Source organism: Mustelus asterias, chromosome 9, assembly GCF_964213995.1.
Source record: "Mustelus asterias chromosome 9, sMusAst1.hap1.1, whole genome shotgun sequence".
NCBI classification, from domain to species: domain Eukaryota; kingdom Metazoa; phylum Chordata; class Chondrichthyes; order Carcharhiniformes; family Triakidae; genus Mustelus; species Mustelus asterias.
The window spans coordinates 15,174,984-15,463,341 of NC_135809.1; the positions used below are offsets into that span (position 1 = coordinate 15,174,984).

Consider the following 288,358-nt stretch of genomic DNA (forward strand, 5'->3'; position numbering starts at 1 on the left):
TTCTTATTTAACAAATAGTTTTTATTTTTTTCGATTCGTTGCCGGCAGAGATTCCCATTTTGAAGGACGCGGATTCCGCCTCGACAGAAGGTTGTTTTCTGTTTTGCTGTTTGGAGGGAGGAGAGAAAAAAAAAGGAAGGCGGTGGCCCTCGTCTGATGAAAATGTTGTATGTGTGAGAGAGAAAATAGACGCTTTCCCCCCCTCCTTCAGTGGTTGGGTTTTAGAGATTATTTTTTGTTTAATGTTGTTGTGAGAGAGAAAGAGAAAAGGTGGCATTTCCCGCCTCCTTTAGTCGTTGGGTTTTAGAAATTATTTTTTGTTTAACGTTGTTTTGAGAAAAAGAGGTGGTATTCCCCTCCTTCAGTCGTTGGGTTTTAGAGATTTTTTTTGTTTAAGGTTGTGTGTGTTTGTGAGAGATGGTTTTTCTCCTTCAGTCGTTGGGTTTTAGAGAGTTTTTTTTTACCGTGAGCAAATTTGTTGTGAAGCAGTACTGGATACTTTCTGATAAGTTTAGTCACCTGCCTTTGCGTCGAGTTTCTTTTTTACCCAAAAGTTGAAAGGGAAATCCCAGGCGGTTGTCACCCCCAGTGGACGTTGCTGACTCACAGAGGGATATCCCCGGACCAGTGGAGTTTGTGAATGGACTAATGGTTGAATACTTGGTTGCATAATTAAGGCACAATAATCTAAAGTAGTCAGGACCTCCATCGTTGCTTTCAAGAATTAAGCGATACACCTATTTCTATTTGTTTATTGATTGAAGTTCGTAAATGTTGTGGGATATATTGAGTTTAATTTCTGAGCGGGTTGAATCTTCATTCAATAATATTGACGCGGCGCAAGTTTTGCTAATAACGACTATTTGTATAGCGCCTTTAATATGTTGAAAGGTCTTAAATATTTAAGTAAAATTTAGTACAAGACCACAAGCAGTTATCAGGACAAATGTCTAAACATTTGGGCAAGGCCTAATAAAGCAGTTTCGACACTTTTTTATAGATCATTTGTGCTTTTATAGTTTTAGATATGACGTGGAGTTGCCGACGTTGGACTGGGGTAGGCACAGTAAGTAGTCTCAAAACACCTGATAGTCCAACAAGTTTAGGTGCATATTTAGGATGAAGAATTAACGTTTTTAAAATGTCTTGTCGAAAAATAATATAGCTTTAGTTTTTGCTTTGCTAGCACGAATTGACACATTTCGATGAAATGTAATGAGTCATAGGGTCAAGTTAAAAATATTTAAAATGTACTGGTGTTTACATTTACTGAATCCAAATTAAGCATGTGGTGTAGGGAATAACATAGCTAACCAATCTTTTCTCCATGCTAACAGGAAGCGGAGAGTATGGATAAATCTTTTTCAAATTGCCAAGCTGTAACTAGTGGAGTGCCAAAGGATCATAGAATCATGTAATGCCTACAAACTATATCAATGACTTGGATGAAGGGACCAAATGTATGGTAGCTAGCCAAGATAGGTAGGAAACCAAATTGTCGCGAGGAAGTGGAGATTCTTTCAAGGGATATAGACAGGTTGAGTGAATAGGCAAAAAAGGCAGGTGGAGTATAATGCAAGTAATGTGAAATTGTGTGTTTTGACAGGAAGAATAGAAATGTAATATAGTATTTAAATGGAGAGAGATTGCACAGAAGGATCTACATCAATCACGTAAAGTTAGTATGGAGGTACAACAAGTGATTAGGGAGGCAAATTAAATGTTTGTATTTATTACAAGAATTCGGGGTGGCACAGTGGTTAGCACTGCTGCCTCAGTGTCAGAGACCTGGGTTCGGTTCCTGGCTTGGGTCGCTGTGTGGAGTTTACACATTCTCCCTGTGTCTGCGTGGGTTTCCTCCAGGTGCTCCGGTTTCCTTCCACAGTCTGAAAGACGTGCTGGTTAGGTGCATTGGCCGTGTTAAATTCTCTCTCGGTGTACCCAAACAGGCGCCGGAGTGTGGTGACTAGGGGATTCAGTACCGTTCAGGATCTTCCAAGTCATCCCTCACTGTTTTTAAACTCCAGTGGAAACAAGCGCAGCTTTTCCAACCTATCTTCATAAGACACTCTTCTCATACCAGGTATCAATCTAGCAAACCTCTCAACTGCTCCAATGCATTTACATCCTTCCTTAGAGACCAAAGCTGCACACTGTATTTGAGATGCAGCCACACCAATGTCCTGTATAATTGAAGCAGAACATCCTTGCATTTATGTTCAATTTCTCTTGTGATGATGGAAAGCGTTCCATTCGCCTTTTTGATTTCATGCTGCACCTGTATAATATGTTTTTGTGATGCATGCCCAAGGACACTTGAATCTCTCTGCATCTCGGTATTCTGCTGTCATTCTCCTGCCTTTTTATTTTTTCTGCCAAAATGAACAAATTCACACTTTCCCACGCTATGTTCCATCTGCTGGGTTTTTGCCCACTCACTCAACCTATCTATATCCATCTGCAAATTCCATTTGTCTTCACAACATACTTTCCTACCTATCTTCGTGTTGTCTGCAAATTTAGTTACCATGCCGTAGCTCCTCTCATCTAATTGATGTATATTGTAAAAGATTGAGGCTCCAGCACAGACCTCTATGGGATTCCTCGTCACATCCTGCCAATCAAAGACCAGCTAGGCAATCTTCAATACAGGACAATATGTTAGCCCCTACACGAGCTTTTATTTAATGCAGTGTGTGGTGTGGCACCTTATCAAATGCTTTCTGGAAATCCAAATACAGTACGCCTACGGGTGCTCCCCTATCCACATTACATGGTACTGCCTCAAAAGAACTCTAGTAAATTGCTTAAACATGATTACCCTTTCATAAAACCATGCTAACCTTTCCCAATTATCTTGAGCTTGGCTTACATGCCCAGCTACAACTCGCTACCTGAAAAGGAGTTGGAAGCAAATTCAGAGGGAATTGGACATGTAGATATTAAGGGTTACCAAAAACTTGGGCAGTGAGGTAGCCTTTAAGACAGGGGATGTCGTAAAGTTTTACAGCACAAAAAGAGGCCCTTTGGCCCATCATGTCAGTGCCAGCCTTCAAGCACCTATCTATTCTAAGTCAGGTTTTAAGAAGAGGGAAAGGGTTTAGGAAGCATTATACAATCAATATAGGGCTGATGCGCAGCCGCAAAAGAGGGAGTGAACAAAAAGTCAAAAGACTAGAGATTTTAAGAAGATATGGGGCTCAAATAGCTTGTAGTGATGGGCAGAACCATGAAAGAATTTAAGCACAATTTTAAATTGAAGATATTTGGGGACAGGAAACCTGTCTAGGTTCATAAGGTCAATAAGGACTTGTTGCAAACTAAGATATGGGAAGCAGAATTTTAGATGAGCTGGGGATTTTGGCGAGCAAAAGATTATGTAAGGCATTGTTAATCCATTGATCACAGGATGTGCGCTGAGACTAGGACAAAAGTGGGATCTTAGTGATGGAAGTAGGTAGTTATGAGTATGAAGCTCATCTCAGGATTGTATTTAAGATGCTGCAGCTGTGAATGGAATTGTTCTACCTGCCATGTTGGTTGAGAAGGGAGATGGAACAAATAACAGACTATGGAGTTTGTGGCAGGAGCTGAAACCAGTGCCTTGGGTCTTCCCAATGTTTAACTGGACGAAATTGCATTGCATTCAACACTAGATGTTAGACAAGCAGTCTAACCACATGGGCAGTGTTTGGGAGTGGAGAAGTGGCAGACTGTCAAGAAGGGTCATAGATGGTGCTGGATGTTTTAGTGTATGTGTGGAAGCTGACTGCGTAAGTTTTTGGGTTTTGTTGTCAAGCAGCAGTATGTAAATAAGGAAAGGGCTAAGGATTAACCATTCAGGGACTCCAGAGATTGTGTTGGGGTGAAAAGAAATGTCATTTTTGGATATGCTGTGGCTATAATTGGAGTGAAACCAAGCAAAAGCAGTTCCACTGAGCTGGATAATGAAGGATAGATGTTGAAAAAGAATAGTCTTCTCATCATTGTCAAAGTCCGTAGGGAGGACAATGAAGGAAATGCATTAATGCAAAAGGTCACTATCCAGGCGCATTATTTTAGACTTTGATCAAGATTATTATATGACTGGGTAGAAACCAGATAATTGTACAAAAAATGGGAATGTATTTAGTAGGAAGTGATTTGTGGATCTCGGAGAGAAAAAGAAGATTCATGATGCAGCAATCCTTTTTAAGGATGTTGGATTTGGGGATTTTATTAAGATAATGGTGCTTTAAATACAAATTTTAGATGCGTCGTAAGTCACCTATATTAATCTACCAAAAGTGATTAAATTAGTTTGCTTTTGAAACTTACGAACAGTGAATGATATACTTTGAAACCATGTATTTAAGGATGTATTTGTATTGAGTATAGTGTCAGTATAATGTGGTTTTCACACTTGCAAAGTATTCTTTCAGCTGAGTAGTTCAGAATAATTGCCGAGAATTGCAGTCAACATATCCATAGCTAAGCCATTAAGGCTGAAGGCCAGGTCCAATCTTCAACCAGTTTTGAGGTAGCTGGTATTGGACACAGTGATGATGGGTGACATTACAATCGGTTTAGCACCCTTTTTCAGCTGGAAAGAATCAGCTGGTGTTCCTACTCTTGAGTGCAATCCAGTGATCTCTGATTGATAGAAGTGTGCATTTGTAGAAGTTGGATAAGAATTTGATTTGGCTGTGATTTCCCCTTCCACACACCAACCAGCACCTTGTTTACCAACATTTCCTGTCAGCACAGATGCATGAGCCTGCTTGGGTCGGATTATGAATGGATATTGGTGCCTATGAATCTGTACTGCAGCGAGGAGTCAGTGTCTTCAGGACTTATTGGGAGAAAAATTGTGAAATGGAAACTCGTTCTTTTACATTTAGAATTTTGATTTACACTTTAATTATAATCCATGAAAAGGCATTGAGTATTCATTTGAATTCATTTACAAAGTTACCACTTTAAGATATACTGTTGGGAGCAAGCGGAACAGCTTTCTCATGAGAGAGAGAAAAAACTAGCAGATAAGTCACACAGGAGACTAATGTCATTTCCAGCACTGACTTTAAAGTAACGTTGACTGATGTTTGCCTGTCCAACTGGGGATTGTTGCCCAGAACACTAATTTTTTTTAAAGCATTTCTCGTTTTTAAAAGAAATACATTCTCATGCATTTATCATGACCTAGCTTATGTAGGTGGTGTCACAAAACACAAATAGAAGCAGGAGTGGGCCACCAGGCTCTTCAAGCCTACCCTGCCATTCAGTATGATCATGGCTGATCTATGCTGGTCTCCTTTTCTGTGCCATTTCACCATATCCCTCTATTCCTCGATGTAGCAAACATTCATCCACCTCCACTTTTAAAAACTTCTAATGATCCAGCCTCCACGACTCTCTGCGAGAAGAAATTTCTACACATCAGTTTTAAATGACTAGCCCTTTATCTTGTAGCTAGCTCGCCTCATTTTGAGACCCTCCCACTAGTGAAAACATCTCGCCATTTACTGTCAAACCCCCTCAGGATCTGTGTGTTTGAATAAGGTCACCCCTTGCTCTTCTAAACTCCAAGGAATACAGATCAGATAATTTAGTCTCGCTTGATAGGACAACCTCTCATCCCAGGAATTAGGCTGGTGAATCTTCTTTGGACTGCCTCCAATGTTACTGTATCCTTTTTTATATAAGAGGACCAAAGCTGTACGGCGGAATTCTAGGTGAGGCCTCACCAACACCATGTACAATTGCAACTAAACCTCACTATTTTTCGACTCCAATCCCTTGCAGTAAAGGCCTAAATGTCAGCAGACAACTCCATGGTGGGGATGTCAGTGTTGAGTCTTGTCCTTTATCATCTCATGTATTCATTCAGATACTTGTAGGGGTTACTGTATAGCAATGCAACATAAATTCAATGCAGATTTCCTCTCCCACACAGGGTTGCTGAATCGTACTGACCTCACTCAACAGTTTCTAGAGATCAGATCTCAATGGTCTGTGAGCTAATGGCTCAGCCACTCACCTTTAACTAGCGGAGCCAGCAGAGTAGCATTTCAAAGTAATTTACTCATGGTGTTATCTTCTGGGGTTTTTTTTAATTACTTGTGACTGATGGCCAAAAAGATAAAGTATGCATGTTATCGACCACTTGTACAGCACATTTGTCGAATTCAACTTAAATTATTTGATTTAATCTATTGTCACATGTATTAGTATACAGTGAAAACTATTTTTTTTGGGCACTATACAGACAAAGCATACCGTACATAGGGAAGGAGAGAGTGCAGAATGAACTGTTACAGTCATAGCTAGGGTGTAGAGAAAGATCAACTTATATTCAACATAAAAATCTACCTCTAATCAGCTGTGTGCATGGCAAGATACAAGCTCTTCCATTATTTTCAGAGCAACTTTTTAATTAGGTGACTAGCTGATACTTTGTTAACTGGGCATCTTGCTTAGTAATTTAAAGAAAATCTGAGTTACCTTGGTTTTTATGACATTATCTTATTGTAGTGGCACAGTGGTTAGCACTACTGCTTCACAGCTCCAGGGAACTGGGTTCAATTCCGACCATGGATCACTGTGTGGAGTTTGCATGTTGTCTCTGTGTCTGCATGGGTTTCCTCCAGGTGCTCTGGTTTCCTCCCACAGTTCAGAGGTGTGCAGGTTAGGTGGATTGATCATGCTAAATTGCCTCTTAGTGTTCCAAGATGTGTAGATTAGATGAATTAGCCATGGTACATTTGTGGGGATGTAGGGATAGGATTGGGCAGAAGGCCTGGGTAAGATGCTCTTTCAGATGCAGACTCAATAGGCTAAATGGCCTCCTCTGCACTGTAGGGATTCTGTACTTTGATATGAATATATTCTGCACAAGCATTAATTCACATTTTGATTGCGTTCCCACACATTTGAGCCTTGATGTGTATTTATTTTAAAGTTTACTTTATAACACCTAATAATTGTGCCTCATATATATCCAAGTCCAAATAATTTCTATATTGAAAACTGTGATCCCACTAATACCGATTGCTGGAGAATGTCACCATTTACATTCTTCCAATACAAAAGACATTAAATAAATCATTCATTAGTTTTTGTTCTTTAACCACAGTCTCTGGTGTGGTTTCCATATTCAAAGATCTTTGAAAGATTGTGACAAGAACATCTGCTATTTTACCCCCCTCGCTTCACTGGGTATCCGTAAATGCTTGCTACCTCTGAGTTCCACCAACTTTCCAGTACTACTACCTTATCTGTTGTTAGCTTAATTGCTCTTTTGCTTCTATCTTTTCATGTCTACTATATCATTCTTCCATGCAAACTGAGGCAAAGCACACATTTAATATCTACATGATTCCTTCATTCTCCATAAGACTTGTCCTTTCTTTGAATTTCAGTTCAGCCCACACTCGGATTAAGCAGCATTGATAGACATTATGGTGTGTTAAGGTAAAGCAGCATTGTCTTTCACTTGCAACAGTTCCAACAATTTAATTTAATGTTCTTGTGAATACAATTAAAATAAACCCTCTTTTGTTATACATTGTTTAAATTCACTATCAGCTGGATGTAGAATCATGAAAATATAAACCTTGAATCTAGCATGTGATTGTCATGTCATTCTTCAAAATATCAGTTATACATGCATCTTTGTTGATTTCTTCTGACCTGGAGGTATAAATTTACAAACAATCTGATCTGCAAAACTCTTAAATCAGCGGCAGTTAACTTCAGGATCTATCCACTTCTGTTCTTAAAATTAAATTAATACAGGTTCACCTGAGCAGCAAAATAGTATATTGTGTGTCAGATGTTGTCATAAAGCTTTGTATACCTGATTAAAATGTTGTTAGTGTATCTTCACACCCATACTGTTTTTACCTTCTGGGTAACAGTGGTGGAAGGATTTCTGAGTTGAACGCGCCGCCGTTGGCCAACAAGTTTTGGCATTGGACTCTAATCTGGTGCTTCTGGTCCAGGGGTCAGGCCGTTACCACATGCCACAAGGTCTCCTTTTACTAAGAAAAATGATGCAGGGTATCCAGCAGTAAAATACTTTTGCAAATGCTTAAACTAAAAATAATCCTTAAAATATTCACTGTTTTTGGGAAGGTTTGAAAATAAGAGACTTGCACTTTGTTGGATCATCCGGGCTGGTCTGTGTCATTCTTTGGGTCCCTATGCATTTTCAATTCTCCAGTCACTGTCATCAAGCAGAAAAAACAATTGTACTGGACCATTCTTCACCTTTTACTGTGAGAAGAATTGTTGAAGCAATTCCTCGATTGATCACATGGACAACCATCAAACTGACCATTAACTGATTCTGGCATCAGTGCTCCGATTGAAGAAATAATTTGCTCAACCTTTCTAGAATAAATAGTAAATATACAAAACTAAACTATGGCTGTGTGACAAAGCTGTCCAACATAGACAATCATAGATTAGTTGCAGAGGAAACAGCCAAAAAACAGCAGATTGTGTAATTTTTACTGTTACAGTTAAGTTTGTTCGTAAATATCTTTGTACAATTCTGTTTTTCCAAGTCTTGTCTTCTACAGGGGCTACCTTCAATTAAAGTTGTTTATTACAATTAAAACACAAGGTTTGTATTTAGTACTGCTTTAGAAATGGTTTATGATCAAATCTGAACTGCAGAAATTGAGAGTTAATAGTCAAACTTGTCTTTTGTCCTAAATTATTTATTGTATTCATACATGTCCGTTTGTCTTTTTAACTGCATCCAACACATGCTCATATGTTGAGATACACAAAACTAAGCTCTGTATGGTTGAGGCATTTTGTTATATTCATATTTCAAAATGTTGTACTGCTCAAAGTGGAAGATGGCAATGTTGGAGTTTAAGCATCTTCTGTCTTTTTGCACTTGGTGCCGATCCAACTCTCAGGTTAGGTGCAATATGAATTAACAGTGCAAGTCCTTTTATTTTACACAAAAATAAACCACCCCTTCTGTACCATCTTCCACAGTAGACATGTTTTTGAGTGAATTGCCAAATTAATATTTTATTTGTACTGAGTATTCCAGAACTTAGCTGATTTTGGATGAATTCAACTAGCTGAGAGGATTTATATCACCAAGTATATACTGAACAACATTGGTTACAAGCGGTGGACAAAAATTTGAATCTACATGCTCTGTTCCACATTCTTTGAAGTTCACCATACTGTTTTTCACAGTATACCATTTCACTTCCATGCAAATTGTCAAGAATATTTAAGTCATAATTTCTGTTTCAGGAATATAACTTTTAGGTTGAAGTTAAATGGTTATAGAACCATAGACAATTACAGCTCAGAAATAGGCCTTTGGCCCTTCTTGTCTGTGCCGAACCATTTTTTGCCTAGTCCCACTGACCTGCACTTGGACCATATCCCTCCACACCCCTCTCATCCATGAACCCGTCCAAGTTTTTCTTAAATGTTAAAAGCATTTACCACTTTATCCGGCAGCTCATTCCACACTCCCACCACTCTCTGCATGAAGAAGCCCCCCCCCCCCCCCCCCCCCACCCCCCACCCCTAATATTCCCTCTAAACTTTTCTCCTTTCACCCTTAACCCATGCCCTCTGGGTTTTTTTTCTCCCCTAGCCTCAGTGGAAAAAGCCTGCTTCCCCAAGTCCAGATCTATCCTTATCTATGATCAGGTTGAAACTAATGGCATTATGATCACTGGATTCCAAGTGTTCCCTCGCACTCACATCCATCACCTGCCCTAACTCATTTCCCAATAGGAGATCCAATATCGCATCCTCTCTAGTTGGCACCTCTATATACTGATGTAGAAAATTCTCCTGAACACATTTTACAAACTCTACCTCGTCTAAACCTTTAACAGTATGCGAGTCCCAATCTACATGTGGAAAATTAAAATCCTCTACTATCACAACTTTGTGTTTCTTGCAGTTGTCAGCTATCTCCCTGCTGATTTGCTCCTCCAATTCTCGCTGACTATTGGGTGGTCTATAATTCAACCCCATTAATGTGGTCATACCTTTCCTGTTTCTCGGCTCCACCCATAGGGCCTCTGTAGACAAGCTCCCTAATCTATCCTGCCTGAGTACCGCTGTAACATTTTCCCTGACCAGCAATGCCACCCCCTCCCCACCCACCTTTTATCCCTCTGCCTCTATCCCGCCTGAAATATTGGAACCCCGGAACATTGAGCTGCCAGTCCTGCCCCTCCTGTAGCCAAGTTTCACTAATGGCTATAATGTCATATTTCCATGTGTCTATCCACACCTTCAGCTCATCTGCCTTCCCCACAATACTCCTGGCATTGAAATAGACACACCTCAAAAGGTTATTTCCACCACACTCAACCCTTCCATTTGTGATTTTACTTGAACTAACCTGTCTTTTTACCCCTGCTCCACTATCTGCTCTGGCACTCTGGTTCCCATCCCCCTGCAAATCTAGTTTAAACGCTCCCCAATAACACTAGCAAACCTCCCTGCAAGTATATTGGTCCCCTTGTAGTTTAAGTGTAACTCTTGTACAGGTCCCACCTGCCCCAGAAGAGGGCCCAATGATCCAAGAATCGGAAACCCTACACCAGTTCCTCAGCCACGTGTTCATCCGCCCAAACATCCTACTCCTACCTTCACTGGCACGTGGTACAGGTAGCAATCCTGAGATTACTACCCTCGAGGTCCTGCTTTTTAACTTCCTTCCAAGCTCTTTGTACTCCTTTATATATAGATAAATGGGCACATCTGACAAACTGAAGAGCAACTTGAAGTAGATGCAATTCATATAAGCTTGCAGTTAATTAAATAGTTAAAAAGCTTACCTGTATTGTGCAAGGACAGAGGGGGGGGTAAACAATGGACGATCCATTCTTGAGCCTTGGTGAAGGGTCTCCACTTTAATAAATGACTTTCATCTGAAAGTTCTGTACATTAAAGACAACTGAAAAAAGCTTTACAAACATGAAGATTGCTTTGTGCCAGAGTGTGGAGAAAGGATAAGCCCATTCCATTAGCAGTATAAATTATTTATAATTGCAATGTCCATTATTTGTAAGGATCTTAAAATCAACGGTGAGCTTACAAGCAAGTTATAACTAGGACTGGTTGTAAAATTAATTTACTACAGAAAAACATTTGAGGAATAATTCACTTGAGTCTGTTTTGAAGACATCCAAAAACATTGCAACATCATCTTGGAAATGAAGGAGATGGTTTGTTCCTTTGGCAGTTTAGTTGCAGTTTGAGCTCCGGCAGTCTGCAACTCAAAGAATATAGCCAAAGTTGATGGGTATTAGTCAGGCTGACAGTTGATCCATGAAAATGCTAACTTTGTTCAGTGTAGAATGTGGGTAGGGTCTTGATCTCAATTTCCATTTTATAATGGAAAAGCAGCTGGAAGGTGTACTCTAGCTTGCCGGTCGTGGAAGAAATCTACAGTGGTCCTCAGAGCCTTGTGGCAGAAAAAGCAATCAGCAAAATTGGCTGGGAAGCGTTCAGAAGGTAACAGATTGAGGCATCCCAGTCAAGATGTATTAAACTGTACCACAGAGAATAGCTGAAACTGTGGAGAAAGAAAGAAAAATGCAGAAGACTTGCATACTTTTGGGTGGTCCCAAATAAGTAACTCAGTTATCAAAGTATAAAGACAATTCTTGGTTGGTTGGGGGGGGGGTAAAAAAATTAAAACTGCATAACTTATGTAGAAATCATACTGTTAATAGTGCATATTTTGTTCAAGTCTTTTGTATTTGTTTAAAAATGTGAAGTTTTGTGGCATTGCTTTATTGGTTAAAATGAGGTGTTAAAATTCTCTTTTAAATGTTAATGGTCCCTAACAGGATTATAATGAAGTAAATGCTTTGATACAGAGCATGGTTCTGTGTACAAAAGCAAAGTACCACAGATGCTTGAAATATTATTAAATAAAAATATTGGAAGCACTGACATACCACTTCTGACAAAAGGTTATCAACCTGACACATTAACTCTGTTTCTCTTTACACAGGTGCTGTCAGACTTGAATGGTTCTAGCTCCGAGAAACCTACCTGAAGTTGAAATGGGGAAAATAAATGTACCATTAGAATTTGCAAACATTACAATAATGTTAACAAATGAAAATCAGTTTAGATTTAAAATTTAATAAATTTAGATTGAGAAATCTGCAGTGACAATTCAAATTGGCAGGTGACAACATTGCATTTTTTTGTCTATTTTTCTTTTATCTGGCATCATGATACGAGGTTTAAAATTAGTTATTAATTGCAAATTTTCAAATTGCAGAATATATATGTTACTTGCTATGCTTGTTCCTGTGAAATAAAGTATGGTTGAATATGCTAATGTCTGTGGATGGAATGAACGAATGAAGTGCAAAGTTATAACTGTCATTCTTTCCATCAGTGCTGTTAATTTCCAGCAATCATAGGTTTATCTAAGGAATTGTAACAGATCAATTGATTAGCCAAAAAATGGTGGTAATCTGTGCAAATATTCATCATGATTGCATCCTAGGCATCTTTTAAAGTAATAGGTCTGTGATATATTGTTGGAAAATTCCAGCCAGGATTATGGGAAAGGCAAAGCCACAATTCTTTACCATTTGACTGACAGTCCTGTAGTCAGGAGCTACAAGTTGCAGGTTTGTCTGGTCGCGTGTGCTCAGTTCACTAGTCAGTTTGAATCCAGCTGAGATACAGAGCTGGTCAGAAGACTGCAGGAACAATCACAAGGTGCATGCTGAATCTAAATGCAGGAGAAACATCTTGTTCTGACATTTTGGAGAAGAATGAAGGAATGTAATTATTTCAGATATACTGCTTGTATTGAGTGCTGCTCTATTAAATGTTTTATATTTTTGATGTTTGTGTCTCTTAGCCCGAGTCACGATTTCTCAATTTTATGCTTCCACCTACAGAAATTGATGAAACCATGTGGCAGAATGTAATATATCCAGTAAGCTGGAGCACATTGATAAGCTTTTCTGTTTGACCCCTGGGATTTGCTAGGTTTTCTTAGAAATTATTCAGATAAAGGCATACTGATTCATAGAAAAAGGTTTAGTGTGCTTTACAGAGTGGTTTGTAATGCTGTACCCAAGAAGAATTTAAACCATTATAAACTTCAGAAAGGTTGCTGGGAGTAATAATTTTATTTGTTTCCTTTTTTGTCATTGGTATCTTCTTTTGAGCTAAGTATAACTCCACCCAGTGGAGAGTTTTTCCTCTGATCCCCATTGACTTCCAATTTCAATGTGCCAACTATTTCACCTATTGGCTTAGATCCAATTCGGAAAGGTCATCATGGACTTCAACTTGTTTGTGTTTGAAGAGTGCCTATTTTAAAATCTAGCTTCCTTTTCTTCCTCCCTCTGTCATAACTCCACACCTACACTAAATATAAAATAAATTTACTTGAGTTGAAAACATTTAAATTTTACTCTTCTCAATTTTCAAGTTTCTTTCTAGTGACTGCTTATTATTCTTAACCTTGTTTTAGATGATTTCAATATCAAATGTTTTTATGATCACAAATCAAATGTGACAATTCAACAAGAAGAAATGCATTACTTCATTTCCTGAGAATACTTTACTGGTTTCCACCAGCTAAAAATTGATCACCACATCCTGGCTGCAGTAGACAGATTTTTCAGATGAATTGTTCTGGAACTATAACCTGCCTTTGCAGCTAGCACAATGTTTTACACTTTAACAAACAGACCCTATATCACTGGACATTCAGTATTACAATTGATTATACCTGTGAGCAGTCTGTGTCCTGGTTAAACTATGGCTGGATGGGATGGCAAACTTTCAGACTGACACAGACTGTATTGTCATTCATTACACAGTTCCTTCATCATAAAGCTATTTTCTTTAATACTTTGAAGTTTTATTTGCATTACACATTTACTTAAGCACAGACACAACAAGTAGGATTAGTTTAATGTTTTATGATTGGTTACAATCCCCATAAGTGACCAATGTTTAAAAAGGAATCACCACAAAGACAAAGAAAACCAATGGACAAGATTTTACTTTTTAAAACGTTTACTGTTATAAATCAACATACTGTAATTCACCTGGCTACGGATGTTACAAACAAAATGGCAAATTTCACTTTTTAAAGAGTCAATACAACAAATATATGCTTCACATGGTTACTTGCATTATTTCCTGCGCAGCTGTGGGAAATCTGTATTTTTAACTCTGCATCAGCTCTGCAGGATCCCTCACTTCCGACTCAATCGTTTTGGCCCTCGAGTCTCATCAACAGCTACTCATCAACAAGGCACACCTCGACCAACCTCCCCACTCCTCGTTCCCCCACTCAGTTCATGACTGTCTTGATGGCCCAGGGATCTCATCTTCGAAACCTTTTTAAGTGGTTTGGTGGGCTCTGGCAACACAAACTGGCTATTTATTCCTGTTCCTTTCCAACTGTTAACGCACACTAGCAGTCTCTCGTTCTATTCTCAAGACACCTACTTCAACACCAGGATCTGTTCAAAAACGGCCCCAAAAAAACCTAATTCGTCAAGAATCTCCCTTTTTGACAAAAATCTGTGCTATGAACTGTAGCCACAAACACTAGCTTTCCCAACCCCACTGAAATAGGCTATTCACCCATTGCTTTTTGGCTGTTCATCCCCATGGTACATACATGGGCATTCCTTGGAACCTAATGACATAATCAGGAAAGCAGTTAACCTTTCAGAATACTTCCAGTCCACTTTGGAATTAAAGGGACATTGCAAAAAAGAAAATGAAGCTAACATGTGGGTCATCAAACTTCAACAGAAACTCTCAGAATTGTTGAGAGTTCCAAATGGTCTTGTTCATTGAAGAACTTAAACCGCAATATTGTCCTTCAGTTGAACCCACCATTTCAATTCATCATTAATTTAGTGGTCAGTGTGTAGCTTTTGCAATCAATCAAAAGTTTTAAATATTTTTCAGTTTATTAATGCTCAAATTCTCTCCACCAAGATGGCCTATTTCCGCCTCCATAATATCCCCTGTCTTTGCCCCTGCTTCATTTGCTGCTGAGACTGTCATCCATGATTTTGTTATTTCCAGGATTGACCAGGTTGGCTCCAATCTTTCACACTCTATAAACTCATTCTACTATCCATGTCCTAACTCACACCTATACTGGCTCCTGAATCTCCAACACCTTGAATATAAATTTTCACACTGTTCCATGCATTCAAATCATCCAAAACAAAACCTCAAATTTTGTCCTCTCGTGCAGTTGGAGGATATTGCTTATGAGGTCATGGTTAGGAAATAAGTGGGAGGGAAAGTAGGTTCAAACAAGATAGATTTGCAGATCAAGTAAAAACCACATTGTTTAATTCACTCATGGGAACTTTGATTAAAATAGTATTTTCATGTCCACAGTGATATTTCATCATTATGGCCATTAATATGACTTAAGTCTTGAATTTTACAGTTCCAGAATGCTGTAAAATTATGGGCTTACGTTTTGTTCCTTGTGCATTGAAAATTTCAACTTAATCCACTCTTTCCACTTGCCTCCTCTATTTGCTGAGTATAGGGAAGTAACATTGGATTTATCTAGTCCTGTTGTTACTCTACAACAGATATGGCTGAGACAATTTGGATTGCTCATTTACAAAGTCTTGATTTCAAGTGGCAATATGAAATGTAGCAAAATATGAACAAATTCATGGTGTAATACTTAGTTGTGTAAAAATACTCCTATATAGTACACCAGCACCCCATGGCACTCTAATAGACAGTAACCTTTATTAAAAGCTTTATTTTTGTTTAAAGTCCCTATAAAATCCTGATTCGAACATAGTGTGATTCCTAGAGACTTGGATTGAGTTTTGTGTCTGACATTTGAGTTATGATTCAGCTGAAAGCTACAGATGATGTAATGTTCTCAAGTTACATTGGCAATATCAAAATACAGTACTGAGGATACTTGGGATATTCCTGTAGGTGGATTTTGTTCCATAATTCTGGATATCTTAAAGATCACTGAGCAATCTAGCCGGCATGTGGAGAAGCCAGAAAAAAAACGTGCTCACTGAATTTGAGCCAGAATTGACAATCTTCTATTCTTGGATTATTTCTCAACAACTGGCCAAAACTAAAAACACGTGCACGTGACCCATGCCACATTTGAAAAAGTACATATTAACTTCATGGCAAAAATCAACCAATAAGATCCAATGTATACCCACATAATCCAAAATGCGCGCACACTCTCTCTCCACATGTAGTCAGTTGTCTGAAAGTTGCCAATCATAGCTGTATTCATCTCTATCTCGAACAGTCATTCCATGTTGCTATGATATCACGATAGGACAAGTAGAAGCAGCAGGTCTCAAGAATTACCTCTGCTGGTACAAGAATAACCATTGAAGCTAACTGGCACTACTGACGCACCGTAATACCACTCATCAGAACTGGTCTACAGGGATGTCTAAAAGATACATCACCTAGCACTTAAAGTTTATATACAGTGTGCTACCACATGCCATGCAACAATGTAATGTAAAACCATGTATTGAAACTGAAAACCATTTGCGTTAAGATTATTTTCTCCTTCACAATGTATTTTTAGTAATAACTTCTAAAAGCAATGAACATGTATTAAAATCATAATAAATAGGAGCAGGCCATTTGGCCCATCCACCATTTGATAGAAATATGGCCTTAACTCCCCTTTCCTGCCTATCACCCATAATCTTGACTCCCTTCTCGATGAAAAATCAGCCTTGAATATATTCAATGACCCAACTTGCACTGTTCATTGTGGAAGAGAATTCCAAAGATTGGTGGCTTTATGAGAGAATAACTTCCTCCTTATTTCCATCTTAAAGGATGACCCCTTATTTTTAAACTGTACAGCCTAGTTCTAGATTTCCCCACAAGGGAAATCCTCTCAGGAGCTAGCCTGTCAAGCCCACTAACAGGAAAAGTTAGAATAAATGGGTCATTTTCAGGTTGACAAACTAACAAGTTTGCAGAAATCAGTCTTAACCATTTGCCATCTATATTAATGATTTGGCTGAAGGGACTGGGTGTATTGGAGTCAAATTTTCATTTGATATAATGCTAGAAAACAAGTTGAGGAGGATACAAAAAGTGCAAATGGATATGGATAGGTTATGTAAGATGAGTATATTATGGGGAAAATGTGAGATTTATTTTTCTGGGGCAAAAATCGTTAGCACTGCTGCCTCACAGCGCCAGTGGACCCGGGTTCAATTCCGGCCTCGGGTGACTGTGTGGAATTTGCACATTCTCCCTGTGTGTGTGGGTTTCCTTCGGGTGCTCCAGTTTCTTCCCACACTCCAAGGATGTGCAGATTAGGTTGATTTGTCACGCTAAATTGCCCTTTAGAGTCAGGAGGACCAATGAGGGTAAATAGGTGGGGTTATGGGGATAGGGCGTAGGTGGAATTGTGGTCAGTGCAAATTTGATGGGCTGAATGGCCTCCTTCTGCACTGTAGAAATTCTATTATTTAAAAGCAGAATATTATTTAAATGGAAAGAGACTGCAGAATGTTGCGGTACAAAGGGAGCTTGGTGTCCTTGTACATGAATCACAAGAAACTAGCATGGAGGTACAGCAACTAATTTGGAAGCTGGGATGAAATATAAAAGTAGGAAATTCTCATGACAACAATAATATCACACATTGAATATTATGTAGCATTTTAATCTTATGGGAGGATATACTTGCCAGCAGTTCAGAGAAGGCTCACTAGGCTGATTCCTGGAGTGAAGGGATTGTCTTAGGAGGAAAGATTGGGCCTATACTCATTATAATCAAGAAGAATAGTGATCTTATTACATCATTTTAGCCATTCCTTTAGCCATACTAATATCACCCTCAACACCATGACCTACGGTGTAACATAAAAGTAACCTTATGTGACACCGCATCAAATGCCTTTTGAGAATCCAAATGTACGACACCTACTGGTTCCCTTTTATCCACCCTATTACATCCTCAAAGGACTCTACACAATTTTGTTTTTGCAAAGCCATATTGACTCTGCCTTGATCGTATTGTAATTTTCTAACTGACAAGATAATGAACGGCTTAGATAGGATGGACGTAGGGAAGTTGTTTCCATTAACAGGGGAGACTAGGACGCGGGGGCACAGCCTTAGAATAAAAGGGAGTCACTTTAGAACAGAGATGAGGAGAAATTTCTTCAGCCAGAGAGTGGTGGGTCTGTGGAATTCATTGCCACAGAGGGCTGTGGAGGCCGAGACGTTGAGCGTCTTCAAGACAGAAATTGATAAATTCTTGATTTCTCGAGGAATTAAGGGCTATGGGGAGAGAGCGGGTAAATGGAGTTGAAATCAACCATGATTGAATGGTGGAGTGGACTCGATGGGCCGAATGGCCTTACTTCCGCTCCTATGTCTTATGGTCTTATGGACATGCTACTTACTACCTCCTTAATAGTGCCTAACATTTTCTCAATGACAGATGTTAGGCTAACTGGCCTATAATTTCTTGCTTTGTCTCTCCTTCCTTGAATAGTGGTGTTGCATTTGAGGTTTTCCAATCTGCTAGGTAATTTCCAAAATCTAGAAAATTTTGGATGATTACAATGCATCCTTCTCAGAGCCATTTCCTTTAAGATCCTAGAATGCAGGCCATCCAGTCCAGGGGTTCTGTCAGCCTTCAGTCCCATCATTTCTCTTGGTACTTCTTCAGTAGTGATTATGATAGTTTTGAGCCCCTCCCTCCCTTTCACCCATGTCTATTATTGGGAATCTTTTTATATCTTCTACTGCGAACAGGTATAAATACTTGTTTAAAAGTCTCTTACGTTGCTTCCCGTTATTAATTCCGCAGTCTCGCCACCTAAGGAACCAATGCCCAATTTAGCTATTCTTTTTCCTTTTTGTATTCTTGTAGAAGTTTTTACTGCCTATTTAAAAAAAGTTGTGTTAGTTTTCTTTCATACTATTGCTCCCTCTTTTTTTTAGTCATCCTTTGCTGGTTCCTAAAATTTTCCCAATCATCTGGCTTACCCCTAATCTTTGCAGCATGAACAAAGAACAAAGAAAATTACAGCACAGGAACAGGCCTTTCGGCCCTCCAAGCCTGCACCGACCATGCTGCCCAACTTAACTAAAATCCCCTACCCTTCTGGGGACCACACCCCTCTATTCCCATCCTATTCATGTACTTGTCAAGACGTCCCTTAAAAGTCACTACCATATCCGCTTCCACTACCTCCCCCGGCAACGGGTTCCAGGCACCCACCACTCTGTGTAAAAAATCTGCCTCATACATCCCCTTTAAACCTTTCCCCTCACACCTTAAACCTATGCCCCCTAGTAATTGACTCTTCCAGCCTGGGAAAAAGCTTCTGACTATCCACTCTGTCCATGCCTCTCATAATATTGTAGACTTCTATCAGGTCTCCCCTCAACCTCCATCGCTCCAGTGAGAACAAACCAAGTTTCTCCAACCTCTCCTCATAGCTAATGCCCTCCATACCAGGCAACATCCTGGTAAAGCTTTTCTGTACCCTCTCCAAAGCCTCCACACCCTTCTGGTAGTGTGGCGACCAGAATTGAACACTATATTCCAAGTGCGGCCTAACTAAGATTCTACGAAGCTGCAACATGACTTGGTATATCTTGTCTTACAGTTTGATCCTATCCATAACACAAGTAGGAGCAGAAGTAGACCATATGACCCATCAAGCTTGCTCCACCATTCAATAAGATCATGGCTGATCTTGGACTTCCAATTCCATTTTCTTGCCTGTTCCCCATGTGCCTTTATTCTCCGAGAACAAAAATCAGTCTATCCCAGCCTTAAATGTATTCAACGATGGAGCAACCACAAAGTGAATGCCAAAGATTCACAACCCTTTCAGCAAAGTAATTTCTTCTCATCTGAGTCCTAAATGATTGGTCTCTTATCCTGAGACTGTGCCCCCATGTTTTAGACTTCCCAACTGGCAGAAGCAATCACTCAGCATCTACCCCATCAAGTCCCTTCAGAATTGTGTAGGTTTCAATGAGGTCATCTCCCATCCTTCTTAACTCCAGAGAATATAAGCCCAATTTACTTGGCCTCTATCATAGGACAAGGACAACCCCCCCCCCCCCCCCCTCCCCCATCTGAGGGACCAGTTGAATGAACTTTCGCTGTAATACCGCCAATGCAAGTATATCTTCTGGCGTGGAGACCAGAACTGCATACGATATTCCAGTTGTGGTTTCACCAAAATCCCTGTACAACTATAGCAAGGTTTCTTTATTCTATTATTCCAATCCCCTTGCAATAAAAGCCAACATACCATTTAGCTTCCTAATTGTTTGCTGCACCTGCATATAAACTTTCTATGGATCTTCTCTTTGAGCATTAGCTCAAAGTTTCAGAACTTTTTTAAAAATCTGCTTTTCCATTGAAGGGATGATTGATCGTGGATCACATGACCCTCCTGGGCTTGAAAGAAAGGTGTGCGTGAACCTGAGTTTATTGGGTGTTAGGATGCGGGTCCTGGCAGGTGGAAACCTGCAGTGAGATAGACGTATATCTGTTCTGAGCTTGTTGTATATAGTTTTAACTATCGCTTAATAAAATCAGCATTGTGATTTAAAGCTTCCTTGTCATATTACTTCATGCTACAACATTGACGATGAGAATATATAAGCCTATAATCGCTAAGACCTCAACATCTGAAGGGAGAGGAAAAGTCCTTGAAAAACCTACAAAGGTAAAAAGTCGTGCCAACTCCAATCGAGTATCTATGCCACAGATCGGGAAAATCAATCCATTTGACGCGGAGGTTGAAAATTGGGACCAGTACGTTGAAGGATTTTGATACTTTTTCGCAGCCAACAAAATGCAGAAAGTTATTTTTCTCAGTCCACAAGCATATAACCTCATAAGAAGCCTTACATCTCCAGAGGCACCTGATACAAAATCCTTTGACCAGCTAGTCGCACTAGTAGGGGCCACTACAATCTACAACCCTCCATTAATATGCGGCGATATAAATTCAGTTCAGTTGTTAGGGACCTAAGGGAAACCATCCCCAAGACACATGCAGATGTAAAGAGTTCATTTGCTTTGGGTATAATTGGAAGGGCCACATACAAGCTAGATGCAGAGTCAAACAGACAGTGCCTGGTTCCCAGAAAAAACAGGGACTCCAATAAACAAGATTGAGGAAGATTCAGAAGAGAAGTCCAAAGTTTGTAAGCTCAATTTTGTGACATTAAACAAAACACCCCCTATTGAAATCGCTCTGATGGTTAACGGTGCTCCATTAACTATGGGGGTCAACACAGGTGCTTTGGCCATGAAAATAGGTGAGCAAACCTACAAGTGTTTACTGGGAGATTTGCAACTCATGAGGCTTAGCAGTATAATGGCCAAGTTAGTAATGTATATGGGGAGGCACTGAAGATAATGGGTACAACCAAGTTTTTGATCCTGGTGGAAACCCACTCGAAGTGGGTACAGAGGGCCCCATACCACTCCAATAGTTTGGCAGAAAGAAACTTTTAAGGCATTGATGTGGAAACACAATCCAGCAGACCACTGCCACTCTGGTTAGAAAATTTTCTGTGACCCGTCCTGCTCCTACAGGGGTTACACCGGCCGAAATGTTGATGGATCAATGTCTTAGAACCCTGCCTTGACCTTGTTTTCCCAAATTTGGCGGGAAGGGTGGAGACTAAGGAAGCCTCACAGAAGGAATACCATGATTCAGCTAGGGGAGGCAGGTCCTTTGACGTGAATGGCTTGGTTTTTATACGGAACTTTGGGGGAGATGAGCAGCTTGGTTATCCGGGAAAATAATTTAAAGGACTGGTCCAGTACCTTATATCATCGACCTGAAGGGCCATGAAGTGTAGAAGCACATCAGGCAAGAAGCTGCAGCCCCCACCGCCAGTCATCAGGACCTAGTACTCGAGTCCAATTTGCCAGAAACTGAGCCGCTGCTAGAACCTCGTGTTCCCCAAGAAGAAGCTCGACTGTCAGCAGAAGCAGAGGAAGAGGGTGCCGGCCCTAGTTAATAGCGGAATCTGTCAATCCACCTGCTCTGTCGTAGACTCTGATACCCCCAGCTTGGAGAACCCAATTGCAAAGTTGCAACACTCCGCCAAAGTCCCCAGACCAAGTCACTTTATGAACTTTCCTGAATGGCCTCCCTTTTTGAAGATATTTTTTAAACTGTATACAGTTGTATATACATTAATTATAAAAATGTGGTACTGTGGCCCCTTTAGGAGATGGTTGTTCATGGGTCACATGACCCTCCTGTGGCCTGTCAGAATGATGCACGCAAAGGTCAGCCTATCGGGTATTAGGGCATGGGTCCTGGGAGGTGGAAACCTGCAGTGTATGACCAGACGTCAGTGGGACTAAACCTGTATCTGTTCTGAACTTGTTTGTATATGGTTTTAACTATTGTTCAATAAATCATCACTGTGACTTAAAGCTTCCTTGTCATGTTACCTTGCCTACAATACCATTCCTATGACCGAAGTGAATAACTTTACACTTCCCTACATTATTATACTCCATTTGCCATCTTGTTGCTCACTCACATATCCTTTCTGTACCTCTTTGCAGCCTCTGTGTCCTTCCCACAGCTTATTTTTTCACCTAGTTTTTTTTGTTTATTCATTGTGGGACATGGGCATCGCTGGCTGGCCAGCATTTATTGCCCATCCCGAGTTGCCCTTGGATGGCAGTTGAAAGTCAACCACACTGCTGTGGCTCTGGAGTCACATGTAGGCCAGACCAGGTCAGGACAGTGGATTTCCTTCCCTAAAGAATATTAGTGAACCAGATAAGTCTTTCCGACAATCGACAATGGTTTCATAGTCATCAGTAGATTCTTAATTCCAGATATTTTGTATTGAATTCAAATTCCACCATCTGCCGTGGTGGGATTTGAATCCGGGTCTCCAGAAAATAAGATGAGTTTCTGGATTAATATTCTAGCGATAATACCACTAGGCCATCACTTCCCCTGTCAGCAAACGTTGATACATTACTCTGTTTCTTCATCTATGTAATCAATATAGATTATAAATAGCTGAGGCCCAGAACTGATCCTTGTGCCACTCCACTATTAACTGTGTGCCAACTTGAAAATGTCTGTCTTTTAACCTTTTGTGTGGCACCTTGTCAAGTGCCTTTTGAAAATCTTGATGCGCTACATCTACTGGTTCCCCTATTGTAATAGTTACATCCTTAAAAAAACTCATAAATTTGACAAACAGGATTTCCCCTTCGTAAAACCATGTTTACTTGATCTAATCATACTATGATTTCTAAATGCATTGTTAAGACATCCTTAACAATAGATTCTAGCATTTTCCCAACAACGGACGTTAGGCTAACTGGCCTGTAGTTCAGTGGTTCCCAACTTGTGGTCCACGAGGGTACTGCAGGTGGCCCGTTTTTGGGGGGGGGGGGGTGCAATTACGTGTACTTCAAATAGAATCCCTACTGTGCAGAAAGAGGCCATTCGGCCCATCAAGTTTGCACCAAGGCAATCCCACCCAGGCCCTTTCCCCGCTTAGTTACCATGTTAATCCCTCCAACCTATCACATCCCAGGACACTAAGAGTTAATTTAGCATGGCCAATCAACCTGACCCGCACATCTTTGGATGAACACATTTTTGAAGGGATAAAGTTATTTGAATATGAGGTGAAAAAACAAAGTTGCAGAGGTATTCAGCATATTTGGTGCTGTGAGAGTCGTTGAAGAAGTTAAGCAGGACCAATAGAAAGTCCTACTGCAGACTTAAGAAAAAGATAAATGTTATGAAAGATACCAGAATGAGATCGATCTCGACAATTGCTGCAGGACCTTCATGCCCAGATCTCATGATGTTGCTTATCCATACACTTCACCTGATTCTGCAAGAGGAGCCACAAATCCCTGCTCACACATGGAGGTAGTTCCTCTGACTGCAGCACTGAGCTGGCCTTTGGTGCCACTGCTGGATGTCTCTTAGAGATTAAGAGACACGAGCAAACTGAAATCACACTATCTGATTCCAAAGGGATGAATGATAAATGTGGTCAAAAGCTGTGCAAAGCTTTGTTGCAGCACCAGACAATGTTGCCGGTGGGGTCTTGCACACCACAGAGGACATAACTTCAAAGAGATTTGACCTGACTGAAGCAATTGTTCCTAAATTGGCAATACGGTTGGAGAATAGAAGGAAGAGCTGCAAAGCTCTCTTGCTGATAAAGAAACAAGCATGGTTGAAGATGCATGAGTAGCTACTAAGTCCCAGAGGCAGATAGACTTCCCATCTATCACCTGCACAAGCACATACAGGTAAGCAATGAGTCAACACAGTTCCATTTCCTCAGCACCGTCGATCACTCCTCTGATCAAAATGTGGGGATTGCATATGGGCATGAGGTATCTACAGCCTGCACCGATAACAATCCCACCCAGGCCCTATCCCTGTAACCCCAAGGGGAACAGAAATGTTGGGTTAAATAGCATCGTTTTCCAACTTTCAGTTAGAGGAAGTCTCCTCAAGTAAATACACAGATGAAACTCATGATGAACCACCCAACGTGGACTCTTTGCTCCATTTATTAGCTGCACAGATTAAATGGGAATCTCTGAAAGGTCAAAAGAGAATGAGCTGAAAGCAGATAAAGCACTGACAGCCACAATTCCCAAGAGCTTTGGTCAACAAATTCCACCTCCAACAGAAACTGAATCTGGCCATTTCCTTGTCATTGTTCAGAGTTTGCAGATGGTGATGAAAGGACCCAACAGAGTTGAGCATCAATCCGTGCAGACTTATCAACCCTGGACAGTCAAACAGTGATTCCTAATCTGCAGATAACCTTAAACAAGGATTTTATTGCAGAATCAGTGACAGTTTTTCATGTTCAGGACAAAATAGAAGCAAAGAAAATGGAGATGGGGACCAAACAACTTGATAAGTCAAATTATGGCTCATTTGCAAATCATAGAATCCCTACAGTGCAGAAGGAGGCCATTTGGCCCATCAAGCCCGCACCAACAACAATCCCACCCAGGCCTTATCCCCGTAACCCCATATACTTACCCTGCTAATCCTCCTAACACTAAGGGTCAATTTAGCATGGCCAATCAACCTAACCTGCACATCTTTGGAGTACGAGAGGAAAGCGAAGCACCTGGAGGAAAGCCACATTGACGTGGGGAGAAAGTGCAAACTCCACAGTTACCGGAGGCTGGAATTGAACCTGGGTCTCTGGCGCTGTGAGGCAGTCGTGCTAACCACTGTACCGCCCTCAATTTGTCAGATTTTTGGCCATGATAGAAATGCAGCTTCCAAACAGTGTGAAACATGATATCAGAGAGCACCTGCAAAGTTTGAAATTACAGCTATGCGAGTCCATCCCTGTTCCCGACACAAAGTTCAACGGGATACAAAATCCCTTTGCGGTCCTTGATGATGACATCCTCGCAAGCCTGACTTCAAGAAAGCAAAGACAGCCTTGTGGAACTGTCCTGTGACAGTGCTTTAAAGCTGGATTTTTCCCAGAACTGCCTGACTGACTTTTGGCTCAAAGTTGCTTCGGAAACTGCCTAACAAGACAGTAACATTTCTGATGCCTTTTCCTACAACCTACCTTTGCGAAACTAGATTTCCAGGGCTTGTCACATTGAAGACCAAATATCAGAATAAACTTAATATTGAATTAGATCTCCGATTGAGACCGTCATTCCTCAACCTTCCCTGGTTTGCCCCGTTTAGGTTTCCTAGTTGGTGCCCACCTTCGGTATTGACTCCTGGGACATCCTTAGCATGTGGCTGAGCAATATTTTAGTTTTGTTATAAAATGTAAATGAAATCAAAGGAAATTGTAGGAACAACTGCCCACATTCAGGAAAGTATAATGTGAAGATACTAATGTAGGAGAGGTAGCGAAGAAAGATAAAGCTCTTTGAAACATAAAGCCTCCTTCCTGTAAAACCAGTATTGAAGATAGTGGAGAGAAATCTCACAGATCCATAGAACATAAATACACACAAGAAAACCTTATAGTAGAATTAGAATTGATAAAGTAAGCATTTACACTTAAAGTTGGGCATAATACTTGGGGAATAAATGTAATCTTGTAGAACCTTTGGGGATGTACCATGCCAAATAACTGAACCAATTTTCCCTTTTTTCCAAACAATCACAGAAAAACTGCAGGGCACGATTTTTGCATGGCAACCAATGGATGGCACTGGCCCTTGCACTTGCTGAAAAGTGTGATCTGAACTTGCATCTTCACCAGAACCTACATGTGACATTGGAATGCACTCATACAAGGAGGGATGTACACTGGTCACAAGCTGCCTTAAGATTTGCCAAATTTCTGGTATTTCCATAGCTTCTCTATGCTTCCAAGAGAAAGCAGGTCACACTCACCACTTCTGAAGCAACAAACCAACCGAAGGAAAATTTCCTCAGGCATATTTGGTTCCAGATCTACGGACAAGAGGCGGCTGAATTTGGGGGATGCATTACTCAGAGATTATGGTTTTCTTCCTCCTTATTACCCTTGCTCCTTCACTTTCTCATTCAGTTGTGGTGTTATAATGGACAACACCAGTTTAAGTTTCTCTCTGTTGCAAAGAATTCCATCCTAAAATTGCCTTCATTTTCTCCTTGGGAAGAAACTGTGGGACAGTTTCTTCCCAAGATGAGGCAGAATCGGTTTATGGTAGCCAGCAAAAGCACTCGCGACATCACACACTCAACCAGCAATAGGGCTGTCAAGAAAGGAGGAACAGCAAATAACTACACAGGCCTCCATGCTTGAGTTTGCACAACATATGGTAGAATTAAATTGATGAACAAAAGGCTTTTCCAACAACTGAGAACGTTGAAAAATGAACAATACCATTGAGAAACTGGCTATTTTACAGGCATACTCAAGGGATATAAAAAGGACAGAGTTATGAATAGATATACTCACAAAGACTGACTGGAACCGTGGAGGCATGGGACTCAAGGAAGTCAGTCACTGCCAGACTTAACAATCTTGGATCTGCTCTAGGATCATATAGCGCAGAAAAGGCCCTTCGGCCCATCGAGTCTGCACTGACAATATCTATCACTAAAGGCATGCTAATCCCATTTTCCTGCAGGAAGTAATGATGGTGGATTTCACATTGCTCGCTGTAGATTGTCAAAATATCTGGCATCATGCTTAGCAAATGTCCATGTTAAAAGAAGGAACAGATAAGGCAACTAAGTTCCCAATAGAATAATCAGTTTTGGACGCCAATCACTCCAGAAGTTTAATCTCCCATCTTTGCTCCCTCAAGTCAGATTAATGGAAATTCAAGAGTGCTCAACTGGTCGAGTAATCAATCGTCAAATCTATTTTAACCACACGAGCATTAGCATGCTGTATTTCCCACAACTCGGAGGAAAAGAACAATCCTTCCTCCATGACCAATGCTTCCTTAATTTTTTTTTAGATTCATGTCACAAGTAGGCTTACATTAACACTACAATGAAGTTACTGTGAAAATCCCATAGTCGCCACACACTGGCGCCTGTTCAGGTACACTGAGGGAGAATTTAGCATGGCCAATGCACCTAACCAGCATGTCTTTAGGACTGTGGGAGGAAACCGGAGCACCCAGAGGAAACTCATGCAGACACGGGGAGAATGTGCAGACTCCGCACAGACGGTGGCCCAAGCCGGGAGTCGAACCCGGGTCCCTGGCGCTGTGAGGCAGCAGTGCTAACCACTGTGCCACCAAATTCCTCGCTCCATCCCCAACCCCTCCATCTTCAATTCAAGATCAAATGTCAAATGCTCATCGGTTACTCTGCCTTCGAGATCAATCTAGACCACCACTGAATTAAATAAATTATTTACAAAGCAATCCAACACCATTTCAAAGTTGTTCTGAGATGTCAAAATACACTTCGGAAATGCAGAACATTGCCCAAAGAAAGCCTATGAACTCCGACTAGGAGGGCAGAGTAGATGAGCTCTTTAAATAACATTCCTGCAATGTCCTTGCTGATTGTTAGCACCGTGATTTACTGGGTGAGCCACTGGTTGGGCACACTATTTTCACAAAAGATTTTTCTTTGTCAGTCTCTGACATTTAAAAAAAAAAGTATTGAATCTTAACTTAAGTTTGAGAGTATTGGAATATATTGGAAATGAATTACATTGTTGCCGACAAAGCCTTGAACCCTGTTAACATTTAGCAAAAAAATTCAAATTGTTACACAATAGGAAAGGAGGAGCTCTCATGTTCCCGTGAAAACACATGAACAGACGTATGCGTAAAATGTAATTCCATAACGAAAAAGTTGTCTGGGTTTAGGCACTGGTTGTGGCTACTCAGTTTAACACTAGGAACCAAGTGCATTGTGAACGAATTGATGCCGAACACTTATAGCATTCACCATCCGGGATTTTGAGCAAAACCTGTTAATATCCAAATCTGCTGCTGCATTTGCATTGTCTATAGCATAGCATAAACTGTTTATTCTTTAATTATCATAAAGTTAATTTTGAACAAAAATCTGCCCATTTTAATCCAAAATAATCGCATTTCAAAACTTCCTCCTATATTCCGTACAAATCAGAGTATAATATGATTCGCTCAACAGTGTGAATCTCCTATCAATGTCTGTGGGGGAAGTCGGATGAAGGGTTACTTATGTTTCAACAGGCAGCTCCCACTATTTCACAGTAATAAGATTATCACCGCTGTGTATTGAAGGGAGATAGTGTTAGGGACCAGATCAAAAACTCCAAGATATATTATGGAGTTAGTCTAAACCCCAATTTCTTTTTTGATTTTTGACATGAGGATGAGCAGAAGGTATTTCACTCAAGGCATGATACAATTGACCCACTAGAAATCTAGTGGGTCAATTTATCAAAACAAACTTTATTTAAGAACACAGATTGTAACAAAAAAATTAGCTTAACTTTTATCAAATAAGATACTTGAACATGACAAAGTATAATTCTTAACAGCTATTCGTCTCTATTGTTCCAATTTAAGCAATATCCCCATAGACATAAATCCTACTTCAGAATCAATTAGCACCCCTGTGGATGCTAAACTTCCAGCTTTTTAACTCTTCTGAACAGATACAGGAAGACACCTGCTTCTGACTTCCATAAGTGGTTTCCAGAGAAAGAGACCTATTTTCTGCAGGTCCCAGTCTCCATTCTCCAGAGAGACACAGAGCTATTATTGCTCTTCGCAGCTCCCAAAACAGCAACTGAGCTTGATTTTTCTGTGTAAGCCGAGCTTCACCCAGTCACCTGACCTTCCTTATCAATCAACCTAATCAAGCCCCACTCTGAAAACCCCGGGAAAACACTAAAATAACAGCTGCCTAGATTGAAACAAACATAGTGATGAAGATCAATTATGTTGCTGCAGTAACAACAGGGACTGCCGTGTACAGACAAAACAGCATCAGTACTTAGAATTGCCTGCTAAAAAAAATCCTGCACAAGATACATGACATAAGTACGTTTCTTATTGTCACAATTGTAGCCATATTAATGATTATGCTCGATTGGAAGGGTTAAAGAATTTGGTTTAGCTGAATATCATACAAGCTGCAGTCTGTGATCAGGGACCCAATGACATAAACTGTAAGCTGTTATTGAAGTCTCAGCAATTGCAAAAACAATGTGGGATTGCTCTACCATTTGTTCTGACAACCAAATGGTTGAAAGATAACATTGGAAAACAAACTCTTACATTCAGACTTTGATAGTATTGCCCATCAAACCTCCCAAGCTTGAGAGAATTCATTAACCATCTTGGACAGGGAGGATAATTGATATCCACAAGCCAGACAGAAGTCATTATGTTAAGAACAAATTGTAGCCGGTGATAAATCAGTTAGATAGCATGTACAAGCCTTTACAGTGATTGAATTTTATAATCAAGCAGGTTGAGCACAGTTTGTAATTGATGAGTTGTATTTGTACCTCATGCATGATGTAAACCTAATCATAGTTGTGAGTGGATATAGGTAACTTCTATGCAAACGTACATCTCTGGCATATGCTACTTACTTGTAATTGAATCTAGAAATATATTTGCCTGTGTGATGCTGTATTTGGTGCTCTTGGCTGCGCCACTAGCTGGCGTACTGGAACCCTAGATATAGCATGTAATAAAAGCCAACTTTAAAACTCTGACATTCTTTGTCTGGTCGCTTGAAGGGAACTGAGTCTGCAAGCAGCTGAACAGCTAATTTTGCCCCCAACATGTATGAACTGAGCATTCAAGCAAACACCATATTTACTTGTTAATAATAACAGATAAAAGAAGAAAGAAAAATATCACCTCAGTTCCGGTTTCATGGGGACTAGAGTGCGTTAATGGAAATTGCTTCCCTTCGCTATGCTTTAATTTTAAAATAATGAATGCAATTTATTGGAGCCAGCACGGTAGCACAGTGGTTAGCACTGCTGCCTCTCAGCGCTGGGGACCCGGGTTCGATTCCCAGCTTGGGTCACTGTCTGTGTGGAGTTTGCACATTCACCCCATGTCTGCGTGGGTTTCCTCCAGGTGCTCCGGTTTCTTCCCACAGTCCAAAGATGTGTGGGTTAGGTGGATTGGCCATGCTAAATTGCTCCTTAGTGTCAGGGAGACTAACCTGGGTAAATGCATGGGGTGAAGTGGGATTGTGGTCGGTGCAGACTTGATGGGCCAAATGGCCTCCTTCTGCACTATAGGCCTCTATGTTTCAATCACAACAAGGTAATAATTGCATTAACAAAAGGAGTAGTAGTCACTGCACTATTTCTGTGTCCATGATAATTTTATATTACAAAGCAGACATGGACCTGGAAGCAAAGGGGGGGGGGGGTCGGTGGAGGGCGGCGGGTGTGCTGATAATGCAAAATAAACTTCAAGTGATAAGATGAGTATAAAAATGTCTTTTTACATTATATCTCAAGTAAAAATCCATTATTCAATAATTAACTGGAATTTTCTTGCTCATTGGGCGATAAGCCTTTACGGCTAGGATCCTGGAATGAAGCATGTTTTCACATTTAGCATCTAATGCCAGAAACATGTAGTTTCTTGCCTGGAGAAGCATTGACAAAATGTAGAACGAAGGATGTCCTTATTTTCAGTTGTTAATGATTACTTTGTTTTGAGTCTTCTTTGTTAATTTGTAATGTTATTCTCTGGACTTCTGACCCTATCACTATTGCACGAACCCTGCCCAGCTTCATTTCTTAGGCTGTGGTTCCAATTTCTGTGGAAATGGCCAAGCAAAGGGCATTTGGTGAAGAACAGCCGAGCTGGCTAGACAGTGCACCAGGTTTCGCCGTCCGCCCGTACCGACCAGAGGATTATCGGGATGCCAGAAGAATCGTTGCCAGCGGGACAATGGAGTTGGTGATGGTGGCCTTCCAACGGGCTATGCTCTCACCATCCAATCTGTGTCTGCTTCTGGCCAGCACCGGCACCGTTTATGCCGCCACTGCGTCGTTGGCATGTACTATTTTGACCGGCCTAGCCTTCCTGACCCTGGTCTACTTGGCCTGCAGGCAGGTCTATGCCGGCTACCTGAGGGAGAGGATGAAAAGCGACATGGCAGATATCGAAGGACACTACCTGAGAGCGCCCGGGGCCGGTTTCTGGGTGGTGGAGGAGGTGGCCGGGCGAGTGGTAGCCACAGTGGGAGTCAAGCCCGACGCACCATCATCCTGCCAGCTCTTGCGACTTTTTGTCCATCAGTGTTCCCGCCGCCACGGACTGGGGAGGAGGCTGACGCAGGAGGTTCTGGATTTCGCCAAGGGCCATGGTTACCGGCTCTGCCTGCTTGAGACCACCAACGCCCACGAGCCAGCCATTCGGCTGTACCAGAACATGGGCTTCCAGCTTCAGAGTTCCTATCGCCCTCGCTCAGCGCCTGCGGCTCTGAACTTCTTATCCAAAATCTTGATGTGTAAGTTGGAGAAGAATCTGTGATTGGCAGCCTCGAACCCTGACAGCAGTCGAACTGACATCTGCACCCCTCCCCACCCACACACCCCAACATAATAGATTAGTGTTTCCCCTGCAAGCAATCCTCTCCCAATGGCTCATGTGTCTTTTTTTAGAAACTCTTGTGGAACAGGGAGACCTGGAAAAGGAATGGATAGGTAGAGCACGGGTAGGGGAGGGATCAGGATAGATAGGACGGGTCCATAGGGAAAGGATGAGTGGGCAGAGTGGTCTTGAGGATACCATCAGTGGGAGGGGGGAGTCTGTAAGGATAGCAAGAACTGGGGAGGGTTCTGTCTATAGGCAAGCCAAGTGGGGAAGGGCCTATAAACTGATTAGGTGAGAAAGGGGCGTGTAGGGAAAGCATGAGTGGCAATGTGGCTGCAGGGAGGCAGATTGGAGGGTGAGTAAACAGGTGGGGGAGAATTATGGATTGGAAAGATGGGTTTGGACTCTTCATGCCATTGAGTCAATAAGGAGGCCAACTGGCCTATCCAGTCTTTGCCTGTTTTCTGTATAATCCAATCAGTCTGATTCCTCCACATTATCTTTGGAATCCTGCAGGTTTATTTCCTGGAAGTGCCTATCCAGTTTCCTTTAGAAATCTTCCATTATCTTCAGCATTCTCCAAAGCAGCAAGTTCCAGGTCATTACAGCTTGCTGTATAACAAATTCTTCCTGAAATCCCAGCTGAATCTCCAGGCCTTATACATGTGTCCTCTAATCCTTGCACCATCCATCATTGGGAACAACTTCTCTTTGACTACCTTATCATATTCTTGTAAATCTTATCAAATTTCCCCGTGATCTCATTTGCTCCACAGAGGCCAACCACAGTTTCTCCAAGATAACCTTGTAGCCAAAATTCTTCATTCCCGGAACCATTCTGGTAAATCTTCTCTTTCAAGCACCCAAACATCTTTTTTAATATATGGTGACCAGAACCTGGACTCAGTACTCCTTTATGGCCTAACCACAGCATCATAAAGGTTCGATGTGACTTCCTTTTGTACTCAACGCCTCTATTTATGAAGCCATATGTGCAATATGCTTTGCTAACTACTCTCTCAGCATGTTCTGCCACCTTCCAGTGTCTATCAGGACCATACTGTGCTGTGGGACTCATGCAACCACTGCAACAAAAGTCTGAAGTTCACCTGGGGGTGGAGGAGTGCAGGGTAAGAACGAAGACAAGCAGCAAGTAGAACAAGGACTGTGGGGAGGGTGGGTGGTGACGGCTCACTATGGTAGGCAGAGGGACAAGAGGGTGGATGAAGGAGGTGACTAATGGAATGCAGATGGAAGAGCAAGGGGAGGGAAGCTTGGCCCAGACAAGGGAGCATGAAAAGCTTACAAATACCACGTAATTTAGTGAAAGAGGATGCACTAAGACTCCAGCTGTGGTTGACAGTGTGGCACAGTGGTTAGCACTGCTGCCTCACAGCGCCAGGGATCCAGGTTCAATTCCCAGCTTGGGTCACTGTCTATGTGGAGTTTGCACGTTCTCCGTGTCTGCGTGGGTTTCCTCCGGGTGCTCGGTTTCCTCCCACAGTCCAAAGATGTGCAGTTTAGGTGAATTGGCTATGCTAAATTCTCCCTCAGTGTACCCGAACAGGCGCCGGAGTGTGGCAACTCGGAGATTTTCACAGTAACTTCATTGCAGTGTTCCTGTAAGCCTACTTGTGACTAATAAATAAACTTTACAGTTACATATTAAGTGTAAATTTATTCTTTAACTATAGCCCAGGCTCCTGGTCAAGCAATAATCTTGATTTTAAAATTCTCATCCTTGTTTTCAAATCCGTCGATGGCCTGGTCCCTCCCTGCTCCTGCCATCTCCTGAAAGCCTACAAACACAGATGTCAGTGCTCTGCAGTTTGTGTTTTGCGCGTGGCTGATTTTAATTTCCACTCTAATTTCATTCTGGAATTTCCATCCTCATTTCCTTCTCTTCTACACTTTCCTCTTTTAAAGCACTCATTATGTTAAAGGCACTATATAAATACAAGTTGTTGTTGATTCTGAGTAAGCATGATACACTCCCACTTCCTACTAGTAGGGTTACTCGATGTACAATATCGCTTGTTGCATGTTTCACCATCACATGATGTTAATCATGTATCAGACTTGAATGAATAAAATCATAAAACAATGCTTCTTCCTGCCTGACTTCATCATTAATGACCTCAGAAAGAAGAGATTAACAAGTTCACTCTCTTAATTAACCGCAGCTGAAAGACATAGAAATGTCATTGTGTACTTCAGGTGAATTAGCCCCACATTGTGATCCCACAGAGCCCCAGCAGATATGATCAACATTATGATGGCAGTTTCTGGGAGCTGTGACCAACACTGAGATCCTACAGTACCTGCAGTCGTGGTCCATGACCTAATGGTCAAGGCAAAATAGCTGACTGTAATATGAAATGGAAATATGGAAGATGAACTTAAAAACTGATGCCACTTTCCTATCCAAGAACGTGACTGCCACGTTCACAGTGTCAATTCTGATTTGCAGTAACTCTGTGTGCCAGATAATTTTCAGTTTGAGGTATTCTCTTTTCTTTTTCCCACTGATCCCATCCAACCTGCTACATGCCTGACAATTTGAGCAAAAATTTAGCGTCATTCAATCTCGTTTCTGAAAGAATTAATAAAGAACCTGAACGGGAGATAAATCATTTTAAACAGTGATCTATAGAGTAAAGGAGGAATATGTTCACTAAGAATAAGAACAAAGTTCTTTGCTCTTACAACCAGTAAGACATACGAACAGCCAGCACAGACATACGAACATACAAATTAGGAGCAGGTGCTGAGCCTGATCCACCGCTCAACAAGATCATGGTTGAACTGTTTGGAATTTCAGCCCAACATTCTTGCCTACCCCCAATAACCTTTCACCCACTTGTTAATCAAGAATCTAACTCTGCCTTAAACATATTCAAAGACTCTGTTTCTACTGCCCGTTTGAAGAAGAGTTCAGAGACTCACAACCCTCCGAGAAAATAAATCTCCTCATCTGTCTTAAATGAGCAACCCCTTACTTTTTAAAACAGTGACCCCTAGTTCTGGATTCTCCATCATCATCCTGTCAATACCCCCAAGGATCTTAAAAGTTTTGATCAAGTCACCTCTTATTCTTCTGAAATCTAGTGGATACAAACCTAACCTCTCCAACCTTTCCTCATAAGGTTGCCGTGGGCAGGTTGGCTGATTATAGAATGCCCTTGTCTGTCCGGAGTGAGTCTGGCACGACAAAGGCAGCAGTAGAATGAGTCAGTCGAGAGGCACAAGTTCCAACGTTCCAGCTGTTGGCCAGTTTGATGTTCACTTTGGAAATTAACCAGGAACACACTAAAGCTGGAATATTGAGGTTTAATGGGAGTCAGGATTTGATGTATTGTCACTTGTATTAGTATAGTTAAAAGTATTGTTTCTTGTGCACCATCAAGACAAAATATACCATGCATACAGAAGGAAAGGAGTGTATGCAGAATGTAGTGTTACAGTCATAGTTAGGGTGTAGAGAAAGATCACTTTAATGTGAGATAGGGCCACAGTAGCTAACACTGCTGCTTCACAGCGCCAGGGACCCGGGTTCAATTCCTGGCTTGGGTCACTGTGTGGAATTTGCATGTTCTCCCTGTGTCTGCATGTGTTTCCTCCTATAGTCCAAAAAATGTGCACTGGCTATGCTAAATTCTCCCTCAGTGTACCTGAACAGATGCCCGAGTGTGGTGACTCGGGGATTTGCACAATAACTTTATTGCAGTGTTGATCTAAACCTACTTGTGACAATAATAAATAAACATGAAAAATTAAAAACTTCAAAAAGTCTGATGGCAGCAGGGAAAAAGTTGTTCTCAAGTCGGTTGATACATGTCCTCAGACTTTTGTATCTTTTCCCCCCCAACAGAAGGTGGAAGAGAGTATGTCCGGGGTGTGTGGAGTCCTTAGTTATGCTGGCTGCTTTTCTGAGGCACTGGGAAGTGTAAACAGTGTCAATGAGTGGGAGGCTGGTTTGAGTGATAGACTGGGCTTTGTTCACGACCCTTTGTAGTTTCTTGCTGTCTTGGACAGAGCAGGAGCCATTCCAAACTGTGATACAACCAGAAAGAATGCTTTCTATGGTGCATCTGTAAAAGGTGGAGAGAGTCGTAGCTGACATGCCAAATTCCCTTAGTCTTCTGAGAAAGTAGAAGCATTGGTGGGCTTTCTTAACTATAGCATCAGCATGGATGTACCAGGACAGGTTGTTGGTGAGCTGGACACCTAAAAACTTGTAGCTCTCGACCATTTCAACTTCATCCCCATTGATGTCGACAGGGGCATGGTCCTTCACTATGCTTCCTGAAGTCAGTGACTATCTCTTTCAGCTTGTTGACATTGAGGGAGGGATTGTCATCGACTTGATAGAATCTCTCTTTCCTGTACTCTGTCTCATCAAATTTCTTTAGTTTTATTTATTTCTTCATGGGATGTGGGCATTGCTGGCTGGTTCAGCATTTATTGTCCATCCCTGAGGGCAATTACAGGTCAACCACATTGCTGTGGGTCTGGAGTCACATGTAAGCCAAACCAGGTCAGGACAGCAGATTTCCTTCCCTAAACCAGATGGGTTTTTACAGCATTCGACAATTGTTGCATGATCATTAAACTCTTCATTCCAGATTTTCCAGCGCATCATCCTGGGTCTCTGGATTACTAGTCCAGTGACAATGCCACTATGCCACCACCTCCCCTTTTTGGAGATATTGGTGTTGGGTTAACTAATTGCTGCTTTCTATGTTGAAACAGTTGTCTTAGGACAGCTAATGCTTTGGCCGTTAGCACCATTATGGAAGATTACAACTTGCAAAGGTTTTTCTTTGTTCAGAGTTAGCTGGACTAGACTGCTGGGGCCAGATTCACCAGTCTCCCTGGTTCAATTCCCGGCTTGGGTCACTGTGTGCGGAGTTTGCACATTCTCCCCCTGTCTGGATGGATTTCCTCCAGGTGCTCCGGTTTCCTCCCACAGTCCAAAGATGTGCAGGTTAGGTGGATTGGCCATGGTAAATTCCCCATTGGGGGGGGACTAGCTAGGGTAAATGAATGGGGTTATGGGGAAAGGGCCTGGGTGGGATTGAGGTCGGTGCAGAGTCAATGGGCCAAATGGCCTCCTTCTGCACTGTAGGATTCTATGTTGGAATTTATATTAGAGAAGGCAACGGCAAACCACTGCAATACTTTGCCAAGCACCATCATGGACCAATCCAACGGACTGGAAATCCATGGTGGCCAATGCCCTGATAGGCTGTGGTACATGAAGCAGGAGGAGTTCCCTTACTGTTTTGAAAACTTTGATCAAATCACCCCACAACCATCTAAATTCTAGGGAGTAGTTGGTGCAAAGCACTAGCAGGGGAACTATGGGGTTGGACGTCGGTATTTTCAGTTATTAATAATTAATGCATTCTCAAAAGGTATTTGTTAATTTGTGACATTGTTGCCGTGACTTCCGAATCCGAACATTGTCCCTCTCTCCCTCTTAGTTCTCAGGCTGCTGGCTCCAAGGTTCCCCCATTTCAGCGCGAATGGCCGCATCCGCACGTACCGGGCGGGGGATGGCCGGGACGCAGGAGGACCTTTGCTGGCAGGGCATCAGAGTTGGTGCCGCTGCCCGTTGCTGCCCGCCAGCGCCGGGCTCTGCATCGTTCGCGGCTCGCTCGCCGGGCGGGGGGCCTGACCCCTCCTCAGCCTTGCTCTGCTTGGCCAGCCGCCACTGAGGGGGGAGGAAGCGCACCGACATGGCGGATATCCAGGGACATTACCTGAGAGCGACCGGGGCTGGCCTGGGTGGCGGAGGAGGCGGTGACCCTCATGCTGGAGCCCGGCGCGCTGTCCGCCTGCCGCGGGCTGGGGAGGCGGTTGGCGCAGAAGGTTCTGGATTCCGCCCAGGCTCGCGGTTACCGGCTCTGCCTGCTCGAGCGCAGCCGCGCCCAGGAGCTCGCCATTCGCCCCCAGGGGAGCATCGACTTCCAGCTGCGGAGCTCCCGCCGCTTTCAACTTGTTATCCCAACGCCTGGTCTGGAAAAACTGGAGAAGAATCTTACTTTTCTTTCGCTTCCAAATCAAGTTTTTCTATTTCTCTTTGAAAAGTTCTCTTTTTCCTCTCTTCCCCTTTCTAATTGCTTCATCTGTAATTGATTTTTTACCAATTCAATTGCCTCACCTTTTGAAGAAATTGATCTCTCTGGCATTCCTTGTCGTTTTAAACGCTTAGCTGTACATTCAATCATATCAGCTTCCTTTGCACGTGCAGGCAATCCTATCTGGCAATTAAGTTAACTGACTATTGGCTAATTTCTGTAAAGCAGCCAGAGTTAAATCTTACATCTTTAGAAAAGTCCTAGCAATTTCCAATGCCATTTTGGACAATATACCTCACAGTAACTCCAATTCTTATGTCCAGTACTTCAGGACCTCCATGTATTCTTTAAGGATTCACAGGTCCCGCCTTTTAACAATAAATCCTGTTACTATTCAGCATCCAGTAACTTGCTTTCCACATTTGAAAATATTCCAATGAATTATTACTACTCAGCATCCAATAACACTTTCTCCACGTTTTGAATCCCACATAAGCCCCCATATTTGTTACAATCCCAGTTGATGTTACTACTGGACAGGTCCCAGAACGGAATCCTGGCTCAAAAGACCATATTTGATTTTAGAAAATGTGGATGAACAGTCATAGGGCTGCCAATTAGCATTTAACAGAAAACATATTTATTAAGAATGAAAAGTTTGACAATATGATATTCCTTCACCTCCCCCCCACCACCCAGGTTACAAAATATATCACATGTTGTAATGTTCACAGTAAATACACGGTCCTTGTAAATGAATATGTTAACTGTGGTCAAACACATCCCACTCTGAAACCAAGTGGCAGATGCCGCCCTGAATCTTGTTTGAGTTCTCCTCAAATCTCCCCAGATGATCAACGGTGATGAAGTGGAATTGGTAGAGAGCTTGGAGTTTCTAGGAGTTCAGATTACCAACAATCTGGTCTGGTCTCTCCACGCCAACACCACAGATAAGAAAGCCCACCAATGCCTCTATTTTCTCAGGAGGCTAAGGAAATTTGACATATCCGCTATTACTCTCACCAATTTTTACAGATGCACCATAGAAAGCATCCTTTCCGGGTGTATCACAGCTTAATATGGCTTCTGCTCTGACCAAGACCACAAGAAACTACAAAGGGTTATGAACATAGTCCAGTCCATCACACAAACCAGCCTCCCATTCATTGACTCCATCTACACTTCCTGCTGCCTGGGAAAAGCAGCCAGTGTAATCAAGGTTCTCACATCCCGGACATGCTCTCTTCTTCCTTCCGTTGGGAAAAAGATACAAAAGTCTGAGATCACACCGACTCAAGAACAGCTACTTCCCTGCAGCTATCAGACTTTTGAACAGACCCACCATATATTAAGCTGATCTTCCTCTTCACCCTATCTATAACTGCAACATTATATACTGTACCCTCTCCTTTCCTTTTCCCCTATGTACTCTATGAACAGTATGTTTTGTCTGTATAGCACACAAATAATACTTTTCACTGTATCCCAAAACGTGTGACAATATTAAATCAAATCATTATTACACTGTGAGCCAACTGGTCTCACTGGGCTCTGGCTTCCAAGTGAGTGTTTCCCAAACTCCAGTCTTAAGATACATCTCAGAATCTTCTTCCAAACAATGCATCCTTAAGCTGTTTTCAGCAAGGATCTACTTCCAGGATTTCCAACTCTCCTTTCAGTATTCCTCTGTCTTGAATTGCCACATGCAATCAAACTTCCACACAATTTCCCAAGTACCAGGCCATGCGAATATACTATTGCTTCACAAAATGTATTCAGATGTCACCAAACTTTTGATTTACCTCATGTCTGGTTCCTCACTTTAAATCTGGTTCTTGCAGCTGTCTCTTTAACTCAGGGCATTTTCTCTGCCTTTTACTTGAATTTGAATGAACAGTACCTTGTTTGAATTCCAGTTTATTTTGTCTCTCTGACTTCAGTCTTCATTCCCTGATTTCTAGAACTGCTGTTCTTTAGTTTCTGGGACTTGTTTTCTTCCCATTACTTCATTGCCCTGCTTTGAGCAAATTGTGAGAGCTGATTCCTCTCTAACTCAAAGCTCTTACTGCCTTGGGTCCAATTAAAGCTAAACTGAAAAGGTCTTTCTAAATTTAAGGTGGCCCCTGGTTGCTGTGCAACAGATGTGTAACCCCCACAACTTGCCTGGGCTTGCAAAATCTCACTAACTGTCCTGGCTGGAGACAATACACATCTCTTTAACCTGTGCTTAACCCTCCCTCCACTCACATTGTCTGTACCTTTAAGACTTGATTACCTGTAAAGACTCGCATTCCACCCATTATCTTGCAAATTGAGTTTGTGTCTTTATATGCCCTGTTTGTGAACACAACTCCCACTCACCTGATGAAGGAGCAGTGCTCCGAAAGCTTGTGACTTGTGCTACCAAATAAACCTGTTGGACTTTAACCTGGTGTTGTGAGACTTCTTACTGTGCTGTGCAACAGCCCAGTCCCTCTCTAAGCTGTTTGCTTTTCATGTCGTAAACTCTCAAATCACAATGCAGACACAGTTTGAAATAAAACCAAAACCCCCATATATGCAAACACCTTTCTTTGACAGGAATCTTTGACATTACTCCTTGCTTACACAGAAACACTAAAAAAACCCTCACAAATATATACTTTAGTTCTAATATCCAACAATACAAACATAGATCACTTAAAACTGCCTCTGTTTCCTGGCACCCTACAAATTTTATATTGCAGTTAGATCACTTCTCATTTCCTAAAATGCACAGAATATATGCTACTGTTTATGAAATATTTTATACAAACACTTCAATCAGTTTATCACTCAAAACATGTTTACCCATGTTTACTTTATGAGACGGACAAAGGACTGTGATAGCTTTATTAAAAACACTGGTGAAAGAAACCATTCTTACACAAATTAAGTTATCTTTTCCCCAGGCTAGACTAATTGCCTGAGAAATAGATATTACCCGGTCTGGTGAAATCGATTGGGATGTTGGATTCAATTCACTGAGCTCACATCAACAGATGAACTCAAGGTCCTCTTGACATGAGGGTGGATCCCGCACACCCTCCTATATCATCCCAGGCCACAGTAGGTTGTTGAATCTTTGCTGGACTTTGTCTTGAAAATGACTGTTTATATTTCTCCCCCCCCACCCCTTTCAGGAATATTCTCTGGCTTTCACCAATGGTAGCAGGTTAGGCCAGGTCATCCTAGTTGCGCATACCTCCTTTCAGGATATGGTTAATAGCAGGGAGTCTAGCTGAAACTAGGGAATACACAATCATAATTCCTTTTTCTATTTTTCTGGCTGAGTACCTCCTGATGGATTTCAGGTCAGAAGAACTCTTCTGTTGTTAGCTTTGAGGCTCTCTATTCAATATGTAATATCGTTTTTTAGCACAGCGGGCTGGGAGACTCAAGCAGCGGCCAGTTCGCATGATTCGCACTGGGTGTCCCGGGCCTCCGCGCTTCTCCCAGCCTAGGTTTTTTGGCGCTGACAGATCTATGCTGAAAATCAGCATAACGGACATTAGCATATGTTTACATACCTCATCATCTAATTAGTGGGTGCGTGACTAGAATTTCCGCCCCCTGTCCCCCCCCCCCCCCCCCCAAGCATAACGTCACCCAGCGGGGATTACAACTGCTGTATAAAAGTCAGGACCTGGCATGGCAGCGTTGAATAGGAGGTAAGTTTTATGGAGCTGCAGTTCCCAGAGTGCAGGGGAGGTAGGAGGCAGGAGGCAGGGCCTGGAAAATTTCTACTTGCTGTGAGAAGGTTCCTGGTGAGCTGCAAGTGCTGTCCCCAGGCCCAGGGATGTTCCATGTGGTCTCTGTGGGGTGGGGTGGGGTGGGGTCATTTACTGAGTGCTGGTCAGGCTGCTGTCTGCAGCCATTGGGCTGTTCCATTGTTCTGGCTGTGGGGCGTGGTGAAGGACTGGACTGAGTGCTGGGGTTTTAGGGAGGAGGGGGAAGTGCACCACGTGCTGCTTGAGGGCTCATCGGTTCATGTAGCTGGTGCTCCAAGCAGGGGTGTTCTGGTGAACATAGACACTCATTCTGCATGTACTCTGCAGCGAATGGGAACCCACCTTGTGATAAAAAGGAGTCTGCTCCGTGTGTGTGACCTGCAGTACAGGCCTGGAAGGGAATGCTGTAGTTGCAGTGATGTTAATGGCTCAAGGGAGCACAATGGCCCTGCCCGCACACCAACTCCTGCCTGCAGTGTTCACGATGCCAATGGCAGGCAACCTAATCGGGTGATGCATGGCACCACAGATTGTGATGTGTTGCCAGCATCCACAAGTGGTGGTACTGGTCCCAGTGAGGGATTGGCAGGGGAGGGGGAGGGGGGGGGCGGGGTTTGCTGGGGTAATTGCAAGCAATAACATGTATCTACCATTCTCTCTCTCTCTCTAACCCCCTCTGTGCAGAATGGATCTTGCTCTCATTGATTTAGTGCTGGCCATCATGGTGGCGGCTTAGGAGGGGGAGGAGGTGGCTTAGGAGGTGGAGGATGTAGGTAGGCCACTCCAGGAGCAGCCAGTGGCCAGCCCTCAGGAAGGAGGGCAGGGGGCAGCCACTGATGGCCATGAGGTGGGAGAGCAGTCTCCCGTAAGGGTGGCCAGGAGAAGGAGGATGCGGAGGCCTAGGCGGCACTGGACCAGAACATCATTCGAGGGGCTGTCGGAGGTTATGTGCCATCGCCGACTCTGCCTATCTAAGGACACGGTCCTGCACTGTGCTCGCACACCCAGCACCTGAGGGGAGAGGCAGCCACCTGCTGTCAGTAGAAGTTAAGGTGACGGTGGCACTTAATTTCTACACAACAGGGTCATTTCAGGACCCAGTGGCAACCTTTGTGGAATCTCTCAGGCCTCAGTCCACTGATGCGTTGTTCAGGTGACAGATGTCTTGTACGCCTGGGCAGGCCAATACATCCATTTTGATGTTGGACAGGGTCAGCGGGAGGCCTGGGCTACAGGCTTCGCCGCCATGTCCAGGGGGTAATGGATGGGATGCACATCGTCCTGCAGTCCCCGCGAGGTGTGGGGCAACCATTTATGAACAGAAAAGGGTTCCACTCCCTCAATGTTCAGATCGTATGTGACCATTGGATGAACATCATGCAGGTCTGTGCAAGCCACCCAGGGAGTGTCCTTGACAGCTATGTGCTGAGGCGGTCGGACATCCCTAGGTTTTTTGAAGACTAGCCCAGGCCGCCGGCGTGGCTCGTGGAGGACAAGGGCTGCTGAGGTCATGGCTGATGATGTCAGCGCAGAGACCCGAGATCAAGGCGGAGGCCCGTTACAATGAGGCCACGCTGCCACCTGGTCCGTAGAAGAGCGTTGCAAAGGCCTGTTACAGATGCGATTCCACTGCCTGGCCCGCTCTGGGGGTGCCCTCCAGTATGGCCCTGTGCAGGCCTCACACAATATAATTGTGTACTGCATCCTGCACAACATAGCGCAGCAGCAGGGAGACCAGCTGAAGGAGGGGGAGGAAGAGGAGGAGGAAGATCGGCACCAGGCAGACGTGGATGACTTGCCATATGAGGAGCTGGAGGATGGAGGGCAGGTGGTGATGGCAGGGGCCCTGCAGGGCAGGGCAGCAAGGGAGGCCCTGATTGCAGCCCGCTTCACCTCGCTGGTGACATGTGGGGACTGCTCCCAACACTCTTCCGCCACATCCCAGGAACCACTGCAGTCGCCACCCACCCTCACAACCCAAAGCTTGCCATTCAACTCACATGACCCTTCCCCTTCACCAACCACTCTCAGCCCACCCCCTACCCTGCCCTATCCTCTCTCAGCCCACCTCCTTCCTTCCCCGCCCTCTCTCTGCCCACCTTCTCTCAGCCCACCCCCCACTCTTCCTCACCCTCTCTCAGCCCAATCCCTTGGGAATACAAGCGTGTGGGCAATGGGTCGGGGGGGGGGGGACTCATGTGGAGGTGGGGGAAGTGATGCCAGGGGGTGGTGTTTAACTAAGGGTCCAGTGGATGGTGGGGAAAGTAGTGCAGGCAGTCTATACCCTTTGGCCGAGGGGCTGGTATCACGCAGCACAGCAGTCTGCACCTCGATGTGTGGGATTGGGGTACACTCAGCTCTGTTGGGGTAGAATCAGAGACAGATTAGTCATAGCTGTGAGGTGCAAATAACTTTTAATTGTGCTCTTAACATTGACCAAAACTTAACCCTGACTTCCGGTGACCCCACCCAGTGCGGAGAGGGGCAGGGAAGGCGGAGGACCTCCGCGAGAACCAGCTCCTGAGCCCAGCCAAACAAGCTATTAACAGGTCCAGGCAGCGAGCGACTGAGGGGGTCGTCCGACCTGACTGTCTTCCCCTCTACCAGGGCTACATTCGTGGCTGGGTGTCCCTAGAGGGGGAGCATGCGGTGTCTGAGGGTACCGTTGAGGCCTTTCGTGCTTGTTGGGCACCGCAGGGACTGGGGTGTATTATTGACCCCTTTTACCACATTTTGGTTTGATGTTTTAACTTTCCTTTCTGTTTTGTCTTTTGTTTCATGCGGTTACCTTCTTTTTGGAGGCTGCCCCTTTTTATTTGTCCTTCAGTTTATTTGATTTAGTTTATTTGGTTCGTCAAAAAGATTGACTACTGGTGACCTTCACCCATGCCCTCTTAATGAACCTACAACTTTCTAATCTTGTGCGGCCTACTGCTTCGTCGAGGTGCTCTCCCAGGATGCAGATCGGAGGTGGAAGCGCCCAGCTGTGATTCGTGCCCCATTGCCTGTGATGCCCTTGGTGGCCATTCCCTGGGTGGCTGAGACCTGGAGGGCCCCGGCGCTGATGTTTCGGTGCCACCCTGTTCAGCCAGCTGGCCCTAAGATGCCCCGGTGGAAGGAAGGGAGGAATTGTAAGTTCTTGGGACGTCTGGAGTTTCCTTGGTGGAATGCCCTGGCATGGCCTCCTCCCTCGGGGTGCCCATCGGCCCTGGAGACACTTCATGGGACGCCAGGGTAGCCGGACTGAGTTCCAGAAGCTCCGGCGTCACCTGGCTCTGGAGGCCCAGATGCTTCTGCCCCATGGTCTGCGATCCCTCAGCCCTGGCCCTCTGAGACTGGGCCAAGCTCTGGAGCCCCTCTGCTGCAGCATTCTGAGAGCAAGCTATGCTCTGGAGCGCCTCAGCATTAGCCCTCTGAGACTGGGCTAACTCGTCAAGGCCCACAGAATCCCAGTGAGAGCCCCAGCCTTGGACAGCAGTGTCTCCAACATGCCCCCGACACCCGTGGCCATGGACCGATGTGCCTTCAGCATGCCAGTGATACGCTTAGTGTTGCCTGCTGTGCCTCTGTCATAGCCCACTGTGTCTCCAGGATGGCCTGGACCCTGTCACCAATGAGGCCAGATTCCTGTGCCAGAATTTCCACTGCGGACGCCACCCTTGCAGTGTTAGCTTGTGCTGGCACCATCTCCTGTTTGACTCTTCAAAACAGCCTTGCAGTCGCAGCATGGTTGATGACAGCCTATCCACAACTCCCCGAGTTTGCTGATGCACCTCCACCAGCTTCGGGATGAAGGCCCAGCATCTGGCTTACGACCAGCTGCATCCTCATCTCGGGCAGACTTCCGTGTACTCGAGCCCTTGGATGTGCCCGCCTCCACCCGATGTGCATCAGCGGCTGTGATGTGTTCACCAGTATATGACTCAGAAGCCTCAACACTAACATAACCCTTCCGTGCTGATAGTCTCTGTGTTGGTGGGTTGTGCTGTTGATACCTGTGTTGATACCTGTGCTGTCTTCGGAGGATTCTTCAGGGCCTCCCTCCGAGGTGTTAATGGGAGTTGGTTCCCGACCAGCGGTGAGGGGGGTGGGAGGGCACACCAGAAGGGCCTGGTTCATCAGGATCCAGTGCTGTCAGAAAGAACACACATTAGGAGAAGAGAGGGAAAACAGCATGTCACTTCATTCAAAGATGATTTAGGAATAGGACTCAGCTGATGCTCACTTGCACGCCGGACGCCGACCTGGCTGTTGGTGACCATTCTAGATGCTTCCCCCCCTTCCAGCTCCAGGGCACGCTGCTCACAGCCCGTCAACAGCTGCAGCTCAGGAACATCCCCACCAGTTTTCTCCCTTTTTGGTTGTGTGCGGTTTTCTCCGGTGGAGACATAAGGGGGTTTGAAAGCATGATGTATGGAAGGGCATGGGGTGCAATGTGTGTCAGGTTTGGGGAGCTTGTGTTGACCATTTCGGGGAAATGAACCTGGACACAATTTAACATGATGTGGAGATGCTGGCGTTGGACTGGGGTAAACACAGTAAGGAGTCTAACAACACCAGGTTAAAGTCCAACAGGTTTATTTGGTAGCAAACGCCACTAGCTTTCGGAGCGCTGCTCCTTCATCAGGTGAGTGGGAGATCTGCTCATAAACAGCAAACAGGGCATATAAAGACACAAACTCAATTTACCGAATAATGATTGGAATGCGAGTCTTTACAGCTAATCAAGTCTTAAAGGTACAGACAATGTGAGTGGAGAGAGCATTAAGCACAGGTTAAAGAGATGTGTATTGCCTCCAGACAGGACAGCCAGTGAGACTTTGCAAGTCCAGGCAAGTTGTGGGGGTTACAGATAGTGTGACATGAACCCAAGATCCCGGTTGAGGCCGTCCTCATGTGTGCAGAACCTGGCTATCAGTTTCTGCTCAGCGACTCTGCGCTGTCGTGTGTCGTGAAGGCCGCCTTGGAGAACGCTTACCCGAATATCAGAGGCGAATGCCCGTGACCGCTGAAGTGCTCCCCAACAGGAAGAGAACAGTCTTGCCTGGTGATTGTCGAGCGGTTAGCTCGACTTGATTAGCTGTAAAGACTCGCATTCCAATCATTATTCATTATTCTGTAAATTGAGTTTGTGTCTTTATATGCCCTGTTTGCTGTTTATGAGCAGATCTCCCACTCACCTAACGAAGGAGCAGCGCTCCGAAAGCTAGTGGCGTTTGCTACCAAATAAACCTGTTGGACTTTAACCTGGTGTTGTGAGACTCCTTACACAATTTAACACACAGCACATGAGGCCTCAGGCCTGTCCTCAAGCAAATTGAGGCCTTGGTTGGCCAGTTAATGGCTACAATTTTTCAGCCAGTGATGTGTTGGGAGTCTGACCTTGGCCTCCTTCATGGACCACCTTTTTCAATTGGAGTGCCCTGCCCAAACAAAGGTCTCCACTGCTTAGGTGGCCTTTGACTCCTCTGGCCTTCTGGTCCCACAGAAATACTGTTAACAAATGACCATCCACTTGGAGAAGCAGGAGGGTTCATCTTCCTTAATGGCCATTTTCCAGTGTCTTTCTGATTTGACACCATTGTGAAACCACAACATCAAGGTTGCCTGGGCCTCTTCTACTGATAGCCAGCAGGCAACGCAATTGCACCGCTCAGTGCCTGCCCGAGATGGTTAAACATTGAAAATCACATCCAATGTAAAGGAAGACCTTGTATTTATGTAATGTATCTCACAACATCATGATGTCCAGTAAGAAGTCTCACAATACCAGGTTAAAGTCCAACAGGTTATTTGGTAGCATGAGCTTTCGGAGCGCTACTCCTTCATCAGGTGAGTGAGCTACTTACCATAGAACCATAGAACATTACAGCACAGAAACAGGCCTTTTGGCCCTTCTTGCCTGTGCCGAACCATTTTTGTGCCTAGTTCCACTGACCTGCACCTGGACCATATCCCTACACACCCCTCTCATCCATGTACCTGTCCAGGTTTTTCTTAAATGTTTAAAGTGAGCCTGCATTCACCACCTCATCTGGCAGCTCATTCCAAACTCCCACCACTCTGTGTGTGAAGAAGCCCCCCTTAATATTCCCTTTAAACTTTTCCCCCCTCACCCTTAACCCATGTCCTCTAGTTATTTTCTCCCCTTGCCTCAGTGGAAAAAGCCTGCTTGCATTCACTCTCTCTATACCCATCATAATTTTATACACCTCTATCAAATCTCCGCTCATTCTTCTACGCTCCAGGGAATAAAGTCCTAACCTATTCAATCTTTCTCTGTAACTCAGTTTCTCAAGCCCCAGCAACATCCTTGTAAACCTTCTTTGCACTCTTCCAACCTTATTAATATCCTTCCTGTAATTAGGTGACCAAAACTGCACACAAAACTCTAAATTCGGCCTCACCAATGTCTTATACAACCTCACCATAACATTCCAACTCCTATGCTCAATACTTTGATTTATAAAGGCCAATGTACCAAAAGCACTCTTTACGACCCTATCTACCTGTGACGCCACTTTTAGGGAATTATGTATCTGTATTCCCAGATCCCTCTGTTCTACTGCACTCTTCAGTGTCCAACCATTTACCTTGTATGTTCTACCTTGGTTTGTCCTTCCAAAGTGCAATACCTCACACTTGTCTGCATTAAACTCCATCTGCCATTTTTCAGCCCATTTTTCTAGCTGGTCCAAATCCCTCTGCAAGTTTTGAAAACCTTCCTCACTGTCCACTACACCTCCAATTTTGTATCATCAGCAAACTTGCTGATCCAATTTACCACATTATCATCCAGATCATTGATATAGATGACAAACAATAATGGACCCAGCACTGATCCCTGTGGCACACCACTAGTCACAGGCCTCCACTCAGAGAAGCAATCCTCCACTACCACTCTCTGGCTTCTTCCATTGAAAGCTTTGAAAACCTCCTTCGTTTCTTCCATTGAGCCAATGTCTAATCCAATTTATTACCTCTCCATGTATACCTGATGAAGGAGCAGCACTCCGAAAGCTCGTGCTACCAAATAACCTGTTGGACTTTAACTTGGCGTTGTGAGTCTTTTTACTGTCCCCACCCCAGTCCAATGCCGGCAAGTCCACATCATTACTTTACAGACAATTACTGTGGCTGTGTAATGATTGTTGTAATGGAGAACAATGTGACAGCTGAACAGAAATGAAATGTTGGTCAGATGGTCTGTTTTACCTTGGTGATATTGATATAAGCCAAGGCATGAGGGGAACTGCCCTTACTTCAACTAATGCCATGGGATCTTTTACATCCACCTGAGGGGGCATTTAGGGCCTCATCTCATGGCGGATCATTTCCATTTTCCACATCATCTATGCTTGTCGATTTTTGGGCAAGGTTTAACTTGCACTGAATTAGAGCCTCTTTCGCAGCCTTGCAAAAACAAAACTAGATTAAATAATTTCACTTCTGAATCTCAACCAGCAACGAGAGGAGCTGATTGCTACATTTTACATTGTGGAAGTGAAAGATCAGCTTGCCCAAACACACCAAAACTAATGTCTAAAAATCCATCCATCTATATATTGGTGTTGAGATCATCCACTACATTTAAACCATCTCCCTCCAAAGTGTCTGAAGTATAAAAATAAGATTCTCTTCTGACTGGAACTCTAAGTTGTCAAGTGTCATTAACTTTCCTTTACATAGCATTTCTTCCTTTACATGGAAGTTAAATGTATAATTGAGCACATGATACAGAATGTGTTACAATAATTCACTTGTGTAGATATACAATTCAGTGGAGTACTATGGCTGCACTGTGTTAAACATACAATCGTGTCATGTACACAGTGCTACAGAATCTCATTAACCTCCTACGCATGGTAAATAGATTGAATTGCAATCCATGCAAAGCATCTAAAAAAATCAACCAAAGTTAAACAAACATCAGGTAACTAAGATTTTATAAAACTTTTCCCAAAAGTTTTAAAGTCATCGGTGCTGTATTAAATGGTAAGTGGGGAGTGAATATTATCTAATATTTGGTTTTGTATTAATTTAGAAAATACTTAGCTCTAATCTCTCAGATCACAGACTTGATATAAAAGGAAAACCACCTCCAGTAAATACAATGCACTGTGTCTGACTCTTAATCACTTCTGATAACATTATTTCCTGACATTGTCCAAATATATTTGGATTGAATTATCATTTGATAATATTGAGATGGTCTAATCACGTTTGCCAATGTGCATTGAGTGTCTAATTCGGTCTCTTTAAGCTACACACTATTCTGACTTCGAACTATAACGTTGTTCCCGCACCATGGCTGGGTCAAAATCCTGGAACTCCCTCCCTAACAGCACTGTGGCTGCACCTACACCAGATGGACTTTTGCAACAGTTCAAGAAGGTGGCGCACTATTAGCTTTTTAAGGGCAATTTGGATTAGGCAATAAATGCTGCATGGTCTTGCCCACATCGTGGGAACAGATAGAAAAAAAATGGATTTATTGCGTTGGTATTGTATATTGTACCCGTAACTGCTACTACCCAGTTATCCACAGGAGTTTGTCACAGTAAATGTGCAACATGGAGCATCCCAGCTGTGGCAAATGACAGTTGAACAGAATATGAAAACTCCCGCTAACTTCACAGTATGTAGATTGAGAATCTTGCATCGCATCCTTCACATTTTACAATTAGGTCAAGTACGTATCTCCCTACTTGATTCATGCCACGGCATAGAGGAGTAGGCAAAAGAAGGCAATCATATCACTAAAACATTGGCTGGAATTTTACCGCCCCACCCGCCATGGGAATTGGAGCTGGCGAGGGGCAGACCATGGAAAAGTCTGTTGACCTCGGGTGGGATTTTTCGGTTTTGGGACGAGTGAGGCCGTAAAATCCTACACATGATCGGTGAGGGGGAATGCTAGCAATGATTGTGCGGGGGTTTGGAGGGGGGAGAGAGTGGGGGTGGTGGAGCGATGCCGGGGATGATTCAAGGGTTGGGGGGGTGGGGGGCAGATTCCACAGATGCCTCCGTGGTGGAGAGTGAGATTCATTTTTGTTTCAGTGATCGGGGCAGCCTTTAAATATAGCGCCACGATCTCAGTGGAGCTGGTTCCTGGCTCTCAGAGTCCCTGCCCTGCCAAAGTGATGGCGCAAACCACGCCCACTCTTTATTTTGAGAGTTAAAAGGACAAGGTCTGGAGAGAAAACTGGCCAGAGGATCTGGAGAGATCCACACCAGTTCTCTCACCAGAACTGATACTCTGCCAAATTCTCATAAAATTTCACCCATTATCTCAGACAGGGTTCAAATAGCTTAATATAAACACTGCAGATAATAATGTAATTTGAATTCCACGACAAAATTATTTGGAAAATGGATGGGCTGAATGGATGACAGCTATTGTGGTCATCTACGCAATTGTCTGATCCTATTTCATTTCATAGAATCCCTACAGTGCAGAAAGAGACCATTCAGCCCATCGAGACCACACCGTCAACAATCAGATCGGGTCCTAGCCCCATAACCCCACGTATTTACCTAATTCCCCTGACACTAATGGGCAATTTATTATGGCCAATCAACCTAACCCACACATCTTTGGACTGTGGGCGGAATCCGGACCACCCAGAGAAAACCCACGCAGACACGGGGAGAACATGCAAACTTCATACAATCAGTCACCCAAGACCCAAATTGAACCCGGGTCCCTGGCACTGTGAGGCAGCAATGCTAACCACTGCTCCACCCGATTTGACAGTTCGATGGGCTAAATGCAAGTTCCAACATTTCATAATCCATTCTTTGCAGTACATTCTAGTAACAAATGCAATTGAGTTTACCACCTATTTTTTCATTTGTTCGTGAGATATGAGTGTCATTGGCTGGCCAGCATTTATTGCCCATCCCTGGTTGCCCTTGGAGGGCAGTTGAGAGCCAACCACATTGCTATGGCTCTAGAGTCACATGTAGGCCAGACCAGGTAAGGACAACTTCCTTCCCTAAAGTGAACCAGATGGATTTTTCTGACAATTGACAATGGTTTTATGATTATTAGTAGATTCTTAATCCCAGATATTTCTTATTGAATTCAAATTCCACAGTCTGCCATGGCAAGTTGAACCCGGGTCTCCAGAATGTTAACTGAGTTTCTGGATTAATGGTCTAGCAATAATACCAATAGGCCATCGCCTTCCCTTCTGTGGCAGTTGATCTAGAGAGAGGCACAAATGACAAGGTTTATAGTGCAACAGACTTACAATGACAATGGCAACTCAAAAACATATTTGAAAAGATGAAAAACCGTTTTACTTTGAGTATAAAAATAAGGCCCACCCACCTACCAGACACGGGTTTTAAATGAATGTATCGAGCATTTGCAGCCTGAATGTCACTTTGATGGTCATACAACGGACAAATTGGCTTATCCCCAAAGTTCTTGTTTATTTTGTTACTTGCTGACGTTCTTTTACAGCAATCCTGTTTCCTTAAGTGAAATTATCTTCGACATTTGTTGGAGGCTAAAGCACTGCAATACCTCTTATAACCAGAGGGTGGAAGTAATGATCTGAGGACAACAGAAAATGTGGACGAGCTGCCACTTTAAATGGGATTCCCAAGCAGGAAAACTATAATACATCGATAAGATTGTATTTGAGATAACTGTTTTTCACATTTAACAAATAAATTATTGAAAATCTCTCCAGTTTTTCAGACATTTATTAGTTTAAGAGACAATAATACACAAGAATTTCAATATAATTAGTGCTGAGATCATGCAAATTTAAAATCTTTAAAAAATTAGTGAAATGATCTTGACAACCTTTAAATCTAACTTGTTCACTAGGACTGTTACTCATTTTAAATAGCTATGTACTTGTTCTCCTCCACACAATACTGTTAGGGACCAGGTCAGAAACTTCAAAGGATATTATGAAGTTAGCCTAGACCATAACTTTTACATTTGATTTTGGCATTAGGGTGAACATAAGGTGTTTCGCACTAAGTATGAGTCCAGTGACCCACTGGGAAGATTTTATTAAAACAAACTTTATTTAAGAACACAGTTAGAATATAACAAAAAAAGCATAATTTTTACCAATTAAAATACTTAAACATGATAAAGTATAATTCTTAACAGCTATCCATCTCTATTGTTCCAATTTAAGCAATATCCCCATAGAGGGAAACCCTATTTCAGAACCAATTAGCACCAAAAAAAGGATTTGCTCCCGTGGATGTTAGATTTCCAGTTTTTTTAACCCCTCTGGACAGAAACAGAGAGACACATGTCTCTGACTCCCATACAGAAATTTCCAGCGACGGATATATCGTTAAACAGCAGAACCTCAGAGAAATAAACCTAGTCTCTGACAGGTCCCAGTCTCCAGACTTCAGAGAGAGAAAGGGCTCTTCTCCCTGCAGCTTGATTTTTCTGTGTATTTGATTCGATTTATTATTGTCACATTAGTGAGTACAGTGAAAAGTATTGTTTCTTGCGCACTATACAGACAAAGCGTGCCGTACATAGAGAAGGATAGGAGTGCAAATTGTAGTGTTACAGTCATAGCTAGGGTGTAGGGAAAGCTCAACTTAATGCGAGTTGAACCATTCAAAAGTCTGATGGCAGCAGGGAAGTAGCTGTTCTTTAGTTGGTTGGTACATGTCCTTAGACTTCTGTATCTTTTTCCCGACAGAAGAAGATGGAAGAGAGCATGTCCAGGGTGCATGGAGTCCTTGATTATGCTGGCTGCTTTTCCGAGGCAGCAGGAAGTGTAGACAGTGTCAGTGGATGGGAGGCTGGTTTGCGTGATGGATTGGGCTACAATCACGACCCTTTGTAGTTTCTTGCAGTCTTGGGCAGAGCAGGAGCCATACCAAGCTGTGATACAACCAGAAAGAATTGCTTTCTATGGTGCATCTGTAAAGGTTGGTGAGAGTCGCAGTGGACATGCCAAATTTCCTTAGTCTTCTGAGAAAGTAGAGGCGTTGGTTGGACCAGGTGATGTGGACACCTAAAAACTTGTAGCTCTCGACCATTTCTATTTCGTCCCCATTGATGTAGACAGGGGCATGTCGTCCACTATGCTTCCTGAAGTCAATGACTATCTCCTTCATTTTGTTGATAACGAGGGAGAGATTGTCATCGCACCAGTTCACCAGATTCTCTATCTCTTTCCTGTACTCCGTCTCTTCATTGTTTGAGATCCGACTCACTATGGTGGTGTCATCAGCAAACTTGAAAATTGAGTTGGAAGGGAATTTGGCCACACAGTCACAGGTGTATAAGTAAGTGGCTGAGGACACAGCCTTGTGGGACACTGGTTTTGAGGATGATTGTGGAGGAGGTCAGGTTGCATATCCTAACTGAGTACTTGGAAGTGCATGATAAAAGAGGACTGAGTCAGCATGGCTTCGTCAAGGGGAGGTCATGTCTGACAAATCTGTTAGAGTTCTTTGAGGAGGCAACAAGGAAGTTAGATAAAGGAGAACTACGGACATGATTTATTTAGATTTCCAGAACTCATTTGACAAGGTATCGCATAGGAGACTGTTAAATAAGTTAAGTGCCCATGTTGTTAAGGGAAAGATCCTGGCATGGATAGAGGATTGGCTGACTAGCAGAAGGCAGGGAGTGGGGATAAAGTTTTTTTTTCCAAGATGGGAGCTGGTGACTAGTGTTGTGCCTCAGGGGTCAGTGCTGGGACCACAACTTTTCACAATATACATTAACGATTGGAGGAAGGAACTGAAGGCACTGTTGCTAAATTTGCAGATGATACAAAGATATTTAGAGGGACAGGTAGTATTGAGGAAGTAAGGGGGCTGCAGAAGGACTTGGACAGGTTGGGAGAGTGGGCAAAGAAGTGACAGATGGAATACAATGTGGATAAGTGAGAGATTATGCACTTTGAAAGGAGGAATGGAGGCATAGATTATTTTCTAAATGGGAAAATGCTTAGGAAATCAGAAGCACAAAGGGACTTGGGAGTCATTGTTCAAGATTCTCTTAAGGTTCACGTGCATGTTCAGTTGGCAGTTCGGAAGGCAAATGCAATGTTAGCATTCATGTTGAGAGGGCTAGGATACAAGAGCAGGGATGTACTTCTGAGGCTGTATTAGGCTCTGGTCAGACCCCATTTGGAGTATGGTGAGCAGTTTTGGGCCCCGTATCTAAGGAAGGATGTGCTGGCCTTCGAAAGGGTCCAGAGGAGGTTCACAAGAATGATCCCTGGAATGAAGATCTTGTCATATGAGGGACGGTTGAGGACTCTGGGTCTGTACTCGTTGGAGTTTGGAAGGATGAGGGGTGACCTTATTGAAACTTCCAGGATATTGCGAGATCTGGATGGAGTGGACGTGGAGATGATGTTTCCACCAGTAGGAAAAACTAGAACCAGAGGGTACAACCTCAGGCTAAAGGGATGATCCTTTAAAACAGATATGAGGAGGAATTTCTTCAGCCAGAGTGGAGAACCTGTGGAACTCTTTGCCATGGAAGGCTGTGGAGGCCAAGTCATTGAGTGTCTTCAAGACAGAGATAGATAGGTTCTTGATTAATAAGGGGATCAAGGGTTATGGGGAAAAGGCAGGAGAATGAAGATGAGAAATATATCAGCCATGATTGAATGGCGGAGCAGACTCGATGGGCTGAGTGACCTAATTCTGCTCCTATGTCTTATGGTCTTATGATTGTGGTCTGTGGGTTCATTAGTTCAGGATGCAGTCGCAGAGGGAGGAGCCGAGCCCCAGGCCACAGAGTTTGGAGATGAGTTTCGTAGGAATGGTGTTGAAGGCTGAGCTGTAGTCAATAAATAGGATTCTGACATAGGTGTCTTTGTTATCTAGGTGTTCCAGGGTTGAGTGCAGGGCCAGGGAGATGGTGTTTGCTGTGCACCTGTGCGGTGATAGGTGAACTGTAGTGGATCCAGGCAGTCCGGGAGAATGGAATTGATTTGTGCCATGACTAACCTTTCAAAGCACTTCATAACGATGGATGTCAGAGCCACCAGATGATAGTCTCTAAGGCACGCTGCCTGGCTTTTCTTTGGTACCAGGATGATGCTTGTCTTCTTGAAGCAGATAGAGACCTCAGATTGTTGTAAAGAGAGGTTGAAGATGTCTGCGAATACCTCCGCCAGCTGTTCCGTGCAGGATCTGAGTGCACGTCCAGGTACACCATCTGGGCCAGTCACTTTCTGTGGGTTGACCTTCGAGAAGACTGCTCTGACGTCTGCCATGGTGACCTCGGATACAGGTTTACTAAAGGCTCCCAGGGTGGAGGGCGTGCTCTCTCTGACCTCTTGCTCAAAACCGGCATCGAATGCATTGAGCTCATCAGGGAGGGGTGCGTTGGTGCCAGCAATTTTACATGCCTTCATCTTGTAGCCTGTTACATCTTGCAGACCTTGTTATAGGCAGCTGGGGTCTGTGTGACTAGCCTGGGACTCTGGTCCGGTAATGTCTTTTGACATCTTTCATGGATCTCCTGAAATCATATGTGGCTTTCTTGTAGAGAGCAAGGAGTCTCACAACACCAGGTTAAAGTCCAACAGGTTTATTTGGTAGCAAATACCATAAGCTTTCGGAGCACTGCTCCTTCATCAGATGGAGTGGAAATGTGCTTTCAAACAGTGCAAACAGACAAAATCAAGTTGCAGAATACGGATTAGAATGCGAATCCTACAGCCAGCCAGGTCTTAAAGGTACAGACAATGTGGGTGGAGGGAACATTAAACACAGGTTAAAGAAATGTGTATTGTCTCCAGACAGAGCAGCTAGTGAGATTCTGCAAGCCCAGGAGACAAGCTGTGGGGGTTACTGATAATGTGACATAAATCCAACATCTCGGTTTAGGCCGTCCTTATGTGTGCGGAACTTGTCTATCAGTTTCTGCTCAGCGACTCTGCGCTGTCGTGTGTCGTGAAGGCCGCCTTGGAGAACACTTACCTGAAGATCCAAGGCTGAATGCCCGTGACTGCTGAAGTGCTCCCCCACAGGAAGAGAACAGTCTTGCCTGGTGATTGTCGAGCGGTGCTCATTCATCCGTTGTCGTAGCGTCTGCATGGTTTCCCCAATGTACCATGCCTCGGGACATCCTTTCCTGCAGCGTATCAGGTAGACAATGTTGGCCGAGTTGCAAGAGTAGGTACCGTGTACCTGGTAGATGGTGTTCTCACGTGAGACGATGGCATCCGTGTCAATGATCCGGCATGTCTTGCAGAGGTTGCTGTGGCAGGGTTGTGTGGTGTTGTGGTCACTGTTCTCCTGAAGGCTGGGTAGTTTGCTGCAGGCAATGGTTGAGGTTGCGTGGTTGTTTGAAGGCAAGAAGTGGGGGTGTGGGGATGGCCTTGGCGAGATGTTCGTCTTCATCAATGACGTGGTTGAAGGCTCCGGAGGAGATGCCGTAGCTTCTCCGCTCCGGGGAAGTACTGGACGACGAAGGGTACTCTGTCCACCGTGTCCCGTGTTTGTCTTCTGAGGAGGTCGGTGCGGTTTTTCGCTGTGGCGCATCGGAACTGTTGATCGATGAGTCGAGCGCCATATCCTGTTCTTATGAGGGCATCTTTCAGCGTCTGGAGGTGTCTGTTGCGATCCTCCTCATCCGAGCAGATCCTGTGTATTCGGAGGGCTTGTCCATAGGGGATGGCTTCTTTAACGTGTTTAGTGTGGAAGCATCTCCACATCATGACTTTTTTGTATAGGTCAGGGTTGCCTGACTTGAAGCCTCAGGCCTGCACTTCAGCAAGCAGTGGATATCCCTGTTTATCCATGGTTTCCGTTTGGGAAACACATGGATTTGCTTCTACACACTTACTAATGAAGTCTGTTACTGTAGTGGCATACTTGTTCAGGCTGGTTGCAGAGTTTTTAAATACTGACCAGTCTACTGACTCTTAGGACTTGCGTAGGAGATTCATCCAATTCCTCAGACCAACAATGCACAACTTTCTTTGACGGATTCTTCCGTTTCAGCTTTTGCTTGCAAGCCAGGAGCAGGGGCACAGCCTTGTGGTCTGATTTGCCAAAGTGTGGGTGGGCGATAGAGCGGTAGGCACGTTTGATATTTGTGTAGCGTCTTCCCAACAAAATAAACCTTGATGATCACAATTAGCCGATTAACACAGTTACAATACAAGTTAGATAAAATCACTTTTTAAAATAGAGTGCTTGCAAGAAAAAGACAAAATTAAAAACAAATATATTTTATTCCAAATTATTGGTGCTCTTTGGTAAGGACTGAAGTGTGTTCAATAAGTACACAGGGAATAGAAAAGAAATAATGTATCTATACTGTAGCTTCATTACAGGTTTTCAAAGAAATAAGTACTTATTAAAACATTTTGTATGCTCACAAGATAAAATACCATGCATCAGCCATATATATGTTCACCACATATTGAACTCCAGTCTTTACAGCTTAACACTTTGGGTTAAACAAACTACATTCATCTGACAAAGTTGTAGGTATGAAATCTAATATTTTGCTTAACAATAAATGGGACCTTTGAGAGTAAAATGAAGACAATTAAAATTTTGGTAAAAATAGAGATCTTTAAATGTTAACTTCATTCTAAGAAGTTTAACAACACCAGGTTAAAGTCCAACAGGTTTATTTGGTAGCAAAAGCCACACAAGCTTTCGGAGCTCTAAGCCCCTTCTTCAGGTGAGTGGGAATTCTGTTCACAAACAGAGCTTATAAAGACACAGACTCAATTTACATGAATAATGGTTGGAATGCGAATACTTACAACTAATCAAGTCTTTAAGAAACAAAACAATGTGAGTGGAGAGAGCATCAAGACAGGCTAAAAAGATGTGTATTGTCTCCAGACAAGACAGCCAGTGAAACTCTGCAGGTCCACGCAACTGTGGGAGTTACAAATAGTGTGACATGAACCCAATATCCCGGTTGAGGCCGTCCTCGTGTGTGCGGAACTTGGCTATCAGTTTCTGCTCAGCGACTCTGCGCTGTCGTGTGTCGCGAAGGCCGCCTTGGAGAACGCTTACCTGAATATCAGAGGCCGAATGCCCGTGACCGCTGAAGTGCTCCCCAACAGGAAGAGAACAGTCTTGCCTGGCAGGCAAGGGCATTCGGCCTCTGATATTCAGGTAAGCGTTCTCCAAGGCGGCCTTCGCGACACACGACAGCGCAGAGTCGCTGAGCAGAAACTGATAGCCAAGTTCCGCACACACGAGGACGGCCTCAACCGGGATATTGGGTTCATGTCACACTATTTGTAACTCCCACAGTTGCGTGGACCTGCAGAGTTTCACTGGCTGTCTTGTCTGGAGACAATACACATCTTTTTAGCCTGTCTTGATGCTCTCTCCACTCACATTGTTTTGTTTCTTAAAGACTTGATTAGTTGTAAGTATTCGCATTCTAACCATTATTCATGTAAATTGAGTCTGTGTCTTTATAAGCTCTGTTTGTGAACAGAATTCCCACTCACCTGAAGAAGGGGCTTAGAGCTCCGAAAGTTTGTGTGACATTTGCTACCAAATAAACCTGTTGGACTTTAACCTGGTGTTGTTAAACTTCTTACTGTGTTTACCCCAGTCCAACGCCGGCATCTCCACATCAGAACTTCATTCGGGTCACTGTCTGTGTGGAGTTTGCACATTCTCCTCGTGTCTGCGTGGGTTTCCTCCGGGTGCTCCGGTTTCCTCCCACAGTCCAAAGATGTGCGGGATAGGTTGATTGGCCAGGTTAAAAATTGCCCCTTAGAGTCCTGGGATGTGTTGGTTAGAGGGATTAGCGAGTAAAATATGTGGGGGTAGGGCCTGGGTGGGATTGTGGTCGGTGCAGACTCGATGGGCCGAATGGCCTCCTTCTGCACTGTAGGGTTTCTATGTTTCTAATCAGAGCTTAGAGCAAAGTAATATATTGTGGTAGAATTGTTCACCAATTAAAATGTATTCCCTTCCTAATTACCTTCTAAACATGTCAAGATTCTTTTCCATTAATTGCTTTGTCCAGTGAGAAATGTTTGGTTGTGCGTAATATGATTGTGAACTTCAAGAAAACAAATTATTTCTTCCAATCTCGCGATTTACAAAATTAGTTTAACTTTTTTTTTTGCCAACTGATTTTGCCAAGGTGACAATTTGTTCCTCTTCTTTTCTGATATTCCAGATTTAAAGACATTCAATCTCTCAGATTTTAAAAAAATGGATTTATGTTAAAAATATTACAAATTTCAGTGAGAACATAAAATAAAGTTATTAGTCACATTGGGCTGGATCTCTCTCTCTTTATTCATTTAAATGGATCCAAGTCCAAATGGCGAATGTGCACAGTTATGCTAAAGTTGCCTTTATGTAGATTAATCTATTACAGGAATGAAAGAAAAATGTCCATTGAAAGACATGTTGGATCAAATTTTGTGGATAAACGGCATCAACCATTTGTTACACTTGAACTTTCCCACAGTCTTTTTAATTGGCTTTTGTGCTGTCAGCCAACCATCACAAGAGTGCTGCACCCTTAGTGGAGCATCTGGAACTTGTGCATAGGCCAATAAACTGTGCATCTCCTTAACTGGACTAAGGAATCGTTAATGAACAGTGCAGAGTCTGAACACTGAATTCAGTCTGAATACTGAATTCAATGTCAAATCAAGCACAGAAAGTGAAAGAGTCACCATCTCATTAAATGGTGGAGCAGACTCGATGGGCTGAATGGCCTACTTCTGCTCCTATGTCTTATGGAGGGAAAGAACTAACAAATTAAGCAAAACAAGAGACAGAAAGGCAAATTAAGATGGAAAATTTAAACGATAATTCAAATCTGAAGATACATAAGTTACATATAGAGAAGTAAAATGTCATTGGCAGAGAGCTTGTCTGACAGTAATCAAGACTTATCACACCTTTAAAACGTTAGTGGTACTGAAAGTGATAAACATCGGCATTCTAGTGTGTATATATCAGCTAAGATATGGAGATGCTGGCATTGGACTGGGGTGGCACAGTAAGAAGTCTCAAAACATCAGGTTAAAGTCCAACAGGTGTATTTGGAATCATGAGCTTTCGGAGCACTGCTCCTTCATCAGGCGAGTGATCACAAACATGGCATATATAGACAAAGACTCAATTGCAAGATACAAGATTGAAAGTTACATATGTAACTTCTGTTTCTTCAGATTTGAATTATCTTGCAATTGAGTCTTTGTCTATAAATTACATGTTTATGAAACCTACCTCTCCACTCACCTGATGAAAGGGCAGTGCTCGGAAAGCTCGTGATTCCAAATAAACCTGTTGGACTTTACCCTAGCGTTGTGAGACTTCTTACTATATCAGCTAAATACAGCAAAATAATTGTTGTTTCATGCATTTTATGGGGAGTCTATTGGCGAGATGCCAGTATCTGGAGAAGCAAGGCATCTTGGTTCGAACCTTCTTGTTTGACATAAATATCTATGAATGTGCATTTGCTGGAAGGTGCTCCCCAATTCACAAGCCATTTTAGCCTCACCATTATTTTTAATTGCAAAACTTGGCCCAATCATCAAACCTTCTTACATAGCTAAATTGTCACCTGGAGGACAATTGACAACAAAATTCTCCAATCCAGCTGTGAAGTATGCAATAATGGCCCTTAATGCATCCACAAAAATGCAGAAAATGCTGAATTAAATTGCAATGCTTGGAAGCCCCACATCTAAGAGACCCTTTTTTTTATTCATTCGTGGGACATGGGCGTCGCTAGCTGGCCAGCGTTCATTGTCCATCGCTAGTTGCCCGAGGGCAGTTGAGAGTCAACCGCATCAGTAAAATTATTGACAATGGGGGATATCCTAAAATGATACAAAAATGGGTCATTTCAGAATGAGATAACAGTAAGATTATAATTTACATGATAATCAGATAATTTTTCAAAATAAATTGGATTGAACCAACAAACTGATAATTAATCAAAAGTAAAAATCAAAAATTGTACTTTTAGTTAATTACCAAAAGCTTATCCTTTGGTCCACAATTATAATGAAAACACATCTGACAAACCAATGGTTGACAACATTTTTCCCATCATTCTAAAACTGCTTAACTAGCATTTTGCAAAATATTGATCCCTCAGTATTGAAGATTCATTCCAATGGGAAGAAAATACTTTAAATTTTAAAATAGCGTGCAGAATTGAAGCATGAAAATATATATCAGAATGCTGTTGCTGTTTAACAGGAAATCCCAATTAGCCAGTAATATATTTATGCTACTATATTTGAATGATACATGCTTTGCGTCTATACCAATTTGTCTTAATTAACTGTATTAGTTACTTAATGGTCCAGGCATATAATGTTATGATCAAAAAGGAAATGGGCTATTACCAGTTCTATGGAAAATACTTATAATTGAGAATAATTATGACAAAGATTATTGCATTGAAAAATATAAAGTTATAAAGGCACAAATACTATGCATATTAATTAGTACAGCCTTTGACATTCAGGAAAGATATGTACTGAAATATTATTTAACTGTCTGATAAATGTTTCAGATCAAATAATTTCTTGATTTTTTTTAAGTGCAAAGTAGTGACTGCACCTTATTACACATTCTATTAATCAGGGGTGTCAAGAGATGGATGGAACTGTCTGAGCCCTTTACTGAAGGACGATTAGCAATACAATAGACTTTTTGTAGAGTTATTACTAAGAATCTGCCATTACCTTGAATAGCATTCAACCCTATGAAAGGAGGAGCAGATACTCCACTGGAATTACCTTTCATCGTTTTGGATGGAATCCCCCATCATATTCTGACGGATATTGATAGCATGACATGAATGACTGACAGTTGCTATTTTGTGCCCAATCACAGCTACAGGTCAAAAGGCAGTTGCTGTGTTCTTTACGTTGAATTTAAGGTATTTATTGATCATCTATATCATTGTTTGATTTACACCACAGTTATTCATTTTCCATTGAAAGGCTTGGATTTAGAGTTGCACCATAGTATTGGCGGTATAGTATTGCAAAGCTAGTTAAATTCTTTTCTGAGGGTAGAAAGTACTGGAGGTGAATTTCCATGGAGATTCCCAGGATGAATCAGGGGATTTTCAGCAGATGAACTGTGCAAAATCCTGAAAAAGCTGCATAGCCTATCCACAGCTTTTTTGGTCAAAGTTGCGACAAAGAAACTAGAGATCCTCTCAGAAATCCATCTCCACTCTATTCTTGATTTATTGTTTGAAAAGTCGTTTAATCTAAAATGTGGTCTTGTCCAGTAATTAAATATTCTTGTACATCAGGGCAACACGGTGGCACATTGGTTAGAACTGATGCCACACAGCACCAGGGACCCAAGTTCAATTTCGGCCTTGGGTGACTGTGTGGAGTTTGTACGTTTTCCCCATGTCTTCGTGGGTTTCCTCTGGGTGCTCCGGTTTCCTCCCACAATCCAAACATGTGCGGGTTAGGTTGATCGGCCATGCTAAATTGACCTTTAGTATCGGGGGACTAGCAGGCTAAATACATGGGGTTACGGGGATAGGGCCCGGGTGTGATTGCTGTCGGAGCAAGCTAGATTGGCTGAATAGCCTCCTTCTGCACTGTAGGGGTTCTATAACTGTGACTGAGAGAGGATACTAACTAATTTATCATTTGTATCCCCTCTGCCCAATTTTAATAGTTTCTTAAAATTGTCCATAAAGGCCAATCACAACAGCTATTAATAGGTGATTATGACTCTGCTTTTCATAAACAATTTTACATGGAGCATAGCTTGGAGTAGCAGTTAAAAAACAAAACTGTTATTATTTTCATGCAGTTTTGCTTTTCCTTAAGCTTCACCCATAAGGAGCAATCTAACTTTTAATTCAGTTCCACGTGTTATTAAGTCAGCTGCAAACTAATGAGATAGCAGGCCGGAACTGAACACTTTTGCTGCATATGGGCCTCTAGATGGACACAGACAGAACCGGTGAGATTGATCGTTGCTGAACCAACTGAACATGAATTGACACAAAGATCACATGCATGGGAGCTGCTTTCCACTTTGAAAAGTTGGTGGGACAAATTACATGTATACATTTCTAAATAGTGTTTAGGATGAAAATAATTCATTATAATAGTATTTTCCTCCGGAGTATTAGAATAGAATAGAATCCCTACAGTGCACAAAGAGGCCATTCGGCCCATCGAGTCTGCACCAATAACAATCCCACTCAGGCCCCATCCCCCTAATCCCATGTATTTACCCCACTAATCCCTCTAACCTACGCATCCTGGAACACTAAGGCAATTTAGCATGGCCAATGCATCTAACCCGTACACCTTTGGATTGTTCCACTTTAATATGATTTGAAAAACACTAGCATGATAAGTAGTGGTCAGTGATTGGTTTAACCCTCAAATGTGAGAGGGGTGTGAGAATGTGTGAGAAATGTGTGAGAAATGCACACTCAAATAGATCAGAAACACTAACATACTAAAGAGTCCAGAACTAGGAGTCAGGGTAATGGGTTAGCATTGTTAGGATCACTCAGAGGATGAAAAGCTTTGGAATTATCTACCCCAACAAGGCTGTGGATCCTCAGTCCTCGAGTATATTCAAGACGAAGACTGATAGATTCTTGGATACTAAGGGAATCAAGGAATATAAGGGTAGGGTAGGAAAGTGGAATTGAGGTAGAAGATTAGCCACGATCATATTATGTCAGGGAATAAACCTGAGGGTTGGTTTGACCCACTCTTGTTCCCATTTATGAGTGTGCATGAACAGAACTGGAAGTTGCAGGCGAAACACTCACCTGATCTTTGGTGCAGTGACCCCACTTGCAATTCCAGTGGCCACCTTGTTACCATATTGAGCTCTCAGTGTCAACTGGGAGTTTGCCCACTGCATGGCAGGAAGTCAGATGTTGCTACAGGAATTAAAGGGGGCGATCGTTCTGGTATCTGGCATTTCCTACATTACAACAGTGACAACATTTCAGAAAGTATTCCTTTTGCTTCAAAGTGCTTTGGGACATCCTGACTTCATGAAGAGCACCACCTGATCTCTGTCTTTTCAAGGTCTGGAAGTCAATTGCAGGCGAGGCATGGGTGAAGGATTTCCTCCAGCTGAATTTGTGCGAGAACCCGTGGCAAACTGTAAGCTAGAGGGGCAGGAGGGAGCTATGAGTAGAAGTGGCACGAGCATCACCTTGTGACCAGGATTCAATGCCAGAAGATTAAAGACAAGTTTGGTTAAGGCTGGAGAACATATTCTGTTCATTCAATATATTAAAGCCTACAGTTATCCTTCACCCCTTACCCTAAAAACTTCCTCTGCCGCTATCATGCAGGGTACTTTTAGAAATCCTAGTATGCTCCTGGGCAACTGTATTTAGTTACAAAATCAGCACAAAGAAATCCTCATGCAAAATAGCTGAAAGATATCCTCATACCAGCTGTGGACTACATGTTGATCCAGTAGCAGCAATGCTCAGTTGCTACAGTTTTGTTCATAAACCACTTGGTAATACAATTTTTTTTATTCTAAAATAATCCAGTTTCATATTTTATGATATTTGAAGTGCTAGATCTGTAGATATAAGAGCAAATGACCACTTGTGTGGATTACTGAAACCTCTTAAGCCATCAGTGTTACAAAATCCATAGGTCAAACATCTAACTATCAGACAGTCCAGTTGCAGGTTTATGTACAATGTAACTAAAAATATTTGTCTTGGAAAGGAAATAATTAAAGCAATCTCCCAATCCTTTTTAAAAAAAAACGTAAAATTAAAAAATTACAAAGTTTTTTATACATCCATGTCTGTCACTTTCAGGCTCTCTGGATTTTTCATTAGGCTTTTAGTGGTAGCAGCCATTTTGTTGTGCCACGCTGTAAGATGGGATTCATGCAGAAGCTTCTGTGTCAGGTACGTCTCCCGCTTAATCTGCTCTTTAATGTGTTTTGGCACGTCAGGAATCCAGTAAGACAGGAGGAAACTCACTGTAAATACAATGTGCTGAAAAACAGTAAAACAAATCTGCTGTTAAAAGCTCTGTCCATTTCTCCAATAATACAACTGAAAATTACTTACCATATTAGTTTAGTTTATTTATTAGTGTCACAAGTAGGCTTACATTAACACTGCAATGAAGTTACTGTGAAAATCCCCTAGTTGCCACACTCTGGCGCCTGTTCGGGTACACGGAGGGAGAATTTAGCATGGCCAATGCACCTAACCAGCACATCTTTCAGAATGTGGGAGGAAACCAGAGCACCCAGAGGAAACCCACGCAGACACAGGGAAAACGTGCAAACTCCGCACAGACAGTGGACCAAGCCGGGAATCAAACCCAGGTCCCTGGCGTTGTGAGGCAGCAGTGCTAACCCGTGCTGATTGGTACATAATAAATCCTGCAATCATATCGCCAAAGGCGCACATAAAATAACATCATAATTAAGGCAGTTAAGGCTGGTAGATTGAACCAGGGCAGGACTTTCTCAGTTAATGGTAGGGCGTTGGGGAGAGTTACAGAATAAAGAGATCTAGGGGTACAGGTTCATAGCTCCTTGAAAGTGGAGTCACCGGTGGATAGGGTGGTGAAGAAGGCATTCAGCATGCTTGGTTTCATTGGTCAGAACATTGAATACAAGAGTTGGGACGTCTTGTTGAAGTTGTACAAGACATTGGTAAGGCCACACTTGGAATACTGTGTACACTTCTGGTCACCCTATTATAGATAGGATATTATTAAACTAGAAAGAGTGCAAAAAAGATTTACTAGGATGCTACCGGGACTTGGAGGCTTGAGTTATAAGGAGAGGCTGGATAGACTGGGAGATTTTTCTCTGGAGCGTAGGAGGCTGAGGGGTGATCTTATAGAGGTCTATAAAATAATGAGGGGCATAGATAGTCAAGATCTTTTCCCAAAGGTAGGGGAGTCTAAAACTAGAGGGCATAGGTTTAAGGTGAGAGAGGAGAGATACAAAAGGGTCCAGAGGGGCAATTTTTTCACGGAGAATGGTGAGTGTCTGGAACAAGTGCCAGAGGTAGTAGTAGAGGCGGGTACAATTTTGTCTTTTAAAAAGCATTTAGACAGTTACATGGGTAAGATGGGTATAGAGGGATATGGGCCAAATGCGGGCAATTGGGACTAGCTTAAGGGTTTAAAAAAAAAGGCGGCATGGACAAGTTGGGCTGAAGGGTCTGTTTCCATGCTGTAAACCTCTGACTCTATGACTTAGTTGTTTTAAAATTTAATTGTTTTCAACTTATACTTGTCCATTTTTTAATTTGCTCTATTTTTCTTGTTTTTCAATTACTTACTCTATCTTTTTGATTTCTACTTTTTAATTTTTTTCAAAAATGATTTTACTTCTGACATTTTTCCTTCCAAGCAGGTGGTTCCTGACCCAATCAGGCTCGACCTTCACCCACCCAAAAATGTTCCCTCCACTTTGATCGTGGTCATGAGGTCTTAGCCCACTTTGCCTCGCTGCTCTCCCTGGCAAACTGCTTCCCTTTCTCTGACCAACAGTAGGAAAGAAGAGGAATGCAGGTGGATTAATTCAGTGGGGTACATACAAATAGAATGCAACAAAACAGGTAAGAGAACAGAGAGAGGGAAGAAAAATGTCACAGAGTGTCAGAAAGACTCATATATTCTGGGATGGTAAGAGAAAATGGAGTCCATTTTTCAATTAGGCCAGTTTCCATTAGTTGGAGGGTGCGTACAATGAGAGACAGGTTCAATTATGTCCTTAGATAAAGGCAAAATATTGCGGATGCTGGAATCTGAAACAAGATCAGAAAGTGCTGGAAAATCTCAGCAGGTCTGACAGCATCTGTGGGGAGAGAACAGAGCCAATGTGTCGAGTCAGGATGACCCTTTGTCAGAGCTCTGACAAAGGGTCATCCAGACTCGAAACGTTGGCTCGATTCTCTCTCACAATGCTGTCAGATCTGCTAAGACTTTCCAGCATTTTCTGTTTTTGTTCCATTATGTCCTTTTTCTTTTCTGCCTCTGTCATTTTTCATTTCTCTACATCTCTTCTGCTTTTTTTTTGTTGCTCGTTTCCTTCTGCCCTTCTCACATCCTTGCGCTTCCCTTTCTTTCCCCTTTATAGTTTATTTTAATGCTTTGTTCCTTGCCTGTCCATTTCGAGCTTTCGCATTCCTTTATTCTGGTCTAGTTTTTTGCCTCTTGTTGCTCTCTCTCCAGTTTCAATACCATGTTTCCCTCTCCTGTTTATTTCTTGAAAATCTGCCTTGCCCCGATTAGCTTTTTTGGGGAAGAATGTTGCACTGGAGTAATCGAGGAACTGATGATCCCATGTGCAGAATTTCAAAGCAAGGAGGCATGTTTTAGAAGTAAGGCCATTCCTGAGCCACATAGCCCAATGGTTCTTAATATGAACAAATTAAGAGCATGAGAAGGCCATTTGGCCCCTTGAGCCTGCTCTGCCTATCAATCAGATCACAGCTGATCTGACTGTGGCCTCAACTCATTATTCCTGCCCATCACCGATAAACTTTGATTCCTTAGCTAGTCAAGAACCTACCTACTTCTACCTTAAAAATAAAAATGACCCTGCCTCCACCACTCTCTGGGGAAGAGTGTTCCGAAGATTCACGACCCTCTTGAGAGAAAACAAAATTCTTCTCATCTCCGTCACGGGGCGGCACAGTGGTTAGCACTGCTGCCTAACAGCGCTAGGGACCCGGGTTCGATTCCCAGCTTGGGTCGCTGTCTGTGTGGAGTTTCTATTTTCTCCTCATGGCTGCGTGGGTTTCCTCCGGGTGCTCCGGTTTCCTCCCATAGCGCAAAGATGTGCGGGTTAGGTTGACTGGCCATGCTAAATTACCTCTTAGTGTCAGGGGGACTAGCAGGGTAAATACAGGGTAGGGGCTGGGTGGGATTGTGGTCAGTGCAACTCGATGGGCTGAAGGGCCTCCTTTTCTGCACTGTAGGGATTCTCATAGAAATCTCTCATAGAAACCCTACAGTACAGAAAGAGGCCATTCGGCCCATCGAGCCTGCACCGACCACAATCCCACCCAGGCCCTACCCCCATATATTTACCCACTAATCCCTCTAACCTATGCATCCCAGGACACTAAGGGCAATTTTTTTTTAGCATGGCCAATCAACCTAACCCGCACATCTTTGGACTGTGGGAGGAAACCGGAGCACCCGGAGGAAACCCATGCAGACACGAGGAGAATGTGCAAACTCCACACAGACAGTGACCCAAGCCGAATCTATGATAAATGGGAGAAGATTATCGTCACCATTGCCATTCTCCCTCCCAATGATTAAAATTACAAATTACTTATCTCTTTAACGTTAAAATAATTGGATTTCATGTTCCCAAATGTGTACATGAAATTGGCAAACTTGCAAAATATTACTCCGCTTACATTGTAATTGTCATTTTTATCGGAAAGCTAATTATTTAAACTTATCAAATGTATTCAAACAAAGAGCACACACATTTTGTTCACACAAAATTCAAACTATACATTAAATTGGCAACTTTTAAAGATGTGAAACAGCACAGTTGGAGTGATCGCTGCATTTAATTGACTGTGATCTTGACTGGTATATTGAGAAAGACTAACTGTTCCCATTCACGCACCTTTCCCACGCTGTCTGCTTTCACCTCTGCGCTAACAGAAGCTTATGCTTCATGCTGCTATATTCAAATTACAATTAACGGTATATCAAATGATATTTCATTTTCAAAGCATATTTGATCAATGCTACAATAACATGCTTCACTACTCATTTTGAGATAACAGCTAACAGCACACTGATGCCAAAAAATATTTCATACATTAAGATCAAAAATTATAATTCAAATGTGAAATGATATTTATTGGTCAACAAAGAAATTGGACTCTCCCAAACAAATTGTAAGTGTCGAATTCGCATAAAAACTGGAAAAGAATCCTGCCAGTTTTTTCAGCGGGATTTTCAAAATCGATCTCCCCCAAACCGTACAATGCAGAGTGCACTAGCCCTGCAAAGGCCAGCAGCACAGCGCTGAACGGGGCCACTGCGCATGCGCCTATCTGTCATAGTGGAGATCAGCGCATGCACAGTAGACCCACACTGCCAGCATCCTGACCGCTGGCCAGCACAGCAAAACCCCATCCCTGGCCGTGTGACCCCCCACCCCACCACCCAATTGCTGGCCTCCCGGACGTGTCCGGGCCAGCCTCAATGACCCCCCCCCCCCCCCCTCCCCACTCACTATCCCCGCAGTCCAGACCTCCCCACTGCAGGCTGCCCCCCGCCCTCCACTATCCCCGCAGTCCAGACCTCCCCACTGCAGGCTGCCCCCCGCCCTCCACTATCCCCGCAGTCCAGACCTCCCCACTGCAGGCTGACCCCACCAGCGCAATGTCCAGCCCCAATCACTGGCCTCCCTCCCTCCATCACCAAGCCCGATTGCAGAGTGGCAGCGGGACCCCCCCACTCCCACTGATCCCACCACAAAGCTCCTCCCCTATAGGCCCTGCCCCCAACTACTCTGCCCCCTCGGCACTGCCCAAAGCCCAGTGGGCAGTGCCAGGGGGCCAGGTTGGCACTGCCAAGCTGGCAATGCCCAGGGACCACCCCCCCTTACTCACGACCCTCTGGAGGGCCTCCGTGGCCCCCCTTCGCTCCAGATGGGTTGGGTTGCCAGCTTCCTGCTAGTGGGGAACTGTTGTAAACCCCGTTGGAGTGAAACATTCCTGGCTGGGGGTTGGGGGCTTGTGGACTGCAAACTTCTGTCCCGGGACCATTAATCATATTCAAATCCTCGTTGTAATGATTTATTCAGCTCCACGACAGCAGCTGGAGACACGAGGAGGCCGTGGCGCCCAGCGGGAAGCCCGCTGCACGGCCTCTGCTTGAGTTTCCCGGCCAAAGCAGCGTAGTGGGCTGGCAGAAACACACCCATAATGTTTTCAAGAACTCATTCAAAGACTTGTACACGATGCTACCAAGAGGTCTTTGCCCTTAGAGAGTACAAAGATTTTCTCTATATGATGGGCAAATCTAAGTATTTTAAAAGTTTATTTATTAGTTACAAGTAGGCTTACATTAACACTGCAATGAAGTTACTGTGAAAATCCCCCATTCCGACGCCTGCTCGGGTACACTGAGGGAGAATTTAGCACGGCCAATCCACCTAACCAGCACGTCTTTCAGAATGTGGGAGGAAACTGGAGCACCCGGAGGAAACCCATGTAGATACAGGGAGAACGTGCAAACTCCACACAGACAGCGACTCAAACCGGGAATTGAACCCAGGTCCCTGGCGCTGTGAGGCAGCAGTGCTAACCACTGTGCCCCATTTCTGCCTGTATGTGAATAGCTCTTCTTATTTTTGACACAGGTTATTCCACTTACTGACACAGAAGCAACATCAACCATCAAGCCACAGGCATCACACTTGCAAAAAGAACCAAAATATACGCCTCACCTCCATGATAATAATAAAGGCCAGCTTGGCAGCCATGACGTGCCAGAAGTAAAGGCTATGTTCATACTGCAGGGGATGGCCAGGAGGATACCGGAGGTCTCGGTACCTAACACAAAATGAAAACCACAGCATCACTCTAAGAGCACGTCATCAGAAAAAAATATAGATAATAGCTTTACGTGAAAGACACAAACTATCAGGAGATAAAATGGTGTTGAGAACAGCTTAAATAAACACCCCAATCCAATGGTATTGGCAAACAAAATTAAATCCAATTTTTTATTTTGTTTAGGTTTGCTGAACCTTACATTATAAGTTTATTCTTTGCCAAGATAGATGCTAAAGACTATGAATATAGTTGGTAACAGTAGGGCCTATTGTAAAGCAGCTTTGAATAGGTGGTCATCAGACATTTTGTTACCGTACTTACTTCATGTTAACAGTGATATGAGACTGTGTTAATTGAATAGGGAAATTTTTATAACTTAGCACTCCACTTTGTAAAACAGGAATGTATATTGTGAACCACATCTTGGAGGTCAGCACAATCTTCATGAACATTCACCCATAATGGATGTTAAATGGTAAAAGCAAAATGCTGCGGATGCTGGAATCTGAACCAAAAACAGAAAAATGCTGGAAAATCTCAGCAGGTCTGACAGCATCTGTGGGGAAAGAGTAGAGCCAACGTTTCGAGTCTGGATGACCCTTCGTCAGAGCTCAACTGGTGTTGGTCAAACTGATTGCAATGTGCATCCTGTTGCACGTCCCCATTCTCCTGTTAATTTGTAAAATTTACCCCTGTATCCTCAGAATACCCCTGGGGAAGCAGCTGGGCAGTCTAGGGTCCCAGCACAGTAGGCATCACAGTAAAATCATCATAACTGGAGAACTCCTGCCCACAGTATGACATAGAGTGCCACATGAGTCCAGAAGGAGTTTATTTATTATTGTCACAAGTAGGCTTACATTAATACTAATGAAGTTACTGTGAAAATCCCCTAGTCACCACACTCCGGCACCTGTTCCAGTACACTGAGGGAGAATTAAACAGGGCCAATACATCTAACCAGCACGTCTTTCGGACTGAGGAGGGAAACCGGAGCATGCGGAGGAAACCCATGCAGACACAGGAAGAATGTGCAGACTCCGCACAGACAGTGACCCAAGCCGGAATTGAACGTGGGTCCCTGGCGCTGTGAGGCAGCAGTGCTAACCACTGTGCCACCCATGCATAGCAGTACCAGAGAGATGTATACAGACATATATATATACATATTCTTTGGACGTAAAAGCTTTTACATAAGAACATAAGAAATAGGAGCAGGAGTAGGCCATCTAGCCCCTCGAGCCTGCCCCGCCATTCAATAAGAACATGGCTGATCTGAAGTGGATCAGTTCCACTTACCCGCCTGATCCCTATAACCCCCAATTCCCTTACCGATCAGGAATCCATCTATCCGTGATTTAAACATATTCAACGAGGTAGCCTCCACCACTTCAGAGGGCAGAGAATTCCAGAGATTCACCACCCTCTGAGAGAAGTTCCTCCTCAACTCTGTCCTAAACTGACCCCCCTTTATTTTGAGGCTGTGCCCTCTAGTTCTAGTTTCCTTTCTAAGTGGAAAGAGCCCATCACACTACAATTTTATTAGGGATCAGAAAGCACATTCATTTTTATTAGATATTGTGTGTTGGTTAAATATTTACTTGACTGAGTAAGCTACTGACATTCACTATTCAAGTTCAAACATGAAAAATGACTGCTTCATTATGGCACTTGTCTTGGTGTGAGTTGCAATCATTGGGTGTGGAGAAGCTAGTAGAAAAAATTGTAAGCAACAATTAAAAACTGCACCATTCACGGTGGTGGTACTTTACTACAAAAACAGTGATTGTCCACATTAGTCAATTGCATCGTCTTTAAAATAATTATTAAAATAGATTAATTTTGAACTTTTTTTTAAGGCGGTCAGTTGGGGGTCTGATTCCTGTGGAAATCTATTACATGAACCATAAAATCCCTGCAGTGCAGAATGAAGCCATCTGCACCCACTCTCCAAAAGAGCATCTTACCAAGGCCCACCCTCCTGCTCCACCTCGTAACCCCGCAAATTTACCATGGTTAATCCACCTAACCTGCACATCCCTGGACACCAAGGGGCAATCTAGCATGGCCAATCCACCTAACCCACATATCTTTGGACTGTGGGAGGAAACCGGAGCACCCAGAGGAAACCCACGCAGACACGGGGAGAACATGCAAACTCCACACAGACAGTGACCCGAGGCCGGAATTGAACCCGGGTGCCTGGCGCTGTGAGGCAGCAGCGCTAACCACTGGCGCTGTGAGGCAGCAGCGCTAACCACTGGCGCAGTGAGGCAGCAGCGCTAACCACTGGCGCTGTGAGGCAGCAGCGCTAACCACTGTGCCTCCCAATACCGTGATCAGTATATACACTGGAGCTGCTCCAACTGAAAATTCATGCAGCGGAAAGTCCGTTTGCTCGTGAAAGCAAAGACAGTGGACTTTGTCAGATGGATCTTGTGAAAGGGCAACAAAGGTATGGAAGAAAAATGTACCCTCCTTATAATAAGTAGTTGGATTGTTGTAACCCTTCTGACTCAAGTCCCACATTAAGATGGCTGGCACTTGATTGCCCTCTGAAGTGGCTTATGGAGCCTTCAAGAGAGTGTTTCACCGCTACCTCCACAGCAACTAGCGATGGGCAATAAATAGTTTATCACAATACCAATTTCCTGAGAGTATTTTCTTTTTTTAAAAAGAGCACAACAGCTTCATTCACATGTCCTTTTATTATGACTTTGGTGAATGACATTTTGGTGGTCATGGCAGGGGTAATAAAAAGTTTGGAGAGATACAATTACTCTGTATTATCCAGCACTCTTGTCAGCCAGAATTCCCTAGTAACTGGGATTTCTGGCAGTTTGTTTTGCTTTTATACAGCCGGTCGCTCAGTGTTCAGATAATGCATTCTTTTAGAAAAATAACAATAAAAATAGCTGGTAAATCTGCAGAAATTGTTCTTCAGCTTTACATTGTAATTATTAAATGATTGGCTCAGTTTTGGTTATTGCACCTGACCACTCGGAGCAATCGTCAGTGAAACTGACAACTTGATTATTTTTTTAAAAGCCGGTCTGAAGGTGATGGAGTCAGTTGTGTTGTCAGCTTTGTTGTAATGTTGCCTGGTATCTCACTCAGTGATCTGGAGGCTTGAATGGTTGAACATTAATTGGTAACCCATAACTGTATACATCTCTAAGGTACTGCTATGCATGGGTGCCGTCTCGATCCTCGTGTCACACTGGCTGCGAGAGTTCTCCAGTCCCACATTAACTCTTCCTCTGCCGAACACCCTTATGCACGAGTTTGGTCTTCAGTTGTGGTGATTTTACTGTGATCCCTGCTGTGCTGGGGCCCTAAACTGCCCAGCTGCTTCCCTTCAAAGAAAGTGCAGCACACTGCCTAGTGTCCAGAGAAATGTTAATCCCCGTAAATTGACTAACTTGGATTTTACTGTAGACTAAGATTTTACTGTAGAATCTATAGAATCCCTACAGAGCAGGAGGCCGCCATTTGGCCCATTGAGGGTGCACTGACCACAATCCCACCCAGGCCCCATTCCCGTAACCCCACATATTTACCCTGCTAATCCCCTGACACTAGGGTCAATTTAGCATGGCCAATCAACCTAGCCCGCACATCTTTGGCGTGTGGAAGGAAATTGGAGCACCCGGAGGAAACCCACGCAGACACGGGAAGAATGTGCAAACAGCACCTCCACACAGACAGTGACCAGAGGCCGGAGTTGAACCCGGTCCCTGACACTGTGAGGCAGCAGTGCTAACCACTGTACCGCCCTTCATCTCCCTGCATTCTGTCCAGCTAAGACTTCCTCATCTGTGAGGGCTTTGGCCTTTCAGGCTATCGACATTTCAGAGGGCCAGAATTCCAGCAGCAGTGATAGGGTCATGTTCCGGTTTCCATTACTGAGTTATGTTGATCGATTGATTATTAATTGGCTTGGACTGGTACAGTTAAAAATTTAAAACAGGAACACAGCCCGACCGTTCCCATGAATGAGGGGCAATTCACATTTCCAGCCATTTGCAGTGCAAGAATAACACGATCAGAAGGTGGAGGAAAATTCTCTACTTTCTTGTGCTCACTCCGAGGTGCCGCGCTCAAGCCGTTTCTGGGCCAATATTGTTATTTATAGCAACACAGCCACTAACCTGCAGGTGGTATCAGTTGCAGGGTCAAACCAGGAAGGGAAATAAATGGGCTTGCTGAGATTACTGAAGTCACTGACTTTGAAAACAGAGAGAGTGGTATTGATGTAACCTTGCATGGTTGGGCTGCTATGTTCCCCAAAGGGCTGCACTGACAGTGCCCAGTAGTAAACAAGCCTGGGAATCATGTCAGATGTAAATGCAATGATCAATGCCTATAGACAAAAAGGAAAATGGTAAGTGTCATTATAGACAATCATCTAGGAAATGAAACAGTCCAGAGAACATAAATGGCTTGTCTATCTTTCTCCTCCTATAAAATTTTAATTTACTCACATCAAATATATAATTCTAGATACTTCAGAGTGAGTCGCAAATCTGAAACCTTATCTTCAGTTTTATTACTTAAGTATACAAGATACAAACTCAAACAGCCCATTTGGCCCACCATGTTGGCGTTACTCTATTCGAGTATCCTCCAACTTTTCTCATCTAAATCTATCATAATTACCATTTATTCCCTTCTCCCACATACACTTGTCTGGTTTCCCCTTAAATACATCAGTACTATTTGTTTCAATTACTCCCTGTGATAGCAAGTTCCACATGTCAAATGTATATGGAAAACAAAACTGAAATGAATCATCAGATTTTTATTTTAAAATTCACTCCTAGAATGTGAGTGGCATTGGCAAAGCCAGCATTTGTTGCACATTCCCAGTTGTTCTGGAGAGGATGGTGGAGTCAGCCACCTTCTTGAACCACTGCTGTCCATCTGGTGCAGGTACACCCAGAGTGTTGTTTGGAAGGATGTTCCAGGTTTTTGACCCAGCGACTGTGAAGGAACAGCAACATAGTTCTAAGTTGGGGTGGTATGTGGCTTGGAGGGGTAACTAGCAGGTGGTAGTGTTCCAATGCACCTGCAGCCCTTTTTATTCTAGGTGGTAGAGGTTGCGGGTTGAGGAACGTAGTGCCAAAGGAGACTTCTCAAGTTGCTGCAGTGCATTTTGTAAAACGATATACATTGCTGCTACTGTGCGATGGTAGAGAGTGTGAATGTTTAAGGTGGTGGGTGGAGTGTCATTCAAATAGATTGCTTTGTCCTGAAGTATGCTTAAGTAGTTTACCGAACACTAGATGACTTTAGCCACAATTCTCTTCCCTTTTCTAATGAAAGTGATGTCATGTGTATTGTGCAGAGAGAGATGATGATGAATAAAGTAAACAAACTTGGGGAAAGAATGAGATGATGCTTGGCATCCAGGGCCATTTTTAGGGAGAAGATCTTTTGAGTTTATTATTACTGGAAGCCAGGTTAGAAGGAGCTTCGCAGGGAGAGAGGGAACATCTCTTACAGATTTGCTAGAAGGAAAGCCATACAATGGAATAAGAAGCAAGGAAGCAAGAGTCAGAGATCGAAAGAACAGCTTAAGGAAACTAGAGAAATGAAGAGAAGTTTCCAGGAACTATGAAGTTAAAGCAGAGGAAACTGGAACTAGAACACGGTACCATTCATTAAAGCCACAGATCGAGCTTAGGAGTTGTCCAGTGAGAAACCAGTAAGGTATCTTAAGTGGTTCTAAGGGGTTTGTGATATCTTACCACAGATTGTGAAGAGATAGGTGAAATAAATGCAGGGTAATCAGTAGCTGGATCTCAGAGTTTGTGTAAATGCATTCAAGACAAATGAATCCTTGAAAGGCGAGTTGAAAAACCTGGAGGTGGATCCTTGCTAAAACAGTGGAGAGGAAGCCTTGTTTGAAAGGATAGTTGGATTCTTGATAAAACCAGCTGGTGGAAAGCATTGGTTGAAAGAAGATTTTAAAGCATGTGTTTTTGAGAATACAATTTGGAGACACTTGTGTGGCAATCATCTGGGAAGAATTTGAGCAGAAATCCACAGGAAATCGTCTACCACTTGGTTTCAGATTGGGGTGTTGTCTGACCACAGTCAGCCTGTTGGTTTACAGGGACTGTGGGTGGGTTTTTCCAGCCGCGCTTGCCTCAAAGCCAAAAAATCCCACCCGAGGTTAACAGACATTAACAGCATGAAGGAAATCGTACCCCACCCGCTACGATTCCCGTGGTGGATGGGATGGGAAAATTCCGCCCTGTGTCTTTATTGAGAACATTATAGCATAAGGTAACCTGTAACCTGTGTTATCCTTGAAATCAGTGTGCATTTGTGAAAATAAGTAGGAGTGAAGGAGTATTGCATTATAGTTAAATGTTTTCATGTTTAATACAAGTTTTTTCTTGTCACTAAAAATCAATTGGCAATCGTGTGACTCTTGTTCCTCCACGTTTTCTAAAACAAAAGTGAAACGCTGAGCCAGGATTCCATTCTGGGACTTTCTCGTCCAGTAGTAACACCAACAGATCGTAAAACTGTACCAGATTTGACATTAAATTTCTTATTCAAATTTGTACTTCCTTATTTGGACTGTCCACTCATTCACAATTCTTCAGTCTGATTAATTATTCCAGAGGCCCATACTATTGATTTGGAGAGTTCAACTCCCACCAAGGAAGCTGGGGAATTTAAATTCAGATCATCGCATAAGTATGGAATTAAAAACTAGCACCATTAAATTATTTTAAACTAGTTTTGATGCTACTGGATTGCTGTAAAAACCCAACTGCTGCAATAATGTCCTTTAGGACATTACTGGTGTGTAAATTCTAACTTATTGAACTTTTAATCCTGTCACAACATAAATGTTTTCTTCTCTGCAGGCATGCTATTCTTCCTGTTATTTTAAGTGAAAGATGTAAATTAAGGATGCTTAAGGTGTCCTTTTATTTGCAGGTAGCCACATCTTCAAATGGACTTCGTATACCGAAAGCTGTATTGTAATTTAAGTCTGCAAGATGCAACTTGTATCTGTTACTGTGCAAGTTATTTGGGACTGCCAATAAGTGTCTGTTTGCATTGTTAATGCTGTGGAACATGTATAAACGTTGTTAAGGCAGTATTCTGAATAACACAAATTCTACATTCCTTCACTTTACTAATTACTTTATACTTGTACAGACAATGGGGTAAGGTAGAGTTTCCGCTTGGTTTTGTTGACTTTTTCAGCGCACTTCACCCAAAATTGGTGTAACCCATGCAAATGATCATGGAATTGTAAGCAAAACATGGTGGCACACAGTGGTTAGCACTGCTGTCTCACAGTGCCCGGGATCTGGGTTCGACTCCAGCCTCGGGCGACTGTCTGTGTGGAGTTTGCATGTTCTCCCCGTGTCTGCGTGGGTTTCCTCCCAAACTCCAAAGATGTGCAGGTTTGGTTGATTGGTCTTGCTGAATTGCCCCCAGGGGGGATTAGTAGGGTAAATTTGTGAGGTTACAGGGATAGGATCTGGGTGGGATTGTTGTTTGTGCAGGCTCAATGGGCCGAATAACCTCTTTATGCACTGTAGGGATTCTATGAAAACTATGATCAAACTAAACTGAATTTGCACACGATTGGCGCTAGTTTAAAATACACTGTGCTAGAATGCAATTCTACCCAGAAAACTGGCCATGCCCCAAGAAGAATGAATTAGTATTGGGAGTAGGTTGCATGGTTTAGGACTCAGCCCAAACAAATGAAGGAAAATAGAACAAAAATAATTCCCATAAGAATAAAGTTTAAAGCATGCCAACTGCTCTTCCTGTGGTTTTATATCCCTCCTATTGTACTTTATATCTAGCAAACTGACGAAACAAAATAGACAAACTAGACACTCCAACAAAGAGCCCCCTAGCACACCACTTGATGCAATCTACTTTGCTGTTTTAAAAAAAAATCTATTTCAAGTTCTTCATGCAACATAGAATCCCTACAGTACAGAAAGGAGGCCACTCAGCCCATCGAGTCTTCACCGACCACAATCCCACTCGAGCCCTATTCTCGTAACCCCACATATTTATCCTGCTAATCCCCTGACACTAGGGTCAATTTAGCATGGCCAATCAACCTGCCTGCACATCTTTGGACTGTGGGAGGAAACCAGAGCACTCGGAGGAAATCCACGCAGACACGGGGAGAACGTGCAAACTCCACATAGACAGTGACCTGAGGCCGGAATTGAACTCAGGTCCCTGGTGCTGTGAGGCAGCAGTGCTAACCACTGTGCCACCGTGCCGCCCCAATAATTCTGCAGATCCCCATTGGGAATTGAACCCCGGTCTCCTGCGTGACAGGTGGGATACTAACCACTATACTAATGAGGAAGTGCATAGTTTATACTTTGGGTATGGTAAAACCATTAGGCAGGACTAGACCAGGTAACCAACCGTAATGCATTTTCAGCTGTTGTTAATGTCTTACAAGATTCAAAGACTCCACTCACATTTGTCACAGCAGCAAATACAGCCACTCCATGTAAGATCGGCAGCCAGGCTCCAATATCTTGTGCCTTGGCTGCCAGAATCCGTCGAAACTGAGTGGTAATTTTCCAGCCATCTACTCGTATTTCAATGATGTTATTAATCAGTGCCAACAGAGGTGCCAGAGGAAACGATGCCACAAAGATGGTGGCAAAACCAAACTGTATAACTGTAAAATGAACAAAAGGCAAAATCAATTCTTCTACTAGCATGAATCATAAGGAATTAAACATAAAACTATGGGATGTGGGCATCGCTGGCTGGGCCAGCTTTTATTGCCCTTGAGGGAGTGTTTAAGAGTCAACTACATTGCTGTGGATCTGGAGTCACATGTAGACCAGACCAGGTAAGAATGGCAGATGCATTAGTGAACCAGATGGGTTTTTATGACAATTGACAGTTCATGATCATTAGACTTATTAATTCCAGATATATTTATTGAATTCAAATTTCACCATCTACCAAGGTGGGATTCGAACCCGGGTCCCCAGAGCATTACCCTGGATCTCTAGATTACTAGTCCAGTGACAGTACCACAACACCACCACTTCCCCAGCTGGTCTAGATTTCAGCTGACAAGTTCATGGCATGGCATGTCATGTCACTTACTCTTGTTAAACCTGGAAAAATCGAGGGTGAAACATTTGAAGAGAAGTTAAAACTATTTCAGAGAAATAGTAAAGCTGTTATGAACAGTCCATGGTGGAAAATCTGTTCTTTTCTATTCACTAAAATGAATGGATGAAACATCATTGACTTAAGGCACACAGTTTGCCAATATGCACTTTTGCTCTGCATCAGCAGTGCTGAAGCAGAAAATCTTCTCACATCATTGGGGCCAATGGAACAGACTGCATAGATGCTGAATAAATAATCTGGGCATTTGAATCACTGAATGAAACACACAAAGACACTCATTCTTCTAAATGATAGCCAATACATAATGAAGCAAAAGCCCAAACTTTCCCAGTGCTTTTGAATAGCTATGATAGGACAGCAAAGGAACAATAGATATTTGTTAACCAAACTGCTTTCCATTAGATAGAATTTAACGAATACAGCAAAGGAACAGACCCTTCAGCCCACAAAGCCTGTGCTGATTCCTAATCCTCATTTAGATCCACTAACTTATTGCCCATACACTGTTTTTATCCCTCTGTTCGCCTCCCATTCATCTATCAAGATATGCCTTGAATGTTGCTAATGTGCCTGCTTCTACCACCTCCGCTGGCAGTGTGTTCCAGGCATCCAGCACCCTCTCTGTGAAAAACTTTCTCTGCCTGTCTCCCCTAAACCTGGCGCACAGTGGTACAATGGTAAACACAGCTGCCTCTCAGCACCAGAACCTGGGTTTGATTCCCAGCTTGGGTCACTGTCTGTGCGGAGTCTGTATGTTCTTCCTGTGTCTGCATGGGTTTCCTCCAAATGCTCCGGTTTCCTCCCACAGTCCGAAAGATGTGCTGGTTAGGTTCATTGGACCATGCTATATTCTCCCTCAGTGTACCCGAACAGGCAATTAGGGGATTTTCACAGTAACTTCATTACAGTGTTAATGTAAGGCTACTTGTGACACTAATAAATAAAAACTTAACTTAAACTAAACTTCCTCTACTCACCTTGAATCTGTGCCCTCTTGTAGTTGATCTTTCCACTCTGGGAAAAAGCCTCTGACTATCCACCCTATCTCTGCCTCTCATAATTTTGTAGATCTCCATCAGGTCTCCCCTCAGCCTCCGTCTTCCCAGTGAAAACAATCCAAGTTTATCCAACCTCTCCTCATACCCAAAACCATCCAGACCAGGCAACATCCTGGTAAACCTTCTTTGCACCCTCTCCAAAGCATCCACGTCCTTCTGGTAATGTGACAACCAGAACGGCACACAATATTCCAAATGTGGCTTAACTAAAGCTGTAAAATAACTTGCCAACTTTTTATAAAAGTTAAAGTTTATTGATTAGTCACAAGAAAGGCTTACGTTAACACTGCAATGAAGTTACTGTGAAATTCCCCTAGTTGCCACAGTCCGGCACCTGTTAGGATCAATGCACCTGACCAGTACGTCTTTCAGAATGTGGGAGGAAACCGGAGCGCCTGGAGGAAACCCACGCAGACACAGGGAGAACATGCAAGAACACAGACAGTGACCCAAGCCAGGAATCGAACCCGGGTCCCTGGCATTGCGAAGCAGCAGTGCTAACCATTGTGCTACCGTACCGCCCTGATACTCGATGCTCCAACCGATGAAGGCAAGATGTTGTATGCCTTCGTGACTACCTTATCCACCTGTGTTGCTACTGTCAGGGATTTGTGGACCTGTACGCCCAGGTCCCTCTGTATGTTATCGATAGAGATTTTGAAATGGTAAAGTGTTTATTAAATCTAGCTTTCTACTCACCCTCGCATGGTATCTGATCTCAGGTAAATGGTTGCAGTCCCTATCTAAAGTGCTCAAGGTAAGTGAAGCAGCTCTACAGCATTACTAAATAGTTTTAATTATTCCAACGAGCATTACATGGGAAAATTCAAAAGCTAGTTGTTGTTGATCATACTCCCCTCCAGAGGTGAAGCCAGTTTTATAGTTAAAAGGCAAATATAATAGAAGAGACATTTCATTTGATGTTGAGTAAAAGAAGAAGCTTTCCAGTATGTAACAGACACATAATAACGTACCCATTTCCAGGTATTCGTAAAACAGGCCCAACTTTGACATGGATTGTAGCTGATAATCTTGCTCCCATCGGGGCAATTTCTCTTCTGACTTTTTTCTACAGCGAGCAATAATATTCTTTAACCACCTGTTAGCAAACAGAGAACAGGTGGTAGGTATATCATGACAAGGTTTTATATCCAGGTGAATGAAAATCTAGAGCTACTGAATTTGTGCAGGCAGCCAAACAATCAGCATCGATGGCCAGCCCATGTCCAAATAATCTACTGGAATTCTTCGAAGAGTAGCTAAGTTGATCGCTGAACATCATTTTGTGGCTATCACCTACTTATATTTTCAGAAAGCTATTGCTAAAGCTTTATCATTGCAGACACAACTTTTGGATGAGATGTTGAATCATTATGTTATCTTCCTATTCAGAGGGATGTATAAGATATCATGGCATTATTCAAAGAAAAGCCCTGGCCAACACTCAGCTCAAAGCTGACATGGGCAGCACGGTGGCACAGTGGTTAGCACTGCTGCCTTACAGCGCCAGGGACCCAGGTTCGATTCCCGGCTTGGATCACTGCCTGTGTGGAGCTTGCACATTCTCCCGTGTCTGCGTGGGTTTCCTCCGGGTGCTCCGGTTTTCTCCCACAGTCCAAAGATGTGCGGGTTAGGTTGATTGGCCATACTAAATTGCCCCTTAGTGTCAGGGGGACTCACTAGGGTAAATGTATGGGGTTATGGGGATAGGGCCTGGGTGGGATTGTGGTCGGTGCAGACTCGTTGGGCTGAATGGCCTCCTTCTGTATTGTTGGGATTCTATGACCCAAACAGATTATCTAGTCATTTATCTCATTGCTATTTTGAGACCTTGATTTGTGCAAATATCTGTGTGTAACTGAAGACAAAATAGTGGTTGCAGTTCAAAACATAACGTACTATTTGTGAATTGCTGAAGATACAAAAGATTATATATAAAAAGGTATTTTTTCAATAATAAAGTTCATACAAGTAATAGCAAATTTGATCATTAAATTGCAGTCTTCAAACTTGGATAATAGGATGCAAGACTGACGGATCTGCAGATCTCTGTTCCATGTCCTTTACTATTTGCACTATATGGAGGTATTTGTAAGTTTATTATCTGGCTAGGTAGTGGCCTAAAATTTTTTAAAAATAAAATGGGACAAATTAATCAGACAAGTCTGGAGTGGCGCAGTGGCATAGCACTGTTGCCTCACAGCTCCAGGGACCCGGGTTCAATTCCTGCCTCGGGTCACTATCTGTGTGGAGTTTGCACATTCTCCCCATGTCTGCGAGGGTTTCCTCCGGGTGCTCCGGTTTCCTCCCACAGTCCAAAGATGTGCAGGTTAGATTGACTGGCCATGCTAAATTGCTCCTAGTGTTAGGGGGATTAGCAGAGTAAATATGTGGGGTTATGGGAATAGGACCTGGATGGGATTGTGGTCGGTACAGACTCGATGGGCCTAATGTAAAGTAGGGATTCTATCAAGTCAAGAAATGGCTGATTAACCTAACTGCAGAATTGATGCTCATTTGAGGTCATGTGCATTTACATCACTTTCCACTCTACATAAACTCAAACTCATCCAAAACAACAGCCTCTTCAGAACATTCTCTTCTCCAGAATGTCAGGCTGCTTTGTTACCCCATTGCTCTCTGCCAATGCGAAGTGAGCAGCAAAAATGAATTTGAGACAAAGAGTCATGCCCGGTTCCTTGTTTTCTTAGGCTTTAGTGTTTTAAATTAGTGAACAGGAAAGTACAGGTACATGAATATTCCTCATATGGTATTTGCATGTCCACACTAAACAAACCCACCTTCTCCTTCATGCATAAGTTGATTTGACTAAGTGCTAATTTTAGCTTTTGACCTGGGGACTGGGTGGCACATGCTGGCAACACATATTTTAATTTACAGAATACAGGTCTGATTGCATTCCAATCAAAATATTCTCACACAGCCCATGATCACAAATAAGATCACTGTTACTCCCAAAGATGGGGAAGTTCAATTTTATGTTCCACGTAGTACTGTGAGAGCACAGGGATTGGAGACCAGGAACCTGAGAGCAGGGAGAATTGGTGGAGAATCCAAAATGGATACTAGTACTGGGTCTGCAGCAGGTGAATCCACTACCAACAGTAAGGTGCAGGCATCATGCAATCCATGCATACAATCATTCATACATACCTTCGATGCAGAAACAGTGATCAAAACTTCCAAACTTATACATAACTCTAGACAGTAAAAACTTTTAAAAACTGAGTAATGAGAGTTAAAACAGATTTTATTTCCTTCAGTGCTGACGAACATTTACTCCTGGTAAAATGGGGGTGAAAAATTCTAAGTGCCGAATTCACGTAAAAACTGGAGTAACTCCCGCTGGTTATTTTAGCTGGATTTTCAAAATGAATCTCTCTCACTCTGAGCACTGTAGAGAGCCCTGGCGTGATTCATGGTGAAAATCTGTGGGCGGGGCCAATCCCACTGGAGAGGATGGCAGCACAGTGCTGAGTGGGCCACTGCGCCTGTGCCGATCTGTCAGAGTGGAGATCGGTGCATGTGCGGTAGCACCGCACTGTCAGCCTCCCGAAAGCTGGCCAGCCCTGCGATCCTCCCCATCGCTGGCCTGCCGACCTCCCGATTGCTGGCCTCCCGGACCTCTCTGGGCCAGCATCGATGTACCCCTCTCACCCTGCCTATCTCCCCGGCCACCCCTCCCTCCCCTGCCCAAGCAGTCCCGACCTCCCTCCCTCCCCCACCCGGATGGCCAGCCCTGATCACCCTCTTCCCACCGAACCCTATACAGAGTGGCAGCGGGCACCCCCCATCCCACCGATCGGCCCCCCAACAGGCCCTGCCCCCAATAGGCCCTGCCCCCCTCAGCACTGCCTGATGGGTAGTGCCAAAGTGCCCCTTGGGCATTGCCTGTTTGACCTTTCGGCAGTGCGAGAGCCAGGCTGACACTGCCAGGATGGCATTGCCAAGGGGTCACCCCCTTTACCCCTGAACTCCTGGGGGGTTTCCATGGCCTCTATTCACTCCAGTGGGATCAGGCCGCCAGTTCCCCGTTAGTGGGGAGCTGTTGTAAACCCTGCTGGAGTGAACCACTCCTGACGGAGGGAGACACACACTAGCAAGCCCGGAGACTTCAGTCCCAGGCCTGCTAATGATATTCAAATGATAATTTAAATATTGAAATCAGCTCAATTTCAGGCGCGGAGCTGATGACATTAAAAAATCTGTGTCTGGGAGATGCGCGGAGGCTGTGGCACCCAGCGGGGAGCTCGCTAAAAGGCCTCCGTTGATGTCTCCCAGCCCGTTGCACTGCTGGAGCGGCGCAGCGAGCTGGGAGAATCGCAGCGAGCTGGGAGAATCGCAGCGAGCTGGGAGAATCGCAGCGAGCTGGGAGAATCGCAGCGAGCTGGGAGAATCGCAGCGAGCTGGGAGAATCGCAGCGAGCTGGGAGAATCGCAGCGAGCTGGGAGAATCGCAGCGAGCTGGGAGAATCGCAGCGAGCTGGGAGAATCGCCACTCCCCCAATCTTTATTTTAACATTCTCATCATTGTTTTCAAATCCCTCTACGGATTTTCCCCTTTAGAACTTTGTGATCTCCTTCAGACCCACAAATCTCTGAAATATCTGCACTCCTCTAACTCGGTCCACTTGAACATCTCCAAATTTAATCACTTGATCATAGGTGTTTGCGCCTTCAGCAGTCTAGGCTCTAAACTCTAAAACATCCTTCCCTCTCCTTTCCTCCTTTAGAAACACCTTAAAACGAATCTCTTTGACCAAACTTTGGGTAATCTGATGCAAGATCTCTTTATGTAGTTCAGTGTCATATTTTGTTTGATAACGCCCCTATGAAGTGCCTTGAGAACACAAAAGCAGGGATGTATTGCTGAGGCTTTATAAGGCTCTGATCAGACCACATTTGGAATCTTGTAAGCAATTTTGGGCCCCGTATCTAAAGAAGAATGTGCTGGCCTTGGAGAGGGTCCAAAGGAGATTCACGAGAATGATCCCGGGAATGAGGGGCTTGACGAATGAGGAGCGTTTGAGGCCTCTGGGTCTGTACTCGATGGAGTTTAGAAGGATGAAGGGGATCTCACTGAAACTTACAAAATACTGAAAGGCCTGGATAGAGTGGACGAGGATGAGATGTTTCCTTAATCGGAGAGACTAGGATCCGAGGGCACAGCCTCAGAGTAAAGGAATGATCCTTTAGAACCGAGATGAGGAGGAATTTTTTAAGCCAGAGAGTGGTGAATCTATGGAATTCATTGCCACAGAAGGATGTAGAGGCCAGGTCATTGAGTGCATTTAAGACAGAGATAGATAGGTTCTTGATTGGTAAGGGGATCAAAGGTTACGGGGAAAAGGCGGGAGAATGGGGTTGAGAAACATCAGCCATGATCAAATGGCGGAGCAAACTTGATGGGCCAAATTACCTAATTCTGCTCCTATATGTTATGGTCTAATGGATGCTTTATTATGTCAAAGGTGCTGTAGAAATGTAAGATGCTGTTGTTGTGAAAATATTTTGTCACCATGTAAATTTTTATAATCATTTGCACTGAAGACAGCATTAACTTACGGAATGAGAACTTCTTGAATGTTGTTCCATATTGCTTTTCCTCCCATTATAATCAGCAGTTGGGTTGATAGTTCTACAAGACAGCCTCCTGGGTCACACTGCAAATTTCACAACACAAAGGTTACTCCTTCCCTTGCTGAGCAGTTTACAGGAATAGCTTTAAAAATAAATATTTAATGAAAGTATCCGAGAAAATACATCCTAGAGTCTTTGCAGCTGACAAAAAGAGCTACCTCATTTTCTTTATGTTTATATGGCATTTTAAAATTGATCTTGAAAGATATATACAAACAGTCACTTGGTAGCACAGAACTTCAATATTGCTGAAAAGAGACATGTTGCAGAAACTTTTCGTCCTGCACTCATCAGGACAAAAGAAAGAATGCCAAATTTCAAATGATTACTACTATTTATGCTACGTGCCGACTGGTTGCCAAGGCAACTCTCATCAGCTGAGTAATTACCACAGAGAAAACAACAGGGGAACTGTAACCTCCCTCAGCTCCCGGGTAATTTTAAAAAAAGCAAGGTTTGAACACTGTGGCTCAGAAGACTGTCTAGAGAAGTAGTGGGTGGGGGTGGCGAGGGTGAAAAGTAAAATAGAAATGTGGTCATAATAAAGGACTCTAAAATATAGATCTACCGGCTGCCGCCAAGAACAAGAATCCCAAAGGGTACATTACCTACCCTGTGCCAGGATAAGGGATATTTCATGGCAGCTCGAAGGAACTTGGAAAGGAATGGGGTAAACATATTGTTATGGTCTGTGTTGTAAAAAACTATATCGGTGGGGAAAGAGAACCTGCTAAAAGAAAATTCAGATTCGAAGTCAGGTAAAAAGCAGGACCTCATGGGTAACAATTTCTGGGTTCTTGCCCGTGATAAATGCAAACTGGCACAGCAGCAGACAGATCAGGGATAGAGGGCTGGTACTGGAGTGAGGGATTCCTTTTCAAAGGACACTGGCAACAGTTCTGGGACAGCAAGGAACTATATTGATGGGACGGGCTCCACCTGAAGCAGCTTGGGCCCATGTCCTAGCAAAATGGGTAAACGGAGTGAGGACAAGAGCTTTAAACTAATACAATGGGGGGGGGGGGGGGGCGGAGAGCCATAAAAAATACGAGCAGCCGAAATGTGAACAAAACAGGGAATGAGAGCATAGAAAAGACTACAAAAAGAAAATTGAAGATAAACAAATAAACAGAGTTACAGGAGTCTAAAAAGATGGTTAAACATAAATTAAGGGATGAGCCTATTTAACAGGAGATACAATGGACGGGATTTAATGGGCCTGTTCACCGCGGGTGAAAATTCTGTTATGACTAAATCTCATGATAGGGCCAAAATTGGGCGACACGGTAGCACAGTGGTTAGCACTGCTGCTTCACAGCGCCAGGGACCTGGGTTCGATTCCCGGCTTAGGTCAGTGTGTGTGTGGAGTCTGCACGTTCTCCCTGTGTCTGCGTGGGTTTCCTCTGGGTGCTCCGGTTTCCTCCCACTGTCTGAAAGACGTGCTGGTTAGGGGCATTGACCCGAATAGGCGCCGGATTGTGGCGATTAGGGGAATTTCACAGTAACTTCATTGCAATGTTAATGTAAGTCTTACTTGTGACTAATAAACTAACTTTAAATGGTTTTGCACCAGCGAGATCTCAGCTTGAGATCCTCCCCCATCCCCAAAGACAAGAAATTTAATAAATTTAAATCTAATTTAAACGGCTTTACATCATAGCGCCCACCCATGATGATCCTCTCCTCCTTCCCCCTCCGTGGTGTGACATTACACCAGCACCAATCATTATTGGTTTTCAAAGCAACAACCAGTCGTGATGACCATGTCTGTGTGTTGCAGAGGGTTTGGAGGCCCCAGGGGATTAGCAGGGTAAATATGTGGGGTTACGGGAATAGGGCCCAGGGTGGAATTGTCGTCGGTGCAGACTCGATTGGCTGAATGGCCTCCTTCTGCACTGTAGGGATTTTATGATTCAAAGAAAATAAAGACCTTGGTCTGGATGGATTGCAACCACATATTTTAAAGAAATCTGGGGGAGAGCAGAGAGAAATTTAATAATGTTAAAAAAACATATTGTGCCAGAGGAATGGCAAATAGCTCACATGATTCCTATGTTTAAGAAGGGGAACAGGATGAGCAAGGGAATTATAGACTAGTCATCTTAACACTAATGGTAGGAACATTAATGGACAAAAATGAGAGCTTCTAGAAATGGAAGGTAAAATAATGAATAGTTGGCATAGACTTCAAACAGTTCCAGTGGGATGAGGGGCCTATATCATAACCTTCTTATACAGTGGGATTTGAACTCATTTTCTCCTCATTATTACCCGTGGATTGCTAGTTCAGCAACAGAAACATTACCATAACCTAAATGCTAAAATACCAGTGGCAAATATATGATTTAAAATGCTGGACAAATGTTTTGTGGCGTGATAATTCTTGTTACCTCCTCATTTCTGAATCGTCCCAACCAGTAAACTGGCTTTCCAGGATAACCTACAATCTTGCCTTTAAAGAAAGCAATGTAGAAGCAGGAGGAATAATAGTTGACGAATTGGAAGAGAAACATCTTCACGGTCAAACTGTTTTCATAGTCCGTCTGCGTTCTGGGAAGCTCTGAGTGAAAAAAAGAGGGAATCAATCAGAAATACATAACATTTTTAAAAAATGTATATTTTTGTACGAGACGGGTTTGGAAGATCAGTGGAGCTGATTGTCACCTTCCAGGAGAGCAACCCTCCAATTGCAACCTTCAATCCTCTTATTGCACCCTGAACATGCATCTGAATGGGTAGCCAGGATTGAGTGCCTGACTACATTCTGCACTAAAGTTTTGATGAGGGGCCCTATGTCATAACCTTCCAATACAGAGGCAAAGTGCAACTAACAAAGACAAGCAGACACTCGACAGGACACTGATATCTTCAGCATTGCAGGTACACACTTTCATATTAAACATCATGAAAAGCAACATGTCAAGCAAATGAAGTCCAGTAGCATTGTGTTTTGATTGGCGCACTGCATACTTTTTCCTGATGGAAGAGAAGTAGATAGAACATAGAACATAGAAAGTCACAGCACAAACAGGCCCTTCGGCCCACAAGTTGCGCCGATCACATCCCCACCTCTAGGCCTATCTATAGCCCTCAATCCCATTAAATCCCATGTACTCATCCAGAAGTCTCTTAAAAGACCCCAACGAGTTTGCCTCCACCACCACCGACGTCAGCCGATTCCACTCACCCACCACCCTCTGAGTGAAAAACTTACCCCTGACATCCCCCCTGTACCTACCCCCCAGCACCTTAAACCTGTGTCCTCTCGTAGCAACCATTTCAGCCCTTGGAAATAGCCTCTGAGAGTCCACCCTATCCAGACCCCTCAACATCTTGTAAACCTCTATCAGGTCACCTCTCATCCTTCGTCTCTCCAGGGAGAAGAGACCAAGCTCCCTCAACCTATCCTCATAAGGCATGCCCCCCAATCCAGGCAACATCCTTGTAAATCTCCTCTGCACCCTTTCAATGGCTTCAACATCTTTCCTGTAATGAGGTGACCAGAACTGCGCGCAGTACTCCAAGTGGGGTCTAACCAGGGTCCTATAAAGCTGCAGCATTATCTCCCGACTCCTAAACTCAATCCCTCGATTAATGAAGGCTAGTACGCCATACGCCTTCTTGACCGCATCCTCCACCTGCGAGGCCGATTTAAGAGTCCTATGGACCCGGACCCCAAGGTCCTTCTGATCCTCTACACTGCTAAGAATGGTACCCTTCATTTTATACTGCTGCTCCATCCCATTGGATCTGCCAAAATGGATCACCACACACTTATCCGGGTTGAAGTCCATCTGCCACTTCTCCGCCCAGTCTTGCATTCTATCTATGTCTCGCTGCAACTTCTGACATCCCTCCAAACTATCCACAACACCACCTACCTTGGTGTCGTCAGCAAACTTACCAACCCATCCCTCCACTTCCTCATCCAGGTCATTTATGAAAATGACAAACAGCAAGGGTCCCAGAACAGATCCCTGGGGCACTCCACTGGTCACTGACCTCCATGCAGAGAAAGACCCCTCCACAGCCACTCTCTGCCTTCTGCAGGCAAGCCAGTTCTGGATCCACAAGGCAACAGCCCCTTGGATCCCATGCCCTCTCACTTTCTCAAGAAGTCTTGCATGGGGGACCTTATCGAACGCTTTGCTGAAGTCCATATAGACCACATCCACCGCTCTTCCTTCGTCAATGTGCTTGGTCACATTTTCAAAGAACTCAACCAGGCTCGTAAGGCACGACCTGCCCCTGACAAAGCCGTGCTGACTACTTTTGATCATACTAAACTTCTCTAGATGATCATAAATCCTGTCTCTCAGGATCCTCTCCATCAACTTACCAACCACTGAGGTTAGACTCACCGGTCGGTAATTTCCCGGGCTGTCCCTGTTCCCTTTCTTGAATATAGGGACCACATCCGCAATCCTCCAATCCTCCGGAACCTCTCCCGTCTCCATCGACGATGCAAAGATCATCGCCAAAGGCTCCGCAATCTCCTCCCTCGCCTCCCACAGTAACCTGGGGTACATCCCATCCGGTCCCGGCGACTTACCAACCTTGATGCCATTCAATAGTTCCAACACATCCTCTTTCTTTATGTCCACATGCTCGATCCTTTCTGTCCTCCGCAATCCAGCAGTACAACCACCCAGATCCCTTTCCACCGTGAATACCGAGGTAAAGTATTCATTAAGCACCTCCGCCATTTCTAACGGTTCCGCACAAACTTTTCCCCCTTCACCTTTTAAGGGTCCTATGCCTTCACATCTCATCCTTTTACTCTTGACATATTTGTAGAAAGCCTTGGGATTCTCCTTAATCTTACCCGCCAAGGTCTTCTCATGACCCCTTCTCGCTCTCCTAATTTCCTTCTTAAGCTCCTTCCTACATCGCGTATACTCCTCTAAATCCTTAACACCTCCTAGCTCTCTGAACCTTCTGTACGCCTCTCTTTTCTTATTTACCAGGTTCATCACAACCTTCGTGCACCACGGTTCCCGTACCCTACCAACACCCCCCTGTCTCATCGGAACGTTGTCATGCAGAGCTCCAGACAAACATTCCTTGAAAATCCTCCACTTTCCTTCGGTACTTTTCCCCAAGAATGCCTCCTTCCAATTTACCCGTCTAATTTCCTCCCTGATGACACTGTATTTCCCTTTACTCCAGAGAAACACTTTCCTAGCCTGCCTGACCCTATCTCTTTCCAATGCTATCGTGAAGGAGATAGAATTATGATCGCTATCCCCAAGATGTTCACCCACCGAGAGATCCTCCACCTGTCCAGGTTCATTAGCCAGCACCAGATCAAGAACAGCCTCTCCTCTAGTAGGCTTATCCACATACTGTGTCAGGAAACTCTCCTGGACACACCTAACAAACTCCTCTCCATCCAAACCCCTAGCCCTAGGGATATTCCAATCTATGTTTGGGAAATTAAAATCTCCCATCACGACAACTCTGTTATTCCTACATCTCTCCAGGATCTGTTTCCCCATCTGCTCCTCAACATCTCTGTTACTATTGGGCGGCCTATAGAAAACACCCAGCAAAGTTACCGACCCCTTCCTATTCCTAACCTCCACCCACAGAGATTCCGTAGTCAGTCCCTCCACGGCGTCCACCTTCTCTACAGCCGTGACACTATCCCTGATCAACAGTGCCACTCCCCCCCCTCTCTTGCCTCCCTCCCTGTCCTTCCTGAAACATCTAAAACCTGGCACCTGAAGCACCCAGTCCTGTCCCTGAGACATCCAAGTCTCCGTAATGGCCACCACATCACAATTCGAAGCAGCAATCCACGCTCCAAGCTCATCCACTTTATTCACTACACTCCTGGCATTAAAATAGACACATCTCAGACCTTCAGCCTGAGCACTTCCCTTCTCCCTCACTCGTCTAACCTCCCTCTTACCCTGTCTACATTCCTTATCTATTTGCGAGCTAACCTCCTCGCTCTCAGTCCCCTCATTTCGATTCCCTCCCCCCAACCTTTCTAGTTTAAAGTCTCACCAGTAGCCTTAGCCAACCTTCCCGCCAGGATATTGGTCCCCCTGGGATTCAAGTGCCACCCGTCTTTTTTAAACAGGTCACACCTGCCCCTAAAGAGGTCCCAATGATCCAAGTACCCAAATCCTTGTCCCTTGCTCCAGTCCCTCAGCCACGCATTAATTCTCCACCGATTCCTGTTCTCACTCTCCCGCGGCACAGGCAGCAATCCCGAGATTACTACCTTTGCATTCCTCTTTCTCAGCTGTCTACCCAACTCCCTATATTCTCTTTTCATGACCCCTTCCCTCTTCCTACCGATGTCAGCAGTACCTATATGCATCACGACCTTGGGCTCCTCTCCCTCCCCCTTCAGGATTTCTGGGACTCGACCAGAGACATCCCGGACCCCTGCACCAGGGAGGCAAACCACCATCCGAGAGTCCCGTCTGTGTCCGCAAAAACGCCTATCTGACCCTCTCACCGTAGAGTCCCCAATTAGCACTACCCTCCTTTCCTTACCCCTTTGCACTACTGGGCCAGGCTCAGCTCCAGAGACACTGCCACCGCTGCTTCCCCCAGGTGGGCTGTCCACCCCAGTAGTACTCAGACAGGAGTACTTATTATTAAGGGGCACATCCACCGGGGTGCTCACCATCACCCGAGCTTTCTCCTTCCTCACTGTTACCCAGTTACCCTCCTCCCGTGGTCCCGGTGTGACCACCTGCCGATAGCTCCTGTCAATGACCTCCTCACTATCCCTAACCCGGCGAAGGTCCTCGAGCTGCAATTCCAGTTCCCTAACATGGTCCCTTAGGAACCGCAGCTCAACACACCCAGCACAGATATGGTCGTCCGGGAGGCTAGGAGCCTCCAGGACCTCCCACATCCTACATTGGGAACAACATACTGGCCTGACAGTCATAATTGCCCTTTTAAACACAGGGAAAAAAGTGAATGAAGATTATTCCTCTCTGTTCCAAATTATTTCTACCAAGGTACCCGGAGAAAAGTAACTTATAAATAAAATTTTTTAAAAATAAGAAACTCACCCCTGCGCGCCCTTTCTGCCTAAGCCCGATGAGCCAAAGCCCCTCAGTTCTCACTCAGCTCCGTCTCACTCCGCTGCCCGCTCCCAACGCTGCCCGCTAGATAGTGGGACCTGCCTTTTAAACCTCCTGTGCACTAAAAAAAAAACTCAAGAGACCCTTCCCAGTAAACCCCGCGGCCACTGCCGGTTGCGCGCCAAAATTTAAAACTAACTTAAATAAATAAATAACACCCGCGGAAAAGTACTTAAAACTAATTCTTACCCCAAAAATCCTGTCACCAGTCACAGCTCTGCCTTTCTCCACAGCAACAAGAGGACTAACCTCCCAACTAACTGACTTATATAGAACTTTTGACCCTTCCCAGTAAACCCCGCGGCCACGCGCCAAAATTTAAAACTAAATTAAATAAATAAATAACACCCGCGGAAAAGTACTTAAAACTAATTCTTACCCCAAAAATCCTGTCACCAGTCACAGCTCTGCCTTTCTCCACAGCAACAAGAGGACTAACCTCCCAACTAACTGACTTATATAGAACTTTTGACCCTTCCCAGTAAACCCCGCGGCCACTGCCGGTTGCGCGCCAAAATTTAAAACTAAATTAAATAAATAAATAACACCCGCGGAAAAGTACTTAAAACTAATTCTTACCCCAAAAATCCTGTCACCAGTCACAGCTCTGCCTTTCTCCACAGCAACAAGAGGACTAACCTCCCAACTAACTGACTTATATAGAACTTTTGACCCTTCCCAGTAAACCCGGCGGCCACTGCCGGTTGCGCGCCAAAATTTAAAACTAAATTAAATAAATAAATAACACCCGCGGAAAAGTACTTAAAACTAATTCTTACCCCAAAAATCCTGTCACCAGTCACAGCTCTGCCTTTCTCCACAGCAACAAGATGAGAGAATGTTTCTACTTTCTCAGTAGGCTGAGGAAATTTGGCACATCCGCTAAGACTCTCACTAACTTTTACAGGTGCACCATAGAAAGCATTCTTTCTGGATGTACCACAGCTTGGTATAGTTTCTGCTCTGTCTAAAACTGCAAGAAACTACAAAGGTTGTGAACGAAGCCCAGCTCATTATGCAAACCAGCCTCCCATCCACTGATTCTGTCTACACTTCCCGCTGCCTCAGAAAAGCATAATCAAGGACCCCACATATCCCAGACATACTCTCTTCCACCTTCTTCCGTTGGGAAGATACAACAGTCTGAGGACACGTACCAACTGACTCAATGCTGCCATCAGAATTTTGAATGGATCTACCTTGCATTAAGTTGATCTTTCTCTACATCCTGTAACAGTACATTCAGCACTCTCTTTTCCTTCTCTCTGTATGGTATACTTTGCACAGCGCACAAGAAACAATACTTTTCACTGTATACTAATACACGTGACAATAATAAATCAAATCAAATTTCCAGGGTGTGTGGGGTCCTTGCTTATGCTGGCTGCTTTTCCGAGGCAGCGGGAAGTGTAGACTGAGTCAGTGGATGGGATTGGATGTGGCTCCTCAAGGGGTATGGAGAGAAAGCGGGAGTGAGATACTGAAAGTGCATGATCAGCCATGATCATATTGAATGGTGGTGCAGGCTCAAAGGGCCGAATGGCCTACTCCTGCACCAATTTTGTATGTTTCTATGCATCTGTAAACGTTGGTGAGTGTCGAAGTGGACGTATCAAATTTCCTTCGCCTCCTGAGAAAGGAGAGGCGTTGGTGGGATTTCTTAACTATAGTGTCGGCGTGGAGGGACCAGGAGAGGTTCTCGTCCTCCAGGATGCTCTGTCCTCGCTCACAGGGGCGGCGGGATGTGAATGGCCAGAAACATCCCGCCTTGGCCTTGCTAACCGCAATAAAGATTTGTCCTGCAGATGAAAATGTTTTGATTCACTCTTACTGACATTGAAAAAAAACCTGAAACTTACCAAAGTCGGTGATCCATATTGCTACTCTTTCATAAAGTATATTCAAAAGCATAATGAACAAAAAGTTAATGATGGAAGCTGTGACGGAAGTGGCCATCTGTGGAGTCACATAATCTCGGATCGGTTCCAGGTCGCTTATCTTGTCACGCAGTTTGACAGAGAACTCAAAGAAGACAGCCAGCCGATAGACTATGATGGCAACCACCGAGGCAATGATCAACGAGATCTGGAAGAATATTAGTTTTTTAAAAAAGCTTCTAAGTATAATGAAATCTAAAGGAGGTTAATTCTAAAATCACTCATAATTCTTAGGTATTCTGACTTTTAAACTATGGGCTGCATTATTCCAAGGGGGACGGAACATGAGCAGTCCATCACCCACCGCCCCTTCCCCCCGGAAGGAAAATCGGCCAGAACTAACATGCGCCGAGGAAGCCTGCAGCCTCATGATGCCAGCTTGCCTTGCAGCCATAATATGCTGCGGCTGGGCTAAGTTGGTTAACTGTGGAACTCGAACCCTCAGTGGGAGCGGCAGGCTCTCATTCAACAGCCAAGGGAGGGTTCAGAGAGTCCAGGCAGGAGGAAGAGAGGAACTGGGGGGGGAGAACCATAGAACCCTACAGTGCAGAAAGAGGCCATTCGGCCCATCAAGTCTGCACTGACCACAATCCCACCCAGGCCCTATCCCCATATCCTTACATATTTTACCCGCTAATCCCTCTAACCTACGCATCTCAGGACACTAAGGGGCAATTTTAGCATGGCCAATCAACCTAACCCACACATATTTGGACTGTGGGAGGAAACCAGAGCGCCCAGAGGAAACCCACGCAGACACGAGGAGAATGTGCAAACTCCACACAGGCAGTGACCCGAGCCGGGAATCGAACCAAGGTCCCTGGAGCTGTGAAGCAGCAGTGCTAACCACTGTGCTACCGTGCCGCCCGAGGCGGTGGGACTTTGTAAGGCAGATGGCATGGAATCAAAGGGGTGGTGACACTCTGGGAACATGTCCCTGATAATCACGTAGACATTTAAAAAAATGGCCTGCACACTCTCACCTGACTGTATTATAACAACTGTATTATGGCGTGAGCAGCATGTTATTCAGATCTTTGGCTCGCTAACCAGACTTAATGACCTTTAATATGCTGATTTTGGCACCCGCTCACCTACAGTATGATGGGGACCTTTGTCAGGGGTGGTTGTGAAGTGGCGGTCTCCCACGGCATACACCAGGCGGACAGACCGCCCCCCCCCCCCCCTCCCCCAGAGGAGCTCAAGTGAGTGTAACACTCAGGCGGGGGGTGGGGGGGGGGGGGGGGGGGGGCTGAGGGGGGGATGGGGTGGGGGGTGGGTCATGCCTGGGCAGTAACATGGGGCAGGGAGGTGGGGAAACCCACACAGACGTGTGCAAACTACACACGGCCTTTAAAAGGGGTGCCCCAATCTTCGAAAAACTAAGTTGCTGCTGGGATGGGTTTGCCAGCGTGACGTTGTGGAACCCGACCCTTCATACATTTACCACCCACTGCCACACTCTGCATTAAAAAAAGGTAGAATTCCACCCTCTGTTTTTGAACTTAACTAAGGGCAATTATGAGGGCACGAAAGCAGAGCTGGTGAAAGTGAACTGGCAAATTAGGTTAAGGGATGGGTCAATGGAGATGAAGTGGCAAACATTTAAAGGGATATTTCAGATTGCACAGAATAAATACATTCTAGGGAGTAGGAAAAAATCCAAGGGTCAGACCCACCATCCGTGGTTAACAGGAAATATTAAAGGTGGTATTGAACTTAAAGAAAAAAAACATATAATTCTGCAAAGGTAGGGTGGCAGGCCAAAAGATTGGACACAAGGGACAGCAAACAATGACTAAAAGGTTAACAAGAAAGGGAAAATAGAGTACGAGGACAAGCTAGCCAGAAATATAAAAACAGATAGTAGGAACTTTATAAATATTTTTTAAAAAGAGTTAACAAAGTGAGCATTGGTCCGATAGTAAGTGGGTCTGGAGAAATGAGAATAAAAAATAAGGAGATAGCAGATGAATCGATCAGATATTTTGCTCGAGTCTTCACAACAGAGGTTACAACTAACATCCCAAAAGCAGTGACGAACCAGAACATGGAAGGGAGGGAAGAACCTAGAAAAATTACAGCCACCAGCGAAGCGATACTGAGTAACTGGTTGGAGCTACGGGCTGATAAAAGCTTGGGTTCTAATGGACTTCATTCTAGGGTCTTAAAAGAGTCTACTGAGATAGTTGATGCATTGGTTTAATTCTCCAAAACTCCCAGAGTTGGGGAAGATCACATTAGATTGGAAGATAGCAAATTATTCAAGAAGAGACAGAAAGTGGGAAACTACAGGCCAATTAGCTCAACATCTGTCATAGCAATAAGTTAGAAGCTATTATTAAAGAAGTTATAACAGTTCAAGATAATCAGAGTCAACATGGTTTTGCGAAAGCGAAATAGTATTTAACCAACTTTTTGGAGTTCTTTGAGAAAGTGGATAAAGGATGAATTTATAGTACTTAGATTTCAAGAAGGCATTTATGAAGTGCCATATGAAAAGTTACTGTGGAAAATAAAAGTTCATAGTATGGGGGTAACATATTAGCCTGGGCAGAAGATTCACTAGCCAAGAGGAAGCAGAGAGTAGGCTTAAATAGGTCTTTTTCAGGTTGGCAAGATGGAACAAGTGGTGTTCCACAGGGATCAATGCTGCAACCTCGACTTACAATTTGTATTAATGACCTGATGAAGGGATTGAAGGGATGGTTGCCAAATTTGTAAATGACACAAAGATCGGTAGGAAATTTAATTGTGAAGAGGGCATAAGTACGAGTCAGAGAAAAGCACTGTGAAAAGAAACACAACAGACACAGCACAAACTGGGAATGGATAATCTACCGTTAGAAGATGAAAGAAGAGGACATTTCCATTCAAGTGTTTATCTTGTTCTCTTGCTCTCTCTGTATGGGGCATCCTCATTGTCTGATGGGTTGCCAACCATGACCTGCGCCACAATATCACTCTGCAGAAAGATGAAGAGGCTGGCCCAAAGAACAAACTTAGCTGGCATGGGGAATGAGCTTGCACTGTTGGCGTTACTCTGCCCCGTCTAGTCAACCAAACTGACAACAAAACGTCTCTCAGAAATTGGAAATCTTTACCGCAGGTAGCTAATGAGGAAGAGACCACAATATCATTGAGAATTTGGAAAGTGTTTAAAAAGGATTTTTAAGATATATGACTAAGTGGTAGTGAAGAGCTCCTGTTGAAGAACTAATGTCACCACAGACACAACCTTGACGCATCATATTCTCTCTGCCATACCCCCTATGGTTTTTTGGTTCATTAACTTTGTTTTTGCCCATTCTTGATTTGTACAAGTGTAGCAAACATGCTTGCCCCTTTCCTATTTTCGCTTGTTGAAAAATTCTGAACTTTGTGACGATTATTTCAACATGAGCATTTTCCTTTTAAAATAATCAGAAACCACACTATATCCCTACCTCCTTGCAATGAATACACATAGAAATATTGTTAAAAATATTAACAGCATCCACAGCGATCTTACCCAGAAAAGAACTGTGCTCCCACCACAAACTAGTCTCATACATTTTCCAAAGGCTGAGTAAGGAACCAATTCTTCTTCCTGTAAATAAAGTCATAACTATTATCCAGTACTTTTGTTAATTTTCGTAAATTTAAGAATGTACAATTTTCCTATTACGTTTTTTTTTAATTCTTAAATTTAGAAGCATGTAATTTGCCACAGAATCCCCAGTACAGAGAGGAGCCACTCTGCCCATCGAGTCTGCACCGACTCTCTGAAAGACCGTCCCACCCTGGTCCCTTCTCTCTACCATATCCATGTAACTGCTTGCAATTACTATGGCTAATCCACCTAATCTACACATCTTTGGACTATGGAAGGAACCCCAAGCAGACACAGGCAGAACGTGTAAACTCCACACAGACAGTCACCAAAGTCCGGAATCGAACTCACGTCCCTGGCGCTGTGAGGCAGTAGTGCCAATCACTGTGCCGCCTTGCCAGTCTGTCATTCAGATGATAAGCCTTGATTCAAAATCTCCGGGCTATATAATGGAAATGAATGAACAGTAAAGATCCAGGTCTCTGTTTGGATGTATCTCACAGAGCTTGATCTAAAGCCATTAAAATGTCTCTTCTCTGCTCATTTACAACTCAAAAACTTTGCTCAGTGCAACGCAAGCAACCACAAGCAAAAACAAAATAAACATTTAAATCCTTCTTTTTGACTTCATTGCATTGCCAAGTTTGGAGGGAGAGAGCATTGCATAGATTGGATTTTTCTTCATTCTACAATAGATTGCTTAGCCTTTTCTGGTCTTGGATAGGCCACACAATGGAGAATTTCATTTTTGTGTGACAGTGAGTATATACTTGCACATCTGATATAAACTCAAATGCAAGGTGAAAGCAAAATCATCTTAACAAGTTATCTTGCATGCAGTTTGACTGTCTTGACAGCCAATCTCCTTTCACTCATTTACCTGTGTAATTGGATTTCTTTTTGGAATTGTGCATTTTGCTTCATATTCGGGCCGGCGTGGCTCTTCCTGCTCCAATTCCACCGTGTCCCACTCGTACTCCAATTCTGCCTGCTTGCGTTTCCAGAACTCCAAAAACAAAGTCACTGCCAAGCATTATGTAGGGTTATAATAGCTACCAAACATCAGTGAATGTGCATCAGCACACGACTTAATGACTAACAATCAGTAGGTTCGAAATCCAGCAACAAACTAAGTGCACGGAGGGTTTTATATGGTAAGATCTTAAAAAAATGAAAGCGAATATCATCACTGTATCAGAGCATGTGCAAGAACCAGCTGTTATGCTGCATTTTAATCTTATAGTGTTACACTGCTGTAAGGTAACAGCTATTTTTCATGAAGATCTTTCCCTTTTGTTTAATTTCATTATAATCATAGAATCCCTACTGTACAGAAGGAGGCCAATCTTTAAAGTTTAAAGTAAAGTTTATTTATTAGTCACAAGCAAGGCTTACATTAACACTGCAATGAAGTTACTATGAAATTCCCCTAGGCCCATTCAGCCCATCGAGTCTGCACTGACAACAGTCCCAACCAGGCCCTATTCCCGTAACTGCACGTATTTAATCCCCCTAACACTAAGGGGCATTTTACCATGGCCAATCAACCTAATCTGTCCATCTGCAGAGCAACTGGAGGAAACCCATGCAGACACCAGAAGAATGTGCAAACTCCACACAGTGACCCAAGGCTGGAATTGAACCCGGGTCCCTGGCGCTGTGAGGCAGCAGTGCTAACCACTGTGCCATCTTGCTGCCCTCCACTTCAGTTTGGTCGGATTAATTATTTGAGGGGGAAAAGAACCTTTTGCAGAGCTCAGATATGACGGAATAGTCAGTCCTACAAAGTCTTCTAGAACAGATAACCAAATCATATAATGAAAAAGTGTACAACAAATCCATTTAGGGAAACTTATAGAAGCACAGATACATGTCTCTTATCCACAATTCTCCACTTGCTTCCAGAAGATTCTCTGTCATCCAGCCAACTGTGCAACCAGAAACTGATCGCATGGCTCGAACATCTAGTGAAATTACTTTTGAATGATGCCATGATGCTTAGTTCATTTTACATGTCCCATACATAGCAGTCATAAAAATTGGAGTCACGCTGTCACAGTTAATGTAAACAACTTCGCTGATCTGACCAACACAGGAAGCTTTAGATCACGGCTCCCAGACCAGAGTCTCTTTATGACCCGCATCTGGTTTTAATCTATAAATTGACCAAAATTCCCAGCATGCTTAGCTCTCGCCAGAATAGCCATTTTAAAGCCCCTATTGCCATTATTGTTGTTAAATTATTGTTGTAGCCGTTCTTTCTCTGTTCACAGTGTGATTGCCTTGGGTGGTACAAAACGATTTTCCAGTGTTTTTCTTTTACAAGCCATAGTTTCCCCTTTTCCAGCTGATTGTTGAGCTCAAAGGTTAGCCAATGGGTCTATTTAAAGTTTTGCTTGTGCAGAGAGCAATGATCAGAAACAATGTAAATACAATAACTCTTCCAAAAAAACAGCTGTTAGTAACTTACCCCAAATTCCCATGAACACTGCATACACGAGAGTTCCGTAGTTGTCAAATACAGATAATTTCTGTGGAATATATATGAAAATGTAATAAACCCGAGCACATTAGAATGCCGAATATAAACAGGACTTGAAATGTCTCGTGGCATTCTTATACGGGATTCAGTTATTGCAAGTGAAACTATATCTTTATAAAATTATAGGCAATTTTAAAGGTGGTTGTCATGGGTTTTGACATAAACTGCAACATTTGAAACAAATTATGAAATTGCATTTCTGAAAAGAAGATAATGGAGGGGCATGTCTGAGAAACGGAGGAAAATTAAATTACATTGTATTCAATTTCTCACCACCAGGTTTGAAATTGAAATTAAGGTGCAGTAAATGTATTTACTTTTGCATTTCCTGCAAAATATAAAGCTTAAAGAGGTGGCTCAATCTATAAAATAACTTCTTATTGCTTTAAAGGATAGCTGCACTCGATGGAGATACCGGAAATGTCACGTACGTGCACGCAAATCTAATTTTTAAACACACTATCCCTTTTTGTTCCTGGATTTGTCCAGGAGACCTCACTTTTCTGAAGTATTTACTGGAATAGTTGATCTCATAGAAGGATGAAAGGCAACCTTATTAAAACATCTAGGATTCTGAGAGGGGCTTACCAGGATAAATGTATTTTCCGGCTTCAACACTGCTTTTCCCACCCGACATCAGCCTATAATCAGAGAAAAAAATCCCAGCCGAGGGGTTCCCCATTTAAGATGGAGATGAGGAGGAATTTCTTCTCACAGAATCATCAATTAGTCTTTGGAATTCTCTACCACAGATAGTAGTGGAGGCTGAGTTACTAAATGTACTCAAGGCCGAATCAGATTGGTTTTTCATCTACAAGAAATATAAGGGACAGACAGCAAAGTGGAGTTAAGGACACAATCGGATCAGCTGTGATGGGTCAAATGCTCCTGCTCTTATTTCTTATGATATTATGATTCATATAGATTCTAGTATTGCATTTTTGTGCTTTAATTTAGGTGCCATTTGAACCAAATTGGTCTGAAATAATAACAACTTACATGTACTTTATAGGTTTGATCTGTGACGATACTGTGCCTTTAAGAAATGTATTTTGTGTCACGTTTCTTGTGCAGGTTTTTTTGTGGAAGTCAGCTCAATTTACCCGGTGCCGCTTTGTCTATAACTGGCAGCCTACATGTTGATATCGCAGAAGCATAATTGATCCTAATTGCTCGAGTGTTTGTTTTAATCGGGGTTCATGCAGTTTGGTTATTTTAGTGTTTTCCCCGGGGGGTTTTCAGACTGGGGTCTGATTAGGTTGATTGACAGGAACATTCATGTGACTGGGTGGGACTAGACTCACAAAGAGAAACAAACACAGTTGCTGCTTGGAATCTTTATAGAGAGAAGTAGTTCTCTGTCTCTCTCTTTGGAGAATGGAGTCTGGGACCTGCCAGATAGATCTTTGATAGATAGATCTTTCTCTGGAGGCTGCTGTCTGGGTGTCAGAAGACAGGTGTCTTTCTATGTCTTTGTCCAGAGATGTTAAAAGGCTGGAAGCTAGTACCCATGCAAGCCTATATGTTTTGCACTAACTGATTCTGAAGAGGGATTTTTGTCTGTCGGGGTATTGCTTATAGAGATAGCTAGCAGTTAACTAACTATAGAGATAGCTAGCAGTTAAGAATTATACCTTGTCATGTTTAAGTCTTTCAATTGGCAAAAGTTGTGTTAATTCTTTGTGTTATATTTTAACTGTGTTGTTAAATAAAGTTTGTTTTAATAAAAGCTTCCTTGTGGGTCAATCGAATCATACCTGGAGCAAAACACCAATTGCTTGCACTAATGCCAAAATCAAAAAAAAGTTGGGGTCCAGGCTAACTTCATAATACATCTTGTAGTTTCCGATCTGGTTACTAACAGATTGGTATTAAGCAATTTGAAAGGTCTTTTTCTTAAATTGTCCCTCATTACCATAAACGTTTTAATTGGTATAATTGTTAATAGACCAAGGAAAATAATTATCCTGCTGTCAGGACTGAATTACAAGTTGTGAGTATATATTATGAATATATAGATCTCTTGTTGATTTCACATAACCGTCTAGGAGTAAGAATCACACTGCAATAAAATTCTGATCATTGGTTATTTTCAGAAGTGTTGCACTTAAAGAACATATGCACATGGTAGAAGGTGTTTTGAATGAACTCACCCTTGATGACTGGCATGTAATATTGAGTCTCCAATATGTACAATCTCGATCACATTGGGGACACATGATCATATGGCCTCCAATCTCAGGATCACAAACTTCCTTACTGTAAAATAGGAAAAATAAGCCAAAAATCTAATTGCTGTAATATGGCACAGCAGTTTATACATTATGTAGTTCTTTGCAATATGAAACCTTGTATTCTGTTTGACAACAAATTATGATAACGGAATGGGTAAAGTGGTGAAGTAACCAAATCCACATTACTGCAAGTGATTTCCAGCCCAGTTGTGGCGGGACCCGCAGCGGGGGATGCAGCAGTTGAGGTCAGGGCCAGAAAACCCTGACCACTGTGACTCCAATCAACATAAGATAACTGTCAGTAGCCAATGCACGCACAGTGGTCTGCACACATGGAAAAAACCAATGACATCACTCCGCTATGCCCAGCCTGCTAAAGAAATCGCATTTTGCATGAAAATGCAAATATTTGGGTAACGTGAATTAAACAATGTAAATTGGCATCAACTTCTTGAATTGCTTTTGGTCGAATTAAAGTGACAGTGAGTTAGGCGGCAGCAGCAATGGATGTTTCCCTGTAAATGATTGTTTATAATCCACATTCCATATCCAGCAGTGACTTTCCCTCGTGGCTTTTAGCCAGAGTGGTTAGCCTTAGGCTTTTTCTTTTGAAGGCTGCACAATAATGCATGTCATGAAACAGAGAATGGATTTGGGGGCGAGCTCGAACTGCCCCAAGTCTCATTCTTGTACCAATATCATCATTGAGGTGATATTATTAATAATATAACAGTGTACTTTTTCTCCCCGTCCGAACTGTGCATGGACGTATCCTTTTAAAAACATGAATTACTGTCAATTTTGTAAAATTCTAAGACATCAACAAATAATGCAAATAACTTTGAAAAAGTAATGTGCTTGACCTATTGCTGAATTAGCGTACATGGGAGAGAATCATAGCCTGTGCCCAAAACAGTTGTGAAGCTGAGATTGCGGCACCTGGACCAAAGCCATGGTCAGCAGGCCTGGACTATTTCCAGTGTGATGATACTGTGCCTTTAAGATATGTATTTTACTCATGTTTCTCTGCAGGATGATTCAAGCAGTCCCTGGCATTTTGTCAGAGCCGTTTTGTCTGCAGCTGGTGCCCTCCATTGTTCCTGAAGCAGCATGACTGACATCATGTTTGTTTTAATCTGAACTAATGCAGGGTTCTGTCATTTTAATGTTCCCCTGGGATTGCAGAGTAGAGCTTGATTGGGAAAATTGACAGGTCAGGTCATATGACTGGGGACAGCTATGTTTTCACAGAGAATTCCAGCTTGGTTTTTCAGATGCTGTTTTGGAAGCTGCAGAGAGACTTGTCCTTTCCTATCTCTGAAGTCTGAAGACTGGAAGCTGCGAGAGACTAGGCTTACTTCTCTGTTTTGCTTTCTTGAGGATATGTCCTTCTCTAAAAACTGCTGTGTGAATTTCTGTCTGTAGATGTTAAAAGCTGGAAATCTAGTATCACGTGAGCATTCTTGTTTTAATGCTAACTAATTCTGGAGATGGATGTATGTCTATGGGGTATTGCTTTTAAATTGGAACAACAGAGATAGCTAGTTGTTAGGAATTATACTATGTTTAAGTCTTGTAATTGGTTAAAAAAAATTCTAATTCTTTTTGTTATATTCTAACTGTGTTCTTAAATAGACTTTGTTTGATAAAAGCTTCCTAGTGGGTCATCTGAATCATACCTGGAGTAAACCACCTTATGCTCACCAATGCCAAAATCAAAGGTAAAACTTAGGGTCTAAGCTAACTTCACAAAGCACCTTGGAGTTTCTGGTCTGGGCCTTAACAAGAAATAAAAACGGGAAGTGTTGGAAAAGCTCAGAAGGTCTGGCAGCATGTGCAGAGAGGAAAAGAGTTAACGTTTAAAATCAAATATGACTCTTCTTCGGAATGGGGAAGAAAAATTTCAAAGAACAATCATATTTATCTGGAAACATTGAGTCTTTCTCTCCATACAGAGCATGCTGCCAGATCTCTGAGTTTTTCTAGCACTATGTTTTTTTTATTTTAGATTTTCAGCATCCACAGTATTTTGCTTTTATTTCTCTAACACTTATGCAGAAGATAAAGGCGTCAAAGTAGAAGGTCAACTGGTAAAAGTAGTGAGATTTACAGATAGCCAGGACCTAGTCACCAGCACAGCAGAAGATCTATAGATAGAATAAATGAAGTGATGAGAGCTTATGGAATTCAAATTAATGCAAAAAGTGAACGTTATGCAGGTTGGAAGAAATGATGATGGGAAAGCAGTGCTCAAGATAATGGTCACCTGCTGGAAAGGTGTAGCTGAGAAACAGCTCATCAGAAGGTGGTCACTGTCATAAAGAAATCAGAGCTAGAATAACCATGCCAAATAATGCATTCTTCAAACATAAAGAATTGCTCATCAGACAAGATTCTTAAGAAAAGAGACTGTGGGATGTTTTGATATACAGGGCTGAAATTTAGACCTCGAGATATGCTGACGTCCAAAGTTTACAAAGTTGTGAAATGTGGTTTTGGAGAAAATGGAGTACGTCACTTGGAAGGATCACAATGTGGAAACTTTTCTTCAGCGGTAAGTGAATCCTAAAGTAAAACTCTAATTTTAACAGCATCGAATAGAATGGCTTTTAACATGAAATTCTGAATCTGTTAACATGTTAATATTTGGAGTGAAAAAAAAAAACAGCAAGCCAACAGCACTGCAAAAGAACATGGAATTGTACAATATGGGCAGCACGGTGGCTAGTACTGGTTAGCACTGCTGCCTCACAGCGCCAGGGACCCAGATTCAATTCTGGCCTCGGGTAACTGTGCATGTTCTCTGCACGTTCTCCCCATGGGTTTCCTCCGGGTGCTTCAGTTTCCTCCCACAGTCTGAAAGACGTGCTGGTTAGGTGCATTGGCCATACTAAATTCTCCCTCAGTGTACCCGAACAGATGCTGGGGTGTGGCGACCAGAGGATTTTCACAGTAACTTCATTGCAGTGTTAATGTAAGCCTACTTGTGACACGAATAAGTAAACTTAAAAAAAAACAATATTTGTAAGCCACACACTCAGCAAACACTGCTAACTTATCTGAATAGAATGCGTCTATAACAGCAAAGGAACATGCAGAATACCAGTCTGGTTGGTTCAGTTTGTGTGCCAGCAATTTATTGTATCCCAGTGGTCTGTTAAGTATTGTTGAAAATGCTTTTGCAAAATAAAATAATTTTGAAAAGTAAAATCTTTCACTGATTTTCATCATGCAGCAGTTTCCCAAGAATATTTTCCTGTCCCAGTGAGGCATTCATTGGGATAAAAGAATATTAAAATCCATTAGTTTCCAGGAATATTCTGTACTTTTCCAAAAAGATTCTGCAATGTCCTAGTAAACTTAACAAACAGTGCAGCTGCCTGTAAGTAAGGAGCAATCCTCTCCAAACAACATGTGGATTTATTTATTTATTTATTAGTGTCACAACTAGGCTTACCAGGGGACGTTCGCAGTAACTTCATTATAGTGTTGATGTAAGCCTACCTGTGACACTAATAAATAAACTTTTAAAAACATTAACACTGCAAAGAAGTTACTGTGAAAATCCCCTACTAGCCACAGTCCAGCGCCTGTTCGGGTACACTGAGGGAGAATTTAGCATGGCCAATGCACCTAACCAGCGCGCCTTTCGGTCTGTGGGAGGAAACCCACGCAGACACAGGGGGAACGTGCAGACTCCGCACAGACAGTGACCCAAGCCAGGAATTGAGCCCAGGTCCCTGGCACTGTGAGGCAGCAGTGCTAACCACTGTGCCATCACGCCGCCCCTTTGAATGGTTCAGCATGTTTAAGTTACACGGTTAACAGGCAAGCAATTTTTAAAACATTCATTCATGGGATGTGGAAGTCACTGACTAGGCCATCCCCAACACATGGACCGCTTCAGTATCTGAATAGTTGCAAATGCTGCTGAACATTGTTCCGTCATAAGTGAATATCCCCATTTCTGACCTTATGATAGAAGGAAGGTCATTGCTGAAGCAGCTGAAGATGATTGGGCCTAGGACACTACCCTGAGGAACTCTGGGTAATTCATGAAATTAAATCTTTTTTGGGGATTAAAGTGCACACTGCAGACACAATTTGTAATAACAATATGGGTGTATCAGCAAAAAGCTCTGCAACATTACCCAGCAGCGATCAACGCAACTGCCACTACACACTTCAGGAATTTTAAAATATTAATTCATGGGATATGGGTGTCGCTGGCTGGCCAGCATTTATTGCCCATCCCTTGTTGCCCTTGAGAAGGTGGTGGTGAGCTGCCTTCTTGAAACGCTGCAGTTCACATGCTGTGGGTTGACCCACAATGCCATTAGGGAGGGAATTCCAGGATTTTGACCCAGGAACAGAGATATATTTCCATGTCAGGATGGTTTGGAGGGGAACTTGGGGGTGGTGATATTTCCAGGTATCTGCTGCCCTTGTCCTTCTTGATGGAAGTGTTTGTGGGGTTGGAAGGTGCTGTCTAAGGATCTTCGGTAAATTTCTGCAATGCATCTTGTAGATATTACACATTGCTGCTACTGAGCGTTGGTAGTGGATGTTTGTGGTGTGGTGCTAATCAAACGGGCTGCTTTGTCCTGGATAGGGTCAAGCTTCTTGAGTATTGTTGGAGCTGCACCCACCCAGGCAAGTGGGGAGTATTCCATCACACTCCTGACTTGTGCCTTGTAGATGGTGGTCAGACCTTGGGAGTCAAGAGGTGAGTTACTCTCCGCAGTACTCCTAACCTCTGATCTGTTCCTGTAGCCACTGTGATTGTGTTTAAAGTTTATTTCAGTAGGGTCACAAGTAGGCTTACATTAACACTGCAGTGAACGGCACGGTAGCACAGTGGTTAGCACTGCTGCTTCACAGCTTCAGGGTCCTGGGTTCGATTCCTGGCTCGGGTCACTGTCTGTGTGGAGTTTGCACATTCTCCTCGTGTCTGCGTGGGTTTCCTCTGGGTGCTCCGGTTTCCTCCCACAGTCCAAAGATGTGCGGGTTAGGTTGATTGGCCAGGTAAAATTGCCCCTTAGAGTCCTGAGATGTGTAGGTTAAGAGGGATTAGCAGGTAAATATGTGGGGGTAGGGCCTGGGTGGGATTGTGGTCGGTGCGGACTCGATGGGCCGAATGGCCTCCTTCTGCACTGTAGGGTTTCTATGTTCTATGAAGTTACTGTGAAAATCCCTTAGTCGCCACATTCCGGCGCCTGTTCGGGTACACTGAGGGGAGAATTTAGCATGACCAATGCACCTAACCAGCACGTCTTTTGGACTGTGGGAGGAAGCCAGAGCACCCAGAGGAAACCTGGGGAGAATGTACAAACTCCGCACAGACAGTGACCCAAGCCGGGAATTGAACCCAGGTCTCTGGCGCTGAGGCAGCAGTGCTAACAACTGTACCACTGTGCCGCCCATAGTGGTGAGTCCAGTTGAGGAATGCGCTATGACTCAATATAAAGAGCTATTTGGATGTCACCAATATGTTTCCACGTACCTCCAAGTATTGTGATCCAGAGTCAGGATTCCAAAAATAAAGCAGATGAGTCCTACAAATCCTGCAATGGCCAGCATTCCTGTATAGAAACCAAGCCAAGCAAAGTAGATTCCAATTTTCTCTCCAAAATACCTCCTGCAATGTGGAATTAAGAGAAAAGACAATTCAGGCAAAAATAGCAATCTTCCAAAATACAAAAGCAAGTTCAAGTGTGTGACAAATAGCAGAACTGGAATGAGGAATGACAGAGTTTTGTAAGTTGCTGTCCTCAGTGTGAAGACTCACTGAGAGAGAATTGGGCCAGAATATGAGATTGCAGGCTGCAGTTTACAGGTCACTATGTCTGTCCCTTCAACTGGTCTCCTGTCAAGCGACTTTAGCAACAGAGTCTTAAAATACTCACTATCGTTGAAGCAGTTTGCAAAGGTTGGTGTGACGGCCACTGCAGAGTGGGGCAGCTGAACATGCGAGATCCTGCGCTGTTCAGCAAATGAATTTTGGAGGTTGGAGAAACTTGGTTTTTTCTCACTGGAACAACGGAAGTTGAGGGACGATCTGATAGAAGTCTACAAGATTATGAGGGGCATGGACAGAGTGGATAGTCAGAAGGTTCTTCCCAGGGTGGAAGAGTCAATTACTAGGGGGCATAGGTTTAAGATGCGAGGGGCAAGGTTTAAAGGAGATGTACGAGGCAAGTGTTTTTACACAGAGGGTGGTGGGTGCCTGGGGGAGGTACTGGAAGCAGATACGATAGTGACTTTTAAGGGGCGTCTGGACAAATACATGAATAGGATGGGAATGGAGGGATATGGTCCCCGGAAGGGTAGGGGGTTTTAGTTCAGTCGGGCAGCATGGTCGGTGCAGGCTTGGAGGGCCGAAGGGCCTGTTCCTGTGCTGTAATTTTCTTTGTTCTTCATTTGCGAGGAGCACATTGAATCCTGTGGCAGGGCAAGAAGTGGCCCATTACCTCACAGGATTAAATATCTGGGCGCCATGTTTAAATAGCTCCCAGACAACCATTCACTTTTCCACTCTGCTCTTTGACTCCTCACCCTGCCCCGCCCCCCCGCTCTCCCCTCTCCTCCCACCACCACCACCACCACCAGTACTGCCGGTTTCACCTCTAAGCCATGTCCAGCATTGGCACAGTTTGCAAATTCCCCTCAATTATCTTGTCAATAAGCTCAACTGAAGTGCATTCATACATTAGCAGTGGCACGGTGGCACAGTGGTTAGCACTGCTGCCTCACAGTGCCAGGGACCCGGGTTCGATTCCCGGCTTGGGCCCCTGTCTGTGCGGGGTCTGCACGGTCTCCCCGTGTCTGCTTGGGTTTCCTCTGATGCTCCGGTTTGCTCCCACAGCCCAAAAGACATGCTGGTTAGGTGCATTGGCCATGCTAAATTCTCCTGAACAGGTGCCAGAGTGTGACGACTGGAGGATTTTCACAGTAACTTCACTGCAGTGTTAGTGTAAGCCTAAGTGTGACTAATAAATCAACAAACTTATACATTGCCCTGTATCTTTCATGGCGCTCGTAAAATGCAAGATAGCACAACATAGGGGCAGCACGATGGCGCAGTGGTTAGCACTGCTGCCTCACAGAGCCAGGGACCAATTCTGGCATCGGGTCACTGTCTGTGTGGAGTTTGCACGTTCTCCCCGTGTCTGTGTGGGTTTCCTCCCACAGGCCAAAGATGTGCAGATTAGGTTGATTAGCCATGCAAAATTGCCCCTTCGTGTCAGGGGGACTGCCAGGATAAATACATGAGGTTACGGCGATAGGACCTGGGTAGAATTGTTGTCAGTGGAGGTTTAATGGACGGAATGGCTTCCTTCTGTACCGTAGGGATTCTATGATTCTATAGAGGTTCCAGGCAAATGTGCCCCCTCTGGATTTTTCAGCATCCCTGCCTCCTACCTCATTCCAGCACACCCCATTAAATTCAGCCCTGGGTTTCACGAGTCCTGGGAAACTAGGCCAACCAGCATTGAATTTAAATTAAGCTCCTAAATACACTGGTTTTAAACGTCCAATCTTTCGAACGTGGGTACACAACCTGAAGCTGTATAAAACTGCTGGAACGCACACAGGAGGTTGGAACTGGTTTGTGTATTTTTATAGTTTTGACCCTCTCTCGCCCATTGTGGGCTGATTAAAACTCTCCACACTGAAACAGGACAAACAGGTTATTTGTTCCACCAAGGTGGGCAGTGTTGTCTTTTGGAGTTCCACTCTGCTTAGTTCCTGATCTGAGTCATGCAACAGGAAGGCATTGAGCAGGTGCTGTCACATCTATGAGGTAAAGAGGAGGGAAATGAAAATGAAGAAACGTAGAGAGGGTCCCCAGTGGCTTCAAGATGCTTTGGTAGGAAACTGGCAAAGCCATTTAGCTGAAAGGTGCTAAAGAAAATAGATAAAACCAACTATCAATCTCGATCATACTCAACAAGTTTTCCACATTTTTAAATACTGCGTTAAAGTTTGGTGGAACTTAGTATGTGAAACGTGATCATATTTTAATCTCCATAAAATCTTTACAGATTTACATGGTTAATTTGTATGCAACATTCTTACATTTATTTATTATCTGATGATATTATCCAGTTAATGAACTCAACAGTCCAACAAATTCCCAACTCAACGCATTTCATAGAATCCCTACAGTGCAGAAGGCAGCCATTCGGCCCATCGAGTCTGCACCGACTCTCCAACAGAGCATCTTACCTAGGCTCTTTCCCACTAATTCCCCCTAACCTACACATCTTGGGACACTAAGGGACAATATACCATGGCCAATCCATGTAACCTGCACATCTTTGGACTGTGGGAGGAAACTGGAGCACCCGGGAGAAACCCACGCAGACACGGGGAGAACATGCAGACTTCAAACAGACAGTCACTCAAGGCCGGAATTGAACTCGGGTCCCTGGCGCTGAGAGGCAGCAGTGCTAACCACGGTGCTCTCATGCCACCCTAAGTACCTCACATTATGTGCTTGCAGTTCCGGTCCCAAAATATTTTATTAAGAATGAACTCATAGAATCGTAGAATCCTACAGTGCAGAAGGCTACTCGGCCCATCGAGTCTGCACCAACCACAATCCCACCCAGGCCCTATCCCCATAACTCCATGCATTTACCCCAGCTAGTTCCCTTGACACTAGGGGACAACTTAGCATGGCCAATCCATCTAACCTGCACATTTTTGGATTGTGGCGAAAATCACAGACTGAGTTTTTCTGTATCTTTTTCTCAGCTATATTAGATATCAAATGGTTTTCCCTAGCATTTTACTTCTCTCTGCCAATCTTCAAACACTGCCATCAAATCAATGGATGTTAATGCATTGATGGATGATGAATCCAATTCTGGACACATGTACACAAGAGCACGTATTTCATCGCTAACCATGCGGTGAGTGGATGAGATGCCGAGAGCTTCAGGTGCGCTCTTCAGCAATATTTTGCACTAAATAATTATTTGTGTAACAGATGAAAAAAGGGAGTACCTGATAAGATCCAGAGGTTGCAGTTTGTAAAAGTTCTTGGGGTGACCCCACTCCTCATAAAGAAGGTATCTCTCATTGTGGCATGTCTGGTCTGATGATTTCTGGTTGAATTTACACTGGAAGAGAGAAGCAAGCATTACAATGTATTGGCCACTGTTGGGTTTCCCCAGGATTGAGGACCGTGGGGTGGAAACTCTACCCACGGAGAGCTGGCTAATCGGAGGCTGGAGACTCCTCGTTACTGTCCGTGCCACTCGGAAGGGGTGCTGGAAATGCACTCACCTATGCCCAAGGATTGCTGAGGGACCCCAGGTCAAGGGTGAATGAGGGCAGGATGGGGGTTGTGGGGATGGCATTGCAGCAAGGGGTGTCGAGGCAGGCACTGAATGCAAGGGCAAAGGACTGGCTTTCAGTGGTCATTCTGTGCTTGAAGCCAGGTCCTTCGATTGGCCACTGTGCCTTTCAAAGAGACACCTTTGATGTCAGTGGTCTCAACAGTGAGTCTAATTGACACAAGTTTCCCCCAATGGTCCGCGTTCCCACCTCCAACTTAAGCACAGGAGGTATTCCTGTCACCGAGTGACTGATGTGTGGCCTCTCCCGTGATTGTTTCCCAGCATATCAGGATGCATTAAACCCTGCCCCATAACCGACGTCAACAGAATCAATCCTGTCTGTGCGGCACGGTGGCACAGTGGTTAGCACTGCTGCCTCACAGCGCCAGGGATCCGGGTTCGATTCCTGGCTTGGGTCACTGTCTGTGTGGGGTTTGCACGTTCTCACCGGGTCTGCGTGGGTTCTTTCCGGATGCTCCGGTTTGCTCCCACAGTCTGAAAGACTTGCTGGTTAGGTGCATTGACCCGAACAGGAGCCGGAGTGTGGTGATTAGGGGAATTTCACAGTAATTTCATTGCAGTGTTAATGTAAGCCTTACTTGTGACTAATAAATAAACATTAACTACTTGTCTAATTATCCAATGCTGCTTATCATAATATTCTGTCTTCTGTCTGTAATGAGTTTGCACGCACCTCATCCAGGAATAACTGGCTGACAGATTTTAACGAACAATCTAAAATGACTTACATCATGGAGGGGATAGGCTGCGCTGTATGTCTTTGAGTCCAAAAGCTTGGTGATACCAAACTTGCTCGAGCATCCTCTTTTGTATTCACAACGATTCAGAATGTACTTGACCTGCAGAATTAGATTGAAAGAGCGATTTCACAGTGATCAATTTTAGAATGTAAAGAATTGCTAAAAATTGTTCGTTGCAAACCAAAATAAGATCAATGATAATAAGGGAGAACTGTCAAGCCCCTTCGAAGGACGTCTCTGTCCCCAGTTCAACCAAATGTCCACCAGCAGGAAGGATTGCTTAGCTGTTGGCTGTATTTGATCACGTATGTGAGAAGTTATGAACGTTCTGTACTCAACTTCAGTGGCATGGTGGCACAGTGGTTAGCATTGCTGCCTCACAGCGCCAGGGACCCGGGTTCGATTCCCAGTTTGGGTCATTGCGCAGAGTCTGCACATTCTCCCCATGTCTGCGTGGGTTTCCTGCGGGTGCTCCGGTTTCCTCCCACAGTCTGAAAGACGTGCTGGTTAGGTGCATCGGCCATGCTAAATTGTCCCTCAGTTTACCCGAACAGGCGCCGCAGTGTGGCGACTGGGGGACCTTCACAGTAACTTCATTAATGTACACTAAGAAGTCTTACAACACCAGGTTAAAGTCCAACAGGTTTACTTGATATCACAGGCTTCTGAAGCGCAGCTCCTTCATCAGGTGAGTCACTCACCTGAAGGAGCAGCACTCCGAAAGCTTGTGATACCAAATAAACATGTTGGACTTGAACCTGGTGTTGTGAGACTTCTTATTGTGCCCATCTCAGTCCAACGCCGGCACCTCCACATCATTGTGAGCCTACTCGCGACACTAATAAATAAACATCAACTTATTTTTTTAATGCAATAACAGTCTAGGTGGCAACATAGTTGGTCACTAACTTACTATTCTGCTTCGAGTAGCTGGCGGGAAGAAGGAATCGTGGTCAACAGTTTGGAAACTGTTAATGTGCTCCATCTCAAACGGTGCAGTGAAATATTCAGGCTCCGGTGGAATTTTGTCTTCATCCACTGAGAAAATCTTTGTGATGCAGTTGAACGAGGAGGTTTTCGGCTTCATGTCGTTGGAATGTAGAGGTAGTTTGATATGAAGGATTTCAGCGTAACGACAGAGAAGGTCCCATGGGGCGTGAAGTTTCAGAAAAATACAGTTGGGGTCTAAAACCTGTGAATACAATTTAATAACGTGAAACACTGCGTGCACACACAGTGAGACTAAAGCAAGATATGCGGATGCTGGAAATCAGAAATAAAAACAGAAACAATTCGCATATCAAGCAGCATCTGTCCGGAGATGACCTGAAAAGTTAACCCTCGTTTCTCTCTCTCTCACACAGATGTTGCCAGATTCATCGAGTACATCCAGGAATCTCTTGTCTGTTTTTCATTTACATTATTTAGACTGTTTCGCCGACCATTCCCCACGTGAAAAATGGACAAAAGTACAAGACGGCAGATATCAACCCATCATGGATATACACACTTGTTTGAGATTATTTAGAAATGATCACAGGCCAGATATGATAACTGAGTATTTCATATTGGTAGCAATGTACAAAGAGCTAGCATAAATAACTATTGCCATGTCCTAATAATTAATGTTAGAGGTGTGAGTTTTGGCACAAAAAGGAAAGATGTGGTTTGCACGCGTAGATTCAAGCTAACATGGCAGATTTTATTGAAAGGGAGGTGGAGAAAATGTTTCCTCGTGTGGGAGAAACTAGAACCATTGTTTTAAAATAAGGTGTCGCCTATTTGAAATGGAGAGGAGGCAAAATTTATTCACTCGCAATGTTGTCTTCGGAACTCTCTTCCTGAAAAGCTGGTGGAAGCAGAATCCTGGACATTTTTAAGGCAGAGGTAGATAGATTTTTGGTAAATGGGGATGATTTGTTATTGGGGGTAAGCAAGATGCAGGTTTGAGGTTACTGTCAGATCTTGTTAAATGGCAGAGCAGGCTCGAGAGATCACTATCTTTTTGGTGGCAGCTTTCTTTGACATCAGCAGCAAGTTATGTTGCTCATCACTGACCACAAGATTCACAAGAACTTTTGCCCACTATAATAATTACAATAGAGCACTGCACCAATCCATGGGATAGATATCCAGAAATCAATCCACTGACTTCCATAGAGGTAAATATAAATGTAAACAAAAATGTCAGGTTTCTATATAAAAGTAGATCTCCTTTGGTTATTACTCACAGCAAGTCAAAGAATATGCATTTCACACAGGGGTTGTCAACATTGTGTGATAAGGAAACTATACGAGTGTGCACACGTGTGAAAATAGAATTCATTGCCACAGAAGGCTGTGGAGGTCAGGCCATTGAGTGCATTTAAGAGAGAGATAGATATGTTCTCGATTGGTAAAGGGATCGAGAGTTGCGGGGGAAAGGTTGGAGAATGGGGTTGGGAAACTTATCAGCCATGATTGAATGGTGGAACAGACTCGATGGGCTGAATGCCCTAATTCTGCTCCTATATGGGATGACATGGTGGCACAGTGGTTACCACTGCTGCCTCTCAGAGCCAGGGATCCGGGTTCGATTCCCGGCCTGGATCACCGCCTGTGTGGAGTTTGCGCGTTCTCCCCATGTCTGCGTGGGTTTCCTTCGGGTGCTCCGATTTCCTCTCACAGTCCGAAAGACGTGCTGGTTAGGTGAATTGGCCATGTTAAATTCTCCCTCTGTGTACCCGAACAGGTGCCGGAGGGTGGCGACTCGGGGATTTTCACAGTAACTTCATTACAGTGTTAACGTAAGCCTACTTGTGATTAATAAATAAATAAACTTTGTGGTCTAAGATATTTAGTATCTAATTTTAGCGTTATTTCTAGTGCTATCACAGATATATTGCCTGTCCTACATGTATTGCAGGTCATAACAGCCCCTTTGCCATTTTTTGTTGCACCCTTGTTGTCCATTGCTCCTTCTCCTTTTGTTTTAGTCCTCCCTGACAGTTTTCCTGGCATTTGATGCTAGTCTTTTCCATTCGCCGACTCCCAAGATTGCTCCACAATGGTGCTCCTTTCCTCTTGGCAGATTCACTGAGAAGGATTTTGCAATCAGCAGTGAAGCAATCATGTTCCCCGCCGGCCGCGAGGAAAGCCGCCCACAATAATTTTTAACATTCCCTGCGGCACTCCTTGTTTCTTTCCCAACGGCAGCTTAAATCTGCTGCCAAGTCAAGGGAATGTCCAGTTGTCCAGCAAGCAAGGTAAGCAGCCAATCACCACTGAATAGGCTCAGACAGCAAACCAGGAAGGTTAATGCACACAACCCCTTCACTTTTAATTCATATTCTCAGACCGTGAAATAAATGACTATCATGGATTAAGATAGGAGCTAAAACATTATCATAGAATCCCCACAGTGCAGAAGGAGGCCATTCAGCCCATTGAGTCTGCACCGTCTCTCCAACAGAGCATCCCACCCAGGCCCCAGCCGTGTAAACCCATGTATTTGACCCACTAATCCTCCTAATCTATACATCTTTGGACACTAAGGGACAATTTAGCTTGGCCAATTAACCTAACCTGCACATCTTTGGACTGTGGGAGGAAACCGGAGCACCTGTAGGAAACCCACAAAGACACAGGTAGAATGTGCAAACTCCACAAAGACAATCACCTGAGGCTGGAATCGAGCGCGGGTCCCTGGCACTGTGAGGTAGCAGTGCTAACCACTGTGCCACCATGCCGTCCCATTATAAACCATCTTTAAAACTTTTACTTCAAAAATGTGCATTTTTATCAGAACGGACAGGAGGGATGAATTTCTTCACAGAGGGTGGTGAATTTTTGGAATTCTCTACACCATAGGGCTGTGGAAGCTCAATGACTAGGTATGTTCAGGACAGAAATCCTTGGATTTGTCCATACTAATATCAAGGGAAATGGGAACAGTGCAGGAAGCAGCATTGAGGTAGAAGGACAGCCATGATCTGTTTAAACGATGCAGCAGGTTTGATGGCCTACTCGTAGATAACAAAGACACCTATGTCAGACTCCTATTTATTGACTACAGCTCAGCTTTCAGCACCACTATTCCTACGAAACTCATCTCCAAACTCTGTGGCCTGGGCCTCGGCTCCTCCCTCTGCGACTGGATCCTGAACTTCTAACTCGCAGACCACAATCAGTAAGGATAGGCAACAACACCTCCTCCACGATCATCCTCAACACCGATGCCCCACATGGCTGTGTTCTCAGCCCTCTACTATATTCCTTGTACACCTGTGACTGTGTGGCCAAGTTCCCCTCCAATTCGACTTTCAAGTTTGCTAACGACACCCCCATAGTGAGTTGGATCTCAAACAATGAGGAGACAGAGTACAGGAATGAGATAGAGAATCTGGTGAACTGGTGCGGCAACAATAATCTCTCCCTCAATGTCAACAAAACGAAGGAGATTGTCATCGACTTCAGGAAGCATAGAGGAGAACATGCGCCTGTCTACATCAATGGGGGTCAAAATAGAAAGGGTCAAGAGTTTCAAGTTTTTAGGTATCCAGATCACCAACAACCTGTCCTGATCCCCCCATGCCAAGAAAGCCCACCAACGCCTCTATTTTCTCAGAAGACTAAGGAAATTTGGCATGTCAGCTGTGACTTTCACCAACTTTTACAGGCGCACTATAGAAAGCATTCTTTCTGGTTGTATCACAGCTTGGTATGGCTCCTGCTCTGCCCAAGACAGCAAGAAATTACAAAAGGTCATGAATGTAGCCCAATCCATCACGCAAACCAGCCTCCCATCCACTGACTCTGTCTACACTTCCCACTGCCTCGGCAAAGTAACCAGCATAATTAAGGACCCCACGCACCCTGGACATTCTCTCTTCCACCTTCTTCCGTCGGGGAAAAGATACGAAAGTCTGAGGTCAGGTACCAACTGACTCAAGAACAGCTTCTTCCCTGCTGCCATCAGATTTTTTGAATGGACCTACCTCGCATTAAGATAATCTTTCTCTACACCCCAGCTATGACTGTAACACTACATTCTGCACTCTCACCTTTCCTTCTCTATTTCAGCGCATTTGCTGAAATAACTTCTCAGAGGCCGGTGTCCCTTCACCAGATTCCCCTTATTTACAAACTCTATTCCAGTGCTAGAGTACTTCAGGTACCCAGTCAGAATCCAGGGTGTTAGTGGATCTTACACTCCCAGTTTTATATACAGGTGAGACTCCCTGATTGGGCTGGCAATCATTACCTCAATCAGGAAGCTCATACTCCAAGAGGCCGACTCACAGGCCCCATTGAAGTCATTACATTTGTCAATTAGCTTTCAAGTGTAAAATGTCTGTTTTCCTGGCTTATGGAACACCAGTGGGAATTTTGTGCCAGGATCTTTCAATGCTGGTAATGCTACAAGGAATTAAAATGGAAAAAGGCTCAAGATGTGTGAGCGTGAGGAGAGGGTGTGGCATCAGGTAAAGGGGCAGCGAGTAAGAGAGCCTTGAGGCAGAACTAATGAGAATGGAAGATTTGGGGGGTAGCGGTGATGGTGGTGAAACAAAAAACATCAAGTGATAATTGCAGATGGAAGCTTAATAAGGAGGAAGGTAGCAATGCAATGACGGGGTGGGGAGAAGATTAGTGAAACAAAAACAAGGATGCCTAATTACAGGGATATGCAGGAGTTTCAAGTGGAATAAATGGCCCAGATTTTGTAGTGGTAATAACATCAGAACTGTCAGAATTCACCGTCATCACGCCAGCGAAATGAACAGCAACTTTGGGAGCCCGTGCAAATACAGAATATACAAATCCAGATGTTGCTGTCATTGATTTTGCACTCCTCCAGAGGAGGCGCTGTTGCAGATCCCGCTCTCTCCATAAGCAATCAGTGAATAGACAAGAACTTCCACTCTTACACATTCGGCCTTCCTGTAAATCAGTTGAAAAAGTCGCACCTTGTTGAACGAGGTGTAATTATGGAGTTCATAATTACTTTTAAACAGCCATATTGGCCCTGGAAAGCTAATTCTATTCATGTGGAATGTCAGATAGGAACATAGGGGCAGGATTTGATTTGATTTGATTATTGTCACATATATTAGCATACAGTGAGAAGTATGGTTTCTTGCGTGCTATACAGACAAAGGAATTGAGCCCTGGAAAGCCACGCAGGGTGGCAGCATTCCCTCAGGCCACATTTCTACTGGATCGTTTGAACAGTGGAAAGTATAAAAATCAAAAGTGCACTCACCGATCTTGTTGCTTCAATCTCTAATCCACTGGTCCTCAAGTTTTGTTGAAAGACTGCTCTTTTTCTCTGTGTACCAAATATAGAAAAGAAACTGCTTTAAAAAAAATATCACGTGGAGTGAATCAAATTGGTTGAAGATTGACAGCTGTGATGCTGGTGACATTGGGGAGCACATCTGGCTGAAGATGATTGCAAATGCTCATCTTTTGCACTGATGTGCTGGGTTCTCCCATCATTGGGAATGGGGCTATTTGTGGAGCCTCCTCTTCCAGTGAGTTATTCAATTGTGCACTGCCACTCAGGATTGGATGTGGCAGGACTGCACAGCTTAGATCTGATCCATTGGTTGTGAGATCACTTAGCACTGTCTTTAGCATGCTGCATGCAAGCAGTCCTAAGCTGTAGCTTCACCAGGTTGATACCTTGCTTTTAGGTATGCAAGGTGCAGCTGCTGACATGCCTTCCTGTACTCCTCATTGAGTCAGGGTTGATTCCCTGGCTTGGCAGTAAAGATAAGAGCGAGGAATATGCCAGGCCATGGGGTTACAGATTCTGGCTGCATACAATTCTTCTGCTGATGGCCCACAGCACCTCCAGTTTTGAGTTGTTAGAAATATTTGAAATCAATCCTTTTAGCCCAGTGTTTGAGTCACACAACATGATGAAGGGTATCCTTAACGTGAAGATGAGATTTCAGCTCCAGAAAGACTTTGCAGTTGATTATTCCATTACTATTGCTTTTCTTACTTCATGGTCCCTCCATATAGCTGCATTTATAGGGCTGTGGACACTGAACACAGGTTAGAGAGCAAGATGCACCCAGGGCACTTCTACACTACCTGTCTAGCTCTATGTCTGTTTGGAAGTAACCCAACCCCTCTCTGCCTGCATACTCTTAAGCTGTGGACTGACCAGAACACAAGACTCCTCCAGATGATGACACTTCTTGCAAGTGTTTATCCAGGTAGAAGAAGCATTTTGAAGATGTTGCATGGCACAGTTGTACATTTGACTAGACTAAGGTGCCCCGCCATACCTCTACTTTTTGCACCACTAACTCAATTTAACAGGCGATTGGAATGTTGGATATTGAATTTTCTGTGCTTGCTGCATCCCTTGCACTGGCTGTTAGGCCTGAACGTTAAAGGAATTCCGCAATGTCTGGAAATGGTAATATATCAAAAAAATTTAATTGACTACAGCAGGCATTGAAATCAATGCTGGGGCAATTGAAAGATATGTGGGTGGTCTCTGATAAATATGCAAAAATCTGCCATAGTGCTATTCTAATTATTTATTTATTGTCACAAGTAGGTTTACATTAACACTGCAATGAAGTTACTGTGGAAATCCCCCAGTTGCCACACTCCAGCGCCTGTTCGGGTACACGGAGGGGGAATTTAGCATGGCCAATGCACTTAATCCGGGTGACTGCTTTGCTCTTCAATGTGGTACAATGACCCAAATCTTGCAACGTAAGCATCCCAAGCAGTAAGCTCTGAGGCACAGGGGAAATAGAGATGGCAGCTTACCAAAAATGTGATAACAGCCTGTCCCTTAAAAATTCAACATCAGTGCTGATTAACTGTGGTTGGGAGAAAGCCCACACTGTCACCAGCCCCATTCAGCAGGAGAAATCCTGGCTGTTACGGCTCAAGAATTAAAGGAACCAGTTTCTCAGCTTACATATTCCAGCATCTTATACTTTCCAACTTAATGGGATCATCAAACCAAGAATTGTCTAATTAAGATGTTTGCAAGTCAGAGCCACCGCATTTGTCAATGAAGTCTGTACTTAGTGATCTGAGCTCAATAGCTTTCACAGAAAATTTACGCCACTTGTCTGCAAATCTGACTATTGAGTCTGTTTTATAACAGCATTTAATATTAATTTGAGATGCCCAGGAGATCATAAATGGAGTGTGAGGGCGTGGGCGAGGGGGAGGGAGTGTGTGTGTGTGTGTGTGTGTGAGTGAGAGAGTCTTTATATTGCTTTCCTCTGCAGTAAGACTGGAAGCCAAGCACTTTGGAGTGACACCAAAGTCGCACTCACTTCTCACATTATACTGTGTGTAAAGACGATGACCAGTTTAGTAGTGCTTCTCATTTGCCAAGGATCAATAGAAGCAATGCAATTGAAGTTTGTCACTTAAACAAAACTCAAGTTTCTTCACATGAATGCATTTCACATCACACTGTTGAGTTGGCCTCTACCCAACACCAGATCATCCTCCTATAGGGTATACTGTTGAGTCTTAACCTTCTGCTCCCATTGAATGCAGTTAAACCTCATCATTTTGAAGTTGAAGACCCTTATCTATCAGCAGCCTGTGTAACCTGCTGTGTATGGCAGAAATTACACTGTCTGGTATAAAACATCAATGGATTCATCTAAATACCTCCATCTCCAAGCAATTCCCTTCCTAGGTAATGCTGTGATTGCCTGATGTGCCCAGGAATAATGTACATCTGTTTTATTTTGTGGATTTTGTACAAGTGTCACAAACCAGATTCCCAAGCTATCCTGGGTCACCACGTCATTTCTTTGCAGTCATGTTTAAACAATGTGGAGAGTTCTGGCAGTGTTCAGTACAAACTATTTTCATCTTGTCACAGCCTATCTGGATGTTGAAAGAGTGAAATCCTAATAGCTGCTAACCAAGGGAAGGTATTTACCCCTCAAATGTGTGCAGAGGCCTGTCATACATCTGCTCCTTTCAGGAAAAAATAAATGAAGCATGAAATGATCTCACTTTGTGAACGTTATTATTGATGATACTTGGAATAATGTAGCATTTCTATCCATCAGAGGCCTAGATGGATTCTGCAGCACGAAAAAAGGTAAAACCACAGGTACAACGGTAAAATTCATTGAAGCTGCATTCAGATGTGAAGAAACTGTCATAAATCACAGAAAAGAAATTGTGAGAAGAATGTTGTGTGTTTATTCAAGAATAATTTCCCACCCCCACATCCTCATTCCATGATGGGTAAAGAAGAATCAGCTTTCATCCGAATTGTGAAGGAAAATGTTCTAATGTATCAACAGGCATAAGAGAAGGTGATGACCTAGTGATATTATCGCTAGACTATTGATCCAGAAACTCAGCTTATGTTCTGGGGATCTGGTTTCGAATCCCACCATGGCAGATGGTGGAATTTGAATTCAATAAAAAATATCTGGAATTAGGAATCTACTGATGACCATGAAACCATTGTCAATTGTTGGAAAAACCCATTTGGTTCACTGTCTACACTTCGCGCTGCCTCAGAAAAGCAGCCAGCATAATTAAGGACCCCATGCACCCCGGACATAATGGCTGGTATTTTACGCTCAGGCAAGGCTTGTAAAATCTCACCCGAGGCCATTGGAGAATTCCATTCTGCGAGCCGCACCCGCCCCGGCGGTAAAGTTCTGGCCACACACTTCCATCGGGAAAAAGATACTTAAGTCTGAGGACACTATCGACTCACGAACAGCTTCTTCCCTGAGGACATCAGACTTTTGCATCAAATTGATCTTTCTCTACATCCTAGCTATGACTGTAACACTACGCTCTGCACTCTTTTTCTTCTCTATGAACGGTACACTTTGTCTGTATAGCGTGCAAGAAACATTACTTTTCACTGTATACCAATACATGTGACAATAAATAAATAATGTCCTTTAGGGCAGGAAATCTGCCATCCTTACCTGGTCTAGCCTACATGTGACCCCAGAGCCACAGCAATGTGGTTGACTCTCAACTGTTCTCCAAGGGCAACTAGGGATGGGCAATAAATGCTGGCCAGCCAGTGACGCCCATGTCCCACGAATGAGTAAAACAAAAGCAACAGATCATACCTTTCTGCTTAGAATTGATCTCATCTTCTTTTTATCTCCTGGTTTCTTGTGTTCCTCTTGGTAAACCAATACAAAGTCAATACGACGCTGGCCATCAGCAAAATAAATGGAGTCTTCATCCCCATCGAACTCAACCTATGTTCAAGAAACCAATGCATAATTTATTCAAAGCATTTCATGGTTGTTTTTTGCTTTGCTGTGACAGCGGTGCATGTGGAGGACAGAGAGGCATCACAATCCCAAAATCACACCAATCATCAAGGACCTTCGCACATGCGTGATTTTGGAGGAATCAATGCACAAAACACAGGTAACGAAGAGCTAAGCAAGAGAAATGGAAATCATCTCATGGTCACGACATATCTTTGCTTATCATAGAAACCCTACAGTGCAGAAGGAGGCCATTCGGCCCATCGAGTCTGCACCGACCACAATCCCACCCAGGTCCTACCCCCACATATTTTACCCATTAATCCCTCTAACCTACGCATCCCAGGACTCTAAGGGGCAATTTTTTTAACCTGGCCAATTAACCTAACCTGCACATCTTTGGACTGTGGGAGGAAACCGGAGCACCCGGAGGAAACCCACGCAGACACGAGGAGAATGTGCAAACTCCACACAGACAGTGACCCGAGCCGGGAATCGATCCCGGGACCCTGGAGCTGTGAAGCAGCAGTGCTAACCACTGTGCTACCGTGCCGTACCGTGCCGATTGTGTTATGATTATACACAAACCAGGGAAATTAATAACATGAAATAAAAGGCCTGCTGTAGCACAAGGTGAACACCCAAGATGTCTGACCGGTAATTAGAACATTATCTAGTAAAATAATATAGAAAAGTCTACAGCACGAACAGTTCAAAAGACCTACTGTGTTATCCAAATATTTCTTCATATTAACATAGGATCGTAAAATCCCAACAGTGCAGAAGGAAGCCATTCGGCCCATCGAGTCTGCACCAATCACAATCCTACCCAGGCCCGATCCTCATGACCCCACTTAATTACCCTGCTAGTCCCCGTGTCACTCAGGTCAATTTATCATGGCCAATTCACCGAACCCACACATCTTTTGACTGTGGGAGGAAACCGGAGCACCCGGAGGAAACCCACGCAGACACGAGGAGAACGTGCAAACTCCACACAGACAGTGACCCAAGGCCGGAATGTCAGGATACTCAACATTATCAAAGGCCCTTTGTCAATTTCAGGGTCAATCTTCAGGGAAATAGCAGACAGTGGTAAAACACAAAGCAGGGAATTTTCCCACCCCGCCCGCCACTGGAATTGTAGCAGGCAGGGGGCGGATCATGCAAAGGTCCATTGACCTCGGGTGGGATTTTCGAGTTCTGGGGTGAGTGTGGCCGGAAATCCCATCCAAAACGTTCACAGTTGTTTATGATATGTTGTTTCCTGTTTATAATTTTAGTAACTACTTTTTGAAAGAACGCACCTTCCTGTTTCAATGTTTTTCTCATTTACCAACCCCTGTTTAAGGCATTCCACTTTCTGACACTGGAAGCCGCAGGGGCAAGCCTGTGAGAATCTACAAACATGTACATAACTGATTTATGTGCCGGTCATGAAGTCCGTTTCCTCTGATTACATTGCTGTGTGACAGTTGTAAAGTGAAGTCTGGGCTTTTAACTCATAGCTTACTTTTAATATTTGTGCATAATATTATAATATTCGGGGTGGCACGTTGGCACAGTGGTTAGCACTTCTGCCTTACAGCGCCAGGGACCCGGGTTCAATTCTGGCCTCAGATCACTGTCTGTGTGGAGTTTGCACGTTCTCCCTGTGTCTGCGTGGGTTTCCTTCAGGTGCTCCGGTTTCCTTCCACAGTCCAAAGATGTGCGGGTTCTGTGGATTGGCTATGCTAAATTGACCCGAGTGTCAGGGTGACTAGCAGGGTAAATATGTGGGGTTACGGGAATAGGGCCTGGGTGGGATTGTGGTCAGACTCGATGGGTTGAATGGCCTCCTTCTGCACTGTAGGGATTCCACGATTCTATGAAAAGAATGGATCGCAAGCGTCCTCCAGCACTGAAAAAAATATTTAAAATAATATATTAAAAATTACAAACTAACATAGAACATAGAAAGCCACAGCACAAACAGGCCCTTCGGCCCACAAGTTGCGCTGATCATATCCCTACCTCTAGGCCTATCTATAGCCCTCAATCCCATTAAATCCCATGTACTCATCCAGAAGTCTCTTAAAAGACCCCAACGAGTTTGCCTCCACCACCACCGACGTCAGCCGATTCCACTCACCCACCACCCTCCGAGTGAAAAACTTACCCCTGACATCTCCTCTGTACCTACCCCCCCAGCACCTTAAACCTGTGTCCTCTCGTAGCAACCATTTCAGCCCTTGGAAATAGCCTCTGAGAGTCTACCCTATCCAGACCTCTCAACATCTTGTAAACCTCTATCAGGTCACCTCTCATCCTTCGTCTCTCCAGGGAGAAGAGACCAAGCTCCCTCAACCTATCCTCATAAGGCATGCCCCCCAATCCAGGCAACATCCTTGTAAATCTCCTCTGCACCCTTTCAATGGCTTCAACATCTTTCCTGTAATGAGGTGACCAGAACTGCGCGCAGTACTCCAAGTGGGGTCTAACCAGGGTCCTATAAACATGCCAGCACCTGACAACTTGAACACTAAGCTATAGCACAATATAGGTCTGGATGAAAAAAGCTCTTTTTACCATTTGATCTCACCCTTCCAGAACACAAAACCCATCATCTTTCCTCAACTCAAAAGAGAACCTTGGCTTATAAATAAACACAAAATACTGCGGGTGCTGGAATCTGAAACAAAAACAGAAAAATGCTGGAGAAACACAGCAGGTCTGACAGCATCTATGGAGAGAGAAAAGAGCTAATGCTTCGATTCTAGATGACCCTGCATCAGAGGCTTATAAGTGTTCATTTGAAGGAAGCAAGATTTTTTATTTAAGCTTCTTACTGATAGTCATTGCCAGAACAATAAATTGTTGAACGACCAGAATATCTCTTTGCAGAGAAAGACTGAAGTGTTATGATATTTGATATATAATTTCAGGTAGATAGAAATGTTCTTTTTACATTTGAGTGGACACATTTATTTTTAAAGGGTTGTCGCTGGCATTATTAGCAGCTGCCAGGAAGTACTAGTTCCAAAGCTCACCCGCTTTGCATCCATTTTACTATGTTGCTGATCTGGTTGTCTGTCTGTAGGAAGCTCCCACACCCAGAATGACAGGAGCTTCACTACACAGAAGATTCTACAACAGTTCGAAACATTGAGCTAGCCTGTGAAATTTCAGTTTCTCCAACTGGTCCACTACATTTCAAATCAGCATTAAAAATCAATGCAGTGATTATGGCATGAATCTTTTGCTTGTCGGGCGGGCATGCACACTCAGCGGGCCTATAATCGGATTGGTTTCCGGCCTTAGTCTGTGAACTTACCCTTGGAGGGTAAGTTCACGCCCGCTGGCCAACAGCCATGCACTCTGTGAAAGGCTGAAGCTGCCAGAGAAGGCAGGAAGATGGCGAACACCAAGAAAAGGTCTGGCTTTTCTAATGTGGAATAATTGAGGGCAATGCCAGCCAATTTTCCTTTATGCCCAAATGAGTTACACTAGCTCACTGACGTCATATTTTACGTTGCAACACATTTCACGTCATAACATGTCTTGTATCGCATCATGTTTTATGTCATGGCACATTTTCTGTCTGATGGTTTTAGTTTTTTTTAAATTTATTGTTCCTTGGGGTGTGGGTGCTGCTGACAAGGCCAGCACTTGTTACCCACCCCTAATTGCCCTTGGACTCAAGTGGCTTGCTTGGACATTTCAGAGGTCAACCACGTTGCTGAGAGTCTGCAATCGTATATAGATCAGACCAGATAAGGGGGGAGATTTTGTTCCCTACAGGGCATTAATGAACCAGATTTCTTCCCTTATGTTTTTCAGATATGCTTTACGGCATTATGTGCGGCGTCGTGGCAGTGCTTAGCACTGCTGCCTCACAGCGCAAGGGACCTGGGTTCAATTCCCGGCTTGGGTTACCGTGTGGAGTTTGCACATTCTCCCCATGTCTGCATGGGTTTCCTCCCACAGTCCAAAAGACGTGCTGGTTAGGTGCATTGGCTATGCTAAATTCTCCCTCAGTGTATCTGAACAGGCGCCAGAGTGTGGCGACTAGAGGATTTTCACAATAACTTCTTTGCAATGTTAATGTAAGCCTACTTGTGACACTAATAAACTTTAAATGTAAACATATTTCTTGTCAGCTTGGCTCCAAAAATCGACTGTTTTCAGTCTTGAAAATGTCAATTGCTCCAGTACATACAACCTTTTGAGGATAAGGGGTAAACCGTTTAGAACTGAGGCGAGGAGTGGTGAATGTATGGAATTCGCCACCACAGAAAGTAGTTGAGGACAAAATGTTGTCTGATTTCAAGAAGAAGTTAGATATAGATCAAGGGATGAAAGGTTATGGGGATGAAGGAGGGAATCAGGATTTTGAATTCGATGATCAGCCATGATCAAAATGAATGGTGGAGCAGGCTTGAAAGGCCTACTCCTGCTTTCCTATGTTGTGTGCAAACCAGCTTCTGTGCTATCCTACATTACAACAATGACAACACTTCAAAAGCTTTTGAGTGATTGTGAAGTGCCGAAAGAGGCTATATAAATGTACATTATTTCTTTAGTACAAGAAGCTGATCAGATAGATGGCATTGGGGGTTACATGCCAGCTGTAGGCTCCGGTTTGGATGCTATAATTCAGGTCTTGCACAGATTGCTTCAGTATCAGAAAAGGTACGAATGGAGCTCATCCCTGGATTCAATGGACTGTCCCACTCTTTCCCTCATGAAAAGGGGAGCTCATTGCTCAAGCAGTTGAAGATATTTGGGTCATAGGTGTTTCCTTGAGAAATGCCCGATTAAGGCGGTCAGGTTCTTTAAGAATGTCATAAAGTTTCCTGTACATGCTTGATATGTAGCTTCCCTGTTGTATGACTGAAGGAACAAGTGACTGTCACTGATAGCTGCAGCCATGGCAACAAAAGTAACTAATTTAAAATCAGGAAATTGGCAGCTGGATATATAATAAAACAGGAAACAGCCTCTGAATTCTGCCAGAGTTTGTTCCAACTCCTAATTTTCAAGTTGGTGCCAGTGAGAGGGTTTAAAATAGGACACAAAGTAATTTATGTACAAGTTATAATTTCTCTTAGACATGTTCCAAAGCACCTGAAGACATGACTAGTTGCTTGGTTGCCTGGAATTTGAATATTGCTGAAAAGACATGTTGCTCGAAGCTTTTTGTCTTGCACTCATCAGGACAAATGCAAGAATGCCAAATTTCAAACAAGCACAAAATTTATAGCACAGGAGAAAGGGTGCAGACTGGTTGGTAAGTCAAATCTGGTTGGCTCAGGGGTTGCCACGCAAAAAGCAATGGGTATCCATAGGCTCCCCAAGCTTCTGGGTAGTTCAAAAAAGGTCCAAGGCTTGAACATATTCTTTTTATTTGCAGACAACAGGTCCCTATGTATGAGTGTACACTGCTTCTCCATAATGAGCTCGAATGGTCATCTTAAACTGGTTGTTAGTGTCGCTATTAACACGCTTCAGATTGTTCAGCAAGTTCTGCCCAATCGCCTGATCACATCTAACAGGAGACATTCTGTTTTGGGTTTTGCCAATGCATCTGGTGACACGAGTGGTATTTTCCACTAATAGTCAGTCCAAAAAGACATTCTGTCTAGCACACACAATTCAGCAATGTTGTGTATGAATTTCAGTGCATGTGTGATGCCAGGTACATAGGTCGTACATCCTAAATATTGGCTGAATTTCAAACAATAGGCTTCACTAGCTGTTTGTATTATTCATCACACAAGACGTGGCCATTTGGATCATTGAATCACTTAGTGTCAACTGAAAAAGAGCTATCCAGCCTAATCCCAGTTCTTGCTTTGCAGCCCTTGTTAACTAGGTATGTCCAAGTTTTTTTTAATGCAATAAGGGTTTCTGTCTCTACCACCATTTCAGAGCAGTGAACTCCAAACCCCCAATCTCTCCCTGGATGAAAGCATTTCTCCTCAACTCCTATTTCATCCTCCGACAACTCACTTTAAATTCATGTCCTCTAGTTACTGACCTCTCCGCCAAGGAAAATAATTACTTCCTATCCACTCTGAATAGGTCTCAATATTTTATAGATCTCAATTAAATCTCCCCTCAGCCTCCTCTTCTCTTAAGGAAAACAACTCCAGCCTAATCAATCTTTCCCCATTCTTGGTAATATCCTTGTATATATCCTCTGTACCTTCTCTTTAATCTGTTGCTATAAACTGGCTGCTGCAAAAGTTCATAAGATATAGCAGCAGAATTAGGCCATTCGGCCCATTGAGTCCGCTCTGCCATTCAATCATGGCTGATATGCTCCTCATTGCCATTTTCCTGCCTTCTCCCCATAACCCTTCAACCCATTACCAATTAAAAATCTGTCTAACTCCTCCTTAAATTTACTCACTGTCCCAGCATCCACCGCACTTTGGGGTAGCGAATTCCAAAGATTCACAATCCTTTGGGAGAAGTAATTTCTCCTCAACTCTGTTTTATATTTGCTACCCCTTGTCCTAAGACTATGACCTCTTGTCCTAGAATGCCTTACAAGAGGAAGCATCCGTTCCACGTCTACTTTATCCATACCTTTTATCATCTTGTATACTTCAATTTGATCTCCCCTCATTCTTCTAAATTCCAGAGAGCATAGGCCTAAACTGTTCAATCTCTCTTCATACGACAAACCCCTCATCTCTGGAATCAATCTAGTGAACCTCCTCTGAACTGCCTCCAATACCACTACATCTTTCCTCAAATAAGGGGACCAAAACTGTGCACAATACTCCAGGTGCGGCCTCACCAATGCCTTGTTGCAACAATACTTCCTTCCTGCTGCAGCTACCTACATAACAAGTGACTACACTTATTAAGTAGTTTGTGGGCAGCGAAGCATTTTGAGATGTTTATTAGAGTATAGATGCTAGCTCTTTCAAACTCTCTGCTCCTATTGAATTACTTTGCTGAATGACTCAGGAATCTCGGAGAGAACAATTGTCATCATGGATATATTAACATAGGAACGGAGTAGGCTATTTAGCCTGTCGAGCCTGCTCTGCCTCTCAATACAATCATGCTATTAAGACGTTTCCATGCATTTTACACACACCATCCTCATAACCATTTACGTCAATGTGAATCAGAAATCTATCAATCTCTACCTTAAACATACTCAATGGGCGGAATTTCCCCTCCTGCTGCCACGGGGATCGTAGCAGGCGGGACAGGACCAGACCATGCAAAGATCCGTTGAGCTCAGGTGGGATTTTCCAGTCTTGAGGCAAGCACGGGTGAAAATCCCACCCTTTGGCTGAGCTTCCACAGCCCTCTGGGGTAGAGAATTCCAAAGATTCAAAGAAATTTGTCCTCATCTCAATCCTAAGTGGCATTCCCCTTACTTTGAAATTGTGCCGTCTGGTTCTATACTCCCCGACCAAGGGAAACATCTTACCTGCATCTAACCTGCCTATTCCTTTAAGTATTTTGTAGGTTTCAATGAGATCACCTCTAATTCTTCAAAACTCTGGAAAATACAGGCCCCGTTTGCCCAATCTCTCTTCATAAGACAGTCCCACCATCCCTGGAACAAGTCTGATGAACCTTGGTTGCACTCCCTCTATAGCAATAATATCCTTTCTGAGGTAAAGGGACCAAAACTGCAGGCAGCACTCCAGATGCAGTCTGAGCAAAGCTTTGAATTAAGACTCACAATTGCTTGAATTCTGGTCCTTCAAAGCCAAATATGAAATCAAGGGAAAATTAATGGTCGGCTTAAAGAAAAATTAATGGTCAGCCTAGTAAGCAGGTGGACCAGTTGGAGGAAGTCAACTTTCATCTGCTTATTTTGTAACTCTTCCTTACCAGCTGATTAGTCACGATACCCCATCTATTAGGATCAGTTTAAAGAACAGAGCAAAATATCACAGGAAGACAATCCTGCTCAGGAAGCACCAGTACAGATATTCTCAATCTTTATGGGAAAAATAGTGAGGCAGTTGGATTTGCATGTGATGATACATTTCAGCATGAATGAGTAGCAGTTCTGATGGCACAGCCCAGCCTGAGGCTACCCAGGCTACAGCTTAGAGGATCAGGTCCTCTCTCAGTTCTGGGGCATAGAGGTTAGGATTTTGCTTTCCCAAGGTTAATAGAATCACAGAATCCCTACAGTGCAGAAGGTGGTCATTTGGCCCATAAGGTCTGCACCGCCAACAATCCCACATAGTACCTATCCCCGTAACCCCATGTATTTACTCTGCTAGTCCCCCTGACAACGAGGGGCAATTTAGCATGATCAATCTACCTAACCCGCACATCTTTGGAGTGTGGGAGGAAACTAGAGCACCTGGAAGAAACCCACACAGACACAGGGAGAACGTGAGGACTCCGCACAGACAGTGACACAAACCGGAATTGAACCTGGGTAGCTGGCGCTTTGAGGTGTCGATAACTTTTTAAAGCTTTGCGGTAGCAGTGCTAACCACTGTGCCTCTGTGAAGTACCTTGTACATTTGATATAACTAGGGATGCAAAAGGAACAAGATCCTTTGTATGAAATGTACAGGCAGCAAGGAACACATCAGATGCTCGAGGAGTATAAAAAGTGCAAGAAGCTACTTAAGAGGGAAATCAGGAGGGCTAAAAGAAGACATGAGGTTGCTTTGGCAGACAGAGTGAAGGAAAATCCAAAGAGCTTCTATAGGTATGTTAGGAGCAAAAGGATAGTGAGGGATAAAATTGGTCCTCTTGAAGACCAGAGTGGTAGACTGTGTATGGAACCAAAAGAGATGGGGGAGATACTAAATGGTTTTTTTGCATCCGTATTTACTGAGGAAACGGGCATGGAGTCTACGGAAATAGGGCAAACTGGTAGGGAGGCCATGGAAGCTTTACAGATTAAAGGGGAGGAGATGCTCGCTGTCTTGAGGCAAATCAGAGTGGATAAATCCCCAGGACCGGACAGGGTATTCCCACGGACCTTGAGGGAAGCTAGTGTTGAACTTGCAGGGGCCCTGGCAGACATATTTAAAATGTCAGTATTCACGGGGGAGGTGCCAGATGATTGGAGGGTGGCTCATGTTGTTCCGTTGTTTAAAAAAGGTTCCAAAAGAAATCCGGGAAATTATCGGCCAGTAAGTTTGACGTCGGTGGTGGGCAAGTTATTGGAAGGTGTGATAAGGGATAGGATCTACAAATATTTGGATAGACAGGGACTTATTAGGGAGAGTCAACATGGCTTTGTGCGTGGTAGGTCATGTTTGACCAATCTATTAGAGTTTTTCGAGGAGGTTACCAGGAAAGTGGATGATGGGAAGGCGGTGGATGTTGTCTACCTGGATTTCAGCAAGGCCTTTGACAAGGTCCCTCATGGGAGGTTAGTTAGGAAGGTTCAGTCGCTAGGTATACATGGGGAGGTAGTAAATTGGATAAGACACTGGCTCAATGGAAGAAGCCAGAGAGTGGTTGTGGAGGATTGCTTCTCTGAGTGGAGGCCTGTGACTAGTGGTGTGCCGCAGGGATCGGTGTTGGGTCCATTGTTGTTTGTCATCTATATCAATGATCTGGATGATAATGTGGTAAATTGGATCAGCAAGTTTGCTGATGATACAAAGATTGGAGGTGTAGTGGACAGTGAGGAAGGTTTTCAAAGCTTGCAGAGTGATTTGGACCAACTAGAAAAATGGGCTGAAAAATGGCAAATGGAGTTTAACGCGGACAAGTGTGAGATATTGCACTTTGGAGGGACAAACCAAAGAAGAACGTACAGGGTAAATGGTAGGACTCTGAACAGTGCAGTTGAACAGAGGGATCTGGGAATACAGGTACAGAATTCCCTAAAAGTGACGTCACAGGTGGATAGGGTCATAAAGAGTGCCTTTGGTACATTGGCCTTTATAAATCGGAGTATCGAGTATAAAAGTTGGAGTGTTATGGTAAGGTTATATAAGGCATTGGTGAGGCCGAATTTGGAGTATTGTGTACAGTTTTGGTCACCTAGTTACAGGAAGGATGTAAATAAGATTGAAAGAGTGCAGAGAAGGTTCACAAGGATGTTGCCGGGACTTGAGAAGCTGAGTTACAGAGAGAGATTGAATAGGTTGGGACTTTATTCCCTGGAGCTTAGAAGATTGAGGGGAGATTTGATAGAGGTGTATAAGATTTTGATGGGTATAGATAGAGTGAATGCAAGCAGGCTTTTTCCGCTGAGGCTAGGGGAGAAAAAAACCAGAGGGCATGGGTTAAGAGTGAAAGGAGAAAAGTTTAAAGGGAATATTAGGGGGGGCTTCTTCACGCAGAGAGTGGTGGGAGTGTGGAATGAGCTGCCGGATAAAGTGGTAAATGCGGGGTCACTTTTAACATTTAAGAAAAACTTGGACGGGTTCATGGATGAGAGGGGTGTGGAGGGATATGGTCCAAGTGCAGGTCAGTGGGACTAGGCATAAAATGGTTCGGCACAGACAAGAAGGGCCAAAAGGCCTGTTTCTGAGCTGTAATTTTCTATGGTTCTATCAGCCTTATCGCTTTTGATACTTTGACAAGAAGTTGTATAGGAAAGAAAAAGGTCAAAATGGGATCATGTCAATTTAACAATTGATCCAGACTTCAGCATCAAGCTGCCTATATTAATAAGAGCATTGAAAACAGGAGGGCACCACATAGTATAAATTCTGAAAGCAATTCCTAGGGCACAACTAGGGTTGGCATCTTCGCTTATCTGTCACTGTATGGTAGTGTAGTTTGACATTGGTTGACTGATGGTGATAGAGGCAGTACGGTGGCACAGTGGTTAGCACTGCTGCTTCACAGCGCCAGGGACCCGGGTTCGATTCCCGGCTTGGGTCACTGTCTGTGTGGAGTTTGCACATTCTCCCCGTGTCTGCGTGGGTTTCCTCCGGATGCTCCGGTTTCCTCCCACATTCTGAAAGACGTGCTGGTCAGGTGCATTGACCCGAACAGGCACCGGACTGTGGCGACTAAGGGAATTTCACAGTAACTTCATTGCAGTGTTAATGTAAGCCTTACTTGTGACTAATAAATAAACTTTAAAAAAGAAGAGTGCTGTAACTGAACCATTTTTGCTGACGCCAATTGTGATTTAACACAATTCACTTTTAAAGCTAGATGACAGAGTTGCCGTTTGTAAAGCATTTCCTCTTTTCAGAATAGGAGGAAGTGAGACTTGTATTGGTAGTGCTGAACAGAGATTCACTCATGCAATGCAAACCGCTGTAATCACATTTTTCTATATGTTTACCTCATATCTAGCCCTTCACCACACGGTTGATTTTGTGTGGGGAAAGCTTACTCGAAATGACAGCTTATTAACCATGATAAATACATTGCAACAATATACCATTTCCCAATTATGTTTTGCAACATTGACAACTAACTGCAAGACGGGACTGATGAATGAGGTTTTAAATTAATTAAGCGTGATCTGCACAGATAATGATCTTAATGAATCTGTTAACATTTATTCCTTCCTTCAATATACGAACTCTGAATATATTTTATTTAGTTGGTTCAATTAAACGATGCAAATTAAACTACAAATATTTTCTTCTGTACGGAGAACAATAATAGCATTTTAACCCATTAAAAAAGCTGGGATTATTTTTCAATGAAATGTGTGTGTGTTAACGGATATAATTTCTCATCTAATGATGGACTTAAAACAGTGACAAAAATTTCTTCCGTGTATCTAGCACCAGACAGCGACTTTCTGTGGCTGTGGATTTCAAGAAGAAATTAGGTATTGCTCTCGGGGCTAAACGGATCAAGGGATATTGGGAAGGGGGAGGCAGGGTCAGGATATTGAATTTGATCAGCCATGATCAAAATGAATGGCAGAGCAGACTCGAAGGGCCGAATGGCCTACTTCTGCTTCTGTATTTCTATGAATGGGAATTCGCAATTCTGTGAACAATGGCTCAAGTTGACAAAAAAAAGGTACAACCTCCAAGTTTGCTAACAGAAAGAGAAGCAACAATTTATACTTTCTTGCCTCTTGCTCACAAGCTATGGGGAGGTTAAACTGTATAACCTCCAAAAATGTACAATTAACCCACGGCAGTTCACTGTGACTCAGGCAGCTTGTCAGGTTTGTGCTGCTTGCTGTTTTAAATGATTGCTTCATGTAGTTAGCACTTCCCACAAAATTCACTGATTTTAAAGTTTAAACTCACTTTATGCATAGAAACACCGAGGGTAACATGTTGCTAGCTTCTCATACCAACTCTCTAAGCTCAGTGGTGAAGAGATTGAGGGAGAGGTCTAAATAGCACCTGTTTCACAAAGGGCAGTAAATAGGAAAATGGCTGCTGAGATAAGGTGACTGAAGTTAGGAAGGGTGACCAAAAACAGAGTCAAAAAGATGGGAGAGAGCAAAGAATAGGCAAGCGGAGTTCAAGGGTGTACGGCTTAGATTGCTGAGAGAGAGAGCGCAAGACCAAAAGAGAGAATGATTTAATGAAGTTGGGCAAGGTTAACAGGGATAACCTTTCTGAAAGAGTTGAGGAATAAAAGGGGTAAAGGTGCTAAATGCATATAATTCTAAAAAGAGCCCATAGTGAAGTGGGGATCTAAGTAAATAGGTTGGGTTTAGAAATTTGCACTAGGAGATAGATTAGGACTTCATTTTTCAGCTGTTAAATTTCAACGGGGAGTAAAGGGCATTTACAACTTCGAAAGGTTTCATAAGTAAACGAGTAAAGATTATTGCATTTTACTTGACCTGAGAGGGGAGGCATTTGGAAGACATGAATGATTTTTATATTTTGGGGAAAAACTAAGTTCAAAAAGGTGCTGAGGGCAATGAAATTGAAAATGAAAGGGCAAAGGGATATTTGAGGAAACATGAGCTGACTCACGTTGGCTGCGTGAGGGAGATGTCTTGAGACCAGCTTTGTGCTGAGAGAACGTGCCCCATCTGAAGTAGCCAGCCAGAAAGCAAGGATGTCTTTGTTTCAGAGCGTAGTCTTGTTTCTGAATTTTCTTGGATTTCCACAGCCGAGTGGAAGGATGTTGTGGGGTATACCTTTACTCAAGTGAAGAAGTGTTGCCTTGGATAAAACTACTGGATTTTGAGAGTCTAAAAATCTATAAGGGAGTGTTGCCAAGGTGTTTACTTGTGTGTTCTGACCAAGTAAAAAGTTAAAGTTTATTTATTAATCACATTAACACTGCAGTGAAGTTACTGTGAAAATCCCTTAGTTGCCACACTCCAGTACCTGTTTGGGTACACGGAGGGAGAATTTAGCATGGCCAATGCACCTAACCAGCACGTCTTTTTGGACTATGGGAGGAAACCCAAGCACCCGGAGGAAACCCACGCAGACACGGGGAGAATGTGCAAACGCCGTACAGACAGCGACCCAAGCCGGGAATCGAACCCGGGTCACTGGTGCTGTGAGGCAGCAGTGCTAACACTGTGCCGCCCATAGATACTTCAGAGCAGGTTTTGTAAGACTGTTTAACTGTGGAACTTTAATCTTGTGTGCTTAAGTTCTATTTTCTTCTTGCTAATAAAATCTTTTAAAGTTTAAAATCCTGGAATTGTCACTGGAATTCTATGCTTCTGGGAGTTCTAGGTTTCTCCTCCTTTTCAGAATATAAAAACAAAGTTTATGATTAGTGTCTGCCTCTGGGACTTGGCTTGCTCTGCAAATAACATCTGCTGTGGTCATAACACAGTGTTGTTTGGAGTTATGGGTAAATGAACTTTGTGAGAGACCCTGTTTTGAGTTGCAGTTTGGAAAACTTGTTGTTTTGGAGCTTATGGAGAGTGGGTGGTGAAAGGCTAGCAAAGTTTATTTATTAGTCACAAGTAGGCTTACATTAATACTGCAATGAAGTTGCAGTGAAAATCCTCTAGTCGCCACACTCTGACGCCTGTCCGGGCACACTGAGGGAGAATTTAGCATGGCCCGTGCACATAACCAGCATGTCTTTCAGACTGTGGGAGGAAACTGGAGCACCCGAAGGAAACCCACGCAGACACAGGGAGAACGTGCAGACTCCACACAAGATAGGGACACGAGCCGGGAATCGAACACAGGTCCCTAGCGCTGTGAGGCAGCCGAGCTAGCCACTGTGCCACAAGGATAAGTGTTGTAAATGAACCTAGGAATGGCAAAAGCATGGCATGCCATCTCAGTGGTGAAGAGATTGAGGGCGAGGCAGACGTTTGCAATGTTAAACATTTATCAATTATATTGGATTTGGGGTTTTGAAGGGCACCAAGGCCCCATGTGGTCTGATGTCATATTTAAATTCGAACTTTAAAGTAGACCTAAAGACCAGCACCAATCATTTTGTTAATCGTTGATGGGAGAATTTAAATACACATTAATTACGCAAGTTGCTACATTTAAGTTTGCTGTTGAATTCCTGTATAACTGGTTTTGTTATTACCATGAAGTCTTCTGGTCAAAACTAGGGTCATGTTGTAATATGAAGAATACATTCAACTCTCTCCTCCTAGCACAGGTACAAATAAATAGCAAAAATATTTATCTTAACACAAACATAACTCCATTTCCTGGGAATGCAGGCTGTTGGAACTGATCTTAGGGGAATTGCTATTGCTCAAAATATCTAATTTATGGCTTTTCTTGTGATGCCTACATTTGAAAACATAACTTTAAAAAAAACTATGTTTCAAGGTTTTTGTTTCACTTGCTCAGTACTACACAGCAATGATTATGAATCAGAATTCCAACATAGATCATTTTGTACATTAATACTGAACAGAGTGGGAGGAACGCATTTTAAATATGTGTCCACAGGTGGCAGATTTTCAACATGTCAGCCACAGAATGGGAGGAGAATGATTGTGCAAGATCCAAACATAAGTGTCCAACCTCAACATCTGACGTATGGTCACATATTACAGAATGTAGTTTAAACAATATATGTGTTGATGCATCAGTGTGTTTTTGTAATAATTTACCAAGGGCACAATAACAGCACTTGTCACACCAATTTAATCTGATTCTCAAATATTAAATCCACTTTTCCCAGGTAGCAAGCCACTATGCTCCTTAAGAGGAAGGGCGAAGAAGTGCACAAAGTCACTGGGGGAAGAAGTGGGTTGCTCGAAAAAGGACAACTTGAGGCAGTTATCAAAGTGATAAATGAAATGTCATGACCCTGAAGCATGACAGCAAGCAAACATGATACTAAAACCAAGGGTGGAATTTTACAAGAGTTTTTTTCTAAGTGTCGGGTGGGCGTGGAGTTGGGAGAGTTCCAGGTCTGTTTTTTGGGCGAGATTTCGACCCAATCTTATGCATTCTGTCTTTAAAATTTTGGACGAGTCCGTTTCTGGCCATAGAGGCTGTGGGTGGGGCTTAATGCACTCGACAGCCTGTAGAGGGTGGTATTGCGCACGTGCAGACCTCTGATGCTGCACATGTGCGTTAACATTCGCAGGGGTCTGACAGACAAAGAGAGCTGTCAGGGCCCTGCTACTGCCTCAAGTAAACACCCCCCCTCCCTCCCCACAATTGTAGGGGCCCGCAGCCCGAGAAACAGCCCCTGCCTAGACTGATCGTGGACCTCCTCCCTTGCCCACTGATCATGGCCCCGCTGCCCTCCCCCACCATAAAGTCAAGCAAGCCCAAACGATTGAGTGCTGGGCTCGATAAAGACATGGGAATGAATATTTAAATAAATTTCAATGAACTAACCAGCCTCTTACTCATTTCCGGCGAGAGGCTGACCGCGCTGGAAATCTGGGTGTCGTAAAATCACGCAGGTCGTAAAAACTGCCGCCATTCACGCTAGCCGCTTTACACTCAATTTTATGGTATTTTCCCACCGCAAAACAGGCATAAAGCGGCAGTAAAATTCCGCCCCAAATATTTACTGACACTCTATAAATGTTTTTGAATTATATTACTGCCATTTTGTACAAGAATGACAAAGATTCCTAACATTGTGAATTCTGTAATTATTTATTAATATGAGACAGTCATAAAGGTTTACAGTATGGAAACAGGCCCTTCGGCCCAACTTGTCCATGCCGCCCTTTCTTAAAAAAAAATCCCTAAACTAATCCCTATTGCCTGCAACTGGCCCATATCCCTCTATACTCATCTTACCCATGTAACTATCTAAATGCTTTTTAAAAGACAAAATTGTACCTGCCTCTACTACTACCTCCAACAGCTTGTTCCAGACACCCACCACCGTGTGAAAAAATTGCCCCTCTGGACACTTTTGTATCTCTCCCCTCTCACCTTAAACCTATGCCCTCTAGTTTTAGACTCCCCTACTTTTGGGAAAAGATATTGACTATCTAGCTGATCTGTGCCCCTCATTATTTTATAGACCTCTATTAGGTCACCCCTCAGCCTCCTATGCTCCAGAGAAAAAAGTCCCAGTCTATCCAGCCTCTCCTTATAACCCAAACCATCAAGTCCTGGTAGCATCCTAGTAAATCTTTTCTGCTTAAACCAGAAACTCTGCTTATCTTCTGGGGACTCGGGTTCAAATCCCACCACAACAGATGGTGGAATTTGTATTCAATAAAACATATCTGGATTTTTAGCCTGGCTAATGGCGGCTGCTCCGGGGGAAGCTGCTGTCTGTCTATCTGTGTGAGGGAGGGAGAAGCTGCGGGCCATGCCTGCTCTCCTGCATTCCTAGGTTTGTAATGAGATGATCAGGGCAAAACATTTTAATTTCCCCTGAAGTTAATGGGGATCATTGATTAAAAAACCTGGTAGTGTCTTACAGTATTGATTGATTATTGAATTATTTGTTGTAAAAGTAGAAATAACTTCTGTTTTGAAGAACATCCTTGTGTAGATCATGAGCAAGATTTTCAACACATTGTTTAGACAACATAGCGTGTGGCATATTCTGCAAAACTGGTCCGTCAGATGCCGAGAATGGGCCTTCCTTTCTTGTACAATAGTTGAGGCTTTGCCCTGTGGTTGAAATGCATGCTCTGAATTGTTACAAGCCTTGTATAGAGCGATAAGATTGAAAAAGAGATACAAATTTTCCAATAACCGTATCAAAGGATCACACTAGATTTCACATTCTAGGCTTTCTACTGTTACAACCAAACTAAACTGACAAAGACTGAATATTACTTAGTAGACAACTAATATACTAAGCTAAGGGAAGGCGAAGGCCTAGTGGTATTATCGCTGGACTATTTATCCAGAAACTCAGCTAATGTTCTGGGGACCTGGGTTAGAATCTCCACCCAGATGGGTGTAATTTGAATTCAATAAAAAAATCTGGAATTCAGAATCTACTGAAACCATGGTCAACTGTCAGAAAAACCCATCTGGTTCACTAATGTCCTTCAGGGTAGGAAATCTGCTGTCCTTACCTGGTCTGGCCTACATGTGACTCCAGAGCCACAGCAATGTGGTTGACTCTCAACTGCCCTCTGAAATGGCCTAGTAAGCTATTCAGTTGCTCAATCGCTCAAGAAGACAGTTGACTACCACTTTCTCAAGGGCAAATAGGGATGGGCAATCAGCAATGCCCATGTCCCACGAATTAATAAAAGTATTCCCTTAACAGAGCCAAAAATCCTACACTACGTTATAAACTGTCCACAGAATTACGGTATTGTGATTAAAGGTACAGCACAGGAACAGCCCCTTTGGCCCACCAAGTCCAAAACTTCTCTCGGCTTTATCAGGATCTCTTCTCTCTGCTTCACTAGCACGAGTCTTCCAGTATTCTTTAAATAAAGTATCCTTCACTCAACCCTTTGAGCATAATCTGGAGATTCTGTGCTTTTTAACTCTTCACAATCCTGGTTTCCTCAAACAGGGGTTGTTCCTCAGCAGCGCCCCCCCCCCTTACTTGGTCGATAACCTGAAAGCAGTCCTCTTCTTCCTGGCATGGAAGCACCAAAACTTATGTCTCACTGTCTCTGAGAGTCAGCGAACCTGATAACACGAAGGACAGCTGCTTCCTCCTCTGTGTCCAGTTGTTAAAGTTTGCACTTGACTTTTAATAGGTTTTGACCTGAGTCACTGCCCATGCCAACAAGGTCACATGAATCTGTCTCCACCTAGACTTTGTATGAAATCACATGTCCCTTTCCTCTACTCCATTTGTTTTGAGTTAAAGGAGACAGTTTAAAATATAACCATCTGATCAACCTCGCATTCATAACAAAATGGATCCTCCCACAGGCCAAAGAGTTAATTTACAAAATGATCTGTGTCATGACTATGATTAGTGAGAAGGAACTTGCATTGATAAAGTGTCTTTCAAAACCTAAGGACATCCAAAACATCAAGAAAATAATTCCTTTAAAGTTTCTGAATGTTAGGCGTATTCCTGACATAAACCATAAGGCCATAAGACATAGGAGCAGAATTAGGCCACTCGACCCGTTGAGTCTGCTCTGCCACTCAATCATAGCTGATATTTTTCTCATCCCTATTCTCCTGCCTTTTCCCCATAACCCCTGATCCCCTTATTAAGCAAGAATTTATCTACCTCTGTCTTAAAAACACTCAATGACCTGGCCTCCACAGCCTTTTGCGGCAGAGTTACACGTGTATAATAATGTGGTATAGCCAAGACAGCCTACATAAATCAAATGCACTTATTGAAATGTCAAAACAAAAACATGAAGATTACTTGAATTTAAAGTTTTAGTTTATTTATTGGTGTCACAAATAAGCTTACATTAACACTGTAAATCGTTATTGTGAAAATCCCCTAGTCGCCACACTCTGGTGCCTACTGGGTACACTGAGGGAGAATTTAGCATGGCCAATGCACCTAACCAACCCATCTTTCAGACTGTGGGAGGAAACCGGAGCACCCGGAGGGAACTCACGCAGACACGAGGAGAAGGTGCAGACTCCGCACTGACAGTGACCCAAGCCAGGAATCGAACCCAGATCCCTGACGCTGTGAGGCAGCAGTGCTAACTACTGTGCCACCCCCGACTCATTCACAGGTGGCACGAGTTAACTTACAGTTGAATAATTGGTAGACTGGTATGACGATAAGTCAGCACTACTGCCCTGAAGAAACATTATAGCCTCACTGTCAATAACTCCAGTTTAAAACATTTTAATGAACAGTTTTCGAACTAACATATTAACAACTGCAATGAAAAAAGTCAAGCACTGAAGTTCTTTGCAGCACCAAGACCAAGGCAGTATATTTATTTCTGCTGTATTTGCTAAAAATAATTCAATAAATAATTAATAAATACTGGAATGCAGTCGTCAAACCAGGTTCTTTATTAATGATTTCCGTGAACTTCAGGGAAGGAGGAATTAGAATATATTGCCTCAGGTAGCTCAAATTAATATAGTTCCAGAATTAACTGAGTCATGAATCTTCTTGGCAGCAGTAATGAGGTGTCAGAAACACCTACCAGAGTGTCAGTAAATATTTACCAAGTTGACAAAGTCACATTCAAGAAGGTGGGACTGATGGCATAACAGGAGCACTCCTTCCGAGTTATGACATTATTTTTCGTTATACACGTTTCTAAATGTTTCTAATTTGAGCACCAAGGGCAGAATTTTTCCATCCCGCCCGCCACGGGAATCGTAGCAGGCGGGGACGGACTATACAAAGGTCCGTTGACCTTGGGTGGGATTTTCCAGACTTGGGGTGAGCGCGGCTGGAAAATCCCACCCCAAGAGTCCCTTGGTGTTTATTAATGCAGAGAAAGGACTTTTTTTAAAAAAGACATTTAAGAGAAGCAGTGCACCGATGCATCAGGTGTTAAAATGCAAATCTAACCCTCTGCTTCCCCTTGCAGTAGCCCCCTCATTTCAACCAAGTTATCTGAATTTGGGCTTTCTGCAGTGAAGCTATTTTTCTCTTAGTACAGCATAAGCTTGTATAAAAGTAGAACACAATGTTCATTTATCTTCCATCGGGGCTAAGGTTCCTTTCTGGCACTTGTCCTTGGGATGAAATGCTTACCAACTGTACTTAACAATTACATTTTTTTTCAAAAGGCAAAGCAATCAGCTTTTAATAAAATGAGGCATCATTAAAGCTTCAGTTACAGCATCAAGCAAACAGAAATCAAAAGTAAAAAATGTATCTTCCCAGCAGTCAGTGGCATACCATGCATCTGCTCATGTATCCTGTACCGTTCGCAGTGAGTAGCTGTGGGATAGTTAGAAACAGATTAGTTGAACACAGGGAAACAAACAGAATTCTATTCCATCTACGAATGGCGGATTCTCAGCCCAGAAAGAGTTCCAGGACCAGCAACATGTCAAAACTTGGGAAAATACTTTTGGTCAACAATTCTTAAATAGGAAAACTCAGAGCTGACTTCCACGATGCTAATTAATTATTGCTACATTTAGTTTACAGGCAATAAATTACATACACTTAGATACATTAGATATGTGTTAGTCTGCAGTATCAAAAACATTTAGACATACAAATGGAATCAGATTTCCACCATTGGCATGGAACAAGTACAAGCCAGAGCTAAGTGACATTTAAATTTTGCTATAGTCTTGTCAACTAAACCCATTAGAAATTCAGTGTATGAAAGATTTAATCAAACTGCAGTTTAGAAGACTGGTTAGTATTGATCATAAGAAATGGGATAAGGCCAGATATTTCTTCTAAAGTTTCCCCATTCCACTGTTTCCATTGCAGTTTGTCTACATTTTCTCAAAATCTGCACAAAAGAACACATTGGAAATAAGGCAGCCATTGTTACCGTTATTAAAGCATTACCTTTATTCGGGATAAATAGCTGTCAGGTAGCACAATCATGAGCAACATTAGTCATGGCCGGTGCTATGTTGCATTTGCATTGACACTTTTCGTCACTGCTCCGTAAAGGTTAACAATAGGTTAATTTTATCTGGCCTTATTTTATGGAGTAATTACAACATTTGTATGTGTTAGTTTGTGCGTAGTTTGTGACCACTTTGCCAATTTACTGCCAATGTTCTAAAGCTCTGATTATAGACAGTGTATTTGGATCAAATGCTGCTTTAATCAGAGTTTAAAGTGAATGCACTTAGCACAGTCAGCAGGTTGAACTGATCTTGTGTGTACACATTTTCAGATTCAGATATCTGCATTGAATCAGACTGAAATTTCCATTTTTTCTGAAGTTAATCGCACTTGCCTTGAATGGCTTTTCAAAAGCATGCATTATTTCTTCCATGGGAATGTGTGGGTGGCTATCGGATGCTTCTGGATATTGAACTAATACAAATTGAATACTACCCCTTATCTGTAATTATACTATAAACTTGTGGTTTTTCACATTCAAGTTGAAGGGGAAGTTAGTAGCACAGTCGTAATGTCATTGGGCTAGTAATCCAGAGGCCTAGGCTGGTGCTCTGGGCAAAATGTGATCATGTCCCACCATGGCAGCTGGTGGAATTTAAATTCAATTAACAAAATCTAGAATTATAAGCTAGTGTCAGTAACGGTGACCATAAAACCACCATCAATTGACATAAAAACCTATCTGGTTCACTAATAGGAGGGAAATCTGGCATCCTTACCTGGTCTGATGTACATGGGATGCCAGACCCAGTAGTTGACTTAGAATCATAGATTCCCTACACCAACAACAATCCCACCCAGACCCTATCCCCGCAATCCTATGTATTTACCCTGCTAATCCCCTTGACACTAAGGGTCAATTTAGCACAGCTAATCAACCTAACCTGCATATCTTTGGAGTGTGGGAGGAAACCGGAGCACCTGGAGGAAACTCACGCACACATGGGGAGAACATGCAAACTCCACACAGACAGTGACCCGAGGCCGGAATTGAACCCGGGTCCCTGGGGCAGTGAGGCAGCAGTGCTAACCACTGTGCCACCCTCTGAAATGGTCGAGCGAGCCACTCAGTTCAAGGGCAAGTGGGGATGGGCAACAAATGCTGGTGCTTCCAGCGGCACGCACTTTCCATGAAAGAATAAAAACAAGTTACAATTTTAGAAGGACATATTTTTGTTTAAATTCACAAATGGGGTCCTGGACAACTGGATGCTGGAGTGTTGGTTTCGATCTAGTCAGTTTCTATCCAGACGCCTGCTTCACTGATTTCCAAATGTTGGATGTCAGCTATACATTTAGAACATAGAATATAGAATCCTATAGTGTAGAAGGAGGCCATTTGGCCCATTGACTTTACACCAACCACAATTCCACCCAGGCCTTATCCCTGCAATCCCATGTATTTACCATGTTAGTCCCCCTGACACTAAGGGGCAATTTAGCACGACCAATCAACTTAACCCGCACGTCTTTCGGATTGTGGGAGGAAACCGGAGCACTCGGAGCAAACCCACGCAGACACGGGGGGAATGTAAAAACTCCACACAGACAGTGAGCCTAGGCCAGATTCCAACGCGGGTCCCTGGCGCTGTGAGGCAGCAGTGCTAACCACTGTGATACTGTGCTGCCCTGTGATTAACCAAGCGACATGTTTATATACGGGTGGCGCCGTCACAGCTTCTCTCCCTAGGTACTGGGAGGAGGAAAAGGTGAAGTGCAGTCACTTCCTGCTTCCGCCTGTACCAGACACAGTAAAATTAAGAGCGGGATAGGTTCGAGACTGTGTCTAAGAGGTACCAGAAGTGCATCAATAGGCATAAGTCACTGAACGACAGAGCTACAATATTAAGAAGGTTAAGAACTAAATATCTTAGCCTAACCCTGGATTCCAATTGATAAACTCAGCAGCAACTTGATCAATTTTCTTCCCGTTAAGTGAATTTAAACAGGAAGACATTACCGTGCCCAGACAGACTTTAGTCACTTCAGGAAGTGTAGATGTTCATTTCTTGCCCTAACATCATTCATTTAACACTTAAGTGGTTTCCGCCTTGGCATCTAATGGTTTTGTGCACTGCAATCCCCTACACTGAAAAAGCTGAAGGAATATGAGAAGACTAACATACTGTGGTATTATTTTTGTGGCTGGGACAGTCTTGGCATCAACCTCAACTATAAACGCTCCTGGGATGAGACAGGAAGATAGACAAAGTGCACAATTCCACCACAGATTAAGGAGTAACTATGATAGTGTCAGAAAGAAAAGTGAGCTTATCTTTTATCAAAATGTTGCAGCTTGATTTGACAAATATTTTACAGATACAGGGCATCTTTGATAGATCCCATCCTTTCAAGAAAAGGCCTTGGTGACAATTAGTAGTAGTCAGGATGGTAGTTGACAGGACACACTTGGGGGTGATTTTTCAACCCCGCTCAGGCACAGATCTTGCTGGGGCCACATGGAGTTGTAATCTGGTTCCCGCCCAGCGGGATTGAAAACCAGATTCTCCCTGCTCCCACAATTCACCGACCCTCGAGTGCAGTGGGAACCCAGCGTGAATCACTACTGGCCTCTATAAATGGAGGCCATTGAAGCCCCCGGGTGGTGGGAGACATTTGCTGGGCAGTGGGGGTAGTGCCAAGGGGTGGGACATGAAGGCGGAGCCATTGAGATGGTCCCAATGATCTATGGCTGGGACAGGGGCTAGGTCAGAGCGGCGATCTATGTTTTGGTGGGAGGGGGGGGGGACATGCCTTTAATGAGGGGGAGGATCCCAATGTCTGCGGGGGAGGCAGAAGGAGGGGATTTCCTATTTCAGTGGGGATGCCCTTTAAAAACGGTGCCCGAATTCTGTGAAGCCAGGCTTGCCAGTGTGTTTAGGCCCCGCCTCTCTCCATATGGGTGCAAAACTCGCCCTCCCAAAAAATGTCCAAGTGTGGGAAGATGGGGATCAGATTCCAGCCGGACATGCCAATACAAATCACTCCAGTTTTCTCGCCCAAAATGACATTTAGATATTTTTTGGGAAAATTCTACCCATGGTGTTATCTGACAAAAGGGATGGATCAATGCTAATAATGCCAATTCTTTTAAAAAGCTACTTAGAAGCATGTCACTCCTCTAATATTTTGTTTAAGGCAGGCTGGGTGTCACAACTGGTTTTGCATTTATTAGGGAAAGCTGGAATAAGTATTTTCTCACCCTTTTGGGCTACAACCATTCGAATGCTGCCCCAAATCAGAAAATTGACTGGGGAGTACTTCTGGTGACAATGCAAATACCATAACTGGCACATTCTTGCAACATTGCTTATTTGCATTGCATGTTATTTTCACTCTGTAACAATATTGCAAGCACACTGCATTAAACCAGATGTGGATATAAACAAAACCATGTGAATGTGATTTCAACGAGCGCTGCAAATTCCTTCAAAAATGGTTTGCATCTGTGCGATCTCAAATATTGGCAAACATCAAATCTTGTATTCGGAGATACCCATGACTCTGGAATGCATTTATCACGTCAAGCTGCGGGCTTAAGCTGCAATGTTGCACTGTCGATGGACCAAAAATCTCTGGCAAGAACTTTGTATGCTCCATTGCAAATTGGTACAGTGGTCATGTCCTACATACAATTTATAAAGATCCAACTTCTTACATAATCATTTTCACATATTTTATTGATTTTCATCTGTAAAAGGTTCAGTTCATTATCTTAAGCCGTCTCCTAGATGCAATACCAAGCACTGAAACACAGCAGTTGCCAAGCACATCATGACTGCACTTAAAGGCATCCCTTGTGACATAGCTATACGTGAGCGTTTTATCTTTTAGTTTTCTACTACATGAACATTCACTAACACATCAGAGCTCTCGGAGCTTGTTTCCACAGTGTTTTGAAACAGACCTGTGAAAACTTTCAAATCAGTCGGATTTAATTTCCAATATTTCTGTTTATTTCACATTTCCAGCATCCACAGAATTTTGACTTGATTAATGGTGGGAGGCTTATTTTGTGAAATGCTGTGTCAGAGAATCTAGCGGTTTAGGAGAATCTGGTAAATACTTCAGCCACACAGAGATGGGTACCAGTTATATTTTTGGTAACTGAATATCATGTATGTAACTAGAAATATTTGGAACGTGCAGCATGTTGAGTCTTTGGTTTCTGATGCTCAAGAATAATATAAGTTTAGTCAGGCGGTCGAGATTAATATTGTTCAAACTGTCAATTGAGAGTTATGGTTTAATTAGTTAACAGAACTACAATGTTATAATATGTGCAATTACAACATTTGGATAGGTACATGGATGGGAAAAGTTTAGAGGGATATGGGCCAAACACAGGCAAATGGGACTAGTTCAGTTTAGGAAACCTGGTTGGCATGGACGAGTTGGGCTGAAGGGCCCGTTTCCGAGCTGTATATCTCTAGGACTCCAATATGCCGAGTTAAAAAACTCAGGCCACTGACAAAGTTCCATCAAATGGCACCGATAGTGATTTTATCATTTGTTGACTTTATTTTATTTCCTCCGCAGATAATACACGTGCATTTTCTTTTATGGTCATCTTGATAAAGTGTAGAGTGCTGAAGGGTTACAATACACCTTCTCTGGGTTAGAAAATAGAATAAATATGGACACACTAGGGCTGAATGACAAATAAAAGGAACTAAACCATTTTGGATTTATTTGCACTTTTATAGTTTTGCATTGGAAAGGGCCATTTAGGAATTAGCCTTGTCCTTTTCACTTAAATAAGCACTACAATAGAAATGAATCAACTTCTGTATTTGCACAATTGATGTCCCTCTGTGCTGCACCATGCCTGGTTGCAAATGCCACAAGAATAAATACTTTAAATCTTTTTTTTATTTTTCCTTCCTCAACTGAGCCACTCATACTGACGTGTAGCACCATTGCCAGAAATACAGTGCTGGGACCTCACACAAGCCACTGTTTGTCACATGTGAGCCTGCAGCATCATTTCTACTCGGGTTTTTCATAATGGGGTCAATTATAACTGAACCAAATCCTGTTGTCAGCTGATCACTACACGAGTGCACATCCAGTTAGAATAACTGGGAAGCAAATCAGGACAGGGATCCACTACTTTTCTACGCCCCAGCCTAAAGTCAAAGTTTATTTATTAGTGTCACAAGTAAGTTTACATTAACATTGCAATGAATTTACTGTGAAAATTCCCTAGCTGCCACACACCGGCACCTGTTGGGTGCGCTGAGGGAGAATTTAGGTGCCAATGCACCTAACCAGCACGCCTTTTGGATTGTGGGAGGAAACCGGAGCACCCGGAGGAAACCCATGCAGATATGGGGAGAATGCGCAGACTCTGCACAGACAGTCACCCAAGCCAGGAATCGAAGTCTGGTCCCTGGTTCTGTGAGGCAGTAATGCTAACCACTGTTCCACCCATATCGAGAGAAGGATTAATTTTAATACCTCTTTCTCAACTCAACTAAAACTGTCCGATTCAGCCAGGCCCACTGGTGAACTTGAAGTCTGTGTCAACAAAATAACTTTCAAACAAGATTCCAATATTATCGGATTCTCTAGTTTTGGAACCCAATGACTTATCTGGGACACCTGATTTCCAGAAGTGAAATGGTGCCATCCAATCCTGCAGTGTAGTGGCGCAGAATCTGTGTTTTTATGTCATGTTTAATTAGTAAACGTTTTTTTAAATCCAGGGGAAAGATTTCCTGTTTTCATTGTTTGTGCACAGGTTTAAAATTTTGTTATAAATGGCAGAGAGATTATCCCAGATCACTTTCCCAGTGATCACAATGATCCCTCACAATTCAACAGTCGATATTTATCCATCCCCCCCCCGCCCTCCAAGGTTAAAAAGAAATCAAAGATTAAGTCTGCTACGCTGTCTCTGATTATTTTATTTCACTACTTCAGCGTTTTCAATTAATATCAATGCAAGAAATAGTTTTGTCTAGTTGCAACTGTAATCGGAAATCCAACATGATGGCAGATAAAAATCTTTTCCATGGGCGTTCAATTTAAAAATTCTCGATCATACATTATATTTGGCTGCTGACATTTTCTTAAAGCTTATTTATTAGTGTTACAAGGCGGCTTATATTAACACTGCAATGAAGTTACTGTGAAAATCCCCTAGTCACCACACTCCGGTGGATGTTCGGGTATACTGAGGGAGAATTTAGCATGGCCAGTACACCTAGCCAGTACGTCTTTTGGACTGTGGGAGGAAACCTATGCAGACATGGGGAAAACGTGCAGACTCCACACAGACAGTGACCCAAGCCAGGAATCGAACTTGGGTCCCTGGTACTGTGAGGCGGCTAACTACTGAGCCACCATGATGTTATTAAATGTTTAGTACAATTGTGGCATCAGGCAGAGGGTGCGTGATCTAAATGGTGAGGTGGTAAGGAAAAGGATTCAAGACTATTTTTCCTACCAAAAGCTGTTGAAATAATTGCTTGAATGGACCAAAGATTCAGGGAGGGAAGGTACTTTGCACAGAATAGGGTGAACACATTACTTGGCACATAAGCAATTTTAAGGATTAGAAATGTCTTGCAACTTGGCAGCAAAGACATCAAATGAGTATGCAAATGTTCTCAATACTTGGAAATAGAGGGATAACAGTGCTCTCTTTCAGATTGGCTCTTTGTTTATAAATGTTGTGTAGAACTTTCTTTGTGTGTGTTACTCTTGGCAATCCCTGGACCAAAGTAAACAAACGCTGCAATATCTATTGGGTAGGACGGCTGAGATTTTTCAAATGACAAATTGCTGTCGGATAATCACCAAAATAATTAACTTCAGTTTGCTCTCAGATCTTTGGCAGGCATGAGGCAGTTCAGAATAGGGATTTTCAATAAGCACAGTCTCTGGTGTTGTTTGGCAACTGCTTTGCGCACTAGGATCAATGGAATCATCTTACAACATGTTGAATGACCAACAATACCATTCCCCAGAAATTTCCACCTGAAGACTATTGCACATGTTGTACCATCTTACCCCAGACTTTGGACCAAATAAGTAAGTTGCTTCTTTACTATATGGACCCTGTTAATGGTACCAGAAGGGTTACATGGATTCATCAATTGCATTACAATATTACAAACATAATTACACATTACCTTTAAAGAGTATTCTGTAAGAGCATTTGTATTCTGCTGCATTCATTCACGTTTTTATTTGATGAACATACAGTAGAACTCCCTGAAGATCACTTTTGCTTAGATTCACATCCCATTTAATATGAACACTACTGTAAGTCTATGTGAATGATTCTTAACAATGTAAAATATCATTTTTCATTTGCAGATGATATTCGTAAGTGAGAATGTCTACTGAAGAGCTTTTAAATGCCGCAGTTTTTTCAAACAATTTTAAAAAATAATGTTCTGAAAGAGGTACAACGTTTCTTTGGCAGTGTATATTTAAAGAAAAATCCACATTGATTTTATTTTTCTCCAGTCCATAGTTCCTGGAAGCCTGCCAAGTCCAGGAGAGATGGCTTTTAGAAGGGAGATGACGTTAATGTGTATCCATCTTTATTTCCTCCTATGCCAATGTTATGGAAAAGTGGGGAAATTAGGTACAAGGTGTCAGCATTATCCTCTTTGTCCAGCTCCAGTCGTATCTGTCCACAAACTAGTCATTAAAAAATAGGTGAGAATTGCAAACCTGTCAGTCGCTCATCTTTCTCGGGATTGAAAATTTAAGTTGATGCCTGTGCTAACACTACACCCTATTACAAAATGAAAAAAGATCTGCTTTGCCATCATACTGCGTTGAATTGATCCGTTTCTTGTTATTTGAGGATTTTCTTTCATCGGCTAAGAGGTGATCTTAGGAGAGCTCCTCACATTTACCAGAAACACACACTGAAATACAGTCTTAAAGAGACAATCACCAGATATAATCAGCATGGTGCTTGCACATTATTGGAAAATGCATTGATTTTGTTAAGCGTAACAGAGCTGCTCTTCATGTAACTCTTCACTGAAGTATTTTAATGGAATATAAAGACTCTACCAGGCTTCCCAACTTCATTTACCAGGAGTTTTTAAGCTGACTTACCAAATCAGTTGTCACTTGCTCTTGTTCACCTGGCATCGTTCCATAGTTGGGAATGTAGGTTTGTTCAAAAAACTCCTCATCCCCTAATGAATAAAACAAATACACCGTATCTATGAAGTGCTCAGAGATGTTAATGGATCATTTAGTTAGTCTACCATCCACCATATGTATTTACTTACATAAATAGCATTTAAAACTATTACAGGCTCACGTGATGACATGTAAATAGCAATGGGAACAACGTTTAGAATCATAGAGATTTACAGCATGGAAACAGGCCCTTCAGCCCAACTTGTCCATGCCACCTTTTTTTTTTAAAAACCACTAAGCTAGTCCCAATTGTCCGCATTTGGCCCATATCCCTCTACACCCATCTTACCCACGTAAATGTCTAAACTCTTTTTGAAAAAGACAAAATTGTACCCACTCTACCACCACCTCTGGCAGCTCATTCCAGACACTCACCACCCTCAGTGAAAAAATTGCCCCTCTTGACCCTTTTGTATCTCTCCCCCTCACCTTAAACTTATGCCCTCTATTCTTTTGCCTCCCCTACCTTTGGGAAAGGTGTTCACTATCTACTTTATCTATGCCCCTCATTATTTTATAGCCCTCTATAAGATCACTCCTAAGCTTTCTACACTCCAGGGAAAAAAGTCCCTGTCTACTCAGCCTCTCCTTATAACTCAAACCATCAAGTCCCAGTAGCATCCGAGCAAATCGTTTCTGCACTCCTTCTAGTTTAATGATATTCTTTCTGTAATAGGGTGACCAGAACTGTACGCAGTATTCCAAGTGTGAAACTCCAATCAATCTTCTTCTCAACCCCATTTCACCTCAATGCTGTTCTGTAACTATTTGGTTGGCAGGAAGATTGAAAGCATTAGGGAGCACTTAACAGCTTATTTAATTTTAAATGGTCCTCAGGTACAACCAATAGAAAGAATAACTAAATTGAATTGGGATGAAGAGGCCAAGTAATGATGGATAATTAATCGGCAATACAAAAGCATAATACTGTCGATGCTGGAAGCCCAGATTAAAAATTAAAAGCTAGCAACGTAGTGTAGGTCTGACAGGATCCATGGTGAGAGAAGCAGAATTAGCGTTTCGCATTGATGATCTTTCATCGGAACTGTTCTAATAAAAGATTAGTCAGGTTATCCCTTCACGTGTGGCGAGTGTCGGGCAAATCTGATTGAATTTTACATTGAAATGACAGCAAGGGTCGACAAGGTGGAGGTTGTGAATATAGACATTCAAAGGGCTTTTGATAAAGTGCTGGATAATAAAGCCATAAGCAAAGGTGAAGCCCATTGGATTAAGGGGAGTGTGAATGCAGACACAATATTGTTGAAAAGCCAGAAAAGACATGGTCACCACATGGTGACGTGGTGAGCAGGGTCGGAGGGAAGGATACTGTAGCGATTGTCATGGATCCAATACAAGAACCACTGCTCTTGTTGATATATTAATGGATGGGACTTGAATTTAGGGGCATATTTAAGAAAGTGCTAGAACAGAGACACTAGGGGATTCACGCACACTAAGCTTTGAAGGTGGCAACACAAGTTGAGAAAGCTTTTGAAAAAGCAGTCATGATCCTTCACTTTATAAAGAGAGGCAGAGAGTACAAAAGTAAGGATGTCTTCTCTGTCACTGGTTGTGCCTCAGCTGGAGTACTATGTCCAATTGTGGGTACCACACTGTAGAAAGTTAATCGAGAATTGAAAAGGGTAGCAGAGCAGATTTATTAGAATGATGTAGGGATGAGAGATTTACGTGGACAGGCTAGAGAAGCTGGAACTGTCCTCAGAATCGTAGAGTCCCTACAGTGCAGAAGGAGGCCATTCGGCCCATTGAGTTTGCATTGACCACAATCCCACCCAGGCCCTATTCCCGTAACTCCACGTATTTACCCTGTTAACCCCCTGACGCTAGGATCAATTTAGCATGGCCAATCAACCAAACCCGCAAATCTTTGGACTGTGGGAACAAACCAGAGCACCCGGAGGAAACTCACACAGACACAGGGAGAACGTGCAAACTCCACACAGACAGTGACCCGAGGCCAGAATTGAACGCAGGTCCCTGGCGTTGTGAGGCAGCAGTGCTAACCGCTGTGCCACCGTGCTGCCCCAGGGCAAGAGAGAGAAAGACATGGGGAGATTTAACAGAAGTATTCAAACATATTTAAGTAGAGTAAATATGGAGAAACTGTTTCCACTGATGGATTGATCAGTAAGACATATTTAAGATGGTGGATGGAAGAATCAGGGGAGATGAGAATATTGTTTTAATATAATGAATTACAATGATGTAGAGTGCACTGCCTAAATGTGCAGTGGAAGCAAGTTTAATAACAACGTTTTTACGGTTTGTTTTAAAGTTAATTTATTAGTGTCACAATTACTCTTACATTAACACTGCAATGAAGTTACTGTGAAAATCCCCTAGTCGCCACACTCCAGTGCCTGTTCGGGTACACTGAGGGAGAATTTAGCATGGCCAATGCACCTAACCAGCACGTCTTTCGGATTGTGGGAGGAAACTGGAGCACCCAGAGGAAATCCACGCAGACATGGGAAGAATGTGCAGACTCCGCACAGACAGTGACCCAAGCTGGGAAGCGAACCCGGGTCCCTGGCGCTGTGGGACAATAGTGCTCACCACTGTGCCACCACGCCACCCTCAGGGCACAGTGGCTTGAAAGAGATCTGGAGTACTGAAAAGAAAAAAAAGTGCAAGGATGTGGAGAAAGAGCGGTGGAGTGCGAGTAAGTGGATATTCCTTCGAGTTGCAAACACGGACACAATGCGGCCACTGGCCTCATGCACTATATCATTCTACATGTTTCTCTTGGAACTGCTTATTCATTGCTAAACCAACTAAAGGTAAAGCTAACTGAGTGGAACCATACTGAAAGTTGTTATCTGTGTTGATCTTGCCAAGGCACAGAAGTCACTCGCATTTACTCTGACAAGACTGCACTACTGAGAATCTCTCACATTTCCTTAGCATTTTTAAATTTAAAAATTCTCTCAATTTGCTTTGCAGGGTTGAGAAAACAGTAATAAGCTGTAGTGGGAAAGTCAGGGTATGGTTGAAAAAATTGATTTTGAAGAACTATAGACCAGTCAGCTTAACTTCTGTGGTGGAGAAGCTTCTACAAACAATAGTTCAGGACAAAATGGGCAAATGTGGGTTAATGAATAAAAGCCAGTATGGATTTGTTAATGGCAAAACATGTTTAATTCATTTGCTGCAGTTTTCTGGTGAGGTAATAGAAAGGGTTATTGGAGGTAATGTACATGGGCTTGCAAAAGGCATTGGATACGATATACAGTCCTGTGAGCAAAGTTGAAACTCATGGAATTAAAGGGACAGCAAGAACACGGATACAAAATTTGCTGAGGTTACAGGAAACTGAGGAGCGGTTAATGAATGTTTTTCTGACTGGCGGGAGATTTGTAGTGGAACTCCCCAGGGGAGGGGATTGGGACCCTTGCTTTTCCTTATATACTGACAACCGAGGCCTTGGTTTGCGGGCTGTAATTTCAAAATTTATGGAAACATTGGGAGCTGTGAGGAGGACAATGTAGAATTTCAAAAGGATTAGGCAAGTTGGTGGAATAGGTGTGAAATAACTCCTCGGAGGCTGGTGTCCCGTCACCAGATTCCTTGTATTTACAAACTCTATTCCAGTCTCAGAGTGCTTCATGTACACAGTCGGAATCCGAAGTGCCAGTAGACCTGACACTCCCATATTTATATACAGTGAGGCTCCCTGATTGGGCAGGCAATTAATACCTCAATCAGGGAGCTCATACTCCAAAAGGCCAACCTCATGTACCTTGAAGTCATTAAATGGTGGACAAGTGGCAGATGAAAGTCAATGGTAGGAAGAACACAGAGACAATGTAAAATAAAAAGGTACAAATTCTAAAGGGGACGGGAGCAATGGGACCAGGCTGTATATGTGCAAGGTAAGACCTCAAGAAAGTGGGTACAAAAAAAGCCAAACCAAACTCATAGAACATAGAACAGTACAGCACAGAACAGGCCCTTCGGCCCACGATGTTGTGCCGACCTTCATCTGAAACCAAGATCAAGCTATCCCACTCCCTACCATCCTGGTGTGCTCCATGTGCCTATCCAATAACCGCTTAAATGTTCCTAAAGTGTCTGACTCCACTATCACTGCAGTCAGTCCATTCCACACCCCAACCACTCTCTGCGTGAAGAACCTACCTCTGATATCCTTCCTATATCTCCCACCATGAACCCTATAGTTATGCCCCCTCGTAATAGCTCCATCCACCCAAGGAAATAGTCTTTGAACGTTCACTCGATCTATCCCCTTCATCATTTTATAAACCTCTATTAAGTCTCCCCTCAATCTCCTCCGCTCCAGAGAGAACAGCCCCAGCTCCCTCAACCTTTCCTCATAAGACCGACACTCCAAACCAGGCAGCATCCTGGTAAATCTCCTCTGCACTCTTTCCAGCGCTTCCACATCCTTCTTATAGTGAGGTGACCAGAACTGCACGCAATATTCCAAATGCGGTCTCACCAAGGTCCTGTACAGTTGCAGCATAACCCCACGGCTCTTAAACTCCAACCCCCTGTTAATAAAAGCTAACACACTATATGCCTTCTTCACAGCTCTATCCACTTGAGTGGCAACCTTTAGAGATCTGTGGATATGGACCCCAAGATCTCTCTGTTCCTCCACAGTCTTCAGAACCCTACCTTTGACCCTGTAATCCACATTTAAATTAGTCCTACCAAAATGAATCACCTCACATTTATCAGGGTTAAACTCCATTTGCCATTTTTCAGCCCAGCTTTGCATCCTATCTACGTCTCTTTGCAGCCTACAACACCCCTCCACCTCATCCACTACTCCACCAATCTTGGTGTCATCAGCAAATTTACTGATCCACCCTTCAGCCCCCTCCTCTAAGTCATTAATAAAAATCACAAAGAGCAGAGGACCAAGCACCGATCCCTGCGGCACTCCGCTAGCAACCTGCCTCCAGTCCGAAAATTTTCCATCCACCACCACCCTCTGTCTTCGATCAGACAGCCAGTTACCTATCCAATCGGCCAACTTTCCCTCTATCCCACACCTCCTTACTTTCATCATAAGCCGACCATGGGGGACCTTATCAAACGCCTTACTAAAATCCATGTGTATGACATCAACCGCCCTACCTTCATCAACACACCTAGTTACCTCCTCAAAAAATTCTATCAAATTTGTGAGGCACGATTTGCCCTTCACAAATCCGTGCTGACTATCCCGGATTAATCCGCATCTTTCTAAATGGTCGTAAATCCCATCCCTAAGGACCTTTTCCATCAATTTACCAACCACCGAAGTCAGACTAACCGGTCTATAATTACCAGGGTCATTTCTATTCCCTTTCTTAAACAGAGGAACAACATTTGCCACTCTCCAGTCCTCTGGCACCATCCCCGTGGACAGCGAGGACCCAAAGATCAAAGCCAAAGGCTCTGCAATCTCATCCCTCGCCTCCCAAAGAATCCTAGGATACATTTCATCAGGCCCAGGGGACTTATCGACCTTCAGTTTATTCAAAACTGCCAATACATCCTCCCTCCGAACATCTATTTCCTCCAGCCTATTAGCCTGTAACACCTTCTCTTCCTCAAAAACATGGCCCCTCTCCTTGGTGAACACTGAAGAAAAGTATTCATTCATCACCTCGCCTATCTCTACTGATTCCATACACAAGTTCCCACCACTGTCCTTGACCGGCCCTAGCCTCACCCTGGTCATTCTTTTATTCCTCACATAAGAGTAAAAAGCCTTGGGGTTTTCCTTGATCCGACCCGCCAAGGACTTCTTATGTCCCCTCCTAGCTCTCCTCAGCCCCTTTTTCAGCTCGTTCCTTGCTAACTTGCCCAAATTATGGTTAAATGTGTGTTACTGTGGCTTAGAAGTAATCCAGTTTACCCACAGTAGTTAAAGCAATTCCTACTCTAGTGCTAAACCAGCTATTATTGTATATACCACAAAATTCATCTGTACAGATGGGGATTTGGAACAGCAAGATTTTTGTTAAGCATTGCAATCTGCAACCAGCAGCAAAAAGATCATTTCTTTATTAAACAATTTCATTTGAATCTTGTGTCATGATGAATAGTAAACATTATTGTAAACTGCTATGATCCCATGTTTTTCACAACCAATTTATTGTGGCGAATTATAAATAGGAAGCTAACATGTGTACAATCATGAGATTATAGAGTGATTTTTTAAATTCCTCGTAGTCTGAAACAAAAATACTGAAAATGCAAAGAGAGAGAAGGCAAGTTAACATTTCAGAGAACCCTTTATAATGAAGCATTAGTGTTCCAATTTAAAACATCCTTTCCGGGTGTATCACAGCTTGGTATGGCTCCTGCTCTGACCAAGACTGCAAGAAACTACAAAGGGTCGCGAACTGGTAGCCCAGTCCATCACGCAAACCAGCCTCCCATCCATGGACTCTGTCTAAACTTCCTGCTGCCTCGGAAAAGCGGCCAGCATAATCAAGGACCCCACGCACCCCGTTCATGCTCTCTTCCACCTTCTTCTATCGGAAAAAGATACAAAAGTCTGAGACCACGTACCAACCGACTCAAGAATAGCTTCTTCCCTGATACAATCAGACTTTTGAATGGACCTACCATATATTAAGCTGATCTTTCTCTACACCCTAGCTATGATTGTAACACCATATTCTGTACCCTCGCTGTACCAGCGCCAGGGACCCGGGTTCATTTCCTGGATTGGGTCACTGTCTGTGTGGAGTTTGCACATTCTACCCATGTCTGCATGGATTTCCTCCGGGTGCTCCGGTTTCCTCCCACAGTCCAAAGATGTGCAGGTTAGATGGATTGGTTATGCTAAATTGCCCCTTAGTGTCAGAGGGACTAGCTAGGGTAAATGCATGGGGTTATGCGGATAGGGCCTGGGTGGGATTGTGCTCGGTGCAGACCCAATGGGCTGAATGGCCTCCTTCTGCACTGCAGAATTCTATGATTCTGCCCTGTGTACTCTATGAACGGTATGCTTTGTCTGTATAGCGCACAAGAAACGATACTTTTCACTCTATCCCAATACATGTGACAATAATAAATCAAATCAAATTCACCGAGTAAAGGAGGAATCTGGAGCCAATCTATCCTCAACATAGGTTTATCCACAAAACACAGAATACCGGCACAGACATCCTTTCCCCCCCCACACAAGGTGGAAACCGGTTCTTACATATACTTTAGAATAATGCCCGAACCGTTCCTCACTTGCTAACAACTGTTCGCATAGCGCATACTTTATTGGAACATTAACCCATCTTCTCTTCAAGAATGCTGTTTGATCTGCTCCATATTTCCTGTTTTTGATCTCATAGCTCAGTCATTTTCCTTGCAAAGTCAGAAGATTTTGGTTTTAAATCCTATTCCACAGCTAATCCAGTTGATAATTCAGTGCGATCGTGAGGAAATGTTGTTTTGCTGCTCTTCACACGAGATATTGATTCAAATCTCCTCTATTATTCCAGTTGACATTAAAAATCCCATGGCACCATTCAAAGCACAGGAAATTTCTTTCGTGTTCTGATCGGTATATATTTCAGCACCACCAAAAATAAAGTTAACTATTCATTCATCTCATTGCTGTTTACAGATCTTTGCTGTGTACAAAATGGTTGTCATGATGTGGAGATGCCAGCGTTGGACTGGGGTGAACACAGTAAGAGTTTTAACAACACCAGGTTAAAGTCCAACAGGTTTATTTGGTAGCAAATACCATTAGCTTTCGGAGCGCTGCTCCTTCGTCAGATGAGTGGAAATGTGCTCTCAAACAGGGCACAGAGATAGATGGTGTTCTCACGTGAGATGATGGCATCGGATGCCATCATCTCACGTGAGAACACCATCTACCAGGTACACGGTACCTACTCTTGCAACTCGGCCAACATTGTCTACCTGATACGCTGCAGGAAAGGATGTTCCGAGGCATGGTACATTGGGGAAACCATGCAGACGCTACGACAACGGATGAATGAACACCGCTCAACAATCACCAGGCAAGACTGTTCCCTTCCTGTGGGGGAGCACTTCAGCAGTCACAGGCATTCAGCCTCTGATCTTCAGGTAAGCGTTCTCCAAGGCAGCCTTCACGACACATGACAGCGCAGAGTCGCTGAGCAGAAACTGATAGCCAAGTTCCGCACACATGAGGACGGCCTAAACCGGGATGTTGGATTTATGTCACATTATCAGTAACCCCCACAGCTTGTCTCCTGGACTTGCGGGCTATCCTGTCTGGAGACAATACGCATCACTTTAACCTGTGCTTAATGCTCCCTCCACCCACATTGTCTGTATCTTTAAGATCTGGTTGGCTGTAGGGATTCGCATTCTAATCAGTATTCTGTAACTTGATTTTGTGTCTCTGTGCCCTGTTTGAGAGCACATTTCCACTCCATCTGACGAAGGAGCAGCACTCCGAAAGCTAATGGTATTTGCTACCAAATAAACCAGTTGGACTTTAACCTGGTGTTGTTAAAACTCTTACAAAATGGTTGTCATGCTTATCTGCATAAATACATTGAGTGGGTCTAAAACAAGTAATGCATTGTATAGTAAACATAAATGTGTATGATTTCTGCAGTGTACAGCAGAGTGGCCAGAAATAAAAAGGGAAAATGTTGGAATCACGAATCAGGCCAAGTAACATCTGTCAGAAAAATGGCAGATAGGAAACATTCTGGACGTACAGTTATTCGTCACTGTGGCTCGGCGCTGGTTTTTCTCACATGCTAAGTTCTCGAGGGCATAAAAGTAACAAGGGACAAACTTCCTTCACAAATAAAGGAATGTAAAACAAGACCAGAGACGAGCAAGAACATTCTTGCCCATTTCCCTGCAGTTACAGATTGGCATTTATTTATTAGTGTCACAAGTAGAATTACATTAACGCAGTAGCACCGTGGTTAGCACTGCTGCTTCACAGCGCCAGGGACCCGGGTTCGATTCCCGACTTGGGTGAGTGTGTGGAGTTTGCACATTCTCCCCGTGTCTGTGTGGGTTTCCTCTGGGTGCTCCAGTTTCCTCCCACGTTCTGAAAGACGTGCCGGTTAGGTGCATTAATCCGAACAGACGCTGGACTTTGGTGACTAGGGGAATTTCACAGTAACTTCATTGCAGTGTTAATGTAAGCCTTACTTGTGACTAATAAATAAAAACTTTAAACTTTTAAACTAACAATTCAATGAAAATTCCCTAGTCGCCACACTTCAGCGCCTGTTCGGGTACATTGAGAGAGGATTTAGCACTGGCCAATGCACCCAGCCAGCACATCTTTCGGACTGTGGGAGGAAACCAGAGCACCCGGAGGAAACCCACGCAGACACGGGAGAACGTGCAAACTCCACACAGATAGTGACCCAAGCCGGGAATCAAACCCAGGGTCCCTGGCGCCGTGAGGCAGCAGTGCTGACCACCGTGCTGCCCTAGTGTGTGTCTGGTTGATGTAAAATGGCAGAAAAACTAACAATATGAAGAATAGAGGAAGTTACAGTTTCATGGGTATCTCCACACACCAAACCCTGGCCTAATTTCCAACGCATCCACCTAGCTCTTGAGAGATTTATGGCACGTGTGTGCAGAGAAGGTGGCGGCTTCTTGGCTCCATCATCTTTACGATAAATGATTTAGTCATGAACTGTCATTTTCACCACCTCCAAGACTTTTAACAGCAAAACATATATACTCCAACATAGCGTAAGCGTTAAGTACGGATCTAATAGGATATAGTGGACTGCAGCAAATCGCTTTGTCTAAAAATCTTGCATATTGACTTCTCAATGTCCATGATTTTTTTTATTCATTTACTAAATGCGAGTGTCGCTTGCTGGGCTAGCATTTAGTTGCCCATCCTTAACTGCCCACCATTTCAGAGGGCATTTGAGAGTCAACCACATTGCTGTGGGTCTGGAGTCACATGTAGGCCAGACTAGATAAGGACAGCTGATTTCCTTCTCTAAAGGACATTAGTGAACCAGATGGATTTTTACAACAATGGTTTCATGGTCATCAGTAGATTCTTAATTCCAGATTCTTACTGAATTTAAATTTCACCATTTGCCACGGTGGGGTTTGAACCTGGGCCCCCAGATCTTTCCCAGGGTTCCGGATTACTAATCCAGTGACAATACCATTCCTCCCCAGTTCTCGCACCGACTATATATTTCTCTTGTACAGTGCCTTTAACATGAAAAAAACTGCACTTCAGGAGGTGCAGTTGACAAAAATGGAAAACAAACCCAAGAAACAATTTATAGACTGGGTGATCAAAGGTTTCGTCCAAGAGGATTTTATGTTGTGTCTTAAAGGACAGTGAATTGGAAAGGCATAAGGGTTTAGGGAGGAAGTTGCAGGGTGTGAGGCCTAAGAAAGATGAAGTCATTCTCCAAAAGGGAAGGAGGATGCAGAAGAGGTCACAGTTAGAGGAGTGGAAATTCTTGGCAAGACTGTAGGAAGTGAGAGAGAAATAAAAGAGGCAAGGGATTTAAATAATAATGGGAGAATTTTAAATCGGAGACATTAGACAGCTTGGTACTTGGCATGGCATATAACAAAATAAAGATCATAATAAAATCCTTCTCCAAGCCAGAGTACACTCATTTGGTTTGGCTATAAAGATAATTCTACAATGGAACAGCATGAAGGTACACTGGCCTCGGGTTGACAAACTCAGTTCAGGGAATGATCCCTGTATATTAGCATTTTTATTCGCAAGAAATCTCCTGGCAATTTTCAGAAGCACAGCAATATTTTTCAGGCACAGACCTTGGACATCTAGGCCTCTTACAACCATCACCAACTTGTGTCATCAGTGTGTACGCCCAATCCGCTACGTTAGATGCTCGGGCATCCATTTTGCGCATGAAAATGGACAAGTTCCATCAAATGTGTAAGTTTTGTTTCTAATTTTAAAAAGCAAAGTATCAATGAAAAAGCAGAATGAGCCTCATGGATTCAAGGAGTATAGTGCCATGCTCAATAACACCCTTTCTAATGAAAGTATAATCTGATTTTTCCAAGTAATTTGCAAAAAAAAAAAAAAATCCTCATTAGCATAAGGGTGGCACAATGGCACAGTGGTTAGCACTACTGCCTCAACTCCAGGGGCCTGGGTTCGATTCCCATCTTGGGTCACGGTCTGTGTGAAGTTTGCACATTCTTCCTGTGTCTGCGTGGGTTCCTATGGGCGCTCCAGTTTCCTCCCACACTCCAAAGATGTGCAGGTTAGGTGCATTGGCCATGCTAAATTGCCCCTTAGTGTCCCAGGATGCGTGGGTTAGAGGGATTAGCAGGGTAAATATGTGGGGTGATGGGGATAGGATCTGGGTGGGATTGTTATCAGTGCAGACCCAATGGGCTGAATGGCCTCCTTCTGCACTGTAGGGATGCTATGATTCTAATCGTCCCAAAAGTTTACAACGTACAATTAATCCAAGTAATCAAAACACAGTCTTAAGAACCTGAATCAGGCCTGAATGTATTGGCCCAATTTTTACAGTAGATGTGTCTGTGCTCATTGTTATTATGCTATCTTGGGGTAAACTGGACAGTCACTTCAGACATCCTCACCGACGCCAATAGACATGGAAATTAGGAATCTGCTGTCTGAACTGTTTCTTCATAAGCTTTGCTACCCAGTTATGCTGCCGAGAGATTTGGCATTCAAACTGATGAACGGTGCAAATTTGAGGCACTTGCCCATAAGTTACACACTATCGCAGCAGCAAACCGGCTGGTGCATTAAAGTGTAAGTGAATATTTAATGGCATGCAAATCTGAATTACGCAGCACAACCTCCCTGGGAATGAAAATTTACTTCCACAAGTGAGGAGTTCCAATTTTGTAACTTTTTCTGTTTCTTACCTCTCAATTTGATCTTTCTTTTTCCCTCTATTTGAAGTAAAATTTATTTATTAGTCTCACAAGTAGGCTTACATTAAAACTGCATTGAAGTTACTGTGAACTTCACCACACTCCAGCATCTGTTTGGGCACACTGAGGGAGAATTTAGCATGATCGATCCACCTAACCAGCACGTCTTTTGGACTGTGGGGGGAAACCAGAGCACCTGGAGGAAAACCACGCAGACACTGGGGGGAACGTGCAAACTCCACACAGAGTGACCCAAGCTGGGAATTGAATCCGGGTCCCTGGCAACCTGAGGCAGCAGTGCTAACCACTGTACCACCGTGCCGCACATGTTTTCTGGACATGATTTTACTTAGAATTAAACATACTAAGTCACACTTCCAGGTTTAGACATTGGAGAGGGTGGGGGTAATTTTAAATCACCACACACATTAGGGTAGGGCAGGATGTCAATTTTTTTTTCCCAATCAAAACCTCAAAGCCAAACCTCATACCTCCATGTTTAATTGAGATTGGACAGGAGGCGGGCAGCTAACCTGCTCTCAGGAGGCAGATGGGTAATTTAAAGAAGTAGGAAGCCTCAGATTTAACCAGTATTACTGATTTAACCATGGTGAGCCAAGTTCCCCAGGCCTCAAGAAACCTGGCAGCTCAAGGCAAATGAGGGCAGCTTCAGGGAAACAATAAGTGCCTTTACAGCACTGCTTGTGGGCCAGAAGGGCAGCACTGCTTCCCTCCAACTCATCATGCTAACCTACTACTCTGCTCTCTGAGTCCAGGAATTGGGGGATCAGATCTCACTCCCCAACTCAGGGGAGAATGTGTTTGGACAACCCCCATCCCACAATCCCATTAGCTCAGCAGCAGGCTGCCTGACCATCCTTGCAGCCTTCTCCGGGGGCACTCCCTGACAAGCCTGTCAATGTTGGGTGGGAAGAATAGCATGTTTGCTTCTTCAATCTAATCAGTTGAAGACAGCACATCATTACTTGTCCTGCTCAGAGGTTCCCCAGTAGAGAGTATCACACAGAAATGAATCTTTAATTATCATTGGGTGATAGTGGTTAGCACTGCTGCCTCACAGCTCCAAGGACCTGGGTCGATTCCCGGCTTGGGTCACTGTCCGTGTGGAGTTTGCACATTCTCCCCGTGTCTGCGTGGGTTTCCTCCGGGTGCTCCGATTTCCTCCCACAGTCCAAAGGTGTGCGGGTTAGGTTGATTGGCCATGCAAAATTGCCCCTTAGTGTCCTGAGATGTGTAGGTTAGAGGGATTAGTGGGGTAAATATGTGGGGTAAGACTTAGGTGGGATTGTTGTTGGGGCAGACTCGATGGGCCGAATGGCCTCCTTCTGCTCTGTAGGGTTTCTATGATTGAAATGCAAAAGTCCAAGTGCTTGTGGGCAATTGGAAGTGTAACCACTGCTGACTGTGATATCTGGGCCAATGTCACCGTGTCTGCCGCGGATATGATAAAGCAATTAGTTTGGATGATGTGCTGAAACTGCAGAAGTACAGGGTTTGGATATTTGCTTTATCCAGTTCTGCACAGCAAGAGTGGCAGGAAAAGGCTGAAACCGGCCCTTGAGGAAACGCCAACATTAATTAAGCTGTGGTCACAAGCGTCTGATTATTTCCACAGCAATGTTAGTTATTTTGTTTACGATAGCTCTTTGTGGGGAAGAGAAACCCTTCTGGTTTCAAGTTTGTTTGCGCATGGCAGAATTTGACTGCAGGGTGTTGAGCAAATAACCCCAACATTTTTTTTAAAAACTGGGATAATTCCAAGCGCAATGTAGAAAAACAGGCAGCATGGGACTTTCAAACAACGGTAATTGAAATCAGATGTTCTTGAGCAGATGCACATTGCACAAACATTATCTCGAGATAGTCCTCAGCTCTTTTCAATTACATTTGGTGGAACTGTGCAACAATATTACCATGTTACAATACATTAAATTCTTGGCTTTCAAGGACCACGTATGAGCTCACATTCTGTTGCCTGGTACAAACAATACATCACATTTAAACTGAATGTCCTCCCTTGAAAGGAAGGTCAGTGGAGGAAGGAAGAGCATTGGAGTTGAAAAGTAGTCACCTTTGCATTCTCCCACTGTACTCATTAAGAGTAAGAAGTTTAACAACACCAGGTTAAAGTCCAACAGGTTTATTAGCTGTAAGTATTCGCATTCCAACCATTATTCATGTAAATTGAGTCTGTGTCTTTATATGCCCTGTTTGTGAACAGAATTCCTACTCACCTGAAGAAGGAGCTTGGAGCTCCGAAAGCTTGTGTGGCTTTTGCTACCAAATAAACCTGTTGGACTTTAACCTGGTGTTGTTAAACTTCTTACTGTGTTTACCCCAGTCCAACGCCGGCATCTCCACCTCATTAAGAGTGTCAGAGTTGGATAGTCGGAAGCTTTTTCCCAGGGTGAAAGAGTCAATTACCAGGAGGCATAAGTTTAAGGTGTGAGGGGCAAGGCTTAAAGGAGATGTACAAAGCAAGTTTTTTTTTTAAACATAGAGGGTGGTGCATGCCTGGAATTCACAGCCGGGGAGGTAGTGGAAGCAGATACAATAGTGACTTTTAAAGGGTGTCTTGACAAATACATGGAATAGGATGGGAATAGAGGGATATGCTCCCTGGAAGGGAAGGGGGTTTTAGTTCAGTCGGGCAGCATGGTCGGTGCAGGCTTGGAGGGCTGAAGGACCTGTTCCTGTGCTGTAATTTTCTTTGTTCTTATAGAGGTATTGGCAGAAAAAAGTGAAAAAGTCACCCTAAACCTGACTCAGACAGGAAATAGACAAGGGGGCGAAAAAAAAAGTTACAAAACAAACACAAAACAAGGCAAAGGAAGAGACAGAGAGCACAGGGAAGGCAAAAGGACAAGGGGAGATGTCTTGTCTGCAAGTGTTTGCTCTGCATTAGTTGTGAACAATTGCTCTAAAAAAAATTTCAGCAAAATCTTTTGGAACGAGTTTGAGATTTCACTGGACATATGGGATGGATTTCCAAAACAACTGGTGCCTGTGGAACAAAGAACAGAACAAAAGGACATTTAAATAGCACTCATCACACCCTCAGAAAGTTGCTAAGTGTTTCATGTCTGTGGGAACAAAGTTGATATAGGAGCCGTCATTATTGGTGCAGAGGTTAGGATAGAAAAATATTACAATTTTTTTTAGAAATACCAGGGCTTGGCTTTGAGTAGATCACACATGGATCATGAGCAAACATGACATGGACTGAATCCAACTCGGGAATTGAAGAAGTTTTTTTTTTACAACAGTAAATATTTTTCAGGATAGGGTGTCAGGTTTCAACGTAGATGATTATGGCTTTTAGTTTTAACAGTTGACTTGCCCATACAAGTTTGCTCCTGTATCGGTCAAAAACTCAGTATGACTGTAGGAAAGCTGTTTCCTGTTATAAATATAACTATGAGTCTTCAGCTCATTGGGGTGTATTTTTAACATGCTATCAGGCATAATAATGCAGACCAGCCACCCATTATGGAATCTATTTAAATATTAGTCGCAATAAATCATCAAATCACAGAATCTCGATAGTGCAGAAGACGACCATTCGGCCCATCAAGTCTGACCGACTCTCTGAAAAATAAATCCCACCTATCTGCTCTATCCCTGTAACCCACCCTGCCCTCCCCTGTATTTATCATGGCCAATCCACCTAACCTACACATCTTTGGACACCAAGGGGTAATTTTAGCATGGCCAATCCACCCAATCTTTGGACTGTTGGAGGAAACTGGAACAGTATCCACCATCTACGGGATGCACTGCAGCAACTCATCAAGGCTCCTGAAGCAGCATCTTCTAAACCCACAACCTTTACAAACAAAGAACAAAGAACAGTACAGCACAGGAAACAGGCCCTTCGGCCCTCCAAGCCTGTGCCGCTCCTTGGTCCAACTAGACCAATCGTTTGTATCCCTCCATTCCCAGGCTGCTCATGTGACTATCCAGGTAAGTCTTAAACGATGTCAGCGTGCCTGCCTCCACCACCCTACTTGGCAGCGCATTCCAGGCCCCCACCACCCTCTGTGTAAAAAACATCCCTCTAATATCTGAGTTATACTTCGCCCCTCTCACCTTGAGCCCGTGACCCCTCGTGATCGTCACCTCCGACCTGGGAAAAAGCTTCCCACTGTTCACCCTATCTATCCCCTTCATAATCTTGTACACCTCTATTAGATCTCCCCTCATTCTCCGTCTTTCCAGGGAGAACAACCCCAGTTTACCCAATCTCTCCTCATAGCTAAGACCCTCCATACCAGGCAACATCCTGGTAAACCTTCTCTGCACTCTCTCTAACGCCTCCACGTCCTTCTGGTAGTGCGGCGACCAGAACTGGACGCAGTACTCCAAATGTGCCTAACCAGCGTTCTATACAGCTGCATCATCAGACTCCAGCTTTTATACTCTATACCCCGTCCTATAAAGGCAAGCATACCATATGCCTTCTTCACCACCTTCTCCACCTGTGTTGCCACCTTCAAGGATTTGTGGACTTGCACACCTAGGTCCCTCTGTGTTTCTATACTCCTGATGACTCTGCCATTTATTGTATAACTCCTCCCTACATTATTTCTTCCAAAATGCATCACTTCGCATTTATCCGGATTAAACTCCATCTGCCACCTCTCCGCCCAATTTTCCAGCCTATCTATATCCTGCTGTATTGCCCGACAATGCTCTTCGCTATCCGCAAGTCTAGCCATCTTCGTGTCATCCGCAAACTTGCTGATTACACCAGTTACACCTTCTTCCAAATCATTTATATATATCACAAATAGCAGCAGCCCCAGTACAGAGCCCTGCGGAACACCACTGGTCACAGACCTCCAGCCGGAAAAAGACCCTTCGACCACTACCCTCTGTCTCCTATGGCCAAGCCAGTTCTCCACCCATCTAGCCACTTCTCCTTGTATCCCATGAGCCTTAACCTTCTTAACCAACCTGCCATGTGGGACTTTGTCAAATGCCTTACTGAAATCCATATAGACGACATCCACGGCCCTTCCTTCATCAACCGTTTTTGTCACTTCCTCAAAACACTCCACCAAATTTGTAAGGCACGACCTCCCTCTTACAAAACCATGCTGTCTGTCACTAATGAGATTGTTCCGTTCTAAATGCACATACATCCTGTCTCTAAGAATCCTCTCCAACAACGTCCCTACCACGGACGTCAAGCTCACCGGCCTATAATTTCCTGGGTTATCCCTGCTACCCTTCTTAAACAACGGGACCACATTCGCTATCCTCCAATCCTCAGGGACCTCACCCGTGTCCAAAGAAGCGACAAAGATTTCCGTCAGAGGCCCAGCAATTTCATCTCTCGTCTCCCTGAGCAGTCGAGGATAGATGCCATCAGGCCCTGGGGCTTTGTCAGTTTTAATGTTCCCTAAAAAACCTAACACTTCCTCTCTTGTAATGGAGATTTTCTCTAACGGGTCAACACCTCCCTCCGAGACACTCCCGGTTAACACGCCCCTCTCCTTCGTGAATACCGATGCAAAGTATTCATTTAGGATCTCCCCTATTCCCTTGGGTTCGAAGCATAATTCCCCTCTTTTGTCCCCGAGAGGTCCGATTTTCTCCCTGACAACTCTTGTTACCACCTGGAAGGGCAGCAGACACATGGGATCATCATCACCTGCAAGTTCCCCTCAAGGTCACACACCTGACCTGGAACTTTACCGCCATTCCTTTACTGTCACTTGGTCAAAATTCTCAAAACCCCTTTCCAATGGCACCGAGTGTAGTGACACCAGCTGGATTGCAGCAATTCAAGAAGGTGGCTCACCACCCACCCTCTCGAGGGCAATTCGCGACGGCCAATAAGTGCTGGCTTAGTTCAAGACGGCCAAATGCCATGAATTATTATAAAGAAAGTGGATAGACCAAAGAAAGACACTGTGCCAGGCTCCTCAGTTTTCCAATTGACTTTAGTTTCAAATTCAGCAATGGACATGTTATTTCTTGACTGATTCACAAAATGTTGCACAATTCTGGAATGTCAGTGTACAAAATCAAAGATAACAGAGGAAGCTAGAATATTGGCCAATATTTGCTGCTGAGGAGTTAGTCCCAAGAGAAGGGGAGGATATCTGCCAAAGAAAGGTTAACCCTTCACTGCATGGGCTACTTAAGCAGCATTGAAACACATTCATCTGCTCTATGTCAGTGAAATGAGGGGCTGTTTTCTCTGCATTTGTCCCTACCGGATGGTCTTGTGATATTGAAAGTTTGAGTTTGTGGACTTATTCAGACCTGTGTGCGCTGTTCTCAGAGGACTTGAAGGACAGAATTCTCCAGCCCCCCCACCCCCCCCAAAACCCAGGCAGCATAGGCAGCTCACCATCAGTAGCTGGCAGGATCTTTGGACCCCGCCAAGTCGATTTACATGCCATCGCTGGAGACCCATTACGGGGGCCAATTTCGGCAGGACAGAAAGGTCCCGCCAGTTCGAAGAGCTGGACAATTCTGCTCGAAATTAAATCTTAAAATTTAAAATTTATTTGTGTCACAAATAGGCTGATATTAACACTGCAATGGAGTTACTGTGAAAACCCCCTAGTCGCCACACTCCAGCACCTGTTCGGGTACACTGAGGGAGAATTTAGCATGGCCAACCTAACAAGCGCGTCTTTCGGACTGTGGGAGGAAACCGGAGCACCCGGGGGAAACCCACGCAGACACGGGGAGAACGTGCAAACTTCACACAGGCAGTGACCCAAGGTTGGAATTGAACCCGGGTCCCTGGCGCTGTGAAGCAGCAGTGTTAACCACTGTGCTCTCTCCAGTTGCGAAGTTGTGTAACATTAGTGCCCAGCGGTTGCCTGAATTCCTGATTGTCGGTGGGGAGTCAAAGTGTTGAATCATTAAAACACACCCATACTATGACTGGCACACACAATGCATTAATTACACCACCATTATTCAATATCGCAAGACTGCCAGCGTCCTGCAGATTTAAAGGACGGACATATTTTCCCAGAACCTCAATGACAGATTGTTTCTACCCATATTCCAGTGCAGAGTTTCCAATGGTATTTATTTTTATTGAAAATAGTTACTTAAACTAGTTTGTTTTTCAGAGAGATGTTCAGTAGCAGTCAGATGAAATGGAAAAGCAGTTCCAAGGTAATATCTGTTAGCACATAGCTTATTCCTCAGTTACGCCAATGACACCTCTGTCACCACATCCAACCTTCATAATTTCCTATCTGATTTATTTTGAGGCATGAAAGAACCAGAACTTGCTTTTAGTCACGCTGCTTTTTATTTTTTTATTCATTCGTGGGACATGGGCATTGCTGGCTGGCCAGCATTTATTGCCCATCCCTAGATGCCCTCGAGAAGGTGGTGGTGAGCTGCCTTCTTGAATCACTGCAGTCCATGTGCTGTGGGTCAGGTCACGCAGAGCACAATTCAGGTACAATCCATCTGAGTGGCAGGGATGGAGAATAAGCACGGGAAGAAAACCAAATGATGTGTTTTATGTCTGGTCCCAGCTTTTGGCAATACTTATGCTTGTTTGTTTTGTATCTGGTATAACTACTTCCGGGAAAACACAATCTCTAATATTGAATCTGAAGTTGGTAATTTCGCACAGTCATATTATATCCTGCTCCGATAACAACTCGTGTACAATTAACAATAATTCTTATTGCTCGAAACTGGAAAGACTTCCTTCGTATTCATCTCACAGAAAGGTTGAACTCCTTTGAGAAGATAGAGACAGATGATGGAGATATCTCAAAAGTGGTTTGTTGTCGATGAAGTTTTTTTTGAGGTGCAGTCACTGTAGGCGGCACGGTAGCACAGTGGTTAGCACTGCTGCTTCACAGCTCCAGGGACCTGAGTTCAATTCCCGGCTTGGGTCACTGTCTGTGTGGAGTTTGCACATTCTCCTCGTGTCTGCGTGGGTTTCCTCCGGGTGCTCCGGTTTCCTCCCACAGTCCAAAGATGTGCGGGTTAGGTTGATTGGCCATGCTAAAATTGCCCCTTAGTGTCCTGGGATGCGTAGATTAGAGGGATTAGCGGGTAAAATATGTAGGGATATGGGGGTAGGGCCTGGGTGGGATTGTGGTCGGTGCAGACTCGATGGGCCGAATGGCCTCTTTCTGTACTGTAGGGTTTCTATGATTCTATGATAGGCAGTGTTGGAAATGCGGCAGCTAATTTGCACTTAGCAAACTCCCAGCAATGTGCTAAATGACCAAAAAGACCTGATTTTGTGATGCTGATTGAGGGATAAATATTGGCCAGAATAGGGATAACTCTCCGGGTCTTCATCAAAATCATGCCGTGGGATTTTTTGCACCCCTCAAACCAGGCAAAGGGGGCCCTAGTTTAACAAGTCACCCAAAAGACAGTATACTTCCAACAGTGCGGAACTCCCTCAATATTACACTTGTTGACTTTTGTGCCCAAGCCCTGGAGTGGGAGTTGACCCTGGAGCCTTGTGACTCAGATGAGTGTGCTACCAACTGAGAAACAGTTGATACCATAAAAATTATTAAAATGCTTAATAAGTTAAAGCTCGCTGATTTCTTATCATTGTTGTGCATTAACTAGTGAGCTGGGTTTTATTTATTAGTCACCTTGCCAATAACAGAACTGTGCCAGATTTTGCAACTTAATCACATTTGGTGAATGCATATTTTCGGTCCTTTCTACGTTATTGCCAAGAACATAATTAATTGATGTTAAACAAACAAAAAAGAATAGTGTACAGAGCAGGTTTTAATTACCTGTGTGAACCTGAGAATGTGGTAATTTGTAGGATTTTTAAAAAAGTCTTAATCACGAATTAGACCATCGCACTGGATTTTATGGTAGAGGTAATTAATAGCTCAACATTAATGCTGCACTAAATGTATTGCCCGTATCTTATTTCCATAGTGGTGCCACCCTTTTAAATCAACAGAGAAGGGACTCCAGTATAGCTAGCATGCCACTGGCATGATGAGAGCAAGTGTGTGCCTGTGAGAAAAGGCTGTTTCACATTTAAGGAACCATATGTTTTTGAATACAATAAAAAGTTAACCCAGACCTTTCTTACTTTATAATGAGATCAGTCTGAGGCAACATGGTAAACAAAGCTCAGGGTCTAATCAAAAATATCCACACAGCTCCAGTTCCAATTGCAGTAATACTATCTAATCTACCAGCATTAAGATCACTTGATATAACAACAATGCACATTTATGTAGCATCTTTCGCATCATAAAACATTCCACGATGCTTCATAGGAGTGTAAACAAAATTTCACACCAGGTCACAAAGGAACTTGCAGTTACATAGCATCTTACAGCGGTAAAACATTAAAAAGCACATCTCAGGATATTATTATAAATGTGAAACCAAGCCACATGGGGGATATTAGGGCAGAAAGAAAATTGGTAAAAAAAGAGGTAGATTTTAAGAAATATCTTAATAAGGGATGAGAGGTGGGAAGGGTTGAGGGGCTTAAGGAGGGTATTCCAAAGTCAACTGTCTGGTTAGCTGATAAAATAGTGGAGCATTTATGATCACAGATGCACAAATTTATTTATTAGTGTCACAAGTAAGCTTACTTTAACATTGCAATGAAGTTACTGTGAAAATCCCCAAGTTGCCACACTCCGATGCCTGTTCGGGTACTCCGAGGGAGAATTTAGCATGACCAATGCACCTAACCAGCACGTCTTTCGCACTGTGGGAGGAAACTGGAGCGCCCGGAGGAAACCCACGCAAACATGGAGAAAACGTGCAGACCTTGCACAGACTGTGGCCCAAAGCTGGGAACTGAACCCAGGTCCCTGGTGCTGTGAGGCAGCAGTGCTAACCACTGTGCCATCGTGCTGCCCAAGAGGTAAGAATTAATGGGGCACAGATGCGAGAGGCCTGCAGAGCTGGAAAAAGTTACAGAGATTAACAAGGCCATAGAGGGATTTGAAAACAAGGATGAGAATTTTAAAAATCGAGGCACTGCTTAACTGGGAGGCAACTCGGGTCACCGAGTGTTGTAATGGGTGATCAGGATTTCATGAGAGTTAGGGCAGAGGTTTGGGTAAGATTAAATTTGTGGAGGGCAAAATATGGAAAACCAGCCTGCTATTGTTAGGCGTGTTACTGAGGTAGAAATAACTGCATCATTTTGAGGCTACATGAAGCAAATACTGATCGCTCCTTTCTGCTTTTCATAAGCAAACAGCCAACATATTCCTTTTTAGAACCGGATATTCTGAGTGTCTCAAATGTGTACTGTCAAATTCAAAGAGGGGCCAATCGAATCACAGCATACCAAGGTTGCAAACAGTACAGTTCAGCCTCAGTTAACAGGAAGAGGGTTGAAGCTGCTGGACTGGAAACAGAGTTCATGGTGGAGACTGAAGACCCCACTGCTATCTCTAAATTTCCAGACTCTCTGTCCAACAGTGGGTGGCAGGATATCCCATTTAGAAACATAGAAAAACTACAGCACAAACAGGCCCTTCGGCCCACAAGTTGTGCCGAACACATCCCTACCTTCTAGACCTACCTATAACCCTCCATCCTATTAAGTTCCATGTACTCATCCAGGAGTCTCTTAAAAGACCCTATTGAGTTCGCCTCCACCACCCCTGACGGCAGCCGATTCCACTCGCCCACCACCCTCTGTGAAAAACTTACCCCTAACATCTCTCCTGTACCTACCCCCCAGCACCTTAAACCTGTGTCCTCTCGTAGCAGACATTTCCACCCTGGGAAAAAGCCTCAGAGTCCACCCGAATGTCACCACTCTGCCTGTTACAAACTACATTCTCACCAAGATTTTTTGCAAGCTTCACCTTTAGTATATCAATGATCTATTGCGAGATTTGCATCAGTCAGGTTACAACAAATACTGATCTCCTTTTTTCTTTGCATGAAATGACTCAAAAGCAAATAACCAGCATATTTCTGTTTAGCATTGAATACTCTATGCACACTGTTCAACCCAAGGACAGGCCAATTATATACCTAAAGACAGATCCAAAATCCACAGGGTAAGACTCTGCATTGTGTATTCACAAATGAATGTTTAAAGAGCTCTATTAAAGCAAGGGCATTTAATTAATGGAGGGCGGAATCCGGGCGGCACAGTGGTTAGCACTGCTGCCTCACAGTGCTAGTGACCCGTGTTCAATTCCAAGGTCGGGTCACTTTCTGTGCATTCTCCCCATATCTGTGTGGGTTTCCACCGGGTGCTGCAGTTTCCTCCCACAATCTGAAAGACATGCTGGTTAGGGTGCATTGACCATGCTAAATTCTCCCTCGGTGTACCCGAACAGGCGCCGGAGTGTGGCGACAGGGGGATTTTCACAGTAACTTCATTGCACTGCCTGTGATGAGTTTGCACATTCTCCCCGTGGCTGTGTGGGTTTCCTCCGGCTGCTCCGGTTTCCTCCCACGGTTCAAAGATGTGCAGGTTAGGCTGATTGGCTATGCTAACTTGCCCTTTCGTGTCAGGGGGATTGGAGTGCAATTACATGGGTTTACGGGGATAGGGGCCTGGGTGGGATTGTTGTCAGTGCAGGCTTGATGGGCTGAATGGCCTGCTTCTGCACTGTAGGGATTCTAAACATCTATTACTGGACAAGCAGAAATTTCCTCTGACTAAATACTGCACAGGCAAGGCTTCAGTCTGCCTAATATTTAGTTCAAGAAATTTTAAGAATGTGGAGGGGCCAAAAGAGGTGGTGGTGAGAATAGAGCTGGTGCGTTAGGAAACCGATGCTCTGTTTTCAGACAATGTTGCTCGGGGGGGGGGGGGGGCAGCATGTAGATGAGAAATAGGAGGGGGGCACGATATATCCTTCTAGGGTACCAGAAGTAATGGTGTGAAAGTGGACAGAGAAGCCATTGTGGGTGATCTGTTGGCTATGTCTGGACAAAGATGAATCAAAACTATTCTATTCCTCCACCTTTGACAACCTTTTGCGGCCAGTGTTGACAGGAAGAGAGAACAGGATATCCCATTTGAATGTCACCACTCTGCCTGTTACAAACTACATTCTCACCAAGATTTTTTGCAAGCTTCACCTTTAGTATATCAATGATCTATTGCGAGATTTGCAACAGTCAGGTTACAACAAACAAATACTGATCTCCTTGTTTTTTCTTTGTATGAAATGACTCAAAAGCAAATAACCAGCATATTCCTGTTTAGCATTGAATACTCTATGCACACTGTTCAACCCAAGGACAGGCCAATTATATACCTAAAGACAGATCCAAAATCCACAGGGTAAGACTCTGCATTGTGTATTCACAAATAAATGTTTAAAGAGCTCTATTAAAGCAAGGGCATTTAATTAATGGAGGGCGGAATCCGGGCGGCACAGTGGTTAGCACTACTGCCTCACAGCACTAGGGACCCGTGTTCAATTCCAGGGTCGGGTCACTGTCTGTGCATTCTCCCCGTGTCTGCGTGGGTTTCCACCGGGTCCTGCAGTTTCCCTCCCCAGTCTGAAAGACGTGCTGGTTAGGTGCATTGGCCGTGCTAAATTCTCCCTCAGTGTACCCGAACAGGCGCCGGAGTGTGGTGACGAGGGGATTTTCACAGTAACTTCATTGCAGTGTTAATATAAGCCTAATTGTGACAGTAATGAATAAAGTTGAACAAAAATAATAATACTTAAATCAATGTGTGTGTGGTGGGGGCAGGGGTTACAGACAGCCAGAGACCAGCTAGCTTTCTTGTTTTGTCATAATCTCTGGCAATATGGATGCAGTTGAAAGTTCATAAAAATCACAAATGAATCTTATGACCAGTGGATTCAAACTTTCCACACAAGTACCCAGAGAATACATTACAGCATCCGACCCGGCTGCAATAACAAAATTGTTGATCAGTAAAACAAAGGAAAAAGCTGAATGGCAAGTGAGCAACGTAAAACTCACTTGCCAGAATGTGAAGTGTTAGAGTAAGAAAACTAATTAATTGGGAAGGACATTTTGACTCCACAATAATTATGAATAGTTTGGCAGCTGCTTGAGGATTTTGTAATATGATAGTTGTGTTGGTTAAACCACACCAGATGTGTAACCTATCAGGGAAGTTCTGTTTACAATGGTGGGCTAAGGTATAGACTCTGAAACAATGCATCGAAATCACAGAGCTTCATATTATTAGACAACAGAAACCACACTCCATAAAAATGAACTTTTCGAAGTGCTCCATTCTTGGTCAGAGTGAAAACTTTTATTATTGAGTGTATTGGGCAACGTAACGTCCACAGGGCAGCCAAGTTCTACAACAACACGGAAAAGTGTTTCAAATCTGGTGGTTCTCCTAAGCATAAAAAGACAGGCAGGAAAGATACTGGGGTCCCAGATTTTTCCACTCCCTCCAGCACTCGGGGAAATGTGACTCAGCAAGTAATGACGAGCTCAATTTGCGAGTATAAACCATCGCGTATCAGAGGGCGCAGCTCCTTGGAACAGCACAGTTTACAATAAAATTCCATAGCTGAGGAATGTGGAGGCAAAGCTTTGTAGTGTTCCATGGGGACATTTTCTTTTAAAATTGATACAGCATGTTGAAGTGCAGCTGCAATTCTTGTGTTTTCAGAATTCGACACAAGCAACCTTTTGAGAGTTGGGCTATTCCAGACAGACCAGCTACATCTTTCTCAGGTTGCACAGAATAGATTCTGGAATGATGCACCTATCCTCATGCATTTATGTGGGTCTGTGTAGCTTAATATTGGGTCCATACATACAGATGGATTTCCAATTCAACATGGTGAAATAAGGTATAATATTTTAATCACTGGACAAGGAAGTATTCAATGAATGACATGACACGAGCAAGTACTGGGGAACAAAGGGACCTTGGTGGGTTTGTCCATAGATCTCTGAAGGCGGAAGTGCATGTTAGTGGGTTGGCAAAAAAGGCATATGGGATACTTGTCTTTATCAATCAAGGCGCAGATTACAAAAGCAGGGAGGTTATGTTGGAGCTGTATAGAACTTTGGTGTGGCCACAGCTGGTGTAGTGTGCAGTTCTGGTCTCTACATTATAGGAAGGATGTGATTGCACTGGAGGGGATGCAGAGGAGATTCACCAGGATGTTGCCTGGGATGGAACATTTAAGTCATGGAGAGGTTGGATAAGCTTGGGTTGCTTTTGTTGGAGCAGAGAAGGCCAAAGGGCAACCTGATCCAGGTGTATAAGATTATGAGGGGCACGGACAGGGTGGATAGGGAGCAGCTGTTCACCTTAGTTGAAAGGTCAGTCACGAGGGGCACAAGTTCAAGGTGAGGGGCAGGAGGATGTGAGGAAAAGGAGGGTACCCAACATGGAAAGAGCAGCACATAATGGGAAAGAAAATTTAAAAATAATAATTTACTACTTGTTTGACATGTGTAAACGTTTTCGCAATGTAATAAGCCCTAGGAGGTGGGAGTCCCTTCACCAGAATTCCTTTATTTACAAGACCCTAGAACACTATACAGTGTGTTCTGAGTATGCAGGCTACATCAGGAGTCCAAAGGAACAGACACTCCTGTTTAAGTACAGAGCCTGGAGCTCCCTGATTGGACCATCAATTCGGCCCCTAAATGGGGAGTTCATATTCATGCAGGCCAACCTCAATTGCCTGGTTAAAGTCATTACAGCAACTAATCTTGTCACGTAATATTTTCAAGTACATCAATAACCATTTTGTACCAATATACTGTAATGTGTTTAACATTACAAAACCTCGTGGAGCACTTTCCAAGGTACAGGAAATTGATAATGAACAAGAAATAGGAAACATGGTACAAAGGTATGGTCAATATAATGGACTTCACGGAAACTTCAGAGAATGGGAGGAGACTGAGGAAAGCAAAGGGGAATGTAATCCATACAAGTCGCATGCCTCTGTGCAAACCTATCAACAGCCGCACACAAGAATGGCAAGAAGAGGCACAGCAATGAAAGCAAGTGAACCAAAAGTACATAGACAGGCCATGATGCCGTATGCCAAGAATATTGCAGAATGATGACAGTACTCTCACTTGGTTCTTCACCATCATGGTGGCTAAAGACTTTGTGTTGAAGGGAAGAAAGAAAGGCATGAATCAGCTTTTCAATCATCAGATCAGAACAGAAAAAATAATACAGAAGGATGAAGCCGGATTTTGATGGTTAGTAATGTGAATGTCAGGTAGTGCAGGTCCAACCCAAGGAGGATCCAAGATGAAGAATGCACTGCTGTCGCTGAAGATGTTTTGACTGCCCATGGAAATGAATATATAGGAGAACTATTTAACGAGATATAATGGAGAACTTTATGTAAGCAGCAAGGAGTCGAGCTGACACTTGTGCTTGTTGTGGAGATTGATTCTGTTGGAAGCACAGATGCAGAGACTGATTTTGAATATAATGTGCACTAAAGCAGAAATTACAGAGTGACTAAAGTTCTGAGAAAACGCGGCCTATAAATAATAAAGCATGAAAACATTGCAGTAGAAAGGAGTTGTAACGGCAATGCCCTGGGCTCAACGATCTACAGCTACTTAATCAATAACTATTCTACCATAAGGTCAGAAGTGGTGGAGATGTTTGCTGATGATTGTACAGTGCTCGATTCCATTCACAACTCCTCAGATAATGAAGTGGTCAATGTCTGCATGCAGCAAGACCTGGACACCATTCAGGCTTGGGCTGATAAGTAGCAAGTAACATATGTGCCGCACTCATGCTGGAGGACAACCATCGGCCATAAACAAAAAGGTTTGTCACACAAGTTTTGACACAAAGGGTCACAACATCTTCAAAAGCTGCTTTGTTATTTTTTTCTTTAACTCAATTGTGGTCGGCATAGTGGTTAGCACTGCTGCTTCACAGCCCCGGGGACCCGAGTTCAATTCCCAGCTTGGGTCACTATGTGGAGTTTGTACATTCTCCCCATGTCTGTGTGGGTTTTCTCCAGGTGCTCCAATTTCCTCCCACATTCCAAAGATGTGTAGGTTAGGTTGATTGGCCATGCTAAATTGCCCCTTAGTGTCCCGGGACGTGCATGTTAGAGGGATTGGCAGGGTGAGTGGGTGGGGTTTCAGGATGGGGCCTGGGTGGGATAGTAGTCGGTGCATATTCAATGGGCCGAATGGCCTCCTTCTGCGCTGTGGGGTTTCTATGATTCACTCAGTATCTATCACCTGAGATATTTGTTTTATCTTGGAATGCAATCACTGCATGGAAACGCATGTGTTTACTTTCTGTTACAAATGCAGGCAACAGTAACACAAACAATTCACAAACCATTGAACTCCACCGTTTGCTATTAATAGGGCGGCGTGGTGGCACAGTGGTTAGCGCTGCTGCCTCACAGCGCCAGAGACTCGGGTTCGATTCCCAGCTTGGGTCACTGTGTGTGGAGTTTGCACATTCTCCTCGTGTCTGCGTGGGTTTCCTCCCGGTGCTCTGGTTTCCTCCCACAGACCAAAGATGTGCGGGTTAGGCGAGATTGGCCATGCTGAACTGCCCCTCAGTGTCAGGGGTACTAGCGAGTGTAAATGCATAGGGTTATGCGATTAGGGCCCGAGTGGGATTGTGGTCGGTGCAGACACAATGGGCCAACTGGCCTCCTTCTGCACTTTATGATTCACTAAGTATTTGTGGTTACATTGAGGAATTCCATCAATAATCATCCAATGAATAAACTTTGTTTACAATAAGGATTGTAACCGCCAAATCAAACTCATGCACACTAAATCTCAATTTCAATCCAGCGTTTAATAAATCTTGACATCTAATGTTGCCATTTCTTTATTCCTGAATGTTCAGAAGCTAAATTGAGAATCAAAACTGCAGGGACAACTCAATCCCATTTCTAAGCCAAATCAATTTTAATTAGGTTAATTAATTTTGATATATTAAATGTTGGTCCTGACTCGATGGATCCACCACTTGGTACGTTATGTTCATTCACAAATAATACTGCCACCACTTGTTTTATTTTAAATAAAAACACATCACTAAATGGGGCAAGCACAGTGGTTAACACTGCTGCTTCACAGTGCCAGGGAGCTGGTGGGCTCGATTCTCAGCTTGGGTCACTATCTGTGTGGAGTTTGCACGTTCTCCCCGTGTCTGCGTGGAGATGCTCCGGTTTCCTCCCACATTCTGAAAGACGTGCTGGTTAGGTGCATTGACCCAAACAGGCGCCGGATTGTGGCGACGAGGGAGATTTCACAGTAACTTCATTGCAGTGTTAATGTAAGCCTTACTTGTGACTAATAAACAAACTTTACTTTAACAGTAGCAACACCGATTAACAAAAGCATTTATAGAAAAACAGGCACAGGGGTTTATTTCCGCAGGAATAGAATTGCAAAGATGTAATGCTAAACTTTTATTGAACTTTGGTCAGACAAATTAAAATTAGGGATCGCTCTTTTAGGATAGGGATGAGGAGAATTTTTCTCTCTGTAGGTTGTGCAACTTTGGACACTGCCACAGGAGGCAGTGGAGGTGGGGTCATTAAATGTTTTTTTTAAGGTGGAGGTAAAGAGATTCTTGTTAGGCAAAGGAATTAAAAGTTACTAGGGATAGACAGGAATGGAAGGCGGCACGGTGGCACAGTGGTTAGCACTGCTGCCTCACAGTGCCAGGGACCCGGGTTCGATTCCCAGCTTGGGTCACTGTCTGTGCAGAGTCTGCACGTTCTCCAGGTTGCCTTCGGGTGCTCCGGTTTCGTCCCACAATCCGAAAGGCGTGCTGGTTAGGTGCATTGGCCATGACAGCTCTCCCTCAGTGTACCCGAACAGACGCCGGAGTGTGGCAAGTAGGGGATTTTCACAGTAGCTTCATTGCAGTGTTAATGTAAACCTACTTGTGACACCAACAAATAAACCTTAAAAAAAAACTTAAAACTGAAAACACAAACAGATCTGCCATATTCTTATCAAATGGCAGAGCAAACTCAAGGGGTCAAATGGCCTACTTCTGCTCCGATTTTGTAAGCTTGTATGTAGACTACTATTTATTCTTTCACATGATGTGGGCATCGCTGGCTAGGCTGACATTTGTTAGCCATTTGTAACTGCCTTCAAGGAGGAGATAGGGAGCCAACATCTTTAACCGCTGCGGTCTGTGTGGTGTCAGTACATCCCTGCAGTCCATGCGGTGCAAACCCACAGCGCTGTTAGGGAATCCCAGGATTTGGACCGAGCACCAATGAAGGAATGGCGATATTGTTCCAAGTCAGGATTGTTTGTGGTTTGGAGGGGAACTTGCAGGTGATGCTGTTCCTATACAGCTGCTGTTCTTGTCCTTCCAGGCGGCAGAGGTCATGGGTTTTGGAAGGTGCTGTCGAAGGAGCTTTGGTGAGTTGCTGCTGTGCATCTTGCAGATCATGCACACTGCTGCCACGGTGTCTCAGTGGCGAAGGGAGTGAATGTTTAAGGCGGTGGACGGAATATCAATCAAGTGGGCTGCTTTCTCCTGAAAAGTGTTGAGCTTCTCACCAGCTGTTGTAGCTGCACGGATCCAGGCGAATCTGGAACAGCTCTCCCTATTTTGGGAGAAGCCCCCAAATGTCAGTAGGAAGGACTTTGCAGAGATGACAGGGCTGGGAGTGCTGTTGTCATTCCTGACGTCTAGGTCAATGTCGGGTGGCCTGTCTAGTTTTAGTCCTTTCTGACATGGTAGCAGTTTCATACAACTGAATGGCTTGCTCAAGAGAAGAACCACATTGCTGTTAACTTTATTTATTAGTGTCACAAGTAGGCTTACATTAACACTGCAATGAAGTTCCTGTGAAAATCCCCCAGTTGCCACAGTCCAGCACCTGTTTGGGTAGACTGAGGGAGAATTTAGCACGGCCAACGCACCTAACCAGCACGTCTTTCGGACTGTGGGAGGAAACCGGAGCACCCAGAGGAAGCCCACGCAGACACGGGGAGAATGTGCAGACTCCGCACAGACAGTGACCCAAGTCAGGAATCGAACCTGCGTCCCTGGCACTGTGAGGCAGCAGTGCCACCCATCGTGTGCCGGTGCCGCCCACCGTGCTGTGGGTCTGGAGTAACATGCAAGCCAGACCAGATAAGGACTTCCTCCCCAAAGGGCATTGGTGAACCAGATGGGTTTTTACAGCCCTTGATGATGGTTTCATGGTCGTGATTATTTAAATTCCACCAGCTGCCGTGGTAGGATTTGAATCCATGTCCCCAGAGCATTAGTTTGGGGTCCAGATTTATCCAGTAGCATGACCACTATGCCACTGGTTCCCCTTAAAATTCACCCAAACACAAAGGCAGTATAACCCTGATCTATCCAAATGTTCTGGATTCAACTATACTGGCCTCCTTGATCTAATGGGTCCAGAATAACAAACATGCCATTTTCTTACCATAGTATCCAACTATATTTCCCAAATTAGTTCTAGTCTCAAACACTTCCTGGCAAATCTTTTTCAGATACTAAACGTCCTCTGCGATAATCTTCATCTGACAAGACCCTGGCATCCACCCATCCAATACGTGGTCATTGCTTGTACCTCTCCAGTGTTTCCAATTCTCTGAGGGACTTCCAGTGCACCCCACCCCCCACATTGTGAGAGAATCTTCAGCAAGTTTGAACTGATACTTCATAAACCACCTTCCCCAAATTCCTCTGCCTGCCTTTTTAAAAAAAACACATCAAAATCCAACATTTGAACCAAGCTATTGGTCATATGGGTATAATAATTGGGGCGGCACGGCAGCACAGTGGTTAGCACTGCTGCCTCAGCGCTGGGGACCCGGGTTTAATTCCGGCCTCAGATCACTGTCTGTGTGGAGTTTGCACATTCTCCCCGTGTCTGCGTGGGTTTCCTCCGGGTGCTCCGGTTTCCTCCCAGTCCAAAGATGTGCGGGTTAGGTTGATTGGCCATGCTAAATTGCCCCTTAGTGTCAGGGGGATTAGGAGGGTAAATACGTGGGGTTATGGGAATAGGCCCCAGGTGGGACTGTGGTCAGTGCAGACTCAATGGGCCGAATGGCTTCCTTCTGCACTGTGGGGATTCTATGAAAGAAAACCTCTGGGCTGTCCTACATTTGCCCTTCACAACCCTGAACATCTGCCCTCATGTCTGCTCATGGTGCATCTGAAAGTCCTGTTTTGAGTTTGCTTTCTTGCCTTTTTAAAAATTGTAAACACCATCTTAACCTTCACAAGGTCTCCTGCAGCTCTGGTTGGCAGGTTGCACACCTCAGCTAATGGCCACTACCAGTTCAGCCTCCCCGCACCCACCCACCTCGAGCAGCGATGGGGGAATATTTTCATTCAGTATGTCAGACTTGTTTGTTCAGAAGTGTGGGCCCGGCTCCATTATCATTCTTCCCAGACTATTTGACACACCCCGAGCAGAGTTTAAATCAGAAGCAAATGTTCTAACATTACAAAAATAAGGTGGGGACCCACATGGTGAATCAGAATAGCGCAGCGAGCGAGCCCGAGTCTCTCGATCTGCATGACTGGGACAATAACTTCCTTGACAAACTTTTCTATATTGTGGTGAGCACAGCCATTAATATAAAAGTTTATTCGTCACAAGTAGGCTTACATTAACAATGCAATGAAGTTACTGTGAAAATCCCCTAGATGCCACACTCCAGTGCCTGTTTGGGTACACTGAGGGGCAATTTAGTCTAACCTGTACATCTTTGAACTGTAAACCTGTTGGACTTTAACCTGGTGTTGTTAAAACTTCTTACCATCTTTGAACTATCAGCACACAAGAAAGCCAACGCTTAAATAATTACACATCTAAAAGTTAAACAGGATAGGGCTGTTTTTCAACTAACGTACCTGTGTGGATATTAACTGAATATAAAGAGTAAACGAGAACTGAAACTGGATCCAGTGGTTTGAATGTACCAATCTTTATAAAACAAAAGTGGCCCCAGTAAAAGGCTTGCAAAACATGTAAACCACCCATTTCTTTTAATATGTTCAATGACTCACCATCAGGGAATTCTTCCATTTCCAATTGAGCTTCGTCTGAATCCACATCCGACATCTTGGACACTTCTTGTCTCCTTTCTTGTGTTAAATTCAAACAATAAAAAGGCTTGTGTGAGAATTAGAAAAAAACTGCACCCTCTCACTTTAAAACAACCCCAACATGGGAACTGGCCGCAAGCTACAGCAGCCTCAGGGAAGAGTGAGATCTCCAGGTGACCAACAGAGGAGACCGAGCTCCCCTCCCTGAAAAAAAGGACAATTAAAACAAGATCCTCCCCTCGCCTCTTTCTGTAGCAAGTCTGGAACGGACAAGAGACAAGAAACTCAGGCCACCCCAACCTGGAGGGTTCAGCAACAATTTCAGGAGACCGGAGGCATCGATTAACAAACTTTGAGAGAATTCCTCTCTCTCAAACAGCAACTCCCTGACTGAAAGGGTTGTTTTGTGTGTGTGTGTGCCGTTCCTCTTACATTGTTTCCGCCCATCTAACGTGACAGGGGAGAAAGCAGCTAGAGCAGCGTCAGAGCAAACCCTTGGGGCACATACTTAACCCTGAAGAATAGTCCTTTACACTTCCTGGCGTTTCTGAATCTCCCGCACGGTCAAATTCCCCTCCCTCTGCTTTTCAATTCTTTCATCTTTTTGTGTTTTGTTTACAGGCGATGTAAAGCTGCCTCTTTGTATCCTAGGATTCGCGCTGTGTACAGATCTACACAACACAGGGGCTCATATTCACAGCACTGTTTCAATCTTGCTGTTGTGTGTAGGCGTGTTTTGTTTGCAAGGGAAATACACACCACTGTGAACTCCAGTCCTGTCCCCTGGGCGAACTGGAACAGCAAGATCCGAGAGAGAAGTTATAATAAAAGTACAACTGTGGCTCGGGATGTTGCAAAGTTTGACGCAAGTCTGACTCTGACCCTGTTGTAAAGATTTGCTTCAATGAGGGGAAAAAATTAGCTTAAAGTTTATTTATTAGTGTCACAAGTAGACTTACGTTAACACAGCGATGAAGTTACTGTGGAAATCTCCGAGTCGCCACACCCTGGCGCCTGTTTGGGTGCACTGAGGGAGAATGACTTAAAAAGTCAGCTCTTTTCTCTCCTTACAGATGCTGCCAGATCTGCTGAGATTTTCCAACATTTTCTCTTTTGGCACCTAACCAGCAGGTCTTTTGGATTGTGGGAGGAAACCCACACTTTGGTCACACTGTCAAGTGTTAGGCTCTTCCAAATGTATATCATCGAATCCCTACAGTGCAGGAGGAGACCATTCGGCCCATCGAGTGTGCACTGACAACATTCCCACCCAGGCCCTATCCCCATAACCCCACTATTTACCATGCAAATCCTCCTGATGAGGCAATTTAACATGGACAATCAACCGAACCCACTAATCTTTGGAGTGTGGGAGGAAACTGGAGCACCCGGAGGAAACCCACGCAGACACGGGGAGAATGTACTGTGCATTGTTTATTCTTCTGGAGGTTTTTTTGTCCAAAGGCAGGTCCCACCCATATTGCCATACCTCCACCACAGGAAGGGCAAGGAAGCCCTTAGGGTGGCAAGGTGGCACCGTGGTTAGCACTGCTGTCTCACGGCACCAGAGACCTGGGTTCAATTCCAGCCTTGGCTGACTGTCTGTGTGGAGTTTGCACTTTCTCCAAGTATTGTGTGGGCTTCCTCTGGGTGCTCCAGTTCCCTCCCACACTCCAAAGATGTGCAGTTAGGTTGATTGGCTATGCTAAATTGACCCGAGTGTCAGGCGGATTAGCAAGGTAAATATGTGGGGTTCCAGGGATAGGGCTTGAGTGGGATTGTTTTCGGTGCAGACTCGATGGGTCGAATGGCCTCCTTCTGCACTGTACGGATTCTATGATTCCTCTAAGCAGGTTCTAAATCCATGCCAACGAGAAAAGGGGTCAAAACCCTGCGTAGTTTGGCACAATTATGATCCATACCAGCTCTCCAAGGAGTCAAAGTTGCTATAGCAACATACATTTGTGCACGCTTCACGGTACATTCCCATTGTCCATACCTGTTGTAAACAAATTCCTTACGTGGCCCGGGGGTGGGGGGCTGGGTGTGACACAACAGACAGGCCCACTCTGACATTTAAATGCATGATAATGGGGTACCCCACCTTTCATGGCAGGAACCCCACTAAGTTATTGGCAAGGGGGACAGGGACAATCTCAACAGGAAATGTCACCGCTGTAAATGCTGTTTTGGGATTCCCATTGGATTCTCCATCTCCTTCAGCTTTCCCACCTGCCAAAAACTGGGGCAGAAATCTCCTTCCTAGAGTAGGACTCAGACCCATAGTTTCTAGGTCTGAAGCAGGAATTTTTTATTCATTTATGGCAGACTTGTCCAAAGCACATTTGCTGACATTCTCACTCAAGGGGCCGATGAGTGAATTTCAGAAAGGTAAAGGTTTGGCACAAAAATAAACTTTATTTTTAAAAAAAGTTGAGGTTATGAAACAATTGCCGAGCAAATGTGCAGCAATATCATCGCAATAACTTGTGAAGTTAAATAAAGTAATAAAAGTAACCTGCGTGAGTACGAGCAGGTTGAGTGCGTTTGCGTTGGTGTGAAGATCGAGGGAGAAAGTGAGACTGGGTGTAAAGCAGATTCATATTCACTCCCACAAACTCAATCTCTCACTCCCACCCACCCATCACTCCCACGCTTATAGGCACACACCCATCGCAACTCTCATATCCATCAGACCACTCACAGACTCTCACACTGCCACACCCACACACTCTGCCATCCCCCTCATTCACCCTCGCTCTGCCACCTTGTGATAACCCCAGGGAGGTCCCTGGGGAATCACTGATTGATCTCCCTGTGGGGCTTGTTGAGTTCCCCTGGTAACAGGCAGTAGTCTGCCACACTGCAACTCATTCCTGTGCCTTTTCTATGGCAGGCCCAGGCAGGGACTAGTGTGTGTGTACACCACCATAGTGGTTCTATTTGGCATTCTGTAATAAACTATATTCCTTTCTAGTCAAGCTTCCTGAGTCATGACTCACCCCACCACACACTCAGTCTCTATCATGCCACACACTCACCTGACACTGTTCCACCCCCCACCACATTCACTCTGCCCCCCCCCCCCCCCTCTCATTGCAACCCCATCACACTGACTGGCACCACACACACTCATCCTGCCACCGCCTCCCTCCCCGCCCCTGCCCTCACGATGTGACGCACCCCCCAACACACACACTCTCTGCACACATCCCCTCCCTCATTCCTGGGGCCTGCCAGAACCTGGCCCTCGCGCGGCAGCCCCGGCCTGCCGAGGCACATGTACCTGATTGCTGGCTCCCGGGCCCGCTGCCCGGGCTCGGGGCCACATGTATTCTCCGGGCTCCGGGCCACATGTCCCTGAGCCTGCCTCTCTCCACTTCCGCCTTCCCGCGGCTCTCGACACATCCACCAGCGCGTGCTCACTGCTCCGCCAATCAAAACACTGCCTGACTTCCTGCTCCGATGTGATAAGCTCACTGGTTCACCTATCAGAATCAAAAGCGGGAGAGAACTCGCCCGTGATTGGAGGACCACCAAGGCTATCTCCCATTGAGACACAGCTGATTGAATGGGTTTTGGAGGGGGGCGCGGAGTGGGGGGGGCGGGGCGCGGAGTGGGGGGGGCGGGGCGCGGAGTGGGGGGGGCGGGGCGCGGAGTGGGGGGGGGCGGGGCGGGGCGCGGAGTGGGGGGGCGGGGCGCGGAGTGGGGGGGCGTGGAGTGGGGGGGCGCGGCGTGGAGTGGGGGGGCGGGGCGTGGAGTGGGGGGGTGGGGTGGGGAGTGGGGGGGCGGGGCGTGGAGTGGGGGGCGGGGCGTGGAGTGGGGGGCGGGGCATGGAGTGGGGGGGCAGGGCGCGGAGTGGGGGGGCAGGGCGCGGAGTGGGGGGGGCAGGGCACAGAGTGGGGGGTGCGGCGGGGCGCGGAGCGGGGGGGCGGAGCGCGGAGTGGGGGGGGCAGGGTGCGGAGTGGGGGGGCGGGGCACGGAGTGGGGGGGGGGCGGGGTGTGGAGTGGGGGGGCGGGGCGTGGAGTGGGGGGGCGGAGTGGGGTAGAGGGGGGCGGAGTGGGGTGGAGGGGGGGTGGAGTGGGGTGGGGAGGGCAGAGTGGGGTGGAGGGGGGGCGGAGTGGGGCAGAGTGGGGGGCGGAATGGGGGGCGGAGTGAGGTAGAGGGGGGGCGGAGTGGGGTGGAGGGGGGTGGAGGGGGGGCGGAGTGGGGTGGAGGGGGGGCGGAGTGGGGTGGAGGGGGAGTGGGGTGGAGGGGGGCGCGGAGTGGGGTGGAGGGGGGGGCGGAGTGGGGTGGAGGGGGGGCGGAGTGGGGTGGAGGGGGGGCGGAGTGGGGTGGAGGGGGGGCGGAGTGGGGTGGAGGGGGGGCGGAGTGGGGTGGAGGGGGGGCGGAGTGGGGTGGAGGGTGGGGCGGAGTGGGGTGGAGGGTGGGGCGGAGTGGGGTGGAGGGTGGGGCGGAGTGGGGTGGAGGGGGGGGCGGAGTGGGGTGGAGGGGGGCGGAGTGGGGTGGAGGGGGGGCGGAGTGGGGTGGGGGGGCGGAGTGTGGTGGGGGGGCGGAGTGGTGTGGGGGGGGCGGAGTGGTGTGGGGGGGGGCGGAGTGGGTGAGGGGCGGAGTGGGGTGGGGCGGAGTGGGGTGGGGTGGAGTGGGGGGGGCGGAGTGGGGTGAGGGGGGGCGGAATGGGGTGGGGGAGCGGAGTGGGGTGGGGGGGCGGAGTGGGGTGGGGCGGAGTGGGGGGGGGCGGAGTGGGGGGGGGCGGAGTGGGGGGGGTGGAGTGGGGGGGGCTGAGTGGGGGGGCGGTGTGGGGGGGCACGGAGTGGGGGGGGCGGAGTGGGTGTGGGCAGATTGGGGGGAGGTGGAGTGGCGTAGGGGGGGCAGAGTTGGGTGGGGGGGGTGGAGTGGGGTGGGGGGGCGGAGTGGGTTGCAGGGGGTGGGGTGCGGGGGGCGGAGTGGGGTGCGGGGGGCGGAGTGGGGTGCGGGGGGCGGAGTGGGGTGGGGGGGCGGAGTGGGGGGGCGGAGTGGGGGGGAGGAGTGGGGCGGTGGAGTGGAGGGGGCGCAGTGGGGGGGGCGGAGTGGGGGGGGGCGGAGTGGGCGGGCGGAGTGGGGGGGCAGAGTGGGGGGGCTGGGTGTGGGAGGGGGAGGGGGGGCTGGGCGGGGGAGGGGGGGCGGAGGGCTGGGGGGGCGGAGGGCTGGGGGGGTGGAGGGCTGGGGGGTGTGCAGGACTGGGGGGCGGAGGGCTGGGGGGACGGAGGGCTGGTGGGGGCAGGGGGCTTGGGGGGGGCTGGGGCGTGTGCGGGGGGCCGGAGTAGGGGGGGGGGCGAAGGGCTGGGACCGGGGGCGGAGGGCTGGGGGGGAGGGAACGGAGGGCTGAGGGGCTGAGAGGGGGCGGAGGGCTGGGAGGGGCCGGAGGGCTGGGGGGTGGCGGAGTGCTGGGGGGGAGGAGCGGAGGGCTGGGGGGGGCGGGAGCGGAGGGCTGGGGGGGGGGTCGGAGGGCTGGGGGGGTCGGAGGGCTCGGGGGGGGCGGAGGGCTGGGGGGGGCGGAGGGCTGGGGGAGGTGGCGGAGGACTGGGGGGACTGGGCGGGGGGCTGGGTGGGGGGCTGTGGGGGGGGGGCTGGGGCGGGTGCGGGGGGCCGGAGGGGGGGGGCGAAGGGCTGGGGGCAGGGGGGGAGGGCTGGGGGGAGGCGGAGGGCTGGGGGGGGAGGCGGAGGGCTGGGGTGGGGGGAGGCGGAGTGCTGGGTGGAAGCGGAGGGCTGGAGGGGGAGGCGGAGGGCTGGGGGGAGGGGGGGAGGCGGGGAGGCGGAGGGCTTGGGTCGTGGGGAAGCGGGGGGGGCTGCGGAGGGGAGGCGGGGGGCTGCGGGGGGAGGCTGGGGGGCTGGAGGGGAGTGGTGGAGGGGCTGGGGGGAGAGGTGAGGTGACTGGGGGCAAGGTGGGCGGGGGGTGGGGGGAGGCGTGGGGGCGAGGTGGGGGTCTGGTGGGGGGGAGGCGGGGGGGCTGGGGAGGGAGGCGGGGGGCTGGGGAGGGAGGCGGAGGGGCTGGGGGCGAGGTGGGGGGCTAGGGGGGAGGGGGGAAGGCGGGGGAGCTGCGGGGGCTGCAGGGGGGGAGGCGAGGGGGGAGGCGGGGGGGCTGGGGTGGTGGCGGAGCGGCTGGGTGGGTGGTGGGGGAGGTGGAGGGGCTGGGGGGGGGGGGCGGGGGGCTGCAGGGTGGGAGGCGGGGGGCTGAGGGCGGAAGGCATGGGGTCGAGGCGGGGGGGCGGCGAGGGTGAGACGGGAGGGCGGGGGTGAGGCTGGGTGTGTGAGGGCGGGGCGAGGCGGGGGTCGGGGGGGAGGCAGGGAGGCTGGGGGGGGGGAGGCGCGGGGGAGGTGGGTGGTGCTGAGGGGGGAGGTGGGGGGCTGGGGGGGAGGTCGGGGGGCGTGGGGGGGCAGGTGGGGGGGGCAGGGGGAGAGGCGGGGGGAGGCGGGGAGAGGCGGGGGGCTGGGGGGGGACGAGGGGAGGGAAGAGGGGGGGTAAGGGTGGGGGAAGGGGGGAAGAGGTGGGGGGGCTGCGGAGGGAGGTGGGGGGCTGTGGGGGGAGGCGGGGGGCTGGGTGGGGGGGTGGGGAGGGGGGGCTGGGCGGGGGGAGGGGCTGGGCGGGGGAGGCGGGTAGCTGGGGGGGAGGCAGTGGGCGGGGGGGAGTGGCAGGGGACGGGGAGTGGCAGGGGGCTATGCAGAAGAGGCAGGGGCTGGGGGAGAGGCGGGGGCTGGGGGGAGGGGCAGGGGGTTGGGGGGGAGGCAGCGGGCTGAGGGGAGAGGCAGGGGGCTGGGGGGAGGGGCTGGGGGGAGAGGCAGGGGGCTGGGGGGAGAGGCGGTGGAGAGGCAGGGGGCTGGGGGGAGAGGCTGGGGGGAGAGGTAGGGGGAAGAGGTAGGGGGAGAGCAGGGGGTAAGGGGGGAGAGGCAGGGGGCGAGGGGGAGAGGCCGGGGGTGAGAGGGGAGAGGCAGGGGGCGAGGAGGGAGAGGCAGGGGGTGAGGGGGGGAGAGGCAGGGGGTGATGGGGGGAGAGGCAGGGGGGTGAGGGGGTAGAGGCTGGGGGCGAGGGGGGAGAGGCAGGGGGCGAGAGGGGGAGAGGCAGGGGGCGAGGGGGGAGAGGCAGGGGGCGAGAGGGGGAGAGGCAGGGGGAGAGGCAGGGGGTGAGGAGGGAGAGGCAGGGGGTGAGGGGGGAGAGGCAGGGGGCGAGGTGGGGAGAGGCGAGGGGGGGAGAAGCAGGGGGAGAGGGAGAGGCGGGGGGGGAGAGGCAGCAGGGGGAGAGGCTGGGGGGATGCAGAGTGAGGGCGGGCGGGGGGTGCAGAGAGAGGTGGGGGGCTGCACAGAGAGGTGGGGGCTGCATAGAGGGGTGGGGGGCTGCAGAGAGAGGGGAGGGGGCTGCAGAGAGAGGTGAGGGGGCTGCAGAGAGAGAGATGGGGAGGGGGCTGCAGAGAGAGGTGGGGAGGGGGCTGCAGAGAAAAGCGGAGGGGGGCTACATAGAGGGGCTGGGGAGGAATAGAAGGGTTGGGGGGGCGTGGATAGAGGGGCTTCATAAGCTGCATAGAGGGGCTTCACAGGGCACATAGAGGCTTGGCGGCCCACACAGAGGGGCTTTGTGGGCTACATGCCACCCCCTGGCTGTACTTTGGACAAGTCTGATTTACAGTATGTGGGTGTTGCTGATTAGGTCGGCATTATTTGCCCATTTCTAATTGCCCTTGAGAAGGTGGTGGTGAGCTGCTTTCTGGAATTGCTGCAATCCATGTGGTGTAGATACACCCACAGTGCTGCTCGGGAGGGACTTCCAGGATTTTAACTCAGCAACAGTGAAGGGGCAGTGATATATTCCCGAATCAGGATGATGAATGACTTGGAGGGGAACCTCCAGGTGGTGGTGTTCCCAGGTATCTGCTGCCCTTGTCCTTTGAGATGGTAGCAGTCGTGGGTTTTAATGAGTTCCTTGGTGAGTTCTTGCAAGGTAACTTGTAGCTGAAACACACTGCTGCCTTTGTGTGACAGTGATGGATGGATTGAATGATCAAGGTGGTGGATAGGGTTCCAATCGAGTGGGCTGCTTTGTCCTGGATGGTGTTGAGTTCTTGAGTGTTGTGGGAGCTGCATTCATCCAGACAAGTGGAGAGTATTCCATCACACCCTTGACTTGTACCTTGGAGATGATGGACTAGTTTTAGGGAATAAGGAGATGAGTTACTTGCCCAATACATCCCTGAAAACTTACAATTTTTGCTTCTCCCCCAAAAACAGCTGCATTGCCAAAGTTAAACATCAAAGGAAAACATTCCTGTAAAGCGTTGGCGGGTTTGCATTCATGAATCCAGCCCTACAAGCCTCAGAGAACTCTGCATTACTCCAATTCTGGCCTGTTGTATCCCATCTTCCTTTGCCCCACCAGTAACAGTGGTTCCTTAAGCTGCCTAAGCCCTACCCTCTAGAAATTCCTCCTCAAACCTCTGCGCCTTTCCACCGCTCCTCTTTTAATACATTCCTTAAATCCACGGACATGTGGACAGGAGAGGAGGGTGGTGTGTTGGCGTGGCAAGCGACAGGAAGGCCTGGGTCCGCTTGCGGACGCACCAAAGGTGTTCAGCAAAGCAGTCACCCAGTCTGCGTTTGGTCTCTCCGATGTAGATTAGACCGTATTGGGAGCAGCAAATGCAATAGACCAGATTGAAGGAGGTGCATGTGAAGCGCTGTTTCACCTGAAGGGGGTGTTTAGGACCTGGGACGGTGAGCAGGGAGGAGGTAAAGGGGCAGCTGTTGCACCTTCTACGATTGCATGGGAAGATGCTGTGGGCAGGGGGTGAGGTGTTGGGTGTGATGGAGGAGTGGACCAGGGTATCCGGAAGAGAATGGTCTCTGCGGAATGCTAACAAGGGGAGTGAGGGGAAGATGTGTTGTGCACTTGCATCATGCTGGCAGAAATGGCAGAGCATGATTTTTTGGATGCAGAGACTGGTGGGGTGAAAATTGAGGACAAGGAGGACCCTATCCTGGTTCTGGGAGGGGGTGAGAGCAGTGGCCCGGGGGAAAGGCTGGACACAGTTGACAGCCCTGTAAACCATAGTGGGCGGAAACCCACAATTGAGGAAGACATTTCGGCAGTGCTATTTTGGAAAGTGGCATCTGAAGAACAGTTGCGGCAGAGGCAAAGGAACTGAGAAAATGGGATGGAGAATGCACACTGCTGAGTTCCTGATTTCAATCATTATACAGTGGGCAAACTAAGATTCTCAGACCTCCTGTGGTTGGTTTAAAGTGGAATTGCTAAAAATCTGCAAGGCTTTTACATTTGGGTATCGTCTATGATTTTGCTAAGTGGAATAAGGTTTTAACAAAATAAATCCGGAGCACACTAATGCACAGACTCTCCCGGGATTGCAACTATGGAAGCACTAAATTCAAAGTATCTTAAAAGCAGGTTAGCAGTCTGCTAGCTCAGCCAGAGCTGGTGAATAGAATCGTAGAATCCCTGCAGTGCAGAAGGAGGCTATTCGGCCCATCGAGCCTGCACGGACAACACCCACCCCGGCCCTATCCCCGTATCCCCATGCATTTACCCTACTAGTTCCCCGGATGTTAAGGGGCAATTTAGCATAGCCAATTAACCAAACTCTCACAGCTTTGGAATGTGGGAGGAAACCGGAGCACCTGGAGGAAATTCACACAGACACGGGGACAAAGTGCAAACTCCACATCAACAGTGACCTGAGGCCGGAATTGAACCTGGGTCTCTGGCACTGTAAGGCAGCAGTGCTAAGCACTGTGCCACTGTTATATAGCCGTATACCAGAAAAATATCAAGGTGAAGGATGTTGATTTTGGGGAATGGAATGCTTTCCGTTTCCAGGATCCAGTATTCGTATCAAGCACATTTAAATGCTGTTCTCTAAAACAATTTCCTGCTCTCTACAATAATAATATATCTCTGCTTTAACCTTAGGAGAGCATCCAATGCAAATGATGTCTGTGCTACGTTATTCATTTCTAACACTCTGGTCAAGAACCTACAAAGGGTTGTGAATGTAGCCCAGCCCATCACGCAAACCAGCCTCCCATCCCATCCCATCTACACTTCCTGCTGCCTCGGAAAAACAGCCAGCGTAATCAAGGGTCCCACGCTTTCCGGGCATACTCTCTTCCACCTTCTTCTATCGGGAAAAAGATACAAAAGTTCGAGAACACATACAAACTAACCCAGAACAGCTCTTTCCTTGCTGCCATCAGACTTTTGAATGGATCGAACATACATTAAGCTGATCCTTCTCTACACCCGATCTGTGACTGCAACACTATATTTTGCACCCTCTCCTTCTCCCCTATATACTCTATGATCAGTATGCTTTGTCTGTATAGCACACAGGAAACAATACTTTTCACTGTATCCCAATACATGTGACAATAATAAATCAAATCAAATCAATGTGACTAGTGATTAACTGAGATTATCTAAGAGATAATGTGTCAATTGCTATTTGCATTTAAGGCTCACCGATTTTATAATCATAATGTGTACCATGCTGCCATTAAAAATTTATGATGTGGAGATGCCGGCGTTGGACTGGGGTGAACATGGTAAGAAGTCTCACAACACCAGGTTAAAGTCCAACAGGTTTATTTGGTAGCAAATACCATAAGCTTTCGGAGCACTGCTCCTTCGTCAGATGGAGTGGAAATGTGCTCTCAAACAGTGCAATCAAACAAAATCAAGTTGCAGAATACTGATTAGAATGCGAATCCTACAACCAGCCAGGTCTTAAAGGTACAGACAATGTGGGTGGAGGGAACATTAAACACAGGTTAAAGAAATGTGTATTGCCTCCAGACAGAACAGCTAGTGAGATTCTACAAGCCCAGGAGGCAAGCTGTGGGGGTTACTGATAATGTGACATAAATCCAACATCCTGGTTTAGGCCATCTGACGAAGGAGCAGTGCTCCGAAAGCTTATGGTATTTGCTACCAAATAAACCTGTTGGACTTTAACCTGGTGTTGTGAGACTTCTTACCATTAAAAATTTAAACATTGGATCCCCATTATTGACAGCCTCACATAATCTTGCTGTAACGTTGTAATCTGCTCCCCTCGTTTAAATCCGGACACTTCTATATTCTGTGTTATCTTCTGTTTCATTCCCAGCAGTACCTAGAATAATTCCAATGTGTTTGCTGTAGGCACTTGCTGTGCATCCTGGATTTATATTGCTTAAGCACTCTGGCTTTACAAATCCAATTGCACAATCCAAGATGACTATAAATCACAGCATTCTGGCTCTGGTTGTCTCGAAAAAATGAGATGAAAAGCTCCCTCTAGTGTCATTATCTCAAGATTGCATAAGAACGAGGCTGGTTTATACCAGCTGTTGCACTGTTGCAATTTAAGTTTAAGTTTGCTTATTGGGTCACAAGTCGGCATACATTAACACTGCATTGAAGTTACTGTGAAAATCCCCTAGTCGCCACACTCCGGCACCTGTTTGGGCACACTGAGGGAGAATTTAGCATGGCCAATGCACCTAACCAGCAGGTCTTTCGGATTGTGGGAAGAAACCGGAGCACTCGGAGGAAGCCCACACAGACATGGGGAGAACGTGCAGACTCCGCACAGACAGTGACCCAAGCCAGAATTGAACCTTGTGCCCTGGCGCTGTGAGACAGCAGTGCTAACTGCCTTGCCGCCCCGATGTAGGAAATGAGGCAGCCAAATTGTGCATTTCAATTTTCTGCAAACAGCAATCAGATAAATAACCAGATAATCCCTTGAGTTTTACAGGCTGAGGGGTAAATTTTGGACTGGAGTGTGGGAGAATGCCACAGCTTTTCTTCAACTTGTTGAATGGGGTGTTTTGTGTTCATTTGAGAGATTAGATGAGATCTTAGTTTTAATGATTAGAGAGCATATGAGGGTTGCAGCCTCCCCCCGAGATCTGATTTTGAACAGAAAAAAGAAATATATTTGAGAAATCCATACTTAGAATCCATTTGGGAATTCTCCACTTCTTCCAGTTAAATCTTTGTAGATTGGGGTTGACATCTGAGTCATCCTGGATACTGTTATGAAGTGGAAGTGGAAGTGGAGGTGTGTGATAGATAGTGTGACAGATAGTGTGACATGAACCCAAGATCCCGGTTGAGGCATGAGGACGGCCTCAACTGGGATCTTGGGTTCACGCCACACTATCTGTAACCCCCACGACTTGTCTGGGCTTGCAAAATCTCACTAACTGTCCTGGCTGGAGACAATTCACACCTCTTTAACCTGTGCTTAACCCTCTCTCCACTCACATTGTCTAGAAAACTAGAAAAATGGGCTGAAAAATGGCAAGTGTGAGATATTGCACTTTGGAAGGACAAACCAAAGTAGAATGTACAGGGTAAATGGTAGGACTCTGAAGAGTGCAGTTGAACAGAGGGACCTGGGAATACAGGTACAGAATTCCCTAAAAGTGACGTCACAGGTGGATAGGGTCGTAAAGACTGCCTTTGGTACATTGGCCTTTATAAATCGGAATATCGAGTATAAAAGTTGGAGTGTTATGGTAAGGTTATGTAAACACAATAAGAAGTTTAACAACACCAGGTTAAAGTCCAACAGGTTTATTTGGTAGCAAAAGCCACACAAGCTTTCGGAGCTCCAAGCCCCTTCTTCAGGTGAGTGGGAATTCCCACAGAATTCACAGAATTCCCACTCACCTGAAGAAGGGGCTTGGAGCTCCGAAAGCTTGTGTGGCTTTTGCTACCAAATAAACCTGTTGGACTTTAACCTGGTGTTGTTAAACTATGGGGCGGCATGGTAGCACAGTGGTTAGCACTGCTGCTTCACAGCTCCAGGATCCCGGGTTTGATTCCCGGCTCGGGTCACTGTCTGTGTGGAGTTTGCACATTCTCCTCGTGTCTGCGTGGGTTTCCTCTGGGTGCTCCGGTTTCCTCCCACAGTCCAAAGATGTGCGGGTTAGGTTGATTGGCCAGGTTAAAAATTGCCCCTTAGAGTCCTGAGATGCGTAGGTTAGAGGGATTAGCAGGTAAATATGTGGGGGTAGGGCCTGGGTGGGATTGTGGTCGGTGCAGACTCGATGGGCTGAATGGCCTCCTTCTGCACTGTAGGGTTTCTATGATTCTATGATTTCCATGATTCTTACTGTGTTTACCCCAGTCCAACGCCGGCATCTCCACATCAAGGTTATGTAAGGCATTGGTGAGGCCGAATTTAGAGTATTGTGCACAGTTTTGGTCACCTAGTTACAGGAAGGATGTAAATAAGGTTGAAAGAGTGCAGAGAAGGTTCACAAGGATGTTGCCGGGACTTGAGAAGCTGAGTTACAGAGAGAGATTGAATAGGTTGGGACTTTATTCCCTGGAGCGTAGAAGAATGAGGGGAGATTTGATAGAGGTGTATAAGATTTTGATGGGTATAGATAGAGTGAATGCAAGCAGGCTTTTTCCACTGAGGCTAGGGGAGAAAAAAACCAGAGGGCATGGGTTAAGGGTGAAAGGAGAAAAGTTTAAAGGGAATATTAGGGGGGGCTTCTTCACGCAGAAAATGGTGGGAGTGTGGAATGAGCTGCCGGATAAAGTGGTAAATGTGGCGTCACTTTTAACATTTAAGAAAAACTTGGATGGGTTCATGGATGAGAGGGGTGTGGAGGAATATGGTCCAAGTGCAGGTCAGTGAGACTAGGCAAAGAATGGTTCGGCACAGACAAAAAGGGCCAAAAGGCCTGTTTCTGAGCTGTAATTTTCTATGATTCTATGGTTCTATGGTCTGCACCTATAAAGATTTGGTTACCTGTTAAGACTTGCATTCCAACCATTATCTTGTAATTTTGTTTGTGTCTATATATGCCCTGTTTGTGAACCAAACTCTTCACTCACCTGATGAAGGTGCAACAGTCCGAAAGCTCGTGCTACCAAATAAACCTGTTGGACTTTAACCTGGTGTTGTGAGACTTCTGACTGTACTGACATTCAGTAGCAGCAGTGTGTACTATCTACAAGATGCAGTGCAGCAATTCACCAAAGATCCTCAGACAGCACCTTCCAAACACATGACCTCTTCCATCAAGAAGGACAAGGAGAGCAGATTCATGGGAACTCCACGACTTGCAAGTTCCCCTCCAAGCCACTCACCATCCTGACTTGGAAATATATTGCCATTCCTTTGCAGTCGCTGGGTCAAAATCTTGGAATTCCCTCCCACTGTGGGTCAACCAGTACAATGACTGCAGTGATTCAAGAAGGCAGCTCACCACCACCTTCTCAAGGGCGACTAGGGATGGGCAATAAATGCTGCCAGCCAGTGATGCCCGTGTCCCGCGAATGAATAACAAAAACATCTGGGTAATAATCTGGCAGGGTTAATGGCCCAATCTTTCCACAGTCTGCCGATTTTTATTTCACTGACTGTCAGGTGACCAAAGTTGGCCCCAATATCAATTAGTTCTCTAAGAACAGCATATACAGAGATTCAAAGAAATAGTGACATTTCTGAAACGTACAGCTGGTGATGTGACATGTAGTAATCGGGGAATGGCTGGTATCCTGGACAGTTTATCTACACATGTTCATGATTACATGTGAATTTCTATAGAAATTGGTTGTTGCTTTTCTGAGTCATCAGAGGAGACTTTTAAGATCAGTAGTAGTAGAGGAAAGAGAGTGACAGAAAGGTTGACGCCATCAAAAGAGGATATATTTAAGTCCAGAACGAGAGTGAACATGGGAGAGTTTTGGATCCATTTTGTTTTGGTGCGTTCAAATGTCAAATCTTATGTGCTTAGTGCATGAAAAAATCCTGAAATCCATTTCTCACCAATGAAGGGAGTGGGTGGGAATTAAATCACCAGAAAGCTGGCTGATAGCAGCAGAGGGCACAATTGCACATGCGCAGGTCTCTGCTCTGAGAGCAGCAGAGATCTGTCACACAGCCTCTGCTACTATAGTTGGCCTCCATGGCTTAAACCCGGCATGCCATCTCCCCTGCCCCCCCCCCCTCCACCGTCGTGTGCTCACTAATTTGATTTATATAATTTATCGCGCCGATATCTGGTGCCGGTAAGATCGGGAAAGGTGAGAAATTGGACGCAAACCTAATTTCTTGGCTCTCTCGCGATCTTACCGGCTCCCACTGCCCATTGACAGGCAGGGTGCACTGGTAAGAACTCCCCCATAGAGTTTTACAGCATAAAAAAAGGGCTTTTGGACCATCATGTCTGCACCAGCCATCAAGTACATATCCTAATCCCATTTTCCAGTGCTTGGTTTGTAGTCTTGTGTGCTATGGCAATTCAAGTGCTCATCTAAATGCTTCTTAAATGTTGTAAGGGTTCCTGATTTGGATTTCTCCAGATTGCTCCTAATAGCAGACACCAGTAGGTTTAGAACTAGGAGAATATGGTAGATTAATGCGTGGCTGGAGGGATAGGGCAGGAGATACGACTTCAGATTGGGACCAGCTCTGGGGGAAATGAGACCTGTGCAGCCACAGAGCCAGGGCTAATATCCAGGCTGGGTGGTTTGCTAGTGCTGTTGCTGAGGGTTTAAACTAATTTGGCAGGAGGGTGGGAACCAAGATGCAGAATAAGAAGAAACAAGGTGCACAACGGATTGACAGAGAGAGATGTCAAGAATGTGCCAGCAGGTCCAAAGTTACCAGGATTTCAAAACACATTTCACAGGATGTGAATCCCAATAATGAAATTAGCAGTTGTAGATAGACCAAAAGAAATACATTGTCCTGCTAATAGGAAACACTTTGGGTGGACAATCGCACCATTCAGGGAAGACATACACATGTTAATCTTTTAGAACTAACAGAAGCTGATGGGACAGTCAGCCAGATATACGGAGAATCTTCAAAGGGAAATAGAACATAGAACATAGAATAGTACAGGCCCTTCGGCCCTTGATGTTGTGCCGAGCTTTGTCTGAAACCAAGATCAAGCTATCCCACTCCCTATTATTCTGGTGTGCTCCATGTGCCTATCCAATAACCGCTTGAAAGTTCCTAAAGTGTCTGACTCCACTATCACAGCAGGCAGTCCATTCCACACCCCAACCACTCTCTGAGTAAAGAACCTACCTCGGACATCCCTCCTATATCTCTCACCATGAACCTTATAGTTATGCCCCCTAGTAACAGCTACATCCACCCGAGGAAATAGTCTCTGAATGTCCACTCTATCTACCCCCCTCATCATCTTATAAACCTCTATTAAGTCGCCTCTCATCCTCCTCCGCTCTAAAGAGAAAAGCCCTAGCTCCTTCAACCTTTCCTCATAAGACCTATCCTCCAAACCAGGCAGCATCCTGGTAAGTCTCCTTTGCACTCTTTCCAATGCTTCCACATCCTTCTTGTAGTGAGGTGACCAGAACTGCATACAATATTCCAAATGTGGTCTCACCAAGGTCCTGTACAATTGCAGCATAACCCCACAGCTCTTAAACTCAAACCCCCTGTTAATAAACGCTAACACACTATAGGCCTTCTTCACGGCTCTATCCACTTGAGTGGCAACCTTCAGAGATTTGTGGATATGAACCCTAAGATCTTGCTGTTCCTCCACATTCCTCAGAACCCTGCCGTTGACCCTGTAATCCGCATTTAAATTTGTCCTCCCAAAATGAATCACCTCGCACTTATCAGGGTTAAACTCCATCTGCCATTTTTCGGCCCAGCTCTGCATCCTATCAATGTCTCTTTGCAGCCTACAACAGCCCTCCACCTCATCCACTACTCCACCAATCTTGGTGTCATCAGCAAATTTACTGACCCACCCTTCAGCCCCCTCCTCCAAGTCATTGATAAAAATCACAAATAGCAGAGGACCCAGCACTGGTCCCTGTGGTACACCGCTGGTAACTGGTCTCCAGTCTGAAAATTTTTCATCCGCCACCATCCTCTGTCTTCTATGAGATAGCCAGTTACTTATCCAATCGGCCAAATTTCCCTCTTTCCCACACCTCCTTACTTTCTTCATGAGCCGACCATGGGGAACCTTATCAAACGCCTTACTAAAATCCATGTATACGACATCAACTGCTCTACCTTCATCTACACACTTAGTTACTTCCTCAAAGAATTCAATCAAATTTGTGAAGCAAGACTTCCCCTTCACAAATCCATGTTGACTATCCCGGGTTAAGCTGCATCTTTCCAAATGGTCATAAATCCTATCCCTCAGGACCTTTTCCATTAACTTACCGACCACGGAAGTAAGACTAATCGGCCTATAATTGCCAGGGTCATTCCTATTTCCTTTCTTGAACAGAGGAACAACATTCACCACTCTCCAGTCCTCTGGCACTATCCCCGTGGACAGTGAGGACCCAAAGATCAAAGCCAAAGGCTCTGTAATCTCATCCCTTGCCTCCCAAAGAATCCTAGGATATATCCCATCTGGCCCAGGGGACTTATCGACCCTCAGGTTTTTCAAAATTGCTAATACATCTTCCCTCAGAACATTTACCTCCTCCAACCTATCGGCCTGTATCTCACACTCATCCTCAAAAACATGGCCCCCCTCCTTGGTGAACACTGAAGAAAAGTATTCATTCATCGCCTCTCCTATCTCTTCTGACTCCATGCACAAGTTCCCACTACTGTCCTTGACCAGCCCTAACCTCACCCTGGTCATTCTGTTATTTCTCACATAAGAGTAAAAAGCCTTGGGGTTTTCCTTGATCCGACCCACCAAGGACTTCTCATGCACCCTCCTAGCTCTCCTAAGCCCTTTTTTTTAGCTCATTCCTTGCTACCCTGTACCCCTCAAGCGACCCAACTGAACCTTGTTTTCTCATCCTTACATACGCTTCCTTTTTCCTCTTGACAAGACATTCAACCTCTTTTGTGAACAATGGTTCCCTCACTCGGCCATTTCCTCCCTGCCTGTCAGGGACATACCTATCAAGGACACTCAGTATTTGTTCCTTGAACAAGCTCCACTTTTCATTTGTGCCTTTCCCTGACAGTTTCTGTTCCCATTTTATGCTCCCTAATTCCTGTCTAATCGCGTCATAATTACCCCTCCCCCAATTATAAACCTTGCCCTGCCATAAGGCCCTATCGTTCTCCATTGCAATAATGAAAGACACCGAATTGTGGTCACTATCTCCAAAGTGCTCTCCCACAAACAAATCCAACACTTGGCCCGGTTCATTACCCAGTACCAAGTCCAATATGGCCCCACCTCTTGTCAGCCCATCCCCATATTGTGTCAGGAAACACTCCTGCACACACTGTACAAAAACTGCCCCGTCCGAACTATTCGACCTATAAAGGTTCCAATTAATATTTGGAAAGTTAAAGTCTCCCATGACAAATACCCTGTGACCTCCACACCTATCTATAATTTGCTTTGCAATTTCTTCCTCCACATCTCTAGTACTATTTGGGGGCCTATAGAAAACTAACAACGTGATCGCTCCTTTCCTATTTCTAACTTCAGCCCATATTACCTCAGTAGGCAGATCCCCCTCAAACTGCCTTTCTGCAGCTGTTAAACTATCCTTGATTAACAATGCTACTCCTCCACCTCTTTTACCACCTTCCCTACTCTTACTGAAACATCTATACCACGGAACTTCCAACAACCATTCCTGTCCCTGTTCTAACCATGTCTCCATAATGGCCACAACATCGCAGTCCCAAGTACCAATCCACACTCCAAGTTCACCTACCTTATTCCGGATGCTCCTTGCATTGAAGTAGACACACGTCAACCCACCTTCCTGTCTGCCGGTACACTCCTGCGACCTTGATACCCTCCTCAGTACCTCACTACACTCAACACTGGCTATTGGACTACAGCTCATTTTCCCATCCCCCTGACAAATTAGTTGAACCAGGAGCACTCCTCGTCACAATGGATGTCTCGGCACTCTACACCAGCATCCCCCACGATGATGGCATTTCTACAACTGCCTCAGTACTCAACGCCGACAAGTGCCAATTTCCAGATGCAATTTTACAACTCATCCGCTTCATCCTGGACCACAATGTCTTCACCTTCAACAACCAGTTCTTCATCCAGACACACGGAACAGCCATGGGGACCAAATTCGCACCTCAATACGCCAACATCTTCATGCACAGGTTCGAACAAGACTTCTTCACCGCACGGGACCTTCAACCGATGCTGTACACTAGATACATCGATGATATTTTCTTCCTTTGGAGTCATGGTGAACAATCACTGAAACAACTCTATGATGACATCAACAAGTTCCATCCCACCATCAGACTCACCATGGACTACTCTCCGGAATTGGTTGCATTCTTGGACACACGCATCTCCATTAAGGACGGTCACCTCAGCACCTCACTGTACCGCAAGCCCACGGATAACCTCATGATGCTCTACTTCTCCAGCTTCCACCCTAAACACGTTAAAGAAGCCATCCCCTACGGACAAGCCCTCCGAATACACAGGATCTGCTCAGATGAGGAGGATCGCAACAGACACCTCCAGACGCTGAAAGATGCCCTCATAAGAACAGGATATGGCGCTCGACTCATCGATCAACAGTTCCGACGCGCCACAGCAAAAAACCACACCAACCTCCTCAGAAGACAAACACGGGACACAGTGGACAGAGTACCCTTCATCGTCCAGTACTTCCCCGGAGCGGAGAAGCTACGGCATCTCCTCCGGAGCCTTCAACATGTCATTGATGAAGACGAACATCTCGCCAAGGCCATCCCCACACCCCCACTTCTTGCCTTCAAACAACCACGCAACCTCAAACAGACCACTGTCCGCAGCAAACTACCCAGCCTTCAGGAGAACAGTGACCACGACACCACACAACCCTGCCACAGCAACCTCTGCAAGATGTGCCGGATCATCGACACGGATGCCATCATCTCACGTGAGAACACCATCTACCAGGTACATGGTACCTACTCTTGCAACTCAGCCAACATTGTCTACCTGATACGCTGCAGGAAAGGATGTCCCGAGGCATGGTACATTGGGGAAACCATGCAGACGCTACGACAACAGATGAATGAACACCGCTCGACAATCACCAGGCAAGACTGTTCTCTTCCTGTGGGGGAGCACTTCAGCAGTCACGGGCATTCAGCCTTGGATCTTCAGGTAAGCGTTCTCCAAGGCGGCCTTCACGACACACGATAGCGCAGAGTCGCTGAGCAGAAACTGATAGCCAAGTTCCGCACACATGAGGACGGCCTAAACCGGGATGTTGGATTTATGTCACATTATCAGTAACCCCCACAGCTTGCCTCCTGGGCTTGTAGAATCTCACTAGCTGTTCTGTCTGGAGACAATACACATTTCGTTAACCTGTGTTTAATGTTCCCTCCACCCACATTGTCTGTACCTTTAAGACCTGGCTGGTTGTAGGATTCGCATTCTAATCAGTATTCTGCAACTTGATTTTGTCTGTTTGCACTGTTTGAGAGCACATTTCCACTCCATCTGACGAAGGAGCAGTGCTCCGAAAGCTTATGGTATTTGCTACCAAATAAACCTGTTGAACTTTAACCTGGTGTTGTGAGACTTCTTATCAGTATCACCACCAGATGGCAGTGTAATTCAGTGCAATCTCTTATCGAGTGACAGCAGTTTATTTGCAATCCAGTATTCGATAAACTGTAAGAGTTACTTTAAGATGGAGTTGTATAGAACTTTGGTAAGGCCACAACTGGAGTACTGTGTGTAGATCTGGTCACCACATTATAGGAAGGACATGAACTCACTGGAAGGGGTACAGAGGAGATTCACCAGAATGTTGCCTGGGGTGGAACATTTAAGTTATAAAGAGAGGTTGGATAGGTTTGGGTTGTTTTCTCTGGAGCAGAGAAGACTGAGGGGTGACCTGATTGAAGTGTTCAAGATTATGAGGGACATGGACAGGGTGGATAGGGAGCAGCTGTTCCCCTTAGTTGAAGGGTCAGTTACGAGGGGACACAAGTTAATGGTGAGGGGTGAGAGGTTTAAGCGGGATTTGAGGAAAAACGTTTTTACCCAGAGGATGGTAATGATCTGGAGTGAAATGCCTGGGAGGGTGGTGGAGGTGGGATGCTCCAGTTTAAAGATGAAAATAACCTTTCATACCCCAGAATTCCACCGCCCCGCCCGCTACGGAATCGGAGCGGACGAGGGGCGGACAACGGAAATGTCCGTTGACCTCGGGCGGGAATTTTTGGTCTCGCTCAAGTGAGACCGTAAAATCCTGCCCATAGAGTCATACAGCGCAAAGACCCTCCAGCCCCGAGTCTGCACCGACAATATCTACCACTAAAGTCACGCGAAACCCATTTTCCAGCACCTGCCCCACATCCCTGAATGTTATGATGTTTCAAATGTTCATCTTTTTTTTAAGGTGTCAAGTGTCCGGCCTCCACTACCTCCCCAGGCAGTGCATTTAAACGAAGCCCAGTCCATCATTCAAACCAGCCTCCCATCCATTGACTCTGTCTACACTGCCCGCTGCCCCAGAAAAGCAGCCAGCATAATCAAGGACCTCTCACACCCCAGACATACTCTCTTGCACTTTCTTCCATCGGGAAAAAGATACAAGAGTCTGAGGTCACATGCCAACCGACTCAAGAACAGCTTCTTCCCTGCTGCTGTCAGACTTTTGAATGGACCTACCTCGCATTAAGTTGATCTTTCTCTACATGCTAGCTATGACTGTAACACTACATTCTGCACTCTCTCCTTTCCTTCTCCATGAACGGCATGATCTGTATAGCGTGCAAGAAACTATACTTTTCACTGTATACTGTTGACAATAATAAATCAAATCAAATCAAATCCTCTGAGTGAAAGAGCTTTTTTCAAATCTTCTCTGAATCTCCTGCCCCTAGACTCTAAATCTATGCCCCTTCGTGATCGACCCCTCAGCCAAGGGAACAGTTGCTCCCTATTCACCCTGTCCATACCCCTGATAATCTTATTCACCTCAATTATATTTCCCCTTAGCCTTCTCTGCTCTCAAGAAAACAATCCAAGCCAATCCAGTCTCTCCTCAAATGCTCCATCCCAGGCACCATCCTGGTGAACCTCATCTGTACCCCCTCTAGTGTCTTCCTATATGAGGCGACCAGAACTGTACTCTAGCTATGGCCTAACCAACACTCTGCACAGCTCCAATATTACCTCTTTGCTCTTATACCCTATACTACGACTGATGAAAGCAAGTGTTGCATCTGCCTTCTTAACTATCCTATTCAAATGTTCTGCTGCCTTCAGGGATCTGTTAATAATTACCCCAAGATCCCTCTGTTCTTGTTATAACTGTTCAGCTATATTTTGAAACTATCTGGGTTTTGATGCTGAATTAACACCGACCTGAGTCTCCAAAGGAGGAAAGATAAGTTGGAGTATTTTCTGTTTATGGAGTGACTCAGCTATTTCTCTCTCTCTGAAAAAGCTGTAATATCACTCAGAAAAGTCTTCATTTCTATCCAGGCTTCTTGGTTTTTTTAGGCTTTCCCCACAAGCTGTTCCACTGATATAGACTAGAGGCTGCCCACATGTATCACCAAATTTAAATAGTTTTCTAACAAAGACTAGAATTGAACCTGGGTCCCTGGTGCTGTGAGGCAGCAGTGCTCATCACTGTGCCATCATGCCGCAGCCACCTAGAATAATTCCTCCCTCTGTGTTTTCAGCTCACAATTTCTATTCCCTGAGCATGCTTCAGTTGATGAAATTCATGTCTTAGCACAATGCTGCCAGCATTCACTGGAACCAAACTAATACTGCATTGTTTTCTGATACTAGCCTCATTTCCAGCAAGGGCAAAAGCTATTTGTATGTTAACATTCAAATAATTGCTTATAGTACATTGTAGAAAGAAAACAGCATTAGAAATAGGAGCAATAGTAGAACATATATGGCTTCTCAAGACCATCCAACCTAAGGATGGTCAGGGACTATATGATGTGGAGGTGCCGACGTTGGACTGGGGTAAACACAGTAAGAGTTTAACAACACCAGGTTAAAGTCCAACAGGTTTATTTGGTAGCAAATGCCATTAGCTTTCGGAGCGCTGCTCCTTCATCAGATGGAGTGGAAATCTCCTCAGATTTCCACTCCATCTGACGAAGGAGCAGCGCTCCGAAAGCTAATGGCATTTGCTACCAAATAAACCTGTTGGACTTTAACCTGGTGTTGTTAAAACTCTTACAGGGACTATATTGTCAGTGAACAAAATATGTGCTTCGGAACAATGGAGGTATGTGAGGTAGTGCAAAGAGTCACTCACTATAGTGTGGCTTGGTGATTTTTGATTTGATTTATTATTGTCACATGTATTGGGATACAGTGAAAAGTATTGTTTCTTGCACGCTATACAGACAAAACATACCGTTCATAGGGAAGGAAAGGAGAGGGTGCAGAATGTAGTGTTACAGTCATACCTAGGGTGTAGAGAAGATCAACTTAATTCAAGGTAGGTTCATTCAAAAGTCTGATGGCAGCAGGGAAGAAGCTGTTCTTGAGTCGGAGTTGGTATGTGACCTCAGATTTTTGTATCTTTTTTCCAATGAAAGAAGGTAGAAGAGAGAATGTCCGGGGTGCGTGGGTCCTTAATTATGCTGGCTGCTTTGCCGTGGCAGCGGGAAGTTTAGACAGAGTCAATGGATGGGAGTCTGGTTTGCATGATGGATTGGGCTACATTCACAACCTTTTGTAGTTTCTTGCGGTCTTGGGCAGAGCAGGAGCCATACCAAGCTGTGATACAACCAGAAAGAATGCTTTCTATGGTGCATCTGGTGCATCCCAACTCTCCACTCACCTGATGAAGGAGCAGCGCTCTGAAAGCTCATGGTATCAAATAAACCTGTTGGACTTTAACCTGGTGTTTCGAGGCATCTGTAAAAGTTGGTGAGAGTCGTAGCTGACATGCCAAATTTCCTTAGTCTTCTGGGAAAATAGAGGCGTTGGTGGGCTTTCTTAACTATAGTGTTGGCATGGGGGGATCAGGACAAGTCTTTGGTGATCTGGACACCTAAAGACTTGAAGCTTTTGACCATTTCTACTTTGGCCCATTGATGTAGACAGGCGCATGTTCTCCGCTACGCTTCCTGAAGTTGATGACAATCTCCTTCATTTTGTTGACATTGAGGGAGAGATTAGTATTGTCGCACCAGTTCACCAGATCCTTTATCTCATTCCTATACTCTGTCTCGTCATTGTTTGAGAACTGACCCACTACGGTGGTGTCATCAGCATATTTGAAAATTGAGTTAAAGGGGAATTTGGCCACACAGCCATAGAACCATAGAATCCCGACAGTGCAGAAGGAGGCCATTCAGCCCATCGAGTCTGCACCGACCACAATCCCACCCAGGCCCTATTCCTGCAATCCCACATATTTACCCTGCCAAACCACTGACAGTAGGGTCAAGTTATCATGACCAATCAACCTAACCTGACCATCTTTGGACTGTGGGGGGAAACCCGAGCACCGGTGGAAACCCACGCAGACACTGGGAGAAGTTGCAAACTCCACATAGACAGTAACCCGAGGCTGGAATTGAACCCGGGTCCCTGGCGCTGTGAGGCAGCAGTGCTAACCACTGTGCCACGGTGCCGCCCCGTCATAGGTGTATAAGGAGTATAGTAGAGGACTGATGGATCTCCTTAGATCATATCTAGCTTTCTTGTATAGGTCAGGGTCGCCTGACTTGAATGCCTCAGATCTGGACTTCAGCAAGCAGTGGATATCCCTGTTCATCCATGGTTTCCAGGTGGGAAACACACGGATTTGCTTCTTAGGCACACAGTCTTCTACACACTTACTAAAATCAGTTAGTGTAGTGACATACCCCTTCAGGCTGGTCACAGAGTTTTTAACTACTGACCAGTCCCACTGACTCTAAGCAGTCCCGTAGGAGATCATTCGATTCCTCAGACCAACATTGCATGATTTTCTTTGATGGATTCTCCTGCTTCAGTTTTTGCTTTAAGCTGAGAGCAGGAGCACAGCTTTGTGGTCTGATTTGTCAAAGTGTGGGCAGGTGATAGAGCGATAGGCATGTTTGATATTTGTGTAGCAGTGGTCTAGGAAGTTTGGCCTCTGGTGAAACAGGAGACGTGTTGGTGGTAACTTGGTAATAGGCTCTTGAGCTTGAGCTGGTTGAAATCCCTGGCCACAATGAAGAAGGCCTTGGGATGTTTTGTTTCAAGGCTATTTCAAGATCCAGCGCGATCTTCATGTCCGCATGGGGTGGGATATAAACTGCCATCAAGATAACGGAGGTGAACTCTCATGGAAGATAGTAGGGGCGGCATTTTAGCATCGAGGTCCCAGTGATGCCTAGGAACCACGAGTCAAACCAGACTGACAGAGACTCACCACAGTGGTCTTGCACTAGGGATTGTGTGAAGTACAAGACTACAAGGTCGTACTGCCCCGTGGATCAACTCTTCAAATGGGGCTGATGAATTGGCCAAAGCTTACAGTTTTGATATGAACTTGCCAATAACATGATGACTGAGCTGATCTTGGTGCCATCTCCACTTTCCTGCCCGTGCCCCTTTACCCTTGACTCTCCTACAGTTCAAGAAACTGTTCAGCTTAACCTTGAATATATTCAATGAATCAGCCTCCTCAGCTCACTGGGTGGAGAAATCCAAAGCTTCATGATGGTTTGAGAGAAGACATTCTTCCTCATCTCCCTCATAAATGGGTGACACCCCCTCATCTTGAAACTGTGCACCCTAATTCTAGATTCCTTCATGAGAGACTACATCTTCAGCATCTACCTTGTCAAACCCTCTCAGCATCTTATATGTTTCAATAAGATCACCCCTCATTCTTCTAAATTCAACTGTTCAACATTTCCTCCTCCCTCCATCCCAGGGATCAATGTAATGAACCTTCTCTGAACTGCCTCCAAAGCAGCTGTATGCCTCATTTAACAAGGAGATCAAAACTATACGCAATTCTCTAGATGTGTTCTCGTCAAATGTCTTTTACAGTTGTGGCAAGACTTCCCTATTTTTATTCTCCATCCATTAAACTATGTTGGCTCTAATGGCTTGAATTTCCAATTGGTGCTATTTTAATAATGGTGATATTCATTTATTTAAATTAATGCCAATCAGAAAATCCAGAATTAATGCACCAACTTATTGCTCATCCATTCAAAAATGGGCAAACTAACTTTTTTTAAATTCATTCGTGGGACATGGGCATCACTGTCTGGCCTGCATTTATTGTCCAAACCTAGTCACCCTTGAGAAGGTGGTGGTGAGCTGCCTTCTTGCCAACTGAATTTCAGAGGGCAGTTAAGAATCAACCGTATTCACCAAAGATCGTTAGTCGGCACCTTCCAAATGCTGGCCAGCCAGCGCCACCCCCATGTCCCATGAATTAATAAGAACAGGGGGAGCTGGGGAGTGGGATTAATTGGTTAGCCAAAGAGCCAGCATACGCACAATGGGCTGAAGGGCCTTTGTCTGTACTGTAAGATTCAGTATAATTGCTGTGAAGTACAGTCCACGGTTTTGCACCTATATATCAACCACTTCCCACTGACTATCTCTCTATCTAACATCCCAACTTGGCGGATCTTCATCTGTTATCTTCTAATGCCATGTTGATTGTTAATTCTCACTATTTGCACTTCTCTTGTACAAAGGACATGGAAGTATTGTCATACACTAAAGTTTCACTTTCTATCAGCCACATTACATGGTTAAATAAAAATCAGTTGCAATTACAGCAAAAAGTGAAATATCTGTTACTAAACGGCTTATCTTGAATGTTTCTCTGAGGAAAGTGGCCTCATATTGATGTGAATCTCTCTTATTGTCACTTCATGCCTATTGACTCTTTATTGACTGACAAATTGAAAGCGACAATAACAGGAGTCATCTGTATTATAATAGAAATGTTCCTTTTCTAAAAGGATAACGTTTGCATCCAAAACAGGGTAATTCTTGTGTTTTCTTTTTTTTAAAAAAAAACTTTTGAGTTTAGTGACATTCTCAGCTCTTGTGTTAATGTAAGGTCTATTGAGCTTAAACTCATGCTCCATTACCTTCAGTCTGTGACTGAATGTGCATAAAGTTCAGAGGTCTTGAGCACAGTGTGAAAAGGCAAGAGGTTTCACTCTCACCCTCAGAGCTCATTGGAACTCCATCGAAACACAATAAATACTCGCGCATTATCAGCGGTTGCACTTGAGAATATTTACCAGATTAACAGTCTGGTGTCACGGGAAATTCAATGCACCGATACTACATCCCACACAGTGAATCAGTCAAGTGACTGACAGCTCGGCTGATTGGTGTTGTACGCTAAATAGTGTAAAACTATCACTTTTCAGGAGGGCAGATTGCAATTTGTTCGTTATTCTCCCCACTTGTGGATGAAGCAGGAGCAAATATATGTATAAGCAAGGCGAAAAAAGGATAGAGATTTGAGCAGAGGACTGTTCCCCACATGCAAAACCCACTGCATGAGATTCAAAACATCAGAACTTTCTGTTTAAGTTTATTTTGTTCGTGCCACAAGTAGGCTTACGTTAACACTGCAGTGAAGTTACTGTGAAAATCCCCCCGTCCTTGCTGGTAGTTGTGTGAACATTGTTAAATGCTGAAAGTTGGCGATAGTAAAGGCAAATGAAAATAGTGAATTGTGCAGTTCCCGTGGGGATAAAAGATAGCTCCCCCCCCCCGCCTCATTAGCTCACATTCAGACATCATAAACATGTGGCACTGCCATTTGATTATTTTCAGGACATTTTGTAGGGTTAAGTAAATGTGATCGATTTTAAAAATATTCCCATCTCAGTGCAAGTCGATTTATTTTATATCAATGCATTGTTATGTCTTTTGTTTGTTGTCCCGAGGAATGTTAGTTTTTAAACGTGTTCCATGTGTATAGGTGTGTATATTAAACGCACCTAAGATCACTAAAGCAGATCAACTAAAGCAAAAGAAACAAAGCCACCATTTGAAAACCTCTTCTTCCAAGCATAATCAGTGATCTCAGACAAAACTCTTTGGGACATCATCGTCTCAATCATTCAATTCTTTTATTCTTGGAGACTCAGTGTACGGGTTCAGTCGAAGCCTTCACTGACCTTTGTAACACTGAGAAGGCAATAGCTGTAACTATATAATGCAGACTTCTGGATTATGAACTGTTGTGCACTTTACGATTTAACTTCAATTGATAACTTCCGTCGACTTCTGCTTTTTTTTAGAGTAAGTCTGATTGCATACTCTACAAATATAAACTCCCAGTCAGCTCAACGGCACCCCATTCATGGGAGAAAGAACCCTCTGACAGATCCCACTAAACAAAGCACCATAGAAAATCTTCTTGCACTACCGCAGGCATGGAAAGTGATTTTTCACATTAGCAGTGAGTAATCTGTTGAAAAATTTAGGCAGACCAATGACACTTTATTTTTCCTCTCAGTATCTTTAGCTGTGGGCAACTTTTAAATGAACTTACACGCAACCTTTGGCTTCCTATCACTTTAACAATAGAGCAATTTGTTAAGGACAATTTTACTACACAGCATGCGGCTTCCAATTTTTTTTTCGCATTACAATGTGGCCACTGGCTGCTCAAGGCAAAAAAACTTCCGTGGGACAACGGTTTGCCGAGTTAGTACAGCACCGTTAAATGATTCAGTTAGCAGAGTGTATATGTTCCACGCAGCATCGAACAGATGTTTTGTAATTTGATATAAAAAAAACACCACGGCGAATAAATAATATGAACCCCCTTTTGTTACTAGTGTATCACTTAAACAAAACAGGCCTCACTGGAGCATTGGCTTCTCAACCAGAAGGTCCACAACCCCGAGCTTGATTGACATGCATATTCAAACTGGGTGATTTCACCAGCTTCTGCCTGGATCACCTGACTGGCAATCTGATGGGGGAGGGGGGGCGGGGGTGGCAGGATGAGAGATTAAGACTGTACCACCCACACAAAACTGCTGGAACAACATTGGCAGCAACTGTAAGATGCAGTGACTAGGCAAGCCAAACTAAAGTTTATTTAGTAGTCACGAGTAGGCTTATATTAACACTGCAATTAAGTTACTGTGAAAATCCTCTAGTCCCCACACTCCAGCACCTGTTCGGGTACGCTGAGGGAAAATTTAACATGGCCAATGCACCAAACCAGCATGTCTTTGGACTGTGGGAGGAAACCAGAGCACCCAGAGAAACCCACGCAGACTTGGGGAGAACGTGCAAACTCCTCACAGATAGTGAGACCCAAGTCAGGAACTGAACCCAGGTCCCTGGTGCTGTGAGGCAGCAGTGCTAACCACTGTGCCACCGTGCTGCCCATTTTGTGGAGGCTGGAGGAGATGTGGAGGAGATTACAGAGTTAGGGATGGGTGGAGCCATGGAGGGATTTGAAACAAGGACAAGAATGATAAGATGAAGTAGTTGCTTGATTGGGAGCCAATGCAGATCAGCGGGCACAGGGGTGATAGGCAATAGGGATATGGTGAGAGTTGAGTCATAGGCAGCAGAGACGGATCTGACCTCAAATTTGCATCAGGTAGAATGTGGAGTCAAGACAGGAATGTATTGAAATATTCAAGTCTAGAAGTAATGAAGGCATGAATGAGAGAACTATTTGATACATTGGGAATATGTTGTGACTTACAAAGATAAGAAAATATAAAATTATGCTCTGTCTACATTTGCTCATTTTTATCTGTGTATATTTTTAATACAGTGAGATTTTGCAGTTATTTGCAGAACCCAATTTGACCTTCATTATGTAAAAAAACAAGCAGGCATTCTGCACCAAACAATAATTCCCAGCATAATTTAGACAGTGCCACCATTTACAAGACTTGAATACTCTCACAGCTGCCTTTCACAAGTTTCATTTTGATTCTCTGATAATGATTTCATTAGCACCTCATTGCTACAGCAAATACGTGTTTCAAAGACTAATTAAACTAACAAATACATTCTGGAGTTTTTGTCGTGTGAATGAACACAAAAATTACTTGCTAAAAGTTGTAATAATGAGCCAAAAAAATTGCATTATTTATGTAAAAGCGAAAGAATCATCTGACGGAACAAACTGTTATGAACGGGTCAAAATCTGATCAAGTCTCCCTCGAAAAACAACTGAAATATTGATCGAACTCTGCTTTCTTCCAACCAGCTACTAGACTTTTTGCACATTGCTATTTCTTTTGTTTTCCTGTTTAAGTTCTCTTCAAGACAAAGTTTGCTCATCTGTAGGTGAAGTAGACAATGATGGAGAGACAACGCTTTGTATGTTTTGTGGACTGATTGATTACTTTTGTGGCCCACACATCTCTTTACAAATCCGAAACCACATAATGACCTAGCTGCTCTAACTGGTACTGCCAGAAGGATGTATGAAACCATTCAGTCGCCTCCAGGAACCTTCATCAATCTACAACAGTAACGGTAACCTGGAGGTGTTGAAAGTAAAAATTAATTTCAGTTCAATTAGAAAGGATACAAAGTACAAAATTTCTAGGAAAGATGGCTCAGGGTGTGAAATTCAATATATTTGAAGTAGATGCAAAATATTTGACAGATTAATTCTGGGGCAGCGCGGTGGCACAGTGGTTAGCACTGCTGCCTCACAGCGCCAGGGACCAAGGTTCAATTCCTTGGGTCACTGTCTGTGTGGAGTTTGCACATTCTCCCTGTGTCTGTGTGGGTTTCCTCTGGGTGCCGAAATCATAGAAACCCTACAGTACAGAAAGAGGCCATTCGGCCCATCGAGTCTGCACTGACCACAATCCCACCCAGGCCCTACCCCCATATCCCTACATATTTTACCCACTAATCCCTCTAATCTACGCATCCCAGGACACTAAGAGGCAATTTTAGCATGGCCAATCAACCTAACCCGCACATCTTTGGACTGTGGGAGGAAACCGGAGCACCCGGAGGAAACCCACGCAGACACGAGGAGAATGTGCAAACTCCACACAGACAGTGACCCAAGCCGGGAATCGAACCCAGGTCCCTGGAGCTGTGAAGCAGCAGTGCTAACCACTGTGCTACCGTGCCGCCCCTGTGCTACCATGCTACCGTGCTCTGGTTTCCTCCCACAGTCCAAAGATGTGTGGATTAGGTTGATTGGCCATGCTAAATTGTCCCTTAGTGTTAGGGGATTAGCAGGGTAAATATGTGAGGTTAAGGGGATAAGGCCTGGGTGGGATTGTTGTCGGTACAGGCTTAATGGGCCGAATAGCCTCCTTCTGTACTGTGGGGATTGTATGCATTTCCGCATTTACTTTATATCTGGGCCCAGAGATTCTGTCAATTTGCTTCCTGCACAATCTGGCTGAAATTAGCTCACAAGATGGCGGCATTTTAAACACAAGCTAAGTCAACTCTCCGCAATCGTTAACACAGGTTTAAAATGTGTTGTACTGAAGGCTGGTTCTTCCTTTAAACCTTGCAACACCTCCAGATTGAAATAATGAACATACTGAGGTTAGCTGATTGTAGCTGTTTGAGGAGGTGCTTCAGATTGAGTTCCTTTTATGGCCCATAGTAGGCACATTGTGGATATGTTTAAATATATTTTTTAATGAATTTACTAAGAAACTATCTAGTGTGCACCAATGGAACTGATAGACAGCTCTATGTGATTTTTAATGAAGTTTTTCAGTATCTTAGTAAAAAAACAGTATAGTATTTAAATGGAGAGAGTCTGCAAAACTTGGTGGTACAGAGGGATCTGGGTGTCCAACTACACAAATCACAAAAGGTTAGTATGCAGATACAGCAAGTGATTAGGAAAGCAGATGGAATCCCTTTCCCTATTGTTAAGGGAATGGAACATAAAAGTAGGGAAGCTTTACTGCCACGTGTACTATGTAGAGTTCTCATCTCTTTATTTGGAAAAGGATAAAATTATGTTAGGAGCAGTTCAGAGAATGTTTACTTGACTCATTCCTGGGATGATGGGTTTATGTTATGAAGAAAAGTTGGACAGATTGGGCCAATACCCATTGGAGTTTAGAAGAATGAGAGGTGATCTTACTGAAACATGTAAAATCCTGAGGGGACTTGATAGGATGGACAGCAAGAGGATGTTTCCTCTTGTGGGGGAGACAAGAGGGACATAGGACATAGTTTAAGAATAAGTTAATAAGAATAATTTCCTTTTTTAAAACATAGAGGGGGCATTTTTTTCTCTCAGAGGATTAAGGTTACTGTATAAAAATCTCTTCCCCAGGAAACAGTGGAGGATGGCTCACTGAATTTATTCAAGGCTGAGATGGATGGATTTTTGATAGACAAGGGAGTCAAGGGTTATTGGAGAGGGCGCTGCTGTGGAGGAGTGCGGGAGCAGATAGGAAAGTGGAGTTGAGACCACAATCAAATGAGCCATGATCTTACTGAATGGCAAAGCAGGCTACAAGGGACAAATGGCCTACTCCTGCTCCTATTTCCTATGTTCCAGAATCAGATTACCCATCTACTGGAGGTTTAAACACCCCTATTAAAATACTTGTTTCCTGTTATTCCCCACTTTCAACTGCATTAGTAAAACTGCACCTACCAACCAGTCTTAATTATATCAAGGAGTATTTTTATTGCAAGTAACAATAGCAATTACTACTGATTACACAACTGAATTGTACTGGTTGAGGCTAAGTTTTCCATTTGTGATGATGGGATTGGATGGAATTTGAATTTGACTTCAGAAAACAATGCAATTTCAAATACAATATGTGTCTAAGTTGGTGATTGCACCCAGAGCAGAAATCATAATTTCTGGTCTCTAATATGTAAAGTACTCATAGGAATAGAAGATAGTGCACATTAATATAATATAATATAGTACCTGGGTGAGTACTTGGCATAATATTCAAGGTTATGGATATTCAAGGTTATGGACCAAGTGCTGGCAAGTGGGATTAGGTGGGCAGGTCAGGGCAGACTTGATGGGCCGAAGGGCCTCTTCTGCACTGTAGTATTCTGTGATTCTGTGAATTCATTGCACAATCCTCTCCAATAAATAAAGGGTCCAGAATCTAGATTAGTGTTCTAGTGCATTCAGAGGTGATATTTTAGTGATGAATTGGCAAGCTGTAGCAATATTTATAAAACAGGGACTTTCCAACATGTCCTGGCAAAGCTTCCACCAAAATATTGGCCAACAGGTCATTCGCATCATTGCATATTTCAATCTCTTGATTCAGAAGACTGTGGTTTCAGGCACACTCCACATTGAGTTCATAAATCTAGACTGACAGGGAGTACTGAAAGAGGGCTGCATTGTCAGAGGTGCCAACTTTCAGATGAAATGCCAAACTGAGGTTTTGCCTACCTGTTCTATCCCATAGAGTGATAGAATCATTCAATGAAAAATAAGTGAATCCTGACTAAAATTTATCCCACAACAAATACCAAATAAAACAAATTATGTGGTTACTCATTTCTTCCCTGTTTGTAGGGCATTGCTATACATAGCTGCTATGTTTGCCTGCAAAATGGCTACTACAGTTCCCATGTAACAGTCACAGTTATTGATAGTTCATTCTATGGATGACTTTAAGATGTTTTGAACATCGTCGGTGACTCTACATGCAAGTATTATTTTTATGGATGTAATTTATGACAAATCAGTAATTTGAACAGTGATCAATTATCAGAGATTTTGATAGATAAATTGGGGAATTGAGAAGGTTTAGAATCATATCATAGTATCATAGAATGAATAAAGTTCAGAAGGAGGCCATTCAGCCTATCATGTTTGCACCAACTCAGAATCTTGCCCAGGCCCACACCCCCCCACCTCCATTAACCCCGTAACCTTAATCCACCTTACTCACACATCTTGGGACAATAAAGGGCAATTTAGCGTGGCCAATCCACCTAACCTGCATATCTTTGGACTGTGGAAGGAAACCGGAGCATCCGGAGGAAACCCACACGGGCATGGGGAAAATGTGTAAACTCCACACAGATAGTCGCCCAAGGCCGGAATTGAACCTGGGTCCCTGGCGGTGTTGTGCAACAGTGCTAACCATTGTGTCGCCATGCCACCCAAATTAGAAATGGTAACATAATTGTAAACAGAAAGGGTGGAATTTTACGAGAATGATTCTAAGTGTCCAGCTAGCGTGAAAATGGAAGAGTTACTGATCCATTTTTTGTGCGAGTTTTCACGCCCAATCTTACGTACTTAGTCATTGAAAAAATGGCATTGAATGTTTCAGCTACTGCAGGCAGTGGGGGCTTAATTCACCAGCCAGCCTGCAGAGGGAGCGACTGCACATATGCAGACCTCTGTCTGCACATGCGCAATTCCAATAGCAGGGGTCCGACCGACAGAGAGAGAGCTGTCAGGCCCCTGCTGCTGCAGACAGCCTCAACAAACTCCTCCCTCCCCTGCAATCACGGAGGCCTGCGGCTGATCGTGAGCTCACACCACACAGACATCTAGCCCCTGCTGTTCCTCACCACCCAGAACAATTGCACCCCCTCCCCTTGATCCAATCGCAATGTAGAGTGTGCAGCGGTCCCCTCCCTCCCTCTCCATTTGGGCTGCCCCTTCACGCCAAACCCCCTTCAGGCCCCACCCCATGGCACTCAAGGTGCCCACTGGGCATTGCTCAGTGCCAGGGTGGCAGTGCCAAGGTGCCAGGATGGCACTGCCCTCGGGGCACCTCAGGGGGCCTCAATGGCCTGTGGTTCCAACGGCGAGGCCAACACTGTTCCTCATTCATGGGGAGCAGGTATTTTCCTCATTGGAGAGAACCTCTCCCGGCGAGGCCATGAAGGCAAGTGAGCCCGGACCATTGATCACTGGGCTCGCTAAGCAGATGCTAATAAGTATTTAAATAAATTTGGATAAATTTCCGGTGAGAGGATGACCGCGCCGGAAATCCAGCTCTCATAAAATTGCGGGAGCTGGGAAATTGGGCGTGATTCTGATTTCTTCACTCTGCTGTGATTTTACTTGCTCGCTCTGCCCACCGATGGGCAGGGCAAGCTGGTAAAATCCCGGCCAAAAGGTAGATTAGTCCAATGATAAAAACTATGGCCACAATTCCTCTCATAAACAGCTTATTAGTCAATGAAGGACCATGCACACTTCTCTCTCTATTAGAGAGGGAGAGAGACAACTGGTTACAAGAATTAAAGGACCCAACACCCACAGCAAGCACGGGGCAAGCTAAAGAGGCAGGTCTTCATAGCTCCTACATCCCATACAGGAATGGAACCTACGCTGTTAACATTATTCTGCTCCACACATTCTAACTGAGCTAACCAAACGCTACTCAAATGCCTTTCAATTGTTTATCCTTGGACCAAATCTTATTTCTCATTATCATTTCACAGCTTAAAAATGATTTCACAGGATGTGGGCATCGCTGACTAGGTCAACATTTATTGCTTATCACTAATCATCCTTGAGCTGCCTTCTTGAACTGCTGAAATAGGTCTCTAACTTACGAAAAAAAATTTCCTTTAAAGCCAGGCAAAGAAAATTTGTTCCTTACGTGTTACGTGATGATGAGACCCAGTAATGTGATAATGGGTTATTCATATCCTGGGGGCAAATATCTCGTATATCCTCTAGCTGTGTGCTAACATCATTGTTCTCTACACCCTAGCTATGACTGTAACACTACATTTTGCAACTTCTCCTTTCCTTCTCTGTGTACGGTATGCTTTGTCTGTATGGCACGCAAGAAACAATACTTTGCACTGTATACTAATACATGACAATAATAAACCAAATCAAATCAAATTTAATTAGTTTGTTCTGATCTACTTCCAGCAAGATGTTCAGGGTAGTTGATTTCAAATAACAAATAGTTACACGCACACAAACACACACACACGTGTCAGGACATAGTTAGTTTTATTGTTTAATATTTTCAAAAATAATTTTGCTATTTCACAGGAATTGAACACAAATAATGCATCATCTGAAATTGATAACTGTCTTTTTTAATTCAGTCATGGGGTGCGGGAGTCACTGGCTGGGCCAGCATTTATTGCCCATCCCTAATTGCCCTTGAACTGAGGTGGCTTGCTAGGCTGTTTCAGACAACATTTAAGAGTCAGCCCCATTGCTGTGGGCCTGGAGTCACATGTAGACCGGACCAGGTAAGGATGGCAGATTTCCAGTGGACCAGATAAGCTTTTACAACAGTCGACAATGGCTTCATGGTTAGACTTTTAATTCCAGGTGTTTATTGAATTCACATTACACCATCTGCCCGAGTGAGATTCGAATTGCCCTGGGTCTCTGACTTGCTAGTCCAATTATAATACTATTGTTTGTTTCCTAAAACCAGCTGTATACTAATAAAAAAATTGCATGTACAATAATCATAGGAACATAGGAATTAGGAGCAGAAGTAGACAAATTCAGCCCTTTGAGCTTGCTCCGCCATTCAATTAGATCATGGCTGATCTCTCCCTGTCTCAAATCTACCTCCTCACCTGTTTCCCATATCTCTTTACCCCGTTTTTATTAGAAATGCATCTATCAGGCGGCATGGTGACACAATGGTTAGCACTACTGTCTCACAGCACCAGGACCCAGGTTCAACTCCTGGCTTGGGTCACTGTCTATGCGGAGTCTGCATGTTCTCCACATGTCTGCGTGGGTTTCCTCCGGGTGCTCTGGTTTCCTCCCACAGTCTGAAAGACGTGCTGGTTAGGTGCATTGGCCATGCTAAATTCTCTCTCAGTGAACCTGAACAAGCGTCAGAGTGTGGCAACTAGGGGGTTTTCACAGTAACTTCATTGCAGTGTTAATGTAAGCCTACTTACATTAATAATAAATGTGACACTAATAAATAAACTTTAATCTCTAATCATTACAATTTGTGACTGGTACCTTGTACCAGAGAGAATTCTAGCAACATAATACAATAATTAATGTTGATTCCTATAGCAAAATTTTGATTGCTATCCAAAAATGTACTTTCCCCATGACCCCATCCTAAACATTGTGCTATTTCCTTTCGCAGATTATACTTTTCTGTAATTTCATGGTACTGTTGTCTTCAACTACACCTTTCTAAAATTGGAATGTTTTTATTGTCAGTTGACCCAGTAAGGGGGTTTTGATTTTACAATAGATCCAGAAATGCATTCTGCTGCTTAAGTTTATTACAACAACTAGTTAATGCTCTGTGTCTCTGTGCAAATCAACAAAACCTGGAAACTAGAAGCAGGAGTAGGCCATTCGACCCTTCAAGCCTGTTCAGCCATTCATCATGATCATAGCTGATCAGCAAATTCAATATCCTGATCCTGCCTTCCCCCCATATCATAGAATCATAGAATCCCTACAGTGCAGAAGGAGGACATTCAGCCCATCAAGGCTGCACCGACAACAATCCCACCCAGGCCCTATTCCTGTAACCCCATGTATTTACCTTACTAATCCCCCTGACACCCTTCATCCCTTTAGCCCCAAGAGCTATATCTAATTTCATCTTGAAATCAGACGTTTTGACCTCAACTACTTTCTGTGGTAGTGAATTCCACACATTCACCACTCCCTGTGTGAAGAAATTTCTCCCCACCTCGGTTCTAAAAGGTCTATCCCTTATCCTCAAATTATGACCCCTAGTTCTGGACTCCCCCATTGGAGAATTCTTTCTGAATATACCTTATCTAACCTTGTTAGAATTTTGTAAGTTTCTTTGCGATCCCCTCTCACTTTTTTGATCAGAGGATTAAATATTTTAATTTAACTAACAGCCAGCATATTAATTACAGCAAAGCAAAATAATTAGGCAGGAAAATATAATTAATTAATTGTGTTAATTAAAATTTATATTACTAGTTTATTCTAAATGCTCAGAGGAGGATGCGATTCTTCAGTCTCCCTGCCTACCTTTCCAATCACACTTGCCTGAGCTGTCAACACAACACCACTGGCCTAAATTACGATCAGTGCTTCCCTGGTTTATTTGGTGTCCCACCAGAAGGACGGCTGAGGTTTGCCAGCCCTGTGCTTGTCCATTGAACATTTCCTCTAACTGGGCGGCACGGTAGCACAGTGGTTAGCACTGCTGCTTCACAGCTCCAGGGACCTGGGGTTCGATTCCCGGCTTGGGCCACTGTCTGTGTGGAGTTTGCACATTCTCCTCGTGTCTGCGTGGGTTTCCTCCGGGTGCTCTGGTTTCCTCCCACAGTCCAAAGATGTGCGGGTTAGGTTGATTGGCCAAGCTAAAAATTGCCCTTAGTGCCCTGGGATGCGTAGGTTAGAGGGATTAGTGGGTGGATATGGGGGTAGGGCCTGGGTGGGATTGTGGTCGGTGCAGACTCGATGGGCCGAATGGCCTCTTTCTGTGCTGTAGGGATTCTAAGAGATTCTAAGAAGTAAGGCTGTTGTGCTTTTCACTGCAAGGTGGGTGGGGGTGCAGGGGTTCTCAATGCTGTTGCTTAGTAACTATAATCAATAACTTAGTAATTATAATTGGGCAGCATGGTGGCACAGTGGTTAGCACTGCTGCCTCACAGCGCCAGAGTCCTGGGTTCAATTCCCGGCTTGGGTCACTGTCTGTGCATGTTCTCCTCGTGTCTGCGTGGTTTTCCTCCGGGTGCTCCGGTTTCCTCCCACAGCCCGAAAGACATGCTGGTTAGGTGGATTGGCCATGTTAAATTCTCCTCAGTGTATCTGAACAGGCGCTGGAGTGTGGCGACAAGGGGATTTTCACATTAACTTCATTGCAGTGTTAATGTAAGCCTACTTGTGACACTAATAAATAAACTTAAATTTATCTTGCTAATTTATTCTAAATGCTCATTCCAATTAACTGAACGATATCAGGAGATTGGCCTAATTGCCATTTTGCTTCACTTCTACTGAGCACCATGTGAGCACAGCAGTGTAGTCTTGCTGAACAAGTCAGATGGCAGTCCTGCTACTCTTCACGATAACCTCCTTTCTCCATGAGAGAAATTGGAGCATATTTCTCTCTGGATATTACTGGGAATGTTTCCCATCGATTCAGAACATTTTAAATTGGCGCATGATACTTAACAATGAATCATAGAATCATAGAAACCCTACAGTGCAGAAGGAGGCCATTCGGCCCATCGAGTCTGCACCGACCACAATCCCACCCAGGCCCTACCCCCACATATTTACCCGCTAATCCCTCTAACCTATGCATCTCAGGGGCAATTTTAACCTGGCCAATCAACCTAACCCGCACATCTTTGGACTGTGGGAGGAAACCGGAGCACCCGGAGGAAACCCACGCAAACACGAGGAGAATGTGCAAACTCCACACAGACAGTGACCCGAGCCGGGAATCGAACCCGGGACCCTGGAGCTGTGAAGCAGCAGTGCTAACCACTGTGCTACCGTGCTGCTGATAACAGTACAGTAAATGATAACAGTACAGAAAAAAAAATAGGATTGTAACAGCAATCCTGGACAAATTACAGTTTCTGTGGGGTGGGGGCATTATTTATCTCTAAATAGTCCGCTCCCTTTCTCAGAGAATTATCCAGAGGTGCTTTCGCAGATATTTACCCCCTGTACAAGATTTGGACTTCTCGCACACAGCGCAAACCACTTGCGTTTGTTGGAACGGATGAACTGTCCCTACTTCAGACAGCAGAATCGTTTATCCAGAATTCTCATTCGCTTAAAACTGGATGCGGCACAGAATCATACTTGCAGCTAATCATTTGTCGACGGAAAATGGATTACAGAATTGGCACCCGGTATAGATTAGAAAATCGTTTCTATTTGATATAGAACGCCAAGGCTTGGTGGTATAACGAAAGATAAAATACCTCCAAAGCCCCCGGGCATATTTCATTCGTATCCTGGATAATCTGATTATTTTAAGATTCTGCACTGCGGCTTTAGTTTATACCCTGTTTTTATCACGATCCTCCCTTTAGATTCATTGTTTGTTAAAAAAAAAGCCATTCTAATAAAATTGGTACAAGGCACCGGAACTGGTGTAATCATTTGGTTTTTTTTCTGTTTGCCGAATTAAATCAAGTTACTGATGGCAGGATTATGCCAAGAAAAAGAGGGAAACATTTGTACAAGTGGCCGAAAGCACCGTGATTGTAACAGTGAGGAGGTATTTGAATATATAAAATCCAATACCGCCCCATTCTTCAATATTTTAGACTCGTCTGAAGGAGGGAATGGTTTTTAAACTTGTTATTTCTCCACCTTCAGATTAAGAATTGGGCCTCGCGATTGTGTTTCCTTTCTGGAATCTGTTTAAATGCAACATTGGAACATTTCTGAAGTTTGTTTGTTGATAATTAGGAAACTGATGAGATGGAGCCGCCAGTTAGCACAATCGAAACAGGGGACTTGACAATTTTGTTCACGTTTCAAATTACTCCACAAGAATGATACAATTTTACATACAGAGCCGGAGCCAAGGTTAAAAACAATAAGGCTTATATCACTCCCAGAGAATTCAAATAGATATATGATGGTAGCTAATTTTGTATTTTGGGGAGGAGGGAATGATACTTGCACAGTAACTTCATTGCAGTGCTAATGTAACATCAGTGCTAATCCTCATCCACATCAGTGTTAATGTAAGCCTACTTGTAACACTAATAAATAAGCTTTCTAAAACATAATGTCCTAAATAAGTGCTGGATAAACGCAGCAGGTCTGGCAACATCTGTGGACAGAGAGACAGAGTTAACGTTTCGAGTCCAGTATGATTCTTCTGCAGAACTGAATGTCCTTAGCAGCTGCTTCCTTTGAGTTGCCAATTTATTCGTCTGTTGACGGCGATCCCGAATTGACTGGGAGAAAGTAGCCATCTGAATATACTTTTTGGAGGTGGACATTGGTGAGGTGACTCAAGGGTGTGTGTGTGTGAAAGGGGTGACCTTAGTAAATGATGTTCCAAAGAACCGAACTCTGAGTAATTGCTGGCCAGTTATCCAAACCAGAACCTCAAACTCGGAAAATAGTTTGGCGAGAACACAACTTCACTTCTGCTGACGTTTGAAATGTTATTTTCTTTTGATTTGAATCGCTATAGATCAGACTAACAGATTGTAAACTGATGCAACAATAAACACAATATCAGAGGCTGATTGGGTCGAATATTGTTAGGATTAAATTTGCTCCAAATCTGTTCATAACTCTGCGGTAAAATTTGTAAATAGGTTTTGTTTACTAGCGAGAAAAAAATTGCATTTGGGGTCTTGGGTCGGACATTTGAAAGCGGGCTGGAATTTGGGAAACTTTTCTTTACAGTTGAGAGTTTAGCAGAGTGACATGTCATAGACACACCTTCCTTCCCGTCAGAGTGACATTGTGCACCTCACTACACCATCACATGTAAAGCTTCAGGCCAATCGCATCACATCCTGCACCCAGACTCACTCCAGACTTTCCCAAAAGTTGCAACATTTAGGAAGAGTCACTTATCACCAAAGGAACTCCGCTGTTTCTAACTTGCTTTGGAAGAGAGAGAGAAAAAGAAATTAGTCACCACATTCGTTGGCCCCCTCCCTCCTACACCCCCCTCCCTCTCCTGTTTTGTTTACTCTCACCATGCTGCCAAGTCCGGTTCCAGCACCGGCAGTGTCCTGGGAAGCACCTCCTCTCCTCCACTCACCTCAGCTCCCCGCATTCCACAACTTGGGCAAGAGTTTTCTCATTGACAATTTGCTCCGGGTAAATGCCCCTCTGAGCCGCCCGCTCCGGCCGATCCCTGCCAACCCAGCTCCAGTGAAAGTGCCCCAGACTGCGGAACAAATCGGCCCACCGGGAGGTCCACATCCGACAAGACCCTCCTTTCAGCTCGTTAACCCCTCAGACAAGCAGCCTGCTCCAGTCACCTCCACCAGCCACACAGTCTCATATCCTGAAATAGGTAAGATTTCACACCATTTCTCTTTGTTCTGCAGGCCTCATCAATATTTTCACAGTAACTTCTTTGCAGTGTTAATGTAAGCCTACTTGTGACACTAATAAAATATTACTCGAAGATATAAATGCCTCAATAATTTTCACGCAGTTTCATAAATACCATTTCGGAATTATATAATTTTACCTGCAAGCGTTTCATGCAGACACGTTCCTTAAAATATTGTTGCTACCGTCTAGTTGCACTGAACATTTTGGATGATTTAATTACTTATTCAACAATGCTCACACACAATTCTGCAAGAAAATTAGAAGGATAAAAGATATACAATTCTGCAATTTACTCAATATGCGAAATCATAGTATAATTTTATTGTACTATGGATGCTTCTGTAGATTCAGCTAAAAACCAAATGTTAGACAATTCCTAAGGCTTTGTGGATTTGTATTTTGCTGGCTGCAATTTATATAGTGACTTTGGCACCGAATGCAAAGCAGATTCAGATCAACATTGACACAAAAGTAACCATGATTGGACTATACTAAATGCAAGTGGCGACAACCCCAATGCGTTGCAAGATACAATATAACTCCCGCCCAGAGCAAAGCCAGATTTGAAGAATCTCACTGGAATCTCCTAAGGCCTGTTTCTTTATCGTTCAGAAAAATAAAGCCACCTGAACATCGAAAAGTCTGTACTACAAATGAAAGAAAGCGAAAGGACTGCGGGGTGGGGAAACGGATATGGAAATACTGTGGCGGGGGGAGTCTTTCAAATTTCAGCATTTTGCCTTTATCAGAGTGTATCTGTTCCAGCTTTAAAAACGAACCTGTCTGTACTTTCTACAGGTGCTGTGTTTCTGTTTTTTTATTTGTGTAAAACATGAGTATCCCGGGGAGCTGAGCTCCTTACTGTGACTAACAGCAGTGTACAGTTGGCAGTATAACTTCAACTTGATGGTTGCACATTTCACACGTTGCACAGATACCAAGCTGAGACTGGTGGCCAGACGTATTTTGCATCTACCACACAAAGATACAAAAAAAGGACAAAAAAAATCACCACTCTATAACTTCTAACAAGACACAATGCTATTCGACCATCCTACACACGGTTCCTGCAACATTAACAAGCAAATTGTGCCCACACATCTTGCATGTATGAGAAATGGATTCAGCTTTGCATCAATGCAAATGCTCGCCAGAACGGAATTTACCAGGAGACCCGAAATCAGGTCCGAAAGATTGTCATTTTTCCCTGATTTCCCAGTGATTACAGCAAAGCCTAAGAGGTTCTCAGATGCATATTAGAGTCCAGGGAACTTTTTCCAAATTTCTGTGAGCATTAACATTTCAATCAACTTTTAGATGGCGAGGGAATGTTACGTACTGGCACATCCCATGCTCCAGGACTAGGTGCTGAGGGACAAGGCAGCTGACAAAGGCCTTTTAGCCACAGTACACCCAGCAGCTCAGGCCGAGAGGGGCTGGAAACTGAGTGAAACTGTGTGTTTGACATGTAATGGATATTGTAAATATTGACTGTAATTATAAATGCAATGAGTAACATACAATATGGGAAGAAACTGATTTGCTTTGCACCTTATGTAATGTTAACTTTGAACAGTCATGTAATATGCTCCTAACAATTTTATTAATACAGTATATGTTTGGAAAATGAATTAGATGGAGGGGAGACTTCACACATGTGCAAGTCCTTGCACAAAACTTCAATTTCCCTAATTAGTGGTGACTCCATAACCTTGTAAACACATACCAATCACAAAGTAGTTTTTAAAGGACACAGAAATATCCAATGACACTGTTGTATCATTCCAGAATGAGGGGAAGCATTTAACAAATATAAGTGTCCTTTAAAGGTGTTTGAAAGCAAATGTAAATATATTCATGCATCTCCACCATAACACAAGAGCAGAAATTGGAACTATAACTTAACCAAGTAGGACTTGTTCAATTACTGCTTCCTTGGCAATTAAAAAGCTGTGTTATAAAGTGCTAACTTTACCCTCATTCACAATTTCAAAATCATTTGTAATTCTAAATGTGAAATATTATAAATGATCATAGATATTATAAATTATAAAGAAAATCTGGGTTGCAGAAACATTAATAGAGAAGAATGGAAACATTCAGCAATCTGACAGTCAAATATTAATCAAATATTCAACATTTTGACACTCAAATGCTAGTCATTTTTTTCTTCTGTGTGCTGATCGGTGTACTTCAGTATTTTCTTTCTTTTTTAAATAAATTCCCATATTTCATGCGACTTTACACAGATTCCCAGCGATATCCATAAACAACACAAGAGGAGTATTCCTCTGTGTCATTCAGATGAGACCATGAACTGTATTAAAATTTATTATGAAGAATAATTGAAAACTTGGCTATAGTTGGACTGCGAATTTTGCATTGATACATCCTGGGTTTAAAGAGATAATAATATGTGGATCTAAGTTAGCTAAAGTTCAGCAGCAGGTGATTCCCTCTGTGAGGCCAGTTCTCATTTGTGTGTGTATTAGTTACTGCAGACTTTTCAAGTGTTCTGTGTGGAGCCACCTTTAAAAGTAGTCAGGGAACCCATTTTATTAAAGTTTCTGGGAAAGGCAGCAGTTACACTCTCAGCTCTTCTCTAGAATCTTAATATTAAAAATTAATATTTTTATATTAATATTAAAAATTAAAGGCAAATAATTTTGAGATTGTATCCAAATCCCAGAAAAGGAATCCATGGGGAGTTCTGTCCACTAGGGCATGCAACCTTATATAAACAGCTTTATCATTTTTGTCCCAAAGAGTTGTAAGAGATAACCACATTTGCAGTTACATAGAATAAAACAAAATGCACATGAAAACAGTATTTAATTACTTTAGATTTTTAAAAAACATATTTTTAAATCATGGTGAAATACTTAAAAGCCTATATATTGAACTTTAACTTAGAATCAATTCCAGTGGATAGAGATTTGTAAATACCTGTTAGACTTTGGTAAACACCGCCAATTCTAATAACTGCAACATACTTTATTCATTTATGGGATGTGGGCGTTAATAGTTAGGCCAGTATTTATTGCCCACCACTAGTTGCCCTTGAGAAGGTGGTGATGAGCTGTCTTCCTGAACCACTACAGTCCATGTGGTGTAGGGAGGGAGTTCCAGGATTGTGACCCAGTGACAGTGAAGGAAAAGCGATATATTTCCAAGTCAGGATGGTGGGTGATTTGGAGGGGAGTTTCCAGCTGGTGGTGTTCCCAGGTATCGGTTATCCTTGTTCTTCTAGATGGTAGTGGTCGTGGTTTGGAAGGTGCTGCCTAAGCAACCTTGGTGAGTTCCTGCAGTGCATTTTGTAGATGGTACACATTGCTGCCACTGTTTGTCGGTGGTGAAGGGAGTAAATGTTTGTGGGAGGGGTACCAGTCAAATGGGCTGATTAGTCCTGGATGGCATTGAGCTTCTTGATTGTTGTTGGAGCTGCACTCATCCAAACAAATGGAGTGTATTCCATCACACTCATGACTTGTGCCTTGTAGATGGTGGAGAGACTTAGGGGAGTCAGTAGGTGAATTACTCGCCATAGGATTCCTAGCCCCTGAGCTGCTTGCATAGCCATAATTTGTATGGCTTGTCCAGTTCAGATTCTGGTCAGTGGTAACTCCAGGATGTTGATAGTGGGGAATTCAATGATGGTAATGCCATTGAATGTCAAGGGGCAATGGTTAGATTCTCTGTTGATGGAGATGGTCATTGCCTGGCATTTGTGTGATGCTAACGTTACTTTCCACTGGTCAGCCCATCCTGGATATTGTCCAGGTCTTGCTGCGTTTGAACGTGAGCTGCTTCAGTATCTGAGGAGTCACAAATGGTGTTGAACATTGTGCAGTCATCAGTGCACCCCCACTTTTGACCTTATAATGAAAGGGAGGTTATTGATGATGAAGCTGAAGATGGTTGGGGCTAAGTCACTACCCTGAAGAACTCCTGCAGTGATGTCCTGGAACTGAAATGATTGACCTCCAATCATCATCGCCATTTCCTTTGTGTCAGGTATGACTCCAACCAGTGGAGGGCTTTCCCCCTGATTCCTATTGACTCCAGTTTTATTAGGGGTCCTTGATTCCACACTCAGTTAAACGCTGCCTTGTTGTTAAGTGCAGTCATTCTTGCCACAACTCTGGAGTTCAGCTCTTTTGTTCATGTTTGAACCAAGGCCGTAATGAGGTCAGGAGCTGAGTGACCCTGGAGGAACTCAAACTGAGCATCAGTGAGCAGGTTATAATTGAGTAAGTGCTGCTTGATAGCACTGTTGGTGACTCCCTTCCATCATTTTAATGATGATCAAGAGTAGACTGATGGGGTGGTAATTGGCTGGGTTGGATTTGCCCTGTTCCTTGTGTACAGGACATACCTGAGCAAGTTTTCACATTGCCAAGTAGATGCCAGCGTTGTTGCTGTACTGGAACAGCTTAGCTAGGGGCACAGCAGCCTAGCTGGAGCACAAGTCTTTAGGACTACTGCCGGAATATTGTCGGACACATAGCCTTTGCAGTATCCAGTGCCTTCAGTCATTTCTTCATATGAAATGTTGAGTGAATCGAATTGGATGAAGATTGACATCTGTGATACTGGGAACCTCTGGATGAGGCCCTATTATAAGTCACTAGGACCAGACAAGATGCATCCACAGATACTAAGGGAAGTAAGAGTGAAAATTGTGAAGGCACTGGCCATAATTTTACAATCTTTCTTAGATACAAATGTCACACCCTTGTGCTAAGACCCAGGCCAGAAACTCCAAGGTATTTGTGAAGATAACCTAGATCCTAAGTTTAACATTTGATTTTGGCATGGGTGAACATAAGGTGTTTCACTTCAGGAATGTTTCAAGTGACTCCCTAGGAAGTTTTTATTAAACAAAGTTTATTTAAGAACACAGTTAAAATTTAACAAAAATAATTAGCATAACTTTTACCAATTACAAGAATTAACAATATAAACTTTAACCACTAGCTATCTCTGTTGTTCCAAGTCAAACACCATCCTACATACACCCTTCTCCAGACTTGGCACAAAAACAAGTATGCTCACGTGATGCTGGATTTTCAGGATTTTTACACCTGCTGTCAATTGATCCTTTGAATGTTGAATCAATTCTCTGAGACTTCCCAGTCCCAGAATTTTCAGCAAGCATCCGGAGAGAGAGAGAGGCAGAGACACTGCCTTCTTCCACCAGCTTCTAGCAGCAACTGAGAACCAAAACTAAAAACTGGACTTTTCTGTGGAAAGAATACTATCCCCAGGCACATCACCTGACCTGTCAATTATCCACAAATTGAGCTCCACTCATCAATCCCCAAAGGACCATTAAACCACAGAGAACTGCATTAGTCCAGATTAAAATCAGTATGATGGCCATTATATTGCTTCAGTAACAATTAGAGGACACTGGTTACAGACATCATGGCACCAATAAAATGCTAGGATCTGCTTGAAAAACCTGCAGAGAAACATGATTAAAATACATTTCTTAAAGGCACCAGATCATCACACTTGTTAAAAAAAAGGTTTAAGGATATGCCCAGCAACTACAGACCACTCAGTTTAGCCTTGATGGTGGGAAGCTTTTCAAAACAGTGATTCAGGACAAAATTAACAGTTACTTGGGCAAATATAGATTAACTAAGGAAAATCAGCATGGATTTGTTAAAGGGAAATCATATTTAACTCGCTTGAGTTTTTTGATGACGTAATATAACGTTAATGCTGTTGATGTGTCATACAAGGATTTCTAAAAAGCATTTGATAAACTGCCACAGAATCATGTAATCGCTACAGTGCAGAAGGAGGCTATTCGGCCCATCAAGTCTGCACTGACCACAATCCCACCCAGGCCCTATTCTCGTAACCACACATATTTACCCTGCTAATCCCCCAACACACTACGGGTCAATTTACCATGGCCAATCAACCTACCCCACACATCTTTGGATTATGGGAGAAAACCAGAGCACCCGGAGGAAACCCATGCAGACATGGAGAGAATGTGCAAACTCTACACAGACAGTGACCTGGGGCCGGAATTGAACCTAGGACCCTGGCGCTGTGAGGCAGCAGTGCTAACCACTGTGTCATTGTGTCGCCCCAGAACAGATTTCACACCTCATGGAATAAAAAGAACAGTAGGAACCTGGATATAAAATTGGCTGTGAGACAGAAAACAGAGAGTAGTGGTGAAAAGTTGCCTTTTGGATTGAGGGAAGGTTTCTACAGGTGTCAGTGTTAGGACCCCTGTTTTCCCTGATATTTATTAGTAACCCATGCATGTACAGGGCCCAGTTACAAAGTTTGCGCATGAGGCAACACTTGGAAATATTGTCAATGGTGTGGAGGATAGTGTTAAATTTCACAAGAGCAGGCAGATTGGAGGAAATGCTGGACAAGTGACAGTTAAATTTAATGCAGAGAAGTGCAAAGTGATTCATTTTGGATTTAGGGGCGGCACGGTGGCACAGTGGTTAGCACTACTGCCTCACAGCGCCAGGGGACCTGGGTTCAATTCCAGACCCGGGTCACTATCTGTGTGTAGTTTGCACGTTCTCCCCATATCTGTGTGGGTTTCCTCCAGGTGCTCCGGTTTCCTCCCACAGTCCGAAGATGTGCGGGTTAGGTTGATTGGGCATACTAAATTGACCCTAGTGTCAGGGGGATTAGCAGGATAAATATGTGGGGTTACAGAAATGGGGCCTGGATGGGATTGTGGTCGGTGAAGACTCGATGGACTGAATGGCCTCCTTCTGCATTGTAGGGATTCTATGCTTCTATGATTCTATGAATGTAAAGTAAATGGTACAATTCTAAAGGGGTGTAGGAGCAGAGGGACCTGGGTGAATATGTGCACAAATCATTGAAGGTGGTTGGACAGGTTGAGAGAGTGCTTAGTAAAACATACAGCATCCTGGGCTTTATAAATAAGGGCATAAAATACGAAAGCAAGGAGGCAATGATGAAGCTTTATAAAACACTGGGGCAGCCCCAACTAGAGTATTGCATCTAGTTCTCGGTGACAAGCATCAGGATGGATGTAAAGGTTTTAGACAGGGTGCAGAGAAGATTCACCAGAATGCTTCCAGGGATGAGGAAGTTCAGTTACCCAGATTGATTAGAGAAGTTGGGGATGATTGGGGCTGGTTAGGTGCATTGGCCATGCTAAAATTCTCCCTCAGTGTACCTGAACAGGTGCCAGAGTGTGGCAGCTAGGGGATTTTCAGAGTATCTTCTTCGCAGTGTTAATGTAAGCCTACTCGTGACACTAATAAACTTTACTTTTTACTTTTACTTTACTCCCTGGAGAAGAGAAAGTTGGGAGGAGATTTGATAGAGGTGTTGAAAATCAGGAGGGTTCTGGACATGCAGACAGGGAAAAACTGTTCCCAATCTGGGAACGTTCCCAGAATCAGAGGACATGGATTTAAGGTAAGCTAATGAAACAATGGCAACAAGAGTAAAACCCTCTTGATGCAGCAAGTGGTTAGGATCTGGAATCCATTGTCTGAGAGTGTGGTGGAGACAGAGTTCAGTGGTGGCTTTCAAAATAGACTTCATCACCTAATGTAAAGTTTATTGATTAGTCACAAGTAGGCTTACATTCACACTGTAATGAAGTTACTGTGAAAATCCCCTAGTCACCACACTTTGGCGCCTGTTCGGGTACACTGAGGGAGAATTTAGCATGGGGAACACACCTAACCAGCACATCTTTCGGACTGTGGGAGGAAACCGGAGCACCGGAGGAAACCCACGCAGATACAGGGAGAACGTGCAAACTCCACACAGACAGTGACCCGAACCAGGAATTGAACCCCATCCCTGGTGCTGTGAGGCAGCAGTGCTAACCACTGTGCCACCCTGCGGAGGAAAGAGAAAGTTCTGCAGGGGAATGGGCGCATTGGTCTAGGGGATTTTCACAGTAACTTCATTGCAGTGTTAATGTTACTTGTGACACTAATAATTAAACTATCTGGCAGACAGTGGAACGCACGGGCACAATGGGCCGAATGGTCTCTCTCTCTCTCTCTGCGTTGTAACCATTCTGTCATTTAATATTATTCTGTAGCGGCGGCCAACGAAAACGCAAAAACGACACACCGAAACGTCTGAAATTCGTTTCCTTCTGAGTTACAGAACAGATTTGTACACCAGAGTGATTAACGGGCGGATTATTGCAGTGCTAATGGTTTTAAGAAATGCCTTTTCTTTGCAAGTTAGCTGAAATACCGCTGATCTAATATTTTTAATTTTGGATTTAATATTTTTTTTTGCAGCTTTATCCAAATGTTTCCTGCCGACTTTCCCCCAGATCTTCCTGGCTTGCTGCGGTGGGTCCTGTCAGCAGCCGGTCTCCCCCACTGCTTTTCCGAGTAAGTTTTTGTGATGCATCAGTAACGCCTGATGTGTTTTGTATACCGTAGCAATACGATTTCATGTGGTCTGAAAAATGGTTACAAGTCAAACGCCACGTTTCGCCTTCACAACGTGTCAACATTTCAATGTGCTAAAAATCAGTCTTCAGGCTGACATTTTGCAGATTTCCACACTGAAGCAACATTGCAAGAACATGACCGTACTTAAAATGTATTAACAACAATCTATTCCCCCCCCAGTTAATCTATTCCAGTACATTTCGTTGTATCTTCATTCACCCCGGGGAAAACATGTTTTTCCTTTCTAATTTGTTTAAAATAAGAACATTTCTAAAATATATCAGGGGCAATTAACTAATGTTACATGCATTTAAAGGGCACCAGAGGTTTTATTCTGTGATGGTTTGGCTTACCGAAGGCATTGTGGCATTAAATCAAACCAACTGTTCAGATTTGCACTGGCTAAATGGCTTTTTCTTTTTTTAAAAAAAAACACACCCCGAAAGGAGAGTTGCCAATTTGAATGCTTCTTGACAAGCGAGGCAGCAAATTCTGGCTGTTTAATGGGCTGAGTCTCTCCCTGAGCTGTTTTTAGGGGGCTGCCACTTTCCCACAGAGCGTTTTACACGGCCAAGGCTCCGGTACAATGGTCAACGGGACCGTGACCAATCGCCACTTTCACTCCCTTCATCCACACGCGACCTCGTCACTATTTTTCACAGTGCGGATGAACTTTCTAAATCAGCCTGCATTAAGAAAGCACTGGACCCTTGGGAGGGGAGGGGGGATGGGGTCAGGCGCCCTTTCCGACTGCCATAAATAAAGCTCTTGTTTGCCACTCTTCACTCTGTCTCTCACATTCCAATTGAGGGAACCCGCCAACCACACTCATTGAGACCCAGTTCATTGAAACAGAAATGAAATCGACTTTTATAGACTTTCTTTAGCTGAAGCGGGTAGACCGTCCTGTCTTACCTGACTACGAGTCAGCGGATGAATCGAGTTTAGAAACAAAAGACTTTTCTAATCGTATTAAATCCCCAGTCAGTCAAAAGCCCAATATTTATTTATTAATGTCACAAGTAGGCTTACATTCTCACTGCAATGAAGTTACTGTGAAAATCCCCAAGTCTCCGCATTCTGGTGCCTGTTCGGGTACACTGAGGGAGAATTTAGCATGGCCAATTCACCCAACCTGCGCATCTTTTGGGCTATGGGAGGAAACCGGAGGAAACCCATGGGGAGAATGTGCAAACTCCACACACAGTGACCCAAGCCGGGAATCAAATTCGGGTCCCTAGCGCTGTGAGGCAGCAGTGCTAATCACTGTGCCACCGTGCCGTCCTAGACCACCCCATTCCCAATAACAAGTTGCAATTCTATCGGGCTCAGCACACATGGCTTACATCCAAGCATGTAACAAGGAGCAGGCATATATAGCAGAGAGGGAAAGAAAAGGTCAAATTGGATAGGGCTGACGGAGAACTTGAAATGTTCAGCAGATTTTTGGAAGCAGAATGGGAGGGGGTAATGGTTGAGGATTATAGGAGAGAATTCCAGAGGGTCGGGACATTGTGGCCCAAAACAGAGTCTGCCAACGCTGGAGCAAAGAGGAAAGGAAATCCAGAGTCAGAGGAGTGCAAATGAGAGCATAGGACTGAAGGCAGTCTTGGAATGAAGATGGGGGCAAGCCATTGTGGCATTGAAGACAGAGAAAAGAGTCTTTGTCGGGCTATGGAGAGCTTGGTAAGGACCAAGGTGATGAACAGGCTCAGACTTTGTTCGGGGAAGTCTATGGTAGATGCATTGCGAAAGAGTTGCAATGTGTAGTGGGCGGAAATAGTGGGGAGTGAAGGGGTAGATGGGAGTGTAGGAGGGTTGAGTGTCTGGTTAGGAAAGTTATCAAACCCTGATGTGGTATTTTGGAGAGTTAGATGCTGAAATGGACAAAGGTGATCTAAATCACAGAATCCCTGCAGTGCAGAAGAAGGCTATTTGACCCATCGAGTCTGCACCAACTCTCCGACAGAGCATCCTTCCCAGGCCCTATCCCTGTAATCCCATGTATTTACGTCGCTAATCCCCTAACCTACACATCTTGGGACACTAAGGGGCAATTTAGCATGGCCAATCAACCTAACCCGCACATCTTTGGAGTGTGGGAGGAAACCAGAGCACCCGGAGGAAACCCACACAGACATGGGGAGAATGTGCAAACTCCGCACAGACACTGACCCAAACTGGGAATCGAATCTGGGTCCCTGGCGCTGTGAGGCAGCAGTGCTAACCACTGTGCCACCGTGCCACCTAAATGAGGAAAGTGTGCAAAAAGAGAAAATTCAACTCATGATCCACCGAGATACTGAGGTTAATATCTTGCATCTGCTTATTTAAGATTTATAAAAACAATTATAAGCTAGATGTATGGCTGTAGCTTATATGACTTCGCCTAAGGGTTACCTCCCTATATAAATTGCTTTATTCGTTCTCCGAACAATGATTGAAACTAGAGTAGTGAGCTCTAGTAAGTGGGAAAAAATGCATTTACTTGTAGTGTATTTTGCCTCCTCAGCCGAGTACAGATTCCATTCTAATCGGTTGGGGCAGTTTATTGAAGGAGCCCCTGTAGGGATCCTCCTCCACTGTCAATCACCCCGCATTCATGGATCTGGTCGAAATTAGTACAGCTGAATGAACCTATGACTATCTAAGGGTATGTGCTGAATGGACGCGGACTGATTTGTTGTACAGAGAATGGGTACATCCATCATGCTGGCCTTTTACCTCCAGTAATGACACAATTACATATAAATGATTCCTACTTTTGATATTGATAGCAATTTAATATGTGCACCCCTCTGACTTTCAGTAAGACAAACTTAATTTTACAGACAAAAGCTATTTAAATCTGTATTTGCCATTAATTTAGATAATTATCCTATAAAATACCAAACTCCACTTTTGGGTTCCAACTCTTTATAATATTTTTCCATAATCTTTTGATTTAAAGCTTTTATTTGCTTGATGTCAACAGGCCATATCATGCTTTAACTTATAATCTGGGCAGTTACTTACAGGAGACTTCCACTGAGTGTTAAGATTGGACTGAGGTTACCCACTATCTCCGTAGCTACTTCCTTTAATATCTCGGGATGCAACTCAGCAGGTCCAGGGGACCTATCAATCTTTAGCCTCGTTAGTTTTCCTGGTACTTCTGCACTTGGGTGGCACAGTAGCACAGTGGTTAGCACTGCTGCCTCACAGCACCAGGCACCTGGGTTCAATTCCCGGCTGGGTCACTGTCTGTGTGGAGTCTGCATGTTCTCCCCGTGTCTGCATGTGTTTCCCCTGGGTGCTCTGGTTTCCTCCCACAGTCTATTTAACAATGATTAGCAGGCCCAAGATAGTAATCTCTGGGTCATATAGCATCCCCCCCCTCCCCCCCCCCCCCCAACTGACCAGCGGGGTTTACAAATGCTCCCCACTAACGGAGAACAGGTGTGTTCACCCGCTGGTGGGGACAGAGGCCATTGAGGGCCCCCAGGAGATCAGGGAAAGGGGGGAGTTGCCACTTTGGAGTTGCCCCCAAGGGGGGAGTTGCCAGGGTGCCAGGCTGGCACTGCCCACTGGGAAATGGGGCGGAGCCAGAGGGGACAAGTCACATGGAGGGCGGGGCCTACTGTGGATTGATCAGTGGTGGGTGGGTGCCACTCTACAATGGGATTGGTGGGGGAGGGAGTGATGGTATGATCGTGGCTGGCCATCGAGGAGGAGGGTTGGGGCTGACCATGTGGGGGAGATCGGGGCTGGCCCCGGATGGGTTGGGGGGGTGGTCTGGTAGGCCAGGGATCGGGGGGGGGACTCAGGAGGCTAGCATCCCAGAGGGGGAAACCAGCGATCGGGGAGAAGGGGACTTGGAAAGAAGGCCAGTGATGGGGGGGGGCCAATGCGCATGCACCGATCTCCCTGCTGACAGTGGACGCAGTAGCCCACTCAGCACGCTTATTCTGGCCTCTCCAGCCAGATGAGGCCCCGCCCCACAAGTTCTGACATGAGTCCCTCTGAGGCACTCTGTGTTCACAGAGTGTCAGAGGTTCATTCAGGTAAGTACATGCAAAAAATGGGTGGGAAAATCTTCCATTTTCCCACCCGTTGGGCACTTAGCTGTTGTTTTGGGAGAATCCTGGCCATAATGTGGCAAAGATTAATGTTAGGCCAGAGGATTGGGGCAAGTTTTAAGAACTAACAAAAGATGATCAAATAAAATAAAGAAGGAGAAGATAAACTATGAGGGTAAACTAGAAAGTAATATAAAAATGAACAGCAAGAGTTTCTTTGAATATATAAAAAGGAAGAGAGAGGCCAAAGTAAGCAATGGCGCCTTAGAAAATGAGACTGGAAAAATAATGAGGAACCAAGAAATGGCAGAGGAATTAAACAAATATTCTGCATCAGTCTTTACAGTGGAAGACACTAATAATATTCCAAGAATACATTATAATCAAGGGCAGAAGGGGGAGGAAATAAATATAATAATCACGAGAAGTTAAGTTTATTTATTAGTATCACAAGTAGGCTTACATTAGCACTGCAACAAAGTTACTGTGAAAATCGCCACACTCCGTCTCCTGTTCGGGTACACTGAGGGAGAATTTAGCATGGCCAATGCACCTAACCAGCACGTCTTTCAGACTGTGGGAGGAAGCCAGAGCACCCAGGGGAAACCCATGTAGACACGGGGAGAACATGCAGACTCCACACAGACAATGATATGCTAATCTGCTCTGCACTGATTTCAACACGGAGCTGATTACATGAAAAAACATCGCCTGGGAGACTCATAATTGGCGCATGCCGGTCACGAGTCCAGCTAAAGGCCCCCTCTGCCCGCTGTTGTCTCCCGGCCTGCTGCGCTACTCAGGCAGCACAGCGGGTTGGGAGAATCGTGGCCTAAATGTTTTCTCTTTGAGTTTAATACTACCCTTAACTTCCTTGGTTAAACCATAGTTGATTTATCCCCTTCCTAGAGTCCTTCTTCCTCACTGGGATATATCTTTATTGTGAACCATTGCAAGTGACAACATCTAAATGTATTGTAACTGTTCAATGCTAGTTGAATGGACACAAGAACAACATGTGCATTTTTATGACACCTTATGCCTGTCAGAAACATGCCAACATACTTCACATACAACAGATTGGTTAAGTAGTCGTTATTTAGATGCACTTGGGAATCATTTGTGATCCACAGTTTTCCAACAACTATCTAGTCAATCTATTTTGATAGCATTGGGCCAATAGAGTGATGGCTTGAATACCAGTTGAATTCTGTACATTTCATTGAACGATGCGAGAGGATCTTTAACTCAACCTGATTCACTGGAAGGGGCAGAATGGGCATTGGTTTAACATTTCATCCGAAGGACAACACCTCTGACGCTGCAAGACTCCTTCAGTATTTCACTGTAGTATACTCCTATATTCAAGGCCTGAAGTGAAGTTTGGAGGAATGGGTGGAAATTTAAGCAAATGTGGGCAAAAAATAGAAGATATTTTATCAGTCACAAATTAAACCAGTTTGGTAATTTTTAAGCTCTCAATCTAGATTTATCATTCAAAGTTCCTGCCCAGACCTGTTTCACTGGCATCAAGAAAGAAAATGTTATGCGTTGAAGGAAGAGCTACTCTTAAAGTTGGGCTTTGGCTTTTGAATTATTGGAAACTTAGATAATATCCTCGTCTGAACAAATGTATCAAATCTCAGGAATTGTGATTCCGAAGAAAGTTTAAAAAAGTTCTGCTTCTTTCAATTGTGAAGAGCAATGTCCCGATTGGTGTCGAGAACTTACTCAAACGATGGGTTCAAAACCCAACAGCCATCACTTTAAAAATGAGCAGTAAACGGAAGCATTTTGCATAAAGGATAATTGGCAGCAGGATGGTGTTTATGAATTAACATTTCCAACACTGAGTGTTGTATGAAAGGAGTGGATTGATATGGCAGCACGGTGGCACAATGGTTGGCACTGCTGCCTCACAGCGCCAGGGATCCGGGTTTAATTCCGGCCTTGGGTCACTGTCTGTGTGGAGGCATTCTCTTCATGCCTGCATGTGTTTCCTCCGGGTGCTCCGGTTTCCTCCCACAGTCCAAAGATGTGCAAGCTGGGTTGACTGGCCATGCTAAATTGACCCTAGTGTCAGAGGATTAGCAGGGTAAATATGTGGGGTTACGGCAATATGGCCTGGGAGGGCTTGTGGTCGGTGCGGACTCGATGGGCCAAATAGCCTCCTTCTGCACTGTAGGGATTTTATGATTCTATGAAAATCATGCAGGAATCTCAGTGCCTACCTACATTGCTGATGTGCCCTCCCATTGTGCAAAGCAGTGCACTCGAATCACTACACCATAAAATCAACTCTGTAAAGCATAAATTACTATGGAATATTACTGACGCAAGTCATACAAACAAATGCAAGATGCGACTAGATACGTTTCTGGAGAATGACTTGATTGAGGATTAGGGCTAAGATTAATCAATAAGTTTTGCAGGTTAAATGTTTTATTATCCTATTCCTAAAACTTGCTGTAATTGTAAATATCTTTATTTCACTCCTTAGTTAGCAGTTCTTTCAGGAGCTGTGAATTTCCTCTTTGGCCCCAGGTTAGCCACAGCAAAGTGCGAAGAGGAATCCTGCGGAGAGTGGTCTTCTCTGAGGAACAACGGAAAGCACTGGAGAAAACCTTCCAGAAACAGAAATACATCAGTAAAACAGACAGGAAGAAACTGGCCACGCACCTTGGGCTGAAAGATTCACAGGTATTGTCAATCAGAATCTAAACTGGTTCACTATCAATTAATAACAGCCTACATTTGAAGTATTGAAATGGGCCATGCAATTCCCAGCATTACAAATGAAAGAATGACACTGAGTCCTGTAACTTCTGAACTCCAGGCCTTTGTATCTGGGGGGGTTACTCCAAAAATGCGCTGGGGATTCCCCCCTTTCCTCCTGGAGGTTCCCAGGTAATTATTGCATGGAAATTGCCTCGGGGGAGTTCAAATTTCCGAGGTGGGAAACACATGTAGAATATTTTCAAGAATTCGATAAAACAGATAACCTAAACACAATTTGTATAAGATTATACATTGCAGTGGTCTAATTATGTCTTAAATATTTTTTGCTCATTGTTATAACAGGGCCTGTGAATAAAGCAAATGTTCGCTTCCTTAAAGCAAATTTTACATAAGTGAAAGGAAGAATACTCAGAATACAAAAATCAGCTCTTATATGATAACCCACACTTTCAGGAGGATGGGGGTGGTGTCGGGTAGCTCAGTTGGTTAGTTGCCTACAGTGTGACATGAAGCCAGCAGTGCAGGTTCAATCCCTGTTCTGGATGTGATAGTTCATGAAGATCTGTCTCCTTTTCTTGCCCACCTTTGTGAAGTGGTGCCCCTTACCCTATCGCCTCTCTCTAATGGAGAGAGATGCCTGTGGTCCCTTTGTGAACTATGGCCTTGTTATATTGACATTCAGGAATGGAAACCATGGGCGAGATCTTGAGCCTGCATTCCCTGATGATGTAATTGGCGGCGGGGACTCAATATCGGGTGGAAGCCACAAGTTGTGAATCTTGCTGACGAGATTGCGATTCCTGATTTTCTCCACCCTTCACCGATGATGTAATCAGGCAGAAGCACATAATGAGCGTGAACCTGATTTAAATACATTTTAATATATTTGAATCTGTGTGGTTAGCACTGCTATCTCACAGCGCCAGGGAGCCAGGTTCAATTCTGGCCTCGGGTCACTGTGTGGAGTTTACAGATTCTCCCCATGTCTCCAGGTGCTCCGGTTTCCTCTCACATGCCAAAGATGTGTGGGTTAGGTTGAAAAGCAAGCAAAATTGCCCCTTAGTGTCAGGGGGACTAGCAGGGTAAGTAAGTAGCGTTACGAGGATAGGGCCTGGGTGGGATTGTTATTGGTGCAGGCTCGATGGGCTGAATGGCCTCCTTCTGCATTGTAGGGATTCTATGATTCTATGAAGTCTTGTATTGGGACTTGAACCCAGAGCTTCTTGACCAGAAGTAGGGACACTACCCATTGCACCACAAGATCTCCTTTGTTTTTGCCTCGGCTTCTAGATGGAAAACGGTCCCATCCTAATTCTTTCCAATGGTGTAATTTTAATACTTTAGTATTTAATTAAACCATCTCTCCAAATGCATTACTGGTTTAAACAATGCACCACAGGCAATCCATTGTCACTAACAACACTAATTCAAATGCTCTCATTGATGTTTTTGACTCAAAAGGTTAAAATCTGGTTCCAGAATCGAAGAATGAAGTGGCGAAATACTAAGGAGAGGGAACTGCTTACACAAGGTTGTTCACCTGAGCAAACATTACAAGAGAAACCAGCTTCAACTTCTGACCTGAGCAACACCACTCCAAATGGCCCTGACAGGAAGGCACCACATGTAGTACAAGCATCTGTGTGCAAGTATGCTGCAGTTTCGTCAATGTCCCAGCATGGCCACACTGCTGAGAACAGAGTGCCAGCTTTGAAAATCGAGTTGTTAGAGGCAGCTTTACATCCTCGCTCTGTACAGCATAAAAAAGACACCTGAACCTCAGTTCCCCAATGGTTGCAAGTAGTCAACTTCCTCCAATTACTGCCCTATTCCATGTGTGATCCGTTTCTCTGGTTTTACCAGTGTTTAGAAGCCGGCTGAAGAGATATTCAGCGATTATAATACCAACATGTGACAAAGAGTACATGTGCAGTAATGCTGACAATTTCTTTCATTCAGACACCGTTAAACATTGATTCATTTGTAAATTTTTCACAGTTTTCTCTGCTTTGTTGATAAAATCCTTTTAGCGTTGACTGTAAAATATGAATCAAAATTTTACATTGGGGTTAATATTCTTCAAATTGAATTTGGCTGTTGTAATGTGATACCCATTGACTATGTCTCTTGTAAAAAAAAACTCAGCACAAAATAAAACGATCCTCAATACAGCCATAAAATTGCACTGTTTTCTGCATTATAACATTGACCTTAAAATGATGTATTTGATACATGTCAATCAACATAAATGTCAATGTAATATTTTCTGTGTGGACGTAATGCCAGAAAAGCAAGGCAGCCTTGTGCAACCACCTCTCTCAATCACCTCCGATATAATCGTCCAAAAACAAATTAATTATATAATCCAAAGTGATTTGATTTATTATTGTCACATGCATTAACATACAGTGAAAAGTATTGTTTCTTGCACGCTATACAGACAAAGCATACTGTTCATAGAGAAGGAAACAAGAGAGTGGAGAATGTAGTGTTACAGTCATAACTAGGGTGTAGAGAAAGATCAACTTAATGCAAGTTAAGTCCATTCAAAGTCTGACAACAGCCGGGAAGAAGCTGTTCTTGAGTTGATTGGTACGTGACCTCAGACTTTTGTATCTTTTTCCCGACGGAAGAAGGTGGAAGAGAGAATGTTCGGGGTGTGTGGGGTCCTTAATTATGCTGGCTGCTTTTCCGAGGCAGCGGGAAGTGTAGTCAGAGTCAATGAATGGGAGGCTGGTTTGTGTGATGGATTGGGCTTCATCCACGACCTATTGTACTTCCTTGCGGTCTTGGACAGAGCAGGAGCCATACCAAGCTGTGATACAACCAGAAAGAATGCTTTCTATGGTGCATCTGTAAAAGTTGGTGAGAGTCATAGCTGACATGCCAAATTTCCTTAGTCTTCTGAGCACATAAGCAGGTAAGACTGGTCTCCTAATGTTACCATGTTCAGAATCATTTGTTACGTTAGGAATTCCCTGACTGGGAAAGCTCAGTTTGAAACTATAAACATGGTAGGTTGAATTTTCTTTTCCCGCCAATGGCAGAAACGGAGGTGAATGGGGATCCGAAACTACCGGTGCCGGCCACCATGGTGGTTTCCTGAAACCGTTCCCAGCATTGGCCATTTTTGCTGAGGGGGGATTTGGGGTTGCCAGGGCTACCCACCCACACAAAAGTGGGAATTTTACTGTCCCGCCTGCCACGGGAATCGGAGGGGGCGGGGTGTGGACCATGCAAAGGTCTGTTGACTTTGGGTGGGATTTTACGGTTTTGGGGTGAGTGCAGCCAAAAGATCCAGCACAAACGAAGTTGTACAAGACATTGGCAAGGCCACACTTGGAATACTGTATACAGTTCTGGTCACCCTATTATAGAAAGGATATTCTTAAACTAGAAAGAGTGCAGAAAACATTTACTAGGATGCTACCGGAACTTAATGGTTTCAGTTATAAGGAGAGGCTGGATAGACTGGGACATTTTTTCCCTGGAGCGTAGAAGGCTGAGGAGTGATCTTATAGAGGTCTATAAAATAATGAGAGACATAGATCAGCTAGATAGTCAACATCTTTTCCCAAATGTAGGGGAGTCTAAAACTAGAGGGCAAAGGTTTCAGGTGAGAGGGGAGAGATACAAAAGGGTCCAGAGGGGCAATTTTTTCACACAGAGAGTGATGAGTGTCTGGAATAAGCTGCCAGAGGTAGTAGTAGAGTTGGGTATAACTTTGTCTTTTAAAAAGCATTTAGACAGTTGCATGGGTAAGATGGGTATAGTGGGATATGGGCCAAATGTGGGCAATTGGAACTAGCTCAGTGGGAAAAAAAGGGCGGCATGGACAAGTTGGGCCGAATGGCCTGTTTCCATGCTGTAAACCTCTATGAATCTGTAATGAAAAGCCTTGTTAAAAATGTGTCTTTTAAAGGACATCTTAAATAAGGATAGAGAGGTAGAGGGGTTCAATGTCACCTCTTACTACTGAGACAGTTGATAGAACAGCAGTCAATGGTGGGGTGATTGGAGATCGGGGATGCATAATGAGCCAGATTTTCCTGTTTCCAGTTGTGGCTTAAATGCTGATCATATATTTTCTTTGAATTTACTCTGAAATATGAAGGGAAACTTAATGATCGCTTAAGATTGTTTTAAGTTCTGAATTCTACAAGTTGGTTGAAAATAAAAGTGTGAAATAACTTTAAACCAGATTTCGGGAGGGAGTGACTATCCAGTGTTCATACTAAACTAAGTCACTTTTATTTCTGAAAGCACCATTTTCCAAGCTCAAATAAATATGGCATATTCTGTAGTTTTATGGTTTTGTCACAGGATGCGGGCATCGCTGGCAAGGCCAGCATTTATCGCCCATCCCTAATTGCCCTTGAGAAGGTGGTGGTGAGCTGCCTTCTTGAACCGCTGCACCCACAGTGGTACACCCACAGTCCTGTTAGGGAGTTCCAGTGATATATTTCCACATTAGGATAGTGTGTGGCTAGGATGGGAACTTGGAGTTCCTATTTTTTTCGTCCTAGTTCCTCTACAATCATAAGTATCTGTTGTGCAAAGCATTAAAAGTAATTTTATAGTTTGAATCCTTTTCTTCTCATGCTGTTTTCCCCATTGTCTTTTCAATGACATTTCTCTCAAATTTCCATGCTATAGCAATGGCATAAGATCGTCAGAGCACAAAGGGACTTGGGAGTCCTGGTTCAGGACTCTCATTAAGTTAACATGCAGGTTCAGCCGACAGTAAGGAAGACAAATTTAATATTTGCATTCATTTCTAGAGAGTCAGAATACAAGAGCAGGGATGTATTGCTGAGGCTGTATAAGACTCTGGTCAGACTCCATCTGAAATATTGTGAGCAGTTTTGGGCCTCATACCTAAGGAAGGATGTGCTGGCCTTGGAAAGAGTCCAGAGGAGGTTCACAAGAATGATCCCAGAAATTAAGGGTTTGTCATATGAGGAGCAGTTGAGGAGTCTTGGTCTATACTTGATGGAGTTTAGAAGGATGAGTGGGGATTTAATTGAAACTTACAGAACACTGAGAGGCCTAGATAGAGTGGATGTGGAGAGGATATTTCCACTAGTGGGAGAGTCTAGAACTTGAGGGGACAACCTCAGAGTGAAGGGACGCTCCTTTAAAGCTGAGATGAGGAGGAATTTCTTCAGCTGGAGGGTGAATCTGTAGAACTCATTGCACAGAGGGCTGTGGAGGCCAGGTCACTGAGTGTCTTTAAGACAGAAATAGATAGGTTCTGAATCAATAAGGGAATCAAGGGTTATGGGTAGAAGGCAGGAGAATGGGGATGAGAATCATATCAGCCATGATTGAATGGTGGAGCAGACGCGATGGGCCTAATGGCCTAATTCTGCTCCTATATCTTATGGTCTTATGGTCTCTGGAAAATTGACAAGGATGGGTAGAAATGACCAAACATCTTTTCTCAAGGAATTTTGCTAATCTAATGCCAAAGGCAGAGGGGGAGATTCAGAGAGTTCAAAGCAAATTCTCTCCTATTGAATCCTTGCTATAGATGATGCCATCTTGTAGTGAAGTGGTTCCTTTCAGTAGGAAGAATGAGGAAAGACAAAAGAAAATAAAGGTACAATTCTGAAGTGGGGGAGGCAGGAGCAGAGGGGTGTATGTGCCCAAACCACTGAAGGTGGCAAGACAGATTGAGAGAGTGGATAATAAAGCATATAGCATCCTGGGCTTTATAAATAGGGGCACAGCATACAAAAGCAAGGACATTATGATAAACCTGTATAATACATTGGTTCAGCCTCAAGTGGATCGAGAATGAGAGGGCATCGATTTAAGATGATTGGCAAAAGAATCAAAGATGACACGGGGAGAACACATTTTTACACACAGGATGGTTAGGCTCAGTGATGCACAAGCTGAGAACATGGCTGTGGCAAAACTAGTCGTAGCTTAGAAAAGATAATTGGACAATTATCCGAACAGAAAATAAGGACAAGGTGAAAAGGCAGACAAGTGAGAATAGTTGAGTTGCTCGTGTAGAGAATCAACGCAACACAAAGGGTAAAATGGCCTACTTCTGTGTTGGAACCATTCTATGATCCTTGGATCCTATTCTGTCCTTTCAATTGCTGTTCGCAGACATTTCCTGTGTGTAATTGGAAAATGCACTTGCCTACACAACAATCGTAACTACACTTCAAAAGTAAATTGTTGCTTAGAAAGTGCTTTGGAACATCCTGATACAGAATGATACAACTTGGACTTACAAGTCCAGCAGCCTGTATACATGACAGGCACCTGGGATACAAGCTCAGCAGTGTGGCATGTGAGAATCCAATATCATTCCATGCAAACTGATGCTGTGTATTAGAGAGGAGGCAACAAATTTGAATAAAACACAAATACCTTTGAGAAAGCTTTAAAATACTATTTATTAGTGTCACAACTTACATTAACACTGAAATGAAGTTACAGTGAAAATCCCCTAGTCGCCACACTCTGGCGCCTGTTTTGGTACATTGAGGGAGAATTTAGCATGGCCAATGCACCTAACCAGCACATCTTTCGGGCTGTGGGAGGAAACCGGAGTACCCGGAGGAAACCCACGCAGATGCGGGGAGAAAATGCAGACTCTACAGAGACAATGGCCCAAGCTGGGAATCGAATCCAGGTACGTAAATGAAGCCAAGTCCATCACGCAACTCAGCTTCCCATCCATTGACTCTATCTACACTTCCTGTTGCCTTGGAAAAGCAGCCAGCATAATAAAGGACCCCACGGCGGGAAAAAGATACAAAGGTCTGAGGTCACGTACCAACCAACTCAAGAACAGCTTCTTCCCTGCTGCCATCAGACTTCTGAATGGACCTAACTCGCACTAACTCGCACTAAGTTGATCTTCCTCTATGATCTTCCTCTACACCCTAAGATGTTGAAGCCATTGAAAGGGTGCAGAGGAGATTTACAAGGATGTTGCCTGGATTGGGGGGCATGCCTTATGAGGATAGGTTGAGGGAGCTTGGTCTCTTCTCCCTGGAGAGACGAAGGATGAGAGGTGACCTGATAGAGGTTTACAAGATGTTGAGGGGTCTGGATAGGGTGGACTCTCAGAGGCTATTTCCAAGGGCTGAAATGGTTGCTACGAGAGGACACAGGTTTAAGGTGCTGGGGGGTAGGTACAGGGGGGATGTCAGGGGTAAGTTTTTCACTCAGAGGGTGGTGGGTGAGTGGAATCGGCTGACGTCGGTGGTGGTGGAGGCAAACTCGTTGGGGTCTTTTAAGAGACTTCTGGATGAGTACATGGGATTTAATGGGATTGAGGGCTATAGATAGGCCTAGAGGTGGGGATGTGATCGGCGCAACTTGTGGGCCGAAGGGCCTGTTTGTGCTGTGGCTTTCTATGTTCTATGTTCTATGACCGTAACACTACATCCTGCACTCTCACCTTCCCTTCTCTATGAACAGTATATTTTGTCTGTATAACATGCAAGAAACAATACTTTTCACTGCATACTAATACATGTGACAATAATAAATCAAATCAAATCAAATCCTGGCGCTGTGAGGCAGCAGTGCTAACCACTGTGCCACAGTGCCACACTATTTCAATTGTGCAAAGCATATATGAAACCCATTTGGGCTTATATTTACTTTGGAATGAATCCATTATGAATTAGCAAACCAAATTTGGATTTAAGTATGCCCTCTTGATAGGGTTCAAACTCATTGAAACTAATCCTGATGGCTGTATGAAAAATACAGCATAATAATCCTGTACGCAACTTCAAAGATCATGTATATATCATAGAAAGCAATGGTTGAATCCTTTTCTTCATAAAATGACGATTTGTCTCCTCTGTACAACTAGTTTCTCTGCTGGGTGCCAAGCAATTGTTATCGTGACCTTTCCAATTCACTGATTTCATGCTGATTTGTACCTTGCCCTCCGTCCTTCCCAGAGGACGGTTAGCAAGTATTTCCCTATCAAGATTGATTGCTTTAAAATTTAATCATGATTCGAATGTGCTGCGCACTCCATCAGGAACATAATAATGTTATCTTTGATGTGCCTGGAATGTGGTATCGGACTATTTTCTTCAACCAATTGAGACCAGTGCTGTTTTTCAACGGCAATTGAATGATTTCACTTTTGTTGAGGTCAGGAGCAGAATTCCTGCGACTACCCCGGACGTGGTCCTTGATATGTCAAGAGGGTCAAAAGATCAATAGGTCATCACACTTTAAAGTGCATCTTGTGCAAAAAAACTACTGATCAGCTCAAATAGCTCAATGGCAATCATAGACTCCCTACAGTGCAGAAGGAGGCCATTCAGCCCATCAAGTCTGCACCGACCACAATCCCAACCAGGCCCTATTCCCGTAACCCCAGATATTTACCCTGCTAATCCCCCTGACACTAGGGTCAATTTAGCATGACCAATCAATCTAACCCGCACATCTTTGGATTGTAGGAGGGGACCGGAGCTGGAGGAAAGCCACGTGATGGGAGAAGACATTAAAAGATGTACTTTCATTGGTGAGGGGGGGGGTGAAAAAAGCTACCACTCAGAAACGAGCAAGCACTGCAAAGCATAAATGATACTATTCACAAACCAAAAGCAGAAATTGCTGGAAATAGTCAGCATGCAAAGAGAATCAGAATTTTTTTTTTGTTCAGTGACTCTCAGATCCCAGTGAAATTGGTCATTTATTTTCTGCAAATTGAGCAATTACCAGGAAGCGAACTGACTGAATTGTTCGAATAATTCCTTTATATTTCTTTTACTGAGTAAAGAAGTCTTTCCTCATGTGGTCTCTGCTCCTTTTGTCAATCACCTGAAAGTGAGGCTCTCTGGTTCTCAATCCTTCGGCAATAAGGAGAATGATTTCTCCATATCTTCAACAAAGAAGGACTGGAGCAATCTTCAGCAAATCTTAATCTCCATGCCCTCTGAGGATTCATCTAAAGAAACCATTTTGGCTCATGTGGCCATTCGCTGCACTCACTGGGTGGGAATTCCCGCCGCCCCCCCTCCCCATCTCCTCCCCCCACCACCACACCTCCCCCACGCCATTGGCTGGTGGTGGGATCTTCTGATCCTGCCACCGTCAACGTGTTTTCTCATTGTTCACACCCTCTGCCACCAGGGATCCCATGGTGGGGAGTGTGTGGGGGGCGGGGGGGGGGGGGGGGGGGAGGCGCGGGTTGGGGGGGCGGTGGGGATGGCGGGCAGTGGCTGTCAGCGGGGCCAGGAGATCCCACCAGCAGGATGGGTGGGAAAATTCTGGCCATTGTAAAATCCCTTTTGAAAATTCCCTGGTGGGAAACTATGGAGGGAAATCTTACCAAGTCCCAATTACATTTCAGTGGTTGTTTTCCTTCTTCGTGCAGGGCAGTTTATACAACTGGAACTGACACAAAACCAAAGCATGAAAAATGACACAATCATTGATAAATTACTGGAACAGACCTGTTAGATCACTGCGGCCTCTCAAGACTGGGTCAACACTTTCATCATCTTGTCCATACTTTTTGTGCAATCCCTATATGTCCTTTAATATTTTATTTTTTAAGTGTTGATTTAATTGATTGAATTTATTGAATCTGTTGCAATAGTGATTTGTCGCTATGGGGGTAATCTTACCAAAAAATGGCAGAGTGCTGTTTCCAATGGGAACACCGACGTGTTTCACTCCAGATCTTACAACACTCAGCTCATCCCCTGCTCAAACCCTCACCCCTGCCGTTAGTTCCCTGTGGACTTGACCATTGCAACGCATTCCATGTTCTACCCTCAGTAAACCTGATAACATCCAAAGTCCATGTCCACATTCTCACCAAATCCCATCACTCACATTGCACACTGACTTATATCCTGACTGAGCAATGGCTCAATTGCAATATTCTCTTCCCTGTTTCGAAATCACTCCCTGGCTAGTCCTTCCCTATCTCTTTGATCTCCTTCAGTTCCACAACCCTGCAAGATATCTGCACTCTTCTAAAATTGCCTTCTTGAGCATCCCCAGTTTTAATCACTGCACCATTGGGTTGGTTGTGCCTTTAGATGCCTTAAGTTCTGGAATTCCTTCCCTTAATCTCTCTACCTTTCTACCTTGCCTTTCTCCTTTAAAACTCATGCTTATGAACAAGTCTCTGCCCTTTACCTCCTTATGTGGCTATTATATTTTGTTATATAATACTTCTGAATAGCCTTGGTATGACTTATTACATCAGGGAGGAGATTTTTAAAAATTCATTTGTGTGACATGGGCGTCGCTGGTTGGCCAGCATTTATTGCCCATCCCTAGTTGCCCTTGGAAGGCAGTTGAGAGTCAACCACATTGCTGTGTCTCTGGAGTCACATGTAGGCCAGACTGGGTAAGGACAGCAGATATCCTTCCCTAAAGGACATTAGTGAACCAGATGGGTTTTTCCGACAATCGACAATGGTTTCATGGTCATCAGTAGTTTCTTAATTTCAGATATTTTTATTCAATTCAAATTTCACCATCTGCCGTGGCAGGATTCGAATCTGAGTCCACAGAACATTAGCTGAGTTTATAGCCTAGCGATAATACTACTAGGCCATCGCCTCCCCCAGATGGCCTAGACAATTAATCCATCTATCACCGGACAATTAATCCAGAAACTCAGCTAATGTTCTGGGGACCTGGGTTCAAATCCCACCATGATAGTTGGTAGTATTTGAATTCAATAAAAATATCTGGAATTAAGAATCTACTGATGACCATGAAACCATTGCTGATTGTCGGAAAAACCCCATCTGGTTCACTAATATCCTTTAGGGAAAGAAATTGTGGGTCAACCCACAGCACGTGGATTGCAGAGATTCAAGAAGACAGCTCACCACCACCTTCTCAAGGGCAACTAGGGATGGGCAATAAATGTTGGCCATGTCCCATGAATGAATCAAAAAAATCTGCTGTCCTTACCTGGTATGGCCTTCATGTGACTCCAGAGCCACAGCAAGCTGGTTGACTCTCAACTGCCCTCCAAGAGCAACTAGGGATTGGCAATAAAAATTCTTGCCAGCCAGTGATGCCCATGTAAATTGTATAAATTGAGAGAGGTGGATACTCAATAAGACCTTGGAATCCTCGTGCATCAGTCGCTGAAAGTAAGTGCGCAGGTACAGCAGGCAGTAAAGAAGGCAAATGGTATGTAGCCTTCATAGCGAAAGGATTTGTGTATAGGGATAGAGATGTTTTGCTGCAATTACATAGGGCGTTGGTGAGGCCACATCTGGAGAATTGCGTGCAGTTTTGGTGTCCTTCTCTGAAGAAGGATGTCCTTGCTATAGAGGAAGTATAGCGAAGGTTTACCAGGCTGATTGCTGGGATGGGAGGTCTGTCATATGAGGAGAGATTAAGTCGGTTAGGATTATATTCACTGGAGTTTAGAAGAGTGAGAGGGGATCTCATAGAAACTTATAAAATTCTAACAGGGTTAGACTGGGTAGATTCAGAAAGAATGTTCCCGATGGCGGGGGAGTCCAGAACTAGGAGTTATAGTTTGAGGATAAGGGGTAAACCTTTTAGAACTGAGGTGAGGAGAAATTTCTTCACCCAGAGGGTGGTGAATGTGTGGAATTCACTACCACAGAATGTAGATGAGACCAAAACTTTGTCTGATTTCAAGAAGAAGTTAGATATAGCTCTTGGGGCTAAAGGGATCAAGAGGGAGGAAGAGGGGCTCAAAATATTGAATTTGATGATCAGCCATGATCAGGATGAATGGTGGAGCAGGCTCAAACGGCCGAATGGCCTACTCTTGCTTCTAGTTTCTATGTTTCTATGTCCCACGAATGAATAATAAAAAATAATGTGCCTCATAAACACAAAAGATTGATTTTGTTGTGAAATCATCACATGTCAAAAACATGCTGAATTTAGAATAAATGAATGCATGAGAGACCAAAGTATATTTCGTGGCCCACAGTTTACGGCTTTCTAAGATCCTTTTAAAAAATATTTTAATTGCAACATCTCTTAAGTACGCTGTCACAGCAGCAACTGTGGGATGAATGACTACCCAAAGATGCATTCTGACATGATGGCTAACAGGATTCTACTGCATTAATTTAGGTGTCAGAATACGTATGAAATATCATCAGATTAAATTGGAAATAAAAATCCAGAGAAATCAGCTTGAACATCACCGCACTGAGTGCCGCAATGTGAAAACGGAGCATTGACGCTATTCGATAATATCATCATAAATGTCATGGCAATTACAAGAAAAGTTCCTAACTTTTGATCAGAGTTTATCTGGAGTGAAAGTTGAGACTGTCGACGTTCCTTGGGCATCTTGATGAATTCCTGCTGTGATTTCAGTGGAAGTCAGAATTCACTGGAACTGGGGTAGTTTCTACAGGACGGGAAGGTGAGTCAGGGCAGTGGGTGCAGGAGGGAGTGAACACTACCTGGAGAGGGGAGGGGATGATTATTGTCTGGAGCACTGTCCAGGGGTCGGGGGTGAGCACAGTCCCCCCGAACCAGGGGTGAGGGGGTGAGAACTTCCCAGGGGTTCTCTAGAATCATAGAATCCTTCCAGTGCAGAAGGAGGCCATTCAGCCCATCGAGCCCGCACCGACAACTATCCCACCCAGGCCCTATCCCTGCAACTCCTGTATTTACTCTACTTGTCCCTGACACTAAGGGGCAATTTAGCATGGCCAATCCACCTAACCCGCACGTCTTTAGATTGTGGGAGGAAACCCGGAGCACCTGGAGGAAACCCAGGCAGACACGGGGAGAATGTGCAAACTCCACACAGACAGTGACCTGAGACTGGAATTGAATCCGGGTCCCTGGCGCTGGTAGACAGTAGTGCTAACCATTGCGCCACTGTACCGCCCAGTGCATGAAGAGGCCATTTGGCCCATCGAGTCTGCACCCACTCTCCAAAACAGCATCTCACCCATGTTCAACCCTCAAACCCGTGCATTCATCATGGTCAATCCACCTAACCACCACATCTTTTAACACTAAGGGGCAATTTAGCATGGCCAATGCACGTAACCCGCACCTCTTTGGAGTGTGTGAGGGAACCGGAGCACCCGGAGGAAACCCACGCAGACACAGGAAGACTGTGCAAACTCCAAGCAGTCACCTGAGGCTGGAATTGAACCCGGGTCCCTGGCTCTGTGAGGCGGCAGTGCTAACCACTGAACAATGATGACTTAACTTTGGAAAAAGCCAGGACTTTGGCAGTCCCAATCAAATCTGCCCTGTTAGATTTGAAGAGGGGATACAGCCACAATGTAGACACAGGGTGCAATGCTCCCGAATAGTATCTAAGTGTGGTCACTGGCGGGAATCACACTGCATCTGTCGACGCGATTCTGATTGTAATCCACCCATACTTAGATAAATGTTTGGAGGTTGGGTTATTTGTATCGTGAAAGAGATGTGCGGGACCGAGAGATGCTGGCAAGGCCAAATCCTCAGAGATTGGGGTGCCATTTTAAAGGGTACCCTGATCTCAAATAACACTACAGAATCCACCCCCCAACCCCCTCACCCCAGTCACCGACTTCAGGCTCCCCAGTCACTGGTACCAATCCCCCCCCTCCCACAAGTGAGCGTCGACACCCCACAATGGGGTCACTAAACCTCCCCCCCCCCCCTGCCACAGACAATGCCCCCTCAGGCTCCACCCATTGGCAATGCCAACCTGGCATTGCCAGGGCTCTGTCCAGCCATGTTCCTGGCCACCCGGGGGGCTCCAGTGGTCTCTGGCCCCTCCAGCATGGCCACCACGTCTGGTCTCCGTTTGTGGAGATGGGTCGTGATTCTCGCCAGCTTCATGCCGCGTTGGCGGGTGGGTGAATTCCAGGAGCCGGGTGAATCCGGCTTAAAACAGATCCTGCATATTTAAATGATGATTTAAATGATGTTTTAAACATACTAACCTGGCTCCCGCTGGATGTAAACCAGATTACATCGCCGGCCGGGAGCGGGGAGAATATCAAAATGAGTTCCCCCTGGCACAAATCACAATATGGCCCCTAACGCAAGAGTCTTGAGCCATAAGGAGATTTGCGCCTGTACGAGCGGGGGTGGAGAATTGCTCCCAATGGATGGTGGATGGAGCTATTACAAGGGGGCATAACTATAGGGTTCGTGGTGGGAGATATAGGAAGGATATCAGAGGTAGGTTCTTTACGCAGAGAGTGGTTGGGGTGTGGAATGGACTGCCTGCAGTGATAGTGGAGTCAGACACTTTAGGAACATTTAAGCGGTTATTGGATAGGCACATGGAGCACACCAGGATGATAGGGAGTGGGATAGCTTGATCTTGGTTTCAGATAAAGCTCGGCACAACATCGTGGGCCGAAGGGCCTGTTCTGTGCTGTACTGTTCTATGGTTCTATGATTCTATGTTTACCCAACCAGCTCCAGTGCAAGGTTTACGGACAAGGAGACTTCTCATCAACATGCACCCCATCTCGGTCAGATACCCTTAGAATTGTACCCAAATTGTGGAACTTAGTTTTGAAGTTTAGTTTATGTATTAGTGTCACAAGTAGGCTTACATTAACACGGCAGTGAAGTTACTGTGGAAATCCCCTAGTCACCACACTCCTGTTTGGGGTACACTGAGGGAGAATTTAGCGCGGTCAGTGCACCTAACCGGCACGTCTTTCGGAAATGCTTGTCACGTCACAAGCCATGTCCATCTTGAGGGAAAAAGTGAAACTCATGCTCGAAATGGAACCATTTTGCAGAAGTGTGTTGGTCGCTGAAAAAGATGACTTTGTTGGAAGAGGAGTGACCTCAGAATGGCCTTAATGGCCTTACTCTTCCTGAGAGTCAGGTACAACATGCGTGTGTCATCACAAAAGGTAAAACACCAGATCGTTTTAAGGAGCGCTAAGCCCAAACATGGTGGAAAAGGATCTGCTGACAGGAATGTGTACAAGTGCCACAAGGCAGGTAGAGAGACCATTCCAGCGTGAGGTGTGATAAGGCTTTCTGTTTTGCACTCCTCCTCCCAGCAGAAATATCTGCTAAGACACAGCAGTGAATGAGCGTTGAAATGTGATCCATGTGGTAAAACCTCTGTGATTCCCTCTGAACTTAACAGTCATTAGTAGACAGAAGAAGATTTGTTCATACTGTGACCAGAAAGTTGCCAACAATGAAACAGTACATGTGCATTTTGATGAATGCCCTGCCAGTGTTCAGACTGTGACAAAGCTGTCAGCAAGGATGACACCTCATTTCATCGCACTCTCTCAGCACACCATCCGAGTCCATTCTCGCTCACGCACTTGCAATTTTCCCCATAAAGACATCAGTGCTGCCTGCCTCAATGGCTTCAGGTCATAGCAAGATTAGCAGATGGATTAATAAACAGGATTGTGGTGATAAAATACACAACATTGTATTGAAACCATAAAATTCAAGAAGACATTGTAATCTGAGATCACGCATCATAAAATCTCTACAGTGTAGAAGGAGGCCCATCGAGCCTGCACCCAACTCTCCGACAGAGCATTCCACCCAGCCCTATCACCATAACCCCATGTATCTAACCTCCTAACCCCCTCCTAACTTCCACATCTTGAGACACTAAAGGGCAATTTAGCATGGCCAATCCAGCTAACCCGCACATCTTTGGTGTGCGGGAAGAAACTGGAGTACCTGGAGGAAACCCAGCAGACACGGGGAGGGGAGAATGTGTAAACTCCAAACAGACAGTCGGCCAAAGCTGGAATCGAACCCAGGTCCCTGGCATTGTGAGGCAGCAGTGCTAACCATATCCACGAAGTTAAAAGAAATGAATGTGAAATAGACAATTTCCACTTGTGACCAAAACCCAACAGAAAGGGAAGGCAAAGAAAATATGATGCAGTTAAAGGCTGGTGTTTGGAAATCGAGCGGGGAAAGTCAGTGAGAGCTCCTTCATTAAATTGGACATTGCTCATGCCTCCGAACACAAAGTTTGTTTTCTGCTGCGGAACAAGACTTAGTGAGAGCTTGTGGAAATTTGTGGTGTAATTATAACAAGTTCCTCCCAAGTCGGGTTTTGCGAGCAGCAATAAAACGGTCTGCTTGAAAAGTTCTTTGGAGAGTTCCAGAAAACCTTAAAAGGAAGCATTGACAAACTGATGATTACGATCAGCATTTGGAACAGAGAGCTGGCTACATCTAAAAAAAAGGCATTTAATCTATAAATGTCATTCGTATTTAGTGAATTGGTTCTGCTCATTAATCTATCATATTCTCGAGGGGAGCCGCCTTTAATGCATTTTAAATTCATCAATTTTATAAATGGGCTTTGCAATTTGGACAATGCCATATGATTTCTCAGAGGGCCCACAAGCCACAGTATGCGCTCAATGCATCTGGAATTTCAAATAAAGGAATGATCTACTGACTAATGACCATAATGAATGGTCCATCATGCTCAGTTTTGGATTGAGTGGCTTTTGGACTAATTAATACACTCGAATGTACTTTGTGCCTTAATCAGCTCTCCAACTAATAATACACTGCTTTGCAGTGTTTACATTTTTCTTTGTCTTCCTAACATGACAGTAATTAGCAGCTAGGTTAATACTAATCAGGGAGCATCATGAATATTCATTTTAAAATTATTATAAGATATAGCTATCAACAATTTCCATCACAGTATGGGACTTCTGTTGCTCAGTATGGATATTTAAAGACAGGTCTCACTGCTTTGGGTGGGTCTGTTTGCTGCGTGTGTGTTAATTCCAGTTAGCCAGGTTGGGGTGCGAATGGAATCCTTCATCCTCTTGGAGATGTGAATTTAATGGCGTTTGCTTGGAAAACCTTGAAAATAGTCGGTGATCAGAAAGAGTTGGTACAGTCCAGGTAACATGAAGGAAAAGAAGAAAAACATTTACATAGCGTCTTTCACGACCTCAAATTGCTTTGCAGCCAATTTATAGAATTATAGAATCCCTACAGTGACAGAAAGAGGCATTCGGCCCATCGAGCCTGCACCAATAACAATCCCACCCAGGCCCCATTCCCGCAACCCCACATATTTATCCTGCTAATCCCCCTGACACTAAGGGGCAATTTAGCATAACCAATCAACCTAACCCGCACATCTTTGGACTGTGGGAGAAAACCGGAGCACCCGGAGGAAACCCACGCAGACACGGGGAGGATGTGCAAACTCCACACAGACAGTGACCCAAGGCTGGAATCGAACCTTGGTAAAAGCAAATTACTGCGGATGCTGGAATCTGAAACCAAAAAAGAAAATGCTGGAAAATCTCAGCAGGCCTGGCAGCATCTGTAAGGAGAGAAAAGAACTGACGTTTCGAGTTCAGATGACCCTTTTTCAAAGCTTGACTGCTATGACAAAAGGTCATCTGGACTCGAAACGTCAACTCTTTTCTCTCCTTACAGATGCTGCCAGACCTGCTGAGATTTTCCAGCATTTTCTCTTTTGGAATTGAACCTGGGTCTCTAGTCCTGTGAGGCAGCGGTGTTAACTACTGTGGCACTGTGCCACCCACTTAAGTTCGCTTGAAGTGCAGTCATTTCGGTAATGTGGAGAAATTATTAAAAGCAGTGTTAAAGCATCCTCAACATTTCAATTGTCGTTAAATTTAACTAAACTTAATTAGATAGCACTTAATTATTCTGCCAACAGAACTAGAGTAAACCTCAGAACCAAGAACTGAAAACTGAGGGCATTAGCACAAATATATTTGGTTTTCAAATAAACCTCCTTAATTAGAATAGAATTATAGAATCCCTACAGTGCAGAAGAAGGCATTCGGCCCATCGAGTCTGCACCAACAACAATGCTACCCGGGCCCTATCCCCGTAACCCAACACATGTACTCCGCTAATCCCTCTAACCTACACAACCTGGGACACCAAGGGACAATTTAGCATGGCCAATCAACCTAACGCGCACATCTTTTGATTATCTCGATCATTTTGAGTGACAGCCCTATTGGCATCTCTGAGGATGAAGTCACAACACTTAGATGTGCCACGTGTCACTTGCTTAGTCAAGTCAACAGCTTCTCGAGTCTTTGCTAAGAAAAGGGTTACATACATATCTCCCATCGTGAACCATCTCCAGGAACATTATCTTGATACTTGCCTTCTGTCTCTGGTTTTGTTTATATGGACCTTCATACCTCCATTAACATTAGTCTTTCTCTATCCTATCATTCAGTCTGATACTGACTCCATTTTGAGCACACGTTTAAGGCCATTATTAAATCACTCCTCGTCTAAAGGTGTAACCAATGTCTGGGAGGAGACTTCGAAAGCCAATGCTGAACTTCATTTGACTTAAATACAAACAGAAAATGCTGGAAAAACTCAGCAGGTCAGACAGCATTTGTGGAGAGAGAAGTTGTTTCGCGTCTGTATGACTCTTCTTCGTTCTAAAGAAGTCATACAGACTCGAAACAGTCCAAAGATGTGCGGGTTGGGTGGATTGGCCATGCTAAATTGTGCCTTAGTATCAGGGGGACTAGCTAGGGTAAATGCATGGGGTTATGGGGATAGGGTCTGGGTGGGATTGTGGTCGGTGCAGACTCGATGGGCCGAATGGCCTCCTTCTGCACTATAAGATTCTATTGGACTCAAAAGGTTATCTCTGTTTCCCCCTCTGCAGATGCTGCCAGACCTGCCGAGTTTTCCCAGCATTTTCTGTTTTTAATTTCAGATTTCCGGCATTCCCATTATTTTGCTTTTGTCAATTTAACTTAAATTTGAATTCCAGTCCAAGAAAATAAAATGATTCTAAACATCAGCTTTCTTTGTATTGAGTAGTGCCAATGTTTAAGTTTAAGCTTATTTATTAGTTTCAAGGAGGCTTACATTAACACTACAATGAAGTTACTGTGAAAATCCCATAGTCGCCACACTCTGGTGCCTAATGATTTGATTTGATTTGATTTATTATTGTCACATATATTAACATACAGTGATAAGTATTGTTTCTTGCGCACTATACAGACAAGGCATTCCGTTCGTAGAGAAGGAAATGAGAGAGTGTTACAGTCATAGCTAGGGTGTAGAGGAAAATCAACTTAATGCAAGGTAGGTCCATTCAAAAGACTGATGACAGCAGGGAAGAAGCTGTTCTTGAGTCGGTTGGTACGTGACCTCAGACTTGTATCTTTTTCCCGATGGAAGAAGGTGAAAGAGAGAACGTCCGGGTGCGTGGGTGCTTTGCCGCGGCAGTGGGAAGTGTAGACAGAGTCAATGGATGGGAGGCTGGTTTGCGTGATGGATTGGGCTTCATTCATGACCTTTTGTCGTTCCTTACGGTCTTGGGCAGAGCAGGAGCCACACCAAGCTGTGATACAACCAGAAAGAATGCTTTCAATGGTGCATCTGTAAAAGTTGATGAGAGTCTGTTAACTATAAAGAAATTTTAATAGAGATTTTTTAAAAATCCATTTACTGTCCGTTCCCCTTCACTTACTGATGTTTTGGTGCACCATGCACCTATCCTTGTTGAGAGGATGAAGGCCTCCTCCAGCCTTTGCCATATTATGGTAGCTTGCTAGGAGGTTCTCCACTCTCACATTTTCCTACCTTTCTGTAAGGAACCATTTGGGTGGTTTACTGGGTGATTTTTCGCGACAGCAAAGTCTCACCACATGCATGGCTACGCACATGAATCTGTATCCCATAACTCCATATTACAGCATGTGGATCTGCTTCTCAAAATAAATTACAGGTGATATTTTATATTTTCTGGGGAGGCGATGGCCTAGTGGCATTATCATTAGACTATTAATCCAGAAACTCAGCCATTGTTCTGGGGACCCGGGTTGGAATCCCACTGTGGCAGATGGTGGAAGTTGAATGCATTAAGAAATATCTGGAATTAAGAATCAACTGTTGAACATGAAACCTTTGTTGATTGTCAGAAAGGCACATCTGGTTCACTAATGTCCTTCAGGGAAGGAAATCTGCCATCCTGACCTGGTCTGGCCTACATGTGACTCCAGAGCCACAGCAATGTGGTTGACTCTCAACTGCCCTCCAAGAGCAACTAGGGATGGGCAATAAATGCTGGCCAGTCAGCGATGCCCATGACCCATGAATGAATAAAAGAAAGTGAATATTTATCGCAGGCTAACTAATCAGAGCCCTGAATTTGTCAATTATTATTAATAAAGAGAAGTACAATCGGAGAAACCAACTTTTTTGTTCCCTCAGGTATGATCCTTCGAACAGTTTTATATCCCAGCTAGACGGCTTACATTGGGAAAGCACTGAAATAACTAAATCACATGTGGGCAGTTTCACAATTAGAAAACTACATTTTCAATTGCAGAGGGCAAGTTCTACACACCATTAATATTTTAGGTTTTTTTTAGACACTTCTGTGCGGTAAGGTGACACAGTGGTTAGCACTGCTGCCTCACAGCGCCAGGGACCCGGGTTCAATTCCAGCCTTGGGTGACTGTCTGTGTGGAGTTTGAAAGTTCTCCCCGTTTCTGCGTGGGGTTCCTCCGGGTGCTCCAGTTTCCCCTCACACTCCAAATATGTGCAGGTTAGGTGGATTGACCAGGCTAAATTGCCCCTTCCAAAGATATATAGGTTAAGGGACAAGAGAGGTAAATACGTGGATACTCTGTTGGAGGGTCGGTATGTACTTGATGGTCCGAATAGCCTCCTTCTGCACTGTAGGGATTCTATGAGGACCCTATATAGTTGACACAAGTGAAACAATGCCGGTCCTTTAAGTCCTATTTGCTATTATTGTATCCTAATTATAATATAATTATCAATTTGAAATGTGAGCTTTGTGCCTTTCTCCACAACTGCCGAGTATTCCCAGCATTCTTCCCTTCTGCCTGTAATCTAACTGTTTGGCCACTGGATGGCAGCACAAACAAAGAGTTGGTTTCCTCACAGTCTCACCCAAGCGTTCAAATTTCTCTCTTCAATCCCAAAGAATCTTTAAGAAACTTGAAAATTATTCAGCCTTGTAATCACACCGAGAGCACCAATCAGCAACTTTCTTTCTCCCCCTCTGCATTTCAACTCCAGCTTAATTTTTTGGGTGCTTTAGATCATTGAGTTGGAAAAGTTATCATAAATCTTCAGTAGATGTGTTATATGCTGCATAGCTGAGGCTGATTCAGGCCCGAGTTTTCACTGGCTGGAGGAGTTCTCTGATGCAGCCAAAATGGTGCCAAAGACTCAATTCTTGAAATCTTGCCTCCGCAAACCCAACCCATTTTCACAGGGGTTACTGTGATGGGTCTAGTGAGCGCATCCTTGGCTCATGGAGGAAGCTGCACATATAAAAGTGTAGCTGCCTTCAAACAGATCCAATTTTCACCAGCGGGCTGTCTAAAACACGACTTGGGGGCTTTATGCTCTTCAAGAGAAGGTCTAAACTTACTGGAGTTCTTTAGGGATTGGTCCAGGGACATCACTGGGAGAGGTAAGGTGCCCTTTGGGAAAGGCATACGTACACATGCATGTGTATAAGAAGTGGATAAACTCATTGTAACTCTCCAGCTGTCAAGACATTTAAATCTCCTGCCCTTTATGCTTTAAAAACAAAGCAGTATGTAGTTTAAAAATAATCTGTCTTTGTTATTTCACTCTGTCTGTTGATAAATCCCTAAGGAATCAGTGAATTGACTAAACTTCCAGTTTATGCTGTTAGCCTTGCTGTAAAAAACCTTGAAGAGGTTACACTTTGTTGATTGGAGCGTAACTGAATTTTTAATGGTGTACTGTGTTCAGAATTATTTCCGGCTGGCTCCCAAAAGTTATTTTTTTAATTTGTGCAATGTTAAGTTTTCCACTATGATAAAAACATCCACTTATTTTTTTAAAAGTTTATTTTTAAGGCTTATTTATGATATTCTGTCATTTATTTTAATCTAATTATAATCATTTATTTTGCAATCCGAAACATTTAAATGGAAAGTGCTTCAGTGCTTTTAACTTCCTGGTTTACTGTCTGTGAGAATACTACAATGTCATTGGCTGCTTAGCTTGCGTGCTTGCAACACTGCTGCAAGATGCCTAGAGATTCTGTTGACACCAGATTTAAACTGTCATTGGGAAAGGGGAAGCTCTTTTACAAAGATCACTCAATCTTTCCGGGCAATCTTCTTTAAGATCAGCAGCCACCAAATCCAGACGAAAATCTTTTTAATATGTAACAACGTCAAGAATTAATATTTTAATATAGATTATAAAGCGGTATCAGCAAGGAGTTATGTTTTTAACAATCTAACCTAAATGTACGCTTGAGTTAAAAATAACATCTGAAGATTGATTAATAAAAGACTTCAGACCTATTAATTACACATTTGCAGACATTTAAAGTTAAAATAAATATAGTTCAATATTTTGCCTGGGATAAGTACAAGAAACTTTAACAACCTTCATAAGAAATCAATGACAAAACTGCAATTACATAATGGAAAATATTTACTGTGCCAGAAATATGTACCAAATAATGGAAGCGTACTTTCCTGTGAACGAACACTGGAGGGCCCACAGACTTGGGAGCGATTCTCCCAAGAGTGTTAAATTCACATGAAAACTGGAGTAAATCACGCTGTTTTTTTTCAGTGGGAGTTCAGAGAAGAATCTCCCACACTCTCTGCACTGCTGAGTGCACCAGCATAAATCACGTTAGAAATCTGTGGGTGGGGCCTTTTCCCACCCGGGAGGCCAGCTGCATAGCGCTGAGTGGGCCACTGCGCATGCGCCGATCTGTCAATGTCGAGATCGGCGCATGTCCAGTGGCCCCTGTCTGCCAGCCTCAGTTTCAGTTTGTTTATTAGTGTCACTTAACACTGCAATGAAGTTACTGTGAAAATCTTCGAGTCGCCACACTCCGGCGCCTGTTCGGATACACTGAGGAAGAGTTTAGCATGGCCAGTGCACTTAACCAGCACGTCTTTCAGAGTGTGGGAGGAAAGCGGAACACCCGGAGGAAACCCACACAGACATGGGGAGAACGTGCAGACTCCACACAGACAGTGACCCAGACCGTGAATTAAACCCAGGTCCCTGGCACTGTGAGGCAGCAGAGCTAACCGTTGTACCACCGTGCCATTTGTGGCTACTACCAGATAGGTATTTTGAGGAGAGGTGTGATAACTGCAGTACTGAATGGGAGGAGAGGGGAACCATACCTGGGGAGAGAGAACTAACAGGGGAGCGAAGGAGGGTTAAGGTTCAGAGAAAAAGTGAAGGGTCTCCTCAAGGAGATAGGAGAGAGGGAAAATAATAGGGTGAGAAGGAGAAGGGACAAAATCAACAGGCTGTGACATTGCAGGAGAACTGCAAATGTGAGCCCTTCTCCAGCGTTGCCAAGTCAGTGATGTACCCTCTTTTCAATGGTTAGTACCGTGTCATGATAATATTATAATGGTAGTTATGTCCGAGGAAAAATAAATTTGCATGGAAAAAGCTTAAAATTTGAAACAGTATATAAGATATAAAGAGTAAATGTACAGTACCAGTAAGAACAACTTAACCATTTTTCATAATGTAGCAAATGGAAATTTGAGTGTGGTGCAGATTGCATTAATCCCATGAATAGTGAGTATTCGTAAGGGTGATACAGTGGTTAGCACTGCTGCCTCACAGCGCCAGGGATCCGGGTTCGATTCCTGGCTTGGGTCATTGTCTGTGTGGAGTCTGCATGTTTTCCCCGTGTCTGCGTGGGTTTCCTCCGGGTGCTCCAGTTTCCTCCCACAGTCTGAACGATGTGCTGGTTAGGTGCATTGGCCGTGCTAAATTCTCCCTCAGTGTACCCGAACACGTGCCGGAATGTGGCGACTAGGGGATTTTCACGGTAACTTCATTGCAGTGTTAATGTAAGCCTACTTGCGACACTAATAAATAAACTTTAAAAACCTATCTGTGCCTCCAATGTCCTTGCCATCTCCCATTCCATTTCCAACTTACTTTTCCTTTTCCAAGTCTTTTGAGAATGTTGTTGCCTCCCAAGTCTATGTCCATCTCTGATCCCTGCAACTAGGATTCTGCCACTGAAACAGTCCTGAAGCAGCCCATACCAAAGTCGCAAGTGACATCTTGAGTGCGACAAAGCGAAGCCTATTTTTCCATGCCCTTCTCAACTGTCTGTTGCATTTGACATGTTTGACCACAAAATTCTCCTTTAATGCCTCGCCACTGTTGTCCGACTGGATGGCGCTGCACTCACCTCATTTTATTATGTACTCAGCCACAGCCAGAGAATCACGAGCACTGGCTTTTCTTTCTGCTGCTGTACCATTACCTCTGGTGTCCCCAAGAATCTCTCCTTGAACCACTCCCCCCTTCCTATTTTTCACCTACGTGTTGTCCCTTGGCAACATTCTCTGAAAGATGTTCCACATGTTCACGTACACAGCCTTATCTCACCTCCATCTCTTTTGACCCCCTCCACTGTCTCTAGATTGTCACTGTTTCAACTTTATTTATTAGTGTCACAAATAGGCTTACATTAACACTACAATGAAGTTACTGTGAGAATTCCCTAGTTGCCACACTCCAGCGCCTGTTGGGGTACACTGAGGGAGAATTTAGCACGAGCAATGCATCTAACCAGCACGTCTTTCAGACTGTGGGAGGAAACCGGAGCACCCGGAGGAAACCCACGCAGACACGGGGAGAACGTGCAGACTCCGCACAGACAGTGACCCAAGCCAGGAATCGAACCCGTGTTCCTGGCGCTGTGAGGCAACAGTGCTAACCACTGTGCCACCGTGCCACCCACTGCTTGTCTGACACCCCGCACAGGGGCAGTTGGTTTAACTCAGTTTACTGGACAGCAGGTTAGTGATGCAGAGTGACACCAATAGCGCAGGTTCAATTCCTGTACTGGCTGAGGTCATTGGTGAAGATCTGCCTTCTCAATCTTGCCCCCTGCCTGAGGTGTGGTGATCGTCAGGTTAAATCAGCACCAATCAGCCTATGGTCATCTGGAACTGTGGTGACTTTACCTTTATGGAGTGAGCAGAAATTTCCCCCAACTAGATACTGGAAAGAGTGAAGCCTCCATTCCCTGTCACAAACCCCAATCCCATGAAAACAACTTCATCCTTCTTCCTGGTCTGAGGCTGAAGCAGACTGTGTACAAATGCACACCTGCTGAATATTCCCAGTATTTTATCATGGTGTTACATTTTTGTTTTAGACTGTTTGCAATCTTCATGTAATATTTGACCTTGTGATAAGCTTCCTGCTACATGTCTAAGACCACCTATTCCCACCTCTATAATATCATCCTACTCTTGCCTCAACTTATCTGGTGCTGAAACTCTCGTCCACACCTTGGCTACATCAATTGTTCAAATGCTTTGCTAGATGGCCTTCCTAGATCCAATCTCTTAGTGGGGAGATGGTGGCGTAGCAGCAATGTCACTGGACTAGTAACCCAGAAGCTCAGGCGAATATTCTGGGGATAGGGGTTCAAATCTCACCATGGCAGCTGGTGAAATTTGTATTTAATTAGTAATCTGGAATTGAATAGTTAGTTTCAGTAATGGTGACCATGAAACCATTGTTGCAAAAACCCATTTGGTTCACTAATATCCTTTAGGCAAGAAAATCTGCCGTCCTTACTTGGCCTGGCCTCCATATGGATTTATAGATACAGATTACATAGAATCCTACAGTACAGAAGGAGGCCATTCGGCCTATCACGTCTGCACCGACCACAATCCCATGCATTTAACCTCGGTAGTCCCCCTGACACTAAGGGGCAATTTAGCATGACCAATCTACCTAACCCGCACATCTTTGGACTATGGGAGGAAACCGGAGCACCCGGAGGAAACCCACGCAGACACGGGGAGAATGTGCAAACTCCACAGACAATGACGCAAGCCAGGAATCGAGCTGGGGTCCCTGGCGCTGTGAGGCAGCAGTGCTAACCACTGTGCCACCGTGCCTCCATAAAGGGACTCCAGATCTACCACAATGTGGTTGACTCTTAACTGCAAAGCTGTGGCAAGGGATGGGCAATAAATGTTTACCAGTGACGCACATATCCCAAGAAAGAATAAAGAAAAAAAACACTTGCACAAGTTCCAATCATCTATTATCTCTGTGCTTAAACAACACCTTAATTTTAAAATTCTCATCCTTGTTTTCAAACCATCTGTTTCTCCCCATCTCTATAACCTCCGCAAGCTTTACAAGTTCTCCAAGTTCACCACAGTCAGCTAATTCTGGCCTCACAGAGCAACTTTAATTCTGGAATTCCGATCCTGAATCTCCTTGTTCATCGCACTCCTTGATAGCACTCCTTAAAGCTGACCTCTTCGACCAACTTTTTGATCACATGACCAAATATCTCCTTCCGTGGCTCTGTGCCTAGCTTTGTTCGATGACACTTGTCAAGCACCTTTATTTTGTTAAAGGTGTTATATAAATGCCAGTTGTTGTTATCTGTGGCCAGCCTAAGTTGGTGCTAAGTTCTATTTTGATTTTGGGCTGATAATATTGAGAAGGAGTCCAATGTCACTGGGACATACCTAATGAAGAAAGGCAGCAAATCCACCCAATTCTTGACTACTTTCCAATCTGTCCTAGTCCCTCCACGCTGACGCTATAGTTAAGAAAGCCCACCAATGCTTTGAGTTTCTCAGGAGGCTAAGAAAATTCAGCATGTCCGTTACGACTCTCACAAATGTTTACAGATGCACCATAGAAAGCATTCTTTCTGGATGTATCGCAGCTTGCTATGGTTCCTGCTCTGCCCAAAACTGCAATAAACTATAAAGAGTTATGAACATAGCCAGTCCATCACTCAAACCAGCCTCCCATCCATTGACTCCGTCTACACTTCCCGCTGCCTCGGAAAAGCAGCCAGCATTATCGAGGACCCCACGCACCCCGGACACACTCTCTTCCATCTTCATCTGCCGGGAAAAGGATACAAAAGTCTGAGGTCACGTACCAACTGATTCAAGAACAGTTTCTTCCCTGCTGCCTTCAGACTTTTAAATGGAGCTATCATATAGTAAGTTGATCCTTCTCCACACCCTAGCTGTGACTGCAACACTGCATTCTACACCCTCTTCTTTCCTTTTCCCCTTTGTACTCTGTGAACTGTATGTTTTGTCTGTATAGCATGCAAGAAACAATACTTTTCACTGTATAGTAATACATGGGACTATAGTAAATCAAATCAAATCAAACCTTTCCCCTCTCACTAGCCCACTGTGCCAGTCAATCTAGCGCATCACACCTAGTTACAATCAAACATATTTTTGTGTCATTTTCCATGACAGGTCGTATGTGAACCTATCATAGAATCATAGAATTATAGAATCCCACAGTGCAGAAGGAGGCCATTCAGCCCATCAAGTTTGCACTGACCACAATCCCATCCAGGCCCTATCCCCATAACCCCATGCATTTACCCTGGCTAGTCCCCCTGACACTAAGGGGCAATTTAGCATGGCCAATCCATCTATCCCGCACATCTTTGGACTGTGGGACAAAACCAGAGCACCCGGAGGAAACCCAGCAGAAATGGGGAGAATGTGTAAACTCCACACAGACAGTGACCCAAGCTGGGAATTGGACCCGGGTCCCAGACGCTATGAGGCAGCAGTGCTAACCACTGTGCCACCGTGCCGCCCAAAAATTAGTCCAAACTCACTCATATCATGTTGGGGCTGTACGCTATTTTAGCTGGAAAGGAATATGTGGCTATTCAATAGATGGCTACGTTGTAGGTTGACCGTAACTTCTCAGATTGGGAGGGAACTACGCCCTTAAAATCACAATGAACAAACAACAGCCGTGTAACTCTTTTTTTCATTCATTCGTAGGCCATGGGCGTTGCTGGCTGGCCAACATATATCGCCCATCCCTAGTTGTGCTTGAACTGAGTGGCTGCCATTTCAGAGGGCAGTTGAGAGTCAGCCACATTGCTGTGGCTCTGGAGTCACATGTAGGCCAGACCAGGTCAGGATGGCAGATTTCCTTCCCTGAAGGACATTAGTGAACCAGATGGGTTTTTCTGACAATTGGCAATGGTTTCATGGTCATCAGAAGATTATTAATTCCAGATATTTTTCATTGAATTCAAATTCCACCATCTACCGTGGTGGGATTTGAACCCGGGTCCCCAGAACATTAGTCTAGCGATAATACAGCTGGCAGTGGGCCATCGCAGGTAGACCACATTTGGAATATTGTGAACAATTTTGTTCCCCGTGCCTAAGGGAGGATGTGCTGGCCTTGGAGAGGGTCCAGAGGAGGTTCACGAGAATGATCCTGGGAATGAAAGGCTTGACGTATGAGGAACGCTTGAGGACTCTGGGTTTGCACTCAATGGAATTTAGAAGGATGAGGGGGGATCTTATTGAAACTTACGGAATACTGAAAGTTCTAGATGGAGTGGACGTGGGGAAGATGCTTTCATTAGTAGGAAAGACTGGCATCCGAATAAAGGGATGACCCTTTAGAACTAGGATGCTACCGGAACTTGATGGTTTGAGTTATAAGGAGAGGCTGGATAGACTCGGACATTTTTCTCTCGAGCGTAAGAGGCTGAGAGATGATCTTATAGAGGTCTATAAAATAATGAGGGGCACAGATCAGATAGTCAATATCTTTTCCCAAAGGTAGGGGAGTCTAAAACTCGAGGGCATAGGTTTAAGGTGAGAGGGGAGAAATAAAAAAGTGTCTAGAGGGGCAATTTTTTCACACAGAGGGTGGTGAGTGTCTGGAACAAGCTGCCAGAGGTAGTAGTAGAGGCGGGTACAATGGTGACTTTTAAAAAGCATTTAGACAGTTACATGGGTAAGATGGGTATAGAGGGATATGGGCCAAAGCGCAGGCAATTGGAATTAGCTTAGGGGTATAAAAAAAAGGGTAGCATGGACAAGTTGGGCCAAAGGGCCTGTTTCCATGCTGTAAATCTCTATGACTCTAACTGAGATGGGGAGGAATTTTTCAGCCAGAGGGTGATAAATGTATGGATTTCATTGCCACAGAAGGCTGTGGAGACCAGGTCATTGAGTGTATTTAAGACAGAGATAGGATCTTGATTGGTAAGGGGATCAAAGGTTATGGGGTAAAGGTGGGACAATTGGGTAGAGGAACATGTCAGCCATGATTGAATGGTGGAGCAGAGTCGATGGGCCGAATGGCCTAATTCTGCTCCTATATCTTATGATCTCATGGTCCCTAAGCTTTGTCAAGTTGTCAACTGTACTCATTTAAAATATGAATCACGTGAGCTGGTATCTGAACTCCTTTCCACGTGTGACAATTCATCATGGGTGAGGTAGAGTAAAATTACATCTTACCAGCCTAGAGGAAGGAGAACCTTCACCAGGGACTACATTGTTTTGTGAAAATCCAGCACTGCCAGCAGCAACATGTCTGTGTTCTTTAGCTTTCAAATCTGCAGCCTGCGTGGCTCCCAACATAGAAGGATAAAGTGACAGCTTCACTGCTTTGCTAATGTGCTGCACAGTGGGTTGTTCAATTTTCAGGTACCCAGCTGACAAGCAGCAGCTAACCTGCTAATGTTAGCTCCAGCCAGAGTTAGCATTGGTTCATGAAATCAAACAAAGTATTGGCGGAATAGCTGTAAATCAGTCAAACACAATTCATCGAGCCAATTTTCACTTGTCGCTGAAAGCTGGAATCAGTCAATTGACTCATGTTGATCTTTCTGACCTCCTGCTACCACCCTGCCAACCCCCCACGCCCCCCTCCCCTTCCCCAGCTCCCACTGCTCTTCCAGTGACAGCTGCTAAAGTGATAGATAGTGCGAGTCAGCATAAAAAATGGCATCGAGTTATCAGCAGCAACCAGTGTAATGAAAGGGTGGAGTGTGATATTATTTCAACTGTCTGCAGTGTGATTAGGAACTCGCGCTGGGGGTCATTGTGCTTTTCCAATGGTACTTTAAGATATACCAAGCTTGAACTCAGTGCCTTTATGGAGATTTCACATTGGGATTTGCTCACTGTCCCTGTTAACATTATGAGCATAGAGATTGGAATCAGATTAGCACTGCATAAATACTTTAATGTGGCTCTATCCTTCTCAGTACCAAACAACAGTGCAATTTTGTGTTAAACAACATTTCATTTATATCTCACTTCATCTTAAAAATAATGAGCTTTACAAATTAGCAGTGAACTGTTCCTAATTTGAAGACCATTTGCAGTAACTATTAAAAAGAAAAATTATATATACTTAATATGTTTCAACTTTAAGTACATAAATAATGGTAAAAGCTTGACTCTTATCTCAAACACAGCTATAGGTTCCAACCTCATTTCAAGGGCTAGGTTTTCGCTGAGTCGGGAAGTTTCTGTGGACCTTTAAAAATGGTGGGCGGGACCCAGATGAGGAACTTCCTCCCCAATTTCCGACAGACTCAATTTTTATTGGTAGTGGGAAGGATTTCTGGAAGTTCATGGTTTTCATCTCCACATGGCTCCTGAGGTCTGTCCATGATGGATACTAGGCGAGTGGCTATGGAGGTGGCATGGGGGTTCGAGCGAGCATGTACGTGGGGCAGGAGTTGGGATATGAGGGGGCATGAGGTGTGTGTGGGGGAAGTGGGTGAGAGCATGTAACGGGTGAAGGTTAACAACCTTTAAAACAACTGGGGCAAAGCCCCAGAGAAAAGAGGCAGGTTTTCTAACCAGCCTGATTTAGCACCTCCCCCATGGCTGCATGGGATCTGCTTCTGGGTTTGGCAGGCTTGACTCAATCCCACGCCTGCCTCCTCATAGTAAAAGCCTGACCTGATGGGGACCAGTAAACCAAGGCGGGTCTGGCAACTTTGGAAATTTCCTGACTTGAGGTACCCATCCCAGGAGTGAAAGTCTGGCCGCATTCTGTAAGCCAGAATTTTACTGCCCTGCTCACCTGAGGCTCACATGATCCCGCCCCAGGCCAGTGGAGAATGCCGTTCTGCGAGCCTCGCCCGCCCCGATTCTGGGGTGGGTGTGCTGGTAAAATTCCGGCCATAATCTTCAATTACAGAGAGTATTGCACCATCAGTGGAAATGTTCAGCTCAGGCTCCATTCAGGTGGATGATTTGGATCTCATGGCATTTTTCAAAAGCTTATGACTGGTGGCCTGGCCAACATTCATCCCCGCGCTTAACACCACTCTTGCTTGCAGAGTTTTTACACACCCTAACGATGGTAATCCAGTAGCCGGGAAGGGCCTTGAGACGTTCCAAAAACATAGTAAGCACTGTGTTAATGTAAGTTTTATTTCACACAAATGCTCCTTCAGCTCTACCCAATGATGCTAGGACTGGGCATTCAGAACTGCCGCAAACCAAACATAGAATCATAGAATCCTACAGTGCAGAGGGAGGCCATTCAGCCCATTGAGTCTACACCGACCACAATCCCACCCAGCCCCTATCCCCGTACTCCATGCATTTACCCTAGCTAGTCCCTCTGACATTAAGGGGCAATTTAGCATGGCCAATCCACCGCACATCCTTGGACTGTGGGAGGAAACCGGAGCACCCGGAGGAAACCCACGCAGACACAGGGAGAAGATGAAGGCTCCACACAGACAGTGACCCAAGCCGGGAATCGAACCTGGGTCCCTGGCGCTATGAGGTAGCAGTGCTAACCACTGTGCCACCGTACCGCCCACCATAATCCTTACAAATCCAAACAGCAAGAAGTGCTCTGAAACAAAAGCAGAAAAATTTTGGAAAATCTCAGCAGGTCTGAAAGCATCTGTGGAGAGAGTAGTGGAGCCAACGGTTCGAGTCTAGATGGTCCTTTGTCAGAGCTGAGAGGACAGAGAGTCAGCAAAGATTTATACAATGACTATAGGGAGGAGTGGTGGAATTGGACAATAGGGAATTGGACAAAGGTGTTTAACTCACTGCCACTTCTCTCCTAAGAATGCCTTCCCTGAAGAAGTACTGCTCTTCTCTCCGACACAATTTCCATTTGTTTCTTTCACCCTGTACTTATTTACATTCCCTTTGTCCAATTCCACCCCTTCCTGCCCTCATAGTATAAATCCTGATGTGGAGATGCCGGCATTGGACTGGGGTAAGCACAGTAAGCAGTCTCACAACACCAGGTAAAAGTCCAACAGGTGACTCACTCACCTGAAGAAGGAGCGACACTCTGAAAGCTTGTGCTACCAAATAAACCTGTTGGACTTTAACCTGGTGTTGTGAGACTTCTTACTGGACTCTCTTTCCTGTCAGCTCTGACAAAGGGTCATCTAGGCTCGAACCATTGTCTCTGTTCTCTATCCACAGATGCTGTCAGACCTGCTGAGATTTTCCAGCATTTTTCTGTTTTTGTTTCAGATTCCAGCATCCGTAGTGTTTCGCGTTTATCTGAGGTGCTCCAAAAATCCCCGAGGATTAATTCCTCTCTGATGGACACGGTTGCCAAAACTTGCAGCTTACATGACAAACAGACAAATGGTTTTAAGCGCATTTCCTCAATTATCTGCAGTCTTTCCACTGACATGTTTGGGGGAATCTGTACAAGAAGCAATTTCATTCTGTTACTATTTTCTGGTCCTGAAAACTCGTACTTTGGCCCCATTCTGTACCATCAGGCCTCTGATTTATTACATTCTGACACGTGGCACAGTTCCATTTTGCATGTTTAGAATTGAGGCAGACTGGAGATTATGCAGGTGACATTTATTTACTTGATAGGTGTAAAGATTGGTCACTTGATTTCGCCCAATCGACCGGACATTGGGATGTGTCAACCTCTCGTGAATTATCAGTAGCTGTTGCAGATTCCAGATTGACTTTGCTGATCTATTTCCTGTAATTGAATCTATGAAGTATTACAGTCTGGCCTGACAAGGGAGAGACATTTCTTCTCTGGATTTTAAAGGGTTGCTTTTACAAGTAATCTTTACAGAAAGTTGATGGGAGCGATTCTCCCAGCCCCCTATGTTGCAAGAGCAGCGCAGTGGGCTGGGAGACATAAGCGGAGGCTGTTTAGCAGGATTCCCACTGGGCGCCACGGCCCTCGCGTGCCTCCGATCCCCGGATTTCCAACAGCATCAGCTCCACGCCAGAAATCGGAGCAGAGCTGATTAAAATATTTAAATCCTGATTTACATCTTATGGGCAGGCCTGGGACTGAGATTGCTGGCCCCGCCAGGAGTATTTCACTCCAGCACTGTTTAGTATAGATCTTCACTGGGGGGAACTGGCAACCCGACCCCGCTGGTGTGAAGGGGGGCCATGGAGGCCCTACCAGAAGCTCTGGGGTAAGGTGGGTGGAGCCCCCAGGGCATTGCCAGCCTGGCCCCCTGGCACTGCTCAAGGGACGAAGTGGCAATGCACAGGGGGAACCTTGACACTGCTCATCGGGCAATGGGGGGGGGCGGTCAGCCTGCTAGGTGGGTTGGGGATGCTGGGGGTGGGGGGGGGGGTGGTGATTGAGAGGTCAGGACTGCTGGGGTGGATGGAGATCGAGGTGGGCCAGGGTGGAGGGGGACATCAGTGCTGGCCCGGAGAGGTCTGGAAGGCCAGCAATCGGAGGGTGGGGGGGGGGTGGTGGCGGGGGGGTGGGGGGGGGGGGTGGTCGCATGGCCAGCGATGGAGGGGGGTTGATGTGCTGGGCAGCAATCGAACTGGCCAGCAATCAGGAGGCCGGCAGTGCGGAGCCACTGCGCATGCGCTGATTTCCACTATGACAAATCGGCCCAGGTGCAGTGGCCCATTCATCGCAATGCTGTGGCCTCTCCAGTGGGAATAGGTCCCGCCCACTGATTTTTATTGTGGGAGATTCATTTTGAAAATCCCACAAAAAAACAGCGGGATTTAGTCTAGTTTTTACACAAATTCGACACAGAATTGTTTTTCAGAGAATCCCGGCCGATGTGTTTTTATGGAAATGAAATTACTCTAGTTATCATAGAATCATATCACAGAATCCCTACAACGCCGGAGCGGCCATTGGGCCCATCGAGTCCACACCAACTTTCTTCTAATACATCTGTGGGACATGGGCATCGCTGGCTGGGCCAGCATTTATTGCCCATCCCTAGTTGCCCTTGGAGGGCAGTTGAGAGTCGACCACATTGCTGTGGCTCTGGAGTCATATGTAGGCCAGACCCGGTAAGGATGACAGATTTCCTTCCCTAAAGGACATTAGTGAACCAGATGGGTTTTCCCACCATCGACAATGGTTTCATGGTCATTGGTAGATTTTTAATTCAAATTTTTTTTTATTGAATTCAAATTCCACCATCTGCCATGGTGGGATTCGAGCCTGGGTTCCCCAGAACATTAGCTGAGTTTCTGGAATAAAAGTCTAGCGATAATACCACTAGGTCATCGCCTCCCCCTAGGAGGGGGATACTCTGTGACAGAGTATCTTACTCAGGCCCTCTCCCTTTCCCTATTCCAGCAACCCCACACATTCACCATGGCCAATCCACCTAACCTGCATATCTTTGGACTGTGGAAGGAAACCTGGCCCCTGGAGGAAACCCACACACAGGGAGAACGTGCAAACTCCACACAGACAGTGACCCAAGGCCGGAATTGAACACGGGTCCCTGGCGCTGTGAGGCAGCAGCGCTAACCACTGTGCCACGACGATGGGAAGTGATTTTGATCCATCCTACATTCTTTGAACATCTGGAAGAGAATGACTTACTGGATCGGCTGCTGTTTGGTTTCATAGAATGAAACATATGGGGGGAAAATAACCCTGAAAAGATTTCAACATCTGATTCATTTTCTGTGTTCTTGCTACCAAGGCACTGCCATCCCAGTGGGCAGCACGGTGGATAGCACAGTGGTTAGCACTGCTGCCTCACAGCGCCAGGGACCCAGGTTCAATTCCGACCTCGGGTGACTGTGTGGAGTTTGCACATTCTCCCCGTGACAGTGCGTGTTTCCTTCAGGTGCTCCGGTTTGCTCCCGCAGTCCAACGATGTGCAGGTTAGGTTGATTGGCAGTGCTAAATTGCCCCTTAGTGTCAGGGGGACTAACAGGCTAAATATGTGGGATTAAGGGGATAGGGCCTGGGTTGGATTGTTGTCAGTGCAGGCTCGATGAGCCGAAGGGCCTCCTCCTGCACTGTAGGGATTCTATGATTCTATGATCCTGGATACCTTTTCCTCCCACAGTCCGAAAGACATGCTGGTTAGGTGCATTGGCTGTGCCAAATTCTCCCTCAGTGTACCCATACTCCAGGGATCGGAGTATGGTGACTAGGGGATTTTCACAGTAAATTAATTGCAGTGTTACTGTAAGCATACTTTTGACACTAATAAGTAAACTTTAAAACTTAAAAAAGAACACATTATTAAATAACAATAAATGAAATGTAGAATGAAAGATGATATTTTTAAAATGACAGTAATCACGAGGTTAAAGTGATATATAATTATAGTAGTGAAGAAGTTGAATCCTCCTCAATTTGTCCAATTATATGTAAAATTTCATAAAATCATTTAAGGTGAAAAAAATTAAAATAATTGTTCTAGTGAGGAAAGATTAATCACGTGATTGACAGAAGCATTCCTACCTGATTTAGTGGAGAGTGTCTGTCATTTTGCTTCATGTGCTCCTAGCATGATTTTTATTGAGTGTTTCTTGATGAGATTCCTATTTATGCTTCACCACTGGAGCTAAAGCAGGAAGGTGCCATTATGTTGAGACGGAGGAGTCTCTGTAAACCTACACTTTGCCATTATGGACAGGTTTTGAGATTTTGGTGTTTCTCTGTTTGAATATCAGCTCTAGACAGTTTTATGATTAAGATGAAATATTCACACATTAAATCGGAAAGTAAAAATACATCCTTTCAATCTTTTTCAATAAAATGTAAACAAAATTGTCATCTCTCTGATCTCTTTCCTTCGCAATAACCCCTGTGAATCAATTAATGTTACCTTGGGATTGATTCACTGCTACTGCTGAATAAAGAAACATGTTGAAGCTTTTCATCTGGCACTTATCAGAGCACTTCGCAAGAATACCAGTATAAGGGGAAAACAACAATTTATACCGGATGGGAAGAGAATATTGATTAGTTGGCAATTGGACTCAGATTGGTAGAGGCGCTGCCATGGAGATGACATTCAACCAATACATCAAGGAAGGGGAGTTAATTTGACTACTCCATTTAAAATGTGAAAAGGATGGAACCCATCAGGACATGTAAGGAAATTATTGCATGTTGCTGCAGATTTAAATAGAGCAAACAAATCATCCGCATATTGGAAATATGTTAGGGGCAGGGGGCTGGGTGTCATTCCATTGGAGACAAGTTTCTCATAGAACCCAACAAAGATGTTTGTGAGAGTTGGGCCGAGAGTGGGGTACAATGGAAACACTAGGGGCATAGGTGGTGTTGTTAAAATTGAACTCAACTGCGTGAGCTGCTGATTTCAGAATTTCATTGAGTACTAATTCTTACAATGGTCACTGGTCTGAACCGTCATGATATAGCGCTGCAGTGCAAATATCTGTGGCTTCTTTAAGTGGAACATTGGTGAATAGACTAGCAATGTCAAACAAGCACATGGACCCGGCATTGTTTTTGACATACAAGTCTGTAAGCAAAACTCAGTGTTCAACATTAGACCTAACTCTATGGTTGGACAGCGCTTGCGAAATATTCATTAGTGTGCCAAGAATTAGACTGACAACTGATTTAAGGTTGTCAGCCAGGCTCGCTGTGCGGCGCATTTGCATATACTGGAAGTTACATATATTAATGTGCAGGGCTCTGTTCTTTGCAGACAGAAAGAACATTTACACACATTGTGCCTGTTTCAGCTAAACAAAGTAAATGGCAGCCATTTGCTGATTCATTTCCCAGGCCAGTGCCTTGATCAGAGTTTACATTTCATAAAATGATTGGCGGTTATCTGTCAGTCACGAACAACTTGTGTATTCTCCATGGCAATGCCTCTACCAATCAGAGTCCACTTGCCAACCAGTCAGCATTCTTTTCTCATACACTATAAATTGTTGTTTTCCCCTTAAGCTGGCATTCTTGCAAAGTGTCCTGATGAGTGCCCAATGAAAAGCTTCGACATGTCCATTTCTCAGCAATACTCAGGTTCTATGCCACCAGATGACTATTGACTGTAACATTTGTTAATTGTGACTCACCAGAGCTCTCAATATAACACTAACTGCTTGCTGCTATTAAATATTCCCTTAATCACAGATAAATATTTTAGAATTTTACTAAATTCATGTCACCTCCCTGGGGGTAATAAACACATCATTTATAAACATTCGATTCATGTGAAATTATACCATAATCATAAAATCCCTACAGTGCAGAAGAGGCCATATGGCCCATCTAGTCTGCACCAGCTCCCTGACAGGCCCTCTCCCCGGAACCCCACACATTTCCCATGGCTAATCCATCTAACCTACACATCCTGGGACACTAAGGGGCAATTTAACATGGCCAATCCACCTAACCTGCACATCTTTGGATTGTGGGAAGAAACAGGAGCACCCAGAGGAAACCCATGCTGACAATGTGCAAACTCCACACAGACCTAAGGCCGAAATTGAACCCGGTTCCCTGTGAGGCAATAGTACTAACCACTGTGCCACTGTGCCGCAGATACATAAAATGATAGGGCTCGGTGTAGGCAACAGCAGTTGGTGAATTGAAATTTACTAGCAGTTCCAGGAGGAACAAGAAAGATCCAGAAAGAGGCTGGAATACTGTGTGTTAATCTTTCAAGGATTGCCAACATCATGTTAGATTTCAGATTACCTTTGCTGATATATTTTCTAGCCTCAGTCATTCAATCTTTTTAAATGGGTCCCTTGAAGTCTAGTTCATTGCAAGTGTGGATGGCTCATTAATCAAAGGAATAAGACCACGTATCTTTTACAAATAAAGTACAATTGATCCCTTTCAGTTTGGCACTCCAGCTATTTTGTCTTTGTTGTTGAAATGAGGAATTATTGCAGGTTTGAACCCAAACAGTTTCACAAAACTACGCAATAGCTGATTAGCACATCAGTGCTGGAACAATTATGTATTTAATACAACTCCAGTGATAGGCATTATAATGATCTCTGTTAAAAGGAGCCTTTTGTAATTAAATTCAGAATCTCGGTGCAGTAATGATTCGCATAACGACCGATGTAGGGAACCTCTTCTTCTTTTCATGTAATTTCGCTATAGCCTGTAACATTTCAGAGTAAAAGGATTCCACTACACTCAATTAGAAAGAAGGATAGTTGTCATAAATGGCATTCCAGGCAAGATTATTTGAGTTCCTTTACTGTAGTTTGTGTGAAGTTGTTCCTCTAATCTGAGTTGAAACCTTTAATTTTGAACTGAACAAATTGAATGCAATTCAAAGTTTGAGTTTTGGATTATTATTTGAATAAGGAAATGATGGTTAAGAAAGAAAATTGTTGCTTAGCAGGGCAGAACTTGAGCTGAAAAAAGAGTCATACTATTGAAGCTTTTCATCGTCAGTTAACTGTTCCCTGGTGCATTTTCCGTGGCAACACATCTACAATCAGAGTCCACTTGCCAACCAAACAGCACTCTTTTCTCATGCGGTATAAATTGTTGTTCCCTACACAGTGTTCTGTCCTGATGAGTGCAGGATGAAAAGCTTCAATGGCATTTCTCTTTTTCAGCAATTCTCAAGAAAAATGTAACTAGAAACTACTTTTTATTTACATTTTAATTTTTTTTGCTGAAATATACAGAATTAATCATTCTATCCTGCTATTGGGCTGAGAACAGGAACTGCACCTGTTATATGTGGGTTATGAATTTGTCTTCCCATCACCATGACTCAGTAGAGACTTTCCCAGCCAATGGATTTCAAGCAAGTTGTGAACAACTTTGCAAAGTCATAGCTGTCTGTAAAATGTCCAGATAGTATCCAGTGGACCTCCAAGAATTCATGTAAAGTTTTCTTCAGAGAACGGTGGCACAGTGGTTAGTACTGCTAAATTGCCCCTTAGTGTCCAATGATGTGCAGGTTAGATGGATTGGCCATGCTAAATTGCCCCTTGGTGTCCAAAAAGGTGCAGGTTAGATGGATTGGCCATGCTGAATTGCCCCTTGGTGTCCAAAGAGGTGCAGGTTAGGTGGGTTGGTCATGCTAAATTGCTCCTGGGATCCGAAGAGAATTAGGTTAGATGGATTGGCCATGCTAAATTGCCCCATGGTGTCCAAAGAGGTGTAGATTAGGTGGATTGGCCATGCTAAATTGCCCCTTGGTGCCCAAAGATGTGCGGGTTAGGTGGATTGGACATGCTAAATTGCCGCTTGATGTCCAAAGATGTGCGGGTTAGGTGGATTGGCCATGCTAAATTGCCCCTTGGGGTCCAAAGAGGTGTAGATTAGGTGGATTAGCTATGGTAAATGTGTGGGGCAATGGGGATTGGGGCGGGGGGGGGGGGGGTGGGGGTGGTTGTTGGAGAGGATGGGATGCTCTTTCAGAGAGTCAGTGCAGATTCAATGGGCCAAATGGCCTCCTTCTTCTCTTTAGGGTATCTTTGGTTCTTCTATGGTATAAATTTAGCCAAAGAAATGCTGAATTAAATGGTCAGAAAGAATAGAATACAAATCGGAGGAAGACACAATTAAATTATACTTCACTATTGTCAGAGCACTCCTTAAACCCTGTCACTTAGATACAGTGGAGACATTCAAGGACTGGAGGCAGTGCACAGAGAAGTCATGAAGTCGATTCCAAAAGAGGGAATTTTAACTCATTGGCAGGAAGCCAGTGGGACACAGGGGGCAGAAATTTTGTTTGCCAGAGACGGCGGGCCTGCATTTTCCCTTGACCAATCAGCATGCCAATCTCCCACCCCCCAAGTTATTTTCATTACAGAGGATCGGTGGGTTGGGTGACAGCTACCCGCCCACAAGTGTGGAGGGCCATTAGGCCAATTAATGGACATGTATTCTGCACTTGCCAGCTTGAATTTTTCCAATTGGCATGTAGCTGCCCATTAAGGCCAGAACATAGCAGTTAGATGGATTCAACCTGCCTTTGAACTTAACTATCTTAAAGCTCGACAGAAGGCAGAGCCATTTATCTATCTCTCTCTCATATCTACATTGGCAGTATCCACCTGGTTGGTGCTTTTTCAGTGCTGGAGGGTATCTTTTGGTCCTTAAACCTTTAGAGTCCGCCCACTCTCAGTTATTAATTAGACAGTGAATGCACATCCTGGCAACCACACTTCAACAATTGCATTGGGCATGAGGTACCAACGTGGGGTCAAAATCCAGAAATACACCTAAATAACAGTTCAGCCCATGGGCTGCCTACTCAGAGTTGCAGTGGGAAGTCACATTCATTTGATGAACTGGGTCTCATCTTATGTAACCCTATAGATGAAATGCAGATGACTGCTTTATCACTTTTACCTCATAAAATTAAAGCTACTGCTACAGACTGAGGATCTGTTTTGCCTCTGGAGCATGGTGCTTTGTGACTTCCTTTGATGAAACAATGCCACGCTACTTTCTTAGGATCCTTACAGTGCAGAAGGAGGCCATTTAGCTCATGGAGTCTGCACAACTCTCCAACAGAGCATCTTAACCAGGCCCACACTCCTCACGCTATCTCTGTAATCCCATGCATTTACCATGGCTAATCCCCCTAACCTACGCATCTTGGGACACTAAGGGGCAATTTAGCATGGCCAATCCGCCTAACCTGCACATCTTTGGAGTGTGGGAGGAAACTGGAGCACCTGGAGGAATCCCACACAGACACAGGGAGAATGTGCAAACTCCACATAGACAGTGACCCGGAATTAAACCCGGGTCCCTGGCGCTGTGAGGCAGCAGTGCTAATCACTGTGCACTGTGCTGCCCTTTCTACTTGGTAAAACGCATGTTTTGTATGCTACCAATGTAACACTCACATCGTTGTGCAGGTTGATTTAATCTATTTGAAGTGAATGAAAAATTGTTGGAATCGCATTAATATGTCTAATATGCTAAACCCCCACTGTTCATCTTTAGGATTGTAAGGTTTGCAGCTTGCGCAGAAGTGATTTGGATTATTTTTGTGTCTTTGTTTAGGGTTTTGTAAACCCATTAAATGTATAAAATCTCAACACCTTAGGCATGACTCCATTGTGCCACATTAAATGTACTGACACACTAAACCATTGAGTGGCAGCATATGATTTGCCATTCTTCGCTGGTGTGGCTGGGGAGGAAAGATAGATGGAGCTTCAGAGGAAGTAAGAGAGGGAGAAAATGAATTGGTAAATGGGAAGCAGTGCTATATACTGGGTTCAAAGTAACCTCTCGAAGGTGGTAGGTCACTTGCACATCTGCCACCGTGCATGCCATGGAATGAATTTCAGTTGGAGGAAGACTGCTCCCACCAAAGGTTTTACGTTTTTGTACTCTTCCAACAACCGTTCAAATGCTTTACAGACGGCAGATTTCATTTTGATTTAAAAACTTCTTGGAATCATTTTGAACACACACACATGAATTGTACAAATTGTGGAAAATATTTTGTCTGCAGCCATCGCTAATACTTTTGAGAAAGAAAGGTGTGAATTTTACCCGAATTGAATACAATTTTCATCTGACCAGCGACCTTTTGCAATCACAACTGCCTCATCACCAGAATATTTAAGTTAGAGGCCTGGAAGAGATTGCGTGTTTTATTACAATTTTCAGTGACAAGGGTGATTGGCTGCATAGATAAACTGCAGATTTATTCCTGAGTAAATTAAGTTCAATCCCTATTTGACCAGTTAGACACTTGCATTCGTTTCAGAGGAAATGGTATGCAAGGCAAATATCATTTACCAGATAGTTATTTTCCCAGATCAGATTTATTGTTAAACATGCGTTTTCTTATTTTGTTTTCACTACATTTGATTTTCTGATAATAACTTCCAGGCAGAAAAATATAATAGAATTCTCTGCCGGCAGAAATATATCTTATGATCTACCAAAGAAACAGCACAAGTGGATTGGTTTCTATTATTATTGCATTATACTGTATCTTGAAGGGTGTCGATTGTACTGTATATCTCTGTATATATAAAAAGTGCATCTTCACTATAATTATCATAGAAAATAAATACCATGCTGAGTATTTGATCAGATATTCCTAAATAGCATCATGCTGGTAAGCATCCGAGATAGAGGGTGCTTTAAAGTGAGGCTCAAAGTGGATAAAATCTGTGATAAGACGCTTGTTTGCATATATTAATGACACTGCTGCCCCAGTTCCAGAGGTGCTTCAGCTATCAAAGAAAAAAAATGGTTTTAAAATAGTTGTGGGGTGACGAACGACTGGTAAGTGCACACCTTCACTCTCAACAGCCATCCCATCCCGTGTCTGCTCGGCAGAAGGAATTCAAATTCCCCTTCTGGTATCAGGAGCCTTAATTCTGAGGCAGGATAAAAAGAAGCATGTGGTTTACAGCCTTGAAGAGAAATGATTGAGAGCTGATCTTAGGCAAGATGGTTAAAGGCATGGGGAAAGAAAATGACCCCAGTGTAACTGCCTGAATGATACAGGCTCGGGCCAGTAAAGGGAAGATTTAGAGCCGATATCAGGAATTTCATCTCTCAGAAATGATCAATGTGTGGAACGGACTATCAGATAGAAGAAAAGATGAAAACCACGGAATCATTTAAGGGCCAATTTCATGCTGCAACGTAGAGACTTTAGGATATTCTGGATGGATGAATTAAGATGGGTTGAATGACTCCCTCATCTGTAATTATCTTGTGATAAATCACAAACTTGTTTTTTTAGTATCTGGTATAAATCACACTGGTGCACAATTACTCGGTTGTATAAATCGTTCGATTGCACTTAACTGGAGTAAAGCACACATCAGCCATGAAATTGAATAACAGATGTTAAGATACTATCTGTATTTAATGCAAGAATTTCTAGGGGTATTTCTTCTATTTTGTCATCTTCGTGCCTTTATAAAAAAAAGTGGATTTTCTTTCTGCTCCCTTGATCAGTCAGAGAGAGAGGGTGAAATGTCCTCCTATCCTGTATATTCCTAACATCCTTTGGATACATATAGTGGGAGTGATGTGGGTTTACGAGGAAGCAACTTGTTACAAGTTTGTCCTTCCAATGATAACACTTTGCGACGCAATTACTGCTTCGGCCTGAACTACAAAGTTGTATTCAGTTCTGAATGACATAAAGACCACATACATGTCCACATATGTCTATCTGTCACGCATTTCATAAGTATCCACTTCATTATTTTGTATGTACTACACATTCATCCTCTTGTAAATCTCAGCCAGTGGTGCATCAGAGTGAGTTAATACAAATAAGATCTTTTGTAGTGACCAACAAAATGCATTTGATGTTATTGGTACCAACGAACACCTGATGCCACCAAAATTGCAGACTACAGGAAAACCATTTACACATTTTGACAATAATGGATCTTTCAGAAAACATGGGGCCATTGGGTTTTGCGTACATTTGGTGAACAATGTGTACTGTTCTTGAGCTTAATTCTATCTCAGAATTCATTTGCATGTTCTCAATTAATCGCCTCCTATTCTACACGTGGCACTAAGTTACTTATGGTGAACCCAGGCTCTAGTGAAAAGCTCAAGTGAAAGTTTGATTGCCATGTCTTGCTGTGCAATTTAACAAAATGGCACTTGCTACAACAAAATCATTAACTGTTTAAGGGAGGGGAGGTGATGGCCTAGTGGTATTATTGCTTTTACTCCAGGAACTCAGCTAATGTTCTGGGGACCTGGGTTCGAATCCCGCCATAGCAGATGGTGGAATTTGAATTCAACAAAAAAGTATCTGGAATTAAGAATCTACTGATGACCATGAAACCATTGTCAATTGTTGGAAAAACCCATTACTAATGAGAAGGAAATCTGCCGTCCTTACATGGTCTGGCCTACATGTGACTCCAGAGCCATAGCAGTATGGTTGACTCTCAACTGCCCTTGGGCAACTAGGGATGGGCAATAAATGCTGGCCAGCCAGCGACACACATGTTCTCACGCATTAATTTAAAAAATCTTGTGAAAAATCTCAATGTTAGTCGGCCACAGTTTAATACATTAAGATCAAGGACATGTTTCTCATGGTAAGTCAAGCTATCCAATCCCAAAGCCTTTAATCTCTGTTCATACAATGGCTGAATCCTCTGAAATTCATATTCTAAAGTATTCACTCCAATTATTTTTTTAGAAAACAGCTAGTATTCAGATTACATTCCTTTTTATGGAAAGCGTGCAGGCTAGCAACTTGAAACACCATAGGAGTGCAGCAATTACATTTAGATTAGAAATTGGCTTGACTTTGCTAAAACTGAATGCCCGCTTTCATCAATCAGAATGTGCATTTGTACAAAAAAGATTGCCACCCTCCCCTCCCCAACTTTCAAGTCAAAG

The 288,358-nt window shown here is 44.3% G+C and overlaps 3 protein-coding genes across 6 annotated transcripts; 2 read left to right on the forward strand and 1 right to left on the reverse strand.

Annotated features, from left to right (window-relative positions):
* The first annotated feature begins 31,267 nt into the window (after positions 1-31,267).
* On the forward strand, positions 31,268-31,978 carry LOC144499045 (putative N-acetyltransferase camello). The gene has a single exon (XM_078221099.1). The coding sequence runs from the start codon at positions 31,268-31,270 to the stop codon at positions 31,976-31,978; it is 711 nt and encodes a 236-aa protein (XP_078077225.1).
* A 30,236-nt stretch (positions 31,979-62,214) lies between these two features.
* Positions 62,215-190,267, reverse strand: ano6 (anoctamin 6). 4 transcript variants are annotated; one of them, XM_078219721.1, is made up of 23 exons: positions 190,164-190,267; positions 186,839-186,916; positions 153,889-153,971; positions 152,821-152,868; positions 145,108-145,149; positions 124,894-125,028; positions 121,050-121,115; positions 115,722-116,000; positions 114,797-114,907; positions 113,713-113,828; positions 110,204-110,338; positions 104,620-104,725; positions 102,395-102,455; positions 100,805-100,947; positions 99,844-99,921; positions 96,255-96,480; positions 89,674-89,843; positions 87,209-87,306; positions 82,598-82,722; positions 79,890-80,095; positions 75,555-75,766; positions 71,295-71,400; positions 62,215-65,838 (listed from the first exon to the last, which is right to left on the reverse strand). In XM_078219721.1, the coding sequence occupies exons 1-23, from the start codon at positions 190,231-190,233 to the stop codon at positions 65,629-65,631; spliced, it is 2,904 nt and encodes a 967-aa protein (XP_078075847.1). In that variant the 5' UTR covers positions 190,234-190,267; the 3' UTR covers positions 62,215-65,628. The 4 variants fall into 4 exon arrangements, with proteins under 4 accessions (XP_078075847.1, XP_078075850.1, XP_078075848.1 ...); XM_078219724.1 differs by lacking the exon at positions 152,821-152,868; XM_078219722.1 differs by lacking the exon at positions 145,108-145,149.
* Positions 190,268-228,222: 37,955 nt separating this feature from the next.
* Positions 228,223-246,171, forward strand: LOC144499078 (homeobox protein DBX2-like). The gene is made up of 4 exons (XM_078221139.1): positions 228,223-228,709; positions 237,042-237,137; positions 243,759-243,958; positions 245,459-246,171. Exons 1-4 carry the CDS (start codon positions 228,388-228,390, stop codon positions 245,771-245,773), a joined length of 933 nt encoding a protein of 310 aa, XP_078077265.1. The 5' UTR covers positions 228,223-228,387; the 3' UTR covers positions 245,774-246,171.
* Positions 246,172-288,358: the final 42,187 nt, after the last annotated feature.

What these genes read in the sequence shown, in the direction of transcription:
- LOC144499045 (XM_078221099.1), top strand. Translation starts at nt 31,268, where the DNA reads ATGGCCAAGCAAAGGGCATTTGGTGAAGAACAGCCGAGCTGGCTAGAC.
- ano6 (XM_078219721.1), bottom strand. Translation starts at nt 190,233, where the DNA reads ATGTGGCCCGGAGCCCGGAGAATACATGTGGCCCCGAGCCCGGGCAGC. An exon ending in TTACATGCCAGTCATCAAGG is followed by an intron (nt 102,456 to 104,619) that starts GTGAGTTCATTC and finishes TATATTCCACAG; the next exon opens with AAATTATCTGTATTTGACAA. An exon ending in AGTGTTCATGGGAATTTGGG is followed by an intron (nt 100,948 to 102,394) that starts GTAAGTTACTAA and finishes AATGCTTGGCAG; the next exon opens with TGACTTTGTTTTTGGAGTTC.
- LOC144499078 (XM_078221139.1), top strand. Translation starts at nt 228,388, where the DNA reads ATGCTGCCAAGTCCGGTTCCAGCACCGGCAGTGTCCTGGGAAGCACCT. An exon ending in AGTCTCATATCCTGAAATAG is followed by an intron (nt 228,710 to 237,041) that starts GTAAGATTTCAC and finishes TTTTTTTTGCAG; the next exon opens with CTTTATCCAAATGTTTCCTG. An exon ending in CTCCCCCACTGCTTTTCCGA is followed by an intron (nt 237,138 to 243,758) that starts GTAAGTTTTTGT and finishes TTCACTCCTTAG; the next exon opens with TTAGCAGTTCTTTCAGGAGC.